At 35.2% G+C, this 280462-nt stretch overlaps 1 protein-coding gene and 2 pseudogenes across 1 annotated transcript; 2 read left to right on the top strand and 1 right to left on the bottom strand.

Annotated features, from left to right (window-relative positions):
• Nucleotides 1–73269: 73269 nt before the first annotated feature.
• On the bottom strand, nucleotides 73270–264622 carry LOC129744768 (SOX domain-containing protein dichaete). The gene is made up of 7 exons (XM_055737466.1): nucleotides 263779–264622; nucleotides 200935–201286; nucleotides 200665–200787; nucleotides 200328–200494; nucleotides 127104–127298; nucleotides 115146–115228; nucleotides 73270–74743 (listed from the first exon to the last, which is right to left on the bottom strand). Exons 2-7 carry the CDS (start codon nucleotides 201108–201110, stop codon nucleotides 74171–74173), a joined length of 1317 nt encoding a protein of 438 aa, XP_055593441.1. The 5' UTR covers nucleotides 201111–201286; nucleotides 263779–264622; the 3' UTR covers nucleotides 73270–74170.
• On the top strand, nucleotides 93227–93355 carry LOC129750232 (U4 spliceosomal RNA; annotated as a pseudogene).
• LOC129744767 (ubiquitin-conjugating enzyme E2 Q2-like) lies at nucleotides 153690–155311 on the top strand (annotated as a pseudogene).
• Nucleotides 264623–280462: the final 15840 nt, after the last annotated feature.

Below are 280462 nucleotides of genomic sequence, written 5' to 3'. Positions count from 1 at the left end.
CGATCTTTCGGGGAAAATGTGCCACCAAAGCTATGTCGTGCAACCAACAGCATGCTTTTGAGAGTAAATATATTTGGGAGAGGATTTTTCTCCCACTTAGTACATGCATGTTGTTGAGTTTGTTTGAATGGACGGAAAACCATGCTGTGGCACAGATAATAAAAATACAGATCGTTCTGTTTCTTTAGACAAGATGAGAGCATTTATTTTTTTTAAGTAAGTCTGATTCTACGTTTAATAAATCTTTTTTTTTTATCAATACTCTGTGCTCAAGTATGTATTTCATGATTAAATTTCTTAATCATTCATTACCAAGTGAGGTTTTAAAACAACACTTAAAACCTAATGAAAAAAAAAATCATTGAAACAGTGTATAATTTTTGGTAAATGTCCACAAAAAATATGCAAGCAAATTAAAGGAATTGCCCCACGAGGGTATTTAAAAAAAATTTATTCATGTTTGAACAATTGAGATAATAAATAGGTTTTTGTTAAAGAAAATGTAATTTTGAAAAATCATTCTGTTCATTTACAGATTTATAAATTTTATCAAAATTTATAGTCTTAACAAACACAAACATCCACATGCAGAATTTGGACAATTCGGTAGATATTTGCACATGTTTTCTCCTGTGTTGCGGTTGCAGTAAATAGTTCTGTAAAAACCAAGGGCCGGATTGCATTGCAATAACCATTATGTCTGCGTAGAAGTTAAATATTCGGATCTTCAAATAAAATTGCTTACATCACGTTCAAACATGCAAACGGGCTATTTAACTTTCTTATCGAAAATGATAACTTTGACTACAGCATTCGAAGGCAAAATAGAATTCGCATTTGCTCAATAATTCGAACACCAATTTAAATTCTCTACTTTAGAAAAATTCAAAAAAGATATTATCATTTTTATCAGTTCATCGAAAGCAGCTTAAAAGAATAAAAAAAGTATTAAATTCTCTTTTCAGAATCATAATTTTAAAATAGGATTTTGTTACATACATTGAGTACATATGAAGTTCTAATTAAAAATAAGGAATCAAATTTACAATCAGAGCTAAAACAGGAATTGATTACCTATTATATTCCAAAGGCTTATTTCAATTTAATATCTTTTAAACAGTTCAGTACCTTGAACAAAGATCTCGAGTTCTCAAAATTAAAAAAAAAAGCCTGAAACTCAAGAAACAACACAAGACTTGAAAATCTTTGTATTTTGCATTTTATTGATTCTAGAAAAAAGGGTGTAGAGTGTTTAAACTAACGAAAGTGTATATAATGATCGTTAAATTGATTCTTAAATGCTCGGTTTGGTTAATTAGCAAAGCTGGAAAAAACTTATGCTTTCAAATTATTTTCAATGTTTCTTCATATTTTATTTTATTCTAATAATATCCGACATTTACCCGGATAATGGCCGGATAAAAGTCAGCATTTTTTATTTAAGTGCCTGATAATTACTTTCATTTATTGAATTTTGTCTAAGTTCAGAAAAAGTATTCCAGCCACCGTATTCTTATTTAAATGTTGAACAATTTTACATTTTAAAAGTATAACACTTGATTCACTGCGACTTCCTTAAATATTGCCTTTATCGAATAGTTAAGAGAAAATGTTAAATTATTTATTGTAGGGCATACCAGATGTCTCGGATTTATTCGGACATGCCCGGGTTTTCAAGGTAAAGTGGACAAGTTTAGCAGTATACCGCCTAGCCTGATTGGCAGGATATTGTAAAATCAAGTCCGTATTTGATGGATTTATTCACATAATAAAAAAAACAGAAAATTTCATTTGGGCATGAGCTACCTTTATCTTAATGATTTTTTTGGGAGTTTGAGAAACAATCTGAAAGCTTCTGACGTATACCGGATTTTCTGTTGTTGATTCAAATGCCCAGATATTTTCAGGTTTTGAAAAACAACCTGATTAGCTTTTTCCTCATAATGGGAAAAACTCGGCATTGCATACTCTATAGGGGACATACTTTACTTATATCAGGTAGAATGAAAATATACGAGATATTATTTCACGAGAGCCCCCTTGGCTAGGTTATTATACGTTTTATTTTTAATTTTCTAAGTTTTGCTTCCTTTCCTAGATTTCTTGAACTTAAAGCAGCTGATTAAAGAAATGAAACACTTTTTTTTTCTCGAGCAGCCCCCCTGAGCCGGAAGGCCGAGGCAATTGCCCCCATAGTCCCCCTCCCCGTTAATCCGGCCTGGGTTAAAACGAAACTTATCTCATTAGAATAACTGGATTTGAATGATCTATATATATAAAAATGAATGTTTGTCTGTCTGTCTGTTCCCTATAGACTCGGAAACTACTGAACCGATCATCGTCAAAACTGGCATCTGAGGGTTTTTGAGGCCGGGGATGGTTTCTGTAATAGTCAAAACTCTATCCGACTTAAGGAAGGAGAGGCTTCCATACAAAATTTGTAGTTTTTCGAAACAAATTAAAGTCATGACATCCATTTTCTTGAGATTTTTTTTCCCTTTGGGCGGTTTGTTTTTCGTCTCTATGGTCGAGGCGTCGCGAGCCAACCTCGCAAAAGGAAAGTAACCCAGGCATAGCATACTGATCAGTAGGAATATTTTGGCGCGTATTTCTCAACCTGGGGTTTGTTTTTCGTCTCTATGGGCGAGCAAACGTCGACGCAAGAGGATAGTAACCAAAGCACACTGTTCATTGATTGCTGGAAAATTTAACAATAAGGCGCCTGTTTCTCAAACACGTGGGGCGATATGCAACCTAGATGTGTTTTTTTTCTTGCTTATTTGATTTGTATGCAGCACGTGGTAATAAATGACGCCTAGATGTGCCACGGATTGGTATTTTATCAATCGAATCAAAACCAATTGAAAGATTTGCAAAAATACTTCCATATTTATTGTTAATGTAGGTAGCATTCGACTTTTCATTCAAGGAACATAAGAACATGTTCAAACGTTCAACTTTTTCTGTTACAAAAAATTAAAAATTATGTTTTCTTCTAGAAATTGCTACTTCGGCCCAAATACACAACTGAAACGAATTTAGAAATGAAAATGGGAGCTTTTTATTTTAAATAATTCTGAAAAAACCATCGTACTTTTTGCTTACATACCAATTCAAGTACCTACGTACTTAACATGAAAAGTGTTTTTGTGTTACATGGCTGCATAAAAGAGACTTTTGATCCGCTTCGTTTTTGAAAAGCGAGACTTTAGAACTAATACACAACTGGACGCAAAATTTTTAAGAGAAATTTTTAGTTTACCCTTAAAGTGTTAAAAACAATATTCCCTTCTGTCAACTTACACGGTGGGGCAAGGGAAAACGTCGAACTTTTAAGAAATTCATTTTCAAAATGATTGAATATGTTGGAAAGACCAGAAGGGATATTCCGAATGTTGAAACTGCAGCGGATATTGAAAATTCTTAAATGTCTTTGTAAATGAAGGTCATTCCCTTTGAACAGCATTCGTTAAAAGTGGAGTAACAAACATAAATTTATATTGCAGGAATACTGCAGATATATCAGTGAAACTTGAAGGATTAAAAAACAGGAATTCGTATTAAATCCATTTAAAAGCCATTACTCTGACGCATCTGTTAATAAGCTTTGCATTGACACTTGCCCCAATATACGGGACAAATGTAAACTTAGAAGTTTGTTTTTGCTTACATTTTTGAATATTTGACTTTCAAAGAGAAAATAAAAAAAAACGCTGAGAACTTATTTAGTGATGCAACTAATATTTTTTTTAAATATTTATATGTTTACCGTAGTAAATTTATTTAAAAAAAAAAGAAATTTGCACTGTATTTAATACATAACTAATTTAATATATTTTTCATTACCATGATAAGTGCTGTTTGGGTATCGAGTCGGTTAAATTGGCCTATTGGAAAAAATTGAAAAAGATGGGAGAGCTCCCATGTAAATTTAAGATAAAGAGCTTTTCAAAGAAGGGACCATATTGAAAAAGGTTTTTTTGGGTACAGAGTACAAATTTCAGATCTTGAAAAACGAATTTAGAGATCAGTAAATAATATATACCATCTTTAAATTGCTATTCAGAACTGCAGCTGCAGCTCTCATTTCAAAGTTGTTGGTTCTGAAGTATGATGAGGTTTGATTTAAAACAATGCTCTCTAAAATCTAAATTTTAATAAATTTTTACAAATTACATTTATTTCCGGAAGGTGTAGCAAAGCACAACGGGTCAGCTAGTCCTCAATAAAAATAGCCAAATTATATTTTAAAAAAATGAAAAAATCTAGTTCATGTTCCGATAAAATTATAAAATGTTATATTGAATACAAATCATTAAAATAATATGTAAGGAAAAAATGGGACTTGTGATATAGCTCAGTTGGCAAGTCAGTTGCCTTCTGAGCCGAGGTTTGGAAGTCGCAAATGCCATTTAATATGGTAAAATGACTAGAATCGAATAAAACCAAAAAGCTACTTTTAATGTTATATTTAATATCGGTTAAAGGAGAATGATGGCCACCACAAAATGACACTCCACATTTCGTCTGCAAAATCAAAGCTGTTATTGATGTGATGAACTGTGATTCCAGTAATCTTGTTTCAAATCTCAGTTAGGTATTTTGCTATTTTTGTATTTATGTAGGAAATCATACATTGGCAAAACTCGAGTTTAGAAAAACATCACTAATCACTAATCACTAATCGTACTTCCATAGCCAGAACTTATGTCTGAGTCCCAAAGAACAATGAATGAGTTATTGTTCTTCTTGTCTTTGTTCATGTTTTCAATCATTTTAACATAAAAACATTAAAATGATCAAAAACACAAAATGGTTGGGCCTACCATGGAGCAGAGAACGCAGAGACAACCGGAACACAGGAACAGGAAGAAACGTGGACCACCAGTACCATACGTTTCAAATGGGCAGTATCGTTGGGAGCATGCTAAGAAAAATGCTCCTTGATGAAGGAACCAATAAATAAGACCATTCTTCAACGGCTGGAAATGATTTATTTTGTACAAAGAAATCACAAAACTCAAGAATACAAAGCATTTTGAAGATGTTGATGTTATAAATAAAAGAAAACTGAAATTTTAAGTTTAATTTTTGATCGTTGAACTGTTTTGGATTTCAGTGTGCAATCATTTCAGGTCATCGACCAAGGATAAAGCGCCTTTACTCGCTCTTGAAAATAAAAAAGAGAGACAGAAAATATTAGAAGAACATAAAACCTTCCGAGGTCTGTTAAGAGCTCGAAAGGTTTTTTCCGAAAAATTTAAACGTATGATCACCCATTAGCGCATATCCAGAGGCTACATTTAATAAGATAAAGTGAATAAATACTTAGCTTTACTTCCAGATCCTCATTCAAATTCGGTAAATCCTACTATCGAAGCAAGCCGAAAAAAGCTGAATATCACAAAACTCGAGTTTAGAAAAACATGCATACAACAACTATATGTATGTACAAAACAAATAAGTACAGGTTTAGCAAAACATAGTCTTGAGATTTGACATTTGTTTAATTTTGAAAACACAATAATTGCTGAATACAACGCTAGAATAATAATCGAAACGTTCTATATTAAGCTAGGATAGGGTTACCAGATTCCACACCACCAAAAAGAGTACATTGATATCATTTTCCCAAAAAATAAACAGGAGAAACGATATAACTCCGGTTTTTTGAGTTCCCAGCCATCAGTTTGATACAGGATAACAAGATCCATTTAATTATCAAGCTTTGCGCCCGGAAGGTATGCAAAACTGAAGGAAAATGGTGTACATATTTCGTATTATCTGAGGAGGCCCCGACTACCTTGAATAAGCGGGATTCTGTAATTAGAAACCGAGTTATTTCAATTCAATCAAAGTCTGTCAATTTGTTGAGGTTATGCAAAAAATATTCGGAAAGATAGCAGTATTTAGATGTTGCTGATGCTGAGAATCTACTAAAAACGTTATAAAACAAACCATTTCCATTTTTTTTTATTGACTCGTACATATCCTTTACAATCATTATCTGATATTTGTACGCATTTAAGCATATATTACCTAAATTGTGTACATATTGATTACTGTTTGCATACTCAAAGGCGCTTGTATTACGACTAAATATGCATGTTAATGAAAACAAGATGTTAAAGTGATTTGTTTTTAGCTGTTATTCCTTTAGTAGTTTTTGCATAAAATTTGATACAACCTCATAAAATGGAAGATAAACATAGGTTTTTCCGATCAAATGTATTTCAACAAAAAAAGAGTACATTTGATGAAATTTCACAAAAAGAAGAGTATGCCCATTTCTCGATCGAAAAAGAGTACATGTACTCTTAAAAGAGTACGTATGGTAACCCTAAGCTAGGAGGCTACGATTGTGTAATCAATTAACAAAGGGACCCATTGAATTTTAAGACCGCTTACGACCCTGTCATTGCTAAATTAACACTGACACTAAAAAACAACTGTAAGCGAAAAAAAAACAAACTGTCCAAAGTTAAAGCAGTTTAGACGATAGCCAGTATTACAAATTTACTTCTGCTTATAACTTAAAATTAAAATTAGAAATAAATGCTCAAAGATAATATAATTTAAGTGTCAGCTGAAGAGAAGCGAATGCCAAAGTAGCTCAAAACGTGTGGACAACTGGTAAGTTTAGGGTTTTTTAATATAAAAACTCGCCGAAAAAGTCCGAAAGCGTTAATTGAAGTTTTCAACTAATTCAGCTTGCAAATAATTTTCAATTCATTTATTTTTATTTTTATGGGTCTAAATTATTACATTTCGAATTCCTAATTCCCAGAAACTCCAAGTTTCAATCAAACAATTTTTCAAAAGTTTCAAAATATCAATTTTTAAATGTTTCAAAATTCAAAAGGGTTGATTTTTTTGTTTTTTTTTATAACATTTCACCTTTAAGACCAACCAACCGATACTTTGTCAAAAAAAACTCTAACATGTTGAGGAAAACTATCCCCACATACTGAAATATACGCAAATCCTATGCCCACATTTTTTTAACCCTAAACACATTCTTATTTCGTTTTGATGCACTTTTTCCAAAATCATGAGGAACACCCTTATTAACATTATTCTTCTTTAAACAATCGCAGTAATCGGTGCAAATATGGTATAGTTCTTCTTTTTGCTGTCACCCAGTTCTTGTATGTTACTTACTCTTCTAGTTCTTCCAAAAACCAACATATTAAAAAACAATCTCACTTCCATGATATTCACCATAATAATTTGACCCTTTGATGCATAGTGTTTTATAAATCAACACTTATCAAAATCCAAATATCTCGAAAACGCCTAATTTTTTTTTAAAAGAAGTTTTTGGAAAATCACTGTTTTCTCTTTAATTTTGGAAATTCTAACTATTTTCTAATCTCAATCAAATACAAACACCTTCCTGTACCCAATTAACGAGGTTTTGATGAAATTAGCAATGCTTAAAATAACGACTTCAAACCTGTTAAGTTTAGTTATTTGAATTAAAATTTTATTATTTCACTGAATCAATAACTGCAATTCTCATTTTAAAAAGCCATGCCTTAAAGAGTTAAATATCACTAGACATTTCCCCATGTTGACCACTGTTTTATCAAAACTAAAGAACATTTCAAAAGGGGAATATCTTCAGATCAATGAATTCAGATTTTCACTTTTCGCCAACGCAGCTACTTGGCTGCGTTTTTTCTAATTTCCGAAGTTGGTTTCGTGACACCTAGGGTGATTTGCCAATCGTTGTCCCCTAACCCATTGTTGCACAGCATGACTTAAATTGTCAATATTTCAGCTGTTTTTCGACTTTTCCTCAAAAATAATACTGAATCATGTAATTCGGAATGTTTTCTGATGAAATGAGGCTTTTGTGGTATTTTCTGCTGGTAAGTGTGTATCTTACGACAGTTTTATTTTTTATTGTTTTTTTTGCGCGGTTTTTGTGCTAATTGTTAACAAAAACCTTAACATTCCTTCTACGGCAAATAAGGTTTTACGTCAGAAATAAACATTTTTCGTATCAGTTTTCTATACGAAACGGGTGATAAATGCTATTCCAGACACTCAAACCGGCGGCTTTGTGTTTTTTAGGCCGAATTGGAATTGGAAAGTGCATTGGACGGTTTATATGGAATAACTCCCCCCCCACATCCCCCCCCCCCTCATGAGGACCGTATAAAAATTAGATTGCATTTGAATTAGAAGTTCTTATAATAAGCTTCCGTAACAAATATCAGCCTATTCGACCTCATCGTGACTGATTTTTAAAATGTGTAACCATTGGAAAAAATCGGACAACATTATGCACGACACAAAATTTGCCTGTGCAACTATTGGGCATAGACAAGCTGTTTTTAATGATTTTTAAAATTTTAATGTCACTTTTTTCAAACACTTGAACTTTTGGATCTTGTTTACCAATCCTGTTTGAGTGCATCGACAAAAAAAAAATCGAGTGAATTTGGTTGAAATGACTAAAATACAGCATAAACACCAAAATCATGTGCTTAGCTGTGCAACGATTGGCAAATCACCCTAGTTGTTTTTCAGCAACTTTACTAACCAACAGAGGTTTCCCGATTTTCAAAAACTTCATTCTTGAAGATAACCACCTCAGTAACAACTATCTTTTTTTCTAATTTTATTGCACAGCACCCAGGGCCGGAAACAGATGCAGTGAACAGATAACAAATTTAGTTTCTTTAGAATGATCATTATTAAATCTTTTTTTTTAATCTTTAAGAAAGTTTTGCATTGAACTGCATAATTTTACTTACGATGTTTATCAAGAAGGGTAAAAGGATTTTTTCAAAATTCTTACTTAAGATAATATAATGACATATAATGAGATCATTTTTCCAAGTTTCTTGTATCATAACGTAAGTTGTTGTTAGTTTAACATTTATCTTTTATTGTCTTTAATGTCAATCATAGGAAAAATGAATGTATTTAGGCTGATTTGATGTTTACAGGGTACTAAACGCTCAGTAACCAAAAGCAATAACTTAACACTTTTTTAAGATTATTTTTCAATTATCCCTTGTCATCATACTTATCCAGGTGTAAGATTTGGAAAATTTCAATTGAAATAACAAAAGTGTGGGAAATGTGTTGTTTTGTGAGGTCATTGATCCAAACAATCAAAATTGGAAACTCAGCATTTTTCTTTCGATTCTGAATTTCTAATTTTTTTTTCTAATGCTTCTCATGATTTGTTTGTTTAATCACAACCTTTTCCCTCCCCAAATTAGAGTTACATAATAGTTGAGTCGCCGCATTCATTGAGCTTATAAACAAAGAATAGGAAGGGACTCACACACGTATATAGAACAAGAAGATGTAGTTTGATCCCCGTTAGAAAACTTAATGTAGATTTTTTTTATATATTTTGTAGTTTCGCGTAGGTTGCGTTGTATAAAACCTGGCAAAAATATGTTGGAAATAAAGATGAGATAAAGTTAGTTTTAACAACTTTACGCATATCAGATTCATGTCAAAAACAATAACTTCGATAAAGTTTGGAACCCTTTTACTATGTCCATAATTGGGAACATCTAAAAAAGTGTTCCCAATTATGGACATAACATTTATTCTTCATCTTCTTAATTTCTTACCAACAAAGCCAAAACATGTATGCATCCTGGAAAATTTAAAGCCCTGCGTCCTTCATTTTTTCTTTCAATGTAATCTCTGTTACACAAACATTCAAAAAAGATTCTGGAACAAGGGAAGGAATAAATTGTGAAATTTCCTACCAAACGCTTCACAAGGATTACTTTTATACCTACACCTACAACATAATTTCAAAAAGGCTTCAAACGTTTATATTGTCTAATTTCCCTGTTACAGCATGTTATAAGATAAGATAATATTGTATAACAGAAAAATTAGACAATATAAACATTTAAAATAGTAGAAAAGGTTAGATCTCACTGGCTATCGTGAAAATTCCTTTTGAACTCCCCCAAGCCAGGTTTCAGCATCCTGAAACAAAGCACAAGCCACTCCGGGAATTTACGCTGGTCACTTTTTTTTTATCATTTATCACTATTTATTTCTGAAATTCCTTGTTAAACTTTAATTTAATTAAAATTTCTGGTTGACGATTACAAAAACGGGTGCGTCGCCCTTAAGTCATGGCGTACTCCTCTGTTATCCTATTACAAACATTTTTTTTAGTTTTTACTTCAAAAAACATAAAAAAAAACACAAAACCGACACAAATTTTCATAAATATAGGTTGACAAATTTAGTTTCAATCTTTCGTTTTTAAAATGGTTTTTGTTTATACAGTGAGCATTCTATATAAGCAACTAATCTGAACCAATTTTTTCAAAAAAGTTTCTTATGTAGAAAAAGTTGCTTATATAGAAAAAAGGAGTATAAATTTTAAGAAAAGTCCGTTTTGTGATTTATAGATAAATATGCAGTTTTATATTTTATTACATAGTTAAAATAATTCCAATTAAGTCTTATAAGAACTGATTTTTTTCGAATTCGTCGCAAAAACAAGATCTCATTGCTTGTAAGGTTATTTTCCTCTGCCCATTCTACCGCGGTGTTGAAGGAATCTATCACATTATCGATGCTGATTCTGCTCTCTTCTTCCATATGACCCTCTTCGTTCGCGATGCTCTCGTCATTTGACATGACATCAGACATGAGACATGAGACCTGAGACCTGAGACTTGAGACATGAGATATGAAACATGAGACCTGAGACATGAGACCTGAGACATGAGACATGAGACATGAGACATGAGACCTGAGACATGAGACGTGAGACATGAGATCTGAGACATGAGACATGAGACATGAGACATGAGACCTGAGACATGAGACATGAGACCTGAGACCTGAGACATGAGACATGAGACGATCGGAATTTCACACTGTCAAATAAGCCTCACTCTATTCTACTATTGCACCAATGGTGTATTGTTGGTGTATTGTTAGGTGGAAAAAAAAATAACCTTAAAGTTTTCATCATGGGAAAAAGTGTTTACTGTCCCATGACAGGTGGCATTATCGACCAATAAAATTGCTTTTACTGGTAAGCCTTCAGCTTCTAAGTGACGAGAAATGATGAAGAAATCGTTGTAACACTCCTTAAAAAGCGCAGAAGTTTGCAAAGCATTTTTGGATGATTTGTAATACAGTGGTAAATTTACATTTTTAAAACACCGAGGATCCGATCATCAAATCGAGTTTATGCGTCCCAGTTGCATTTACACAAGGCATAATGGTGACCCTTTCCTTCATGGATTTCCGTCCTACAGCAGTTTTTTCGAAAACGTATAGTTTATCATCAAGATCAAGATTTTTTAATGGCTTCATTCACGGGATTTTTTTGTTATCAACATACGTTTTTGAGGCGAATTCTTCCAAGTTTTCTTTATTATTTTTTATCCCCGTTAAAGTCGACTTGTGGATGTTGTAGCTTCTGCAGATCTCTGTCGGTGTCTTGCCATCTTGGAGTTCATTTAAAATTAATAGTTTTGTTTTCAAAGAAATTGATACTCTGCCTTTCTTAACCATTTTTACGGAATAATGAATATCAAATTGAAAAATAAAACTATGGTTGCTTGTACAGAAATTTTAGAATAAAAAAAGTTGCTAATGCAGAGGTTGCTTCAATAGAATGTTGCTTGTGTAAAGGTTGCTTATAAAGAATGCTCACTGTATAAACTTATGCATATTAAGAGGATTTCCTGCATGATTTTGTTTTGTTTTTTGGCTGATTAGAACTCATGACATCTATGGCACTTACATTTGACATTGACTCTGCTTGTGAACCTATCAGGACCGCGTTAAATTTTTGAAAAAAAGTCCTATTTGAATCAATTTTCTAGCAACCAGTGCCCTTAATTTGCATTCATTCAGTGTCAATGAATGCTAATGTGCAAAAAAGCATTAAAGCAGGCTTGTTTGATGCCTATTCAATGTTTACAAAATATAGCATTTGTTATTCTGGTTCAGAGCAATGTTGCATTTCAAAAGCATAGTGCAAAGCTGATAAAATGCTAGCTGGATTTTAAAAGAGTGGTATAGTTCTTATATGATGCAGCATAGCACTCGAAGGGCTGTTGTAATTCAAAGTAGCACTTGATGTGCTGATATAATGTAGTTTAGCACTTGAATGCTGGTATAAAGCTACCAAAATGCAAAGCTTTAGTGCTTATGGTTACTTGAGAACAGCATACCAGCTTACCCACTAAACTTAAGTAAAATTTACAACGACCCTTTTGAACCATTTTTTGTTTTTGGCTGGGCCACCAGATGTCTTTAAACATAACAAAAAGAACTGTCAAAACAAATCTGTAAACATTCCAAAGTTTTAATCAGCTTAGAACAGGTCGTATCAGCTTTTTGGCATGTTTCAAGAAGTTCCGTAACACATTCGTCATAATGGAAAACTATCTAAAAACTTATTCGCTATTCCCTTCAAGCTGTAAGTGCTTAATTGAACAATGGTATACAAAAAAAAAAATTGAATGTAACCCGCCTTGAGATTACCTAGTATACCTACTGCTAATCGTCAAGAGTGTTCCTATTTGACTAGATAAAGCCGATGCATTCTCTGTCTCCAATAACTATTCAAAAGTGCATAAACTTATTCTATATTTGTTAGCTATTTTTACTGCCTCAGTAGTGCAAAATTAAAGGAAGTGAAATTCCGCCCAATCAAATGTGTCGTGCCTTTTCGAAAACTGGGCACTTGAAAAGTTTATCTGTTAATTTTGAACGACGCAATAGATTGCACTGTTTCAAGTCAATTTTAAAGTATTTGTTTGATGATAGCATTTGAAATTTTACACACATTTTAGGAGCTCGAGCTTGTACGTCTGTTCTCGGTGATATTCCGTTCAATTTGGAAATAATTTGAAACAATCCGATTTTTACTACAAATTTGTTTAATTAAAGTTCAGATTGTCCGTTAAATAATCAATTTTTTTTGAAGTTGTGAAAAATAACGTCAGAAACAGCCAAAATAAAACGGTATGTTGACATTAGACACATATGCCAAATTAGGAACACCCATCGTTAGGATTTTATTTAAAAACTTGAAAACTTGTTTTAATTTTTTTTAATAAAAGTTATTAATTAAAGTTGTAAAATAAAATTAAAACACTAGTTGACTTTTTGTGTGCGAATTATGGTGTTGATTTATGGTACAAATTCGTGATTACGTGAAGGTTTAAGTATTTTTTCTTGGTTATTCATTGAACTTTCCGGTATTGACTTTCTACTTATGTAATACTTATATTATTTGTTTTCAGTTACACAAACCCTAAACACGTTTATTTTAAAAAAATCATAAACGCAAAGTCCAGATCTCGAATAGCAAAGAAGCAGCAGCAACGTGTGAAAGAAAATAAACAGAGCAATTCAAACCGAACGGCTTCTGTTCACCAAAAAACATGCCGGAGATGAAAAGTTTTCGAGATTTTCCTCTTGCTCTTTAGCTACTCTCCCATAAAATTAGGTATGTAGGTACAGGCCATAGTTTCATAAATCTACACAAGGGAGAGCAAGTTTTCCCTCTGTATAGGTGCAGAGAGGGTTTGCTCGGAAAAATTTCAAAATCTAGTGGAAACAGGAGAAACGGAGAATAGAAAACGGTTGGTGTTTTTCTTCCATTTCCACCCCGCGTATCGCCCTATTGCTGTCAGGATAACAGGGATCAGGTTGTTGGTTGTATTTTTTTTATACATTTTTTTTTTCGTCAGAGATGTACGTCTTACTTCATCTGTGATGGCATTTTATGGTATTGTTTGTCTTGGGGAGGTGCGCCCGCGCATTCTTTTCTTTATCTTATACTAAAGGAAACATGTGCGTTTAAGTCCTCAGGAAAGGTTGTTTAGAGAACAAAACAGGACAATAACTAGGATCAATGTATCTGTTAACTGCTATTTGGGACCAAAATGATTGTTTGAACGAAAATACACAAAATAGAATTTACAATTTAGGAGCATGTGTAATTAGAATTAAAATTTTAATATTTCGGTTTGGAAGATGACTTAAATCTATCGTCTCAAGGATAAGCTAAGACGTTTTTCTTTTCCGAGACCTTACCGAAAATCGATCTCCAAAGTCCGTTAAAAAAAGAAGAAACAATTAGTATTCGTGGCGAGAACATACGTTAAGGTTTTTTCTTCTTCGGTTTCCTCATACGTTGCATTTGTTTAGGATGTGTTTATTTTACGATTTGTTTTTCTTTCCCATACACACTTCAAGAGTCTTTCAGTTATTCCTCAGAGTGTGTTCCATTCGAAGGGAATAAAATAGAAAGAAAGAAAGTCTGTCATTTATCAGTATGTAAATTGATCGCTCTCCTTTCAACGAATAATCTTTTCCGATTGGAGTTTGTTTGAATGTGCAATGGTCGTCTGCACCCTTTTGAATGTCATTGTTTACACTATTGTGAGAGTTAGAATGTAAACTATCGATTAACTGGCTGCAACCGAGAGTTCTTTCCATTTTCCAGACCCCGGGTGATAATTGACGAAAACCTTATCAGCGGATAATAAAAAAGAGTGGAGTGAAAACCCCGATCATAAACTACTCTTTGAAGTCAGTCAATTAACGAGCACAACATCAAGAAGCACTAACTCCAGGCGTTTTTGTTCTAAGAAAGGCCCCGCTTAAGAAGAACAAAAACATAAACATAAAGAAAAACTCCCCAGCCAATGAGAAAATTAGCGGGTGTGGTTTTCCGCTCTGTTTAATCTGAACTCTGGCACCCTTTCACCAACAAATCCCCCTCGCTCGTTTCGGTTTTGTTATTCGAACTCTCTGTATTTTTACGAGCTCCCTAACCACTATTGTGTGTGGGCATTGTATTCGAAGATGGAGCCTCGCCAATCAACAACAATAACAAAGCCTGAAAAACAAACGAATGCTTCTGTTTGGTGAGCATAAAAGAGAGCAATTCCCGAAAAACCCAGTCAGTTTGCCGTTTGAAAGTGAGTGGAAATTTTTGGGGGAGAAAATCCCAATACAATACAGACTGAGTCAATTCAATGGGGTGGGTTCGGATGTGGGTGCACTTTTATTTCCATTTTATGCTCTTTGTTCGGAGTGGGGTTTGGGAGGTGGCAGCTTGAAAGCTGGAGGTTTTCCAGTGTGCGTGGTCGTTTGTGTGGGTTTTCTGCGAGCTTGTACGCATTCGCGACACGTTTTCAACAATGGCGGATCGGTTTTGGTGAATAAGAGAGGGTTGGTTTTTTTTCTGTGGTTGAGTCGATGCAAAACAATCAACAGGTGGTTAATGTGTAAGGATTATTTTTAGAACTCTACAGGTCCGGCAAGTGCTACATTGGAACTAACAAATATTTTGATCAAAACAAAAACTTTTTCTTGAAATTTAATATGATTTACATCAAAACAGATCATATTTTTAAAATCCATTGGCGCCTTTCGATTTTTTGTTCTTGAGCTTAACCACTTGCTGCAGAAGCTCAAGGCACATATTGGTTTGTTTTTGTGGTATTTTATCCCAGGATTCAACAGATGGCGCTTAAGAACTTCCAACCTGTCATGTTTTGTAGAGTAGACTTTGGGCTTCTGTATACCCTAGACAGCCAAATCCATAGGGTTCAGGTCCGGCGAACTCTCCGACCACTCCGTACTCGAAATTAACCCTCGGAAAAAATTCGCACAGAAAAATAGGGACCTCTTCCGTCGTAAGCCAATGCGAAGTTCTGCTCAAAAACCACCAACCAAAACCAGAACTAGGACGTGTCCACAGTTCGAGGACGTGCCGTAGAACTATTTCGTACGTAAATTGATTGATCTACACCTCTTCAGGGTGATCGGTTGATCTTCACCAGGAAAGTACGGGCGATTCCGACCCAGACCTTTAATAAGACAGATTTCTGTCGTCTTGTGGCCTTTAATACGCTTGCATAGGTTCGTGATCTTTCTGGCAACCAAAATCTGTAGTTCTGTTTTTTCACGAACCGCTGTACGGCGGCGATTCAATTCAATTTCAATTGACATCACTCCTGGAGTCTTGCGAAGTATACCATGAAAAGTAGCCAGGCAACACCTCGCCAGGCACACAGCAGGGTTGTCAATGGAATTTATTGTTTATCAAAGCGAAAAGACATACCTCTGCTAAACAGCTAATAACTTTTTTGCCTAATAAGAAACGAAGTTACGGTCTTCTACAAAGTTGTTCAGCGGAAAATTTCCTTTGGGAATTTTATAAATTGGCACAAAAACCATACGCTGGCTCGGTTCCACAGAAGAAACAAAAATGATGTTGATTTTTCAGTACAAAATATTCAATTTTCCCATACAAACCTAAAAGTTCAAATTTACTCATGTAAACGTTACTTAAAAATTCTGCAAAAAATCATTGATGAGTTTTGGACCAAGACGAAGCTTTTTAGACTCCAGGGTTTGTGAAATTCAAAAATGACCCCTAATCGACTCAGTCTAGTGTAGAAGTAAATTCTTATTGGAAAATTTAATTGTTAGTCAGCCAACTTGATTATTTGTTGTGAAAAAGTGGCAGCTGATAATCGAAAGATGTCGGAGGACGAACAGTGTCGACATACTAATTCCGGTAAATTTAAATGGTCTTGGATCTATAGCTGAATACATCATCGTATACTTCTTATTTTTTTTTCTAAGAGAGAAATCTAAGAAAAATAAGGAGCATGGTTGGAAGCTTTAGCACTGTATGAAAAAAAAAAACAGAAAGACGATTCCAGTCTGGAACATTACGAAGATGTCGGAAATGAATGCAGTCAAACGGCTCCGGATGGAATTTCGTCTTGCCCGGCAATTCGTCTAGCCAGGCAATTACCGGAACCAATATGGGTTATGTCCATTTATGGGAACAGAAAACAATCACATCATCTTTACAAGGTAAACTTTTTAATAGAGATGTTCCAAATAGTGGTATTCGGCGAACGGCCGCATACTGAATATTGACCAACTATTCGGCCAAATGTTTTTTTTTAATGAAAAAAAAAACAAAAGTGAATATTTCAATTTACTTCTTTTTCTTCCATTTTAATGCCCCACATGTTTTGATTCCATTATTTTACTCCACTAGTTAGGACATCAGATGACTTGTCGCTTCTAGGGCGTTTAACAACAAAGAGATTGGGTTCCTGTAAAATCTGGGACCTAACATTGAATCAGGCGCCAAGCAATTTGAAATTGCTTATTTTATAACGAATTAAATGAAGGTCGAATCTACGAGAGATATTTCCAATAAGTTGTGATGATCTTTAATCTTAAGCTCGCTATACTTACATACTTCGGGCAATTTAGGACGATTTTTGAAAAAAAAAATACAAAAAAGGCAAATCAGAACAAAATCTAGGCTTTATTTTTAAACAAACAAAAGGAAAAAGAAAGTTAATTACTAGAAATTTAAAGTTTTCATTAAATCACAGCAGCAGTGTAAAAATCGTACCTAAGGATAAAAAAAAATTATGTTCATCTTGGAATTATTTAAAAATCGTTTTTGAAATCTTTAATTTTTCAAAAAAAGATTTTTTTTTTGATTTAGCAAATAATCTAAACAAACCCGGGTCAAATTCGGAAAGTTTCATACAATATCTGGGCACCTCGATCAGATTTAACTTATTTCGTTTTCATACTGGATGTTTTGGCAATTCTGAATATATCACGAAAATCTGGATTTAATGTTATCAAAGAATAAAGCAATATTTGTCAGCATTCTCTTGTACGATCTACAGTGAAAGGTACACAGATATACCAGAGATGTGCTGCTAAAACCATAAGTTTTTCATGATTGTGTAGCTCTTCCAACATTACTTTTGAATGTTTCATAAATTATCCAAAATCATTTAAAAAATTTTACAAGTCTGTTATTGTATAAATTTAAATCATTAATATTCGGCTCGCTAGCAAGAGAACTAGCTAGATAGAGATATAAAAACAAATGTAGCTTTGTGAAAGTGAACGCGTGTGACCATGTGACGACAGTGATCAAAAGTTAAAATAAATTTTATTCAGGATAAAATTTAAATTGTTTTATTTTTATTAATCGCAATTTAAAACGAACAAAAAAATAATGGGAAACATCATTTCACGCAGCTTTCATCATCACATTGCGATGAACTCACTAAAAATTCACATAAGTTGTACGTGGTGTTCTCCAATCAAAATTCCTATTTGGATAGCGTTTACTTATTTTATTCGTACAAGTTACGTAAAAATCAATTGGATAAAAATTATTTAGTTTTTCACGTGGCAGCTACGTGCAAATTATTTTGGGTGTATGAAGTTCATTTTGGCGATAAGGTGATCCTCACACAACCAAACAATATGCTCGATGTCATGGTAACCTAGGCCGCAACCGCATAAATTGCTGCCAGCAATACGATGCGATCTCGGTGGTCAAGTGTGTAATAAACGGGCTGATTTACTCAGTGGAGCAAGAACCCCCCTCTCAAGCCTCAGGGTCTGCACTCGTAAAAGGAATTTCGCGTATTCCAAAAAACTCTTTGAGTTTGATCCAGAAAAAATCCCACTTCATTTTCCCGTACACAACAACTCGGGGGGGTCACAACACTGACGTGGTAAGGGTGGGATCGAGGCAGAGTGTCCCAACAATAATTCCTCAGAAAAGGTCGATTGGGTCCTACCTTGATTGCAGCGTGGGGTTATTTCTATGACGGGAGTGTAGTAAGATGGTGGCTCGACTTCCTTGGTGGTGACCCTCGGGGTTATTGGCGGCTAAGCTCCGATGCGTGTCGGGGTAGTGACGACGGATTGTTGTGGGCGTCCAAACCTCCTCAATCTTGCCCTCGGGAGATGCACACTGGACCAGGGGGCGGCAAACTGTCCTCGGATCGCAGCACTAGGTAGAACTGGATGGAGTAAACGAAAGGGGCCACTTTGCGGACCAGGTTCGACAGTTGACGAGTAAGCCGGCTGAATCTTCAGCTAATAATTTTGGGGTCCTTCGGAACATGATGGGATACGGAAGTAATTAGTTGTTTGTCTTGTATGTATGTATGTATGTATGTATTATCCATCCAACGACCCCCTGAGCTGGCAGGTATGTTATGCAAAAGAGCCAATGTTAATCTATTTGATTAACATTGTCCAATCGCGGGTGCTGGTGGTGTTAGCTCTATTGAAATTCCAGTAACCCATTTCAGAATGGCAACTGCACATCCCGAGGCTACTTTCATTGCCAATAAGCCCCGCCCAATCATAGCTGCATGACCAATTGGGTCATGTAATTATGATTAGACTTTCCACCTTTTATTGTTGACATATCCAGATACAAATTAAATATAATTGTCTAACTATATAGAATTGGCACCCTAATATGTCCAATAAAAGATAGACACGTATTTAGTTTATGGTTTTATTCATTTATGATTATCATGCTGTTATTGGTTGATATAAAGATATAAAAAATATTGAAAAAATAATTTGTGAAGAAAATACGTAATTGCTTATCAGACCTGTAATAAAAGTATCGTAAGGTATTTTTTAAATAGTTGAAAATAAAGTATTGATTACAAAGTCCATCCATGCTCCGACACTACCTGTATGGAATTAAAGGTAAATTTTCATGTTCTACCATGTCGTTTATGCATTATTAATATTAGGAGTAAATAAAAAATATACACAGAATACAAGATTGAGAGCCAAATATATAAGGGAACAAGAAATTAACGATAATAAACATACAACGACAACTTTGTTGAAAAAAAAGATAAACAATTGGATTATATGAGCAAATTTGAAATAGTCCTGGAACAAAAATTGTTTCTTAATTTTTCAATAGAATATTAATAATATCTAAAGATCAACATTAATTTTATAATTCAGTTTTCAACACATTTTTCGGCAGCATTATTTTATTATAAAGGAAATTGGTGGATTTAACACGTTGGGTAATAAACTTAAAAATGACCTGGAAAAGGGAAACTGCACAATTTTATAGTAAAGTTTTAATAGAAAAATGTCCATAAATCTGCTAAAATTACAACTTAAGTGGAAGGCATTCCCGTTCTGATTTCACTGGAAATGTAAATCGCCTATTCGTCTATCTCGATTGCTGGAAACTACATGAATTTCAATGTAACGTAATTAAAAATATAATAAATACACTCAAGAACTTTCACAACTTGCCATACAAACCCAACCCGTCGCATCGAACAGAGTAACCCAGTGTAAACTGGGATTGATCGCTGAAATAATCTCAACGAAATGTAAAAAAAAACAATGAATTTGTTATAACATGTACAAAATACCAGATAAATTACAGTAACTACTGAATCAAAATTAAATTTGAAATTTTAATGAGCAATGCAATGAGTGAATGAATGAATGAATAGAAATAAAGTGGAATAATATTTGTATGTTGGAATTACAAAATATGCCAACTAAAGCAAAAAGAATCATCCAGTTATCGAGTGAAAGACCAAGACTAAGTCATGCCGCCTCATCTTTTGATATAAACCTTGCTAAAAATATTAAAAAATTAACTATTGTAAAAACACAAGCCTGTGAAAGGAGAAATTTTGAAAATAATCATACAATTTGAGTTGAAACCTGTAAGAAATTTATGCATTTTATTCTATGACAACATGATTAATAATTATTAAACATCCGATCAATGTTCCCAAAATGTGCTGAAGTGGAAATAAATATCTGACAATGATAAAAACTGCGACAGTAATCTGGTATTCCAATGTGCTGAAATAAAGAAAATGTCATTTCAAAGCCAGAAAACATCAAACATGAAAAAGGATTTAAAATCTTGAGCATTGTAATCAGACAAAATGAATGGATACATAAATCAATGAAACTTGAAATATTAGCGTGTAGTACCTAATTAGTAAATCGAATTTCAGAGTCGTTTTTTTGTGAATAATAATGTTTCCCATGATGTAGACTCCAACTAAACCGTCCAAATACTTTTTAAATGATTATAATAATAGCAAAAAAAAAAAATTAAAATGCCCTCAAATGATGAATACTTTAAGCGATTTATTTAACCATTCCCACCTTGAAACAAAAAACCGTAATTTTTATGGAAATGTTTCCAATGCATGCTGATACAATTTGCACCTATTTTCCAATGTTCATTATCGATAAAATGCTTTAAACTGAATTATTAAGTTTATTTAAAAGTTCAAAATATAATATTTAAAAAGCGAAAATAAGTTTTAAATTATAGAACGATTGATACTTTATCATAAGATGCAACATTTTATTATTTATTATTCCACATATGCCACTCAAAAGTCTGTAATATGATATATGAATATGAAATCTTATGATCAGTTTTGAAAAAATGTAAATCGTAGTTCGCAAAAGACCATCTCTGTTGGTGCAATTAACTTTTCATTTTGTTTAGTTGTTGATCGATAATCTTGAGTTTCCCGAGAAACAAATTTCGGCACGGATAGAAACACATAAGCCGATGACACTCCGATGCGTTCGGCAGGCGAACATAATTAAGAAACGCACATGTGAATCGCGTCAATATGCCATACGCAAGAAATAATTGAGCCACTATTCACACGTGGGATATTGAGCTAAATGAGAACGGATGCACCCACACATGACTGTGTTAGAAAGGAAGAAGAAAAAAAAGGTTTGGCTGGATAAAATTTGTCCCCGCTTGCTTTGATCAGAATGCATTGGACCCATGAAGAGAACATTATCAAAATCCCAACGAAAGGGTAGACGTACATAACTTGTACATGCAAATCAAGGCCTCTTCGTTGTCCTTAAAGCAATCTTATAGTATTAAGTTCAAACTAATTAAAAAAATAATGAAAAAAATGTAAAAAGGAACAATCTCACCGGGATCGCTTCAAGCCGCTAGCTCGCTGATGCCGCCATACATGTTCCAGCATGTTCCGAAGCCCGGAATTTCGACACTATCTAGTTGGTTTTACCCTTATTTTCCCAATCGGTACGATAGAAATTTTTTCATGCGATTTTCAACTAAAATCATCTGCAACTAATTCCACTTTTTACACTTCATTTAGTTCTCAATCACAACTTCTTTTTTAATATATATCTTCGATTCTATTTGAATATCCGAAGCCGCCGGCACTTAGAGAAAGGTTTTACACTCGCGTTCAAATTCATTTGTTTGTGGCAATCGAACCGAGTTTACTTTCTTTACTCTAATATTTTCTTCTACCAAACGCGATCAAATTAAACGAATTTATGAAACATTCTCTTCTGGTGCAAAAATTCGGATAGCTTTGAAATCTATTTTTTCTTTATTCTGCCGAATCACACTCAATGCCCAATCAGACCACCACCAATCACAAAATAATTCAATAAAACGTTTAGAATCAAGCGGCGTAGGAGCACGAAAAAACGCGACCGCACCTGACGAATGCCAAACTCCGAATCTAATTAGTTGTTTGTCTTGTACGGGGTTCAAAATGGCGGTTACCTGGATTGTGGTCTTTACTAGACAACTCGTGTGTTTGTAGGTTTCTGTTGATGTCGACGCCTCAAACATGTAACCCAAAGTGAGCTTGTTTCATGATCCAGGCGATTGACCCCGTACTCAAATCATAGGGATTTTTGTCCATCCTTGAATTCCTTCCATCATGCCCCGTTACGGTTACGTTTCAGTGCGTTATCGTTACAGGTCCTCCAGCCCCACCAGGTGTCGGCTAGCGCGGCGTTGACCTATTCTTGCTGCTTGTTATCGTGTTCGGTATCTGCGAGCGGTCCTCCTCCTTCACCCGGCAAAGCGCCTCCTTGAACATTACAGTTTGCTACGAAGTTTAAAACTACGATTCTCACTTCACTAACCGTAAGTCAACGCACTGGTTACAAGTGGTTAGCGTGGTAAGACGGTAATCGGTGATCCATTGATGGCATGGGTTTGATTCCCATCTCGGTACTGGGTATTGAGTGTTAATCTTAAGTTGTCTACCGAATTCAAGGAATAAGGATTGGACATGAGACGAGAAAATATACGAATAAAATCTCAACTTAGGTTCAATATATTAAACCTCGGCTCAAGGCTTGTCCATAAGATAATCGAGTGGAGCCACCGGCCCAACTCATCCTTGTCCCATTTGCGCTGCTTGTTTTGCAGACGATATTGTTTTGCTCGCCCAAAGACAACAAGACATGCAGAGCAAACTCGACGACTTCACCGAAAGCTCCTAGGCAACAGGTCTCAAAGTCAATGTTGGAAAGACCAAATCGATGGAAGTCAACAGAGAAAATCGTTCCAATTTCGTAGTAGCTGTGCAACAGGTCAAGAAAATGGAGTGCTTTCAGTATGTTGGCTGCTAGATAACGCCTGATCGTGGTACCGAGAAAGACATCGAATTCCGGATCAGAAAAGCCAGCTTTGCGTTTGCGAGTCTCCTAAACATCTGGCGTTCATGCCAGATCTTTCTACGAACAAAAATCCGAATCTTCAATTTAAACTTCAAATCCGTATTGGTGTACGAGTGCGAAACTTGGTACACATAAGTTTTTGTGAATCGATGCCTGTGGTATATTATCCGTGCTTGGTAGCCTGCCAACTGGATCTCAAACGTGCAACTACATCGCCGATGCCATCAAAAGGCGCTAGAAATCGAGATTCGGGAACGTAAGTGGAGATGGATTGGGCACACGCTGCGAAGAGATGAAAACGAGATTTGCAGAGAGGCGCTTGAATGGAATCCAGATGGGCATCGAAGAAGAGGCAGATCCAGAAACTCGTGGCGGCGTAGTCTACCCACTGAAATCCGCAAAGTTGACGAAAACCTTTACTGACAGCAAGTGAAGACTCTGGCCCCGGATCGCCAGCAGTGCAGATCTTTTATCTCTGGCCTATACGTCGGTGAATCGGTGCAGGATCCTTAGCTATTTAGCTACACTATCGCGTTACAAACAAGAAAGGAAGTCGTAACCCCCAAATGAGGTAAACAGGTCGATGGCTGTTCTCATTGTGGGCGAATAAGTATTCTAGTCGATATGTCTTGTAAATTCATATGTCATATTTATTGTGTTTAAAGAGTTGACCAATCACCAAAGGGTGATTGTGACATCGATAGGCAAGTGATCACTACCATTAGAATCACTGGCAATCAAATGATAGTGAATTAAAGCGTGGTCAATTGTACTTTGTCATGCAGGAGGTATTCGTGTTTTTTTTCACCCGTGTTCAAAACTGCTAAATTGAAACTGTCGCAGACGTCATGAATAAGAATAGAACGACTATCGTCAATTTGCTCTCCCCAGACAGTTCCATGTGAATTGAATCAGGCTCAGGCAATACTGAGCATAGGTCCTGTAGGTGACTCCGATCCACTGCAATTTCTTGAGGCCAGTACAAACTGACGACACATTATTCCTTACCTCTTATAGTTGTATGAAAAGCAACAGTTTCAAGTCCGCCTGACAATGGATGGTGAATACCATGGAAGGAGTGGCTTATCTATAAGCCCAGTGCTTTCCGAAAGTTGATAAAATTTCCTTAATTAAAAACATAAATTATAATATGTCCAGTCCTGAGGATTCTGCTTTCAAATATCAAATTATACAGGTAAAGGGTGTTCTGATGAAATAGTAGTCAAACTTAATTGCGTGTGATTCAATTATTGGTTTATTAAAAATCAAAGTATCTTTCATTTTGAAGTTTAATATGTATAAAAAACGGGAAAAAAACTCAGTTAAGATTCCGGTTAACCTACACCCACAAATCAGACGCTACACAGCATAAAAGCCGAATCCCTAACAACATTGAAATTGGAAACCTCTATCATTACATGACATGGAACGCGATTTATTAATGTAAATTTACAAAATAAAAAAAGTTGAATCTTTAACAGCATTGAATCCTAATTAGACCAATATTTTTTGACACGGAACGCGATTATTTAATGTAAACTTACATCACATGTGACGTAAATAAAAAGAAGCATCACATACAGTGAGGGACAAAATAAAATGTCCAAATTATTTTTATCATGTCTTTAATTTTTCAGATTAAAATTCAAGGAAAACACATCGTAGTCATTTTTAAAACATTGTCAATTATGTTTTTTTTTCAATTGTTGTTAATGTTGCGCTGGATAAAAAAGAAAGTTTTTCTGATATAAAAAAAAATAGTTGTTGTTCCAAAAAAAATAATGGGCAAAATATAGTGTCCAACTCAAAAATCAATATAATTTCGGTAAGTTTCCATCGCGAGGCCCCTCGAATTTGTTTGTTTTGTATATTTTGACGTTTCATAAACAACTGACTTAGCTCTGGAGTATTCAAACAGGTGTCTACACACGAATAAGTTGTAAAATATGGAGAACGCATAATTTTCTGGTTCCATTCCGTTTTCCATACGGAAACTGGTTGTTCGTGATGTCAATAACGATCAAACGCACCGGGAAGTGACCAAGCACTACGAAATCAGCAAGACAGCAGTATCAAAAATCATGAAGAAGATAAAAGCTTTCGGATCGGTGGTGGATCGCCCGGGAAGAGGACGAAAGCCCAAGACAGATGCCAAAACGAACAAGAAAATCATTCTTGAGGTGAAGAAAACCCCTAAAATTACCCCAAAAATTACTCTCTAACTTTCGGTATCGCGTCGTACTGCCCGTCGCCGCATCCATGCGAAGTAGTACCATAGCAAGACCGCAGTGAGGAGGCCTTTCATCAGCCAAGTGAACAAGGCTAAGCGGCTCAAGTTCGCCAAGGAACACGCTGATAAACCGCTCGAATACTGGAAAACAGTGGCTGATATAAATAAAGCTCTAGTAATTGCTTTTGCTATTTTAGAGCTGTTTTGTGAGTCAAATACTTCGAATGGCATGCATATTTTTAATCCGGAGCTGGTAAAGTTTGTGGAAGAAGGAGTGCATGGATGTCGGATGAAACTTGGAGGATGGTCGATGATCGGAGAAAGGCGAAAGTCGGAATTGAGCAGTCATGTACCGGGTCAGCCAAAGCAGCCGCCCGCTTACGATATGCGGAGCTGGAAAAGGCAGTTAAACGAGCTTGTAGACGAGACAAGAGAGCCTGGACAAACTCCCTAGCCGAAGAGGGAGAAAGAGCCGCCGCCAATGGAGATATCCGATTACTTTATGACATTTCTCGCCGCCTCAGTGGTGCAAGGACTAATGCAAGAATGCCGCTAAAAGACCGAGCAGGTCAGTTATTGACCGATCGAACAGATCAGCTCAAACGATGGACTGAGCACTTCGAACAACTCTTCCGAGTCACGAATAGCGATGGCCAACAGAATCTGCAGCTCGAAGCGCCAACAGTAAGTCGCATAAATGGCGTCAACTCGGAAGCGCCTTCGCTGGCTGAAATAGAAGCGGCAATCAAAAACATGAAATCCAACAAAGCACCTGGGATCGATTGCATCCCTGCTGAAATGCTGAAAGCCGACCCTGCCCTATCAGCACACATGTTGCACCGTCTTTTCGCTGACATCTGGGATACTGCAACATTCCCGGCTGACATGATGCAGGGTATCCTCGTAAAGGTCCCGAAGAAAGGAGACCTGACAGAGTGCGGTAACTGGCGAGGCATAACGTTGATCTGTACAACCCTCAAAGTACTCTGCAAAGTGATTCTGAACAGGATCCAGGAGAAAATAGACGCTACACTCCGACGGCAACAAGCTGGATTCCGATCTCGACGATCATGTGTGGACCACATCACAACGCTACGAATCATACTGGAACAAATCCACGAATTCCAGGACTCTCTTCTGCTGGTGTTCGTTGATTTCGAAAAAGCATTCGACCGACTTAACCATGAAAACATCTGGGCGGCTCTAAGGAGACGAGGGGTCCCAGAGAAACTAGCCCATCTCATCGAAGCACAGTATGAGGCATTTTCGTGCAAGGTCTTGCACGACGGTGTCTTGTCCGAACCAATCCCGGTAACTGCTGGAGTGAGACAAGGATGTATTCTATCACCGCTACTTTTTCTAATCGTAATGGATGAGATTCTGATTGGATCGATTGACTGTGCACCGAACCGAGGATTGCCGTGGAATCCTTTAACAATGGAGCAACTGAACGACCTTGACCTGGCTGACGATATTGTTTTGCTCGCCCAAACACAACCAGATATGCAGAGCAAACTCGACGACCTCACCGAAAGTTCCAAGGCAGCAGGTCTCAAAGTCAATGTCGGAAAGACCAAGTCGATGGAGATCAACACAGGAAATCCCTCCAGTTTCATGGTAGCTGGGCAACAAGTTGAGAAAGTGGAGTGCTTCCAGTATCTTGGTAGCCAGATAACGCCTGATGGTGGTACCAGAAAAGACATCGAAACACGGATCAGAAAGGCCCGATTTGCGTTTGCGAGTCTCCGAAACATCTGGCGGTCACGCCAGATCTCTCTACGAACAAAAATCCGAATCTTCAACTCAAACGTCAAATCCGTATTGCTATACTGGTGCGAAACTTGGTGCACATACACTACCGGCCAAAAGTTTGGGATCACCCACTAAAAAACATGCAAATTTTGATCGTTCATATCTCAGCCGTCTTAAGACATATTGAAAATCTTCTGATCTCATTTGAAAGATAATGAGCAATAGCTATCTCGGAGGTATTTTGCCCAAATATAATGTTTTAGTTTTGAACTTAAAACTTAACCTAAAGTTATAACATTTTCAAAAAATCGCACTCAATATTCAAAGCCGATCATCTCGGGATAGGGTGGACCAAATCTCAAAATTTGAGTGGCATTAGAATTCCTGTTCTTTACTTCTCAAAACACAATCAAAAAATTTTGTGAAAAAATTCAAAAACGTATTTTTAATTAATAAAATAGACACTTGAGTTATCGTCCAAAAGTTTGGGATCACCTTTTTGTATGGTGAGTTTGGGATCATTCTTATAAAAACATGCTAATTTATTTTATTCATATCTTTCTCATCTAACATCGTATTGCAGATCTGAAGGGTTCATTTAGAAGCTAAGGAATTGTTGTTTTTTAATAAATTCATTCAAAAATTACATTTTAAGGTGAGAACTATTAAAAAAATCTGGGAACTTTCAAAAAAACAATTAATTTCAGGTGATTTTTTTATGGTTATCACTTCAAAATATAATTTTTTAATGAATTTATTAAAAAACAACAATTCCTTAGCTTCCAAATGAACCCTTCGGATCTGCAATACGATGTTAGATGAGAAAGATATGAATAAAATAAATAAGCATGTTTTTATAAGAATGATCCCAAACTCACCATACAAAGAGGTGATCCCAAACTTTTGGACGATAACTCAAGTGTCTATTTTATTGATTAAAAATACGTTTTTGAATTTTTTCACAAAATTTTTTGATTGTGTTTTGAGAAGTAAAGAACAGGAATTCTAATGCCACTCAAATTTTGAGATTTGGTCCACCCTATCCCGAGATGATCGGCTTTGAATATTGAGTGCGATTTTTTGAAAATGTTATAACTTTAGGTTAAGTTTTAAGTTCAAAACTAAAACATTATATTTGGGCAAAATACCTCCGAGATAGCTATTGCTCATTATCTTTCAAATGAGATCAGAAGATTTTCAATATGTCCTAAGACGGCTGAGATATGAACGATCAAAATTTGCATGTTTTTTAGTGGGTGATCCCAAACTTTTGGCCGGCAGTGTATGCGGTAACGACGCGAAAACTGCAAGTATTTGTAAACCGCTGCCTGCGGAATATCATCCGCGCTTGGTGGCCTGGCAACTGGATCTCGAATGAGGAACTACATCGCCGGTGTCATCAAAAGGCGCTAGAAATCGAGATTCGGGAACGCAAGTGGAGATGGATTGGGCACACGCTGCGAAGAGATGTAAACGAGATTTGCAGAGAGGCGCTAGATTGGAATCCAGAAGGTCATCGAAGAAGAGGCAGACCCAGAAATTCGTAGCGGCGAAGAATAGCCGCTGAAATCCGAACTGTCGACGAGAATCTTGACTGGGACCAGGTGAAGACGCTGGCTCCGGATCGTCAACAGTGGAGGTCTTTTACCACGGTCCTATGCACCGGAGGATCGGCGCGGGATCATTAAGTAAGTAAGTAAGTGGTTGACAGAAAATGTTTTACTCTGCTTTTTCATATCTAGCTGAGCATATGCTTCCAAATTTTGCCATTCTAAAGTTCGAGCTGAGTACAAGCTATCGAAGCAATTACTATTTTCTTATTCATACCATCAAGTGTTGTGGACCGACGAATCCAAATTCGAGCTATTCAACCTGAGGAAGCGACATCGTGTGTGGTGCAAGTCGGGTTAGGAGCTCCAAGACCGCCATATCCACAAAATGATCTATGACTTTTTTAATTTTTTTTTATTTTCCTAGGATTTTTACTCTTTTGAGTAATTTATCCTTTGTTGATCTATGACGGAAAGTAGGTCATCTTCATCTTTGACTTCTTACAATTCCCTTGGTTTGTTACGCCAACCCATATGGAGGACCATCCCTCCATGTTCATAGTACCATGAATATATACCCTCGCTGAAGTCCGCCTGGCCTTTAAAATCAGGTCATCTTTGGTACAGTACACTTTTTAGCGCATTTTCGGCAACGAGATTTGTTAAACAGGCATTGGATTTTGCAACCTCTTCTATAGGTGTAGTCCAAATTGACGAGCCTTTCGTTTGATGCCTGCCATTAGATTTTGTACAGACATCTTATCCACTTTCTTCGTCGCAGAACGCCTGTTTTCTTTAAACTGCTTCTTGCTGACAGTTTTTTGGGTCCTGCTTAACTATCACCCAATATTTTTCAATTGGTCGATGTTCTGGTGTGTTGGAAGGGTTCATATCTTTAGAAACAACCTGAATTTTGTTATTAGCTTACCATTCTTATTTTTTATGAAATAAGAAAAACAAATCAAAAACTTAGACTTGTTATACCAGAATTTCCTCCAAGCTCAAAGACTACAACATGATTGAACAGTGGAACATAGCAGCATTTATTCAAATGTTTCGCCAAAAATTACCTCTAAGCTTATCATAAAAGCTAGTACCCAACTATTTCTCAGCCAACAGCCAGCACAATCCCATCTAAAAAATTTTTCACTATACAAGTCTGCCAAAGTAGAAAAAAAAATTGGAATTGGAATCCTCCCGGAAAAGCCCCTACAATCCATTCATTCACCACACTCATTTGCACGTGTTTAGCACATAAAACCATCCCAGTCGATTGAAATAAACCGCAATAAATTTCATCGATTCCAGTTTTTTTTCAGCCATTCGTTCGATCGCTCGCCCAAAGTCCCTTTATAAATCCCCTCTCGCTGGGGTTTTCCGTTCGTCCATTGCGAATAAAGAAAAAGGATTTCCCCGACCAGCCGGGAAAATCGTTGCGAACTGTCCCGCTCGGTATACAAATCGGTTTATTTCCCAATCCAAGGGAGAAGAAAAGAAAAATGTTTTACAAAGCGTAAAAGAAAGGATGAAAGGAAGATATTTGCAACACTTAAACCTGTCCGTTTTTGCACCCTGGGAGAGTTTTTTTTATATCTGAATTGTTGATTTAAATTTGTGAAGATTCGAGTCAGTCGAGAGCGTGCTTCTTTTATGGGGCCATCTGTAATGACCATTTATTGGTCCCTGGTCGGCGAATGCTGATCATTGTCCTTTTTCTGGTGGTTTCGAGCTGGAAATCTCCTGAGATTATGGTTTTTCAATTTTGAGAATTGTGTTTCGGTTGTCCCATTGAGCAATCCTTTTTTCTCTTTTGAACGTTGTAAAGGTAGGTATCAAAGAAGGTTGGTCGTAAATAAACGTGGTATTCACGTGACCGACACTGTATCCAGATCGGAACATGTCCTTTTATCGAAAATTGAATCATAACTGGAAGATGTTTTTTTTTGTTTAAAATTTAGGTACCTACTACAGTACCTGAATTGTACTTTCTCGACGCAATAATATCTCAAGAACGGTTGAAGATAGATTTTGGTTAATAAGGTACGAAGTTACGGTCTTCGAAAAAGTTTTCAGCGGAAAATTATAACAATGTAATTGTTTTCCAAAAATTTAATTTTAACTCAACATTTTGTTTTTAATAGGCTAGGAAGGGGAAAGAAGGTTATCGGATTTATACAAGAGTGTAACGAGTCAGATAACAAACCATTGCTTGGGACCTATCCACTGAAGAAATTACTTACCGTTTTTAAAACAATTTTCCAACCATACATTCAGGATTGAATGGATCTTCATTCACCTCCAGTAGATGCACACTCCTGCAATACGCATCAACCTATTTTTGAAGAAAACCGCAAACACAAAAGCTGCAAAGGAACACAGGAGAAGGAACGTAGTCTCATCCCCCCATTCTTGAAGCGTCTCGAAAACGAAAATTTCCCCCCTGAACAAACGGAAAACTTTCAGGTCTAAGCAAGATTTGTCGCATTTTGCACCGCTCTGCTAGTTTTTCACTGGGAGCATTTTCCAAAATTGGTTTGGTAAACCGCTTAGTAGTTCCCTCCTTTCTCCTTCTAGCAAACCAGCGAGCACCTAGCTAGAGTGTAAAATTGGGAGATTCCTCCCCGCTTTTCAGCTTTTCGCAAAGCATCAACCTCTAAAATGGTTAGAATGAAGAGAGCTGATGAAGGCGGGAGAGTCATAAAAATAAGCATAATAGCAACCATAATACCCCATTATTCGGAAACAAATGACTTCACTGTGTTATTCCGATAACAAAAACATTGTTTCAGTCAGTCTGGCTGGGACAAAATTGTTAGTCGAGATTTTTCCCGGGGATGGTGCTGGTGGGGCTTTTACGGTTCGATGTTTTAGAATGCTAGGAACCAACAAGGTATTTGAACTGTACCTAATATGACTCTTCGTTCATCCCGTGAAAAACGAGCACAGGTGACTTTTGGTGCCAAGTTTTTGGGGGTTCCATAATTTTGCCATTTATGAACCAGATTTGGCTGCCTGAGTTAGGTGCGTATGTTAATTTTGGCATTTTCAAGAAGGATAAGTTTAATAAATATTAAAAATCTGTATTTTACATGATGTTCCTTAGACATGGTGTCAATCAATAACAGCTTCGTTCAACGGTTGGTAGAAATCGGTTTCAATTGGTTTCTGTCAACTGGTAGAAAATGTTTTGGTCGAAACTAGTCAGGTCGTTGTTCAATGGAGCAAGTTGAAACTAGTCGAAACCAATCCAGCTCGGCAGCAGGATTGGTTTCGACCTGGTAGAAATCGGTCAAAGTAAATTGGAAAGAGACAGGTGATCAGCTGTCAATCCATTTTTACTTGTTTCGACCCGTTTCGACTAGACTTCATTGAACAGACATAACATTGCCTAGGATGGTCTGCAATAGGGTGTCCCAAAATTGCATAATGTCTGGGAATCTGGGGGCTCACCTTTAAAATGGTAGATTAGGACGTGGAGAACAAGCTTTTTTTTAAATTTTTGTTTGGATTAAATACTACATGTGAAAAATTAAAAAATTAAACAAATTTGAATAAATATTTAAAATCAGCAAGCTAATTTACATAAAAAAAATTTGTCCAAAAATTTTGTACTCAACAGACAAAAATGTGTACCTAGCGTACAATTTTTTTTATTATCAATGTCAACAAAAGATGTGGATTTTTGTTTACTTAACCTTTGCTGAACAAAGATGTTGTTTGTATGATTGTGTGAATAGATATTTGCGGTTCATTTCTTATTGAAAATCACAATTTAGGATATTTTTTTTAAATTAATTTATCATATTCGTCTTTATAAATACCTACTTGGAAATCAAAACACTTGCAAAGAAAATACTTAGATGATTTAAGGAAACCATCAGAAGGCGATATGCCAAATTTGAGCTGAATCTGATAACGGGAAGGGGCTGCACTGAATCTCAAGTGTGAAATGAGTGCATTTTACTCATTGCGATTCATATGACATCGATAGGTAAAGACAAAAGTATTTGATGAAAAACCAGTTTTTTATGATTTTCAGGACTACTGTAATACCAAAATGGCTCTCTCGAGTAAAATGACTCGTGACTCGTCTTATGTAATATGGCCCAACGTCTCAGAAACCTTTTCATTCTTGAGATTCAGTGCAACCCCTTCCCGTTAACAGATTTAGCTCAAATTTTGACTATGGCCTCATTATAATTTCCTTAAAACATCTAAGTCTTTTGCATCCAAGTCTTTGCAAGTATTTTGATTTTCAAGTAGATATTTATTAATACAAATTTGGTACATTAAATAAAAGATATCCTAAATTGTGATTTTTAATAAGTAAATATCTCTTTACACAATGATACAAACATTGTATTTTCTCAGCAAAGTGCTCAAAATTCGCATCTTTTGATGGCATTGATATTAAAAAAAATTTACGCAGGTACACATTTTTGTCAGTTGAACACAAAATTTTTGGACAAAAATAATTTTTTTTCTGGTTAAAAATCAAATACTGGACTTTTTTCAAAGCTCGCGTTTGCCGAACTTCTTAACATAATTTTTTTCTAGTTGACTCGTTTGTTCTCCCAGTTGACCCAGTTTGTTCTCCACATCCTAATCTACCACTTGGAGGGTGAGCCCCCAGATTTCCATATATTATGCAATTTTGGGACACCCTAGTCTGCAATCATTTTAAGTAGTAGTTCTCTGTAAAAACTCTACTTTTTCAACCTTCCTTTGCGGTTAGGATCTATATGACCCAAACTGTACTTTCTTGAAGCGATATCTCAGGAACGGTTAAAGCTAGATGAAAGAAATTTTCTGGCTTTTCGTAAAATGAGTTGCTCTACAATTTCTTATTTTGAGATTGTTGAATAGCATTACTAGAGTTACTCAGCAAAAAAAGGTTAATTAGTCGATAAGGATCATACAAACCCGGATTATTGTTTTGGTTATAAAATCAATACTACTGAACCGATTTTTAAAAACACTATCATTTTGAATTTGTCCAAGTGTCTGCTATCAGGTGCTTTTTTGTCTTTTAATTTTTTTGGTTTTCAGAAAATGACTTTAAAGCCAATAAGTCCTTTAAAAATGAGTGTTTTGCATAAAAAATAACTCTTTTTTTAAAGTCGTATTGAAAAACTTTTTATTGATATGAGTTCAGATAGAATGAAATTATGAAGGTACTTGGTTTTACAGACCACAACGGGTTATCAAAAAAGTTTATAAATTTTTTTCAAATGATTTTATATCAAATTTTCATGAAAATAAAGGAATTTTGATGAAAAAATTCCATTCTGCCCGATCAGAATAGCATATCAAAATAATAACTCAAACGTATCTCACCAAGATATTTACATCTGATTCAGTTATAATTAAGTACTCTAAATTTTCGATTTTAAGTTTCTCCAATCTGAATCATATCTAATTCTGATTGACAGACTTGAATGGGGTTGAGCTCATTTTCAATGATAAAGATTTTTTTCGGATTGTCCTAAAATAAAATGATTATATCATATTTTGATATACTTGCATCATTTTCTGAAACACGGACATCGAAGTCAACGGCCCAAACCGTGCATGAATGAGTTTCGCTCAACAGATCCATAAAATTGAATCCAATTTTTGGGAAACCAAAAATGGAGCATGGTTTTACCATTTAATGTGGTTTATTGACATTCCACTAGAAATTTTTCTCGATGTACTCATATCTTGATAAGTTATAATTTTGATAGGTTTTGTTCTGTCCAATATCAAACTAAGCTATCTGAATGAGATATAATCTAGAAAGGAGCATATCTAAAATTGATATAATTTAGCTATGACCGCAAAGATTTTTTGATATAATTTGAGATATTTTAACATCCTACGAGTACTGAATAATAACTCATTTAGAAGGGAAAAATTAGTATCAAAATATCTCATCTTGATATAATTTTGTTTTTCCCTTCTGATCGGGTGTTCAATCACATTCAATTCCAATCAATATCGATGATTTGATAATAAAAAGACTGATAGGGGGACCAATTCTAGCATTAAATCATAGAATTTCATCTTTTTGCGGATCAAATCTGAGGTATATCGACTATAACTTTACGCTTTTTGCTACCCTGAACCAAGCCCGTGCGAAGGACCCGTCCATGGCACTATGGGGCAGTTCCATACAATGAGGCGGCAAAAAGTATGATTAGGTGTTTTGGACTATTTTGTTATTTTTGAAAATTTTGTATGAAAATTACTATTTTAACTAACTTAAAATAAATTCTATCAAAAATTTTGTATAAATAACTTTTAAAGTACGATGCTTGGTGTTATTTTGGACCCTACTTTTTATTTCTTTTGAAAACCGGGTTTTGGACTAATTGATCATTAAATGATGAATAACATCAAGACATTTCATGAAACTCAAGAGTAAAATGTGTGAAATGATTGATCAATTATGAAAAACATTTTATTTGACAAATCAACATCAACTTTGTTGAATTTATACTCATTAATGGGTAAAAATTACCCAATTGCATGATATTTTCAGCTTTATTTGACTATAACTCAAAAAAACGGTGCTTTAAGGTGCCTGGAATCTCTTTGATTGTATTTTTAAGACTTCAAAATAGATCTTAATAGTGAAAAAAGTACGGGGAAATGCGGGGATTTTTTTGGCAAGGCTTTAAAGTTTTTGACTTTAGAAAAAAATTATTATTTACTCATTTTTATCATAGTTCAATTTAGTGTGTTAAAATTTTGAATGGTTGAAATGATAGCTTTTAATTTAAGCTTTCATATGGTGTACTTTGAATTTAAGAAAAAAATGTTTTCCATAAAAATATATATGATTCAAATTTTTTTATTCGTCATAAATTTTTTTCAATTTTTCGAAGTCTGATGTCTGTGGTGCGTTCAGTATTCAAGATAATGAGTTGAAAAACTGGAAATATCTTAGTTAAATATTAAGTTATCAACTAGTAAAAATAAAAAAGCGATCCGATAAAGTTCAGTTTTTGACTTTTTGCCGCCTCAAACCCCATAGTGCATGGGGGGGGGGGGGGGGGGGGTTTCAGAATTCAAATTTAGCTAAAAAAAATAACAATACCGAAAATAAACAATAAATAAGGAAATTTATTTCTAATACCATTTTTTTACTCATAAATATCTCACAAACTTGAAACGGACGGCTAGCTCAGACGACTTTTCACACTCAGGGTCGGCGTGCTTGGGTAGTGATTCACAAATAACGGCTAGGAGGAGAATAGGCAACCTTCGAAACATTCAAGATAAGCGAAAGTTGGAGAAAGAACAAAGAACCCTTCCGTGGTATATCGGCTCTTGATTGAGAAGAAGGGAAATTTACATTTTAAACTTTTATTTTTTCATTTTAAGACATAAAACATTTAGGGGGAAAGGAACCGATGCGGCCGTTCTCCTATCGCTGACACCTTCGAGACATGGTTGAATTCGGGACTTGATTGAGTTCGGGCTTGATTGAGTTCGGGCTTGATTGAGTTCGGGCTTGATTGAGCTTGGGCTTGATTGATCATGGGGCTAGGGATTCATGCATGGGTACATACGTGTTCCTTAGGCGTCGTCGGATTACCGGATTGTGGCTGGCCTGAGGAACCGTCGATCCTTCTCCTTTTCGGGTTGATGGCAATCGTCCCACGTAGGAATGACCACCCGGGTGAGTAGCAATAAGCGCCGTACCGATTCGCCGTGACGTCAGCGAAGGGTGGCTTGGCGGTCTTTCCTGGTGCAGTAGTGAGTGTGGCCTTGTCGGATATTTACTGGTGCTTGGAGTAGTAATGGGGCAACCTCGTGGTCGAATATTGTACTTTCGACGGAGAGCTGGAATTCGGGCGTCCTTTACCTGTTCGTCTGGAACGGATTCCCGGGCACCTTCCGGCGATTCGGCCGATTGGAATTAGCCCACCACGAGTCCTTATAACGGTACTCTGGATCGTGGCGAGCTGATGCCTCGTGGTTCACAGACAGATACCGGCGGATTCGAGGAAATTTGTGGCGTATCCTCAACCGTCGCTCTGATTCTACCGGTTGATCTACCGGTTTCCACTTATAACTGACTATGTGGAACTTTTACCATAAAACTTAATCCAACACGTGGTATATATTGGATGTCTAACCACGCGGGGACAAATCACTTTTTGGCCTCAGAAAACACGTCCGTCGCACTCCGTTGACCAGCACTCACTGTCCCAAAAATGGTCACAAGAACTCCTCTCATCCTGTTTTCCGTTCTCTCCTGGCTCAATATCCTCTCCTTGTTCATCGTTCCGGAAAAAGCAATGACAGCCCAGCGAATATCCCGCCGTGTTCATCCATGACGTCTGCTGATATCGTCGCATTATTCTGCTGCAGGGGCAAGGATTAGATTCTAGGGTGACCAGAGACATAGCCTCACGCTCGCTTGTCACTAACGAGCCACGGAAGAAGCCCGCATCAAATCGCCGGACCGGTTGGACGTGTTTTTGGGCATCGCGCCCTCCAACACACCGGCCAGGTTACCATCCGTGATGACAAGTGAGCGTGAAACCCTACTTTTTTCACCTATCGGACGTCACAGCTCGGTAACAATTTGTTGATATCAAAATGACAAAAAAAAGAGCCTTTAACAAACATAACTATATTGATCATTTTAATCCTAACATATACAAGGGATGGGTTTTGTTATTATTTTATTTAATATTTGAATATTTTGTTACCTACGGTAACAAACTATAAAAATAATAAATTTTACTGATAAAATAAATCAAATTTTTAAAAAAACAAATCATAATGAAGATTTCACATCAATGCTGTTTTCGGAAAATCATTGAAATTTTTTTTCAAAATGATGTTCTTCATTCTGAACTAGAAATTTGCTTCAAAATAAATTTTCAACAGTCTAGATTTCAGATTTAAAATTTATATTCCCGAAACACAGATTAAAAAAAATGAATTCTAAAATAAACGTCAGATAAGGTAAAAAAATAATCATGATTAAAAATTGTTAGGAAAATAATAATGATTGTGACTAATTATTCATCTATATTTACTTTTCTATTTTTCATTTTCAATTGAAGGGTTGCTTGAAAAACTCCTCTATAGTATTTTGAATTTGAAAAAATAATTGATTCACAACTTGAAATGTGAATTATTGATTCAAAAAAATCTATTTGAGCTTAGAAGGATTTTTTCAAAAGTCGATGATTGAATTTAATTTGATAAAATAGAAGTTATTTGATATTATTCCAAGAGTGCCAGTGATCAAAGTTAGAGATAAATCCTTTTCCTAAAATAAAATTCTTCCAGTTATCAAAATAACAGGCCAAAAAGGTCATTTTAGAAGTTCTGGATATTAACTTAATATATCATGAAAATACTTGTTGGAAAATGGATAATTTCGTGAATGATCTAAAAGAAAAAAAATTAAAATAAGGAACTCTATGTTTTGTTGTAAATATTTGAGGCACATATCAAACATAAATTAACCTAGCATAGCACATCCAAACTTAGGTTTAAAGTTGCTACTTCGAATCATTTTTCGAACTTTTCATAGATTAATTAAAAATCATAATCATTTAAAAAACATGGTTTTATATTATAAAAATAAATGAAACGTTTAAAATTTTCAATCGAAGGTTTCAAAGTTTCAGATTACAAGCTTTGAAGATTTTGTCACTTTCAATTGAAGCATTGGGTTTTTGAAAAACACGAGTTAGAAACTATGTTTTTTCTTATTGAAAAAATTCAGATTTAATGGCTTATGTTTTCAGAACACAAAAATTGAGAATTATAAATAAAGACAAACTTTTAAAAAAATAATGTATTCAAATTTAAAATTAAATTTATTAGGAAATACAAAAAAACAGTATTATAAAAATTGGTTAATTTCTTTGAAAATAAAATAAAATATAAAGATGAAAAATAGATGTTGTTGAATGAAGTAAAGTAAAAAATGTAAATTCTTTATTTGAAACGGTAGAGGAAAGTTGATAACTGATTTAAAACTTTTGTTTTGAAACGGTTTGTTTTTTATTTGAAGTCTTGTCAAAACCGTGTGGAAATTTCTTAAATAACTATTTTATAAGTTATTTCAATAACGAAACCTGATAGAAAAATTGCATATTTAGATTCAGGATACCTAAATTGGTCCAAATGCCTTTTAAATTCATTGCACGTCGGAAGAATGAAAATTTTTTGGCCTTATGTAATTTATCAAGAAAATTTTTAATGTGAAGTTGAGCATTTTAAAGAACGAGAAACAAAAAATGAAATTGAAACTAAATTGATTTCTTACCGAATATCTCATATCAGCGTAACATTTGTAATGACTTATACGATATTTTTTAATTAAAATTTTTAGTAATAAATAGGAGGACATAAGTTTAAGTTTTTTTTGTTAATTCTATTGACCACCGTGAGAAAGAAATGCCTGTTATATGGCTACCGACTTTTTGATGTATAAAATTAGTATTCGATGAATTGACAAGTAGGCTGCGGCCGTGAACGACGGGTGTGATTTTTTTTCGCTGCCAATTTTAACTCCTGGAGAAAAATTCATTTTTTCTTGTTATTTGTGCTGAAAATTTGTTCAAATGTTAGAGAGAGAGTACAGTTACGAAGAACCCTTTGGCGAGGGAGTGACAATAATCAAGAAATCCAAAATATCGTGTAGTGTGTACCCGAAGAGGTGGTCGGCCAACAGGAAATGCTACTGCGGGATGTCTTGGGGCTCGAAAATCGTACGTGGTGAACCGGGTGGCAATGGTGGTGCCGAACCTTCAATTTCGGAACTCGTTGAACTTTTACGGGTCTCAAATGTTGCTGAGCAATTGCTGTTGCTCGCAAGGTGGTTGTTGTTGGTCACTAGCCGTTTCTCAAACCCTTTCACACGTTGGTCAACCTCCGGTAAGTGCAAGAAGAGCGATTGTTGGCAACTGGCGAATTTGACTGCAGGCTTGCCCATTCCTGTATTTTAAATATTCCCGGAAATTATCCGTTTCAACATGTATCCTTTTCAAATGAAAAAGAGGTAAGATGTAAAAAGTGTTTTTTTTTCATATGTTCAAATAGCTTAACTTTATTATGGGGTTCAGCGGGGGGTTGGACAGGACATCAAACGATCGGAAGACTGATATACAATGGATTGTGGGTTCAAGCCAGCCGGAGTATCTCGACAAATTTAGAATCATTAGAAGGTTACTTAAGTACCTTTTCAGAATTCTTTATTTGTTTCGAACAGTTGGAAGGGAGTGAGATGAGTCAAACCTGTCCCAAGCCAGTGGTAACGGACCCCTTGGTTGTGTTGCAATTATTGTTGATGAGTTAAGCATGAACAATATTTGAATATCCGATCGAGACTTCCCGTACCGCCTCGGGTCGAAAGACCTATCAGCCACTGGTGGGTTTTCATACATACATACATACATACATAAAATTAGTATTCGATGAATTAACTTTGAAGTTAAAATGGTTGGTTTCAAACTCTGAACTTGTAGAGTTTCACTTCTTAACAAAAACCCATACTTAAGATGAGTTAGGGTTTTTGTATGTCAAATTTAGAGTTTCAATACAAAAGGTTGAGTGACTCTTGACTCGAGTCAAATCAAAATTTACAATTAAAAATTAGTTTCAATTCGTCAACGTCACATAGTGTCGTAAAATAAAATGTCTCAAGCCTAGAGTTATTTAAAACTAAATTCCGCTGGAGGCGAGCCAAATTTCTGAATAGCTTGTAAACACTTATTTTCAAACAACTTTTGAAATCAAGAAATTTTCCGTTATTTAGGTGAAAATTTGTCTTGAAAAAAATCTCCATGAATCCCTAAACACCCCCCCCCCCGTTCGCACGGCCTTGCCCTGAGCATAACTACTCTGAAATATTCAATTTAACTTTTAAATAATATTATAAGAAATTAAATATGACGCTTCAACCAACTCAAGAATTTAATCATTTAATCCATTTTATGTTGAAATACGGCTCAGCGAATTTCTGAAATCTCTAGTTGTAAGTTTTTTACGGTTCTTAATGTGATGAAAATATAACAAAAAATTGTAATAAGTTAGTTTTCATTGGTTTTCATGTTTCAAAAGATTAAATAGTTTTTCAGCCCAGTTCAAATTTGAAATCCTTCTTTCGACACTTGGAGACACATCACGAGGGGGTATAGTTAAAAATAACCCAAATTTTCAATAAATTGGAACATATTGGACAAAAGTTTGCTTGCAATAAACTTGCATGCAACCTACATCGCATAGCATCTTTCGAGTTATTTTAGATCTAAAATTTGGAAAAATCTCGAATACAAGAGGTGTTACAATTCTCATTCTCTACAGTTAGACATTCGCTCTTCCAATTGTTTGAATTTTGGTAAAATTCATAAAAAGTTTTCAATAAAATACCTTGAACTTAAATTATTTCTCCCTTCTGGATTTTCGGAATAATCTAGGGGGTAGAGGTGACAAAAGAAGAAGTTGAATTTTTTTTTCCAGCATTATTCATTAATAAAAACAATTTTTCAAGAAGAAAATTATTGATTTTTATTTTCTTTCTTATATTTCCATTTATGACATATGAAATCGGAAACCAAACACTTGTTTTTGCTTTAATTCAATCTTTGAATAAGTCAAAATTTAGCTGACATAGTGGCATTTCATTATTCGAATGACATTTTTTTCCTAAAACATTTTGGATTGAATAAAGCATACATAAAAAATGTGTACACCCAAAATTCAGCCTCTGTGCCAATGGCGTGTAGTCAATTTCATAGCATCATTGGTACAAGAAGATAACGCGACCGGCACTGATTTGATTTGCGCCCACCGGCATTAGCCTCCCAGCGCAACCGAATTGCGTATGTCTGAATGAAACAAAATAAAAACGTTTTCGCGTCCCTCCCCATCGCATCACAAGCCGAAGAAGGATGGAAATAAATACCGGCCAACACCAGGCAGCCAGCGAACCGAGCACTGTGCGTGTGAATGTAGCAAAAGCAACAACAAAAACATCCTTCTAATTCAATCTACCGGCAAACACGGCTAAGCTGTGCGTGTGTATGTAGCAAAAGCAACAACAAAAACATTCCTTCAATTCATTGGCAAACAACACCGGCCAAGCTGCCCGGCTTTAGCAGCTGTGTATATGTAGCGTGTGTATGTAATAGCAGGCAGTAAGCAAAGCAAAGTTCTCATTCAATGGGTTTCCCGTTCCTTCACTCCCGTTCCCTTTCCCGTTTCCATCGCAAGACAAAGGAATGCATTGAAAGGAGGCCAAACGCCGGGAAGCCGCCGTTGTACGTTTTTTTTGTGATTGATCGATAACAGAAAGCCTATGACAAATATACCTCGTCCTGCATGAAGCTCGAATAGTACACTGGTTAGAATGTCGGACTGGCAAGACGATACAACTGGTGATGTGAGTTCGATTCTCACTACAGCGCTGTAGTTGTTATTCTTATTTTCTTGTTTCTGGGATGAATTATCCAATAGGAACGAAATCCCATAAAATGTTTTTCTTGTTTCGCTTGAATGTAGTGGTCATCATTTTGGTTGGGAGCCGAGTCCTTATGCCAGTTACGGTTTTTCAAACATACCGTCTTCGGCACAGTGCACATTTCAGCGCATTATCGGCACAGAGATTTGCTAAATAGGCATTGGATTTTTGCAACCTGTTCTATGGGTGTAGATACTATCTAGTTACATTCAGATTTGGCCTAGTGTAATTCACATTGACAAATTTTGTTCGACTAGAAAAAAATAATTTCGTATTCTCAGCAAAGTAATTCACATAAAAAACACAATTTGAGGATTTTCTTTGTTTTCCTTCTGATACAATGGTTTTTCAATAAATGCTGCTAATTTGCAACATCATGCAGCGTTAGATCCTCATCTAGGTATATTTTGTGTGTTTTCGAAACTTGCATCGTTTAAACAGTTTTTCTGTTTCCCGGTGAAAGTTCTTTTTAATGGTTTATAATCATGTTAAGGACGTTTTAAGAGGGTGGGAAGGCGGTTGGGGTTAAATTGTCCCACCCCCTTCCCCCGGCTCAAGAGGGCCGCTGAGGTAAAAAAAAAAATTTTGCTCTAAACCGTTATCAAAACTAGCAAAGTATATTAAAAGTTCAAAATTTATCAAATCTAAAACTAGGACGTTCCTGAAATACCTAAACTAAATCAGGATTTATAATTGAGCGTATATAGAACACCTTTTTTTGATTCTTTTTCCACGGCCCGTTTGTATAACATATACATATTTTTAATAAAAACAAAATGTCAGATGCCTTCATAACTCGCAAAAAGAGCATACACAAATTTTTAATAGTTCTAAAATATTGAACGTCCAAACAGTTTAATACGCTTTAGAAAGTACGCTATAAAAGTGACATATGAGGCCCTTAGAGCCAAAGGGGTATAAGTGCCTCAATGCTGTTTTCGAGAAAACGCGCTTCAAAGTTTTCTTTTTTTCCCATTTTGAATAAATTTTTTATAAAGTTGTAGCTTTCGTTCGATCGGAATAGTATGAAAGAAAAATTCTATGAATCTGAAAATATAACCAAATAAAGTTTAAAGTATGGAAAATATTTTGCATTATTAACTCAAATTTGACCAATTGATTTTCTTTTGATCCTATAAAACTGCATACTAATCAAGAAAACTTATCGAAAAAGTGGTTGATGAAAAGAATACGTTTTTTCACTTCTATAAGAGAAATTTCTTATTCCAATGTATTGAAACTGCAATTTATCAATAATCTCAATCTTTTATTATTTGAATTCAATTACGAAGCTTGATCCAGAGAGATTTAAAATCTGATTACAAATATCGATTTTTTTTTCAATTTGAAATTCAGAACTATCTGCCAACATTCGATATCCGAGGTTTGAAGTATTGTTCTGCTCGTTTTCTTAGAGACACAATGAAAGATTGAAAATTACAATGTTGATTATTTTTTAATAAAGTATGAGCCGTTTCTAAAAAGAATCGACGAGAAATGCTCAGATTATTCAGTAAGTTTTGAATTTGAGTTTTGATTAGTGTTTTTTTTTAATCATGGACTGATTTTGAACTCTTATCTCAACGACAGAACCAAGCTCTGGCAGTGAATTTTCAACCAAAACTTTTCATCATTGAATTTAGTTTTTTTTATTTCTATTTTATCACTTAACTGATATATTATTTGAACTCTAATTTTAGAATTATTTTCCATATTCTAATGCTGATTCCGAGGGGTGAAAAATCTTTATTGTTCCTTAAATTTTGCCTGCGAATTATATTTAATAGTATTATGTAATTTGTTATTGAATCATTCCTTCAAAACTTAATTGAGATTCACTCTTCAATACTCAATTTTGTTTATTAAAACTGATGTAAAGTTATGGTAGAATTTTATCAGAACCAATTTTAAATACGTTTTCGGAATTTATTTATGTTGATTTGTTCAAGGTTATGTATGTTCAGAAAATTTGTGTTAGACAGATACTTTCCATTTGGCACCTTTATGCAAACGTAAGAGTAAGTTCACTGGTGTTGGGAAAAAGTGGTAGAAATTTTGACACTTTTAGCATGTTTTGCAAATTTTACCATGCAACCATGTTTTTACCATGTTTTCATGATCTTTGGGCGTTGTATTTTTTTACAGCACTGTTTCTATTTCAGCCGTATATGGTAGATATATTGCTATTTTTGCATCACTGCATGCGAAAATACAATACGTGTTTAAAATAAACTTGAAGTCCGCAGATCTTGAAAATGTTTTTGTATGGTAAAATTTTCAAAATGTGCTAAAAGTGTCGAAATTTCCACCACTTTTCCCCAACACCAGTGAACTTGTTCTAAGGAAATAAATCCTCTGAAGGTTGCATACTATCGCATAACTACCCCAGGTAAATACTCAACTCACACGGTGTCCAGTGTTTTATCATTTTTGTCATTTTCGTCATATTTGTCATATTTGTCATATTTGTCATTTTTGTCATTTTTGTCATTTTTGTCATTTTTGTCATTTTTGTCATTTTTGTCATTTTTTGTTATTTTTGACATTTTTGTTATTTTTGTCATTTTTGTCATTTTTGTCATTTTTGTCATTTTTGTCATTTTTGTCATTTTTGTCATTTTTGTCATTTTTGTCATTTTTGTCATTTTTGTCATTTTTGTCATTTTTGTCATTTTTGTCATTTTTGTCATTTTTGTCATTTTTGTCATTTTTGTCATTTTTGTCATTTTTGTCATTTTTGTCATTTTTGTCATTTTTGTCATTTTTGTCATTTTTGTCATTTTTGTCATTTTTGTCATTCTTGTCATTTTTGTCATTTTTGTCATTTTTGTCATTTTTGTCATTTTTGTCATTTTTGTCATTTTTGTCATTTTTGTCATTTTTGTCATTTTTGTCATTTTTGTCATTTTTGTCATTTTTGTCATTTTTGTCATTTTTGTCATTTTTGTCATTTTTGTCATTTTTGTCATTTTTGTCATTTTTGTCATTTTTGTCATTTTTGTCATTTTTGTCATTTTTGTCATTTTTGTCATTTTTGTCATTTTTGTCATTTTTGTCATTTTTGTCGTTTTTGTCATTTTTGTCATTTTTGTCATTTTTGTCATTTTTGTCATTTTTGTCATTTTTGTCATTTTTGTCATTTTTGTCATTTTTGTCATTTTTGTCATTTTTGTCATTTTTGTCATTTTTGTCATTTTTGTCATTTTTGTCATTTTTGTCATTTTTGTCATTTTTGTCATTTTTGTCATTTTTGTCATTTTTGTCATTTTTGTCATTTTTGTCATTTTTGTCATTTTTGTCATTTTTGTCATTTTTGTCATTTTTGTCATTTTTGTCATTTTTGTCATTTTTGTCATTTTTGTCATTTTTGTCATTTTTGTCATTTTTGTCATTTTTGTCATTTTTGTCATTTTTGTCATTTTTGTCATTTTTGTCATTTTTGTCATTTTTGTCATTTTTGTCATTTTTGTCATTTTTGTCATTTTTGTCATTTTTGTCATTTTTGCCATTTTTGTCATTTTTGTCATTTTTGTCATTTTTGTCATTTTTGTCATTTTTGTCATTTTTGTCATTTTTGTCATTTTTGTCATTTTTGTCATTTTTGTCATTTTTGTCATTTTTGTCATTTTTGTCATTTTTGTCATTTTTGTCATTTTTGTCATTTTTGTCATTTTTGTCATTTTTGTCATTTTTGTCATTTTTGTCATTTTTGTCATTTTTGTCATTTTTGTCATTTTTGTCATTTTTGTCATTTTTGTCATTTTTGTCATTTTTGTCATTTTTGTCATTTTTGTCATTTTTGTCATTTTTGTCATTTTTGTCATTTTTGTCATTTTTGTCATTTTTGTCATTTTTGTCATTTTTGTCATTTTTGTCATTTTTGTCATTTTTGTCATTTTTGTCATTTTTGTCATTTTTGTCATTTTTGTCATTTTTGTCATTTTTGTCATTTTTGTCATTTTTGTCATTTTTGTCATTTTTGTCATTTTTGTCATTTTTGTCATTTTTGTCATTTTTGTCATTTTTGTCATTTTTGTCATTTTTGTCATTTTTGTCATTTTTGTCATTTTTGTCATTTTTGTCATTTTTGTCATTTTTGTCATTTTTGTCATTTTTGTCATTTTTGTCATTTTTGTCATTTTTGTCATTTTTGTCATTTTTGTCATTTTTGTCATTTTTGTCATTTTTGTCATTTTTGTCATTTTTGTCATTTTTGTCATTTTTGTCATTTTTGTCATTCTTGTCATTTTTGTCATTTTTGTCATTTTTGTCATTTTTGTCATTTTTGTCATTTTTGTCATTTTTGTCATTTTTGTCATTTTTGTCATTTTTGTCATTTTTGTCATTTTTGTTATTTTTGTCATTTTTGTCATTTTTGTCATTTTTGTCATTTTTGTCATTTTTGTCATTTTTGTCATTTTTGTCATTTTTGTCATTTTTGTCATTTTTGTCGTTTTTGTCATTTTTGTCATTTTTGTCATTTTTGTCATTTTTGTCATTTTTGTCATTTTTGTCATTTTTGTCATTTTTGTCATTTTTGTCATTTTTGTCATTTTTGTCATTTTTGTCATTTTTGTCATTTTTGTCATTTTTGTCATTTTTGTCATTTTTGTCATTTTTGTCATTTTTGTCATTTTTGTCATTTTTGTCATTTTTGTCATTTTTGTCATTTTTGTCATTTTTGTCATTTTTGTTATTTTTGTCATTTTTGTCATTTTTGTCATTTTTGTCATTTTTGTCATTTTTGTCATTTTTGTCATTTTTGTCATTTTTGTCATTTTTGTCATTTTTGTCATTTTTGTCATTTTTGTCATTTTTGTCATTTTTGTCATTTTTGTCATTTTTGTCATTTTTGTCATTTTTGTCATTTTTGTCATTTTTGTCATTTTTGTCATTTTTGTCATTTTTGTCATTTTTGTCATTTTTGTCATTTTTGTCATTTTTGTCATTTTTGTCATTTTTGTCATTTTTGTCATTTTTGTCATTTTTGTCATTTTTGTCATTTTTGTCATTTTTGTCATTTTTGTCATTTTTGTCATTTTTGTCATTTTTGTCATTTTTGTCATTTTTGTCATTTTTGTCATTTTTGTCATTTTTGTCATTTTTGTCATTTTTGTCATTTTTGTCATTTTTGTCATTTTTGTCATTTTTGTCATTTTTGTCATTTTTGTCATTTTTGTCATTTTTGTCATTTTTGTCATTTTTGTCATTTTTGTCATTTTTGTCATTTTTGTCATTTTTGTCATTTTTGTCATTTTTGTCATTTTTGTCATTTTTTTCATTTTTTTCATTTTTGTCATTTTTGTCATTTTTGTCATTTTTGTCATTTTTGTCATTTTTGTCATTTTTGTCATTTTTGTCATTTTTGTCATTTTTGTCATTTTTGTCATTTTTGTCATTTTTGTCATTTTTGTCATTTTTGTCATTTTTGTCATTTTTGTCATTTTTGTCATTTTTGTCATTTTTGTCATTTTTGTCATTTTTGTCATTTTTGTCATTTTTGTCATTTTTGTCATTTTTGTCATTTTTGTCATTTTTGTCATTTTTGTCATTTTTGTCATTTTTGTCATTTTTGTCAATTTTGTCAATTTTGTCAATTTTGTCAATTTTGTCAATTTTGTCAATTTTGTCAATTTTGTCAATTTTGTCAATTTTGTCAATTTTGTCAATTTTGTCAATTTTGTCAATTTTGTCAATTTTGTCAATTTTGTCAATTTTGTCAATTTTGTCAATTTTGTCAATTTTGTCAATTTTGTCAATTTTGTCAATTTTGTCAATTTTGTCAATTTTGTCAATTTTGTCAATTTTGTCAATTTTGTCAATTTTGTCAATTTTGTCAATTTTGTCAATTTGTCAATTTTGTCATTTTTGTCAATTTTGTCAGTTTTTTCAATTTTGTCAATTTTGTCAATTTGTCAATTTTGTCAATTTTGTCAACTTTGTCAATCTTTAGATGAAGAGCAAAATATCCCAAAATTTTCCAAGCAACAAAATTTCCTATATCAATCCTCAAAGTCAGATCCCAAGATTAATTTTATTTTCCTTCTTTTTATATGTCCCTAAGCCAAGGCAAAAGTGTGTGGCCTGATGTGAGCTGCCGTGTTTTGATATTGTATTCAATTTTTCATATCAAGTGCCTACCGATAACGGACCCCCCAGTTAATTCAAACTTCCTCCGGTTTTTATTCCATTTGAAAGGAAAATTGAAACCTTGATCTGCTAGGGTGCGCAATAAAAAGATATAAGGTAGAAAATATATAAACTCTATCTGCTGAACTAGAAATGTTGCCAACATTCGACAATTTTTTCAGAACACCCTGTAGTACCACATCGAGGGTTAGTTTTCAGCATCCCCCTATACCGAGGGCTGATGCTGAATGATGATTATGATGTCTAACCGACTCCGACCGATAATGGACAGGCGTTTTGTGTTTTTTTTTTTTCGTTGCTTTGTTGATTTCGCTCTTCACCCTCCTCTGGTGTTTTGTTTAGTTTTCCTGGACACTCTGGAAGGGAACACAAGCCGCTTATTATTATGAGATTATTCATATGCGTGTGTCTTTATTGCCAGATTTGTTGAGGGATTTGTTTCAGATTTCCCTCGGCTTTTTACCCGCTGTTTTCTCGCAGTAGCTTGAATAAATGCCCCTCAAATTAGCGCAGGCTGAAGGTCGGTTGGTCGAAACACCAGCAAACGGTCGGATCCCTTCGATTGGGAAAGTGTGCCGTAAATTAGAAGCGATTTTTTTCTCTGTTGATATTGAAATTGACTTTCGAACTCTGGCATAAGGAGTAAATATTTTGTATTTAAACATGACTTGAATTTTTAAACTTTTTGAAGAAATATATTCATTTGCCAACCGAAGGAATTATTCTTAGTTTCATCAGTTTGATACTTGTGGCAAAATTCAAATTAACTTGTTGCCCATAATTCTTGGTCTACGCTCGATTAGTACAAGGCATAGATTGCATTAGGCATAAACTCAGGCGCAATCTTGATGCACCCACGAGAATGAATCTTTCTAGCAGGGATGCATTATCCTTCGGAAGGATAATCCCTGAGAAAAAAAAACTTGCTAAGCAATCCAAAAGCAATCACAGGGGTTACATTTTGGGTAATATTTCTTTTTTTTTAAAGCCACAAGTGCTCTTAACCCTTAGGTATATTAGTTAAATTTGCTATATGTTTTGTTCGATCGAATTTGGATTTTCAAAGTTCAGAATTGAGATTGTAAAAAACATAATTTAGCATATCAATAGCAAAATTAACCACGCGCGAATAAATCCGTGGAAAGCATCAGCATTTCGTGTCTTTCTATATAGCAATTGTCAATAAGGTGAAGGCAAATGCCGTCGTCTAGATGCGTTGATGGAAAATACTTTGTATCATAATTCCATCAACCAAATTGCCGATTTTCCTTTTTGATAAGTTCACGCCATGCGGTGACGTCAACGGAGTCGACGACGACATATGAGACATTTCCATTCAAAATAACAAACCGCCAATCTAATGCGGCTTCTGATAACATGCTTAGCATGTTATTGGCAAAATTTGCGGAAGCTGCCTTCACTCAATATCAATTGTGGAAAGCGTGTTGGCTTTTCTCCACGTGTTTGTATGTATCTTTCTTTACGCTTCTACATACACGTGCTCTCTCTAAAGGACGCTTGCTGAATGCCGAGACGCACAATTCTAAATTTGTCTATCGCGCCACCATGCGGCGATTGACAATCTTTCAACCGCATCAAGTAGCGAATTTAGAAATGCTGCTAGAGCTAGGAACAACTAGGAGACCGAGCAAGAGGACGTTCGAAATTTTCCAGGATAAGAACGTGACGACCCAAAAATTTATGGAAGCAATAAAATTAAGTGTCCTTTCCCTTTTAATGTTTTATTCATCCCAAGTCTTTTGAGCCAATGTGATAAAATTCAAAATATAGTGTTAAGACTAATTCTTATGTTTAAATAGCCAGTTTAGGAAATCATCTCGTCCTGACTAACTTCCAAAATTCACATCGCCAAACACGGTTGAAAGCAGAATTGTATGCCGTTATTGTCAGTATTTATGATCGATAGAAAGGATACGCGGAATCGGCAAAGAAAGCCATACTTATGTCTCGCTCAGATGGAGATATGAATACACGATTCGCTTCAATGGTATTTGAAAAACATCTTCCATTCATGTTTGATCGTACGACAAATTTTGATTTGCGTGAAATGATGGCGAAGCCAGGCTCTGATTTTTGTATTTATGTATATGAAGAAGTGGTATTTTTCAGGTGGTTATTCGCAACATGAAAAAATCTTCAAATTAAGTACCATGACAAACATTATATGCAATGTCTGTTTATTCTGCTGCAAGTAATACCATGAACAAAATTTTGAGAAAAAAGAATCTTATTGCTTTAAATGGGTCTTGGAATTCCAAAAAGAAGAACATTATATGCTTCCTCTTAAAGTTTGATCTATTGTGAAAAATACCAAAAACTAGGCTCTCCAGATACTTTCAGGAAAAAAGCGGGACATTCAAGAAATTCTTAAAAAGTTTAATTGTATAGCCAAATGTATACAGTACCGTTCATAATTGTATAGAAATTGGAAGCACGAGCACTGTCACTTCGACTTTGAACTTTCATAACTTTTTACTCTGATGATATTTTTGCATCAAATTTTCTGCGTTAGATAGATCAACTATCACACTATTATATTACAAAATTTGAGCTTTCTGGAGTTTGTGTGGCCTGAGATACAGTAATTCCACGAAAATCGGACTTTTTGGACTTTTCTCATCCAAACTGCAATATCTCAGAAACTACGCTACATTTTTTGTTGAAATTTTGCAGAGTGATTGTTGAAGTGTAAAACTATCATGTGTGAATTTTTTGAAAAGTTTTATCGATGGAATCAAAAGTTACGGGAGGTACAATATTTCAGGCATAAACCTAGAAATGCGATATCTATCGAATTTTGGAAATAAATATCATCTGAGTGAAAAATTATGAAAGTTCAAAGTCGAAGTGACAGTGCGCGTGCTTCCAATTTCTATACAATTATGAACGGTACTGTAAGTACACCATCAGCCAAAGTTGTTCATAGAAAGTACACTAAGGTTTTTTTACGCGGATTGATTTAGCTCAATCATTTACACGGTTTTTTGCCATAACCCATAAGTACCGTTATTTTCCACGGTTCTCGCGAATTAACACGTTATTTGAGTTTGTTTCCAGTCTTTAATTTTTGTATACTTGTGACAATTGAATCGAAAAAGATGGTGTATAATACGGAATAAAATTAATGAGATTCCGGTGAAAATATTAAGATCTACTTTTATTAAAAGTAGATCTTAATATCTGGAGCTGGAGCAGCTGCATCGTTCCCAAGAAACACGAAAGTTCTATCAGAAACTCAACGCATCCCGCAAAGGCTTCGTGCCGCAAGCCGAAATGTGCCGGGATAAGGACGGGGGTATCCTGACGGACAATCGTGAGGTGATCAAAAGGTGGAAGCAGCACTTCGATGAACACCTGAACGGCGCACATGCAGGAGATCAAGACGGTGGGGGAAGGTACATCGCCGGCGTAGTCAACGACGAAGAGGAGCCACTCCCAACGATGAGTGAAGTTAAGGAAGCCATTCGCCAGCTGAATAGAAACATGTCGGCTGGGAAGGATGGCATCGCAGCTGAACTCATCAAAATGGGCCCGGACAGGTTGGCCTATTGCCTACATCGGTTGATAATCCGGATCTGGGACATAGAACAGCTACCGGAGGAGTGGAAGGAGGGGGTAATATGCCCCATCTACAAGAAGGGCGACAAATTGGACTGTGAGAACTACCGAGCGATCACTGTCCTCAATGCCGCCTACAAAGTGTTGTCCCGAATCCTACTCCGCCGCCTAACGCCACAAGCAAACAGATTCGTGGGAAGTCATCAGGCCGGCTTCATGGAGGGACGGTCTACGACGGACCAGATATTCACATTGCGGCAAATCCTCCAAAAATGCCGTGAACACCAAGTCCCTACGCATCATCTATTCATCGACTTCAAAGCCGCATACGACACGATCGACCGTAACGAGTGTGGGGCTGAAGATTGACTGTTCCAGCAGAACAATAACTATCGATTACTCATTCACCATTGAGCACATCATAGCGCCCCTCATCCATCGATAAACACTCTACAAACTCTCCAACCACATCTCTTCCTCTCCCCACGTCCACGCACGTCCTCCCACGTCAGTCCAGTCGTGTTCTCGCTCCACGTCCGAAACGACGCGTCACAGTGCATTCATAGTGTTAAGCGAAATCGATTCCTTCCGCAGGTTCCGAACTTGCGCAAGGTAAGTAAACAGGAATCTCCCGTTTAATTACTCGGCCGTAACCTGGCGCCACATTTGGCGATCCTGCCAGGAGCTGTTCATTTTTTGGGAACAGAAAAGTTTTAATCCAATGTACATGGCCGAGAGAATCCGTTATTTTAATGTTTTATACGGCAGCCATTTTGAAAAACGTGTGAGATCGAATTCCTTTAATAAATCGTTTTTTTAAACGCTGCTGGATATCAGATTAATCCTAATGCATGAAATGATTCGAAGTGATTTTCAATTTTGTGGAATTTTTTTGTGCTACTTTTTAAATTTATTTTTCAGAAACACATTGACATTGTAGGATTACTTGCTCTAACCACCATTTTACTGAGGCTGTCCCCTTTTTTTTTCTTAAGTGATATATCTCCTCGTGAGATTTCTAACGATGTTACCGTTCAACCACGATTTCACGATGACTTTTATTAAAGTGTGGCTGGTGGTGCTGGTCTGGTCACCTGGTGCATGGCACGACAGGGACCAGTTAAAAAAAATGCAATGAAAATTTTGTGTGTGACACGACTGAAAATTTCGTCGATTTAAAAAAACAAACAACTCTTGAGAACAGATGAAGCGCGACGTAGTTCTTCGCTATAGTTAAAAAATGTTGCTACAAAAGATTTCATGTACGGCGCGATGCATATTGACAATGTGATTGTAGAAACTGACGCGTTGCAGACTTCCGTCAGTGGTTGGGCTTCCTCCTGATTTACTTGAGGATTTGATTTAGAATCTGACGCGATGCAGACTTCCGTCAGCGATTTGGCGCGATGCAGACTTCCGCCTGGTTTTATTGAAGATTTGATTTTAGAAACTGACGCGATGCAGACTTCCGTCAGCGATTTGGCGCGATGCAGACTTCCGCCTTGCTGTACTGATGATTTGGTTTAGAAACTGACGCGATGCAGACTTCCGTCAGCGATTTGGCGCGATGCAGACTTCCGCCTGGTTTCATTGAAGATTTGATTTAAGAAACTGACGCGATGCAGACTTCCGTCAGCGATTTGGCGCGATGCAGACTTCCGCCTGGCTGTACTGATGATTTGGTTTAGAAACTGACGCGATGCAGACTTCCGTCAGCGATTTGGCGCGATGCAGACTTCCGCCTGGTATCATTAATGATCGGATACAAGTAACTGACGCGATGCAGACTTCCGTCAGCAATTTGGCGCGATGCAGACTTCCGCCTGGCTTTACTGATGATTTTATTTAGAAACTGACGCGATGCAGACTTCCGTCAGCGATTTGGCGCGATGCAGACTTCCGCCTGATTATGTTGATTCGATTTAATAAACTGACGCTATGCAGACTTCCGTCAGCACTTTTAAGCGATGCTGACTTCCGCCTGGTTATATTGATGCCGTAATTGTGGAATCTGACGCGATTCAGAATTCCGTCAGCGTTTTGGCGATTTAAGACTCGTTTTTAAAAACTGATACAATACAGACTTGTCAATAGTTTGGCAAATACTGGCCGGTTGAAATGATGATAAGATTGCAAAATCTTATGCCATACAGACTTCCATCAGTAGTTCGACGAGAAACTTACTTCCGTATGAATTGTTTGTTTTGGATATTTTGGTTCGGCTGATAACCGACAGAATGCAAATTAACGCCTGCATCTTCACGCGATACTCACATTCACCGGGATGTATTGAGAATTCGTAGGCTCCTGACGGCAGAAGATTTCCACACATAAAATTGAATAGAATCAGAATCAGAATAGAAAATCAGACTGAATATCAAAAGGGAACTTGTGAAAGCTAAGAGAGCCCCTATTGATGAGCGATCAAATTATTGTTCTAATAGTAATTAAAATAAGCTTCGTGAGATACAAACATTTGTTAAGAAAAGTAGAAGAATTTAATTGGATAGCCGCCGAGAATGGCCACGGCGTGTTCTTCGAATTTACATAGTGTCCTTGGCGCACAGTTTGTTACGTAATACACGATTTATTATTACATTTCGCAATTATTTAATAGCATTACACAATCCTTATTATTTAAAGCTTAGTTCTTTTAGAAATGGGACAGTTACGAATGCGTGTATCTCATAAACTATTCGTTTGATCGAAATACTTTCTATGAAGAAAATGAAGGTTATGTTATGATATTTGATGAAAAAATTTGAAAAAAAATATTTATCGATTTTTGTAAGAGAAATTTCTGATTTTTGCTTGGTATCTCCCTTTGGCCGGCGCACACTTTTTTCAGTCATGATATTGATCAGTTTTTCCAACTTATACTTCGTCAAATCTATATTTTAGGTGGCTTCACCCCCCTCCTTCAATTTCTGATACTTTTCAGTCCAATACTTCCCTTTTAAAAGAAGCTGAAAGCAATTTAGTGGATAAAGTTGTTTCGGAATGAACAAATTTGATCATTTCTGACCACATTTTTTAGCGTTTTTAATGGAATTTCTGCTGGTAAAATCTGACAATAACGAAGTAAAACCATCATGAGATCGAACTTGAAGTATAATCGGTTAGTATAAATCGTAGGATGTGAATGGTACATACAAGATAACTCTTTTTAGGCTTAAAAAACGGCAAAACCAAATTTTTTTTTTTGATTTTTTTTTGTTTTTTTTTTTAGGAGCAGAGTATTGGCAAATTATTATAATTTTATACCAAATAACCAGCAAAAACATACTTTAATATACTCGGGACCTTGCCACTAGCAATTATGGTACAGGATTTAAACGCTGGAATTTGTTTGAAATAGGGTATTTCATAAGTTTTGTCGTTCATTAGAAATCATCTGTCCCATAGCCTCGGTATCGGCTTTACAACTTACGAGCTCTGTAACTAGCAAAAATTGTTGTTAGAGATTAGATTTGAATGACTCATCACTAGGCAACACTTTCAGCTTATCGGAGAAAATTGTTTTGGACATTTCAGCGATCTACCCAAGTTTTTTTTCTTATTGAAAATTAAAAATGCTGATATGAGACTTGACTTCCCTGATGACCCTTAATCGTAGTTGCCGATCATGTGCTTCACTCCAATGCTTGATTTGAACTTTGTAGACATTATTCACAGTGTTTGCATACTTATCCACCACACTAACTCAGTAATTCTTTGAATAATCAACGGTTTTGTCAACTATCAATTTGATAATGACGGATTTTGAAGGAAACTGTGCAAACTATTTTTTTTCTTTTTCCCTTGCATCGCAAATATCTCTACAACGCGTAAATTTTAAATTTTGAAAAAAGTAGGTCGAATAGTACTTTTTACAGGCAAGAAAATGCTGTCAAAATTTTGAATATCCGATTACTAGTAAACGAGCTATTAGCAGATGAAAGTGTCCCATTTCTAAAAGAACTAAGCTTTATTTATTTACACGCGATCCTTAAAAGTAGTAATATTGGTGGTACTGGCGAATTGCAATGTTTTACTCTTAAGGTCAGAGTTGTGAGTTATTTAAATTTCATTTGAAAACAGAAAGTACAAATATGTTTCAAGGATGACGAAAGAAACAGTCGCTGATCTCCAATAAACTTGAACGGACTTAAGCCAACAGAGGAAAATAAATTAAAATAGAAAAGATAGAACATGATAAAAAAAATGATAAATAGTCTAGATTACTACCGCCTATTTGCACAGTATAGCACCTTACAGCTTGAACAAATTAAGGATTTGGCAGACCTGCAAATCAGTAATGTAATGGCGCACCATTTTTTTTTTCCTTTTCAAAATCACTGATCGTAATTTTTTCGTGTGTACGCGTGCAAGCAAAATTCTGATACTCCTCCCCCAAAAACTAGCTTTCAATGTTTGTGCTTAGGGTAAGCACAGGCACGAACTTAAAACTATGGGCAAACATCAAGATCGCTCGGACAAAGCCTAGCGTCGAATGCATCGAGTATGACCAAAATGAGAGTTCATGAACCATAGAGAATCATATTAGGAACGAACATCAATGAGCCTAACCCACAATATGGTTAACGAATTGCAGAAATGTTGAGGCTGGGATACTTAAGCTTGTTATGTGCAGTATAATTATTATTAAAAATATGAAGAAATCCAGTTGAAAGATGAAGCAATGTTTTAAGAAGTTGCAAGATGTGCTAATGTTGCTATGTGGTTCAATCGCTTGACGAATATAACATCTCTATATTTGTTACTGGAGACAAGATAGAATTGATAATCGATATAACATAAGACTTGCAGGATAAGCAGTAGGACATGAATCAAAAGCTAATGATGGTAAGAGAATCAAGCGATGTTTATTACTGAGCAACAATTCCTCCAAAAAAAACTAAAAAAAAGTAAAGTTGAAAGTCACGTGCTACCATTCGTGTCGTCCAAAACAATCTTATTTAAATGAATAATATCAATAAGTGCGTTTGGTTGTTGTAAATTATTATTATGTGTATAGCACCAAACCGAATAGCGACAGTTTTACTAGCGACACTTTTTACTAGCGATATTTCTGTCATTCGCTGGTTAGTTGTTCCTTTTATCAGTCCAGTAGGCGATTTCAATGTAGTACACAAACATTGTTTACGTTATTTACTGTTCATTTTCCTTAGGCCTTCGTTCGCATGCTTCAAGTCGCCTAGGAAACTCACGATGCGTCGTTATGATTTTCAACGTCGCGACGTGTCGCTAGTAGGCAAGGCTGCTTTGGTTATTAGCGATCATACTTTGGTTTTTGTCTGCATGTATAATACAATGCCAGTCCTATAGCTTCAATTAGCACCCCAATAGCCTTATTATCAATAGCGTTCACAAACATGGTGAGGCGATTCGTTACATTTGAAATACTCTTCAAACTCACAGGTTGAATGGACAACCGATTATTGAGATAGGAATCAACGATGACTTTTTTTTTAAAGATGCAATCCTTCGACCGGTAATTAAAAAAATGGGTTAGCTTGGTATTTGTTGAAATTTGAAACACACAGACATAAACTTCAAAATCTAAGTGTACCCTCTTCTTGCTGAACGTGATTGTGTTTTTGTAGAAAGTAGATTAACGATTTTGTCGTAATATACTGACAAAAGGCGATGCAAAAACGTATAACAGTTTTTTTTTAATTTCGTACGCAGCATGGCACTCGGAGTAGTTTCATATCTTCATTAGCAAGCTACTTAAGCTTGAGTTAAATTTTGTTTTTTTTTTTCAAAAGTGCGACAATGTCATTCTTACACAACAAGGTTGGGTCTGAAAACTCATGATCGAATACACTAGTTTACAAAATTTAAAAAAAATCGTGAACTTGATTAACCGACCAACATTTTTAATGTAAAATCGGGCGCTGAATCCGAAAATGAAATTCAAAAAAATCTCAGTAGAACCGTTTTTGAGTTATGCTCCAAATATGAAATTTCGGAAAATTTAAAAAAGTTCTTGTACTTAGATTAAAATATCTCGGACGGCATAACAGTAATTTGAAATCTCTCTTTTGCATATTGAAGGTGAATAAGTTTTCTATCGATCATCTGAACACTGTTTTTGCGTTTGACCAGCAGTATTGTTGATATTAGCGACTTTATGAGAAAAAATATTATAAAAAACGCATTTTTTTAGAGAAAATTTTGTTTCAACGAAAGTTTTAGACTCAATGGTAGCATTTAAAAAATCTGATTTTCTTTTGCGCTTAAATGTCAATTCAAAACAAAGATTGCAAGTGGCTATTTATCAAAATCGGTTGAAAATTGAAGAAGTTATGGCTACTTTACCATAACTGTAATTTTTGCAGTTTTTAATAATTTAATGAACCGCAGTACACTTATCATAGTATAGGAAGAATGAAACATGATAAATCTCACTCGCTCCAAGTCAAAATTATTTATTAGCTTACCAGAAGACCACATGCCAAGTTTCTAGAAGATCTGACCATAGGGAAGGGTTTTTTAAGTCTCAAACGTGAATAAAATTTTGAGGTATTTTGCCCGGAAGGAACGAAAAATACTGGTTTTTCATCAATAACTTTTTTCATCACTAGCTGATTGTTTTTTATGGTTGATTTTCTTAAAGTCTATGTTGAGACAAATATTTCACCCGAAGACTGTAACTCGATTGGATTTGAAACAGAAAAGTTATTGCGGTTCAAAGGCCGCAAATTTTGTCGAACACGCAATGAGTACTTTTTACGCATTGCGTTTTATACGACAATTTTCGACCAAAATACAATCTTTGAACCGCAATAACTTTTCTATTTCAAATCCAATCGAGTTACAGTCTTCGGGTGAAATATTTGTCTCAACTTGGGCTTTAAGAAAATCAACCATAAAAAACAATCAGCTAGTGATGAAAAAAGTTATTGATGAAAAACCAGCATTTTTCGTTCCTCCCGGGCAAAATACCTTAAAATTTTATTCACGTTTAAGACACAGGCAACCCCTCCCTTTGGTCAGATCTTCCTGAAATTTGGCATGTGACCTTTTGGTAAGCTAATAAATAGTTTTGACTTGGAGCGAGTGAGATTTATCATGTTTCATTCTTCCTATACTATGATAAGTGTACTGCGGTTCATTAAATTATTAAAAACTGCAAAAATTACAGTTATGGTAAAGTAGCCATAACTTCTTCAATTTTCAACCGATTTTGATAAATAGCCACTTGCAATCTTTGTTTTGAATTGACATTTAAGCGCAAAAGAAAATCAGATTTTTTAAATGCTACCATTGAGTCTAAAACTTTCGTTGAAACAAAATTTTTTCTAAAAAAATGCGTTTTTTATAATTTTTTTTCTCATAAAGTCACTAATATCAGCAATACTGTTGGTCAAACGCAAAAACAGTGTTCAGATGATCGATAGAAAACTTATTCACCTTCAATATGCAAAAGAGAGATTTCAAATTACTGTTATGCCGTCCGAGATATTTTAATCTAAGTACAAAAACTTTTTTAATTTTTTTGAAATTTCATATTTGGAGCATAACTCAAAAACGGTTCTACTGAGATTTTTTTGAATTTCATTTTCGGATTCAGCGCCCAATTTCACATTGGAAATGACCTTCAGTTTACTGAGTTCAAAAATGCTGTAAACTAGTGTAATTAGTCCCTAATTAAGTCAGTCAAAAAAAAAAAAACTAGTCCACTAGAAGTCGCGACAAACGCCCAAAAAAGTAGTGGTTCCATGTTGAAGTTCAGTTGCTTCAAGTATCCTAAACATTCTTTCTCTAATCATTAGCTAGTAGATTGTTTAAGGCACAAAAAAACCTGCTACATGATTTACGTTTATTTTCTTATATAAGGAAAATGTTGAGAATACCTAGCAGTAGCACCATTCATAACCTTCGATTGAGAGGTACAAATGAAAACCTATTTTATCACGATAGAATCGTTAGATCATTTCAGAAAGTTAAGAAAACCACATATGTAGATTATGTGATCAACTTTAAACAAAGCTTATCAATGACCTCTGCTATTATGGTGATTGCATAAGATATGACAATTACATTGAACATGTTTCAGTCGGAAGTTCTAAGTGCCGCGTTTGAGGCATATGGCTTGATAGATGAGAATTTGCTGTATGTTTTCTTATGATTAACAGTTGTTGTCGTAAGTCTCTTTTCTGTAACAATGGTTAACTTCACTTTCATGAATGTTTTCGCGATAGCCCTCACTCCAGACTAAATGCAACAACTAAGATGTAGACACCATACTAACCGCGACAGCGAGAATGTACTATGCGACCGAAATATTTTATTCAGTCCTCTAAGGAATCAAATTTGTGATTACCTTTGAAGACTCAGCGCGTTAAGCATCTGGTATTTCGAATCTTTTCAGCAGTCAGTCCAGTTATCTTTGTAAAGACGTTGTGTCACCAAACAGCACCAGGAAATCGAATGAGAGAGCCTATTCACCGCAGGAGTGATCCAGTGCCAGTCGCACTTCTGCAGGAGCCTGTAAGCTGGAAGTGCAGTATCCTCAGAGTATCGAATATGCTATCGTTCCGGCACTTGGTTGACCAATATGACTGGTCACCAGAAAAAGGTAATGCAGGAACATGAACAGCAGGAATGCTATGCAATTTGATTCCGGTTGTTCAAATTTGAGACAGGTAGACTATTTGCTTGTTTAGTCTGCTTGATTCGTTTTTGTTTATCTTATTTACACGCTCCAGGTGAATTACTCAAAAAAGCTCAATGAATCACCTAGATTCCAGAAGCACTTATGAGAAGGGTGTATTAATGTTCGTGTGTTGGAGAAGAGAAATTTATGTCGTCAATTTTTTTTTTCATTTTTGAATTTGATTTACAGGAACATTGCGATCGAGCATTGGGGGAAGGTATGACCTTGACGATGAAGTTTTTTTTTAGCTTTTTTTTTCGAGAGTGAAAGGGAGTTGTGGGGCTGAAGATTGACTGTTCCAGCAGAACAATAACTATCGATTACTCATTCACCATTGAGCACATCATAGCGCCCCTCATCCATCGATAAACACTCTACAAACTCTCCAACCACATCTCTTCCTCTCCCCACGTCCACGCACGTCCTCCCACGTCAGTCCAGTCGTGTTCTCGCTCCACGTCCGAAACGACGCGTCACAGTGCATTCATAGTGTTAAGCGAAATCGATTCCTTCCGCAGGTTCCGAACTTGCGCAAGGTAAGTAAACAGGAATCTCCCGTTTAATTACTCGGCCGTAACCTGGCGCCACAACGAGCTATGGAAAATCATGGACGAGAACGGCTTTTCCGGGAAGCTGATCAGACTGATCAAGGCGACGATGGATGGAACGCAGTGCTGTGTGCGGATTTCGGGTGAATTGTCGAGTTCATTCGAATCGCGCAGGGGGCTTCGACAAGGTGATGGTCTATCCTGCATGATGTTCAACGTGGCGCTAGAAGGTGTTATTCGACGAGCGGTGGGCGAAATGCGGGGCACGATTTTCAACAGATCCAGTCAACTTATCTGCTTTGCCGATGACATTGATATAGTCGGCAGATCATCTGCGGCGGTGGAGGAGATCTACCGCAAACTGAAACGCGAAGCAGGAAGGATTGGGTTGATGATTAATACGTCCAAGACGAAGTACATGCTGGCCTGCGGATCCGAGACCGACCGAACCCGCTTGTCCAGTAATAACAAGGTCACGATCGACGGCGACGAGCTGGAGATAGTCGAAGACTTTGTCTATCTCGGCTCACTGGTGACCGCAGACAATGTCACCAGCCGTGAGATCCGGAGGCGAATTATCAGCGGAAGTCGTGCCTACTATGGACTCCACAAGCAACTGCGGTCGAGAAGACTTAGCCCTCGCACGAAGTGTAACCTGTATATGACGCTCATTAGACCGGTTGTTCTCTACGGGCACGAGACATGGATATTGCTCGAGGAGGACCTGCGTACACTCGGAGTATTCGAGCGACGAGTGTTAAGAACCATCTTTGGCGGCGTACAGGAGAACGGAGTGTGGAGGCGAAGGATGAACCACGAGCTCGCGCGCCTCTACGGCGAACCCAGTATCCCGAAGGTGGTGAAGGCTGGCCGGATACGCTGGGCGGGACATGTTGCGAGAATGCCGGATGACTGTCCTGCAAAACAGGTGTTCGCTACGAATCCGGTAGGAACAAGACGAGCGGGGGCGCAACGAGCGAGGTGGTTAGACCAAGTGGAGCGTGATCTGGCGAACGTGGGGTGCCCGAGAAATTGGAGAACGGTTGCTATGAACCGAGTGAATTTTAGGAATTATGTTCGTCAAGTTATGTCGTGAGACGGAATACTATGTAAATAATAAAATAATTTTATTAAAATTAAAAATTTTTCCTAGTCGGTAAACACATGAATTTTTCAAAATTATTCACTCCGTGGGAAGGTTTATTAAACAAAAGGGATCATTCCATGAGCTGTTTTGATAAGAAAATTAAAAATGCAGTAAATTTTTCAATTGCAATTCTAATAGCTACTTCAGAAGAAGCTTTATGCTTCTGGACTTAGGTCAGTTTTTTATCATTTTGGTTTAAACACGTTTTTAAATACTTTTCTCATAAAAATATGTACTTTTACAGCAATTTTTGCGGCAAAATGTACCTTTTCTATGCAGTGCCCGTTTTACCCGACCATTTCTGGAAAGTGCAATTTGCAAGCGTGTTTAGGATTGCTATAAAAAACAGCATTCAAGAAGGAAATTAACTAATTCCAATGGTTAATGCGACAGCGAACAACCTAAACTGCCCAACTGCACGAAAACTGCGATAAAAACAGCAACATCTGATTTTCTATTGCGATTCTACCTTAGGGTGTCTGTCTTACCCGACTTTCCCCTACTTTATCGGTCCCAAATATTTAACATATTTGTTGCTTTTTATCGTTTTTTTCCCAACTTCGCCTTTAAAAGTATTTGTATTTCCTAACTGCCCTAACTGACCTAACTGTCAATAGCTATTGTATATCGAAAAAGGCATGGATTATAATCGAAAAAATAATTATAATCACACTACACCCAATCTTGAAAACGATGTAATCATTGAAAGCGTAATTTGAAATAAAACTGTAATTTACATCGAAAAACATACAATTTCAACGAGATTTGAAGATTCATTCCCTTATTCTGCGCCTCGAGTGACGTGACGATAGTAGAGTCACCCAAGTCACTCTATTCCAGCAGTCGGTTTAGGTGAGGAACGTCACTTCGGATGAACTTTGTGAGTTCTTACCCTATTCTCGTAGTCACCGTGGGTGAGAATCGTCGCATTTGGGTGACGATTTTAGGTGACAATTGTCGGTACCTTTTCAGGTCGCGACGAGATAGAAATTCAATGAAAAATTTATGAAACAGGGAATAATTTGGCTCTAAAAGTTCAACAACATTACTTTACTGACCATTTTAAAAACAATTTTCAATTCCATTCAATTCAATCTAGATTCGCTGAACTAATTTGGCAATCGATGAGGATTGTCGGTACCTTTTCAGGTGGTGACGAAAAAGAAATTTAATAGAAAATTTATGTGCATGGGAATGAAAGGATCTAAATAGTTAATTAAATGATAAAGAATGAAAGTTTTGAATATGTATGATTTTTTTTTATTTATTGAAATTGTCTTGGGTTCTTGGACGCAGCCTCGAAGATGGCGCAGTCATGTTGTAAGTTTTTGTCCAGTTCTAAGATTGCGACCAGAGTGCCTCCAGTAGGGTGGGTGCATATTGAGGAAAAGTAGGCAAGGGGTACCAAAAGTTTCTCATTGGTGGGGGGTGGAGACGGTGCGCTTTTTGACAGCGAATTGTTCGCCTACCATGCCTACGATTACGATTGCCTGTCACAAGATGGACGATTTCGTGCATTGGTATAAGAACACACCTAATCTTTACCCGCCTTGATTGCGACCACTTTTCCAAATCTAAAAAATAACAATAAAATCCATTAGTAAAGAATCAGTACGCCACAATCAACTAACTGTTCGGATCGATAATTTCCGGCATGTCACGATGGTAACTTCGGTTGGGGAAAATATATAAACCGGCACCATTCGGAGCCGTCGGCATCTGATTTTGTTTTTTCGACAATAATACCCAAATCCGAACCCAGCTTTGATGAGCGAAATTTCTACTTACGTCGCATAAATCGTCCGTTTATCATCCTCAAGCAGCTTGCTGTGACCGTACCATCCGATGATGGCCATTTTCGAATCGAAATTCTAAACCGTTACACAAAAAACTAATTCGGAAAATCCGAAGCGAAAGCAAAATCAAAACAGCACCAGCTAAATTCTACCATTTTGACAGATGTGTTCATTCGGCCACTCACCTAGAATGAACCTCTGTCACTTTACCCATATCAACTACGGGAATAAGGTGACAAATCTCACGGTGACTCCGAGGTGAGGTGACAATCATCACGTCACGCGCGGCGCAGAATAAGGGCCTCTATTTTCAATTTTATAAGACAATGTTTTACCAGGCGCGATCCAAACTCTACACAATGCAACATAAAATCACATTTACAAGATATAAATTTCAATCAGGGGCTGTACTGTACGTGCTGTACTCGTCATGGATGGGCCACTGTTGCAGGGATGCCAGATGGGTTTGTCGTAAATCTAGACACCATGAAGAAAACAAATAGGATTTTTCAGGACTCCAAATTGCTTAAAATAAGGCAAATTACAGGTACTGTAGACGCTTCAATTTATACAACTGAGGCAAGCAGAATTTTGACTGGCCTGCTGTTTAGATGGACCAACACCATTTAAATATTATTTGAACCAAAGATTATTATCGTCAAATGAGTTAAACTTTATTAGTACAGATTTGTTAGATGTCCTCTTCATTCAATTATAATTTAGATATATTTTTGGAAAATCAGGACAACTCAGTACACTTTTAAGGCCATATCCTGAAAAATCAAAACACCTGGCACCTCTGCACTGTTGGCACGCAAACATCACAAAGGTAAACCCACAAACTTGGAAAATCATTCGTCGTGCGTGACCGTTTCAGCTTTTGAGATAAAAGTTATTAAATTTTGTATCAAATAGTAAACAGTTTTTAAACTCTAAATTTTCGTAGAATGCGTATCTTTTATAAAAACCTGTATCCCAATCGAGAGCGCAAGAGACCATCGAGGAAGCAGCAAATATTGAGAAGGCCCTGGAATCGGCTGAGAAAAATAAGTGAAAAGTTAACTATTGCTCGACATAATGGGAGGGTGATAAGGATTGAGGAGTACCTAACCAGGAGGCCGCCCGAAACCTGATGATTTTAGTTTGATGGTAGCAAGCACTCGGCATAAGTCCGATTGGAAACCTCGCACCAAGAGAAACCGTGTTGGGGTCGGCTCAAAACTCGCAAAGCATGTTTTTTCCCGGATGGGATTCGGTCACAGTAAGGAGGCTCAAATAGGAGATTTGGAGGTTCGTTAAAAATACCGTTATGATCGGTAATTTAATATTTGATTTTTGATTTGATTCAATAATTTAATATTTGGGACAAAAACTTAAAGGCACTTTAAGTTTTTGTCCCAAATATTAAATAAATTTGCTGTTTCTAGGTAACCAGAAACGGTTCGAAGTAAACGTTATGTCAATTTGTGAAGGCATTGGTTTTACCACAAAATGTGAACCAGGTTTGTTGAAACTTTGTCAAATTTCTTTTCTCAATAGTGGTTTCACAATGCTTCGTAATTTGAAAGAATATGGTTTCATTGCATTAACCTAAGTGGCCTGTTCAAAACTACAAATTTTTACTAATAATCTTCATAGTTTATTCGTTGGTGTCGTTAGAGAACAGACGAAATTCCTGAAACACTGCAAACTAAAACTTATCCTTGCTTGGGAGCAACAAAAAAAGCAATTAAAATTAACCACATACGAACTGCTTATTGGTCCAAATGTTCAGAAAACTTTATTCCTGCTTAGAATTTTTAAGGATTGATTTGTGATTTTCATTCATTGCATTTCAATTGTTTTTATAACCATTTGAATTTTTTTTTATTTTCCACAGCTGAATTGAGAAATATTCAATTGAAAGCAACGAACAGTTATAAAGTAAACCAGTACGGTGAGCTATGTGAAGTGAAATGACTATTAAAAAAAAAATGTTAATAATCATTTTAACTTGTGATTCTTTTCCTCTATTTTATTTGTTCATTATAATTTTATTTATGCTATAAGTAATTGAAAATAAACCTTTTAAAATTGACATGTTCAGGTGAAATCATCCTCATCGTTTGTAAGAAACAGTAAATCTAACTTGGGAAATTTGACATCATTTTCAGTTGAAGTAACAAGTCGCAGGTCCTACAAATTGTCAGAGGTGCGTAAACTCGCTTCGGAAAAAATCATTCGGCTGATTTCTTCCGAGTTTAACTTGTTGTGTGCAGATTGATTTTATCTTCGTTCCAATCATTACGTGATTGCACACAAAACGAAGAGTACAGTTCTGCATTGATGTTTTCCATGCCTCGCAGGAATAAAATCATACCAACAAAACAACAGAACGAAGCTTACCGTACACGAATGCACACGAGCGATCGTTGCCCGACGGGCCGAGTTAACATTCCTCGCACCCTTCTCTCGTTCGTTTCCCGTTCTCTTGTATCTATCACTTTTAGCCACGCCCCCATGCGTTGTCCGATTGATGTGTTCGGCTGCCGAACGGAAACGATTTGAATTTTGAATTCGCAGAACTCAGGGTTGCCAACATATATTTTCAATAATCAGGGAACTGGTGAAATAAAAATCAGGCAAAATCAGGCTACATAAGTAACGGAAATTACTCTAAAAGTGATGACCTGTTTTTTTTTTTTGGTCATCACTCTACATTTTTAATGTGTTGTGGGCCTACTTGGTTTCATAATTCTACTGAATCAAAGCCGAAAGATTCCTTTTCATTACCTTTTTAAGATATGAATTAATGGGAATCTTTCGATTGGTTTCATTCAGCCACATTTTCGCTTTTTAGCTTCAGTAATGGTACCTAATTTAGTTCCTTACTACCCATTTTTCATCACATTCGCAAAAATCAGGCAAAATCAGGCATTTTTTGAAAAATCAGGGAAATTCAATGGCTTTTCTGGTTGTCAGGCAGAGCCTCGAAAAATCAGGCAATCCCTGAAAAATCAGGCATATTGGCATCTCTGCGCAGAACTGTACGTTCGCTTCGCTGATGTTTCCCCCGATTGCTGTTTACTCCTGCCGAGTTTACCCGAAGCTTACTTCCTGATGCTTTCCGAGTTGAACTATCGATAGCATCATTGCAGTTTGAGTTTAACGGAATAAAATCTTTCTACATAGAAGGGAAAAGTGCGAGTATGTAGACTCGCGATTTTAACATATCTGCAAATTGTAAGGAAAACTCGAGACACATTTCATTTGCAGCAAGGGAAACTTTCGAAGCAACCAAAATTGCCTGCCCGCCACTTAGTGTGACTAGGCTGCCAATAGTTTAAATTTATGTTGACTTCGATGTAAAATACGATTCTGGATTGTGCATCGACTAATGTAAATTCACATCTTCAAAATTTCCATCGCTTATGGTTTTAAAAGAGATAGTGTAATTTCCAATCAACACACAAATGTACGTCGAAAGCGATGGTCCAATAATTTGCATCGCTTTCGATGTAAAATTAAGCGATTGAATTTTTGCTGTGTAGGGATTTCTGACGCAACCAAAATGCTAATTTTTCAAAAAAATTGGTTCATTCCCAGTTTTCTCATGCTTTTATCTTTTCTATGTTGTAGCTTTTGACAACTGTTTGTCAAAATGTTTTTATTAGTATGAATTGTTAGATTTACACTAGCTGACCCGGTAAACTTTGTTCTTCCTTTTAATAAATAAATCGTTAGAAAATGTTCCCAGCAAACATTTTAGAAGGTGTATCGCAGGAACAACAGATAATTCAAACAAGTATACCAGATGAAAAGACTGTATTCAACTTACCAAAATAGCATATAGCTACAAAAGGGGAGGCGATATATCTACAATGACAAGATTCCAACGATTCGATTTCCCCACAAAAAGCAAAATAGACGATTTCAGGTATTTTGAATTAAACGAAAAAAAAATTCCGCGGCTGAGATTTGAACTCCAGTCCTCCGAGTTCGCTCTTCGGTATCTTACCACGATGCTAACTAACCAGTTGATATGAACCACGCTATTACTCTATATATGAGATTTTCTTTTAACGAACCGGTCAAAGGAAGGGAGAGATCGGATAGAGTGTCAAGGACCGCCCATTTATCGTTAATCACCCAAGTAACCATAAGCACTAAAAATTAGCACCAATTCTGCTCAAACGTCAGCTATAGAGCTTGATTATGTGCATCATATTAGCCCTGTGAGCCAGGTTTGGCGAAATTAACTTCTGCTTTAGTGCAGAAACTGGTATAACCCCATAAAAGCACTGTGCTATGCTAAGTTGATGCTATAGCGTTGGCGGGCAAAATGCTGGGAAAAATGCAAATGGCGTTCAAATAAGGTACAACCATGCGGGTAAAAAAATTTTTTGATTTTTTTTGGCTCCATTTTTCTGCAATGATGATGAATTTGGCTTATGTTGATATTCGCTTATGCATATCAAGGGGATCTCTCGGGTTGAATTTTCTACATGATTTTTCTTTCATTTTTCGGGTGAAGATGACCTGGAATCGAACTCATGACATCCATGGATCGGACATTTTTCAGTAATTCTGCATGTGGATCTATCCGGTTCGCGTTAAATCTTTGAAAAAAAGCCCTATTAGAATCATATTTCTGGTAATCGGTGTCCTAAATTTGCATTAATTCAGCATCCATCAATGTTTATGTGCTTTGGCCTAATGCCGCTGTAGTGCTTACTTAGTGCTTAAAAGCATTTAAGCAAGTTTAAGTGGTGCAAATTTAATGCTTAGAAAAAATAGCATTTGTCATTCTGATTTAGAGCTATGTGGCATTTCAAAAGCTGATATGAGCTGATATAGAGCAATTTAGCACTTGAATGCTGGTATATAGCTATAAAAAGGCAAAGCTTTAGTGCTTATGGTTACTTGGGCAGTTCACTCAAATCGTAAATGTCGAATTAGCATATTCTCAACTTTTTGGAGACATATTTACGAATTGACTAAACTGCTATACGATTCAACTTTTTTTGGCAAAACTTGTCGTAAATGAGTGATAGAAAATCACTCAATATCAATTTGTTTACGATGGTTATTGAAAATGTCTTTATATTCGATTTGGATTATCATTTCCATTACGATTTCATGTTAGCTGGGTTTAACATCATCTACACATCTTTAACTTATTCGTGCTCGTGAATTAGTATTCACGAAAATCGTCTTAAAGTTTTTCGAGTTGTGTCCCATTTCAAGTTGTTTTCGTAAGTGAGCCCCCCTTGTATAAAAAGTGAGATTTTCCTTCTCTGACCCAAAAAACCCTCGGATACGTCCGTTCATACGTGATGGTGTTACAAAAAAAAAGGCCTCAATTTTTATATATAAGATATTTTGAAACAATTTGCGCGAAACGTTAGTTAATATAATGATGAGCTTTGATATGATGCTGATTTTAATAAGCCGTTTTCCAAGGTGCAGTTCGTTTTTGAAGGCTTAATGAAATTCAATCTTCGATTTTTCTTTATAAAGTAACTTAAATCAGACATTAAATATGTAGAAAGGCAACTACTTTTTTTTAAGTTATTTTTCCTTAATCTTTATCATTAAATACCTGAGGATTTTTTTTTTGTTTTCTGACAATTTGTGCCAGGGTCTTCAGATCTTAATCAAAATTGAATATTGATTTCATTTTTAGGACTTAAAATCACATGTTTTTTTGTTTCAGATTTCTAACATTTTTATATTTCGAGTAAGATTTGGTGAGATTTTTTTGAAAATAAAATAAAACCATAATTCAAAGCTACAAAACTCTGTTATTTTTCAACGTAAATTAATAAAATAGCACATCAAAACGCATTGAAATTTTACCAGCTTTTTTTCCCCTATCAATACTTTTATTTCTGCCTAACAGTTTTACTTTTAATTTCCTAATTTGTCTTAATCCTTAAAATCAAATTAAAAAAAATTCAAATAAAAAACAAATAAAGAATTGTTCAAAAAATCCACTCGGAGTAACAAAAATAACACAACGCAAAAAAATGAACTTTTTTCGAGTTGCAAAGAACTTTAGAGCTGATTAGACTTATTTGGTAGCGCCGCACAATGGTCCAAAACCCGGCAAAGCTGGCAAAAAATCGATTCTGAAGTGGTCAAGATTATGAAACCATATATTTCACCTTGTTTCTGCGTTTTCAGGCTACACAAAACCGTGAAGATGATATTGATAAAATTACTCGTTCAGTAGTTCTCAAAAAAAAAAAAAAATACTATGAAGAATTTGAATGTTGTTTAAAAAATTAAAAATAAATAAATAAAAATATTATAAAGTCTGTATGTATGAATGTAATTTTGCAATAATTTTTATATATTTGCTAGTTAATGAAAATTTGTTAGATAAGATTAAGTTGAAATTTTTCGTAAGGAATTTATTCTTAAAAATGATAGAATTTTTTAATTTTCGTTATTCAACTAGAGATTAAAATAAAACTCTACATAACTCCACTCTAATTTTATGTTCGATAGATTCCCACATTCCTGGACTACAACTTATTGCAAATTGGGCTGCTATTTTTTCCATTTTTGGAGAACGGTTCCGAATATTAGAAGCTTTTTTTTCATCAAATTTGACTTCTGAGAACGAACTAGAATGATTCCTTATTGGATCTTTAAATTCAATTTTCTTGAAAATTAATTCAAACACATCCCTTCAACATTTGAAGCTGTTTATTATCAGTTATTAGTTTTCATAAGCTAACAGGAATAACTCCCAAACCACGGAGAAACGGCATTCTGAAATTTTCTACTGATTATTGATTGAATCATAGAACCAATTTGCTCGTCAAAATTCAAAACAACCAATGGAAACTTCCAAAATAATTAGAAATTTTAGTAGTAGTATTATATGAATACGGAATATGAAAAGAAAATAAGTAAAAAATTCAAAAAAAATCTTTATAGTGGTTTTTACTCATTTAAAATTGCCACAATGTGTTTGGTGATAAGAACATCCAATTATAGAAAAAAATTTAGTTTTGAAAAAAAAAACTCCCTCATACCAAAATTTAGATAAATATTTGATTAGATAATTTTTATCAAGCTCTAATCCAACATTAAATTTTTATATTGTCTAGTAAAAAAGAATACAGAGAGATAATATAAAAAATTAAAAAGTGTTCAGCACCAGATCTGGAATTTATGTCAATCTGATTTGATTAACTTTCAATGTGTTAAATTTGAGTACCGTAATCCGGGGTAATATTGATCACTTTTTTTCAATATTTTTCGATTATTTTTTCTGTAAATGGGAATGTGGCATGTTTCATATTTTTAAAACCAGTACTGGACTCCCTTGAACGTAAAAAATGGTTGCAGAAATTTATTAGACAACTTTAAATTTGATTTTAAAATCGATTTCGTCTCTGTTTTGAATCTGTTGATTTGGTGTAACATTGGTCAGTCTCTTTTTTCGACGGTTTTTTTTATTTTTCTTGATCATGAAGGATACAAAACACCTTCATAATATTTAAAAATGCTAGTTTATAAATTTAACCTTACTTTTTAAAATTTTCTTTTAAAAACATTCATTATCGAAAAAAGAACTAATTTGGTGCATACATTTAGGGGCAAAAAATAAATTAATTGTTAAATAGTTTGAGCTACAAAATACAAATGAAATTCTACCTTCCCACATTCCTGTAGGCCCTCTCACTATTTCCATTTGAATTTTTTCTTCAAAGTTAATCATTTGATAGGGTTCCTATCTTTTTGTCCAATACGGGTTTTTTCTTGAAAAATGTCCTTATTTTTTAAATATAGAAACTTTATCACTTAATGACTGTAAAAAAAGCACTATAAATATACTTATACAAAGAAAAAAAGTTGTTCTTTCACTTTCAACAACCCGTTTGCATCTAAATGCTTTTTGGTATCATCAGGAGAGCTGTTTGTTTGCGAGCTTCAGAAAACATAGATATTTTAGGATTTTGAAATTACATTTTTACTAACAGAAAAAAAAAATTTAAATACAAACTAAATTTTTCCTATTTGATACTCAATAAAAAAAGGCTTTCAAATGTAGAAAATAGTTTTCAAAAATTCAAACTATAGACTGAGTTATTGATGATAATGTGCAAAAATTTAGTGTCAGAAATAGTTGTAATGTTATCTTTTGAAATTTAATAGAATTGAGTATATTAAAAGCTGTGCATCTCTGAATTTGGAATATCTAGCCAAAATCTGAATCCTTGATATGATGGCTTGTGGGAGTGTGCCAAATTTACAATTTTTACTGATATCAGTCATTGATAGCTGATAAATTAATATAAATACATAAAAACTAAATTATGTATTTATGTATTTTAATTTTTTCACTATCCTTCATTTAAAGAAGGATTCAGATTTTTGTCCATATTGTTGACATCACAAAAGGGCCATTAAAAGATGTTGGTATTATTATTTTTTTCTTTTTGTTTAAGACTGCAAAACGCCTTCAAAAATATATAAGATTCATTTTGGTTCAATTTTTTTTCAAATAAATTTTTTAAAATTTCTAACGAATGTTAGGGACGAAATAAATCTGAACTATGTACCTAATAATATATTGTAAAATAGAAATAAGATTTATATCGAGTGAACGTTCTATTCTAGAATCTTGAGTAATCTCATTAAAAAATTGAGTGTAATATAAAAAACTTCCAGCAATCAAGTTTTTGATAAGTATTTCATAGCTCGCAGTCTTTTGAATTAAACGTGATTAAACGATGGATTTTTTTTCCAAAATGTTAGTAGACTTATTGTATGAAACCTTTGGCAACGATATGTAAGCCATAATTCTATGCAAGTAACTTGATTGCAAATGGTACCGCTACTCTTCGCTAGGTGTCAGTATAATACTTTGCACTCAAGCTTGTACCCAGTCGACTTGCATCCATTTTTAGATTGTATACAAATCAGAACGTATTCTTATGTGCTTGACCGTAGGTGGCACTGTCGTCGACGCCATAGGTTTGTTTATAGGGAAATTGTCGGAGTTCAGGTTTCGGATCAGAAATCAGAATTTCAAGACAACAGTTATTTCAATACGAACTAACTCGGTATTTATTCAAATTTATTTTCGATTCATCAATTGATCAATGTTCGTTTGTGTGGTTTCTTGATTTTATCCCTGTGACATCATGTGAGTAAATTCACGGTTTATAATTTTTGTGATACTTCTTTTTCCATGTTTTGTAATTTTGCTATCTTAATTTTTCAGCTTCGCTTTTTCCTTCAGCGATAAGTGCCAATACAATAATTCAACAATGTATTCAAATACTTTTCGTAGATTTTTGTTTTGTTTTAATATCAATAATATAATGGATCGATGTCCTTAGGCTACGCTAAATAATGGTTTTCATGATTGGTGATAAATTCGCTTTTAATTCATCACGAATGAGTACGTACAATTTTCTTAAGGTTTAATTTTTAAGTTAAAACATGTTTACAAATTGCAAATTTCTATAGAGAGAGTGCTTACTTGGGTAAGGTAATGTGTTAATCATTGTGTTTTTGAGAATAGGTGTTTTATGCTTAAAGAACTATTTTATGAGTAATAATTTAAATTTTTTCAATGTACACTTGTTGGTTTGAGAAATCCATACCTTAGAACACTTGCACGAAAGATGCTTCACTGGTCTAACTTGTGTTGTATGCTACTGAATGGATAATTTTAAAATGGTTGGCGTCTTCGCTACAAGGATAATGATTTCTTCGAGGTTCGAAAGTTTGGTTATTTGATTTCAACTGTTATACGGAAAGTGTCCTATCGAAGGCTCGTTTCCAATTCGGGAAGGGTTTCTATGAGGGGTGCTCGAAATTCAAGATTTTCTACATGTATAATTAATCCTATCGTTGATGTCAATAGTGGGCGTGTCTTGGCGAGCAAAACTGCGCCCATTCATTGTTTTACTTTCAATAGTCCCGATCGTTCATGACTTCCGAATTTGGTCAGAATATGACAGTGAGCGGTCGTCGGAAATCGCCTGCACCGGATCCACTTCCGGAACTGCCAACTCCTCCGGCTCCTCCCGCTTGGCCAGCTCCAGCGTACTGGTAGAGTCCGGCAGCGTTTCCTCCTCCGAGAAGACTGTTTCCTCCGTAGCTGTTGCTATGCAAGGGTGAACTGTCTACGGGTTCTCCTAGCTGTGGTTTGATGTCTACGTTGACGTCATTGAGCTGCGGAGTCGATTCCCGTTCGTCGCCATTCATCTGGTGCTGTTGATGGTGCAGGGAATGCTGCTGTTGATGCTGACTTTGAGAAGATCCTTGCTGCTGTTGGGCTGAAGATCCGTAGATTTTCGAGATGTCAAAAGCATAATTAGCCGCAGCCGTTGCCCGATCCTGATACATTTTCGAATCGAAATAAGCCTTCGTGAGAACCGACGTCGGATCCAGATAGGCGCTGTACGGATTCGTTTGAGACTTTGTGGTGTCATACAAAGCTCCGGCTGCTGCTGTGTTGAGATAGGCGCTACGATCCAGGGCGAACTTTGAGACGTCCATCTGGGATGTTATCGAAGACTGAAAGAGAGAATTGAAATAACCATCAATGCACGGATTCACTTCAAGTTTAAGCAATAAAATGACCCAGTTTATTCTAAAAGGGTTCAATTAGGCATGCTTTTGTCATTCATAAAGATATCCAGAGAAAAAACCCTTGTTTGAATAATGAAAAAGCTTCCCACCAAAGACGTGAATCGCCGTCTAAGTAAACAAAGTTGAATTGGTCAGCGACAGACATTTGGAAGATCCAAACCGTATTTGATTTAATGACATTTTGTTAGCAGTTCGACCGACGACCCCTTTTGAAAAAAGGAAAGTAAAAGATCACATCTGGTAGATGGGATGAATTTGTCAAACAATGTATGAAACGGTCAGCGCGTTGAATTTGTTTACTTTCGTTGCACCCTTTTTCAATGGGTTAGCTGTTTTTTTAGAGCAAACGGTGGGAACTGCTCATCGTCCCTTTCGCCGTGACAGGTGCACAAATGGCTCAATATAAAAGTGCAAATAACTGACAATTGTGGGCCACATAACATGTGTTTAGAGTTTAGATTAGTGAAACATTTCATACATTTTAAGAATGAAAATGGTGTGCTTTTCGCTTTGCTATTTTTTAAGCACGCTTCTGAAGGTGGAATTCCATACTTTGAGCTGCTTTTTGTGTGTTTTCTACACATCAAAAGTGTAAGACTCACTGTCCTCAAATGTTCATTATATTATGGTTTGTTTTTGTGTCTGTGTTTTCCACAAATAGCTATTGAGAAAAATGATTCGAATTTTCAATTTTCCATTCAAGAAACCTAACAAATTTATCGTATTTCCATAAACTCTTGAAAAAATGTCATGAAAATGTAATAGCAAACTTCAAACACTCTCGAAAATGAACGATAAATTCACTTGTCAAAATTCTCATCCGTTAATTTTCAGAATGTTGATTTTTCAAATCCCAGTAAACTTAATTCGGTGATTTTACAAGTGTCTGGCACAAAAACGCAAGGTAAACGTTGATATATTTAATGTGCTAGCGCAATGGTGAGCAACTTTTTAAAGCAAAACGGGCCAATTATAATTTGAAATCGCCCTAAAAAACATACGTTAATTATTTTAAGAACTTTTAAGATAATAACCAAAAGATTTGCAGAGTCGAATTTAAAAAAAATCGTTATAATTACAAACATTTGGCATTTTTTGTAAAACGAATTAATGGTTTATTTATTTGAAATTTTGAAAAGAAATTAAACATCATTTTTATATGCAAACTGGACAATATCAGCTGAAATTGATTATCTCCGTCACTAAATCAAAGTCAGGTTTAGTTGTTGTTTTGGAATAGAGCTTGCTTCATTTAGAATTGGAACAAACATTAGCTCATATTGTGGCGCTCCTGGTGGACGGATTTGGATGCTCTTGGTGCCCACGTGTTGGGAATTTAGTCAGCTTCACGTATGTGTTTTTGACATTCCGCAAATCGACTGTAATATGTAAACAATCAACATGGAAGCCGAAAGAAGGGAAAACATTGTGCACAGTTATCTGGAAAATCCATTGTGATCTGCATCTAGGCTAGCTGAACCACTGTAATTGCTCAGAAATACCGAATGGCGTGTTATCAAACGGTATAAGGAAACATTTACGACTATCGGAAGCCTCTGGCCAATCGTCGGAGTGGAACTGTCGACCGGAAACCGCGTGGTAAGATTTTGAAGACGATTAAGAATAATTCCAATATGTCGGACCGTGATTTGGCCAGATAGTTCGGTGCTGCCCATAGTACCTACCGTGAGGAGAATTATACTCCGGGATGGAATCAAGTCGTATAGAGCATAGGTCGGCAACCTGCGGCTCGCGAGCCGCATGCGGCTCTTGTGATGTAAATCTGCGGCTCTTTAGTTCCCTACGCTAATATTATATATATTTTTGAATGAAATACTTATAAAATCGATAATTGAGTCCAGGGACACGGATTTTCATGAATCCAGCAGAGAATTTTAAAATTACATTCGCTGTAGAAAAATGCGGAAAGGACCAAATGGCAAAAAAGTATTTTTTGAAGCTTAATTTAACAACGTTTTGCTTTTTACTGTTTTCGAAGCATCAGCATAAAGATTAAGATTTAATTTATGATCAACCGTAAATGCAAAGAATAACTGAGGTTTTAAAATAACAAAAACTTAAATAAATTTATTTTCGATACTTGTGTATGTATATTTTTGAATAAATCGAACACAAAAGTGGAGCTGTAGCTAACAGGAAAATCTAAGTTAATTATTTAGTTCTTTAGTTCTTAGATAGCCTCTGTTTTGTTATTCGACAACGTAACCCTCGTCCAATTTTAAATTTTAAGCACTCGCAATAACATTTTTGTCCTCTATGAAAATTGATCAGATGAAATTTATTAAATCGTATTAGAATAAATCAACCGTATTTACAACTTTGACGCGTAACAACATAAAAATATTGAAAAAAACCACCTCAATCCTATCTCATTAATTGCATTGAAAACGATAATTTAAATGTATCTGAATATAGAAACCCCATTCGCATTCCAGACTGCCCGATTATGACCAACCTTGCCTAGATTTTTAAAGAAAAAAATGGAAGATGCCAGGTCCGGTCCGGTTGACCGAATATCGAGGGTATTCATAATTTTTAAGTTATTCCAAATTTTCAACTTGCATAATTTGGCATGCATTTTTTCAAATTGTGAGATAAGATTTGAACACCGCTGATGTGCCTTGGTAAAAATAATTTTTTGTGTTTTTATTTTTCAACTTTTCTTTTATCTTTTATGGCAAAATCGTAGATTTTGGCTGGTTTTGCTCGGGTAATACTCGGTTTTGCCTGTCCTTCATACGTATAGAAAAAAATTGGAAAACCTACTCAAGAAATAACGGTTTAAAAAGGGAACAAATACATAAAATTCAAATTCAAAATTTGAAAAGTAAGAATTGATTGATTACAAATTAATGTTTTACAGCTTTTCAAACTCGAATCAGCATTGAGAGTGAATGAAAATTTCAATTTTGAAAATCTATTTGAAAACTTAATCACAGGCTAAATACTTGTAATCAATAACTAAATCGTCCTTTACACCCAAAAGCAGTTTTTTTATAATTCAGTTGTATGTATTTGATAGAAATTAAATCTTTGAGTTTTGGACAAATTTAAAATTTCAAATGTGATACGTATATTTACCAAAAGCACATAAATTTCTTCACATAATGGACATAAGTTTCTTTATCATTTCCGATTAAGAATTAATCGCCGTATTTTTTAATTGATTTTGCCAGTTAAAATGTAGATACTGTTTCTTTATTATTTTTCACGAATTTTCTTTGAAGGCCACACAATAACATTATTAGAGATTTAAACTGATCTATCCACAGATTTTTTTCCAGTAATCTGAGCTTTAGCAATCAATGATGAATAATATGCAATGTGATAAATTTCATTTTTCTTTCAATTGGACGAACAATACTGAAGAATCACATGTGACATAAGATGAGATTTTTCAATTTTCCAGATGCAAAAAATCAGAGGACACCAATGCATTGTGATGTCATGAATTTTGAACATTTTTCCAGTTGTCAGGAGCATAATTGATGAAGGTTTAGAATTATCGGCTACATTAATTTAAGTTGGATTTTACCTCATACTTTTTGGAAAGGATTAGATAAATCTGGGGAATGTCATATAAAAAGTTTGATAATTTTAAGAAAATGTTAATCCTTTTACTCCTTTAAAGCTTTACTTTGCCGAAGAAACTATAAATATTCGGCTTATGTAAATATGTTCAAATCTTTCACTTTAAAATCAAGCAAAGTAATCATTTAAGCTTTATATGCATTTGAAATTTTCTTGACTCGGTATTTGCCAAAGTATTAAAATTGATTTAAAATTAAACCATGTTAGAAGAGTTGACAATCCAGCAGAGAATCCATGTAGGTACCTACTTAATGGTTATCAGAAACAAGTTTTAAAGCAAAAAAACTAAAAGCTAAAAACTTAAAATTTTCGTAAAATTAATGTTTATTGAACATTAGTATATTTTCATTTTTGTTAATTGAAAACTAAAACAATAAACCTTTAATGTGGCTCTTTCAAACTCTGAAATTTTGAATATTTGCAGTTTTTGGCTCTTCCGACTCAAAAGGTTGCCGACCACTGACCTAGTCGAACATATTCCCATCATTATATTTGTGTCAAACATTGTAATTTTCGAAATATTGAAAGTGTCCGTCTTACCCGACTTTCCCCTACCTATATTTCTTATGCACGTGGGGGCGATATGCAACCTAGATATGTTTTATCTTGCTTGATTGTACACAGCATATGGAAATAAATTACGCCTAGATGTGACACGGATTGGTATTTTATCAATCGAATCAAAAGCAATTGAAAGATTTGCAAAAATACTTCCATATTTGTTGTCCATACAGCATTTGTTGTCTAAAAATATAAATTTAGTTCTGATGCTAATGAAATAATGGTATAACACTTTGCGGACAATTGAAAAAAAAAAAATACTGAAAGTAAAGAATTAACATACAATTTTCTAACCTACAAGTTTATTTTTGAATCATATTGATAACAGAAATATGAATAAGATGTTTTCTACATAGGTAGATCGGAAACATTTAGTTGAACATGTAAAAATGTACTTAACTGAAAAAGAAGATAAAAAAATCCGATCCGACACATGAACTGATCAAGAGTCTTTTTTTTAAATTAGAAAAGATAGGACTAACGTGTTCATAAGTGAAAGGTATCAGTAAAATAAACTGATTTTTATTGACCAAAAGTGAGGAAATTCATTTTCCGAAATAATTTTCATTCAAGGAACACTAGAGCATGTTCAAACGTTCAACTTTTCTCTGTTACAAAAAAAAATATGTTATCTTCTAAAAATTGTTAATTCGTCCTAAATACACAACTTAAACGAATCTAGAAATGAAAATGGAAGCTTTTTATGTTGAATAATTCTGAAAAAAAAAACATTTAAAATATGCGAATATAAAAAAATGTTCAAGCAGTTCAATGTAATTTTTGAGTTTTTCTTCTTGATTTGGAAATAAAATCAACCGTTCAGTAATATTTTTCTATTTCATAGGTTCCTAGGAAGAATATTTTGATACCCAAGTAATAGTTTATAAACTAAAGTAATAATTCATTTATAAAAATTAGAGGATTTTAACAATCCAATGAAAAAATTTGTAATGTATATCATTTGTTTTTTTTTAGTAGAAGTTAAAAATCGTCAACATCTTCAATGTCAAATAAAAAAAAATAAAGCGTTTCAAATAATTTAGATTAGAAAACATAAGTCGTTTCTGTTCCTGTTTTCAATAACTTTTAATCTATTTTCATAAACAAAATTAAATCTAACATAGTTCATATTGTCTGACATAGTAATTTTTTAAACAATTTTTTTTAGCTTTGTTTTTGATTTGTAACTTCTCGAATTACATAATAAAACAATTTGTTTAACAGATTTCTTAGCTTTGTTTGGTTTTTGAGCATTAAAATATTTAAGCAATATTGTATCTATCCATATTTTCAATAAATTATTATTATAGAATTTCATTTTTTTCAACCACTCAAAATATTCTATTATTTCCATTCTCTATATTTATGACAAACATAGCTTCAGCGCAATGAGAGAAAAAAAATCAAATTGTCAATCAACTCAAACTTCAAAACCTTCTCTTGTTAAGGTGAGATTCAACCTTAAAATTTACTTGACAAAACCCTTAAAATTTATTGATCAATATGTATTTGTTAATATTTAAAAACTGTTAATCGACACCTTTTAATACTAAATGGTGTGTAATTCAAATTCTAACATATTCTCACATCATCGATGAATATTATGACGATTTTGATTTATTTATTTATTTTTTTTTGTAGAATGAAAGTTTAACTAATATTTATTATTTATGTCAACAGTTAAAATTTTCTCCTTGTTTTGTAACCTCCATTCTTATACATCTTAAATAAGAGAACAGATTTTTGATATTGTAAATTAAAAAAAAGAAACTATTGAAACACTTTTTTTCTTTCATCAAAATAATTGCATCTCATTTAAAAAAGACAGAAAACAGCATTGATTTTTCTTTGTGAACTTTTTATGTGTAATAATACTGCAAACTACTGTTCAAACTTTTTGTTTTTAATTTAAATTTTTTAACCTTAAAGTATTTTTCACATTAAGTTTACTGCTCTTCAAGTTGACTATTATTTTCACACTTAAACTTAATATCATTTCATTTTCAGGTATCAGGTAATTTTTATGTTATATATATATGTAGAATATTATTTTGAATTTGAAATATATTTTCATATCGGGGATTGGGAACTAGAGGGAATACATCTGGGGATAACCCAAAGCAATTATTGCAAGCGGAGTGGATTGCCAACCATTGTAGTTTTCTGAGGGTTGGATGCCTTCTCTCGACGAACCATCGGCCGTGGAAGCCGGAGAAGTCAATTCAAAGGCCAAGCCACACAGACATAGGCAGGACCTTGCTACCGATGGGGGAATCATACATACATACATACATACAATAATTCTGAAAAAAAAAACATCGTACTTTTTGCTTACATACCAATTCAAGTACGTAGTTAATTTGAAAAGTGTTTTTTTTTGTTGCATGGCTGCATAAAAGAGACTTTTGATCCGCTTCTTTTTTGAAAAGTGAGACTTTAAAACTGATATTCAACTGGAAGCAAAATTTGTATGAGAAATTTTAAGTATATTTTAAAAGTGTTCAAAAAAATAATCCCTCCTGTCAACTTACACGGTGGAGCAAGGGCAAACGTCGAACTTTTAAGAAATTCATCTTCAAAATGATTCAATATGTTGGAAAGACCAGAAGGATATGTAAAATTCTTAAATGTCTTTGTAAATGAAGGACATTTGCTTTGAACAGCATTCGTTAAAAGTGGAATAAGAAACATAAATTTATACTGCTGGAATAATGCAGATATATCAATGAAACTTGATAAAACAAACAAACAGAAATACGTATTAAATCCATTTTAAAGCCATTACATTGACGCATCTGAAAATAAGCTTTGAATTTTCACTTGCCCCAACATACGGGACAAATGTTAACTTAGAAATTTGTTTTTGCCAACATTTTTGAATATTTGACTTTCAAAGAGAAAATAAAAAACGCGGAGAAATTATTTAGTGATGCCCTGATATTTTTTGCTTTAATAAATTTATTAAAATACAGAAATTTGCACAGTTTAAAATCGATAATTTTCATACCATAATAAGTGTTGTTTGGGAGAACTTCAAGCTATTATGTCTCATGTCCACGAGTTTGGCATATGGCGAAACATTTTTTTAACATAATTTTGGCGCAAAATGAATAGATATTCAAACTGCTTCGAAGGGCGAGGATGGTGAAAAAAGCTGTTTTGAAATGTTTATTAAGTTTAAGATAAAGAGCTTTTCAAAGAAGGGACCATATTTTAAAAGAGGTTTTTTTGCGTACGGATATTTGGCATAACTCAAAAATAGATTAGACAAATTTTTTTATGGAAGTTCGTATTTTCCCACTTTAGGAAAAAATGTGGAAAATCCATAAATATTGACATTATTTGAGTCATTATGAAGCTTTAAAAACAGAGTACAAATTTCAGATCTTGAAAAACAAGTTTAGAGATCAAGCTTCAGTAAATAATATATACCATCTTTGAATTGCAATTCGAACTCCAGCTGCAGCTCTCATTTCAAAGTTGTTGGTTCTAAACCATGATGAGGTTTGATTTAAAAAAATGCTTACAAAAATCTAAATTTGAATAAAATTTTTACAAATTACATTTTTTTTGCAAGGTGTAGCAATGCACACCGGGTCAGCTAGTCCTTTATGAGGAATTTTGCCTAAACGCCAATTCTGCTTTTTATTTCCTCATCTGAAATTGCTTTAAAATAACTAAAGTTATGAAATTTCAGTAATAAATCAACTCATAAACTTTGCATATTATCTTGACAATTTGGATTTGGAGGCCTACGTTTACCCACAGTTTTTAAAAATCCAAAAAAAAACTTTTTTAAAAACAGTTAGAACTCGGGAAATTCATGTTTTTAAAAAATAAACAAAAATGCCTAAGGATACCTTAAAAATGAAGAAAACCTTTCCATTTATTTTTTTCTTTTTATCTCTTTATCATAAAGAAGTTATGAAGCAAAAAAAAAGGTTACCCACGATACTCCCCTCTCCCCTACTTCCCAGCCTTTTTCTTTCAACTCATTAGGCCGGAACAAATTTCAAATCCTTCTTTTGTCACTCGGAGTTGGATCATCGCGAGGGGGGGGAAATAAAAAATAATGTGAAAAACAAATAAATTGGAATAAATTTCACGAAAGCTTGTTTGCAACAAAATTGCATACAATATCATTACACAAAACCTAAAAAACAAGTTATTTTTTATCGAAAAATTAAATAAAATCAAGAATACAAAAGGTGAAATAACTTCCATCTTCAAAAATTGGTTTTTTCGTCTTGTAATCTTTTGGATTCTTGATTTTTTTTTTCGAAATTTTCATTAAATACTTCAAACTTTATTTATTCCCCCCTTCGGGTTTTTGGAAATTTCGAAGGGGGGGGGGGGGGGGGGGGGTGACAAAAGAAGAAATTGATATTTGTTCCAGCCTTATTTTGTCAAATAAAGTATACAGATCGAAGATATATATGAAATATCTTAAAAATATAGATGCATATGGATTAATCCAAAAATTTCATTTAAAAGCTCTCAAAAGTGCGTTTGATAAAATTATTTTTATCAAAAGCAGATACAATTGTGTTTAAAAAAACCTAAAAAACAAATCTCTTATAAAAACAATAACTGAATCAAATTTAAATATCTTGCTGAGGTTTGAGAAACGATTTTGATATGCTCTTCTGATCGGAAGAATACTGAGTTTTCACATAAATCAGATGTGTTTCGACAGCTTACATCAATTTTAAATTGGTAGAGTACAGTAGTGTAAATATGGTAAATAAATATTAATATGTTAAAAATATTTTGTAAAAAAAATGAGAATAAATAAGGATATACATCAGTGTCAATCAGACCGTTATAAAAATGCAATCCGATAGCAGTTCGGTACATGGTGGTACCGTTATGTCTTAACTGATGGTCTTCCAGATCAAAAATTCCATTTGTTTAAAACCTTTTTTTTCCAATAATTTATTTTATACCTAGGTATTCAGACAAATTCGCTTCACGACCGTTCTCAAGATCATTCTTGTTGAAACTGATCTCCCACACGCCTATTTTAATTTACTTGCATCCAAATTCACTTTCTCTCTCTGTCTCTCCACATACAACGTATCGAACCTCGAATTAATATTTCCAGAGAGTCTATACATATCTCTTTTTAACAGTTGTGTATCTTCAGTACTCCACTGATACAAATCATCCTACATATATTATTTATTCTTTTAGATATTTTCTTTTGATACATATTAGGCTGGAACATGCCCCCCCCCCCTCCTTTTCGAAATTTCCAAAATACTCGAAAGGGAGAAGAAATAAAGTCCAAGACCAAAAAACAAACTGTGGAAGATGGGAGTTATTTAACCTTTTGAATTCGTGATTTTATTGAATTTTTCGATAGAAAATTACCTCATTTATAGGTTTTGTGCAATGATATAGTATGCAATTTTGTTGCATACAAGCTTTCGTACAATTTATACCAGTTTATTAGTTTTTCGCATTATTTTTTATTATCCCCCCTGCAGTGGTCGGAAAATCGCTCAAGAAAAGCAATCAGGAATGGTTTCTAGCTAGAATGATGCTACCTCCGAGTGCTGTGATACGCACGTGGTAAAAGTACCCATTGAATATATGTCGAAAATCAACACTAACTTGATACAAGAAGATATACCATGCCCCACCGGAGGCTACCGTTGCTATTCGTCACGTGGCTAATCGACGGTGATCGACATACTTGGTGATACATTTTGAACGTCGCTCCCTCAATCATTCCCGAACGTCTATCCTCGCATCATTGTTGATAATGCTCGTTATTGATAGACGATCATTAATGTTTCAAAAGGAAAAATCTGAATAAATACCAGGACCACATGTTCAAAAAAGCTGTAGCACATGCTGGACAGTTCATTGCGGTTACCTAGTCATGATTTTGTCCTTCTAGGCAAAACGAAAAATAAAAAATCATCTGATAGCCTACATAGATCGCTCAGAACTGATACATATCAGTTATGATCCTAAAGGTTGAAAGTCGTTAGGGGAAGGAAATCAGCATCGAGACGTTCGTTGCTGATAGTCTGCGTCCTTTTTTACCTCATCATGTATCGCAAAAGTGTATCAAATACAGAAGCGTCGTTGTCATGCATGATTGTTTGTATGATTTGGTTGAAGAAGGAAAATTTGACTGCTTTGATTTTTTGGCTCTGAATGTAGTCAAGCATGGCTCAGTGAAAATGATTGATTTTCGGAAGCATGCCCCCCTGCCGATGTTCCAACTTCAAGTGACAAAAGAAGGATTTGAAATTTGTTCCGGCCTTATTAATTTCAGTATTTTTATTTACTATTCTCATTAAATACCCATACTTACTACACGATAATGAACATAGTTAAGGAAGGAATTAACTATGTTCACTAACGTGTAGTAAGTATGGGTATTTAATGAGAATAATAAAATAAAAATACTGAAATCAATAGGCAGAGATAGGCATAAAAATCGGAAAGAGAAAGGGAGAAGTATCGGAGAAAGAATATTTGGGTACGCATCACAGTAAGCACAGAAAAATAAAGGTCAGATTTAAGAAGTGCGTCGAAAAGTGAAGAACTAGTTTTTTCCCTTGGAGAAAATATTGAGAAAAATTTCGTTCTAGTTCTAGTGCAAAGTGATTGGCGGAAAAGGAAAATAATCACAAATTTCATGCGATTTTGTATAAGCTACTAAGTGCTTCACGTAAATCAAGCAAAAATACACGTAATATGCGCCTATGTGAAAATTCGAGTGAATTTAACGTTTCCTTTTCGGCTGAGTGTACATTGTGTGGTGGGGGTCAAAATAAATTGTTTCAGGTGTTGTTGAGGTACATGACTGAAACACTAGTGCGCTCCTGGCTAGAATTCTCTTTCTCTCTTAGATCGATGCGAGAGTTCCCAAATTTGCTGTCCGAGTCGCTTTCAGCTTGAGTAACTTCGGATAACGAGTTTAGCACAGGGGGGTGACAGCCCTATCCTTTGTCATTGATTTTGACAACCATCAAAATTACGGGCCCACGATTTTTTGGGCCCATAACAAACCTGACATTTTGCTGTCAAAGAACCGGACTTGATGTCAAATCCTAGAGAATTATGAATGATTGCAAACTAACACAACCATCATTCTGGTTCCTCATTGGTTGAAATTTTGACTTTTTCAACTCTGTACTGCTTTGAGAGGAAAACACCATAAACGTTTTTCCCGATGGATAGAAAAAAAGAAAAAGATTCTTGTTCGCAAGAAGAACCAGATTGTCACCCCCCTGGTTTAGCATGATCTCTGGATTCGGAATCTCGTATACCGGAAGTAGTATTGTATTATGAGTAAAAGAAAATATATAGAACTTTTGTTGGCTCTACTCAGCCACACTCCGTTATATGAACTTACAGCCTTTGAGAAATGCACCACCTGATTTGAAATTTCAATAGAAGCAAAGTCTTCCTACTAGATGCTTCAGATTATAGAATCTGAATTGAGAATGTGTGTAAAAAATGTGTGCAGTTTTGTTTTCTTACATGTGAATAATAAGACTCTTAGCTATGTTTAAAAGAATAAATCTGTTTAAGGCTATATGCTGGGCTTTTTTCTTAGAGACCAAACTATTTAAACCTAGAGAAAATCATAAAATTGATCATAGTTATCACTTTTTGATAACTGTGTTAGAATGAAAAATATTTAAAAAATAAGCTTAAAACAAGCTTTTTGACGATATATAAGAAGTTGATTTAGCATTTTTTTTTTAAAGTAGAAACATGTTTATTTGAATATTTTTGGATCTGAAGTATTTTTTTCAAAATTTTCCAATTCTGATGAATGTGAAACGATAAGAACTTATGATAATGATTTTAAAAATTGTGGATATCTTAGTAAAATATAACGCTACAAGCTGGTAGGTAAATGACAAATATCATTACGATGAAGTTAAATTTAGACTTTTTGCTGCTTTAAACCCCATAGTGTCGCTGATGATTGGGAGAATTGATTCGCCCATTGATGGGTTAACATCACTTTCACCAGCTCAATCCCACTTTTTCAAAATTTTCCACGTGTGCTACTTAGAGCAGAGTTTTACAAACAATCCATTAAGTTTTTTTACATTTCTAGCTAGTATACTTGCTTAATAACATTTTATAAGAAGTGTCCACATTCATTCGAGAACAGTCCATAATTATACTAGTGATGATAGGATTTTCATTTTTTTTTTAATGTCAATGGCGAATATGAATCATAGTATTTTGAACCTTTAAAAAAATTTAAATCCAATAAAAAATCACCCATTGACTTTCAATTATAAATAAGCACTAATTTAGGAAAAAGAAGGAAAAAGAAGGAAAAATAAATTTCTCAATGAAAAACGTGATCTCCAAGCTCCGAACTTGAAACAACTTTTGACACCTTTCTTCCACCGAATCAAGTCAGGCAGCAGCACCGATTGTCGCAGTTTTTGTCTTGTCTCGCTTCTTTCCGTTTTTGATTGGACCATTTTTGCGCCCCGTGGAGCCGTCAGGAACGGGAAATCGTAACTCCCGGTCACCGGTGGCGGTCTCTAACAGCAGCAGCAGCAGCTGGAATTCCACCGACGACACCGAAATTTGAACCCAGTACAACTCCATTTCTTCCAACCAACCAACTCACCATTTCTCGCCATGTCATAAACGGTTTTCTTCTTTTATGCCCGATGCCATGTCCTACGAGTGTGTTGTTGTTTCTTTTATTGTTATGCCCTCCTTGTTTGTTGTCCCTGTCCGGTTCAGTCCCCAGAAGCAGAGAAGTCTTCGTCCTTCCCCCGCTTTTGCTATAGGATATGTTCTTCTACATATGTGATATGATGACTCTAATCGATTCTTCGTGATCGTAACAAATGATTTGTGGCGGATTAAGCAGCCCCTTCGCTTTTTAGCTGTCCAATTGCTGCTGTTGTTGATGCTTTTTTTCCTCTTTTGATATACCCAAACTCACCTTATGTTGTTTGAGTTGGGACCGCGTGCTTTTATAATGCAAAATCGCCGCATTCACCTTTTCGACTAAATTAGTTTTTCTTCCTTTGCTGCTTTGTTGGGAGTCTATCACATTTTTTGAACGCTTTTTTGTCCAACAAAAACACCGTCATCCGAATGCCTAGAAGTATCAACGAAATGTGATAGTCCACACCTTTGCCCATCCAACTATGAGCGTGCTCGGCTATTCGTGTAAAAATCGAGCGGATTATGGCCGGAAATAGTTTCGAATGATTTTTATCGCCTAGAACGAAATTCAAATTTAACCGGGTTCGTTTCTTTTTTTCCTCCGGTTTTTTTTTCTATTTCGGATGGAATTGCTTCAACCGACAAACGGGTGTCATAAATGGGGGCAATTCACATTATGGGCACGAGTCTCAATGGAATTACACGGAACACGGTGATGGATCCATCTGTTGGGGATGCTTCAAAAATAATTAATGTGTTAGAGCTAGGATAGTCTTTACATGTTTAGTTTGCCAATTATTCACTTTGGTGTAATGATCAGTCTAAGGCAGGTTAAAATTCTGATAAACAGAATTTTAAACGGGCCTACATTTACTAATTTTTAAAGACGTTTATCCCTCTGGGGTAAAAAAAACAGTGTGGGAAAGTGAACACTCTCCAAAGGGGGAAATAGTACCATTTCAAAAATAAGTATTGAAGGTGTATACAAATACACACTATATACCTTTACAGGACCTATCGAATTAGCTCGATGAGTTCTGACGATGTCTGTGTATTTGTGTGTATTAGTGTGAATTTTTGTACCCTTTGTTCTCGACGTTTTTGCGAAACTGGGCTGCACAATTAAAATGATTTTTATCTTTAAAAATTGATTTTTCTTTCCATTTTAATCTATAACAGAAAGAAAAAACAAAACATGACATAAGTTGAAACAAAAAAAAATTATAAAGAAAAAAATAAGAGTTTACATTAAAAGTTTTCGATAAAGTATACAGATCGCGCTTTAAATTTAAGAAATTCTGGATCAAGATTCAGATATTGTATTTAAATATGAAGCTCAGGTTCGAAATTCAAAATCGAAAAAAAGCTCCAATCCTTATTTAAGATCGGTAATCAAAAGAATGATTAGATACACAATTCAGCTAAAAATCACAAAATTGATAGAATATTTAAAATACTTTGAAGATTTTTTTATGATAAATTTAGGTTTTATATAAAAACTACAGAATATCAATTTCGAAATTGATTTTAAAAAATCTACCCTTGACCATTTGCAATATTTCCTTGACCTTGACCAGTTACATGTAATTTTAAGGCTACCGTTATTTCTAAGAATTAAACTAAATTAAATTTCAAAATTTGCTGATAAAAACGTACAACCTTCAGATGAAAAGTTCTGGTATAAATTCCATTTTTCCATGTATTTTTTTCAAAACTTTTTCTTCGGTTTTCGACCAGATCGAACCGAACGCCATGATAAAATTGATTAAAAAAGAACAGAATTTAAAAGAATTTGAAGCGAGTATGATCGACCAAAATGATTTGTCAAATTATGAACTTCACACCTGGCTCTAACAATATAAATTTCGTCGTTGCATTATTTTCGCTTGAACTTTTAGTGACTCTAAAAAGAGTTAATGGGACTAATTTCTCGAAAACAAAGTTTCAAACTGAAATTTTAAAGCTCGATTGAGCATTTAAGAATAACAAATAGGTAAATCATGTTTGAATCTCAAAATTTTTATCTCTGTCTTCCATTTATTACGAATTTATATTTGCACTTATGGTAAAATATTTGAAAATGCACAAAAAATAGGGTATTTTTTATTAATTGCTTTTTTTGTATATTAGAGTCTTCAAGCTCCCAATTTTATTTCTCAAGGCTGTATATTTTATACTGTGGGTGACCAACATTTTCGACAGGCGGACCAAATTCTAGAAATACGATTTGCTAGCGGGCAAAATTACAAAATTTTAGTTGATATTTAAACAAAAAAAATTTATCAATACATACAAATTTTTAAAAAAAATATTAAGACGCATGGATTCATTAAGATTTTTTCAATAACTTTTTGAAAAATTTCTAGTAAGTTCAGAGAAAATATTTCAACATTTAATCTAAAACGCAAAATGAACATAAGACCGTTGCAAGGATTGTAGGAAAAATTGTAGGAAAAATTTTTAATCCCTAATATTTTACACCTCCTATATATTGGAATATTTTTTTTTGATAATTTTCACTGCCAATTAATCCCGCAAACTTTTGAAAGCAATTCATTCAGATTTAGAACAACAAGCTTAAATATTCTATGTGAAAAAAAATTTCATTCGAAAATGGCCAAAAATAGTTAACTTTAAGCGAAAATTGTTGATTTGATTCTGTACTAGATTTTATGTCAAAAAGCCATGAACCAAATTTGTGCTCCAAGAAGTATATTCGTACAAGAATAGGATTTCGAAATATTTTGATTTTTTAAAGCATTTTTGGCTGCTTTTTCAAAGGTGGTTATCCATAGGCTAAAATAAAATCTTAAAAAACTATTCGTTTGTTTGTTTATAGAATCTTGGCAAAAAATATCATGAACTTTCAAAACGCTAACCAGCTACTGTAACATCAGTAACATCAACAGCAACAATGTGAACAAGTGTAGGCCAACGGGAGGCCAGACGGTTTGTCTCTGAGATGGACGAGCCGACAGAATCCTTCTTCTTTTTTTTTCTATTTTTTTTTCTTCTGAACTGACGTACTTGCTTCCCTAAACAGACAGCAATCTCGGTATCAAAATTTTCATGAAGCAAATACGAGTCTCTCGTGATCCCGTTGCTCAGACTCGCTGATGAATATTTTGTAATACGAGCAACATTGAAACCGCCGTCGTAGAATCGTTTGTGTTGCTGTTCGTGATTGTATTGAACACACACGAATAGCGAGTCGGCGGCGAAGCATTTTCGTGTGCGTTTCGAGGAGTGAGCGATTTTTATAGTCCTTGATTGGCAAAGCAAATTTGGCAAAGCAAAATTTTAATAGCAAAAATTCGGCCAGACAGGGTTGGTGTAATGTGTAAATTTTTTTTTTCTTTTGAAACTTCCCCGGTACATCTACTTATTAGGGACTTGGCAAATGGAAAGTTTTAAAAAGAAAATACGTTCTTTTTGATACACGTCTTATCGTCCATTACGCAGCTTTTTGACAACCCCAATAACTATTGCTTCAACTATTCAGCGTGAGATTTGACCACCGTACAAATTTACCGTGCTTAATCGTACGAGTTTTTTTTAACTATTCTGACTTGAAGTCATATTTTTACGTCTTCCGTATGAACCAAACAGAAGTTATGAACATCCTAGCAATGTCTCGAATATTAAGCTTCGGATCTTTAATTGCCTTCAAAAGATGAGATTAGATTTAAATTTTCACATAAAAAATACATTCATAACTGGTTTTGCTGAAAATTGTATACATTTTAATTCATGTTATCAAAAGTTAAACAAAAAAGAAGGTTTTGCATTGTTTTCGAGTACAGTGTTCACCTATTCTTAAATCTGACCAAAAAAGTTTAAATCTGAGAGATGTTCATCACAGAGGCTGTATAACGTTGCATACTCGTGATAGGAAACGCTTGGAAAAATTGGAAAAAAAAGAATTAAAACCTATTTACATACACTCTAAGTGGATTTCTCGTGCCAGTTTCATGGAAGAACAGTAGGGGAGAGTGGGGATACTTGATCCCCTTTTCTTATTTTCACCATATCTTTTTGGAAAAATTTAGCAACTCGCCGTCTTTGACATTTTCTGACAGCTTGTAACTTCAAGTTTCTATGCTCCAAAAATTAGATCGATACTTGAACCTGTTGATGAACAAGAAGCATTTCCGTGGGAGTAAAAAAATTGCGATTTTTCTGAAGTTAGGGGAGACTTGATCCCTTATTGAAGGAGACCTGATCTTTTATTCAGGAAGCCCTAATCCTTGTATAAAAATCAAACAAAACCACAAGATAGAATGTTAATTGACTATTTTGGTCAAGTTTGTTCTCATTTCACAATTCATAACAGACATAAGAAAAAAATTCTATAACTTTGTCTCAACGCTGATAACATTGCATACTTAAAGGCGCTATTTTTTATAATTAAGAGAAAATTAATTATTTTTGCTCTTTTCTTCAGACAAATGTTTGATAAATATTAGTTTTTGGATAAATATTAGTAATTTCGTAATCAGCAATCATAACGATCAATTCAGAAGAAGAATATGCAGTTTGGAAGGGGGATCAATTGTACCCATAATCAACATTTTAGAAAACTTTTTCTGAAAAAAGTTGAGAGTTTTCCATTGCTTTGAAAATATGGCATTATGAAGTTCATTTTACGCTCGAACGATTGGTACATTGGAATAAATATTTTTTTCATAATTTTCCCATGTTAGGAACATTTTAAAGTGATGAAAAAAGATCTTCAAGTTAAATTTTGTGAAATTTTTCAAACAAAGTTCAATTACTCAAACAATTATTTTGTTAAAATTTTTTAAACTACAAGCATTGTTATTTTACAAATTTTGGCACATTTTTCTAGAACATATGATCTTTGTAAGACATTCCAGTTTCGAGATATAGCTAAGGAATCAAGTATCCCCAGGGATCAAGTATCCTCATTCTCCCCTAATAATAATAATATGGAAGAACAGTAGTTACTACAAAGCATACGTAGAATCAATGTGATGCAAAAAAAATCTTAGTTTACGCGAAGAATCCCCTATTTTTCGAAATTATATAGCGTCAAGCTAAAAAAAAGTTAATTTGAAACTGGAAGTTTTATGGAATGAATTCACTTAGAAAATTAAGCGGTGGCATGCGATTCTTCTCAATCCAATATTATTTTCAATCTTATATATAAAAATGGAGGCGTTTTTTTGTAACAACATCACGTATGAATGGTCGGTCGGAAGGAAGTGAAATTTGGTATCCGAGGGTTTTTTAGGTCAGAGATTGTTTGTATAATAGTTTCAAGAATCTCACTTTTTATGGAAGGTGGTCCCAATACAAATTCAACTTTATTTGTTACGATTTCCATAAGAATCGATTCGCGAGCACGATGAAGTTAAGGACGTGTAGATGAAATCAAACATTTATTACGATTACATAAGATGGTAGAACGAAGTTTACCGGGTCAGCTAGTTCGTTATACTTTTAATCCATTTTTTTCTGTTTACAAAGTTTTGAAAGCATAATATTCTTTAACTAATTTATAAAAACATTTTAAAAACATTTTAAACATTTATAAAAAACAGCTTTGCGCAGTGGCGATATCGTAACCAATGAAGTTCTACTGAGGTGCGATTATTGCTAGTTGAAACATTTATAAAAAGTTCGGTTGTGGTTACTCAAAATACATATAATGATTTGAAAAATATATATCAAATTTGAAATTGATTAACGCCTCTGAAATGTTTAGAATTTTTTTCTTTTTATAAACGGTAAATACCTATTAATCCAAATTAGATTAATTCAAAGAAGAATTGTCTTAACAACAATATAGGTCTCAAAATTTGCCTTTTCCCGAGGTGCAAGAATCCCAAGCTGAATTCGATAAATTTGAGGGCGGTGATTTCAAACATGCTCACTAGACTGCCCCAAATTTGTATGGGAAATTTAAAACCTGTGAAATGTTAAGACTAAAACATTTTAGCCCATAGGCTAAAATTGATTCTGGACCTAGTACAAGATCTCATGCCAAATTTGGGTGAGATCGGACCACGGGAAGGGGTCGCTCAACGAGCCTGAAGTTTGTATGGCATTTTGAGACGTTTTGTTCGAGAGGAACATGAAAAACCAGTATTTCGTCAATAACTTCTGTCTCCTTCGACCGATTTCTTTCAAAAAACGGGTTTTCTTTAAGCCTATATAATGATAAATATTTCATCCGAAAGTTGCGTTTCAATTAAAATTAAGATAAAAAAGTTATTAAGCTTCAAAAATTGGATAACTTTTTTAAGGGTGATATTCATCACTGTTTTAATGAAGCGACTAAATGTCCGACCAGAACACTCAATGTGAAATGCATGTCGTTTCGTCAGATAATGACCGATTTCAACCATTGTTGTTGCGCTCGATTGCAATTTTTTAATATTTTTCAAATATTTGAGTTGGGATGATATTCACTTGATAGTTCGGAAAGAAGTAAGGGCTGAAAAATGCTTGACAATGAAAAATAAATTGCATAACCACAGGGGATTTTTGACATGGCTGAACAATTTGTGATGCCAATAAAATAAAAAATAAAATAAAATAATAATAAAATAAAAAAAAAATATTTTTTTGAAAAACAGGTCCATTTACAGTCTTCTCACGTTTTTCTATAATTTTAGCTGTAGTTAAAACAAAGCACATCATTTTGTTTAGAGTGTTTTTTATTACAAAAAATAATGAGGTTGACTCGTGAAGTTATTTCCAAGTAGGTTTTAAACTAAAAAAAAAAAAAAAAAAAAATATATATATATATATATATATATATATATATATATATATATATATATATATATATATATATATATATATATATATATATATATATATATATATATATATATATATATATATATATATATATATATATATATATATATATATATATATATATATATATATATATATATATATATATATATATATATATATATATATATATATATATATATATATATATATATATATATATTTAAAAATCTTTTTTTTATTCATAGAGTAGAGGGTCGTATTCATCACTGGTAATGATTCGGGGCGGAACATATTGACGCCTCATTAACAGTAATGAATAGGTACCACCGTCAAATAAGCCCATTTATGAAGCCTTATAACTTTTTCATCTTAACTCTTATCGAAATACAGTCTTCGGATGAAACATTTTTCATAATTTAGGCCGACGGGAATCAAAGTAATTGATGAAAACTGGTGTTTTTTTTTATTGGAATCACAAATTGTTCAGTCATGTTCAAAAGCCCCTGTGGTTATGCAAATTTATTTTTAATTGTCAAGTATTTTTCCGCCCTTACTTCTTTCCGAACTATCAAGTGAATATCATCCCAACTCAAATATTTGAAAAATATTAAAAAAATGCAATCAAGCGCAACAACAATGGTTGAAATCGGTCATTATCTGACGAAACGGCATGCATTTCACATTGAGTGTTCTGGTCGGACATTTAGTCGCTTCATTAAAACAGTGATGAATATCACCCTTAAAAAAGTTATCCAATTTTTGAAGCTTAATAACTTTTTTATCTTAATTTTAATTGAAACGCAACTTTCGGATGAAATATTTATCATAATTTAGGCTTAAAGAAAACCCGTTTTTGAAAGAAATCGGTCGAAGGAGACAGAAGTTATTGATGAAATACTGGTTTTTCATGTTCCTCTCGAACAAAATGTCTCAAAATCCCATACAAACTTCAGGCTCGTTGAGCGACCCCTTCCCGTGGTCCGATCTGGCCCAAATTTGGCATGAGATCTTGTACTAGGCCCAGGATCAATTTTAGCCTGCAGCGTATAACTTTTTCAAAAGTCGGGCCATTTGGGGCAGTCTAATGCTCACGTTTTTTTAAGCAGAGTTTGAGATTCAAGCGTTAAATTTTTAAAATAGGTGAAAAAATTTAAACTGATTTGTCATAACTGTAGAACATAATGAAATTTAAATTTTTTAGAATATAATCACACAAAGAAGCTCGAAAAAAATCATCAGAAAAGAGTTTAAAATTTCAAATGCTATCACCAAAAAATACGTTAAAAATTTAATTGAAACAATACCATCTATTTGGCCGTTCAAAAGTTACAGACCAACTTTAAAGTGCCCCTTTTTCGAAAAGGCATAATCGTCTATGAACTCACAAATAATCAACCCAATGTCTCAGTAAAATGGACAGCTTAAATTTATTGCTACATAAATGCAACAAAGGTTGCTTCTTAATAGGCGAAATTTCATTTTCATTATATTTGCAAAACTACGATAGTCAAAAAAACTAACAGCTTTGGTATAAGTTTTCGCCCTTCTTGAACAGTAATTGAAGTTAGAAAACGCATCGTCTATGTCCAGTGAAGGAACATTCTTGACGACCAGTCTCACCCAGCATTACTGATTCTAGGCATTTCAAATCGGGTCACTTTAAAATATCACTTTAGCATCCCACTGTCATAAACTTTATATTTTTAACAAATTTGAAGAAAAAATCTAATATCTTTAAAGATATATTTTTTACTATGCAACATGATGAACGTGTTACGAAACTTTAACAGCAATTTTCTTGAAGTATGCCAAGTAGCTCATAGACCTATTCAAAACTGTCTGAAGTTTATTTATTTTTCCTCAGCTTTGTTTTGACAGTTGGTGTGTTTGGAGACATCTGGTGGCCCATCTAAAAAATAAAAAAAAAAAGTTTTATTAGGGTGTTGGGATTTTTACGGGCTAGCTTATATGTCTATTCTCTGTGATAATCATTAGACCGCAATATTAATTGACTTTTGACTCTCATATGTTTTTTGATACTTAATAGATTGCCTAGCATCAGGATGAAATATGAAATGATTTGAATCATTCTCGAATTAACGTAAATCAAATTTCAATTTTATTTTTTTAAATTTTGTATGGAAAAAGAATATTTTGCATATTAATTCATCCAGAAAACTCAAGTATGAACTCAAATTTCTCTGTTAATAAAGTTTTTGTCTTTTCTCAAGCTTGATTTTTTGATACAATGAGAAATAGCTAAGTAGGTATTACCTGGAAAAAGTTTTAATCGTTTTAAAATAAATCTCTGAATCAAGAGCAATGCATTTTGAAAATGACAAGTTTTGCTTGTTGGCATATTAAATAATTTCGTGAAATGTTTTTTTACAATGTTCTATGAACAAACAAACTCATTGGCTATGCAAATCAGCTTTTGCAATTTATTTTTCATTCAACGATTTTCCAGCTATCAAATTAAAAATAAAGATTTTTTTTTAGAATACCTTTTTGGGGTACAATTCGGGATTATCGATGGTTCAAATGAAATGTTCAAAAAAAATCAAAAAGTTGTCATTAACCAAAGCTATTTTCTTTTAAATTTTTATCACATTCCTGGAAATTTTGAAAGAAATTATTTGATTCCACATACAAATTTCCATGCAAAAAGGAATTTATTGCGTTTATCCAGGACTGAAGAAATTGCTTCCAAAATTTTTATTGCTTTTTACAGTAAAAACAATCAACGAAGGTTGTGGGAGGTGTAAACATTTATAAAATTGATTTTTCCATACCAAGCTTGCAGCCATTTAATAATCATGTTCGTTGAAATCCACGAGTAATTTTGACCTCTAAGAAAAAAGAGGATGTAGAATATGGGAATTTAATGAAATATCAAAGCAATTATAAACCTTAAAAAATTTTAGCTTATTTTTAAAATATAAGTCAAAACATTGAACAGTGTACAACGACAAAGATGATAAGGGAAGAATGTGGTCAATTAAGAGAAATTAAAAACTTTTAATATACAAAAACATTCTTCACTGATACTAGAAACAGATATAACCTTTCTAAAAATTGTTGAGTTTTACTTTTTGAAAGCATTACACAATCAGCAAAACAGTGTATAAACCGTGAAAAAAATCAATATCTTCCCTCCTTTACGAACAAATTCTATGAAAAAAATACTTATCTTAAGTTAAATTTTCAGAAAAATCGATTGGGCATGCCACACAGGCGGAGATATTTTTAACCCCTTGTTTCCCTATATTTTGTGAATAATCCAGGAAAAAGCTAATTTGGACTTGAAAATTTTTAACGAAACCTTTTTTGTGAAAATTTTTTTCCGACCTATTTTTTTGACCTATTTTGTATGATTTTTCCGAGGAATCGATCGATGGCTGTTTAAGCCACCGCACGTATCGGAAAATGAAGTTGTTGCTGATTTTACCCTCAATACCCTTTTTTCAATTAGTCCAGAAAAAGGCAGGTTTAGACTTGAACATTTGGAACCAAATGACACCTATCTTGTATGATGTTTTCCGAGGAATTGAATGAAGGCTGCCTGGGCCACCAAAAAAGGGAGTGTTTCAAACAGCCAGATTCTATTCCTCAGAAAAAAAATCACAAAGAACGTCTCATTTTGTTGAAAATATTCAAATTCGAACATATTTTCTCTGAATTTATGAAAAAAATTATAGAAGACTTCAGGGTAAATCAGCAATATCTCAATTTTCGAAAGTGGCTCAAACTGCCTTCATTCGATTTCTGGGAAAAAATCTCTCTAAAAGGGTAAAAAGGTTTCAGTCTTAATAAGCGATATAACATTTTCTACTTCATTTTCTAAAATCTTTTAATCGTTATAAGTTTAGTCTTAATATTATTGTAAAATACACATTTAGATACGAAAAATAGAGGTCAATGAATGATAAGAGAAAAATTCTTTAAGAATAACTCCTTATTCCTTATAGGTAAAGGTCGCAATAAAAATGTAAAAAAAATCTTCAGTGATTTCCCTGAATAAAAAAATATTTCTCTAAACTTAGCTCCTTCTCAAAGCTATTTAAGAGCAGTGCGTTTCTTTATCATGCTCAAGAATTTCCATATAAACTGTATTATTACTCCACTAAACAACGTGAGAATCCGAGCTTCCAAAATATACATCTTCATCATAAATCAATCACTTCATTTGTTCTAATCATACGCTCCAGAAATCAAATCTTCACACCCTTCACAAACATTTACCGCCCATTATTTGTTATTCCTTGTTTCTACGGGCCTTCATCTTTTATCTTCCGAGAATAATAATTGTACCGTTTTGTGTGGTTGAAGAGTCGAGATTTGAAGATAGATTTTCCCAAACCACGAGTTAAACACCGTGTAATTATGTTTTTAACACGTACTTTCCATGTTCTGCTTCGTTGGTGTTTTAGTTTGGGGTATGTAAGATCTCTTTTTCGGTTGGGCGTTCATTGTTTTATCATAGGTTATCTTCCATTTAAGATGAATTGAGTCATCACAGAAAGTGAGGGCCCTCACATTCAGAGGGAGTGCCAAAATCTTCGACTTTGAGTTAAGTTCGCCAATCGATTCTTCTTATCTTAATCTTCTTCTGGAACAAAACTCAAATTAAAAAAATATTACTTAAACCCTTTTTAGATTGTATTAAAACCGCTTAAAGTCAAATAATATATAAAAAATCGAGCACCTTGAAAACTTTGAAGCGCACTTCATTTGGGCACTTATCTCCCTGTTTTTCTATGGACCTCAATTTAAATGGATTTTTTTAAAGGGTGTCTCTTTTCCCTAATAATCAAAATTTCCTGTCACCATCAAGTTTTGACTAAAAATATAACCGAACTATTCTGTTATGTTTCAATTCCAAAGGATTCACTTCAAAACCAGAACTCGCGATAGCTCCGATTGATGAGGCGTGCAATTAAATGATGCTTCAATTTTCAACCCCTTTTTTTCCTAGGAAATCGACCATCTTCATGCTTTAAACAATCACATCCCATTTGATTTTTTTTTCCTTCAAATTCCACCTAAGGAGCGTCAGCTGAGGATCGAGATTTTCTTAACGCTAAATCAAGTAGTGATGAAGTCATCAAAATTAAGTACGGTTTTGGTAGGCAGTTTATCACATTTCTTCCGAAGTCGATTTAGGCCAAACGAATCAGGATGATTTTACGGACGGATGAAATTTTCGGCCTCTCTGGTGGGTGGGAATAGATAATTGGAAGTTAATTTCCTGATTGGTTGGCTTTAACAAATTTAGAATACTTTTGGGTTTGATTATAAAGTCACTCTACTATATTTTCCGTTTTTTGGTTAAAGGTTTAGTTTTAGGTTTTTGTTAAAATATCTTGAGAATTTTTTTGGTCAACATAAAACCATCATTAAATCCATTTGAACGTGAAACCAGGAATTTGGGTTCAAACATAACATTTCTCAGCATTCTTTACTGAACTGAACCGATTTGCACAATCATTGCAATAAATAAACGATCGCATTGATATGCTCCAAACATGAGCCGATGGGCTTCCTGCATCTTTGCTTATGAAAGAAGCGATTCGGAAGCTGGCCAACTCATCTTGTCTCACCTTAACAATCTCGTTATCTTCTCAAAGCTTTGAGGCAAATAAATAAAAAAAAAGTAGCGATGGAAACATCTCTCCTCACACATCGTCATGTTCGCCGTCATCCGCGCCGGTTTGATATAATAATTACAATCCTGTCATCATGCTCCATTTATAACCGTTTTATGCTGTGAACATTTCAATAAAGTTGGAAAGGATGAAATTCCGGCCCTGTCTTCATCCGCGCACTCCCACCACGAGTCGTTTGCTTGCATGCTTCTACCTGCCAACAATTTCTATTGACTGTGTTTTGTACTGCAAAAAGAATTGAACAAAAAATCAATCTTTCTCAGTTCAGCCAATACATGCCTCTGACAGGTTAAATCATACGTTTTGTTTGGCCGATTCACTAAATAATAGCCCTTTGCGCTGCCACCGAATCATGCCATACCTACTTATTGTGAATTAAACGCCTCTGCAGGAATTGTTCCCATTGTTCGTTCAGCTTTTTGAATCCAAGGAATGTGCTACCGATCAATTGTTTGTTATTGATTGCTGCCTTTGGGATGTTCTTAGGAAAAAAACAGACGTACAAGCTCGATCAATAATCTTCAAAAAAAGTATGTACAATTTCAAAAGATCTCATCGGAAAAATACGTTAAAAATTGACTTAAAACGGTGTCATCTATAGTGCCGTTCAAAAGTTAAAAATAAACTTTCAAAGTGTCCATTCTTCGAAAAGGCATAATCGTATATGCACTCATAATTAATTAAACCAATACTTCCCTAAAATTTTAATGGTTGGCTACAATTTATTGCAAGATAAATGCAAAGAGGGGATTTTTACATAAGGTACTGATAATAGAAATGAGATTATTACACATTTAATAGCAAATAAAATAAAATAAAGGTTCTTTTCGACAACACTGATGATAAATAAAATCAAATAAATTTAAATGGCAACGTTTGTTACTTTCGCAACATTTCACTCAGAAAAAAGTATGGTATTCCCAAAAGTAATCTATTTTATTCAATCATATATCTTATTGATTCTCGACCAACTATAGGTATAAAAATTTCAACAATACATTTAATGGCAATCTGATTGATTCCATACATTCAACAATATGTAACTCATTCAACTATGGTTGTATGATTGATTTTGAGCATTCAACTATAAATATAATAGATTCAACTATAATGTACGATTGATGTCATACATTCAACAATAATTATAGTAGATTCAACTATTATTATATGATAAATTTGATTGTAAATATAACAATAATAACAATATGATCGATTTAATTGTAAATATGGTAGATTCAACTATGATAATGAAAGATTCATATTTATGATTGATTCAATGAGATCAACTATAAATATTGTCAATTTAAATTCGGTTTATATTGAAAGTTATAATATCTTATGATGTTTTTTTCAGAATAATTTTATGGCTACGTTTTATTTTCTTTAAATTTATTATTTCAGCATTTTGCATCTTGTTCGTTTTAACCGCCACGATGCTAGAAAAGCTGACCGGGAATCCCGATATCCACGTCCTGTTTCCTCCGCTGTTGTTTTTTTTTGCTTTTTGACGCATGGTTGCCCAGCAAATTGTGCGTCCTAATTAATCGGTCCCAGAAGACTTCCTTAGAACTCCGTGCTTCTGCATCCGGCGAAGATTGACCTTGTGTGGGGGGAAATTTAGTCAATATCATGACATCAATCATATCATTCACTCTACCAACTTAACTGACTAACCAATACTAGTTTCCTGTGGGATCCTGCCAGGATCACGTAAAGGAATGTCGAGATAGAGGAAAATGATTCCCCATCGCCGGAAAGCGCTTGCGCTTTGCAACCGATGTCAGGAAGTGCCGGCTCAGCCCTCAAAACAGCAGTACGATTGCTGCAGAAAACATATTAACACATTTACGATTTTTTTTTAATTTTTGCTGATGAACACTGTTGAACACTAAAGTATCCAAGTATCACACAACCAACCATAATAATGTAATTTAATTTGCTATATTTATAGTTCAATTTCTAGAATCGATCATACATTGGTAGTGGAATCTATCATATTTACAGTTGAATCAATTATACAACTACAGCTGAATCTATCATATTTATAGTCCAATGTTAGAGGTCAACCAGAAATGTATAGTTGAATCTTTTATATTTATAGTTGAATAACTAAAATCAATCATACAATTGTAGTTGAATTTATCATATTTGAAGTTATATCAAGTAAACCAATACAATTGAATCCATCGAATACTAGTTAAACGTGAGAGGTGAACCAGAAATGTATAGATGAATCTATTATATTTATAGTTGAATGCCTAAAATCAATCATACAAATAGAGTTGACACTATCATATTTACAGTAGAATCAATCATACCATTACAGTTGATTCCATTATATTCAAAGTGGATTGCGTAAAGGCAATCACCAGTTTGTAGTTGAGTCTATTATGTTTATAGTTGGATGCAAAAAAAAATTAACTACGCTTTGATGATTGGTATAACCAGCTGAAATAATTAGAACAACTGAGGTCTTTTTCTCCGTGTAAGCAAAACAAAGTCAGTCATTGATCTATTCTTATGAGCAACAGACGTGCATGAGTGAATCTCTGAATTAAGACTCATAGGAATCGTGAAATCACGACAATGGCGTAGTTGGTAAGGTGAGCACAGATTTGCAAGGCTGATGCTCAGATTGTTTAGAAATTGTTCCAGCTCCTGTAAATATAAGCTTGCCAGATTGCCCGGTTTTATCCGGGTTTGCCCGGATATTTGATGCAAAATTTTGAGAAAGTCCGGTCCGGCCCGGTTGCCCGGATATCGTGAAAAAAGTCCGGATATTGCCCGGATTTTTTCACAATTTTCACAAAGAAACCAAAAAAATCATAGTTTTTGAGTAAGTTTCAGCGAAATCGATTAACGGTATGGACATTTTCAACGGTTGTTTCAAATAATTTCGCTGATTTACTTTTATAAACCTTTAAATATTTAAGTGTTCCAAAAAGTTTTTGGAAGTCTGCAATTACATTAATAAAATATTAATTTCATTTTTTTTTTGCTTTTATATTTTTTTTATTTTGCTTTTTGCCCGGTTATTGCCCGGTTTTTGGATTTGAAAAATTGAAATCCATGTCCGGTTTTTGCCAGGTTTTTTTGAAAAAATGCCCGGAATTGCTAGGCCCGGATGGGAGTGGAAAACATTCTGGCAACCTTATGTAAATAAGATGAAAAGGATGGAAAAGCGCAGATTGTTGAGGCTGCTGCTGCTGATAATTATTAGTTCCTCCGGTAAATAAGACGGAAAAATCGAAAGCGCAGATTGTTGAGGCTGCTGCTATGAATGTTTGTATTGATTTGGCCTTCCGGTGAAAAAAAACGGAATGGCGTAGGAAGCGCAACTAACATCTTGAAAATAAGTTTTTTCACTGTTGAGACTGTTATTAGATTCAGATCTATGTTTAGTCTAACCATTCTTGACGATCAGTCTCACATATAAGATTCCAAACATTCCAAAGCGGGTTTCCATGAAGTTTCATTCTTGTACCCCAAGGTTCAAAACTAAGAACTTCAATCACAGATAAATAGATGTACAAGCTGAGCCTTGAACAGATTTTAAAGTCCGTGCTCCGAATTGATTTTATGTTTTTTGGTTGAGGCACTAGATGTCTCCAAGGGCACCGGAGAGAACTGTAAAAAAATCAGTGTGAACAAAAACAAATACAAACATCTATTAAGGCTGTTTTGAACGGATCTTATGAGGTAATTGTTATAGTATTTTTTCACACTTGAAGATACAAGATAAATATTTGATTGGTACTGCTATGTGGGACTGTTCCTCAGAAGGATGTTTCTATTGGATTGGACTTGAATAAGGATTGTTTAGATTCTTCTGGCTCCGATAACCGTTTTAAAATTGTAAAAACTTATTCAAAGCCTTTTTAATTTCGGCAGTCTCTGTAGTCGAAAAATATTATGGTGGTATTTTTCTCAGCTAAATATACACTGCCGGCCAAAAGTTTGGGATCACCCACTAAAAAACATGCAAATTTTGATCGTTCATATCTCAGCCGTCTTAGCACATATTGCAAATCTCCTAATCTCATTTGAAAGATAATGAGCAATAGCTATTTCGGAGGTATTTTGCCCAAATATAATGTTTTAGTTTTGAACTTTAAACTTAACCTAAGGTTATAACATTTTCAAAAAATCTCACTCAATATTCAAAGCCGATCATCTCGGCATAGGGTGGACCAAATCTCAAAATTTGAGTGGCATTAGAATCCCTATTCTTTACTTCTCAAAACACAATCAAAAAATTTTGTGAAAAAATTCAAGAATGTACTTTTAATTAATAAAATAGACACTTGAGTTATCGTCCAAAAGTTTGGGATCACCCCTTTGTATGGTGAGTTTGGCATCATTCTTATAAAAACATGCAAATTTATTTTATTCATATCTTTCGCATCTAACATCGTATTGCAGATCTGAAGGGTTCATTTGGAAGCTAAGGAATTGTTGTTTTTTCATAAATTCATTCAAAAATTATATTTTGAAGTGATAACCATGAAAAAATCACCTGAAATTAATTGTTTTTTAAAAAGTTCCTAGTTATGTTTCAGATTTTTTTTATAGTTCTCACCTTAAAAAATAATTTTTGAATAAATTTATTAAAAAACAACAATTCCTAAGCTTCCAAATGAACCCTTCAGATCTACAATACGATATTAGAAGAGAAAGATATGAATAAAATAAATTTGCATGATTTTATAAGAATGATCCCAAACTCACCATACAAAGGGGTGATCCCAAACTTTTGGACGATAACTCAAGTGTCTATTTTATTAATTTTTTTTTTTTTTTTTTTTTTTCAGATTTTTTTTTATTTAATAAAACCTTACATAACTACAAATCATTATTATAACTATAACTTTACAGTATTTTCCCGCTTTTCAAATAGTTCCAATTATTATTCTAGTATTATGTACCCTTTCAACAACCACCTCAACTGTGTTCAGCAACGCTGAATACAGAGAGAAAATATTTATTTTTTTCTTGAAAAATAACCTCTTTGTTTCTAGTGCTAAACTATTTACTTTTCGAGCGGTAGGATTTGATTCTTCGGTTTTGTAGATGGTTCGTTTCCATTTTAAGCAGCTTGCACTTGCTTCTTGTTCTTTTTTGTTGTACTTCCAATGTTGAAACTGTGTCTGGTAAAATTATTGGTGCTCCAACCTCAGAACCATTTGATGAGTAACTCTCAGCGTCTTCGTTTTTCTGGGATCTCCTTCCACGCTTTTGAACACGATTCCATTGCTGCGATGGTGGTAACTCAGCTTCCGTTTCAGGTGCGACGCTGGCTTCCAAACTCTTAGCTGTACTCTCTCCGACGCTCTCCTGTTTGGTTGATTCTTCCGGTTCTCTTTGTTGCGTTGTTTTCTCCTCTGAAGCTCTTCTGACAGCTGCTATTGTTCTGCGAGAAGAGCTTTCGGCACTAGGGATTACCCTTATAAGGCTTTCCTTTGGTCGATCATCATTTTCTTTTGGTAAAGGCACATTAACTGTGTGAGTTCCAGCAGCGACACAGCTGAACAAACGATTTTGAACCGAATCACGTGGGACATTCCGTTGTGGACAATTGGCTTTCAAGTGGTTAGTGCCTTGACACAAAAAACACTTACTCGCCATTCCATCATGGTACAAACGAGCCATAAAGTGACTGATACGAAGTTGGGAAGGTATCTCCTTGCTGATCTCCATGTACACACCCCTCACTGTCGAGAACACTGGATAACCTGTTCTCGGATGATATTTTTCACGAACTTGATGCCTGATTACTCCAAATGATGACAGAGCATCGTAAACGTCTCGATCCCCCAGTTCTGGAGGAAGATTAAAAATCCTCACATATTTGAAGTTAGTTTCTGCTTCACCCATTTTTACTTCAGTACTGGTTCCATTCGCATACACAAAAGATACTACTGGTTGCAGATTCCGCAAGTATGAATTCAGCAACGCCTCGTTCTTGAATTTGATTAAGATCGATCGGGATGCCTTATCTTTGTGCACAGAATACAAATCTTCTGGCTTGAAACACTTCTCTTGGCAGAAGTTGAACATTTCTGCCTCTGTTGGTTCTGCTGCATCGCTTCCGAAAGAAAATCGAAGAGTGTTGATCCGGATTTTGGATTCTGACATTTTTCCACGTGATTGCTTCTTTCTAACCTCAAAACTCAAAATCTCTTATCACTTATGAACATTTTCACTCAAGCTAAGAGAACTCAACTGAACGACTGTCAACAAAATGCCAACTTTTGCACACTTGTCAGAAATGAAAAAATTCAAGAATGTACTTTTAATTAATAAAATAGACACTTGAGTTATCGTCCAAAAGTTTGGGATCACCCCTTTGTATGGTGAGTTTGGCATCATTCTTATAAAAACATGCAAATTTATTTTATTCATATCTTTCGCATCTAACATCGTATTGCAGATCTGAAGGGTTCATTTGGAAGCTAAGGAATTGTTGTTTTTTCATAAATTCATTCAAAAATTATATTTTGAAGTGATAACCATGAAAAAATCACCTGAAATTAATTGTTTTTTAAAAAGTTCCTAGTTATGTTTCAGATTTTTTTTATAGTTCTCACCTTAAAAAATAATTTTTGAATAAATTTATTAAAAAACAACAATTCCTAAGCTTCCAAATGAACCCTTCAGATCTACAATACGATATTGGAAGAGAAAGATATGAATAAAATAAATTTGCATGATTTTATAAGAATGATCCCAAACTCACCATACAAAGGGGTGATCCCAAACTTTTGGACGATAACTCAAGTGTCTATTTTATTAATTAAAAGTACATTCTTGATTTTTTTCACAAATTTTTTTGATTGTGTTTTGAGAAGTAAAGAATAAGGATTCTAATGCCACTCAAATTTGAGATTTGGTCCACCCTATCCCGAGATGATCGGCTTTGAGTATTGAGTGCGATTTTGTGGAAATGTTATAACTTTAGGTTAAGTTTAAAATTCAAAACTAAAACATTATATTTGGGCAAAATACCTCCGAAATAGCTATTGCTCATTATCTTTCAAATGAGATCAGAAGATTTACAATATGTGCTTAGACGGCTGAGATATGTACGATCAAAATTTGCATGTTTTTTAGTGGGTGATCCCAAACTTTTGGCCGGCAGTGTAACTCTTATCATGTAGAATAAGGTTGCCAGATTTTTTTCAGCCCGTTTCCGGCCGGACAAATTTGGAAAATTTTATATAAAAACCTGGAAAAATCCAGGCATTTGACTTCAATATTAACAGCCAGAATTCCGGGTAATATCTGGGCAAAGTTGGTCAAAACAAGCATAGGCATACAAAAAAAAAAATTTACAACACATTTTTTTTTTGTTTGATTTGCCAAACGAATTGAATAAATCCGGGCATTCTTTAATGAAATTCGATCAACCGGGCCGGGCCGGACTGTTTAAAAGTTTCGTATCAAATATCCGGGCAAACCCGAATAAAACCGGGTAATCTGGCAACCTTTGGATACTTGGATGCAAATTTTGTTCGGTCATATCTCACCCAAATAACAATTTTAGCTTTATTATGGTCAGCACAACTTCGTTAATCTTCATAAAAAGCTAAAGCACATTCTTCCCTACAACTCTCATAAAGCTAAAATCTAGCTATTTGGCCCTTGTCTAGAAATGTCATAATGACCAGTTTTTTTTATCTTCGATACACAGAAAAAATTTTAGACTATTATGTGTCACTGAAAACTGCACCCTTTAAAATAAATCACCTGTAATTAACAAAACCTGTAATTTTAAACTGTTTTCCTTGAAAGTTAACGAAGATTCATTTATTATTACAGCAAATGTCCTGTAAAAAAGTTATACACTAAAAATTAAATGTCACGTAATCATGTTTTCGACCTGTAAAATTATGGTCAATGTCCTGCTCTTTTTTGTAACAGGACATTTGCGTAATTTTTCAGGAAATAATTTTTGCTGTGTAGAATCATTATGATGTAAAATTTTGGTCACCAATGCTTTTATTGAGCTTTTAAAACACGGCTTCTGCTTAAGTTTCAAACGCTGTTAACCACTGAAGTTTAAACTTTCACATGGATATTGGGTGAAAGGGTTGAAATAGAAGAAATCAAATTTATATCTGAAGCCATCTTAAAATTTAAGAAGCCGGTTTCCGCATTAGAAATCGCATAAAACCTCCACAATATGGGTATTGGGTGAAAGGGCTTAACTAGAAGAAATCATTTTTTTTTCTGACGCCATCTTGAAATCCATAAATTTAATAAACGTTAAAAATATATACAAAGATGAAATGACCAAAAGACAAAAAAATAATGGTAGAAAAGGAAAAACAAAATATAATTAATTAAAAACAGGTCTAACCAGAGGGAGGCTTTCGTTAACTTCTAAATGCTAATATTTTCAATAAAATGTTCTACTTGTTTATTGTTAATGTCTTTCTTCCTATTGTCGTGATTTTACGATTCCTGTGAATCTCAATTCAGAGATTCATTCAGACACGTCTTTCACTCACAAGAATAGATCAATGACTTGACTTTTTTTTGTTTGTTTTGCCTGGTGTTGCCAAAATAACAAACGTTGCCATAGACATTTATTTTATTCTATTTATCTTCTGTGTTCCCGAGTACAACTTTTATTTAATTTTATTTATAATCAAATTTAATTAATTTTCTTCATATCCCCACTGACGTGTAGTGTTTTATATTGAAAAAGATTATTTCATTATTAATTTCACAAATATTCAGTGCTCCATCAAGTGTAATGATCAGGCTGAAATAAGAATTTAAAATCAAGAGCATCGAATTGTAAGTTGGAATTTTTGGCAACCTTTGTGGTCACTAAAAGCGGTAAGCTAAATATTGCGGAAATTGCACCTATTTAGACTCCTGCGCAAATAATTTCTACGCAGAAATAGACACATAGACACTCGGTGTCAGTTTTTCAAATCAGCCATTGCTCGCTTCTGATTTTCGATTCACATTTCCAAAAGGCATAATCGTTGTTGTTTTGAACGATAATTAAATTATTATGAAATTCAAACCAAGGAGTTTAATAACCAAAATTAATCGACCTACATACGGCAGTGAGCAGATTTTAGTGCGCATAAATTATTTGCACTGGGGTCTAAATAGGTGAAATCAGCGCAGTTTGTTGAAGTTGGCAACGGTGCGTATGAATATTGACTTTTTTGTAGAAATAATTTGTAATAACTGAACTTTGATGTTGGTCATTTTTTTCTTATACTCCCTTTTCAACTTTTACCACATGACTGTTTACATGAAGAATGTTGTGGTATTGGTGAGTGCGAGATTTTTATCTGTCAAATCAGATTCTCGCAGATGTCTAAAAATTCAAGCAATTGACAATAACAAAATGTGTATTTACTCAAAGCCCTAAAATAAAAGTGCTGCAGACTGTCACCGCGGAGCTCAAATCGAACTGTCAAAAGTCGTTCCAATCAAGCATAACCATTTTTACCATTTCAAATTCGTGGGAAGTATTGTAATCTGTGGGACTGTGACTTTCAATTTTTTTATTGAAATTGATCAAGAATGCGAAGATTGGAGCAAAACGGAAAGAAGCAATTCATTTTTATTTTAACAATTGACATGTTTACGTTTTTGGCAGTGTTGAAAGATTACAGAAGCTTTTTCCAGTGCTGCCTAATCGGTGAGAAATTCAGTATGTCGCACTTTTACTGTAGGGCTCTATATTTACTGACTTGGTTTGATTGAAGTGGCGAAACGTTTCGGCATTCATCCGGCGAGCGTGAAATCCATCATCCACAAGTTCGGGGAACACTATACGTTCGATGATTTGCCAGGAAGAGACAGAAAACCAGGACCATCTGACCCAAATCTGGACCGTAAAGTAATCAACCTCAACAACCGAAATCGATCGATGTCCATACGGGATTTGGTGAAAACAGCTGGGACATCGATCGGAATGGTAAAGCGCGTCAAGAAGCGGAACAACCTGAAGACATACAAGAAGCAGAAAGCGTCCCAACATACGGCTGAACAAAAATCACGAGCCAAAACCAGAGCCCGGAAGTTGTATCATCGGATTTTGCAGAAGCCAGATGCGTGCATTCTCATGGACGATTAAACTTATGTAAAATAGGATTCCAGTACTCTTCCGAGATCACAATTCTACACTGCAGCTATTGGGGAGGATGTGAGTGACCACGAGAAGTCGATTGAGGTGGAAAAATTTGGCCAGAAAGTGCTTGTGATCGTATGTTTCTTATATAGTAGCAGCAACCTTTTCTGATATCTGGTAGATATCGGCATTTATTGTTCCTTTTGTAAAACAACTCGCCGACTTGAATCCGCATCCTGTTGGCAGGCAATCTGCTCCTGCGGATTCAAGTCGGCGAGTTGTTTTACAAAAGGAACAATAAATACCGATATCTACCAGATATCAGAAAAGGTTGCTGCCACTATATAAGAAACATACGACTCGACCATTGTTCTGGCCGGATTTGGCGTCAGCCAACTACACTAAATCCACTCTTAGATGGTTTGAGGATAACGATCTAGATTTCGTTGAGAAAGATATTAACCCACCAAACTGCCCCCAGCTTTGCCCCATAGAACGATATTGGGCTATCGTCAAGAGAGTTTTCAAGGAGATGGTAAGGCCAACAGGACCATCGCGGTTTTCAAGAAAAATTGGAATGCTGCGGCCAAGAAGTGTGATCAATATTTTTGGCCTCAAACACAAATAAACCTTCATGCAATTCCCTTGGTCCTCCCACTGTTCCTATGTTCTATTTTTATTTGAACTAAGCCATTTTATAGCATTTTTAGAAATTAGTTCTTCACAGGCTTTCTCATAGAAAATGTCCGTTTATTTAAATATTCAAAAATTATCATAGAATGACCATAAAAATTACTCTAAACCTATACCTACACAAAGAAAAAAGTTAAAATTTCATATAAAACAACTCATTTGCTTCTAAATGCTAACATTTTATCAGGAGAGATGTTTGCTTGTGAGTCGTCGACAGGTATTTAAAAACTTTGAAACGCCATTTTATCTAATATTAAAAATCTCCAACTAGAAACCAAATTAAGTCTATTTGAAAATAAATATATAGAATTTCAAACGTAGAAAACATTTTTCAGATATTTTAATCTCAGACTTAGTTAATGATGATTATTTGCAAAAATTTCATGTTGATCAAAGTCCCCCCAGTTTACGGTACTTGATATAAAATTTATCTTCATTTTAAAAATAATTATCACTTTTAGAACTCACAGAACATTTCAAATAAAATGGTATTTTAAGATTACTTTCAATTTTTAATTTTGAATCTAATTCTAAAAATGCCTTTTAAAATTAGAGTATGTAGATATCTGATTCTACACAATTAACACACGACGTATTAAAGGACACGAAACTTAACTTTCTTACAAACGGAAAAAAAGAATTCCGTTGCCGTTAAGTGACGTGCCCTGTAATACGTCGTGTGTTAATTGTGTAGTGAAGTTCTTAAGTTGGCACAAAACCGCTTGAATGAGCGATCTCATTGTTGTTTTCGCTTATCACTTTTGGTATGGTATGGTAGGAAAATTTTATACTCTGCAATGTTTCGTATAACAAATTAAATTATTTTAAAAAAAATTTTCGTACGTTCTACAAACATAATGGTAGCAGACGAGTTGAATCACCATCTTAAGAACATTATCTCAAGGTAAAAGAAAATTTTCAGTAAACGCTTTAAAAAAGTGATTTTGAAGAAAGTTCTTCTTTATTTCGTTCACAAACTCTCCTATGAGTTTTTCGTATCATTCCTTACGAAAAATCAATCGAGCTGTGAAATCATCCATAATTGGAACTTATTATGATGGACAATGAAACTTCATCGAATCGGAAAGGTGAGTTTCGCCCATTCCGTTTCACACCTACTAATTAACAGTTGAAGGGAGAAAAAAACGCCAAACTCTGGGTTTCTCCCAAGATAAAGTTTCACAGCATCGATCGTTTTGCATCTTTTTTTTTCTACTGACCCCAAACCAACGCAACGGCCAAGTGGGCAATCAAATGTTTTTCATTTTTAAAACAGTAGGACTCAAACAACCGACGATGGCCAGCAGCAGTTAAAAAGGGTGTGGAAAGTAAGCGAATGAAGACATCATCCCAAGCATCCAATCATCAATGAAAGTGCGCTGAGTGAGTGAGAGTCTGCATGGGAAAAGGAAGAAATTCGATAAACCAAGGGGAGAAGTAACTTTTCAAATATGATTACATGATTAATTTGATGATTTAACACTTTAACTGATCCCAGCGTTTTTTTCCTCGGCTTCACTGGCTGGTATAAAAAAACGGGTGCCCGGTTCTCAGGTTTCGACAACTTTGGGTAATCGATCGATCGATGATCGAAAAGTAAAGTCGAACAGGTTCAAGAGCAGCTCGAATTGATCAATTGATTGGCGTTTTGGATTAGACACGGGTCGGGGGCAAGAAGGAGGAAATCTCTAAGCTGCTGCCGGTCGTTGAAGTGATGGGATTCAAACTCTTCTCTTGTGATGTCTTGATTGTTTCGACCGATTGAGGTAGCCAAAGTCCGGGATCAGTGTGTGGAAACGATTAGGAAGATTATACGCTTCAATGGAGTGGGATTTAAGATCCTAAGGGAATCATACAGCAAATCAGTTGAAACGAGTGTGATTTCATGCTATGTTTGATAAAGAGCGAGACGAATTTTGTAAATTATATGGTGTCTTAATTGATGCTTACATTTATTGATATAAATTTACGATACGATTTCCAAACTTGGATTTTCAAGGTACACTATTCTATTTAATATATCGTCAAGTTTCAGATAACATGGTATTAATTTTTCTCATATTTTGAGAATTTTGCAAGTCGGATCAAACATTTGAAACGAATGATGCCAAAAAAATTTTCTTTCTTCGAATTGGCTTAATACCTTATTTTTAAAAGGTATATCTAATATAATAACTAAAAGGAATATTACCATTATTTCTGTTTGTTAATTAATTTATCGGACTTATCGATGAAAGTAGTGTTCTTTTTAGTTAGAACATTTCAAGATTATGATTTTTTTTAAAAGGCGGGTAGAAAGTAAGAAGAAATGAAAGATGGTGAATTGAGCGAGTAGAACTTGATTAAAAAGCATTTCTTATTTGGCTAGTGCTGAAAAAAATTGTAAAAAAGCACATGGAACCGAAATAAAATATTCAATTTCATATAAAACATATGGTGAAAACAACCAAAATATATATTGAAACGGCCCTACGACTCTAAATAGCTAAATATATAAAACTAAATGCAGCAAGATGAAAAAGATAACAAAAAAACAAAGCTAGGCTTGACATAACTAGTTGATTTTAGCTACAACATGATAAAACTTGATAAAAATTAAAGTGAAGCATCATCAATTTAAAACTTAAACGAGGTAAAACATGACAAAATTAGATGATTGAAAATAAAGCTGGACTGACAAGAGAAAACAAGAAAATGTGTAGACAAAATAAGATAAAACCAACTAACATAAAGATAAGACAAAACAAGATGAAAAGGTTAAAAAAGGAAAAATTTTAATAAATCGAAAATTAACAAGTTCAGATAAGGCAAATCATGATGAAACAAGATACGACATTAAAAATCAAGACAAAACAACACAAAAGAAAACAAACCAGGAATATAGAAAACATACAACAAAAATAGGTGTAGGTGCGGATGAGATTAAGGATATGAAGAAAATAAATCAAATTTAATAAAAAATAATTTTTATTTATAATTTTTCGTTACGGTCTATGAAGTCTTTTGTGGTTGTTGTCCCTTCAATCAAATGGCTTCACTGGCATTCACCTTCCATTGATGACTCCATCAACTCCATTACAGGTAGCCTATCTCGACAATCTTTAAAGAATATTCAATTTCACTTGAATCATTGGGAACTGTCTGTGTGACAAATTACCCATTTCCTGTCGTCTACCGTTTATTAGATGGTGTCCCCAAAATTAGCGTTCATCTTTCTCGACGCCAGCCACCAACCACTTGTAAGTGGAGAAAAATAAAAGATGCTTCATAACAGAATATGTGTTCAAGAATGGCTCCCATTCAAAGGCTTGGATTGAAACAGTCAGAATGAGAAACCTCAATTCCAATAATGAAATGTGTGGAGTGGTGAATAATGACAAATCACACTTTATTCCATCCCTGACAGCAGTGAGCGTTGGCTGAAATGTTAAAGCAGTAAGATGACAAATCTCGTCCCAGATCAAGATTTTGTCGTGAGCTACTCGAGAGATTTCGAGACTGAAAGAGTTGAGCAATAATCGAAGAATGAGAAGAAAAAACCGTCTTGTCGCCTCTACACTTAAACTTTACACATATTTTTCCTTTACGACAATCAATTTGTCCAACAACAGAAAGATAATAAGGCAACAAACACAGTGGCAAATCGGAGACGATCTTCACAAGTGGATAAAGCTAATTTTGTCGATGACTTTTTTTTTTCTCGTCGTTCATTTGTAGGATCATGTTGATGAGATGTTTTCTTCCTTTCACAAAGAGGATATAAAAATCAGATTATGGCTCAAAGTTGAACCCATTCTTCCCAAATCCAATTATACCCTTGAGACAAAGCTCTTGAACTTTTTTTTTTCACCCGTTCCAATTTGTCGAAGCTACCGAGAAAATTGTCAAGTGGAACAGACCTTTCCTATTACTGACAGCCTGAAGCAATCTCTTTCGCCTCTCAAAGTTGCGATCTGTGACAATTCAATTTGAAACACGTTGAGATTATCTCATCCTCGCAGAGGCAAAGTGGCGTGGGAATCTTTCAACTTTTGAATGAACTTTTTTCCTTCCTCTCTCCCTGAGCTGAATGGGGCTTCGGGGGGAAGCCAAACCCAGCAGAAAATGAATGACTTTAGGAAATTGTTAAACTTGGAGCAAAGCGTAACTTTGTGCTCAATGGTAGGAATAAAGGGTAGAAAATCAGCCTTCGAAAGATAATTGACCCCAAAGAATATACGCTTCTTAAACGTAGAGGTTGTGAGACACTTACCTGAGTCGTGGGAGGACTAGTTTGTGACAAATGGCTTCCTAAGTGATAGGGTGCACCGGGTGCGAAGTAGCTGGGTGTGATTCCTGGAATTGGCAAACGAAATGGAAAGGTGAATGATTGATTGATTGATAGAACACATTCAGAGCTTTTTGTTTGAGGCATATTTCAACCAACCTTTTAGGTTGCACAATGACTGGATTGCACAATTTGAGTCTTAGAGTGCATATTATTTCAAATTTTTTTAAAAGTTTTCAATCATATTTTGTTCGCTTTAATAACCGGTTTGAGGGGTTGAAAACTTGCTCACATAAGAAAAAATTGTTTAAAAAAAAAGTGAAAAACAATTGATATGGATTTTAGTGAGGGTTGCTGTTTCGAGAAGATTGAGTTCAAAGTTTGACAGCTCCATATGCTCTCTGCAAAAATAATATTTCGTTTTATCAAAGCTGGAACAAATATAATTTTCTTCTTTTGTTACCCCCCCCCCCCCCCCTTCTAAATTTACAAAAAACCCGAAGGGGGGAAATAATAAAGTTTTAAGTAATTTATGTAAATTTCGATAAAAAATTCCAATATCTGAAAGACTACAAGACCACAAAGCAAGTTTAAGAAGATGGAAGTTATTTCACCTTTCGTTTTCTTGATTTCACGGAGAAAAAAGACGACAGTTGTTTCAATTATTTCAGCTTGTTATACCAATAATTGAAATGCAGTTGATTTTTTCGCATTCAACTACTTATATAATAGATTCAACTACAAACTTCTAATTATCCTTACGCAATCAACTACCAATATAATGCATTCAACTGCATGATTTATTTTAATCATTCAACTATAAATACAATAGATTCAACTACAAACTGCTGATTGACCTTATGCAATCAACTATGAATATAATAGATTCAATTGTAATGGTATAATTCATTTAATTGTAATGGTATAATTGATTCAACTGTAGATATGGTAGATTAAATTACAATTGGATGATTGATTATAGGCATTCAACTATAAATATATTAGATTCAACTGTAGTGGTATAATTGATTCAACTGTAAATATGATAGATTCAACTGTAGTGGTATAATTGATTCAATTGTAAATATAATAGATTCAACTACAAATGTATAATTGATTCTAGGTATTAAACCATAAATATAGTAAATAAAACTGAATGGTTTTGATAAATTGTGTGTTACTTGAATACTATAGTGTTCATCTGCAAAAAAACAAAAAAAAGTAAGTGTGGGACCCAATACGTGTTCCCTCCGTTGATGGGGAAACATTTTCCTCTACCAGTTCGTGGCAGCGGTCTTGTAGAAGGCCGACAGTTCCTGGAATTGGGTAAAGTACACCTACTCTGGCTGCCCGGAAAATCGACGTGGGTTTCGACGTTCTTTTACACGATCCTGACAGGATCCCACAGGAAACATTACGGTAAGTCAGCGTATGATAGATTTATGTCATGATATTGAATAAATTTTCCCCCCACATGGTCAATCTTCGCCGGGTGCAGACGCACGGACATCTTCCGGGACCGATTATTTAAGACGCAAAATTTCCTGGGCAACCATGCATCAAGATCCATAAAGAAAAACAGCGGAGGAACCAGGACATAGGATTATTATGTTTATTTAAGGATATATGGGCCGAGCCCGTCATCCGAACTACTTAAAATTATCTTACATAGAGTTGATTTCTTAAATATAACACATAGAGCTTCTTGATTGTCGGGATGCTTAAATTGAGATCTATTACACTGTTAATATTATTCACCTCCCTCATGAAACGGAAAGCTGGTTCGTTGCGGCTGTAATTCGTCCTGCGATGGTCAAGCGCATAACGCCTGCGTCACCTTAATGTCAAAGTGCTTGTGTTCGCTGTCAAGCGGGAACATAAAAACGTTGAGTCCACCATGCCTCTATCTACCTTAAGAAAAAAGGTTAAATCATTTATGCGGTGCCGACTTTCTAACAGGTCCAAATCTAGCAGGTAACATAAATGTTCATATTCCGGTAAACTCTCTCCCCAGGCAAGATTCCTCACTGCAAATTTGACGAAACGCTTCTGAACAGCTTCCATTCGGTTTATGTGTGTTTGGTACATGGGCCTCCAAACTGTACTCGCAAAATCGAACCTCGATCGCACTAAGCTAACGTATAAGCTTTTGATGGTGTATGGGTCCTTCAATTCTCCAGCGAAACGTCTCACGACTCCGAACAAAGCGAGCCCATCTGCTACTACGCTGCTGATGTGATCCCTGAAACTCAATCCAGAATCCAATTTGATGCCTAAATCCTTAATACAGGTTACTCTTGCAATACTTTTGCCACTTAAGGAATACGTAAACTGGATCGGTGTACTGCTTCGTGTAAAAGATATTGCTGCGCATTTTGAATTGTTTACCTTCAGCTTGGTTCTGATTATAAACTCAGAGAACACGTTCAAATCATTCTGAAGTTTTCTACAATCTTCTATCCTTTTTACTGGCAAAAAAGGATAGAAGATTGTAGAAAACTTTTTTTTTTTGTAAAATATTTTTCGGCATATCGGTGAAAAGTAGTTCTGAAATTGATAAAGATGGATAGATAACTGAGGAGAAAATTTACAGATGTTGAAAAGAGCGAAAGAGCATTTTTGCGAGGAAACTTATTAACGTACACCATACTTTACCCTGCAACATTTCATTATTTAGGAGAAGTAGTACCGGGATAGAGGTGGCACTACCTTAACCTATACAATGAAATCTGGTTGGTCCAATTTGGCTAAGCCCGAATTATTTTGAACCATTGATTTGATTTTTGATTGTAGAAAACTTCAGAATGATTTGAACATTTGACATGGATATCGGAATTTCCGGTCAGATTTTCTAGCATCATGGCGGCTAAAACAAACTAAATGCAAAATGCTGAAATAATAAATTTAAAAAAATAAAACGTAGCCATAAAATTATTCCGAAAAAGTGCATCAGATATGATAACTTCCAATATAAACAGAAATTAAATGTACAATATTTATAGTTGACCTCAGTGAATCAATCATAGACATAAAATTGAATCTATCATATTTATAATTAAATCAATCATATTATTATAATTGAATCCATCATATTTATAATTAAATCAATTATATTATTATAGTTGAATCTATCATATTTATAATTAAATCAATCATATAACTATAATTGATTCTACTATAATTATTGTTGAATGTATAACATCAATCGCGGATTAAAATTGAATCTATTATATTTATAGTTGAATGCACAAAATTAATCATACAACTATAGTTGAATGTATTATATACATTGTTGACTGTACGAAATCAATCAGATAGTCTATTATATGGATTGTTGAAATTTTAATAATTATAGTTAGCCGAGAATTAATCAGATATATGATTGAATATAAGTGGAATATTGTTGGAAATACTATACTTTTTTCCGTTTTGATTGAATTATTCGATAAAAAATACTTGATTTATAAGTTTTTTGCAACGATATAGTATGCAATTTTGTTGCATACAAGATTTTGTGCAACTTATTCTAATTTATTTATTTTTCGCAATATGTTTTATTGTCCCCCTCGCGACGTTCGAACTCCGAGTGACAATAGAAGGATTTGAAATTTGTTCCGGACTTATATCTCGAGCATAAATTCTTCATCTGACATGTGAGAGCTTCAAAATATGGGTTTTTGAACGTATTATTTCAGCTTATAACGTGATTTTTTTTACATTTGACACAGATGCACTTTTGAAACAGAAATATTTGAAAACTGCTTATTTTGAACTGAGTAGGGGAAATAATGGCATAATAGCCCACACTTTAAGGATGATGCTGACTGATCTTATTTATGTAAGTTCCTTTAGTCTGACTTGTTCTTACGCTTTACAGTATCTTTTCCGATCAGTTTTAATATTAAAAAAGTTGATGATAACGTTGAAAAATGAATTTTAAATTCGTGTTTCAAAAATTTATATCTATTATCTGTCTGGGGCAAAATAGGACTGGATGATAGGACTCGTCAAAGCTCGTTAGTTATTTGCATGCTTTTGTGTGGTACTTATGATTGTATTTCAATTATTTGTTTATCATGGATGAACTAATACTTGTGTTTGTTTGAAAAAGAGGCTTTTCGGAACGAAGTTAGTTGTAGATCAATCGATATTCCTTTTTTTCATATCATTAACTGCCCAGAATTTGACTGAGTGCGAGTAAATACATAAAAAACCATATGAAAATAGCAACATTAATCTGCAACATTTTCTTTTATCCAAATTGCCAGAAATATATAATATGAGTTGGACTATTTTGGATAAGGTTGCCAGATTGCCCGGATTTATCCGAATTTGCCCGTATATTTGACACAAAATTTGAGGAAAGTCCGGCCCGGTCCGGTCTGGTTGCTCGGATTTCGTTGAAAAAATCTCGAATTTTGTTCAGATTTATTCGTTTTATTTGATGAAAAAACTCAAATTGATTTTTGATAATTTTTCATGTTTAGGTCCAAAAAAGAACCTCTTACGGCAAATTTTATCCAAATAATCATGACATGTGTTTTGGAAGCCTGAAACAAGATTTGAAATTGGCTGATGTGGTTTGATGAAAAAAAAAAATCTAGCAATTTTTTTTTTATTTTCACTTTATTATTACGTGGTTTCGACCAAATTTGCTCGGATATTGCTCGGATTTTGGGTTAAACATTTCGAAATAAATTGTATGGATTTGTCCGGTCCGGATACGATCGGAAAAAAATCTGGCAACCTTGAGTTATGAGGTGCTGAATTCAAGTATGCTATTGGGTTTTTTCGTTAAGCTTAAGTCTTTTAGATAGACTTACTTTTGAAAATATTTTTGTTCAAAATTCATTTGATAGAACATTCTTAGCTAAACGTAGCGATCATAACAAAAAAATCTCAGATTTTTCTTGAAGTGTAAATCAAACTATTATGTTTTGGTCAACAAAAATGGTAAATTAAATAAAATCTTAAAAACAAAAACAAAAACCTTCCTTCAATAATACCAGAAATAATTATGACTTTTTGTTATGACTTTCAAGAAAATTTTTAAGTATCTCTTAAACATCTACAAAAATATGATTCCTCAAACGGATGGAGGTTTTGAGGATTAAACCCCCTCCATGAGGGACCAAAAATACCAAGTGAAATGTACTTTTGTTGAACGATCAAAATGATCGAAGATTAACAATCTCGACTCAGAACAAAAAATCTCGAACTTTTATCCCAGGCCAAAAATTGTATTACAGTTTTTTTTTTAAATTTCCTCACTTGTGGATAGAAATTTAGTCATAAATATAGAATTTCAATAAGATTAGGCTTGTAAGATTGCCCGGATTTTGCCTGAATGGTTTACTTTATTTGCAAAAGCAAAAAAAAAAAATTAATTAAGTCATTCGAATTATGTATTTTTTACAAATTTTTTTAGCAAATTTATCAAAATTTAAATTAATTATTATGTGTTTCTATAATTTTTTTTAATTGAAAAATTTTTATTGGCTGATAATTGAGAAAATAGTCCGAATTTGCATGGCACGGAAACTCGCCGAAAAATATCTAGAAAGGTTAGATTTATTCAAAATTTTATGGTTTTCATGCTGTTTATTAACAATAAAATTCGACGTCCGTGATTAGATTTCGGAATGTTTATCCACTTTATTATTCCTGAATTTCAATATTTCCTCATTGACACACAATCATGATTCATTGGTTTTGCATCCCAAACTTAAACTAGTTACTTTTTCCATATTCGAAACAAATAATTTCAGAATGTGAAGGAAAATACTTAATATTATAACCTATTTTTAGATTTGAATTTAAAATTTTCCATTTTAACTCTTATACAGAATCTGAATTTAAGAATGTTTCAAAATGGATATCACGATTGAAACAGTGTTATTGTTCGCATTTTTCATTTCAATACACAAGTTGAATTTCGAATAAATAATAAGGGCTTGTGATATAGCTCAGTTGGCAAGTCTGTTATCTCCTGAGCCGATGTCCGCGAGTTCGAGCCCAAGAGTAAACATCGAACACAATTGTACCGGATAGTTTTTCAATAACGATCCGGCAACTGCAACGTTGATAAAGTCGCGAATGCCATAAAGATGGTAAAACGACTATAATCGAAACAAAAAAAAAAGAATAAATAACTGAAGAAAGAATTCCAGATTCAAATCTAGGAACTAAAAATACAAATAAGACTTAAGACATTTCCGTTTAAAGATTCTGATACAAATTAGGCTTTTTGGTTTATATACAAATTATCATCTGGAACTTAGATTCAAAAAGAGTTTAAAAATTCGGAATTCGGATTTGAATTTATGTTCAAAAGGCAGGTTTCAGACTCGGAACAAAAATTAAAGACTCAGATTCAGATTCAGCTTGAAGATCAAAATAAGATTAAAATAACGATTTGAGATACGAATAGAAAAAATTCGTATTTTCATAATTTAGACTCAGGATTCAAAATTAAAATTTTGAATTCCATCAGAGTCAGTTTGAACCACCAACCACAAGAAATCCCAAAGATAAAATAAAGTAAGGATTTATTTTGAAGATTTTTTTGTTTAATAATTCTAGATTTTAACTGAAAAAAATAAACACAAGATGATAATTATGAAATGAATTATCAACCATTAATTTTGGTTGGTGAAATAACTTTTAGTTTATTTTCAAGAGGAAATTCTATTGAAAATATATTTTATTGGTTTCATGAAAATAACAGTTTCATACTAAAATCTTAAATTTTGATCGATTTTACAAGAGTAGAAAATATATATGAATTGAACCGCAAACCGTGATTCAAAAAAGACGACATTCTAAAAATCGACTAAATTGTTTCTGGTAGCTCACAATGCCACGTGTAACACAAACAGTAGTGATTATTTTTAAGCGTAGTTTGACACAGATATTGTTAACATTACTAGCTACCAACATACAAAAAATCAATAATTTACCGATTCGTAAAAATTGGATGTTAGAAAAACCTCATCCAATTTGATCACAGTACTAGAATCAACTAGAATAATGTCCAAGTGTTTTTTTAAAGTTTGGTAAACTATCCAGATTCATCCCAAAATATACACTTGCTATTCCACCATCAATTTATGCATAGTATTCGAATGAAATTGAACGCAAATAAATCAAAATATAACCGATTTTTGAAAATACATTAAGAAATTTCGATAAAACATTCAATGGTTAATCGTATTTTCACAACAAAAACAAGATAATTTCATGTTTTTGAAAAGTTTACAAAGAAGACCATTTATAAAAAAGAGGAGGCCTTGAAGTTCGAAATAATCCAGTAAATATTCCCAGTATCCAAATATTTTCGATTATAAATTGAAGAATCATTATTCATTTAAAAAAAAAATCAGAAATTTATTTCTATGCTTGAAATACCAAAATCGTTTTTGTCGTAATGATTCACAAAAAGTCAAAAATTGGTTTGAAAAATGAAAAGAATAAAGACATTTTTCTTTTATTAAAGACAATCATTACAAAACCAATCCCACATCAAGTGAAAAAAAAACTTAGGTTATTCGGCATTGAAATTCGAATAATCAAATTGAAGCTCAGCCCAGGGCCGTAGGAAGAACCGACTCATGAGGGGAGGGGGGGGGGGGGGGGGGGTTGGTGACCATGTTTTTACTATGATATTTGTGCTTAATCAATCCACGACTAATAAAAATAAAAAAAAAGATTTTTTATACTATTTAATTATATAATTCTAAATTCTGTACATAAACAGATTTTCGTATAAAATAGAAACTTTTAAAAATACAACCTTAAATCTTTGAAATGGTAAGTTAAGGTATTCATTTAAGGAACCATTTAGTAAAAAAAAAGAAATTTTTGAATTTGCTAAAAAATCACTGGTGAACCTTGCTTCTTATTTGGTTTTAGTATAGACAAAGTGTTTTTTTCGAGAAACCTTAAAAAATAAATGAAATTTTCAAAAGTTTTAGTAATAGATTAAAATATTGTGGTTTAAATCTGATTCTTGCAAACTCATTTCAAGTTTAAGATTTAAGTTTGAAATTTGGTTTTTGATAAAACTGCAACTGTAATGTTAAACAATACACAAAAATATGGAATTCAATACAATTTGTTTACAGGATGATAACAAATGACTAAACTTACTCGAATTTCACATCAAATATGTAACTTTTAGCTGAATTATGTTTCAAAATGACTTGATGAGGAATTTGATTTATTGAAATCAAACTAATAATCAAAATTATAAGTATTCAATCTCTTACAAGGTAAATTCCTCTACGAAGAAATCATTTTGATAATTTTATTTTGATTGTGGAACTCATTAACAAGCTGAATCTGAATAAACATTTTGAATATTAATTCTAAATTTTTATTTTGCACCTGAACTAAGAATTTGAGTTGTTTTGGAATTTCAATGCGATTTTTCAAATATGAAAAAAAACTATTCCTGAATTTCCATTACAAGTCAATAATTGAAATTTGTATTATACTCTCATCCAGGAACCTATAATTTTAATTCTGATGTTTTGGGTTTCAATTAAAATTTATTATTTTTATTATAACTTCTAGACGACTTGCAAATTTAAAATAAAATGTAAATATAAAAAACTATATGAATATGATTCAAGTTTTCAATTCTGGATCGCCAGTTTGAAGGTTTATGATGTTTGGATTTTGTAAAAGAAACCATTTTTAACTTTTTTTAAATTGGATTTTTAAGGAATTCAGTTTTAAAAACTTTGATTAAAAGTCAAACAAAACCTAAGATGGTTTCTAATTTCATTTATTTTAAAAAATTTGGAAAATATCATCTAAATATTGAAAACGCATATGAGTTTCGAAAATCAAGTATCCAATTCTAAATGAAATGCAAAACCAAATTTGATCGATTACAAAACAGCTTTTGATTTAACTTTTTAATGATGATTCGAACTGAAAATCAAAAATCCCAAACTGGATACAGAATCCAACATGTGATAACTGAAATTCAATTAAGATTTTGATAATATGGAACTTGAACCTCTGGAATGAGCATAATCTAATTTAAAATTTTATTTTAAGAAAAAAAAATCTATCAACCAGCAAGAAAATTTTGAAAAACTGAAGCAGAATTCAGAACCGGGGATTAGTTTTCGAGGTTTTGGCATTGTCCCTAAGTTAAGATTGTTACAAAGGAATAACCTCACTCAATGATCAAAATTTGATCAAAAATTTAAAATTTTGAGTGTGCGCCTGTGGGGGGGGGGGGTGTTTAACCCCCAACCAGGGACGGGATAATGTCATAATCGTGAGCTAAAACTGCGACTAGTGACCCATTTTTTTCCTCACATGTCGTTAGTTTAAGATTTTTTTTGAAATGAAAGCATGCTATGAATGATTATTTTGGTAAAGAAAGATTTTTCCATTCTGTCATTGATCATTGAAATCTCCAATATATCGGTCATGACATGATAGTGAAAATGGGTCATGAGAAATATCACCAATGTAATTTTTTGCATCTTTGTTTGCCAAGCTGATTTTCAAATGTTATACTGCCGTTCTAAGCAAGAGTGTCCCATGTGACTTTTGGGTCATTTTCACTTTTTTGCTGGAAACGGTCTCTTTCTTTCCTAGCGAGGTATTGCATTACTACTTCGCAACACTTCGCGAGGCTCAAGCAGTGATGTCAACTGAATTTATTGTTAATCAATGCGAAAAGACATACCCCTGTTAAACAGCTAATAACTTTTTATCCTAATAAGATACGATGTTACGGTCTTGGACAAAGTTGTTCAGCGGAAAATTTCCTTTAGGAATTTTATAAATTCACACATAAACCATCAGCTGGCTCAGTTCCAGGGGGGGGGGACTTTGGGGAGTCCAATTATGTCTAAGCCCGATTTTGATACAACCCTGCTCATTCCGGATGTCGTTTTGATTTCTGCTGGGGGTTGTTGTATACAGTTTAACTTATAACTCGATGTATTTTGAACTCCACTTTTCATAATTTTTGTGAAAAATCTGGGCGGAAACCGGATCCGGTGGACAAAACTTTGGACCGAAAAATTATGCGTGCTTACTCCAGTAAGAAAACTGCATCAGTCCTGGATGAGTCAAAAAACGTAGATTCCCTCTTGACACAGTTCATTGTACCAAGGAGAGATTGGATCTGAAGACATACAAGTAGCAGAAGAAGCCGAAGCCGAGTCAAAAATGAGCTGTTTCTGTAAAACCAAGAGCTCTTAAGAGCATCGATGACGAAATCAATTGCAAGTTTGACTTCAAGACGCTTCCTTCCCTATTAGGGGAAAAGTTCATATAACGCCCCATGTAGCTAATACGCGCCACTCTTGTTTTGAAGAATCTGAAACATTTTAAGCCTGCAAAATATTACCAATTTGTTTTAAATGCTGTGATTGGTCATGGCAAGTATGAATTTTTCCTTAAAATGCTCCTGTGTCGTGATAATTTCACTATTTAGGTTTTTCTTCATTTCGATCTAAATTTTAAAACACTTTTAATAAGGTGTCACCAAGCAGAGAAAAACGAATAAGACAATATTTTCTGACACATCGATAAAGGAGAATCTAAATTATGATTTTATGCTAAAAAATCATACTGAACTCGCTAAGGTAAGCTTTTCATGGGTAGGTTCAACCACGGCCCATGCGTTCTTTATAACGCGCCAATTGTAGTAGGCTGAAAATAGCATTAATTCTTCAAAAAGGCCAATTTTCATTGAAAATGAACAAAAAGTCTAAAACCATATTTTGAGCGTTAATTCAGCCCAAAAAAATTATTTTTCATTTTTTGTTAAATTTCTATTAGTCCATTTTGATTTTCTTTTCAGTCAAAGTGTCTGTAAGTATTGGTGTGTTTTCAGTCTTCGGCTGCTTTCGTGTGTGTTCGGCTGCTAGGCGCGTATTGAATACACAGCGGCGCGTATTTGTCACACAGTTTTGTTCTGTGGCTTTGAATATGGTTTTGAAAAATCATGTTTTTGAAGAAACTATAGCAATTTGAGTAATGAAAAATCATAGGAATTTGTAGAAAACACTTTTTTTCAACGATTACACCCAATTTTAACACAATTTGTAAGTGGAATACATAGAAAATCAGCGATTCGCTTAGGTGGCGCATAATAGGGCATGTTCCCCTACACTGTTCGTGATGGTCAAAGTGTTGACAGAACGGTGGCATTAATTTTTACCGAAAAAATAGGTAAAAAGGCAATGGTTTTGGCAAGCCATATGTTAGTATTGCGTTTTGCAAGCCATTCGTGACTACTGACACAATAAAAACAGCTGTTTACGTCCGAGAGTGCCTGAAACGTCGCCTGCTGCCGCAAACATGTACACCAAGTACTATTTTGGCTAGATTTTTTTTCACCACTCAAAAACACACGAGGGCTTGGTACAAATCCAACAAAATCCAGATCGTACCGAAGAAGATGAATCTGCCAAATTGTTCTCAAGCAAGATCGATTGAAACATGTGAAGCCTGCCGATTCTTCCGAAACTTCGCAAAAGTCTGGAAAAAGTGGCCAAAATCATCGCATATATGTATGTCTGTGCTGAAACTAATGAGCAGTTTCCGATCAAAAATTCGATCACTGACCTACGTTTGGCTGAAATCTAATTTTTTAAAACCGATCATTTTAAATCATGCTTTGACATAATAAAAGATCCTTCATGAGAAGGGGTTGCATTGGGCCTGAAGTTTGATCGAATACTTAAAAAATTTTGAAGCTCAAATCAAAACAATTAACCGCATTATGATTGTAAAGTTGTTGCAAAATTTCATATTTTGAGCGTAATTTGAAAAACTGTTCTGCTTATATGTTTTTAGATTTCATGTTTAAGTTTCGTGTGTAATGATCTTCAGTATACCTACTGTGCTCGAAAATACTATAAACTGGTGTAATTAGATTTTTCCCAAAAATTTCAACCAGAATCTCACCTGCTCGCAGCGCATCCACCGGCACCGACGGATAGGTCATCGGATACGGATAGCCATCCCGCCGGATCGGTTTCGGTTTCCTCCGGGGCCGGTACTTGTAGTCCGGATGTTCCTTCATGTGCAGCGCCCGCAACCGTTTGGCCTCGTCGATGAATGGCCGCTTCTCGTCTTCGGTCAGCAACTTCCACTCGGCACCTGACAGTGGAAAAGGAAGAAAAGACCGGGAATGGAAACAGATTCAGAAAATTTAATCGATATAAACCTTTGTTTAGAATAGATTCTGTGGCAAAAACAGACCAACTTTTCTGGAAGCTGAAAATTCTACAATGGATTGTTCGTTCTTTTTCGGGTTTATTCAGATGGCAAAGTTTTTTTTTGCCGTAACTATTTTTCTTCGATTTTCGGCTCCTTTTTCCATTTACATTCAGACTGTGCTCAGATAAAATGGAAATGAGAATGGCCTTTTTGCCGCGCTCATTGTTTGGCCAACAGTTCGATTTTCTACTACTGGATGAGTCGTTTTTCTTTTGTCGAATTCGGGGTTTGAGCTAGTACAACGAATGCGCGGTCTCGATTGATGGTAAACGAAAAAAAAGCAGAAGGAAAAACAAAATCGAAGAAAGGGCATCCGGAAGTTGAGCTGCGCTGCTGCTGGCTTCTCTACGATGTTTTTTTTCCACGGCTCGCTCCCGGGTCGGAAATCCAGCAAACAGGATTCAGACAACAGGAGAACAACATGTCGTTTTTCGTTCGGGTTCTTGTTTTCTCCCATTGTTGGGCGCATTTTTGTATCCATTTTGTAAATTACAATTCGCTGACTTGCAACTTCCATTGAAAGTGCGCTATTTTGCCCGATGACTGCTCCCATGTAGCAGAAAAAAAGCAGTAAAACATTTTCAGGAGCAGCAGCAGCAGCAGAAAAAAGACACAAACGAAACAAAACAGCCAGAAGCAGCAGTTTAGTAAAAGCAGTGGCAACCAGTGATGTCAACCTTCCAGATTTTGTCTGGATCTTCCAGACTTTTTGGACTTTTGCCAGACATTTTTTTAGGTTTCCAGACTTCCAGACTTTTGGCATTTCTTCCAGACAATTCCAGACTTTTGTGTTTGGACATAAATTGTTTTAAGATTCTATGAAAATTCAATTTTGTCATGGTGTAGGTGTAATATGGCAGGAAACTGGGTGGCCACCCATTCGGGAAATACGGGAAAAAGACGGGATTTGGAATCCACCGGGAAAAATGCAGGAAAAAGCCGGGAATTTCTCCCGAAAAGTCGGGAATTTTTGGCTCGGTGAAAGTTTGTTCAATGAAGTTTGAACGAAAAAGGCGAAACAATTAAAAATTGATTCACAGTTGATCATCAATCTCTTTCCGATTGGCTTCGACCGATTTCTACCAGGTCGAAATGTCCTCCTATCGTGTTGGATTGGTTTTGACTATAGTTTTAACTTGCTTCATTGAACAACGGGAATAACCGTAACGAAATCGTTAATCCAGTATGCTCGTTATACTCACTCGAGAGATGTCGAGTCCTATTAAAACAAAAAAAAAGGAAAACAATCTATAGAAACTATTGCAAATCGGAAGCGAGAGGCGGCCGAGGAGGCGAAACAATTGAAGCTTCTATCCGACGCTCATAGAGAGGAAGCATGATGGACGAAAAAATTTGTACTCGGCCAACGGCCAAATACCGAATATTGACCTTTTCAACTATTCGGCCAAACGAATATTCGGTCGAATACTCCAGAGAGTTTTTAATTATAAAACCAAGAGCGATTATTTCATTTTCCTTATATTTGTTCCATTGTAATACCCCTCATGTTTTGAATCGATCATTTCCAATCAGATGATATTACCATATGATGTATTACGAGGTCTTTTTCAGGTAGGGGTTTCTCTGATATTCAAAATGTCTCAAAAAATTGAAAGGACATCAGATGACTTGTCACTGCTAGGGCGTTGGTTACCAAAGATATTTGGATCCTGTGAAATCTGGAACAAAACATGTCAAAGCAGGTGCTAAGCAATTTGAAATTGCTTATTTGATATTGAATTATATGAAGGTTTGAACAAAATATCTTCAAAATAGTAGTTTCAAAGAACGATGATTTTTAACTTAAAAATACCATACTTTCCATCACACGTTTCTACATGGTCGGGCAATTCAGGACGATTTTTGAAAAAAATATAAAAACAAAGGCAAATCTTAGAAATCTAGGTCTAGTTAGGTGGTTTCAACAATAAATATTCGGATTTTTGTTTTGTTTCCTGTTTTACAAAATCGGGAATTTCATGTTAACATGCGGGAAAAAGGCGGGAAAAAATGCGGGAAATCCAAAATGGATTTCGGGTGGCCACCCTGAGTAAATGATTAGTAGAACCTATGAACTATGAATTCAATAATGGTTCGAAACCTTGGCAAATGCTTTGAGCATGTATGTTAAATTGAGACTCAGGCAGAGCACGTGACTGATATAGTGACAGAAAAATACTATTGTAACATTGAGATCTGGGGACCAAAAAAAGGTCGCCACCTTCAAAACTTAGGTTTCCAGACATTTGCAGAAATTTCCAGACATTTTTTTAAAATCTTCCAGACTTTTCTGAAAAATAGTTGGCAACCCTGGTGGCAACGACGAGACGAAGCTCATCAGCAGTTTCGTCGTCGTCGTGACTCTCACTCTTGCTTTCTGACAGGCAGCGCAGGAGGTTCTTCGTCCGTCGCTCGGTTGTAGGTTGTAGGATCTGGCTGACTGCCAAAACCACCCGCCGTGCAAATCCGTACGAGTTAGTGGCTGGCGGGATGCATGGGAGACAGATTTTTCTCATCACGAAAACCTACATTCACGCTTCCGAATGAGATTTGTCATTCGCGATTAGCATCTCATGTTCATCATTCGTATGTGATAAACGAATATTACCTAAACGAATAATATCTACTGGAATTCTTGAATTCAGATTTCCATGTTGGCTGCATAATTTTCACAAGAGAAATTGTTTATCGACTCGCTTATGTTTGTTTTTAGAACCAAACAAATATCGAACATTTAAAGAAAGTAATGATTTTGGTGTCTAACCTAGGCTTGCCAGATACTTTCAGAAAAAAACGGGACATTTCACGAAAAAAAGCGGGACACAGCCGAAAAAAGCGGGACATTTGAAAAATTCTTTAAAAATAGCCTTATTGTTTAGCCAAACTTTTTCGTATAGAAAGTGAACTAAGGTTTTGTTGCACGGATTGATTTTGCTCAGTTTTTTTCTTACATTACTTCTATTTACAGGGTTTTTTTTGCCATAAGGACATTTATTTTCCACGGTCCTCGCGAATTAGCACGTTATTTGGGAGAAAATATTTCAAGTCCTACATATAAACGGTGGATTTGATATGGCGTATAAAGCCTTTGTGTAATAACAAACAAACTTAAAATTTGATTTAGAAATTTCAAAACTCAAGAAAACTTCCATCATTGTAAACTTGAGTTTAAAAAGGTGGTGTAAAAAATAAGGCAATTATTAAAGATTACGGCGAAAAATTAAGATCTATAATCATTTGAAAGCAACTTAACAATGTTTTCTTCATACCAAAGTTATTTTTATTGCATTGGTTGAACATTCTCTAAGAACGCTTGCTGGATAAGATTGTTACTGCAATGCTCGGAACATAAGAGTTAATTTAGTGTTGTCTAATACAAACTATCAAAAATGCTGCTTATTTGGAAGAAAAAGACGTTTTTGAAAGTTTTCTGTGTTGAACCATTGAATTCAAATTGAGGCTATAGGTTGATTTTTACCAGTGTAAGTCAGTGAACTTAGTAAAAGTTTTCCAATAAAAAAGCGGGACATTTTGAGGAAAAAGCGGGACGGCGGGACATTCAACAAAAAAGCGGGACATGTCCCGCTTTTGCGGGACGGATGGCAACCCTAGTCTAACCGCAAGATTAGGGTCTTTATGACCCGAACTGAACTTTCTCAAAGCGATATCTCAGGAACGGTTAAAGCTAGAAACATGAAATTTTGTGACTTTTCCTAGAATGAGAAGCTCTACAATTTCTAATTTTAAAATTTTTGAATACGATTACCAGAGTCACCCAGCACAAAAAAGAACAATTAGCCGGTTAGGGATTTTAGTTTTGGCTATAAATCAAAACTATTGAACCAATTTTCATAAACACTATTTAAAAATTTGAGACTTGATTTTCATGGACATCATAAAACGATCTTAAAGCCAAAAAGTCCTTAGAAATAGGTGTTTTGAATCAAAGATAACTCATTTTGAAATATTATGAGTGCTTGGATTACAGACTACAGCTGGTTATTTAAAAATAATAATTCAACAAAATTTTCAATGATTTCAAACTAAAATTTCACATACTTTCAATTTCAACCGACCGTCATGAATTAATAATGAAGAGACTGAAAGGTTACCCTATCAGTCTCTTCATTATTAATTCATCAGTTCTGGTATTAAATCATAGAATTTTAAAATACTGAGCACCAAATCTGAGGTATATCGACTTTTACATTACGCTTTTTTACCCTGAGTGGAACTATTCTTAAATGTAAAATTTATTTTTTAAATAATGTTATAAGAAATCAACACTTCAATTAGCTCATGAATTTGAAATCTGGTCATTTAAGTTATTTTCTGTTAGAATATGGGTCATCGATTTCTTAAATCTCTCGTTGTATGTTGTTCGCGATTCTAAATGTAATAAAAATATCACAAATAATGAAAGTTAAGTTAGCTTCCATTGGTTATGTTGTTATAGATTAAATAATTTATCAGCCCAGTTTAATAAATAAGAGCTTATAATTAAGTTAAGTATGAAAACAATTGGTTTTGAGAAGAAAATCAAAGATTTTAAATTTTTTCTTCTATTTCCATTTACGACAGCGTTTAGCGGACATAGTGAAATTTCATTATTTCAAACGGGATGGTCTTCGTCCAAAATCGCCATTTTTTTGACCGTTTTGTCTTTCGGCCCAACTTACTGACACCAACAAAATAAAAAAATGTAGACGATTCCAAAATAATATATTTTATGAAAATCTTTTTTTTTCGTCCTTTTGGTTTTAACCGCAAAGGGGGTTAAATGACGTTTAATGTTTAGGTTTTAATTTACTAAGTAAAGTAGTAAAAAAAAGTAAAAAGTAAAAAAAAAAATATTATTAAACATCTGAACTGTTTTGAAGATCTTTTGATTGTTTAAGTTTTTGCGAAGGGTTTACTTTTAGTTTACAAATTAATAAGACAAAAAAGGTCCTTTGAACATCTGAATTTCACAAATGAAACTTTGGCGTTTATCTATAGCATAATATTGGCTTTTATTCCTGGATCTGATTTTTACCCTACTATTAAGCATAATTTGCTCTTGAGGGTCTTTTTGGACAGTTGGCTTGTAACCTTATTCGGGTACAACCAATCAAAATAAATTCTTCGGGGACCCTCAATGAATTCTTGATATCTTTAAATTTGCTTCATTAAAGTCTGTTTCACATAGAATCTGGTCGGATAAAATAGATAATTTGTCCGCAAAGAAATAACGTACAACAAAAGTAAAAATGTCATTTTGTAGGGTTATTATTGCACTTTAAGGAAAAAAATACATAAAAAATCATTCGTCAGCTTTTCGGATGAATTTTCGAACTTTTTTTTTTGATACCATCCATTATTATGCACAGTCTTGCTGGTAACCTCATTCGCCATCTTGTTTCACCACTTTTCCATTTGAGGGGGTTTTTTCATAGTTCTGCCATATTTATTCAGTTTGCCCTTAACTATTGCCCAATATTTCTCGATGGGACGAAAATCCGGACAGTTTGGTGGATTGATACTTTTTTCAACAAAATCGATCTTGTTCTCCTTATAGGGGAGAACTGTACAAGACGCACCAGCGAGGTAATATGGCCCATGCCATTCTTTCTCAAAAATACACTAACCTCTGGCTCCGAATGGTGTTTTTCTACATTTTTATTGTAGCAAACGAGCTTTTTCATCATTTTTTAGATGAAGAGTTCACACAAACGACTTTAATTATTAGAAACAGAAGGATTAGTGCATTCTGCCTAAAACTTGTTATTTTCTCGGTTAACATATAATTTTTTATGGTAAACCAGTCAGCGCTATCTCATCAAACTGCAGCTTTTCCTTATAACACTCCTATGCACTTTCGAATGACTATCATTATTTTATTATATTTCACTAACTTCCCACAAATTTTTACTAAAATTAATCATATCAAAATTTTGGCAGAATGCCCGCAAAACCAGGTGTTTTGGGCTCAAATTTAGAATGCTGTTAACTTTTGAGAAAAACAAAATGTCAAAACAAAATGGCTTTCTTTTTATTTGCTGACTCCCAAATTACGATAAGAATGCCTAATTATAACAAATTTCATCCTTGTTTGAGTTAAAAAGGTGCACCAATATTTGACTCGAAAAAAAATATCTGCCGCCATGTTTGCCGCGATATCAGTCAAGAAATTGAATTTCGTTGCCTACCTGAAGGCGTTTTACCTATAAGGATATAAAAAAGTGAATTTTGAAAAGCAAAATTTTCGTTAAATTTAGCAAAAATAAATGATTTTTTGCCAAAGTATGGTTAGTTTGCAAAAATACGATGAACATGTAATAAAAAATTTGATGTTTCAATTACTATATTCCGTATTATCATTTTTTTTTCTCACCACCCTTTCGGAATGATGCGTTCTGTCCACTAGTTTTGGCGTTCTACCCCGTGGCTTGTTTTCTGGCCGTTTAAGATTTTCACAAAAATATAACCAAAATCATGTTTTTAACATATAATTTCTTTTTGATAAGATGTAAATGTGATCCCTGAATCGTCGTGAACTTTCAATTCGATTCATAGATGATGGGTATAGCTGTAAATAGCGATTATGCTTAAGTGGTGCGTCTTGTACAGTTTTCCCCTACCACTTAACGACATCCCGGCTGTAGTGGCAGCTTGCCAGGTCCGGCCAGAACTTCACCGGACCTTTGTGGGACCGAATGAATGGCAAACCCCTCTTCTGGAGACATTCTTCTTTGTAAACTTTTCCATACATTGTGTCCCCAGTGATGAAAATCTCAGTCTTCTTCCCTCAACTACAGATCCCTTGCCAAATCATGAACTTACGAGCAAATTTATCTGCGAAAACAAACTTGAATCTACCCACAACCACGCAACATTCCCTTTACGCTTCGCAAGGTAAAATTTGTTATCGGGTATTTGTCCGATATCCATTTTGACGTAAGTTTCATCGTCCATCAAAATGCATCCATTGTACTTGGTCAACACTTTCTTGTACAACTTGCTTGCGCTGGTTTTGGCAACCAGGTTTTGTTTCAGCGTTCTGTTGGGGTGTTTGCTTGCATGATACGACTGCAAGCCTTCTCGCAAACAAATTCGTCGAGCTGTACTGTGGTTCGTCTTGAATTTTTTCGCCAAATCACGCAAGGAGATTCCAGAATTATTGTGAACTGATCGAATTACCTTTGCTCGCAGCTTCCGGTCATATGTTCCACTTTTACGCCTGGTTTGTTTTGCTCGAGTCACCGTAAGGGTCTCCCGGTAACGTTGCAGCACCGAATTTACAGTCGATTTTGAATATTTCAAGAATTTTGCGATCTTTACCCCGGACCACGTCGGTTTCTCTACGTGAGTGTGCAGAATTTTCTCTCGCCTTTCGCGTTCCATCGTCGATAACTTTTGACTGACTGCTTCAATCTTGATGAAATTTTCACCACTAAATAAACAAACCATCCGGATCAAAACACTGTCAATTGATTCGCGATGTGACAACTAGGGGTGCTGCAGTAAATTAAAAGATACGACCAGATTCTATGTGAAACAGACTTTACGCACCCTGAAAGCCTGAAAATTTCCTTATCAGGCTCAAAATCGCTATATTTCTCTTGTTTCTCAACCGACTTCTACAAAACTTATAGTTTTGGAAACCTTGTAATGTAATTCAAATATGTTCTCCAGATAATATTCACCAATAGCAATTCAATCCAAAAAAAAAGCTTCGAAAAAAAAAGAGATCAATTGCGGAAAGCTTTAAAAACTTTGTTAATGTCCAAGAAAGCTGAAGTTGTTTATACATTTTTTTTTTTGAGTTTTGTTATGATCATGACCACAAAAAATGTAAAAAAAAGTGGTGTAAAAAACATACAAAATTGTTTAAGGCACACCAGATAAATTTTGTAAAAAAGATTTAAAAGTTTACGTATTTTGGTACAGTTGTGCATTTTTAGATGGTCAAAATGCGAAACACAGAATTTTTGACGAATTTTCAAAGTAAGCTGGTTTTCTAACGTTTTGTCAATTTGTAATGGTGTAATGTGTAAAGTTTGCATTGGATTTTGAGTATATTCACGCAAGATTTCTGCAATAAATTTGAATTCACCAGAGTGCCAATTTCAAATCAATGATGAAATCGATGGAAAAATTTTAGATGAAATTCCAACCGATATTACTTATTGAAGTCATGCTTCCGAAAATCAATCATTTTCACTGAGCCATGCTTGACTACATTCAGAGCCAAAAAATCAAAGCAGTCAAATTTTCCTTCTTCAACCAAATCATACAAACAATCATGCATGACAACGACGCTTCTGTATTTGAAACACTTTTGCGATACATGATGAGGTAAAAAAGGACGCAGACTATCAGCAACGAACGTCTCGATGCTGATTTCCTTCCCCTAACGACTTTCAACCTTTAGGATCATAACTGATATGTATCAGTTCTGAGCGATCTATGTAGGCTATCAGATGATTTTTTATTTTTCGTTTTGCCTAGAAGGACAAAATCATGACTAGGTAACCGCAATGAACTGTCCAGCATGTGCTACAGCTTTTTTGAACATGTGGTCCTGGTATTTATTCAGATTTTTCCTTTTGAAACATTAATGATCGTCTATCAATAACGAGCATTATCAACAATGATGCGAGGATAGACGTTCGGGAATGATTGAGGGAGCGACGTTCAAAATGTATCACCAAGTATGTCGATCACCGTCGATTAGCCACGTGACGAATAGCAACGGTAGCCTCCGGTGGGGCATGGTATATCTTCTTGTATCAAGTTAGTGTTGATTTTCGACATATATTCAATGGGTACTTTTACCACGTGCGTATCACAGCACTCGGAGGTAGCATCATTCTAGCTAGAAACCATTCCTGATTGCTTTTCTTGAGCGATTTTCCGACCACTGATTGAAGTCTCATAGAACTAAATTTATTTCCTCCATTATACAAATTCTTGTTATCTACAGTTGATAACGAAAATGTTTCTGGGAAACCAAACAAAAGCATATTTCTTCAACCTTTGCAGAACCCTTAAGCCTAGTCCACACTAGGCAACAAGAACTGCGATTTTTGTTATGAGACGAACTTTGTTGTCTGTTGTTGTTGTTGGAAACCTGAGACGGTCTCAGTGTCTCCCGAAGAAAATGGGAGACGCTGAGACCGTCTCGAGACGAACCGTCTCACAGAGGAGTATCTAGAACAAAAAGTTGGCCAAAAGTGTTTTTTGATGTTTATACTCAGTCATACGTTTTAATATCTTGGAATAAGATTAATAAAATATTATAAGAGTTTAAAAAAGTAATTTTTAGCTGATTCAATCACCTAGCAGTGATTTATAAGCTTTCTGGTTATAAAAATTCGATATCAGTATTGAATCCACTTGATACTTCAAATATTATCTTCCGAATGAATAATACAAATATCGTCAAACTATTCCAATGAAAATCTTCTTAATTTCTTACCACTTGGTTTAACTGATTTCTATTCAGATTTGCATAAACAATTTTTTGTAGTTTTTCTATGAAATGGGCTTAGTCGCTTTGCCAGGTGTCTTAGAATTTTGTTGATTATTTTGATTATGATTGAGCCATTTCTCTAGAAATATAAAATTTGCTTCTAAAGAGAGATCTCGATACTCTATACTGCCTGATTATTCTAAACAGCTCAGCTCTGAAAAACATGAATTTTCAAATTGATTTGAATAAATTCTCGATTTTAAACCCGTAACTAAAAACACAAGAATTTTTTTCATTAACATTTAAAAAATAATAGTGTATAACTTTCAAAAATTCAAAAACAACATTACGTCTTTTATACAAATTCCACGAGAATAATATCAATGATAATTTATAATTGGGTTTATAAATTGCACGAACAAACAATTTTCAACTATAATTCGAAAAGCTATTTTTCCTTTTGAGCAACCGATTAAAATAAACATGGCGCATTGAAAGGATTTTACAAAAAAGAAGACAAATTTCTCAAATTCAACATTGAAAATATCACGAGTGCGGAAGTATGCGGAAGTTTTTTTTTCTGTACATGGTTCATAAAGTTATTAATTTTCACATGATGTAAAATTTGTTGCTGGGACTTGCTGGGAACATAAACAAAATCATTCATTTAACGAAAACGCGATTTGAAAACTACAAACAAAATAAAGAGTTTTTCGAAGCTCCGTTTACAGTACCCGAATTTACTTTTTTGCAACCACTTATCCTCAAATGTAACATTATAACATTCATTTAAATTCTCCTTTTCAAAATTTGTTGTTAAGTCACTTCTTAAACCAGTAATCACATGTTGAACTGTGACGCGATTTTTATACGGTTTGTTGTAAAATTCCAGTAGATAAAAATATTAAAGTTCCGACAGCCGCTATTGCTCATAAAAAAACTAAATATTGAAAAAATGACTAGTACATGATATGAAAAGTATTTAAGAAGCAAATAAACATAAAAATCATAGTAATAGCTCATTTTTAAATTTTGACTTTTGGCCAGGTTTTTGGATGAAATACTCCTGTGTGCGTCTCCTAGTGTGGACTAGGCTTTAGAAGGATTTCAACTTTGGGTATTTTTGTTGACATTTTGAGTTCACATGTGTTCGATTCGATTTTCTTACGCAAAAATCACTCTTTTCGTTTTTTTCAAGATTCTATAATCTTATTTCAATATTTTCTTTTTTGTTTGAAAAGCAATACCTTTATTCAAACACTCTTTCACGTAAATTTCTTGGTTGACAGTCCCGGAAGCTATGTAAATGCTGCTTTTCAAGCCACAGGTACAGATGGCTTGCCAAACCAGATATTTCTACGCGAACTTAGACAGTTTCATGTGCTTGAAAATATCTGCTACCTTTCCCCTTCCTTTTGCCGTATAAAACCCCTGTCCCTGATGCTGCTTGTAGTCAGCTTTGACGTAGGTTTCGTCGTCCATTACCACGCAGTCAAACTTCGTCAGCATCGTCGTGTACAGCCTCCGGGATCGCGCTTTGGCCGTGGTATTTTGTTTATCATCGCGATTTGAAGTCACTACCTTCTCGTAAGTCGATAGTCCGGTTCGTTTTTTGGCTCGATGCACGGTTGTAGACGACACATCCAGCTTATTTGCGGCATCTCGGAGAGAGAGGTTAGGGTTTCGCTTGAAACTACCGGCAACTCTCTTTGTCGTCTCAGTGGCTTCCGGTTTTCGATTTCCTCCCGATCCAGACTTCCTGGCTGTCGACGAACGTTCCCCAAACACTTTAATTACATTTGTAACGGTTGATTTGGCAACTTTTAGTGATTTTGCCAGCTTTGCGTGCGAGTAGCTTGGATTTTTGCGATGCTCAAGCAAAATTTTAATGCCCTGCTCTTCTTCTTTGGACGGCATTTTGACAACTGAAGAGTGAATTCCAAAATCAAAATAGGAGCAACATTCTACACACACACCTTCAAAATGACGGGTGTTCAGGTTTTTTAAATGAAAAATGGAAAGAAATACGTCAGGTTGATATTGACCAAATTTTGACCGTATTACCCTTTACCATCATTGCGGCATTCGTGTCTGTTTTTGAAGCTTTTTAATTTTTGAATTTTGCATAAGATCCTTTTTTTAAATGGGATTTCAAAGAATGGAGTTTAGAACTTCTATTGAATATCAAAGATAAACTCAGAATCAAATTTTGAATGAAATGCAAAACCAAATGTAAAAGATTTAAAATGATGATTCGGACCGAAAACCAAAAATGGATACAAAATTCGCAAAATGAAAAAAAAATTAAATTTAAAATTTTATACTATGGAACCAAAACCTCTGGAATGAGTTTAATTTCATGTACAATTTAACCCCCAAACCCTTCCCCCTCCCGTTCCTACGGCCTTGGTTCTGAATATTTGGAAATCATGTGCATTTCAGGTGAAAAATAGTTTTTTTTTTTTAATTTTTTCATGTGTACATTGTTTGTGACGAATTTGTTACCTTAAAAAACAAAGGGATGAACTTATTGTAGAGAACTTTTTTTTTAGAATTGATGCAAAAACGTTTTTGACTGCTTTGTGAATTCTTTCGAAAGCCCTGTGAAACTAAAATTTTTGTTGATCCCTAAATTTTATTTTGTCACTTATCTTCTCACTATGGGGTTTGAGGCGGTAAAAGTCAAAAACTGAACTTTATTGGAATGCTTTTTTTAAATTTTTATTACTTAATAACCTTATATTTGACTAAGGTACCCCAGTTTTTCAACTCATTAGCTTGGGTACTAAACGCACCACAGACATTAGACTTTGAAAAATTGAAAATGTTATCTGATGCAGAAAAAAATTAAAATTACATATATTTCAGTTTAAAACATTTTTTTTAAACTTAAAGTAAATAAAATGCAATCTTATAATAAAAGCTTTCATTTGAACCGTTCAACATTTCTTCACACTAAATTTATCTATAATAAAAATGAGTAAATAAACTTTTTTTTTTCAAAAGTCAAAAACCCATAATCTTTTCACTTTTAAAATCTAGTGTGTATTAGGTCAGAAAAATACAATAAAAAAGTTTTCCAGGCACCTTCAAGCACCGCTTTCAAAATTAAAGTCAAATAAAGCTGAAAGAATCATGCAAATGGCTAATTTTAACCCATTAATGAATATAAATTTTACAAAGTTGTTGCTGGTTTGTCACGAAAAAAATCTTTTCTCATGATTGATCAATCATTTCACACATTTTTCTCTTAAGTTTCATGAAATGTGTTGATAATATTTATTATTTAATTACCAATTAGTCCAATAAACGCCTTTCAAAAGAAATTGTAGGATTGAAGTAACACACAATCATCCTATTTTAAAAGTTCTTATTGAACAAGTTTTGTATGGATTCATCTAAAATTAGTTCAAATAGCAATTTTCATACAAATTTTTCAAACTTTACAAAAGAGTCCAAAACACTTTTAATAATACTTTTTGCCTACGCATTGTATGGAACTGTCCCATAGTGCATCTGGGAGGGACAAGTCACGTGAATTCCCAGAACATTCACTGTCGCGACGCTCCGCTAATCGGCGAGTGACGGGTGGAAGCGTTTTGTTCCGATTGGTATCAAGTTGAGTGAATATTATGAAATCATTCAATTTAGTTAATCCCAAGAAACCACCCACCCACCATCCTTGCCACTCGCCAAATGGCTGATTGCAACGCAGCGAAATACAACTTTGTGCGAATATATTACGCATCTTTTTTATTATAACATAAAAAAAATCCAGTTTGAAGATATTTTTAATTTATCGAAGAAGACTGTAGAAGACCGTTTATCGGTTTCGCCCAATGCCCTCAGGCAGGATGACGACGATGATGATGATTTGGCTCAAATGATGTGTCGAGAAGAGGGTTAATCTCGGCCACGTGGCATCGCTCAGCTTCCGTACGCGTGGCTGTCTGTCTGTCTGGCTGCTTTTGGTCGAAACATAAGGACTAAGGACCAACCCTGGCACACGAACGACGACGCAAATCCGATTGTTGGCAAATATTTAACTTCAAACCTCCACCAGCACCCTTTTCTGTGTCCGAAACAATATTTTTCGGTAGGAAAGCACTTGAATGTATGATAATTTAGATTAGTTTTGTTTGAATTTATTATCTCGTTGAGTTGAGGGTTTTCTGTCTTCTTGTTGGGCATGAAAACTGACACGTTTAAACCACGTCGTCATCCGGGATGGGAACGTTTCAAATTGACAGCTCAGCCTAGTGATGCAATACCTTCTGAAAGAATCATGTTGCTTGGTTGCGGGAAAAAGATTGCGCGTGATTCGGTGGTGTTGGCCAACATGTCATGAACAGATTTAGGCTGTCACGGGGTATCAAGGATATTTTTCCACGTAGCTGATTGTGGATTTCGGTGTTTCCCACCAGAATTAAATGCGGTCATGGTTTGGCATATGAATAAATTGCTTGATTTTTTGGTTTAATTCTTGGGAATTTTATGGGAGAATTATAAAAACTGTTTGTTTATAATTTTTTTTTTAATCCTTTTTGTAAAGTATCGCAGCGCTTATGTTATTACACCACTAAAACCGTATAATTTTTCTTTCTGGTGAATATAAATTAATTGCAAAAATATGAGGTTAATATTCTCGAAATCCAGTGCAAAGTTGAATTTAAGTGCATGAAAATCTGGGAAATTGTAAATGTATGTATGTATGTATGTTTGACCCACCAGTGCACGCACACTGGTACAGAACATCAACGGAACTAAATTAATAGCGCCCAGGGATGAAAAGATAGACTTTTGATGTCTTCGACAACATTGCATAATTTTACAAGGCGCATACTTTGAAATTAAATATAGAGTCGAGGGGTCCACCAATAGCAAGATAAAAAAGCTAACTTTTTTGTTAAGCATTTGAGAGCTTTTGTTTCATGTACAAAGTTGTTCACCTTAACAAAATACATAGCTTTGCTGAACAAGTCAAAGTTTTACATTTTCGTTCTAAGGAGTTACAATGAAATATAAAAAAACCTTGAAAAAACAGTTTTTTAAATCTGAAACGTTGTAGGTAAGACAAAACAATTTTCAGTCTTCGAAACAAAGTTGAAAAATATAAGATCTACAATTGTTTAGTACATTATGATGTGTTTTGAAATGGCTGAAGCGCTGTAGAAAGTATTTATTGTAATATATTAACGATTTTCAAAGAAAAAGTTTATAGAATTGCGCAAATTTTCGCACCATCAGCCAATGTGGAATTTTTTTTTGGTGGAACTCGAAGCAAATTTTAAGATTGAAAATTTAGTATTTTGTTCACAAATATCACTTTTTTTAGACACTTTATTAGTTTCTTAGTTTCTTTGATGCAATAAACTTGCAGAATTTGAGAATAAAAAATATTTCGATGATTTACCCGGTTTTCCCGGGACAGTATTTCACTAAACTAACAATGTTCAACATTTCTGAAAATGCCAGTTTGTTTTATTTACAGTTTTATGCGTTTATAAACATTTGTGGACCTTCTAAGTTTTCCATATTGCGTAAATTTGACGAAAAACGAAAAATAAATTTTTAAGAAGCTTTTCTTGCAATTTTTCAACTTTTCTCGTAAGGAATTACGGCATCTATCAGCAAAACATTTACCTGGCATCTGTTCCATTGATGAACATTGGTCTTGACAATCATCATACAACGAAAAATTTCCTTATTCAATTATTTTTTCTGTAATTTTAAACGATTTTAATAAACATATCGAGGCAGAGCAAAACGCGCCATGTCCGTTTATCTTTAAGCATGTTTAATGTTCGTTTTAATTTATATGCAGTTTTCATCGCAACAATTTTAAGGATATTTTTATGTTGAATTGGAAAACACAACTTGAATATAAACGAATATATTTAAAATTCCTGAATTTAATATAGATTTTATTAACTATCCACAAGAACGTCAGTATATCTGGCAGCACTGCGCATAGCAATACATTTTTCCATCTGTGAAGTAGAAAAGAAGTGTTTTTTACCTGGCAAACACTTTCGGAGGCCCTTGAATTAATAAACACTTAATAATCGTTAAACGGCGCGTTTGGGAGACATATGCGCACTTTGCCCCAAACGAAATGGAAATCATACTTTAGAAAGCCTTTCAAAATTTAACGATTAAGACGTAAATAATAAGTATAGGTGTTCCTGTTTGTATATTTCTGGTGAAGAACATTCCCCCTTTCAAAACTATTGTCGAATTTACTGGATTGCATTCTTCAATTACGAGTAATGGAAGAATCTTCTTAACGTGGGCGTCTTACCCCCAGTTCCAATGCTTAACTTGACTATGTATTTTGGATTCCTGCATCAATTATTTTTAACGATCAAAGCAATCGATGGCTGTTACGATTACACCACCTACTGGAACAAAATGAAAAAAAAAAAAAAAAAAACCTACAAAATTCGTCGGCCGTGGAAACCGAACTTCTGAAGCCTAATGCCGTTTTCGTTTTTCTCCACTGGCGCGGGGGCAAATCTTTCTCTGAATAAACAAACAGAATCGTCACCCGGGACAATGCAAATATATGGTTGCTATAGTCAACTTTATGCTTACCTCCAACACTGACAACTTCTACGGGTTGCAACCGCCTGCTTAAGGTTCAAACCTCGTGCAATTCTAGTGGACTTCTGAATTAATAAACGAACACAAAAACCGCAGTTAGGGCAAAACTCGTGGATAACTAGGTTGCCACTGCTAATAAACGAAAACACTATAACTGTTAGGCAAACTGAACTAACGCCGATTGAAACTTTTGTTCTCCAATGTAATGAAACGCCGGAAGGAAACATCATCATCTCTACTGGGTTGACTCAGTCGCGCTGATTCCAGCCATCGTCAGCAGTCGTCCCGGCCCACAGTGGTCCAAAACCCAGAAAAGCTGGAAGAAAGTCGATTTTTGAAGCGCTCATAATTATCTATCCAAATATCTCATCGCGTTCCGGCATTTTCAAGCTAAATAAAACCATGAAAATGATAGTCTTAAGTTTACCCGTTTCGGAGTTCTCAAAGAAATGCTAAGAATAGATTGAATATTTTTTGAAAAATTCGCTTAGATTTGCTTATATATTCACGAATACATATTCAAATCGCGAATATATATTACTTTGCATTTATTATTATATTTTTGTAAGGCATATTTTACACTTTATCCAATAAAAATTTGTGATTTGGAATAAACTTGAAATTTTTTATATGGAATCTAGTTGCAAAAAACGATAAATATTTTGAATTTTATAACTTCAACTAGAGATTTAAAAAAAAACTTCACATAACTCCACTCTAATTTTAAGTTGGATAGATGTTGGGCTACAAAATATGGCAAATTGGGCTGCCTTTTTTGCCATTTTTGGAGAACGACGTCAAAGAGTAGAACCACTTTTTTCATCAAATTTGACTTCCAAGCCAATAACCTCCCGGATCACGAACTAAATTGATATTTAGATGGATCTCTAGGTTGATTTTTCTCAAAAATCCATTCATAAAACATTTTTTTCATATTTTGAAGCACTATCAGTATGAATTTCTGTGTTATTTTTACTATTAGGAAAACTCCCAAAACATAATTAAATTACGGTTTCTCAAATATTCTTCTGATTATTGTTCAAATCATAGAACCTTTTTTGCTGTTCACTATTCACGAGAACCAATTGAAACTTCAAAAACTGTTAGAAACTTTTATGATATTATTTTAAAAATATGAAATATGAAAAATTTAGAAAATATGAAGCAAAAAGTTTGTATTTCTTGTTTAAAATGTAAATTAAGTGTTTTATGTTAAAACAACCATTGATATAATAAATGATCATTTAAGAAAAAAGCCTACAAACTTTAATTTTAAAATTTTGATCAGTAGTGGCGAAATTGTTGAACAATTCTCATCTATCATATAATTTCTATATTGACTCGTTAATAAATGAAAAAAAAAAAAGATCGGTACTAGAGCGTTGTCAGGTCAATCTATATTGATTTAACTTCATATGTATTGTAATTTTGAGATAATTTTAGATTCAATTAACCTTTCTAGGATGTGATAGATTTTGCAGCAATCTATTGGAAAATTTTAATATAAGAATTTACTTACTTAGATATTAAATTAAATTAAATTTTTCGAATTCCTACAATAAAAAAAGAAATTTAAAAGAAAATATGAAAAGAATATGTTATTTTTTTGTGAAATTATGATTATTGAACAATTTTGAAAGCTGAGAGCTTGAGAGCAAAAATTGTTGAAAACAGACTTTTTGCCAGCTTTTTTGAGAATTGGACCACTATGCGGGCCTGAGATCGATTGCGGCGATGGGGTTCTCCAGCCTGCATCCGCAGGCAAGTACACACCTCCCAATGGTTCTTCTCCCGCTGCGTTCAGTGACTGCCTCTCAATTTGCAGTTCCCGTCCTATTGATCATCGCATGACATCTCGTCCTACAATTGGCGCATATAATTCATCTGATGCGCTGCGCCTGTACTATCAGAACGTGCGTGGTCTGAAATCAAAAACCTCTGAGTGCTTTGTTGCTACATCAGAACTCGGCTACGAAATCTACTCATTCACCGAAACCTGGCTCGATACTTCAGTGCCGTCTAGTCAGGTATTTTGCTCTGATTATAACCTATTTCGTAGCGACAGGAGTAGTGCCAATAGCCGCCGTAGCAAGGGAGGTGGAGTTCTTATAGCGGTATCAAACAAGCTCAGTGCATCAATGGTTTCTTTTCCTAATATCGATTGCATTGAAACCTTGTGAGTGAAAGTGTCTTATGAAAACAGCTCATTCTTGATCGGAACGGCATATGTACCACCGGAAAAAAGTCACGATTGTTCAATCGTAGATTTGCATGTTGAGGCGTTATCAGCTGCTAGGCTGCAACATACTGCATGCAACGTTATTTTTCTTGGTGACTTTAACCAACCGCAATTATTCTGGATTCCCGGCCAGAGCAACAGCATGGTGTTAGATTCTGCTTCAGTGATAAATACAGCTAGTGCTTCACTTTTGGATGGAACGACATTGAATGGAGTGAGTCAACGAAATGGAATACGAAATTTTCAAAATCAAACGCTGGATTTGGTTTTCTCGGGTGAATCTATTTTGATCAGCCCCATAATCGAGGCCAGCGACATCGTTGTCTCTAAAGACGTGTACCACCCTCCGTTGGAATTTGAAATTTTATTTCCAAGTCTTATCGTTTTTGTCGAGGATTTCGATGTGTCAGCTCGTGACTTTAACCGTGCGGATTTTGACACCATGAACCGTGTTCTGTCTGAAGTTGACTGGTCGGACATACAAAGTTGTACTGACGTAGATGTGGCTGTTAGTACATTTGGCGCAATTTTGGATGGCGTTTTCGATGAGTCCATACCCCTGGTGCGACCTCCTCTTCGACCCCCTTGGTCTGATTCTCATTTGAAGCGGTTGAAACAGACGCGTTCGAAATTGCTACGGAAGTTTAGTAACTCCAGGTGCCCATTCGTGAAAATCTGAACGCTGCTACTAATCGGTACCGGATATACAATCGACTTTGCTATCTTCGTTATGTGGATCGTACCCAGAGTGAGCTTCGTCGCAATCCAAAAAAGTTTTGGAAATTTGTGGACTCCAAACGGAAAGAGTCCGGGCTTCCAGATAACCTTCAATTAAACAACCGTATTGCTATGTCACCTTCTGAAAAATGCCATCTTTTTGCGGCGCACTTCGCCAGTGTTTTTTCAGACGCATCGCCAACTGCCGAGCAATTTAACTCCGCCTTATTACGATTACCCATCGATGTGTTGGATCTGGATGTCTTCACCGTTAGCGAGGAAATGATTTCAGAGGTGATAATTAATTTGAAGAACTTCACTTCAGCCGGGCAGGATGGAATACTGGCGTGTGTAATGAAAAAGTGTCGCACTTTACTGGTGGAACCTCTTACGCGCATTTTAATCAGTCTCTAGAGCAGCAAAAATTTCCAACCATCTGGAAAAAATTGTTTATGAGCCCAGTGCACAAAAAAGGCTACAAACAAGATGTTGTTAACTACCGAGGTGTCACATCGCTAGCTGCCTGCTCGAAGGTATTTGAGAGGATAGTCAACGATGTCATGTTTTCGGCCTGCCAGAACTGGATTTCTGAGAACCAGCATGGATTTTTTCCTAAACATTCGGTAACTTCAAACCTGATGGTTTTACATCCTTATGCATATCAAACATGGATGGCGGCAAGCAAATTGACGCGATTTATACCGATATTTCAGCGGCATTTGATTCTGTAAACCATGACATTCTACTGAATAAATTGGTTAGATTGGGATTTTCCGAACGATTGTGTGCGTGGATCAGAAGCTACCTAACGGATCGGCGATTGGCTGTAAAAATAGGTTCAGCTGAATCCTCGGACTTTATTCCGAAATCTGGGGTACCCCAAGGCAGCAATCTGGGTCCTTTATTGTTTACGCTCTTTTCTAACGACATCAACTTGTTGCTGATTGGATGTGGAGTTCTCCTGTACGTGGACGACCTGAAAATATTTTTAGTCATAAACAGTCAAGCTGATTGTTATGAATTGCAACGCTTCTTGGACACAGTCGTGAATTGGTGCCGTTATAACTTACTTGTTTTGAACGTTGCGAAGTGCTGTATTATCACGTTTGGGCGTAGGAAAAATCTTTTCATGCATAATTACGATATTCTGGGCGAGCAGTTGCAACGTGTTGAGGAGATAAAGGATCTTGGCGTTTTGTTGGACAGTCATATGACTTTTAAGCGACATTACTCTGTGGTACTCGAAAAGGCTAACCGAATGGTGGGATTTATTATACGTTTGAGCAAAGAATTCACTGATGCAGTGTGCTTGCGAGCTCTGTATTGCTGCCTGGTGCGATCGATTTTGGAATCTGCGAACCTAGTATAGTGGCCTTTTGAAGCTTCATGGAAAGCGCGTTTTGAAGCCATCCAACGTAGGTTCGTGCGTTACGCTCTTCGTGAGCTACCTTGGGAGAATCCTTTAAATTTATCGCCATACACTCATCGTTGTGCCCTGCTTGGACTTCATACGCTGTCGGATCGTCGTTCCATCGGTCAATCGCTGTTTGTGGCTAAGATATTTCGTAACGAAATTGACTGCTCCTGGCTACTCTCTCGCTGTAATATTTATGCCCCAGAAAAAAACCTTGCGTAATAGTAACTGGCTCTCTCTTGAACCCAGAAACACGAGCTATGGCAGCAACGACCCTTTTAGTTCCGCAAAAATGTGCTTTTTACGTTATTATAATGTCTTCGACTTCAATGTTTCTACTGCAACTTTTAAACGCCGTATTGAATCTTATTTAAGTGACCAATTAAGAAATCAAGAAAAGTATCATGTAATGTGCTAATAATATTAAGTAGATCATTAAGACACCTATGTCAGAAGATTTTAATTAAAATAAACAAATCACTATTTGCACTGCCGCCAAAAAAATTGTAGTCTATCTTTCCTTTTGGCAATCTGGATTTTCCACCGGTACTGTGTAAAGTATGGTCTTGGTATTTATAAAGGTGAATAAGATAGATTCACAATACCGACCCTTGGAAAGACTGCTACACAGTATAAGAAAACAATCCACATATTTTGACGTTAAAAATGTAAAAATGCAAAGCAGCAAAAGCCGTAGGAGAGTGAAAGTATAGCAAAACAAAATTGGAAACCTCTCAACAACTTCATGTCCTTTTGGTGCAATCCGTCAGCCGTTCACCAAATTGTAACATCCATGTTTGGTGCACGTTCAGCTTTCCCCGCCAAAAAATCGCTTCAATATCCTTTAATTCCACTTCATTTGCTATAAACATGAAAAGATATTTTTCGTTTTCTCGCAAATTTAACTTTCTCAAACCATTAGGATTTATATTTTAAAAAGACAAAACTTTAAAAATTGCAATTACGAAACTCCATCTGGGAAATTGCAAATTGACAAAAAAATCGAAAAACATTTACTTTTTAAAACTCGTCAAAAATTCTGTGTTTCGTATTTTGACAATCTAAAAAGCAAAAAAGTGCGAATTACGTCAACTTTTCAATCCTTTTCTCAAAATTTATGTGGTGTGACTTAAACAATTTTGACAGTTCATTGATTGAAAAATACGGTTTTACACCACCTTTTTACATTTTTTGTGATCATGACCTAAAAAATTAAAAATATATATATATATATATATCCTTGTATGCAACGTATAGCTTCTAACTTAAGCTTTCTTGGACACAAAAAAAAAAATAAAGCATTCCTTATGTAGCTGATCTACAGTCTTTTTTCCGATGCATGTATTTACGGATTTTTCTTTGAATTACTGAAAACTGAAGTGTTTTAGCTAAACATTGTCTGAGAATCATATTCGAGTTGCATTACGAGGTTTTCAAAACTATATTTCGTTCAAATCGGTTGAAAAACAAGAAGGATATGGCGATTTTAGTCAAGAGTGTCAAATTAATTTCTAGAGGCTGAACAACACAGTTATCATTGCATTTCTTACATAAAATTTCTGAATAAAAAACCTTACATCCTTTTTACTGAAAGTTTTACATTAAAATATAGCCAGCAAACGCTCTTTGAGTAAAATGTCAATCGTGCATCTAATTGTCAATCAGTCAAATTGCACTTTACAGCATCCTTTGTGCTGGGGTTTGGTTTGGGTTTTTCCATTCAGATGCCCCAGTCATTTGATGCCACACTCTAAGTAATTGTTTTTCACTCTTCTCATCTCGGGTTTGCTCATCTTACTCTCGCCAGGATGGAATGGAAAACAACTTTTTCCCTTCACCCATAACATTAGGGAAAATCAACTCACTTGACATTGTTCGCCCCGGTTAAAATTCTCTGATGCATTAAACTAGCGACGACGCCCTCATCCCAATCATCTCTTATGGCGCACACACATAAGTGAAACGGTTTTTCGTCAAAAGAAAACAAACAACAATGGGACCTGTCAAAGCAAAGTTTCGTCAAGATTTGACAACGGTGTCACATTATTCGTGAAAACCGTGTTTCTCCATGGATGCTCGCTATTTTACTTCTTACAAGGTAGGTACCTTTCCGGGGATTCTTCACCCAAACCTACCAAAGGCTTCCGACCGATGATGTAGGAAAGGAAGAGTTGCCTTCAATTTAGAAAATTACAATCGAGCACACTTCATCTCTTCCGTTCAGTGTTGGTGTTTTCCTGAATCGGAAAAGTTAGACATACGATGATGGGTTTCTTCTTCTGGGATCTTCGGTCTACGAAAGTGAGTGGGAGGAAACCTCATATTTGACGGATCTCTTGGTCCCATCCCTATAGCAGTGACAGGTGCCACGTGTCGCCGAGATTGGATTCATGCAACAGCTCTCGCCTAATCTGGGTCAATCTTTAAATTAAACAACCACACCATTTAGGGCTTCTAGCAGTGAATGGGAAGCTTTGTGATTTCAGTGATCATAAGTTGAAAATTCAATTAAATTTTCAACCTAGAAGTTTGGTGATAAAATCTTTCAGTTTTTAACTTTGAATCTAATATGAAGCGGTGTAAAGATGTTCACAATTCATAAAACACTATACATTAGACTGAGTCAATTTGGGGTCATTTTTGAATTTCTCAAACCCTGGGGCCTTCAAAGCTTCGTTTTGGTCAAAAACTCATTCGTGATTGTAACGGACCTGAGGCCAATTCCAACGCAAAGTAGATTTGCAAAAGGTTATTGGCCAGGGTACCGAGAAGCGAACACTGCTACTGATTCCACAGAATTTTGAGCAAGTTTTCATCACAGAATCTGTGTCACAGAATACAGAATTTTGGAAATATTCAAAGATTTCACAGATTTTTTTCAATTTTGAATAGATTTTCAAAAAATTAAATGTTTTTTTTTACCAATATAAAACTTTGATTTCTTACTTTCAATTTGAAAAGTATGACAAGATTGGTAACGTTATTTGTTTTTTTTTATTGTGATTGTGGTTTCTGAGATTTCGTCAGGTTTTGGGTAAAATACTCATGTATGCGCCAGTAGGGGACTGCACGTTTTGTAAAATTTCACAAAAATAAGAGAACTCCCATTTCTCGATTGAAAAAGAGCACATGTACTCTTAAAAGAATACGTATGGAATCCATAGTTTATACTAAACTTAAGGAAGATGTTACCCGAATAATCGATTCCGATGACAAGAAACCAATGGTTCGAATGTCTAGATGGGGAAAACCTCGGAGAGATGAAACAAACGATCGCTTCTTTTGAACATCGATAGATCTTCCGACAAAGATCTGGTATCGAAAAAGGACGGCCCAGAAGAACAGATGGATTGGGGATATCAACATATTTAGAAAAAAAAACCCGTACACAACAAATTTAATACTTCAAATTGGAAATAAAAGAATTTAAAGGGTTGAATTAACTAAGATTTAACAAAAGTATGAAAAAAAAATATAGAGCAGTGGACTACAATCTTATATGTATATTGAAACAGCAAGGGATAAATGAAAATGATTATCCTACGGCCGTGGATTTTTTTTTTGTTTTTTTTTTGTTTCGTTTATAGTCGTTTTACCATCGCGCATTCGCGACTTTATCAACGTTAAAGTTGGCGGATCGTTATTGAAAAACTTATCCGGAAAACGAACACACTGAAAAACGAAAAAACACTGACGAATTCAAAATAGAACTGACAAAATACGAAACATTTAATAAGTACTGGAATAAGTATGAAATGAAATGAAATATGAATGAAAAAAAAAACAAGATTGACAAATGCGTGCAATCTAGAATGAATGATAAAAACAAGGGATCGCGACCTAGAATAAATGATGAAAACAAGCATGATAGAGACATGAATTTAATGATTGAATGGCATTTTTAATGGCAAATCGCTTTAAAGGTGACAATACATGAATTTCATAATTATAAACCAGACAAGACTCGAAAGAAATGGATCAATGACTAAACGACATAAATTAACTTTCAAAGCTATCTGCCTTTTTCCTCGATTCTGTTTACCAGAGCACTTTTACGATAGAAACATATACTTGATAGAAATGACCATCCGTTATAATTCGGTGGCTATACAGCCTACAGTTAGTTTAACAATAATGTGTTTATCAATTTTTTTATTATAAATTTTGAATAGACCGAAGAACTGGAAAACAGGGATAAATTCTTATCACCTTAAGGGCTGTATACCACAATAAGAACTAAAAGCGCAAAAAGAAAACTAAATAAATAAAATCGTAAAAAAAAAAGATATACAGCCTACAGTTAGTTTAACGATAATGTGTTTATCAATTTTTTTTATAAATTATGAATAGACCGAAGAACTGGAAAACAGGGATAAATTCTTATCACCTTAAGGGCTGTATACCACAATAAGAATTAAAAGCGCAAAAAGAAAACAAAATAAATAAAATCGGAGAAATCAAAAGATATACAGCCTACAGTTAGTTTAACGATAATGTGTTTATCAATTTTTTTTTTATAAATTTTGAATAGACCGAAGAACTGGAAAACAGGGATAAACTCTTATCACCTTAAGGGCTGTATATCACAATAAGACACTCCCAAAATACATGAAATTGGAGAAAACGAAAGACACTCCCAAAATAAACAAAATTGGAGAAAACAAAAGACACTCCAAAAATAAATAAACCTGGAGAAAACAAAAGACACTCCCAAAATAAATAAACTTGGAGAAAACGAAAGACACTCCAAAAATATATAAAAGTGGAGAAAACAAAAGACGCTCCCAAAATAAATAAACTCTGAGAAAACTTAAGACACTTCAAATAAAAAAATTAATCAACGAGAAGAAGACACTCTTATATTAAACAAAATGGGAGGAAACATATAGGACAATAGCAACGAATTCATGAAGAAACTCAGGACACTTCTCGAAAAAAAAACTTGAAAATTATAAATTGACAAATAAGAAATCAAAGACAAATGAATAGAGAAACAAGGAATACTAACATAAGAGAAAATATATCCATTGTGTACCACTTATATAATCCCATCCCATATGCCGCCTTAAGATAAATCCGGGCATATGATCGCCAGGCATTGACCCAGAATGAAAAAAAAAACATTATTGTGAAGTTGCTGCATTCTTGGCGCGACGTAAGAGGTTTTAAATTACAGAACGTTGTCGTTCACATGTTTTGATGACAACGTGTGTCATTGCCTTCGTAGGAATATCGTTGTGCGATATAACAAAAAGTGAAGGTTTCCATTTTTTTTACATCCGCATCCACATTATGATTGTTTGTTTGCGAATTGGACTGAGGTTTTTTTCAATTGCCTTTCACAATGATGAAAATATTTTTTTGAGATTTAAGATGACCCTTCCTGAAAGTAACTATCATACAAGAAACAAACTGTTTAGATACAGTGCAATTATTTTTTAAAATGGAAATTAAGATATGGATTTTAAAATTCTTATATTCGGTTATTTAAAAGAAAACCAAATGAGTTTATTCACAGACGATATGGAACCATCCTGCCGAGGTGGAACTGACCCCCAACCGATTTCAACCTGAGGGGCGAAGGGGGAGGAAACCGCAGCCAACCTTTGGAACAACACAACACCAGCACCACTGAAAAAAAAGATTGAATAAAAAAAAACCACTGATACCACAATCGAAAAAAAAAACAACAAAACAAAAAAAAACAAAAAAAAAAGGATGCGAAAAAAAAAATTTACTCGCAAAAAGAACAAAAAGCACCATAAGTTGAAAAAAAAAGATGGGGAAAAAAAAATTTTGACTCGCAAGAAGAAAAAAAAACAACAAAAAGATGCGAAAAAAAAAAATACTAAATCGCCCACTACTAACCCCATAAAACTACTAACACAACATCGATAAATAGGGAAACAGATATTAGGCTAAAGAATTTGCTAGAGGTTAGGTCAAAGAATTTTATTGAAATATATCTAAAATATTTTCTTTTCACGAACACTTACATTGAATAGGAATTAGGAATTAGGGAAACCGCTGAAGAAGACCAAAATGCTGTCGATGACGCCATCAACATCCGAAAGTGTGGAGCCATCTCGGGAATTAACGAGAACAAGAAGGAAATCAACGAAAGGAAGAAACTATACTGGGTCAATGGACGAAGCTGAAAAAACGGAGGGAGCGGAAAAGCTAAATCGGAAAATGGGCATGGAAACGAAAAAAAAAAACAGAGATGGTGACGTCGAGCGAAAGCGATCAGGACAACGAAGGCGAGGAGGATCTGGAAATGAACGGGGTATAGCCAAGAAATACGAAATGAAAGTAGAACATCTAGCAACTCTAGAAAGACTAAGTCCAAGTCAACGACAAGATTATCTGAACGGATCATTCTCAGGTTCGGTACAGGCGACCGATCGGTTGATGAAGGAACTACGGGACATCTACCGGTCTGATTCGTGCAAGAGCAACATATACTCGATAGAGCTGGTCAACGTTTCGATTTACGAGTGGAACATACGGCTGATGTCGGTCGACCCGTACCCGGACCCGTTGCACAACGATCTTGTCCTGCTGAAGAAGAAGGAGGGACAAGGACAGCATCCTGCTCAACATCATCTTGAAGGAGAGGCATCTTTTCGAGCCACAGTTCGTTCGGGTCGTTCATTCGGTGGTTACGTACTGGTGGGTGGTGAAATCTGTATGGAGTGGTTCTCGGAACAAGGCTGAAGTTCAGTATACACGGTTGAGGCGGTTTAATGCAGAAAGCGGCCACTCTAGTCAAGGGTACAGCCCGATTACAATTTGGTGTGACCAAGAATCATTCATAGGGCCAGGACAACTTGGCGCGTGCACAGCAGAGTTTCAAATCGTTGGTCCAAATCCACAAGAAGAACGGCTGGTTCACTCCGCCAAAGGAGGACAGATAAAAGCAAATTGAACGGGGTTAAGCAGCTGCAATCGGAATAGCAGTAAACCAGCAAACTATCCTAATCTTTACAGTAGCAAACAGCGACCGGAAGCACAGAGACAACAGCCGTAGCAGATAAGCCCCAGCCAACACACAGATTGGGGAAAATAACAAGGCAGCAACAGGAACGATATAAAGGATGGCTCAGCAATTCAGTTAACTACACCGCAAGTTTGGAGTTCAACCCAGGTCGGCATTTTGGATCTTCAATTAGCTAGATAAAAGTTAGATTCCTGCACTCCCCTGTTTTGAAGCTATACTCTTCTAGAATAGCTTCAAACTCAGATAGTAGGGGGAGATGTAACGGACCTGAGGCCAATTCCAACGCAAAGTAGATTTGCAAAAGGTTATTGGCCAGGGTACCGAGAAGCAAACACTGCTAATCATCAGCTTTTCTTTTTTTATCAACTTTGTCAGCAAGAACTCAAGTGGGTCCGGGCCCAGAAAAGTTCTTGTTGGCAAGTCAATTGAAAAAAAAAACAGGTGTTGACTGAGTAGCCAAAAAGAGATATAGAGAGAGAATGAACTTAGTTCTGTTCAGAATGAACTAAGTTCATTTCTTTTTTTAGGGTATATATAAGAAACAATTAGGATTAATAAAGAGGAGAGTTATAAAACGAACTAAAACGCGATCGTTTACTTCGATGACCGCTCCGCTACATGATTTTTTGCAGAATTTTTAAGTAATGTTTACATGAGTAAATTTGAACTTTTATGTCTGTATGGGAAAATTGAATATTTTGTGCTGAAAAATCAACATCATTTTTGTTTCATCTGTGGAACCGAGCCTCCTAATGGTTTTTGTGCCAATTTATAAAATCTTCAGAGAAAATTTTTCGCTGGACAACTTTGTCGAATGTCATAACTTTGTATCTTTTCAGACAAAAAAGTTATTAGCTGTTTAACAAGTGTATGCCTTTTGATATTGATAAACAATAAATTCAATTCAAACCACTGCTGGGTGCCTAGCAAGGTATTGCATGACCATGACCAAAAAGTTATGACATTCGACAAAGTTGTTCCGCGGAAAATTTCTTTTGAAGATTTTATAAATTGGCACAAAAACCATAAGTAGGCTCGGTTCCACAAATGAAACAAAAATGATGTTGATTTTTCAGTACAAAATGTTCAATTTTCCCATACAAACATGAGAGTTCAAATTTACTCATGTATACGTTACTTAAAAATTTTGAAAAAATCATGGATGAGTTTTGGACCAAAACGAAGCTTTTATGACCCCAGGTTTTGGGAAATTCAAAAATGACCCCAAATCGACTCAGTCTACTATACATTGAAGTATTTTAAATTCAGGTATGGCATGGGTGCCGTATTAATGGAACACAACATCCTTGGGTTCATCGAAGTTTTCCAAAATCTAAGGGAGATCCTGATTCTTCAAAATGTCCAGGTAAACTTCGGAATTAACTTTTTCTTCAGCTTTTATGAAAAACAGAAGGCATTTTCAATCCATTCGAAGCACCCGAAGTACCCACCCCACCATGATTCTAGTGTGTTACTTGCTATGGAACATGCTCAGTTTTCGGAGGGGAGGGAGAGTGGAGGGTGCTTTGTGTGGTGACCGTGGTGGCACATTAAGTGTGGTTGGGTAAATAAAGTTATAGAACTTGTAATATGGCGGCCAATTCTAAAAAATATGATTTTAAAATTCTTTTGGCTTGGAATTTCTCACTTCATGTTCATGTTATTAGAAAGTATGAGACGGAGTGATATCGTTTGAACTGATTAGACTTTGTTGAAAACACAGGTTTCAGTGGTGGAATAGAGTTATCATTATTCAGGTTTGATTGTCAAGTCAAGATGTTGCATTGAAGTTTACAGTTACATTATTAGTCCTAAAATATAAAACGAAACGAGCAATAGTAACACATAAAACCCATCCCCGTGTTGTTTAGCGTGTTGTTAATATGAAACCAATATCGGTTAAAATGTGCCAAGCGTGCAATTTCAAGTTAAAAGCACCCAAAAACAAAGAAAGCAAACGCAACATGCAACAGGAGTTGTCAAACCGGCCACGGCAAAAAATTACCGTTGTGAACGTACGGAAAAGTGCCTCCTGGATCTGGGAGTAGCGGTGGAAGCTGTTATTGATCTCGTGCTGCAGAATTTGCCCAAAAAAGCAATAGGTAAGCACTGCTCTGCAATGCACCGATCATCTCGCGATAATCTAATCTCTGTACCTTGGCAAAAATTCGTCGACGAGACGAGCCGGCCAGAAGAGGCATTATAAGGAAGAGAAAGAAAAAACGAAAGAGCCGCACAAATACGTTGCGTAAGTTGCACGGACATCTGTAGTCCAGCATTCTTGAAGCGTTTTGTTTGCTTTCTCAGGGCTCTTTTTCCTTATCTTCAACCACTTTTAAAGGATTAACCAATAATCCTTCCGGCGCGACATTTTGGGCATTGGCACGCGAACCTGTCAGCCGAAGGAAGAATCAGCAGCCCCCTAGTACTCCCTGGAAGGCGCAATAGGCGTAGGGCGATCGACAACCAAAGGCGGAGGCACCAACACTGCCAACCAACCAGCGCCCGAGGCGTAGGGCGGCCGAAGAGCAGCAAAGGCACCAAAAGTGCCATCCAATCGGCCCGAGGCTCCAAGGGTGGCAGACGACCGAAGGCATAGGCACCATAGGGCCATCCAATCGGAGCCCCTGGCGAAGGGCGGCTGACGAAGCAAGGCAGAGGCACCAATAGTGTCACCAAATCGGCGTGCCAGGCGTAGGCCGACCATCGAGGCGTAAGCTCCACCAGGGCCACCAAATCGGCGTGCCAGACGTAGGCGGCTGCAAGCCGGAAGGCAGCAAGCTTCATTAGCATGAAAGGAGTGCTAACCACACCTATTTCACCAAGAAAGTTTATTAACCACAAACTTTCCTTCATTGCATGGCAGAGGGCTCCTATCTCAGCTTCAGTCGACGGCTGACAGACTGACCGTTTGCTGACGTTTCGTCAACCACGCAATAAGATTCACGAAGTTCATGTAAGCGTGACCCGATAATGATCTTCGGTCTTCTATATCATCGGCATAATCTGGATCTGCATATCCGATTAGTATTTCCGGTGTCGCGTTTCTGCAGTATACCAACACCATATTGGTCATACGTAGAAGATTTCGCAGAACTCGCTTCAGGCCTGGCCAATGCCTATTTGCCGGGCTGGCCTAATATTTGCTAAGTGAGCCAACCTCAGCGATCAAATCGTTGAATGGCTGCTCGGTGATAACCACACCATCGTTCAGCTGCGTCCATCGAATATTCGTGTCAGAAACAGAATGGGTTTCCTGTAACCTGGGAACCACTTCCCAAATCTTGCTCTCATGATTGTTACTTAGTACGCTAACCGCATTCGATTCGAAGTTGCTCTTTGTCATCATCGATGGCTACGTTAGCCAGGTAGCGTTGGGTAGCTTCTCCTGTTCGCTGACTGCGTCTCAGCGCCGGTTCAGGATTGGCGGAATCTGGGCCATCATCGTCATCGTTGAATTCTCCAAAGCACGAGAATTTTCGTCTCGGATTTCAGGTTCATGAAGTTTTGTCCTGTTGCCCCGACGATTTGAGCGGTCCAAAAAGCCGGAAAACAACGTTCAAACAACAAACGTTAAATCTAGATGTGCGTTGTTGAAGTTGCTGGCAACTAACCGTTGCACAAAACAACTCGTCCCTAGCCACAGAAAAATTATACTGTAGGCTTGGATCAGCTCACGCGTGATATCTGCAGCATAGCTTCACACCCCGAGAGTAACCCTTCCGACATCCAGCTTTTTCCAACCGGTACGGGCTAATCCTCCATCCAATCCTGGTTACAGATCCCGACAGTCCTCTTCCCAGCCGTCGGGAATGGACTCACGTTGCTAACCGTAGCGCGGCTCGTGTCGGTATCGAGAGTAACTTTCTCGGAACCCAACTTCCCGGCCTCGAACTCCAGTGACACCTTCTGGCTGACCTGGAGCATCCCAAGGCTTGTGCTGGCGATCCTCTGCGCTCGTGGCCGTCTGTCCTAGGCTCAGCTCCTGTATACTGACTGCAGTGCACAACCAAAGCACGAGAGTTACCCCGGGGTGGACCTATTGACCTTCGCGCTGAACCGGATTGCGGATCCTGGGACCCCTCCCGGCCGCCAGTCAGGAACTCACGCTTGCTAAAAGCAGCGTGGCTAGTGACGGCATCGAGAGTAACCCTCTCGGTCCATGAACTTCCTCGGACTCGACCTCAGGTAGAACCTCCTGGCTGGCCTCGGTCATCTTGCGGGCTGGTCTCTGCGCTGGCGATTCTTTGGCTGCTGGCTGGCTCTCTCCGGTGGTCCTCTGGCTCGTCGCAGAGCTGGTTTGTCCCTCTGCACTGGCTGCTGCAGAACTTGCTAACCGCAAGTCTAATATACTTGAGAGTACCCCTTTTTCTAACTCATAATTTTCCAATTCAGAAGTTTCTGGGCCCATAACCTGTTGAAAACGCAGGTTTCAGTGGTGGAATAGAGTTATCGTTTAGATATTATCCATCCAAACTTCAAGTCCACTGATTATCTCTCGGACTCTTTACCAATAGGTCAAATCGTCAGATGAAACAAGTCAAGCGGTTTCTCTATAAATCAGTTGACTTCATTAAGTTAAATCCGCTGCTAGATTCTACGGCTCATCGTGCTCCGATTAATGGTGCTTATACTGCCCTGGTGGGTCCAGTCACTATGTCCTAAAAGTCACTCATTTTCAGCTGTCATCAAAACATTTTAAAATACATTTTTATCTACTTTTTTAAGTTTCAGCCAGTTAGGAAATAGACTTTTTCAGTGTCTGACCCCTTATCTCTCCTTGATTATAAAACGACAAAAATTCAAATAAAACTCAATAAAACAACAAGATGCCTGTTTCTGGTGGAAATCGTTCATTTTAACATAAATATAAAAAAATACGAAGGGTACCTGAATCTCTAAGTATGTTAAATAAAAACCTCCAACGAATAGGTGAATGAACAACAACAATAGCAGTGCACCTCAGAAGGTAAAACTGCGAAATTCATTCGCTCGTGAATAATGAAGCAATCAGATGTGAAAACAATACGACGACAAAAACATTCATCCACGTTGTACTGATGCATTGTGCAGAGGATTGTGAAGAGGAGCGCGAGATTGGATTCGGAAAATAAAACGAAAATAATAATAATCCACACGATCCCTCCCCATAAGGGAAAACTAACCCTCCCTTATTTTGGGAAAATTTCCAAACAAACATCCGGCGCTCTTTACCTGTGCGATGTGTTTGCACAAAAACCTGTCCCATTGTTTGGGCATATTATCGATTATTCCCGAGGTGCACACAATTCTGTTTTCGTTGTTTGTTTAGTTCGGTGCATTCTCCGGTTTTCCAAACAATTGATATGTGCTCAATTTGGTCCGGGGAAAATGCCTGGGATTTCCTTGGATCGTATAACATGGAATATTTACGAAATTACGGGTGCCCTGCCCACAGTGTGCTGCGTCATTCTCGGGAAACTCAACGGAATTATCCGGACTGACCGGGCAGGATGAGCTAAAGTCTACTGTCCGGTCGGGAATGCATTGAACCGTTAATCGAATGGGTAAATATTTGTCCGGCTCATACAGTTCAACGGACTACCGTTGTTGCGTTTGGGACGGGTTCGATAGATGTGTTCTTCTATAATCATCTCGATTCCAATGAGGCAGCATAATACGGATCCTGTCGACCGGAGCGCATTCTTGAATACATGGATGTAATTCACGAGATTCAACATTCCAGATAATGTCAAACGCAAGAGAAGACGACTGTCAGTTGTTGTTGTATGGAAAAGATACATTAAGGATTCGATGGATTCCTTTCAAATGATCGATTCGATAGATGAATGGTTTTGTCGTCCAGTAACATTTGATAATAAGCTTTGTTCTTTTAGAAATGGGACACTTTCTTTTTCTAATAGCTCGTTTTCTAGTAATCGGATATTCAACTTTGACAACATTTTGCTGCCGGTGAAAAGCACTATCAAACCTATTTTTGTTGAAATTTTAAATCTACGCGATTTTGAGATATTTACGATGTAAAGGGTGATACGGTCAAAATTTGGTCAATATCAACTGGACGGATTTCTTTCAATTTTGCATTTAAAAAACCTGAACACCCCTCATTTTGAAGGTGTGTTTTTGTAGAATGTTGCTCCCATTTTGATTTTGGAATTCACTCTTCAGTTGTCAAAATGCCGTCCAAGGAAGAAGAGCAGCGTATCAAAATTTTGCTCGCGCATCGCGAAAAACCGAGCTACTCGCACGCAAAGCTGGCAAAATCGCTAAATGCCAAATCAACCGTTACAAATGTAATTAAAGTGTTTGGGGAACCTTCGTCGACAGCTAGGATGTCTGGATCGGTGGGAAATCGAAAACCGGAAGCCGCTGGGACGACAAAGAGGGTTGCCGGTAGCAGAGCTGCGGTTGCTCCCAGACAATGAAAGAAAATTGACGAAATTGACATAGCAACGGCTTTCAGCATGCTTGTTGATGCCATACATTCAGAACGATGGCTATGATGATTGAAAAGATCTGACTCACCACGTGTATAAAGATACTCTAACATTTGTCTAGGTCACGAAAATGTGCTTTCATGAATATGTTGAAGCAGTAACCATCGCTTTCCATTTATCGTACTACTATGACGGGGAGTATGAATTTCAGTCAGACTACATTGTTGTGAATGATGGTTTTAAAAATATCAGTCAATTTCATGTGTCCTGACATTTTTTCCCCATGAGGCCCGTTTACAGTGCGACTTTTTTCCGTCAGTAGCTCATCAACGCTACATGAAAAGGTTTGTTAGCATGATGAAATCGATTGGAAATTGATGAAAGATGAATTTCCAACCGATCTCATTGTTTGAAGCCTATGGATCTTTTTGGATTCAATTCTCGCGCCATAATTTCCGCGAGGAAAATTGGGGAAACTTGGAAAAAATTAGAAGAACTAAGCAAAGATTTTTGGCTAACTGGGCTAAAAAAATCAAACTTGAACGATTCGATTTTCGTAAACGAAATTTCTTTCCGGATGACTATAGAGTGTTTTATTATAAAATTTTTGCTAAATATGTGTATGAGAAATATTTCTTTTTTATTGGTTTGGTTATCGATTTTATTTTTGAATCTGGTTTCTAAGCTTTAAAGCTTTATATTTTTTCAAACATTAGAAATGTGAAAAAAAAAAATTGAAATAAGTGTCTGTATTTAGAGTTGAGAGAATCAGCTCTCAACTGATGTTCACAAAAAAAATCATGATTGCCCTGTTATAAATCATGTGTGGATATGCAGTTTATTGCGTTAAGCACTGTTTTTTTTATACTCAATGATTGGCATTCATTGTTGCTGAGGCCAAGAAGTACACAAGAAAAAAATTGACAAACATTCTTGTTTGATTAGATCTAGCTTGAATATAGACTTATTGCGTCCCGAGCATCGAAGGCTGGAACCAGAATTTAAAGAAATAACAAACTCTGACGCACCAAAGACCGTCGATCTCCATTAAATTCTGTCTTCACCAGTTTTCAATGGACGATCAAAAGTTTTGCTTCCGTCAACGATTACTTCCCAAAACAAATGAAATTGAGGAACATTTGTTTTTTTTTTCCTTCAGCAGTAGTCACCTTAGTAACAAATGGTTCACGTTTCATTCATCATAATTTTGGTACACGACTTTTACCAAGTTGTTATTTTCAACAGAAAATATAGCCATGACAATTTCGTTTGCCGAATTATCAGTGATCATAGGGACTGTGATATTTTCATTTCAACAGCTATCATTGACCGAAACAACACGTGGATAGGAAGTGCGACAAAGCTACTATGACATTTTAGAAAAAATCGACTTTGAATTTTCTCCCGAACAATCGCAGCTCTGGCCGGTAGTTTCAAGCGAAACCCTAACCTCTCTCTCCGAGATGCCGCAAATAAGCTGGGTGTATCGTCTACAACCGTGCATCGAGCCAAAAATCGAGCCGGTCTATCGACTTACATGAAGGTAGTGACTCCAAATCGCTATGATAAACAAAATACGACGGCCAAAGCGAGATCCCGGAGGCTGTACACGATGATGCTGACGAAGTTTGACTGCGCGGTAATGGACGACGAAACTAGTGTCAAAGCCGACTACAAGCAGCTTCCAGTACATGAGTTTTATACGGCAGATACTTTCAAGCACATGAAACTATCAAAGTTCGCGAAGAAATATCTGGTTTGGCAAACCATCTGTACCTGTGGCTTGAAAGCCAGCCTTTTCATAAAGCTTAGTTCTTTTAGAAATGGGACACTTTCTTTTGCTAATAGCTCGTTTACTAGTAATCGGACATTCAAAACTTTAACAGCATTTTGCTGCCTGTGAGAAGTACTATCCGACCTATTTTTTTCAAAGTTTTAAATTTTCGCGTTTTTGAAATATTTACGATGCAAGAAAAAATGAAAAAAAAAATTTTGCACAGTTTCCTTCAAAATCCATCATTATCAAATTGATAGCTGACAAAACCGTTGATTATTCAAAGAATTAATGTGTATGAGTGGTGGAAGAGTATGCACACACTGTCAAAAATGTCCACAAAGTTCAAATCAAGCATTGGAGTGAAGCACATGATCGACAACTACGGTTAAGGGTCATCAGGGAAGTCAAGTCTCATACCAGAATTTTTAATTTGGAATAAGCGAAAAACTAAGGGTGGATCGCTGAAATGTCCAAAAAAAGTTTCTCTTATAAGCTGAAAGTGTTGCCTAGTAATGAGTCATTTAAACCCAACTTCAAACAACAATTTTTTGCTAGTTCCAGAGCTCGTAAGCTGTACGTACAGCCAGCACAGAGACAATGGGAAAGATGATTTTTGATTGACGACAAAACTTATGAAATACCCTATTTCAAACAAATCCCAGCGTTTGAATCCTATTCCATGTCTGCTCGTGGCAAGCTTTTTAGATCCCAGGGCAAGGTTGTCGAAAAAAAAATCTGTGTTTTGGCGAGAAAAAATCCTCGCGTGTTTAGGATTTTGTAGATCTCTTATTGGCTGGTTCCGCAGTTACCTTACTGGACGTAAATTGACAGTTCGTACGGGTAACTGTTTTTCCCGGCAGTTCTCAGCTTCATCAGGCGTGCCTCAGGGAAGTCATTTAGGGCCGTTAGTATTCCTAATCTACTTCAATGGCGTGCCGCAACTCCTCGATGGACCAAAATTGGTGTATGGCGACGACTTGAAACTGTGCTACTCTATCAATGGCTCCGAAGATGTGAACTTCCTGCAGAACCAGTTTAACCTCTTTGCCTCCTGGTGTGATGCCAATCGCCTACCTTTAAACCGTAGTAAATGTATAGTAACATCATTTTCCCGCAAACGACGCCCGTTCTCAGCCGTTTATTTCCTTGGAAACGATGCAATCTCTCGAGCTCAACACATGAAAGACCCTGGTGTGATCCTCGACGTGCGGCTGGATTTTTAGAATCACGCCAACTTTATCGTTGACAAAGCCTCCAGAAGCCTGCGTCTTCTTTTCGGCATGACGAAGGACTTTGAAGACATCTACTGCCTGAAGAGACTTTACTGCAGTCTGGTTCGATCGATCCTGGAATATGGTTCTGCGGTTTGGTGCCCATATTATCAAAACGGTTCTGATCGCAACGAAGCCATCCAACGAAGACATCCTTCGACACTTAAACTGGCAAGACCCTTTTCGACTTCCCAGCTACGAAAGCCGCTGCCGCCTGATCGACATCGACACGCTACAAGCCCGCAGGACCGGCACTCGTGCTTCTTTCGTCGCTGATCTGCTTTCATCAAGAATCGACTCTCCCGCACTTTTGGAAATTCTTCCACTTAGCGTCCGACCTCGTGGTTTGAGGAATCGGGATCTTCAGCCCTTCGTTCTTGTTAGACTAAACAATTACAGGGCCAACTCTGCAATAATTGGCGTTATCAAGACCTTTAACCGCTTCTCAAAGCATTTTGATTTTGACGTTTCGAAGGTTGTATTCCGAAGAAGAATTCTTAGTGTTCTAAGTTCAGTGTAAATTTGTATTTGTAGTTAGTCTCTTAATTTTTAAATATCATTTGGATCAATATATGATCTGTTGATTTAGTAATAATAAATAAACTGTCACCTATTTTTTTTATGATTTTAAAATCAAGCACTGTGATCCTTAGTTCATGTTTGCTTGGAGTTTTAATGGAGCATTCAGAACTCTTTCTAAGCAACTTAAAAGCTTTATGAGCGTCTTTAGAACTACCTGGAAACAAATGGTTGAATTTTTAATCTAAGCATTTATCATTACCATAATAAAACAGTAACCAAACTAGTTGCATATACAATGCCATAATAAAACCATAACAAATCCTTTTTATGCTATTAAGTTGTCTTAATCTATGTTACTTGGTATACGACCCTGTGGTAGAGAACAGTGGGAGTTATGGGAAATTACTGAATACATAAAGTATTTGTGCAATAAGTTATCATCTTACGATTGGCAAATTATTATTTTTAGATTAAAAAATAAAAAAATAAATCAAAATAAAAATTCTCACTGTGTGAGTTTTTAGTTCATTGGGATGAATTTAACAAATTGTGATGTAGTTAAAATAAGCGTGTAATCAGAAAATGTCATGTCAGGTTACATCCTGGTGATTGATTCTCTCAACGATATTCGCGAGGAACAGTCGGCGGTTTTATCGGTTCTGTCGCGAACTAAAAAAAAAATATGTTTAAAATGGTTTTACGCGAGTTTGAAGGAAACATGCGGATGAAGTTACCACAGACCCTACATGTTTATTCAAGTTTAATATAAATTTGCTTAAATTTGTTCAATTAAAATACGCCGATTTATTTGCGGATTGTCAACAAATAACAAATAACGTAACTAAAATCTAGTAACGTGGGTTACCTTCAACAAAGAGGTTATTCTCGGTTCCCCGACTACCGAACACAAACCAGTCCGATGAGTTTGTCGACTCGAATCAACACACCCTCAGTTTCCAACAATCGTGTATCAATGAAGGACCGATATGATATACCTACAGACAAACATAACAATGCTCCGAGAGGGTAGGACGAATTTCAATGCTTTCCCTTTTTCCCTATTTGCATTTCGATCCCCTTGGCTCGTTGCCGATGCTGATGATGATTACGTGATAATTGTTTTGTCATCTTGGCTCTTCCCCCGGCTGAAGTTTTGTCGGAAAGATAGACAACAACAAGTGACGCCTTCCACTTCCTCTTGACGACTTTATCTGGGAGACATCGACACGGATAGAGGAAACCCGCAGACCCTGTTGATTGACAAACCATAAACAAGTAAGGGTTGAATGCGGGAACAAATTCCGGAAAACAGATTGCAAGGAACTGGTGGCGGTTTCCCAATCCAGGAACCAGGGAAACGCCAAAACTCTCCGGTCTGATTACCGATGCTGAAGCGGAAAAGCGGATATGTTGTCTGGTTTTATGCAAGCATATTGATGGGATTGAAGATTACGTGACATCTTCTTATATCCGAATCAAGTTGAAGTTATGCGTAGTATTGATACACAATTTCAATTGAAATGAATATTATATAACAGTAAAATAAAGAACATAAATTTCAATCCATAGAATGTTTGGAATAAATATCCCAATTTTCAGCCTACTTGCCTTTTCAAATATAGCAGTATGTATTAAATATAAAGGATGAATTTTGTGCGGGGTTCTACCCTTTTAGAATTGTTAAAAACAATACCTTTTGAATTGTTCTTCGCAAAGCAACATTATTCATGGAACATGAATGCCCGAACACAAAGATGTACTTATTTCCTGTTGCTTTGTGTCGCAAACGATAGCTGAAAGCACAGATCCGGTCACAATGAGAGAGCTTCCACATACACACACACATCCTGAGCCCACCCACATACATTCCAAAAACACATGGAAGCGCCCAGAACACGTTGAATCCTCCATTATTCAAGCCTTTGTCCCTCCCAGTTTGTGTTCCAGTGTTTCGGAAAATTCAGCACACAATCGGGAATGAAACATTTGGAACAAAGACGGGGGAAGGGTAGAAGCTTTTCATTTTCAAAAGACCAGAGAGAACTCCCATTTTGTGCAGCACATTTTCAAAATTGTCCCTGTGTCCCTGTTTTGTCTGGTGTGTGGGTGCCACCGACGACCGACCGGCAGGAAATCCGAGACCATGCCCCAGCTAGAAACAGCTGGAGGGAAATTCGATGGGGCTGCGCCATCATTGGGGAACACCTTTGAATCCGATGCGACGACGACGACAACGACGAGGACGCTTGCCGGAGCAGAAAAAAGGAACAATGTATCTCTTCTCCTTTTCAGGCCATTGTTCACCGTTTCTCATTACGAAAAGCTTCAATGGCAGAGAGCTGAAAGAGATTTTCCAAAGGGGGGAGTCTCGCAGCCTCTTGTTATAGCTCAGCGTTGGCGGGTGTGCTCACCGGAAGTTGGAAATGTTGCCAGAATGTATTTAAAAGTATTATTTTGATACAGTTTTTGTAGCAGTGACTTAGTTACCATGTTTTTTCCAAGAAACTGCATAAATTTAGGGGAAATTGGGGTGGTTGTGACTCTTCTCGTCAACTTCACGCTTAGCGGTGTACATCATTTGATTCAGCAATAAGTTTTACACCCGATTCAATGTTTTTTGTATCTGTTAAATTAAATTCTCGTTTGTAACAATGTATTTTTCAAAGAAATTTAATAAATTTAGGGGAAATCGGGGAGATTGACGCTCTTCTCGTCAACTGAACGCTGAGCGGTGTACATCATTCGATTCAGCAATAAGTTTAACACCTGTTTCAATCATTTTTGTGCATTTTATGATGCATTATCATTTGTTATAATGATTTTTTTCCACATATCTCTCGATTTAAGGGGAAATCGGGGTGATTGCGGCCATTCTCGTAAGCTGAGCACTAAGCGGTGTACACCACTCGATTTAGCGGCAAATTTTACACTAAATCACTTGGTTTTTGCATTTGGTATGTAAATCGCTCGATTGTTACAGTGAAATTTATGCATAAATTTAAAAAAAGCTAGGGGAGGTTAGGGATATTTAGCCATTTATATTCATTCTAGTACAAAAAAGTGACGCGGATAGCTAGAATATGAATAAATCTACCAAAAATGGTCATTCATGATGAGAAATTGTTGGGTTACACTTTGTTTGACTGCATTTCTTTGAAAAAAATCTTAAATTTAGGAGAAAAGAGGCAAAATGAGCCACTTGTCGTAGTAGAAACAAAAAGTGGAGTACACCAATCGATTCAGCTGACATTTTTACATAAATAAGTATGGTTTGTATGACTTTTTCGTTGCAAGGTAGATAGCTACAATCGGAATTATAACTTTACACAAAAAAAAATAGGGGAAATCGGGCAAAATTAGACGTTAAGAGTTATTTTATCAGAAAGCGGTGTAGACCATTCGATTTCTCGTGTTTTTTTACATAAAGAATGGTTGTTTTTTCATGCAAGGCGTTCTTGCCTGAATTGGGTACCTTTTTTGGCTCGTAAATCCCCACTGTGCAATGCATTGTCATGACCAAGTTGAATGAACGACATCATACTTGCTATGACTTTTTTCTTCTTACAGCCAACAACTACATTTTTTCAACTGTTGTGCAACTTATAGAGTTGTTTTTGACATTTCTTACGCACACTCGCTGAGCGTGTGCAGATGAGACGGGACAATTAACCTCAAAAACTCTCGGTACAAAAAACGGGCAGCCGGTCGACACACATGGTCGTTTTTGAGGTTAATTGTCCCAAAACTGAAAAGTGTTGGTGAAACAACCAGCAAAAATTCACGAACACTACCAGCGGCAAATAGGACTATAACGCAAAATCCATCCCAACACAGTCAGAAAATGAAATAGAAAGACGATCGTATAGTCCTAGTATTCGTGTCATAATTCTGGAAGTGTCACTAATACTTTTCAATTTTGGGAATATAAACCTCAAAAAGACCGTGTTCGTCGGCTGGCTGCCAAGTTTTTGCACTGAAATTTGTACCAAGAGTTTTTGAGGTTAATTTTCCCGACTCATCTGTACACGCTCAGCAAGTGTGCGTAAGAAATGTCAAAAACAATTCTATGTGTGATGCTAATAAGCGCTCAAAATTATTTGCGGACAAACGGTAAACGGTAAACATATGATGTCTTGGCAACATTTTTGTATGTTATGATGATCTATCAAATTCTTGAAAGAAAAAAATGTTTTATCCACCTAGAAGGGAGATAAAAAAATTATTTCTAGAAATAATTAGTTTAGAGACTCGATGTCTTCACAAAATCACTTCCATCTGTACCGTTGAGCCGTCAACACGTACGCCGGAGCATCGTATCGTTGCTGTGTACCTGCAGGAACATTTTTACATTATTTATTTTTTCCTTACCTGTTTTTCCATCAGCACTTTTCAGTGCTAAAATTATTTTCATTTTCTTTTATTCATATTTTCTCTTTTCTTTCCAGCATGGGGAAGTCATCGGCCGGCTCAAGAGCTGGTAGAAAGCGAATTGCCGAAACTAATTCAGGTCCATCGCCCAAAAAAGTTGAAATTTCCAATTCATTCGATGTCCTTCATAACATCGGTGATGAGGAAATATTCATATTTAATTCTGATAAGAGTACTAAGAAACCTTCTTCATCTTATACTCTTAAAAACGAAAAGGTTCCACCAATTACGGTCACGATTCCTGACTTCAATGCCTTTCGAAAAGAAATCGTCACTTCCGTCAAGGATGTGAAGATTTCTTTTCAGATCGGTCGAAGGGGAACTGCTCGTATATTGGCGGAATCTTTTAATGATTTTCAAAAAATTTTAAATTATTTGAATAATAAAAAACATCAATTTTTTACTTACGACACAAGAAGTGATCGTCCTTTTAAAGTTGTACTTCGTGGTCTCACCGGCGATCAGACACCGGATGAGATCACAACTGAATTAAATTCTTTGTTAGGTTTTTCTCCGATTCAAGTAATTCAAATGAGGAAAAAAACCAACACGAATAATATCAGTAGTGTTGGTTTTGCTCCTGAGCTTTATTTGATCCATTTTAAAAAGGATCAAGTTAATAATTTGCAAATTCTTGAAAAGGCTCGTCTTATGTTTCATTGTCGAGTCAAATTCGAACCTTTTCGAAAATCTTCAACCAATTTCCTTCAAAATATTACGCAATGTCGTCGTTGTCAAGCTTTTTGTCACGGCACTAAAAATTGTAGAATGAATGCCAGATGCATGCTTTGCGGCTCATTCGATCATGATAAATCTAAATGCCTTTTTGGTGGTGATAAGCCACAAACAGAATTTTTCAAGTGTGCAAATTGCGCAGGTAATCATTCCTCGAATTCGCTAGACTGTCCCATCAGGGCAAAAATTATTGCTTCTAGGAAAAATCCCAAAGTTTCCAGAAAAGTTTCTTCTCCTCCTTCCTCTTTTTCGTCTTCACACGTCGGGCCGGCAAACAACCTGCCTGTTCGCGGTCAGCTCCGGCCTACATTGGAATCACGGCTGGGTAATACCCGAAGTGTTTCTAATGTTACCTGTGCTGATTCTGCGCCACAGACTCGTTGTTTATCGTTCTCAGAGGTGGTTGAAAATGGGTTTCCCTCTTCAGGTTTAACTAATAAAAATGGGAAAAAACCAAGTCTCAACGTTCATGCGAAGGCTTGGGAAAATCCCCGAAATTCAAATACTTGTTCTTCTCCTTCATTTTCTGATCCTAACAATTTTGTTGATTTGGGTGAGATTACTGAGGAAAAATTAAAATTTTTGCATCAAAATTTAATGGAAATGATGCAACTTATGATGAAAGCAAATTCAATGTTTGAAGCTTTCCAAACTTCTTTTAATTATGCTAACAAAATTATTATGACTTTACGATTCCCTCATGGATCCAAATAGATGTTTAAATATTATGAATTGGAATGCTAGATCTTTGCTGGCTAACCAAGATGAATTCTTTTTATTTTTGAAAACTCAAAACATACATATTGCTGCCATCACTGAAACTTTTTTAAAGCCGGACAATAACTTGAAAAGCAATGCTTTCTTTAAAATTTTGCGAAATGATCGACTTGATCGACAAGGTGGGGGTGTAGCTATTGTCATCAATAGTCGTCTCAAATTTAGACTTCTTCCTTCTTTCTGTACCAAAGTCTTAGAAACAATTGGAATTGAATTAGAAACGTCTATGGGGAAAATTATAATTATTGCCGCATATTTGCCTTTTCAATGCAGCGGTGAACAGAAAAATTTTTTGAAGGGAGATTTACAAAAGCTCACCAGAAACAAATCTAAATTTTTTATTATTGGTGACTTTAATGCAAAACACCGATCTTGGAATAATATTTCATCAAATTCAAATGGGAATATTTTGTTTAATGACTGCTCTGCAGGTTATTATACTGTTGAATATCCTAATGGGCATACTTGTTTTTCTTCGATTAGAAATCCTTCCACAATTGATTTGGTTCTAACGGATTTAGGCGAGCAATGTAGTCAATTAGTTACTCATGCTGACCTCGATTCAGACCACCTTCCAGTAACTTTCTCTTTATCCCAAAGTCCCATTGAAAACCCTTTAAAATCAACTTTTAACTTTCAAAAAGCTGACTGGGAGCGATATAGGAATTTTATTGAACGTAATTTAGATGTAAACGTTCCACTGAATTCAATTGAAGATATTGATTTGGCTGTAGAAAATTTGACAACTTCAATAGTCAATGCTAAAGCCGCTTCAATACCTAAAGTTAAACATAAATTTAATCAACCTTTGATCGATGATGATCTTCAGTTTTTGATACGACTGAAAAACATTCGTCGACGCCAATATCAACGAACTAGGGATCCTTACTTGAAATTTATTTATTGCGACCTTCAAAAAGAAATCAAACGTCGTTTAAATTTCATCCGTAATGAAAATTTTGCTAAAGCAGTAGAGGACATAAAACCCTACTCAAAGCCGTTTTGGAAATTAACTAAAATTCTGAAAAAGCCCCAGAAGCCAATTCCTACTTTGAAAGATGGGGATAAACTTCTTTTAACTAACGCAGAAAAAGCTCAAAAATTAGCCCAACAGTTTGAGTCTGCTCATGATTTTAATTTAAACGTTGTTAGTCCAATTGATGCTCAAATTTCCCTTGAATTTGATGATATTTTTTCCAAGCAAAATGTATTTGAAAGTTCCTGTGAGACAAATATTGATGAACTTAAATTGATTTTCAAAAAATTTAAAAATATGAAAGCTCCTGGGGAAGATGGGATTTTCTATATTCTTATTAAAAAGTTGCCTGAAAGCACTTTAAATTTTTTAGTTAAAATCTTCAATAAATGTTTTCACTTGGCTTATTTTCCCAATAAATGGAAAAATGCCAAAGTAACTCCAATTTTGAAACCTGGAAAAAGTGCTTCAGAGCCTTCAAGTTATCAACCAATTAGTTTGCTTCCTTCTTTAAGTAAACTATTTGAGAGAGTAATTTTGAATAGAATGATGATTCACATTAATCAGAATTCTATTTTCCCTGATGAACAATTTGGTTTTCGTCATGGACATTCTACTACACATCAACTCTTGAGTGTAACTAATATGATTAACGCTAGCAAATCTGAAGGTTATTCAACTGGTGTTGCTCTTCTAGATATTGAAAAAGCTTTTGACAGTGTTTGGCACAAAGGTTTAGTAGCTAAATTAGCTCGATTTGATTTTCCTGTATATCTCACCAAAATTATTCAAAATTATTTGACTAGCCGAACCTTACAAGTAAGCTATCAAAATTCATGCTCTGAAAGGACACCCATTAGAGCTGGGGTCCCTCAGGGCAGTATACTTGGGCCAATCTTATACAATATTTTTACTTCTGATCTTCCTGATGTACCAGAAGGAAAAGGTAGAAGATTATTTGCTGACGATACTTTGCTTTCAGCCAAAGGTCAAAATTTACGGGTGGTACGCAGTAGATTGCAACAAAATTTAAATTCCTTTTTGAATTACTTGAAAATGTGGAAAATTTCTCCTAACGCTTCCAAAACTCAACTTATTTTATTTCCCCATAAGCCAAGAGCTAAATTTTTAAAACCTAATGAAAATCATTCCATAACTTTTAATGGGGTTTCATTAGAATGGTCTGATCACGTGAAGTACTTGGGACTCACACTTGATCGGAATCTTACTTTTAAAAATCACATTGAAGATATTCAATCTAAATGTAATAAATACACTAAATCTCTTTATTCTCTCATCAACAGGAAATCCAAGTTGTGTCTGCGAAATAAGATTCTTATCTACAAACAGGTTTTTCGACCAGCGATAATGTATGCAGTTCCGATTTGGTCTAGTTGCTGCGCGACGAGGAAGAAAGCCATCCAGAGGATTCAGAACAAGGTTCTGAAAATGATTTTGCGGCTTCCACCTTGGCACAGCACCGAAGATCTTCATCGGATTGCGGGCATTGAATCGATCGAAGAGATGGCCAACAAAATAATCTACAACTTCAGAGGCAAATCGATGCAGTCTTCCATCGCAGAGATTCGTTCTCTCTATAATTAGTTTTAATTAAGGATAGTTTTAGTTTTTAGTAGTAAGTTTAAAATATTTTTTGACATTACAGGATGTTCTCCTACATAAAAATACTTGATTGCACTCAGCAAAATTAATTCAAATAAATAAATTATAGTGATTAATAAACTATAGGGCTCTGGACAGTTCATCATTGAACTGAACACCTAATTTAATGTAATAATGTAATATAAATGTAATGATGAATTGGTACAAATAAAGACATATTTAAAAAAAAAAAAAAAATGTCTTCACAAAAGTTGTAGATCTTATTATTTTAAGCAACTTTGTTGGAGACACCATCAAGATCGCATGAAAATATCTTTTTTAGTATACGATTTACAAACTTGGTATATTTGAGAAAGTTGTTCAAATTGTTGAAACACACAATTTTGTGGAACATTTCAAAAACATATTTCAGCTAAGAAAGGAGATACACAACAAAATATCCAAAATAATGCCTTTTTTCAGTTAGTTATAACCTTAAGAGCTCGGACAAGTTCGTATAATTTTATGAGTGGGTTTTGTTGGTCAAGTTATTGGCTTTCCATTGATGTATAGTTCTGGATAGATTTTCTGCAAACAAGCAATCAATAATGAGCTTTTTCCTCTAGAAACACTCAAACCTCGAAGAAAAACCCTCAATTTTTCCTGTTTCTAGAGGAAAATGCTCATTTTTGATTGCGAGTTTGTAAAAAATCTATCCAAAACTTTTGTAAAACTTGTGTTTGTTAAATTACACTTGTTTACAAAATTTAATAAAAAACGTGAATCTTGTTAACCGACCTAGTTTTTTTTATGTAAAATCGGGCGCTGAATCCGAAAAAGAAATTCAAAAAAATCTCTGTCTTGAAAAAATTCTTCATTTCAAATCCGAGGAAAATTTTGCTATTTAAACACCAAGATTTTAAAAAGGCTAAACATAACTTTATTTTAGTTATTTCAATTTAAGATAATTCAAAAAACCAAAGTAAACTGTAGAAGAGCTGTAGTAGAGACGGAAAATAAACGTTGATAAAACTACAGTTTCATGAACGAAATTCAGTTCTAAAACTACGAATAATCGAGTCAACAGATGAGAATTAAAAAAAAAATTACAAAAAAATTACGATAATTTAAGCATCAAATACAAAAATGTGAAAAAATTCTAGCCCTGCTTATTGGATACACAATAAGGTGGCCCTTATTGTGCCCTATCAACTTTGTAGAAACTCAGAATCCAACTTAGTATCCATCACATGTGATAACTCGAACAACTATACATAAATTGAAAACTGCCAACCATGGCTAAGTTTTACAACATCAGAAACTATGCCCTATACAAACAAAAACACAAAAAAAACTGCCCCTTTCGCCCTAGAGTCTCCTGAAACTGTTAATCGGTGACAATGTTCCAATCACAATTACAGTTGGGATAAAAGGTCAAATTATTTATGATTTGAAAGCTACAAATAAGGAATATTGAAAGAAAGGTCCATAAGAAAGGAATCATTGACAACGAGCAAAGATTATACATCATTTCTATCTTTGCAGCACTTTTTATCAACATATATTTCCTTTCGGATGTGATTTCTCGAAAAAAAATGAAAAATCCGACAATATAGATAAAACTCATACAAAAGCCACTTATAAATTCAAAAAGTAGGATTGAAGAACCTCTAAACTGAATCCATCGAAATTTAAAAATCTTCATACAATAGATACACAGAAAAAGCAGTCCGCAGATCCTGTTGATTCTTGGGAGCATTTTTAAACATTTCTGAATGTATCATTTTCAAAATTTTAAGTTGAGTTTTTCGAAGAAGAAAATCCAATGTAATGTCAACTTGAATTTTTTTTTTGATTTCTTATCCTATTTATTTATTTATTTATTTCTTATCTTTTCTTATCCTCTATAACTTTTTCGCTAAGTTCAAAACTACTTGTTGTCTTCTATAAAGTTGCTTTTAGTCTTGAGATAGTGATGAATCGTTTATCAAGATATAAAATTTTTACAGTGTTTCCATCTTTGATTAAAATATTTTGAATAGACATTTTTACCTTTTTTAAAAAATATTGAACTTCAAGGCGTTTGGCCCTTATTCTGCGACGCGCGTTAGGGGTCGATAATCGAGTCACCTGAGTCACTCGATTCCAAGAGTCACTTTACGTGAGGAACTTCACTTCGGATGAATTTTGAATGAACCTCTGTCACTACACTTACACCACATATGCACAGATGTAGAAGCTCGAAAAAAATTCCAAAAACCTGAGAAAATTTTCAAAGGCTCATTAATTTTTTTTACATTTTCGGTCTTTTAAGTACAGTCCCCCCACAATCATTTGTCACTTAACGTATCATTCCACCACAAATTATTCGTTTATTCGGGTGTTAGTGGACCAAACATCAAGCTTTGCATGGATTTCAGTCATTAAATATTCCCTCTTTGATTTCAAATATGATTTTGTTTTCAATTTTATTGAAAAATAGCATAATTTACCGAAACAATCAACGTTTTTCAAAACCACAATCATGGGTCAAAATTATTACCCGTAACAATTATTAGTCAAATAGCTTACAATTACTAGTCACATAGAAGTCCATGGCAACACCCGAATATCAACATGGAAATCATCAATATTCTGGCAAACATTCAGGGGCATTCATTCCTAGTATACATTCAAGGGGCAATTGTGTTGAGCTATAGCAACCAAGAAATGTTTTGTTTTGCTTGCAAAAAAGTGACCCATAATTGTGTGAAATTGGGTGGGTGCTAGAACAATTATGGGTCACTTTTATTTTGCTAAATATTGTTGAATTTTCGCATTTCATTCGCTCAGTTCTATTTGGAAAATATAAACTCTTCTTTTGTGCTTATATGGGACCAATTCATTTGGTTGGAATTTTTGAAATACCCGCATAAGGGGCTTAACGGTTTAAGATGTCAACCTTATAAAATTGAAATTTTATGCGATAGTTCAACACATAATAGTTAGTCGTAACATTGAACTAATTTCAAAAGCTGTTATTTAACCAATCCGTTTAAAATTGACTAGAAATAGTGAGATCTGAAGCATCGTTGTAAAGTTTCGAATCAACTGTTGGAGTACCTCAAAAGGACACTATCGTAAACTTTGTGTCGCCAAAATCGAATGTTGCCAAAATCGAACGGTTTTTTCCCATTTTATTTTTATTTTAAATCCATCAATACTAATTTAAAACATAATATTAGCGTTATTTTTTTATCTGCTCACTAATATAAGTTTTAAGCAGTAAATAATAATGAATAATTCTTTTTGTTCTGTTTAAAACTAATAAAATTGAGGAAAACATTTGCTGTTTTGCATTAGTATTGATTAATTTGAAATTAAAATAAAAACATAAAAACGTGACTAAACAAACCGTTTTTTATGTTGCCAAAAAGAAACGGTTTAGGACGATTGTTGCCCAAAACAAGGTTGCGAAATCTCATGAGATTGAGATTTTTTTGAGTGAGATTTTCCCTTTTTGAATCTCAGTGTGATGTTAGGTAATCTCATTGTGAGTATCACAAACGGTTCTTGTCTTGAATGTCAACGCTTTCTCAGACTGAGAATCACGAGCAGAAAAACTACTTTTTGGAAGGCAGAGATGCCATGGAATAATATTTGTGCAAGCTCTTGAACAATGAAACAATGAAACAAGTTTTATAGTTCAGAAAAAGCTGAACATACCACGACTTTTTAAAAACTGTCAGTTATACTTGATGAATGTTAAAGGCCAGTTATACTTCTTTAAAACATTTTTATAGAGAACATAATGTTAAAAGCTCAGCAATCAGGTTGATGATAAAAATTCGTTTTTTTCTGTCTAAAGCAAAGTTGTGAAATCTCGTTCAGTTAAGATTTTATCGAGTAAGGTTCTTCCTTTTTGAATCTCAGTGTGAAACGTAAACGTTGATTGTGAATGAAAGTTTTAATTTTAAAACATCTTTCTGAAGAATGTATTATCATGACTTGTTAGAATCTGATTATAATATTTATGTCTTAGTTTAGTGAAAGTTTTACAAGATGAGCAAAAAGTTTTTATGACCAAATATGTTGATGAGTCTCGCTCGTATTCAGAGGATTAAAGACATGCAAGTTATGAAATTGTATTTCCTACAGTAATGTACTTTTAAATCTCTTAAAAACGTTGATGCAAAGTTTTGCAATCATGGAAAAGAACCGCAAACATTGAAATGCCCACGCTCAAAATTCTTCAAAAAACCTCCAATGGCTTAATGTGCTTGCCAGAAAAAACATCTCAAATCTTCTGGACATTACAAGAAACTATAAAAAAAATTAGCAAAATCTAAATAGCTAAATATTTGATTATTATAAATATTAACACAAAAAGTACCGCAAAGACAACTAAGCTGGGAAACACTAAAATTCAGAATTATAATTATAAGGATCCACCGGGCCTAATTTTACAAATTTAGTATCTTTGAATTACCGAAAGTTTTTTTTGTCAATTTTGCAGAAAAAAAGTTTTATGATTTTATTTATAGCATTCGAGCTATGCTTTGCTTTTACTTGTAGCGGTAACCTTAAAAACGAAGTAGAAATTTATAGGTAGCTATGCAGAGTTTTTAATATAAATGAAGAAAATAGTTTCTTAATATTGCAAACAAATTAAATTTTAAAATATAAAAATTAAAAAAAGATTGGTACCAACGAAAAACCATTCCAACTAAAACGCATGGCATCTCAGCTTATGCAACCGGCTGGAATCGACCACATATGAAAAGCATTTATGAACCAAATAAAAAGTAATAAAGAAATATCAAAAATTTCCCTTTCAAATGGAAGCGGCGGTTTGTAGCTTCTATCCTTACGGTTAATCTTTTTTATTTCAATTTCAAAAAGACATTTTAATGATTTTTTATGCATTTTAAAGATTTTCTTTTTCAAGAGAAGGAAAGCCGATTTTATTTGCACCGGCTCACAGATCTTTTTCAAATATTATCTCGACTCGTGTGATGTTTGAAATTCCCTGTGGGAAATTTCTGAAGTAGAAAACACGAACGTTGCACCAAAAAGTAGGATATGATTCATACTAGCCTATCTAATGTCCGATAAATTCACTTATTCTATTAAGAGCGTTTCCAGAAGATTTATCAAATTCTAAATAAAAAAAGAATATGACAGAAATAATAATGTGCCATTGAATATTAAGATTGATCAAATATTTTTGTACTACCATTTGAAGTAATTGTAAAATCGCTTCTTTTGTTAAGCGGCCTTACCACAGAGAACAGACGTACAAGCTCGAACAAAAAATCGTCAAAAAAGTGGGTAAAATTTCAAATGCTATCACCCAAAAAATACGTTAGAAATTGACTACAAACAGTGCCATCTATTGCGCCGTTCAAAAGTTATAAATCAACTTCAAAGTGCCCAGTTTTCAAAAAGGCGTAATCGTATATGAACTCACAAAAAAAGAATCCAATGTCTCAGTAAAATGGACGGCTTTAATGTATTGCTAAATAAATGAAATCAGAGTTACTTTTAACTGGGCAAAATTTCACTTTCTTTATTTTTGCACTACTATGACAGTTAAGATAACTAACAGCTTCGGTTTAAGTTTTCGCACTTCTTGAACAGTAATATAAGAAAATGCATCATTTATGTTCTGTCAAATCCAAGAACATTCCTGACGATCAGTTATACCCAGCAGTAGTGATTCTAGGCATTTCAAAGCGGGCGATTTTCACATATCACTTAAGCATCCAGCTGTTAAAACTATGTCTAACAAATTTGAAGGAAAAAGATAATATCTAACTTTTATGATTATTTTTTTCATGCAACATGGCGAACGATCGCTGTTGAAGTTTCGAACGAAACTTCAACAGCGATTTTCTTGAAGCATGCTAAGCAGCACATACGACCTATAGAAAACTGAATGAAACTTAGTCAGCTTTATTTTGACAGTTCTCTTTGGTGTGTTTGGAGACATCTGGTGGCCCAGCCAAAAGACAAAAATTGGTTCAAAAAGGGTGTTGGGATTTTTACACAACTTTCGTGGGCTAGCTTGTATATCTGTTCTCTGTGGCCTTACTTCTATTTTTTTGATTATTATCTTATGAGCTTTTAGAAACATGCATCAGAAATGAATTGTTCTTTAATTATCATATCTGGATTTTTTTAACGATTTTTGAGAACGTTTAAAAATGCCCTATAAAAGAAATTCGTGAAACCCTTGGAAAAAACACTGTTTAATTTTAGTAAAATGGCTAGTTTAGACTGTTAATTGATCATTCACAGCCTAGTACATCATTTTGAAGTGGTTTTTGTGAAATCACGAATGTTAAGATTGGTTTCGAAAATTGGTTTTCTCTACGGTGGTTCCGGATCATTTACAGTCTCTAAGTGACTATTACTGTCAAAAATTCTGCAGAAAATGGCACCACCAATGAGTTGTTTGGAACAGAGAAGGGATGTCAAAGACCAAGGACGTTTAAAAAAAGATCGTTTGAAAAGAGATTTAAATAAAAGTTGAAACAAAGGACAGCTTATCACTGACATCACGGCTTCTATAATTAAATTTTTCATTTAGTTGATATAAAAAAGTTGGTTTTAATTCTGAATGTATAGATCAAGGTTGCGAAATCTCATGAGATTGAGATTTTTTTGAGTGAGATTTTCCCTTTTTGAATCTCAGTGTGATGTTAGGTAATCTCATTGTGAGTATCACAAACGGTTCTTGTCTTGAATGTCAACGTTTTCTCAGACTGAGAATCACGAGCAGAAAAACTACTTTTTGGAAGGCAGAGATGCCATGGAATAATATTTGTGCAAGCTCTTGAGCAATGAAACAGTGAAAAAAGTTTTATAGTTCAGAAAAAGCTGAACATACCACGACTTTTTAAAAACTCAGTTATACTTGATGAATGTTAAAGGTCAGTTATACTTTTTTTAAACATTTTTATAGAGAACATACTGTTAAAAGCTCAGTACAATCAGGGTGATGATAAGAATTCGTTTTTTTTTATTTCTGTCTTAAGCAAAGTTGTGAAATCTCGTTTAGTTAAGATTTTATCGAGTGAGGTTCTTCCTTTTTGAATCTCAGTGTGAAACGTTAACGTTGATTGTGAATGAAAGTTTTGATTTTAAAACATCTTTCTGAAGAATGTATTATCATGGCTTGTATGAATCTGATTATAATATTTTTGTCTTAGTTTAATGAAAGTTTTACAGGATGAGCGAAAAGTTTTTATGACCAAATATGTTGATGAGTCTCGCTCGTATTCAGAGGATTAAAGACATGCAAGTTATGAAATTGTATTTCCTACAGTAATGTACTTTTAAATCTCTTAAAAACGTTGATGCAAAGTTTTGCAATCATGGAAAAGATCCGCAAACATTGAAATGCCCAACTCGCTAACTTTCAGCTACTCAGTTCAGAGTGACGGCTACTCAGTTGTCGCCAAAACGGCACCTACTCAGTTCTGACTAAACGGCTTTTACTCAGAACTGACTAACAGCCCTTTTCGCGACAACTGAGTCATGGTTACTCAGAATGCGCGAAGATTCTGAAGCGGTTTTTGGCCGCTTTTTTCATGCTAGAATAGTTAAAACCTGTGTTATTTCTTAAACAAATGATGGATTTACTGATTTGGTGAATAACAAAAGTCCAGATTTTGTGCATACCCATTTATTTTTAAAAAAATCCACAAACTTATTGTTTTTTTTTTTCGCCCGTCGGGTTTCGTCTCCCGGTCTGGGAGCCATTATGCCGTACAAGATTAAGTAATGGAAAATTTATTCGGACCATCATCACAGAACCCTGTTATAAAAATAATATCGGATTAATAGCTAGAAATTAACATTAAAATTAATATTCACCATGTATTTTCTTTATTTTTTGCTCCACGTAACAACCAAGTCCGACCGCCTCGCACAAACTGATCAACATTTACTCAGTTGTCGCCTTCAAGCACTCGAGTTCTCTGAGTGCCGAATTTTCTGACGTCTGAGTAATTTTTCCGCTGATTTTTGAGTTCATTAAGATCAGCCGTCGGCTGCTTCATATATGTGGCGACGTCTGAGTAAAAGGTAGCCGGGCTCTGAGTATTTCAAATTTAGCGAGAAGCTCAAAATTTTTCAAAAAACCCCCAATGGCTTAATGTTCTTGCCAGAAAAAAACATATCAAATCTTCTGGACATTACAAGAAACTATAAAAAAAAATTAGCAAAATCTGAATAGCTAAATATTTGATTATTATAAATATTAACACAAAAAGTACCGCAAAGACAACTAAGCTGGGAAATACAAAAATTCAGAATTAAAATTATAAGGATCCACCGGGCCTAATTTTACAAATTTAGTATCTTTGAATTACCGAAAGTTTTTTTGTCAATTTTGCAGAAAAAAGTTTTATGATTTTGTTTATAGCATTCGAGCTATGCTTTGCTTTTACTTGTAGCGGCAACCTTAAAAACGAAGTTTAAATTTATAGGTAGCTATGTAGAGATTTAATATAAATGAAGAAAATAGTTTCTTAATCTTCCAAACAAATTAAATTTTGAAATATAAAAATTAAAAAAAGATTGTTACCAATGAAAAACCATTCCAATTAAAACGCATGGCATCCCAGCTTATGCAACCGGCTGGAATCAACCACATATGAAAAGCATTTATGAACCAAATAAAAAGTTATAAAGAAATATCAAAATTTTCCCTTTCAAATGAAAGCGGCGGTTTGTAGCTTCTATCCTAACGGTTAAACTTTTTTATTTCAATTTAAAAAAGACATTTTAATGATTTTACAGGCATTTTAATGATTTTCTTTTCCAAGAGAAGGAAAGCCGGTTTTATTTGCACCGGCTCACAGATCTTTTTCAAATATTATCTCGTCTCGCGTGATGTTTGAAATTCCCTGTGGGAAATTTCTGAAGTAGAAAACATGATCGTTGCACCGAAAAGTAGCATATGATTCATACCAGCCTAACTTATGTCCGATAAATTCACTTATTCTATTAAGAGCGTTTCCAGAAGATTTATAGAATTCTAAATAGAAAAATGAATATGACAGAAATAATAATGCGCCATTGAATATTAAGGTTGATCAAATATTTTTGTACTACCATTTGGAGTAATTGTAAAATCGCTTCTTTTGTTAAGCGGCCTTACTTCTAATTTTTTGATTATTATCTTATGAGCTTTTAGACACATGCATTAGAAATGAATTGTTCTTTTATTATCATAGCTGGATTTTTGAAAGATTTTTGAGTACGTATAAAAATGCCCTTTAAAAGAAATTCGTGAAACCCATGGAAAAAAACACTGTTCAATTTTAGTAAAATGGCTAGTTTAGACTGTTAATTGATCATTCACAGCCTAGTACATCATTTTGAAGTGGTTTTTGTGAAATCGGAAACGTTAAGATTGGTTTCGAAAATTGGTTTTCTCTACGGTTGTTCCGGATCTTTTACAGTCTCTAAGTGACTATTACTGTCAAAAATTCTGCAGAAAATTGCACCACCAATGAGTAGTTTGGAACAGAGAAGGGATGTAAAGGACCAAGGACGTTTAAAAAAAGATCGTTTGAAAAGAAATTTAAATAAAAGTGGAAACAAAGGACAGCTTATCACTGACATCACGGCTTCTATAATTAAATTTTTCATTTAGTTGATATAAAAAAGTAGGTTTTAATTCTGAATGTATAGATGCATATTTGTTAGAAAACATGATCTTTATTAATATTTCCAAATTTAGATATCCTTCACTCGTACACAACATGCTCTGAAGAAGGGACCGCATGACATTTGATGACTGTGATCATATTACAGTTCAACATATGTTATTTTTTTTGTATGTCAACAGCCGAAAAATACAAAAAAAAAAAAACCTAAAAAAATCTGAGTTTTGACCTTTTTTTTTGTAAAAATTTCAGCCCTTGAGAGTTAAAACAAATATCGATTTTTCTATTAATTTATTCTATGCTTAGCTAACTAAGCGTATTTTACATTTCTCACATGAATATTCAAGGTTTGTGGAGTGACCAAGCATCCAAAGTTTTCTACCTTTTAAAACCGGTTTTCTCCGTAGTTTTAGCACTTCACAATTTACAACACAGATCAGCGAATTTCAATTAAACTGCTTAGATTGTTTACATGAGAAACCGCCTCTCTGGCTTTATCGAATTCTATAGCGACGGTGTAGCAGTGAGTCGTGAAAAATTGAGCACCAAACAATATTTTCACGTTTCACTGCCGGACTCTTCATTGTAAAGGCCTATTAGTAAGAACATTGTTGGAAAGTTTGGTAATATTGTTGTTGGAGAACATGTAGTAAACTGACTTACATCAATAAAATAAGCCGACTTATTTGAAATTCAAACTATGTTTGCTACCCATGGTTTATTGAAAGTAAAATAATGATAGATGTTGTCGACAATGAATTTATTTTCCATTTTTTCATAGAATATTATCATTTATCCATCACCCAAGTTAGCATACGAAAAAAGTGGGGAATAAAGTAGGGTTGTTTATTAGAGGGATGAAGGGACAAAATTGTGCTCGTGATTTTTGACAGGATGTGATGTTCAATGAATTTCATTCCAAAATGATTGCATCGAGTATCACAACGAATTTCAGTGTGCTGCTTGATTGATACTCATTGCATTGAGTATCACATTCAGATGATTATCTGAAATCTTGCAACTCTGGTATAGATGCATATTTGTTAGAATACATGATCTTTATTAATATTTCCAAATTTAGATATTCTTCACTCGTACACAACTTGCTCTGAAGAAGGGGCCGCATGAAATTTGATGACTGTGATCAGATTACATTTTTTTTTGTATGTCAACAGCCGAGAAAATACAAAAAAAAACCTAATAAAATCTGAGTTTTGATCTTTTTTTTTGTAAAAATTTCAGCCCTTGAGAGTTAAAAACAAATATCGATTTTTTTTATTAATGTATTCTATGCTTAGCTAACTAAGCATATTTTACTGATTTCAAATAGCCAGAAAATCGATTAGAAATGTTGCTTTTAATCCCATATTGTGTTGTTGCTTTTAATTTAAAAAACCAACAAAGCGTCAACGACTGAATTTTATTTTTTTTTTTATTTAAGTCGTCTTGACTATGAAATTATGTTATAAATTGTTTTGTACCAAAGCGCCGTGCTTGCAAATAATATTATAACATTAAAGTGTTGTTCTCAACATTTATAAGGTAGTGTATTGTGTACATAGACACTTTTTGAAACATAGGTTCCACGAGCTTTAACACTTTCGTTATTAAAAAGTTTCATTAAACTCCAATAATTAAAGCGCTTTTTTTAATATCAAAGCGTTTGGAGTCGTTCAACTTGGCGTGTCGCTAGTGTTAAAAGCTTATCACATTATATGATACATTCAAATATTCCGTAGATTCGTTACAAATTTAACTGTCGTCAAAAAATAGTAGGGGAAAAAGTGGGGAATATAGCTGAAGATTTCTCTAATGGGATTCTGGATTCGTGATTTTTTTCTAGATGTGATGTTCAGCGAATTTCGTTTGACATCGAAAGCTTTGAGCATCACAACGAAATTCATTGTGCTGCTTAATTGATACTCATCACGGTGAGTATCAATTTGAAATGATTATATGAAATCTTGCAACTGTGGCCCAAAACGATCGGGGTCTGTATTTTCAAAAATAAACAAACCAACATCTTAACAGAACTGACGGCTCCTATTTGTTTCTAGTTACAAAATAAAAATTCATGTTGCTTGTGAACTGGTAAACTTGGTAAAATTATCTGGTTACCATTCATTTCACCTTTATTTTTCACTAAACAACTTTGGACAAAACAGAGGAACCAATTATTTTATCCAGTTGCAATACCGATGCTAGGCGTCTCTGAGCGGGCATTTATACGTAAAAAGTCTGTTTCTAAAGTACAAAATTTAGTACTTTATGCTAGTTACAAGCAATTATCAAAACAGTTATTTTCTATATTGAAAACACATCAGCAGATTTAGAATCGTATCATAGGCTTCCAAAATATCATTGACATTTATATTGATAAAACATTATCAATAATTTCGTTTTTGGATGAAAAAATCATTAATTCTAAAAACTCAATTTGAGTTTTTTTTTGTTAAATTTTTAAAATTCTAAAGTGAACCTATGGATTCAAAAAAAAAAATCACAGGTATCGTTCCCCCACATAGGAAGTAAATTTAACAATTTTTAAACAATATGTATGTATAAGGTTGCCAGAATTTTTTCAGCACGTAACCGGGCTGGAAAATCCGGGCTATTTTCATCTAAAAACCGAGCAAAATCCGGGCATTGGATTAAAAAAAGGCGACCAAAAATCCGGGCCATATCCGGGCAAATTTGGTCCAAATCCAGGAATTTCTCAAAATCGTTCAAAAAATTTTGTTTGAGATGCATAAATAAAAAATTTTACAGCACAAGGTGTTTTTTTTTGTTTGTTTTGAATAAATCTGGGCAAAATTCGGGCATTTTTAACTGCAATCCGTGCAATCGGACCGGGCCGGACTTTTATTAAATTTTGTGTTGAATATCCGTCAAACCCGGATAAAACCGGAAATCAGACAACCTTATATATGTAGATTTTTATGTATGAATAAAATACAACTAAACTTGCGTTGATTCTACTAAAGAAAGAATTTTGACACAACTGTACGCTAGTTTTACTTTGGAACTGTGAATAAGTTTCCCATTCATCATACCTACATTAAATTTTCTGGCATTCCTGTCCCAGTACGACTGATGTACCTAGGACTAATCCTTCTGCTTTAAAGCATCAGCACTAGGTTCTGCTTGTGAAAAGCTTCCTCCACTATCTCCATCAACCGGAGACTGGGGCCAGTGTCTTTTGTGTTTGTGTACAAGCAAACTCGAAACACACATTTCCATTCGCTGCTGGAAAACATTCTATCCTCCCTCTATTCAAAATGCCGGGGCGCACTATGCTGGCTTTCTATGTGTTCTGCTTGAAGTGTATCTGTGTGGATGTGTTTTTGTGCGGCCATAATCGGAGCCCTGAATAATGTTTTAAAATTCCTCCTCCCGCGAAACAATGGCATTTGGAGCCATTGTTGGATCCTTTGAGAGACACAATACGAATACGCAAGGCCGAAGATGGAATGTGCTAAGGTACACACTAAGATTGCATTTATCTCGCTCGGGACCATGCATCTCTGAGTCACGGGAAAGCTGCTCAATTTAAACGAAGTTCGAAAGGAAACTCACCCGAATCTCAGGACGCTTCATCTCTCCTGAAATCCAAGACAAACTTGCTACGAGAGCACAGAAACTTAATGTATCCCCGTGAATGCAGGACAGTGTTCTCCAGAATCACGGGACATCCAATTGTTGTCAAATTTTCTTTCTCTTGCTCTCCTGTTCAAAAAACAACAAGTTTTTTTTTCTCTCTTTTCCACATGGGCATGAAAATTAAAACCGCCAAACGTTTCAACTTGTAATTTTCTGCGTCTACCGTACGCTTGTTGGTGAATTTTAGAAGTTTTTATTTTGTTGGCTGCTGAGAACGACTCTTCATCATGTGCAACCGGAACCAGGTTCTGGTGAACTTTTAACCATTAAAATCACAGAACTGCGTGGAAAAACTCTTCGGCTGGTGTGGTATTCTTTTGCCCCGGTTTTGGAGTTTTGGTCGATCCATTAAGATATTTGCTGACATGGAAATGGAACAGGAGCACAAGGATTTAAATTCCATGGATCGAATGGCGCATCGGTAAGTTTCTTTACCATTCAGCTTTGGGTAATGAAGAAAATGGAAATCTTTTCTTTTTCTACTTTCAGAAAAGAAATTTGTTTGTGACTTATGATTGCGAAGAATGGTGAAATGTGCAAAAAAGTGAAATGTAATAATAAAGAAGAAGAATAAGTTTCTTGAATTATATGGAACTTGTTTAAACAACAACTGTGTTTCATTTTTTTAAACAATGCATTGAAATTTATTCCAAATTGAAAAAAAATCGAACCAGGGGAAAGGGTAGCGGAATACATTTCACAGTAGGAAACCGTTTCGAGCTCACAGGAAAATTTCCAAAGTCCCTGCAAGTCACAGGAGAAAACCGTTTCGAAGATCCAGGCGAATTTGACAGATGTTTTCCTGAGCTGTTTTGTTGTCCTGAAATCGTCCTGTAATTTCAGCTGTTGAAAATACAGGACGAAATCGTCCCGACCACAGGAGAAAAGATTAAGTGTGTAGGCACGTCGTAATCATCCGAGCGGAAGCTTTTATGTCCTCCCGAGCAGACTCGTATTGTTTTGTTTGAGATAGAAACTAAAGGAACTCAAATTTGATTCTCTTCATCTTTCGAAGCACGTTGAAGAACGGAAGTTTTTTATTATCTCAGAAATTCATTAACATTGTTCGATTGAAATGAAACAAAACAAATATAAAACTTTTAATTCATTGTTTGCCTCTGACATCCTTCATCACCTGGTGGAACAGGGAAATGGCTTGGTTCCAACGGGTGGCGAGTTCCTTCTGCATTTTAACCAGCTCGTCAAATTCAAATGTTAAATTTTCGATGATTCCCAGGGTGTCCTCCAGGGCCACCGGTCCAGCACCATCACCGGAAGCCGTATCCACCTTCCCAATCTTGAACAACGGACATCTGGAGCAGAAGCAATTTTCTTCCAGCACCAGCAGCTCCTGGAAAATGGCACGACAGCTTTCGTCGGCTCCCAAACATCCGGGGCAAACGTTTTCCTCATTTTCACACCACTTGTGCAGGCACAGCTGATGGAAGCGTTTCAAGCAGGGCGTTTCACGATACTCCGATTCCAGGGTCTTTTCGCACATGGCACAATTGGTGTCGTCGGACATTTTGGCAAAAAAAAAGTTCTCAAGCTGCTCTCAACTGAAATTCGAATGGCACTTTGAAAATTTTGAGGGTTTATATCGCAAGGATTCCTACGATCCGAGATATTAAACAAACAGTAGCGCCACAAAGTGCTCCATACTACAGTTTAGAGAATTTGGGAAGCTTTTAGGAACAGGCATATAATTAAAAGGAAATTAGCTTCTAATGTGATTTTTTAATAATTATTGGGCAAAATTTTGTCATGCGAAGGTACTTGCAAGACACGCCGACAGAAATACATTAGATTTCTTACAAAATTTTTCGAAAAATGTGTAAACAGCTCTCACATAAGAGCAGACATTTTAGAAGTGCATTTTTCATAAATAAAATACAACTCTTAAATAAATTAATAAAAAACCTAAATAGCTTGAAATCTTCTTCCAGTACTAAAAACAACTCAAACACTCCGTTGATTCCAGAAAAAACCATCAAATTTGTTACTTTAGTTAACAGAAATCAGCATAAAATTCTAGTTTTTCAAATAGATTTTTTCCTTCTTAGAATGCTTTCCAAAACAGAACTTTCGTAAATTTAGGTTACAAATATATCCAATATTTTTTTTGAATGAATGTTTTTGTAAAAATATCACTTTTTCATTCAAAAACTTTAAAAATACTTAGGTGTGTTTTCAATAGCCAGAAAAACACCAGTTTTTGAAACTCAATTTATCGCTTAGTAGCTATCAATATTTTTTCATAAAATATTTCAAACACTAGAAGAAGACCTAAAAGTTGATTCTACTTACTTTTTAAGAGATCTCTGAAGTAAAAAGCCGTAGTAAAATGAGTTTTAAATTCATCGAAAATTTACACCCTTTTGTTTACCTTTTTTCCTAACTACAAAACGTCAAACATTTACCTGGCATCGCGGATGTTGTGGGAAATTCCAAATATTCCTTGAACATTATTTTTCAAAACGTCGAAAGGATGCAATTGCTTTTCCATTAAACCTAAGAGCAAGTTCACTGGTGTTGGGAAAAAGTGGTAGAAATTTTGACATTTCGAAAGTTTTACCATACAAAAATGTTTTCAAGATCTTTGGGCGTTGTATTTTTTTACAAAACTGTTTCTATTTCAGCCATATGTGATAGAAATCAAGCTATTTTTGCATCACAGCATGCGAAAATACAACACGTGTTGAAAAAATCTAGAAAGCCACAGATCTTGAAAATGTTTTTGCATGGCAAATTTTTCAAAATGTGCCGTCAGTGTCGAAATTTCTACCACTTTTTCCCAACACCAGTGAACTTGCTCTAAATTGAAGATCTTGAAAATGTTTTTGCATGGTAAAGTTTTCAAAATGAGCCACAAGTGTCAAAATTTATACTACTTTTTCCCAACACCAGTGAACTTGCTATAACAATAGCAAATATGGTAGGTATACAATATATTTAGGGGAAGTGAGCGCTTTTTGGGTATGCTCTTTATCTTGGCATGCTAAATGCATTTTGATGATTTACAATTCAAGATAAAGCCCAGAAAATATGAATATTTCGATCATTAAAATAATATTGATGTAAACATCCTGCATATCATTTACCCACAGTTCATTTCTAATAACTACTTAGTTTTTTTTTATTCATATTTATGACAGAGCTGCAAATAAAATTATAATCCCTCGAAAAATCCAAAACGAACTTATGTACCTTGCTAGCCGGCTAGTGAACGGTAGACAATGTGCAACTCGAGAACCCATACACCCAACCTTTGTGCCAGTGCACGAGCGGAGATGGAAGACTAAAGTTTTCGACAAAGAAGTGTGCACCGAAGCTGTATACATGCAGGACTCATCCCATGTCCATAATGCTGAGCAGCTGACGAAAATGATGGTAGCGGTGTGCGACATGACCATGCCCAGAAGAAATACACCGAAGTGGTGGCGACGACCGGCTTACTGGTGGACTTCAGAAATAGCTGAGCTTCGTACTAGCTGTCTAAAAGCGAGACGACGAGCTCAACGGGCGAGAAATGAAGCCGACAGAGAAACGAGAGGTGCCGTTTACCGAGCAGCCAGGGTGGCACTTAAGCGAGCTATTTAAACAAGCAAAGAAAACTGCTACAGAGCGTTATGCCAGAGCGTAGATGATAACCCATGGGGCCAAGCCTATAGAGTTGCACTGGCGAGATTCGGTGGCCCAAGGTCGCCGACCGAAAAGTGTCCGGAAAAACTGAGAGAGATCGTTGCACATCTTTTCCCGCAGCATGGCCCGACGCAGTGGCCACTTACCCCGTACGACGCGGGTGCCCACGACATCGAGCCAGTAACGAACGAAGAACTCGTGGCTATCGCTAAGAAACTTGCGGTGAATAAGGCCCCTGGTCCGGACGGAATCCCAAATGCAGTGCTGAAGGTGGCGGTACAGACCATTCCGGATACCTTCAGAGTGGTGCTACAAAAGTGTCTCGACGAGGGATCTTTTCCCAATTCATGGAAAACGGCGAAGTTGGTGCTACTACCGAAACCTGGGAAACCCCCTGGGCATCCATCATCATATAGACCCATTTGTCTGCTGGACACCCTTGGTAAGCTACTGGAGAGGATAATATTAAACAGACTTATTATCTACACAGAAGGCGGAAGTGGACTGTCGGACAGACAGTTCGGTTTTCGGAAAGGGAGATCTACGGTGGACGCCATCCGTATGGTGACAGAGTACGCGAAGCGCGCATATAAAAAGAAGCGGACAGGTGTTCGTCACTGCGCCATTGTGACGATCGACGTTAAGAATGCCTTCAACAATGCCAGCTGGGAAGCGATTGCCAAAGCGCTTCACAGGATGCTTGTTCCCAATACTCTCTGCAGGATAATAGGAAGCTTCTTCGAAAATCGAATCCTGACGTACGAAACCGAAACTGGGATACGATCTACTGCCCTAACAGCGGGTGTTCCACAGGGTTCCATACTCGGACCTGTGCTTTGGAATGCCATGTATAATGAGGTGTTAACGCTGAAACTACCAGCAGGCGTGCAGATAGTCGGATTTGCTGACGATATCGTGCTCATGATTACCGGCGAAACAATCGAGGAGGTAGAAGACCTTGCAACGGTGTCCGTAGAAAGGGTTGGCATCTGGATGGAGGGAGTTAAGCTTCAGATAGCTCACCATAAAACTGAAGTTCTGCTCGTGACCAATAAAAGAGTTGTGCCGCACATGGAGATTACTGTTGGAGGGCACACGACATCTTCGAAACAGCAGCTGAAATACCTTGGAGTAATGGTCGACCATCGCTTAAGTTTTGCTGCGCATGTCAAATACTGTTGCGAAAGTGCATCGAAAGTCATAGATTCATTGGCCTGGATTATGCCGAACTGCCATGGTCCAAAGAGTAGCAAGAGACGTCTCCTTGCGAGCGTAGCACTGTCGAAACTACGATACGGAGGAGCGGCCTGGAGCTCCGCGATAGAGGTAGAGCGCAACTGATCCAAATTACGGAGCACACATCGGTTGATAGCCATGCGAGTTTCCTGTGCGTACAGGACCATATCAGCAGATGCAGCTTTTGTCATCGCGGGCATGATTCCCATCGACATAACTCTGGCGGAGGATATGGAATGTTACAAAGCAAGAGCTGTTAGAGGAGTGCGTAATATTCAACGAGCAGCGTCAATGCTCAAGTGGCAGGAGCAATGGGACGCATCGAACAACGCAAGATGGACGCATAGGCTAATCCCGAGACTTTCAGACTGGGTAAATCGGAAGTATGGAGAGGTCAACTTCTACCTGACGCAGTTCCTTTCGGGTCATGCGTGCTTTAAGCAATACCTTCATCGGTTTAAGCTTATCAGCTCGCCTTATTGCCCGGAATGCGTAGAGATGGAGGAATCGGCAGAACATGCTATCTTTGTCTGCCCCAGGTTCAATTCAAGGCGTCAACAACTTCAAAATTTGAACGCTGAAAACATAGTGAGTGAAATGTGTCGCGACGAACAGTCATGGCGTGCTATAGTCGACGAAATCTCGCAAATCATGCGCGATCTTATAAGGATCAGGAAAGATGACGAACCGAGAGAGCGAGATAGCCAACCAAATTTGACAAGCTAATGAAAGGTCTTGGGCCTCGTATGACACTTCAATTCAAAAGCAACGCGATCTTAGGGCGCGGTATAACCCTAATCTGGACTCATACGTGTGGTGGGACTTAAAAGGTCTCACGTACTCAGCTACGATCTTTCCTGCAGCAAAAGGAAGCGGAGATACCATTCGGGGTGGTCGTGTCGGGATTCTAGCTTGGTAGTTTCTCAATCGGCCATGCCTTGGTGGTTAGAAATCCTGCGGAAGTGGTTGCTGTGACGGGCGCGAGTTACTTTGAAAGCGTTACCTAACCGGCACACTTTTCGAGGTCCCCGGGATAGTGGATGCTGTGACGGGCGTGAGTTATTATGAAAGCGTTACCTAACCGGCACACGTTTCGGGGTCTTCCGTACCAGTCTGAAGTTAGCGATAGAGAAGAAGGATAAAGAGAAAAAAGGAGAAAAAGGATAAAGCAGAACGATGATCAAAGAGAAATTGAGGAAAAATTGAGAAAGAGGAAAAGGGTGAGATGTATATGTGCATGAGCACAGCCTACCCCTTGATGTAGTATCATAGGGTGAAACCAAGGGGCACATCTGGCACACGAAGCCCAAGGTGGTTTTAGTGGGACGAACCCACACACGGCAGCAAACACCCGGCTGTTATGGTTTGAAGTCAAATTTCCATCTTGTAAAAAAAAAAAAAAAACACCCAACCTTTGGGTAGTGGTTATATCACCTCTTGTCTGCAACTCCGATTCTCTACCTCCCCGTGGTGCTTAGCGGAGATCGGGTACCCAACCCCGGTGGATGCTTTGGTCGCATGCAAACTCAGTTAGGGGGCTTCGCAAGCGTCTGTTCTCCATGTCAGGAGCGGCGTGCGGAGTGCAACAACGTCCTGGTGGTGTTCAGGACCCAAAACAGCAACATCACGACGGTCCTCCTGCGAGATAGTGGGGTTAGCTGCGGGCCTTGCGAGCCCGTGACTACAAAAAACATAAGCAACGAACAACGAACAACAAATTTCGGATGGAAATCGGCAAAGACCCACGCGACGAAAAGGGACTAGCGATTGGAAACTTGGAACATGGAACTGCCGATATCGAAATTTTGGGGGCAGTACCCACGTGCTCTCCAACGAATTGAAGAGCCGCAAATTCGACATCGTAGCGCTGCAGGAGGTATGCTGGAAGGGCTCCACGGTACGAACGTATCCAGATGGTCGTGCCATCTACCAGAGCTGCGGCAACACACACGAGCTTAGAACAGCTTTCATAGTGATGGAAAATGTTTTTATAGTGATGGATGCACAGCACTCACCTCGGAAGTACCGGTGACGACAAAGACGAATTTTACGCGCAGCTGGAGCGTGAATACGACCGTTGCCCAAAACATGATATCAAGATCGTCATCGGAGATTTTAATGCTCAGGCCGGCCAGGAGGAGGAATTCAAACCGACAATTGGAAGGTTCAGTGCGCAGCAGCTGACCAACGAAAACGGCCTCAGACTTATTGATTTCGCCGATACCTATACCTGATACCTTTTTCCAGCACCGCCTCTTACACAGGTACATCTGGAGATCACCGCACCAAACGCAATCACAGATCGACCACGTTTTGATTGACAGCCGGCACATCTCGGACATCATCGACGTCAGATCCTGTCGAGGCGAAAACATCGAGTCAGATCACTATCTGGTGATGGTGAAGATGCACCCAAAACTCTGCGTAGTGAACAACACACGAAACCGGCGCCCGCCTCGGTTAACCCTCCAAAGCCGTTCGGGTCAATATGACCCGAAGCGCACATTTCAAACATCTTTATCTTCATTCCAATATACTGATGAACTGGTAATTTTGACAGACCAAGTATGTTCTATGAAAATAATTATCAAATCAACGCCAAAAAAAAAAATTTGAGTTTTGAAAATCGGTTCATTGGGAAATGAAATACAGCTAAGCAAAGCCAAAATTGGATGTCGTTTTTTTAAAGTAAGATTTTTTTCTACCGGAAGATTAGTCATAGCGGTCAACACTTTCATTGGACCCCAACATATCTATACATTGTCGGATAGATGGATTCTTGACAATTTCAAACATTAATAAAACAGTTAAATACAGAAAAGCTGTCAGAAGTTATGAGTATTTTAATAATAAAATTGATTTTTCGGACTTTTTACTTTCTGGACCAGTTTCTGATAATCTGGTAATACTTATCAACTTTATTTTGAAATGTTGAGTAATAAGAATAAATTACCTAGACAATGAATATAATATCATCAAAATCGGTTAACATTTGCAGCCAGGAGAACGAAATCAAACTACAGTTCAAATTTCCCCGAAACGGATTTTTAGCGAACGGCTTTTGAAGGTTAAATATCGCACGACTGAAGCAACCTGAGGTCGCGGCAGACTACGCGCAATCGGTCGAAGCAGCGCTTCCGGCAGAGGGCGAGCTTGACGAAGCCCCTCTCGAGGATACCATCAAGACAGCCATCAACAGTGCTGCGGAGAACGTCATCGATTATGTGGAGCGAACTCGACGGAACGACTGGTTCGACGAGGAGCGTAGGAGGGTGATGGACGAAGAGAATGCCACGCGGGCGTCAGTAGTGCAAAGAGGCACCCGTTGAAATGTGGAAAATCACCGACAGCGGAAGAGACAGCGAGTCCGAATTTTCCAGGAGTAAAAGGGCCGCCTGGAGGAGGAGGAGCTCGAGGAGCTGGAGCAGCTGCATCGTTCCCAAGAAACACGTAAGTTCTATCAGAAACTCAACACATCCCGCAAAGGATTCGTCCCGCAAGCCGAAATGTGCCGGGATAAAGACGGGGGCATCCTGGCGGACAATCGTGAGGTGATCAAAAGGTGGAAGCAGCACTCCGATGAACACCTGAACGACGCACATACAGGAGATCAAGACGGTGGGGGAAGGTACTACTCGGCCTATTCTCAATACAGAGTGAATAAGTTAGGAGTCCCTCAAGGCAGTGTCTTGGGACCAGTTTTGTTTATTCTATACATAAATGACTTGAAAATGTGTCTGCAGTACGGCCACCTTAAGTTGTTCGCGGATGATTCAGTGTCTTATTGGACTGGTAATAATTTAGAGCTCATAATGGAAAAAGCAAATGCTGATTTGGAAAACATTAATGAGTTCCTGAAACAAAGGAAATTATGTCTGAATCTGAACAAAACAAACTGGATGATAATTGGAAATCGCAAAATTGTGGATTATCCAAGCTTACTGATCGATGGATGTGATTGATAGAGTGCGTAAGACAAAATACCTGGGAATTCAAGTCGATGAAAAGCTTAATTTCATTGATCATGTAGATTATACAATCAAAAAATTGCAACTAAGTATGGTGTCCCCTGCCGGATAAACCGATATTTCACTTTCTGGTCAAAAATTATTTATGTGAAATCGATCATCATGCCGCATTTTGATTATTGCTCTACAATTCTACTCCACGCTTCTGATACGCAAATTAAACGACTACAGAGAATCCAAAACAAAATAATGAGAGTTGTCATCCGCTGCAACCGTTATACTCCAAGTGTCATAATGTTAGACATGCTCCAGTGGTTATCAGTCAAACAGAGGATTGCATATAACAGCATTATGTTACCTTCATATTTAACCCAGGATTTACAGTACGGAAATCAAATACATAGCAATCACACAAGAAGAGCACAAGATTTTAGACTGCCAAATGTCAAGAAAGAAATGACAAAAAGATCTGTTTTCTACAATGGTTTGAAAATGTACAACAGCCTATCACAAGATATCAAGGACAGCCCGAACATAAATAGCTTTAAACAATTGACAATACTCTTTGTAAAGCATACCATTTGAAACATATATAAATTATTGAAATGTGATGAAATCTGATGAATTATCAGACAGATAATCTGTACAGTGATGGACATACGCGGAAGTTGAAAGGCGACCAAGAAGTACAGAAATGACAAATAAAAGTAAAAACAATTATCCAAAGGATACACTGTCCCTCCCACTTCTAAAGAAGCGTATGGGGTGGTGGAAGGACCCAAATGGGCCTGTGGGGCCATCACACAAAGGTACATCGCCGGCGTAGCAAACGACGTAGAGGAGCCACTCCCAACGATGAGTGAAGTTAAGGAAGCCATTCACCTGCTGAATAGAATCAAGTCGGCTGGGAAGTCGGCTGGCATCGCAGCTGAACTCATCAAAATGGGCCCGGACAAGTTGGCCGATTGCCTACACCGGTTGATAGTCCGGATCTGGGACATAGAACAGCTACCGGAGGAGTGGAAGGAGGGGGTAATCTGCCAAATCTACAAGAAGGGTGACAAATTGGACTGTGAGAACTATCGAGCGTTCACTGTCCTCAATGCCGTCTACAAAGTGTTGTCCTGAATCCTACTCCGCCGCCTAACGCCACACGCAATCAGATTCGTGGGAAGTCATCAGGTCGGCTTCATGGAGGGACGGTCAACGACGGACCAAATATTCACATTACGGTAAATCGACTTCAAAGCCGCATACGACACGATCGACCGTAACGAGCTATGGAAAATCATGGACGAGAACGGCTTTTCCGGGAAGCTGATCAGACTGATCAAGGCGACGATGGATGGAACGCAGTGCTGTGTGCGGATCTCGGGTGAATTGTCGAGTTCATTCGAATCGCGCAGGGGGCTTCGACAAGGTCCTGCAAGATGTTCAACGTGGCGCTAGAAGGTGTTATTCGACGAGCGGTGGGCGAAAGCCGGGGCCCGATTTTCAACAGATCCAGTCAACTTATCTGCTTTGCCGATGACATCGATATAGTCGGCAGATCATCTGCGGCGGTGGAAGAGATTTACCGCAAACTGAAACGCAAAGCAGGAAGGATTGGGTTGATGATTAATACGTCCAAGACGAAGTACATGCTGGCCAGCGGATCCGAGACCGACCGAACCCGCTTGTCCAGTAATAACAAGGTCACGATCGACGGCAACGAGCTGGAGATAGTCGAAGACTTTGTCTATCTCGGCTCACTGGTGACCGCAGACAATGACACCAGTCGTGAGATCCGGAGGTGAATTATCAGCGGAAGTCGTGCCTTCTATGGACTCCACAAGCAACTGCGGTCGAGAAGACTTAGCCCTCGCACGAAGTGTAACCTGTATATGACGCTCATTAGACCGGTTGTTCTCTACGGGCACGAGACATGGATATTGCTCGAGGAGGACCTGCGTACACTCGGAGTATTCGAGCGACGAGTGTTAAGAACCATCTTTGGCGGCGTACAGGAGAACGGAGTGTGGAGCAGAGCATTATGCAACAGCAGGGTGAGATGCAACATTTGTATATTACAACACTCATTCAATTTTTATTTTAACATCATGTCATAAAGTGATTATTAAATGACAATCACCAATTTTTTTTTTAATAAAAATTTTAATATTTTTTTTTACTTTTATTAGAGATTTTTTAAACACTGAGTGCTCATTCGAGTGTTATATTTTTATAATTCAGTTTCCAGTCTAGGCTTAAATCCATCTAAATGGAAATCAAAGATTCAGCTTTTATTTCTTTTTTCCATATTCTGGAATATGATTGTTTTGCATCACACGTTTATTAATTTCAAAATTTCATCCATCCAAACAGTATTTGATATGATTTCAGCCAGTAATATTTTTTGTAGTATTTTTAACCTCTTAATGAATACAGCACGGCACACTTATAGTTTTTCTTCAAAAACATTTTTGACTGTAAAATTTAATTCGAATAAAACCAAAAATTACTGCAATTGGTGCTCTATACGTTTTGACTTACTTATTTACTTTACTTCTTAGTATGCGTTATGACATTACAAATATTTTAAAAACTAGAAATTATAAAACGTTTTATTTTAGTTCTCATAAAAAAAATGTTTTTGTAACTTTCCCTTTTTTCTTACATCACCCACTTTCAACTGATGTTGCAATAAAAATCTTAATTTTTATGTCAGGGATATTTGTATTCAACTTTTTGTCCAGTTTTACCGGAATTTATTGATTTAGTATGGGAGAGTGGGGAATCATGGGCCACTTTTTTTCGTTGTTCCATAACTTCTTTATTATAAAAGATAAAATGAAAATAAAATATGGTATGGTTTTCTGCATTTTCAAGGTATCATAAGGTATTTTTTTTTTATTTTTAATAAGTTATTTTCTCCAAATTCTGAATGTTTGAAAAAAAGCAATATTTTTTGGATTTTGAAAAATGGTGGGGAATCGTGGGCCACCAAATCCAAATTGACCAAATCACATCCAAAGTTTATGAGTTGACCCAAAACTGTGATTTCCTAATTCATTTCGTTATTTTAAAGCAATTTCAGATGATGAAATAAAAAAGAGAGCTGTGTATGATCGCATAGATTCCAAAACTTGGCTCGCGAACGTTTTAGCAAAATTTCTTATATAGGATGGACAAAATATTATTCATAACTCTTCATTTGGCATAAGAAAACTTTACAGATAGAAAAAACGTATTTTTAGTTCTGAATATGTATAAAAACATAAAAATATAGGTGATTCAAGATGTGTGGCCCACGATTCCCCACAAGCTATGATTTGCAAATTGGTTGCGTTTGTGTGACTTATTGATGTTTCATCAAAAATTCCTTTTCCACGTGAAAGATCATGACAAAACTAAGATCATAGGCGTATGAGCATATTTTTGTTATGCACTTTAGGTTTCCCCATCGATGAAATTAGCGGGTTCAAACTTATTTTAGCTTGATAAATAAAAGAAGCATATGATGCGTATTTTAGTTAATAACATATAGGAATATATGCTCACGCAAAGCGACGACGATGACAGTTGGTTTGAGATTTTTATCTCAACACACATCTGAGATATTAAAAGTGGCCCACGTTTCCCCATGGCCCACGATACCCCACTCTCCCCTACAATATAACTCGACTTTTTTTTTCCGCGATTTCCGCGAAAATAACTTGAACATTGTTTGATTTGCATCGAGTTCAATGAGTTGTATGAGTTCTGTCGTTTTTGTATTAATTTTGTTTGGAGCCCCTTCCCTCTGCCGATTTGAAAAAAGGGATTCTCGGTTCAAATTTAACACGGCTACTTATTAACGATTTCCAGCATTTATCTAAAACAGAGAGGTTCTGTTTATATAATGAAAAAGATATAAAGGACAACAGAAGGAATGCTCCAATATTTTTCTCGTCCTAAAAAAAAGAATATTTTTAAATTATGTTGAATAACAATTTTCCATCAATAGTTGGTTTTTTAATGTAGAATATTTACACTGCCGTCATCGATTTTTGCATATTTTCTTCCATCGAATGGATTATTTACATTATATTTTCTCTCTCTTCCATTTCAACCCACGCCGCATTGTTGAAATTCGTTGTTATTCTCGGCACAATGTTGTTTGATAATACAACGCAAAAAAAAGCAAACGTATTGAAATGACAGCCTTTCGCCATTATTCCGGTTGCCAATCGAACAAATAATAATAACAACAGCAACAACAATAATAATAATCGGGACATGGAAATCGAAATCGAAAGTGTACGTCGAGCTCACCCCCACTCGAGTTTTCAGCATTTGCCCTTACTTTTGCCTTTTTTTTCTTGTCTGATAAGGGATAGGAAAATCTCTGGCGCGCAATCCCGGGAAGAAAAAAGTTGTTTGGAATGAATCGAATTTTTGCTCGATTTTCCCGATTTTGAAGCCTGAATAAATTCACGACAGGTAAGCTGGGGACAATTGAAAAGCAAAAAAATCTATGCAAAATCCTACCGACCGACCGGTGCCATTCATCTTTTTCACGCAGAAAGAAGTTAGGGAAAAACATCTCACACAAAAGATTAGAAGCCGAATCGAGGAAAAAATATTGTAACCGAATTCTTCTGTCAGCCCTGATACCTGTTCTGGAAATTGGGGAATGGAAAATCGAAATATTTCAAGTGGCGCACTTTAAGATTGCTCCTGTTTGGAGCACTTTTCGAGTGGCTAGGTTTGCAGTTACCTAGTCTGTTTTTTTTTTTATCTATTTCAATCTTAGGAAAGAAGGTATTCTTACCAAGTCGTTTGGAAATCTCCGAGTTGTGCATTTTGGGGTTGTCCTGGGCGATTTTCCGTCGCTGCAACCTGGACCAAACCATGAAGGCGTTCATTGGCCGTTTGATGTGTTCCTCTGCCGGTTTCTTCATCATGGTCTGACCGAGGAGGCTGTAATAGTAGGGAGAACTGAGGAAAAAAAATTTGAATTCTTCTTGGAGAAATATTGGTGGTGATGATGAGGAATCGTTGGATAATTAATATTATTTCAGCTGGGCATTAAACATATTGAAAAAAAGTTTTGAGTTTTGAAAAAGAATCCTATACAAACGTATGCCAAACTAGATTGATTCGCTCACCTGTTGCCGTTGGTCGCCCCGTTCAGCAGTCCGCCCACGTTCTGGTGCAGATTGGCCACCGCTGCCTGTGCGGCGGAAACCGTTGATCCCATCACTCCACCACTGATCCCACTTCCCACACCCACACCGGCACTGGACCCTCCCCCGCCACCTCCACTGCCTCCCCCTCCACCCCCTCCACCTCCTCCTCCACCACCGATTCCTCCACCCATCCCGCCGAGACCACCGCCCCCTCCTCCTCCGCCCACCAAACTCGACGCCGAATGATGGTGGGAACTGTGCAGTGCATTGACAGATGACGCCGCATGCAAATTCTGCGAGTGCAAATTGAGCGTGTTCAGGGCCGATGATTGATTCACCAGGTTCTGGGACGAGGACGACGAAAGCGAAAGCGGATGGGACAGCGATAAGCCCGGAATCGACAGCGACGGTATCCGATCCATCATTTTGTTTTGAATTTTGTTTGAGTGTTCCGCTCCTCTTCCTTCTATTGACGGTTGATGTTCTACTAATATACTGCACAGATCAATTGACCCTCTTCCGATATTGATTGGTGTTCAGCGCGTTCGTTGGTTCGATGAGTTTCCGATTCGTTGTCTGAGATTGGCGATGGTTGATGTTCCTGGATGGAAAAGAAACGAGAACAAATTCCAGTTTAAGTTCAAAAGTGGTGACAATTTTATTCTCTACGGGATCTATTGAGATTGATAGCATTTTAAGGCGTGCTGATTCCAGAATTTAGAGAAATACCTTATTCAATTGTAGGCTGGAAAAGCAAAGATTTTAAAAATCATAAGGTATTAATCTTGTACTGCATACAAGCCTATATACATATGTACATATGTTCTTGAAGTTCTTGATGTTAGTTTCTTATTTTAAGGATTTAATTTTTATGCATAAGAAAATTTGATAAGCAATTTTATAACCTAGAAAAATTTAAACAAAACTAACAAAAACTATTGAAAACCCAAGTTTTTTTTTTGCATAATTTGCTTAGTTAAACGTCAATGATGTTAATTTCGTTGGCGGAAAATTTTCTCCCAACGAATTCATAGTCCATGTAGTAGATGGTGAAACCAATATTGATTCATCAATTAATTAAGGGTAGTTGTGGTTTTTTGGGGTGAGAGTTCACTGCGATATTAAGCAGGGTCGAATTCATTTACCACAAAATAAACTGAATGACACAACAAAACTTTCATCCTCATCTATTTATACAGACAGCAAAAAAAAAATCAGGTTGGCCTAGACTAACTACATGATGATTGTGAATATATTTGTTTTATTCAATCATTCGCTTCGCAGTCATTTAGCTTAGCGTAGCTTAGCCTGATTGACTACTCACATCCACCATTAATCATTGAACCCGAAATGCTGTATTTATTTTTTGTAATAAATTCGAATTAAAATTTCATTTGATTGCTTTAATAAAATTCATTGATACTCTTCGTTGGTATGACTGATATTGAATTAAATGCATTTCGAATCCCATGATCGCAGGCGTGGCTCAGTAGAAATAGTTCCACATCGCCAATGGTTGCTACTCCGTGATTGACCGAGGCCACCAATTTTGTTCAAAGGTCAAATGAATGGTGTCTGGGACTGACAGCACATTCACAATGCCCAAAACTGATGCTCTCTCTTTAATCATCAATAACGGCGCCGGCCACGTCTTAGTAGTCAATAGATAGATTGGAAAAATAGAGAAAAGGATGAAAGAAGTAAATTTGTGCTTTAGGACCGAGGTCACCTCTGCATCCTAGCAAATTAATTTTGTTTTGGAGAGTGGGTTGGAGGATATGATCAGGAAACACTTTTGACTAATGCCCCTCGCAGTCATTCATTCTACAAAGTCGTGACAGTTTCGGCAATGTTTATGGAATACAAATGTTTAGTTTTTAACGGAAATTTTTAAATAGAGCCTAGCTCACAAGAATTAAGAAATGAACACTAAAACACCAGAAAATTCTTCAATTTTTAAATTTTATAACTAGGTGCTGGAATCACTTGGAATGTCCTTATCCTTTTCAAACCCTCAGACAATTTCATAATAATTCTAAAAGAAAAGCTCAATATTAACAACTGCTTAAACTTTCATTCTGGAACTGATAGTCAGTTTTTTTCTGACTGCTTTTATTTAGGAACTGAACAACTTTTGTACCTATTAAAAGTAAGAACAGAGAAGCGAGTTTATTGCAGCCAACTCATCCAAAAACATCGAACTCCTTCCAAATATCTAACTCCACTGACTTCAGCATTTTCATGACTGAGATTTGTAGGAAGATCACAGTCACGAGTTAATTCTTAAGTTAATCTATTTCAGTGTTTACTTAAGGGTGATACGGTCAAATCTTGGTCAAGGGAAACGTGTAAATCGGTGAAATCGTTTATTTAAAAACTCAAATTAAATTTCTTTTTCAAGTTTAATTAGTATAAAATTCAGGAAAATATTCAGTTAGGATTCCGCTTTTCCAAATCCGAATTTCCGGGCCTTACGCTTAACCCCTGCCATCAGATTTTGTACAGCCACCTTGTCCACCTTCTTCGCCTGCAGAAAGCTAGTTTGCCTTGAACTGCTGCTCGTCCTTAGCAGTTTTTTTGGTCTTCTTTAGGTTCCGCTTGGCAATAGCCCAGTATTTCTCAATTGGGCGGAGCTCTGGGGTGTTGGGAGGGAACCACCTGCACGTTGTTGGCGGCGTACCACTCCATGGCCTTTTTGCCGTAATGGCAATATGCCAAATCTGGCCAAAACAGTACGGAACAATCGTGTTTCTTCAGGAAAGGCAGCAGAAGTTTATTCAAACACTCTTTCACGTAAATTTCCTGATTGACAGTCCCGGAAGCTATGCAAAAGCTGCTTTTTAAGTCACAGGTACAGATGGCTTGCCAAACCAGATATTTCTTCACGAGCTTTGACAGTTTCATATGCTTGAAAATATCTGCCACCTTTCCCCTTCCTTTTTCCGTATAAAACTCCTGTCCCGGAAGCTGCTTGTAGTCGGCTTTTACGTAGGTTTCGTCGTCCATTACCACGCAGTCAAACTTCGTCAGCATCGTCGTGTACAGCCTCCGGGATCGCGCTTTGGCCGTCGTATTTTGTTTATCATCGCGATTTGGAGTCACTACCTTCTTGTAAGTCGATAGTCCGGCTCGTTTTTTGACTTGATGCAGCTTATTTGCGGCATCTCGGAGAGAGAGGATAGGGTTTCGCTTGAAACTACCGGCAACTCTCTTTGTCGTCTCAGCGGCTTCCGGTTTTCGATTTCCCCCCGATCCAGACTTCCTGGCTGTCGACAAATGTTCCCCAAACAATTTAATTACATTTGTAACGGTTGATTTGGCAACTTTTAGCGATTTTGCCAGCGTTGCGTGCGAGTAGCTCGGATTTTCGCAATGCGCGAGCAAAATTTTGATACGCTGCTCTTCTTACTTGGACGGCATTTTGACAACTGAAGAGTGAATTCCAAAATCAAAATAGGAGCAACATTCTACACACACACACATACACCTTCAAAATGAAGGGTGTTTATGTTTTTTAAATGCAAAATTGAAAGAAATACGTCAAGTTGATATTGACCAAATTTTGACCGTATCACCGTTTAAGAAGAAACAAATTTTTGGTGAAAACTTTTTTTTTATTTTATATATCTTTCTTGAGAAAAATTGTTTTGAAAGTAGAAAGAGCCGTTGTGTTGGACAAAAGTCAATCATGTCACTGTGGCAATCAGGAATTTTGAAATACATGTTTCAGTAGTTGATTGTCGGCTACTATTTTCAGTAGTTCCATTATATATTCTTTAAATCGTGTGTGATTTCTATAAACATGTGTGTTTTTGCTTAATTTTTTCCACCAATACACACAGGTCATATCTAATCATTTTAGTTTCAAATCAATCAACAGGTAGTTTATTAATTCTTTTATATAAAAATGGATGCGTTTTCTTTGTAACACCATCACGTATGAATGGTCGGTCGGAATAAAGTGAAATTTGGCATCCGAGGGTTTTTCGGGCCAGAAATGGTTTGTATAATAGTTTCGAGATTATTACTTTTTTTGGAAGGGTGGTCCTATAAAAAATCAACTAGAAACGGGACTAAACTCAAACAACTTGAAAACGATTTTCATGAAAACTGATTCAGGAGCACGAAGAAGTTAAAGAACTGTAAACATTTTCCAACGATTTATTAAGTAACGGGTAAAACAAAGTTTACCGGGTCAGCTAGTAATTTATAATCACAATGCATAAGCGCTCATTAATAGTGGGAAAAAGTATCTTCCACTATAATTCATGTTTATTATTATTTCATAATTCAAAATGAATTCTACTCATAATGTTTTAACCTCACGCACTCGACAAAAAAGCGTTTTGGCTCATCGTTTTGTTTTTGTGTTTATATTAAACGAGGTGCCCTGTAAAAACCTTGATAAATGAGCTCTGCATACATTCTTAAATGTTTTATTTATACATTTCAATATCTTCAACAAGTGCGGTAATCACAACTATAATTTGATACAATAATTCTATTGCATTTAAATGAAAACATTTTTGATTTATTCAAAGTTATAATTTGGAACTAAACCTAATAATTTCTGCAATCAAATATCATGTATTCAAGTAGGTATATACAACGTAACATTTTAATTTAGTCTGAACTGTAGTTTACGTTTTTAAACTTTTTAAATTTATCTTATTATTCCATATTATTTTCAATGGGGTGTGGGCTCAAGCTTATAGTATATAAACGGCTTAAAAGTTATCTTCTATTTAGCCGATATTTTTTATATTTTTGTGTATTTTAAATTTTTTACGTTTTATATTTCATATTTTATTACCATATGCTTATTCCTTTGTATTTTATATTTACCAGAGGGAAAGCATCTGGGGATAACCAAAGGAAATATTTGCAAGCGGAGTGGATTGCCAACCATTGTTGATTTTTTAATGTTGGATTCTTTCTCTTAACGAACCATCGGCCGTGGAAGCCCTAGAAGTCAATTCGAAGGCCAAGCCACACAGACATAGGCTGCACCTTGCTACCGATATGGGAACTATACATACATACATACATACGGAATTTTTTTTTTTAAATATTTTTTGAAGATCGTGGCCATAAAAAATGTAAAAAAGAAATGAAAAATAGTACTTTTAAAATAAAAATGTCAATGTTGCTCGCATAAGTAGTTTAGTTATGAGAACATCGAACAAATCTGCAATAACAAAGTTGCACCCATTAAACCGATGGTAATCTTCGGTTCAGATGATATATTTAAATAAAGCTTTTTCCATATGAACTGCAATGCAGAAAAGAAGATGCTCACTTTTGTTGCATATATGAAGGCGTCCACGTAATCTGTTTATGCTTAACCATTTTTTTTTTGTTTCACAGAGTTTTCAGCATAGTTTTTTTTTAATATATTATTTTATTTTATCGATAGATTTTTATTTAAATCGTCAATAAAGTCTACTTTGCGATATGTTTTTTGAAAACCAAGACCACCAAAAGATGCGTTACGTACAACAAGTTATTTATGATGTACTGCTAAGCTACTTTTATGAAAAATTCTATTACGGAGTTAATAAACCAACCATCAGCGGTTCAACACCATATGTACGTCTTACAAACCGTCGTCTAACTGGAAAATTTATTACGGTGGTTTTAAGATTGCTTGGTGTTTTTAGGATTCAAAGCAACTTTCGTATAGAAGGAAAAAATAGAGAAATTGGTTGTCGTTTGGTGACCGGAGCTGATTCAATGGAGCAAATAATAAGTTGAAATTTTATTGAATGCGGTACAGGAAAATCAATTGCAGAAAAAGTACACCAAAGTTGGAAAAATTTCAACTTAGAAAAAGTTATTTGTGCCAAGTACTATGATACACCCAATAGTAACTCGGGTCAAAAGAACGGTGCTGCGTCCATTTTAAACGTCTGCTTGGGAGAGAACTGCTTGATTTGCCTTGCAGCATCACATATATGAGCTCGTTTTAATGACAGCGTATCGAACTTGTTTTGGAATTCCAACAACCGCCCCTGAGAACAATTTTTTAAACAGTTCAGATCTGAATGGGACAGAATTAACAAAAATCATTACGCTAGATTCAGTGATGGTAATATTTCTAATATCTTCTCAAATAGAATCATAATTGTTTTTTTTTTCCTTTCAAGGAACAGAACTGAAGCAGCCTCTTTGATATCATTTTGCAAATGAATGATACTTCAAAAATTCGTGAAGATTATCTAAAACTTCTTCAGCTAACTTTGGTTTGTTTGAATGAAGAACAGGATGTTTAATTAAGAAAACAAGGTGCTCTACATCCCGTTTTCTTGGGGAAACAGAGCCCGAATTTTGGGAGTTGAGTAGTGATAACAAAGCTGCTAAAATTGAATGCCAGAGTCTATCAGTCATCAATGACTCAGCAGAACGAGCCCTTGGAATAGCAGGAGAATATAATGGGTTTGGTCCGAACGCTGACCACGAAAAACGAAATGTGGTGATGATTATTGCAAACAATCGAAAAAATCAGAACATTTCTTTAAAATCATCGCTTTTGAACTATGTAAAAATTTTTTTGAAATATTTTGTGACTATCATTGTTCACTTCCTTAATTAAAAAAAAAGTTTTTAAATGTATTCTTTTTTCTCTTTTTACCAATATTGTTCAGTTTGATTATAAAAAAAATATAGTTTCCTAAATTTTACCAAAACAAGTTTTTTTAAGAAACTGAATCATCAATAACTTGTTTAACTTTTGAATAAACATCATGCTTTCTTCGGCAAACTTGTTGTCTTGGTTTTCAAAAAGCATAACGCAAAGTTCACTTTCTGAACGGTTCTGTGAAACAAAAAAACGATTTTCGAGTGTTGATCAGGGATGCCGTTCGAATAAATTTTCATCACTTTTTTCTTTAGTGAACTTTTAATATTAACAGCTTTTTGAGAAATCTTATTAAATTTCCAATTTTTATTAGTCAGCACGAAAATCTTTAATGGTACCAATTCATTCAGCATAGTTCATTTTATATAAAGCACAAACAATAGTAATCAATGGATTTATGTTTGAGTTAATTTGGCTTAAGTCGAATTCGCTTGTTTTTAATTTTTTGATACAATAATAGTGGAAAGACTTACGTTGATTCATGTTCGTTTTTTTTTCCTGTTGGGGAGAGAGTCCACTGCGACCATTAAGTTGATCTATTGTGGTTTACCCCGCGTTATTATTTTTACTTTGCTATGCTACTTGACACCCCTGCACTATTGGTTGAAGTTGCAGTTGTTTACCGGTAGCACTACGAGCACACACATAACTAGGTAGGATCTCCAAGTGCAATCTAAGTTCCCTTGAAAAGATCCATCCACATGCATGTGCTGCATCATTGGGGCGTACAATTCCAAGGTATACACGGCTAGCATTTCACTAATGCTAAAACCGCCAACCTTCATCATACTATGTGTGCCAGGTTATGTCACGACCGGGATTCGATCTCATGAACGTTGGCTTAGAAGACAAGGATGCTATCATCTAGGCCACGATCTGCTGGCAAATGTTCGTTGGAAATATATAAGCTTTTTATAAATTTAAAGAAAAACATTTATTTTAATTATGTTTATCTTTTTTTTTTGTGATGGTCCCATGAGACCCATTAGGGTTCTCCCTCCACCCCATACGCATCTTTTGAAGTGGGACGGACAATTTATCCTTTGGATATATGTTTATACATTAGGGGAAAGGTTTCCTAAATGGGCCTATCGGGTTAAATGATCCTGCGGCTGTTTGATGAAATGGCTGACTAGAAAGCTTATCTGACCAATGCATTTTGAGAGAACATAAGGCAAGAAAGAATTTTATGAATTTACAATCTCGAAAAAAATTAAAAAATCACACAAGGTTTCGATACTTTTTGATGTAATATTTCGACTTTAAAAATTATACGTAAAGAAGCTTAAAACCAAAACTAGGATGGTTTTGGTTTCCTACTGAAATGAACTAAAGAAATTAAACATATTTCAGCTTTTGTGGAGGTTTAATAATGATTATTTAGTGGAATAATAGAGTGTTTTTGTATGCCCCCATCATGTTTGTAAAATGCCTCCACCCTAAAATAACAGGTTAAATAGAATAGTTCAATGGTTTTTATAATTGAACCTTTAAATCTAAGCTCTGAATAACATCTTAAGAGAGAATTGAAGATCCAAAAACAGATTTGATAAAGTTTTTCTCATGGATTAACTGCCTCCATAGTATGGCAACCCCAACTTTTGTTTTATTCCATAAAATTATAATATACATAGATTTTTATAAAACTTCAGCTTTATCGTACAGAAATTATTACTTTCTAGCAGTTTCAATGAAATTATACGGAAATATTGCCCAAAAAACAAAAATTTTGTACAAAACATAAATAGGCGCATTTAGCCCGCACGCTTTGAGGTTCGGCATTTTTGACAACACTTATAATAAAATCGTTTTCTTGGAAACAGACGAAAATTTTAACATAAAAATTACTCCAATGTATAGAAAACAGATGCCTGCCACGTGTATATAGTTTTTGTACACATATTCGATGTGATATTTGATTAAATCAGTGTTCTGCTTAATAGGCGCATATAGCCCGCTCCTCCCCTACTTTGTCGATTTCTGTACTACTTGGTCGCCTTTCAACTTCCGCATATGTCCATCACTGTACAGATTATATGTCTGATAACGCATCGGATTTCCATCACATTATGAAGATCCCATTTAGGACTCTTGTATATACATACTAAAAAGTTGTGTTCACATATAGTATTGCCATTCTTTTGAAGCTATTTATATTCGTGTTATCTTTGATGTCTTGCGGCAGGCTGTTATACATCTTCAATCCGTTGTAGAATATTGATCGTTTTGTCATTTTTTTCTTAGCAATTGGAAGTCTAAAATCACATGCTCTTCTCGTGTTGTAACTGTGAATGTCGTTTCCGAACTGTAGATCTCGAGCCAAATATGCAGGTAACATTCCGTGTTTAATTTTATGGACAAACATCAAGCTATTATAAGCAATCCGTTGTTTTTTTTTAACTGTGTTTATTTGAAACGGCTCATACCGAAGGTTTTAAAGAGCCAAACCCTTGTTTTTGTGTGTACAATTCATACATTGTATAGATGAAGAAAAAAGAATAAAGAAAAAGGGAAAACGTATTTATATACGAAGATCAATAGATTTAAAGAAAAGGTATAATTCGAACATGTAATCTAGGTCCACCGCAGCCAACACATCCCTCACTGGAACGTTGGGTGGTTTCCCTCGGGCCCGAAGGGAATCTATTAAGTTTGCTCTGGCGATAAGGTGGTCCTCACAAGACCAAATAAGATGCTCGACATCATGGTAACCCTGACCACAACCACACAAATTGCCAAATTGCTGCTAGCGAGATTAACACGAAAGAGTAACGCGTCTAAGGAACAATGATTGGACATGAGACGGGAGAATGTTTTAATAAAATCCCGACTCAGGTCCAATCTATTGAACCAGGGTTTAAGGCAAATCCATTGTTTTACAGATAGCCATTTAAGCATGTCGAGCATAAGAGCACTTGGTGTGTTACGATTGCAACGAGTCACAACCAAGGTTGCCGAAAAAAATTCTGTGTTTAGAGAAAAATAATTCTGGCTTTCCGTGATTTTACCTAAAAATTCTGTGATGGATTTCTGTGATGCAATTTCCTTGAATTTCATAGAAAATTCATGATAAGTTGGGTATTTTTCACAATTTAGTTGGTCAAAATCAATTACCATTACCAATCTTATCATTGTCGTTTTTGGAAGAATGAAGTAGAGTTGTTTCCGTTTTTTTAATATGCGATATATTGAAAAATTCCTGCAACGATTTGGTTTTACAATTTGCTGTGTTAACATTTCCATTTTTTACTTACGTTTACTGTTTTTCTCTATTCTAGGTACTCTATTTTCGATGCTTCTAAACTAAAGTTGCCAGAATTTTTTTTACTCCCATCCGGGCCTAGCAATTCCAGGCATTTTTTCAAAAAAACCTGGCAAAATCCGGGCATGGATTTCAATTTTTCAAATCCAAAAACCGAGCAATAACCGGGCAAAATTTAGGTGTTGTTATATATAAAAGCAAAGAAAAAATGCAAAAAAAAATTAAAATAATATTTTATTAATGTAACTGCAGACTTCCAAAATCTTTTTGGAACACTTAAATATTTGAAGGTTTATAAAAGTAAATCAGCGAAATTGTTTGAAACAACCGTTGAAAATGTCCATACCGTTAATCGATTTTGCTAAAAAGTTACTCAAAAACTTTGATTATTTATGGTTTCTTTGTGAAAATTGTGAAAAAATCCGGGCAATATCCGGGCTTTTTTCACGATATCCGGGCAACCGGACCGGACCGGACTTTCTCGAAATTTTGCATCAAATATCCGGGCAAACCCGGATAAAACCGGGCAATCTGGCAAGCTTATTCTAAACGTTGTACGCGGCTTATCGTGATGCGTTCCTAAACAATATTTCGGTTATAATTCAGTTTGTTTACTAATTCATGGGTAACCTCACTTGTATGACGGGTAAGTATGTAAATAAGCTTCAATAACACGGCGACGCTTTTGACGCCTTTCTGGTTCTTCTGAACGCTGTTTGCGTTTAGACGATTTACTCAGTGGATGCCTGATGTAAAATTATTGAAAGTAATGATTTATGTTCGACAATTTCGTTTGATCATCGTAGTGAACTTACTAAACACGAGGGTCGTTTGGAACCCGTTGTGGTCGTATCACAATGGTGCTTATGCTGATCACTTTCCTATTTAATTGATTAAAGTTATTTAATATTGTTTCTTTCTTCTCTTTTCAGATGTGGTTACCTTTATCGAGGCGTGCTCAAATTAGTTATCAAAAAAATGGCTCTAATTTTATTATTACAATATTTCACAAACTGCTCAATAAATCTGGGGCAATATCTTCTAATTCTGCTTCTTCTTCTTGATTGTTCTTATTACAAAAAAAAAAATCTCTCCGAACTATTTCCTTACAAGATCAGAGTCTTTTCGCATGAGCCTTTTGCTATTTTGTATCAGATTTAAAGTCCTATGCCTGATGCACGGAAAAAAATCTAAAAATTATTTTGATGGAGGCGCGCCGTGACAATCATACTTTTCTAATTCAAGGTTAGAAATCTAAATTTGATACTATTCGAAAAAATTATAATTTTGAAAATCCATTCAAAATTTAAAAATTCTGTGAAATCTGTGAAAATTTCAAAATTCTGTGTTCTGTGACACAGATTCTGTGATGAAAATTTGCTCAAAATTCTGTGAAATTACAGATTTTTCTGTGATTTCGGCAACCTTGGTCACAACTCTCAGAATTTTATTTTGTATTCTCTGCAATCGCTTTATTTGTGTATCTGAAGCTTTAAGTAGAATTGTAGAACAATAATCAAAATTCGGCATAATAATTGACTTCACATAAGTGATTTTTGACCAGATAGTCAAATACCTATTTATCCGACAAAGTACACCATATTTTTTCGCGATTTTTTTTATGCATAATCAACATGCTCGACGAAGTTTAGCTTATCATCGACTTGTACTCCTAGATACTTTATATGACGTACTCTTTCGATCACACATTCGACAATTAGCAGACTTGGGCAATCCAAAATTTTGCGGTTGCCTATTATCATCCAGTTAGTTTTATCGAGATTCAGACATAATTTTCTCTGTTTTAGAAACTCAGTTATGTTTTCCAGATCAGCATTTGCTTCATGCATTATGAGTCCTAATTTTTTCCAGTCCAATAAGACACTGAATCATCAGCAAACCATGTCCTAGACACATTTTCAAGTCGTTTATATATAAGATAAAAAGAATTTGCCCCAGGACACTTCCTTGAGGGACACCCAACTTATATTCTTTATATCTTATTTATTCAATCCAAATGTGGCACCAGCCTTTCAAATTATCCGAAAGACTTATGTCTGAAGATTCTCAAAACCACATATAAGCTCTAGTTTCATAATAAATACATTAAACAAGAAGTTAATTGCGCTTGAGCTCACTTGAAAACTTGCTTACGTCCTTGAAAATATAACGCAACTCCATATTTTGATGGTAATTAGCCTATTTGTTTTAAAAATTTCAGAGTTTAACAAGAAAAATAAAGCGCAAAAGATGAAACATCATGATCTTAAATCGTCGAAGAACCCATTAATGGCTCAATTGGAATACAAATTTTGTTTGTTACATTCAAACGCATCTGTGAACATTTTTTTCAGATTTTTTTTCCTTACCAATTAGAAAATTGTTTTCAAAGGGTTTTTTTCTGTATATATTTCTATCCAACACAAACCTTTTATATTTTTGATATATTCTGGTAAGCCTAACAAACTTGAGTTCAACGTTAATAACTCATTCGTCATCTAGTATACAAAAAGTAGTTATACGTATCGTGTATAATATGGTAACAGAATAAAAAAAAATTATTATTTTTCTCAACTGTTTGTTTGCAAAACATTTTGGGGAAAGTTGAGCATTTTTTTTGCTCCAAGCCGATCAAATTTAAAATCCGAAAATTAAATATTGTAACAAGCAAAATATTCAAATAAACTGGGCATATAACAAGTGATTAACAATAAAGCCTCATTAGAAATTAATCGAAAGCAATTTTGTGAGATAATGTTTTCAAAGTTTCTAAAATTTTCATTGTGCAGAAACGGGAATGAAAAAAAAATATTATTAAATACAGGCACCCTGACTAAGTCTTGTCCGGAATACACGCTATTACGACTCACGAGTTACACGAACTTCTCGAATTAGTGCTTCCATTATATACGCTTGAGGCTGCTAATGCTGTCGCCTTTTCATTGTATGGAGAAAACGACTGTGGTAAATATTGGTCAACAAATGTATTTAGACTTTTCTAAGGAGATTTGATAAAGGTAAAAAAATCGTTCACCAAACCTAAGTAAAACAAGATCAGTAATATTTATTCTTTCAAGTTTTTTTTTTCAATAATTAGTTAATAATATAAGATTTAATTGATCTCTTTCGCTTCAAGGTCGTCTAGTTTATCATTTGATTCAACATCATTAATTGAATATCTGTTAGCTATATTCCTCATGAATCGAGAAAACCCATTCACTCCGACATGATATCGAACAACCGGCCCTCGAATCGCTTGCCGTCACCTGCTAGGAATTCTTTGAATTCCATTCTCCGAGCTGAGCACCAAATGACGACGGTTCCTACCAGCTGCCTAGCACACTACTGGCTGGACTCGGTACCGGACTCGAAGGAAGTCTCCCCCAGAGCCTGCAACCACTCCGAAAGCCAAGAAAAGAACCCTCATTAAAACCAGATTTTGTTGGCCGATGTTTCCCCACTCGAATTCGATACGCCATTCAGCGGCCATAATGCGGCAAGTTATGCTCGGTTCCTCCGGTCGAATCAACATCGTCCCCCATCTTTGTCCTCTCCATCTGCCGGCTGAAGTGGGTGCCATAATTCTCCCTCATCTCGAGCCTTTCGGGCAACCAGTTTTAGGCTCGGGGTCTCCCTTTATTGGCCTTTATTTTTTTTCGTTCGGTGGCGGCAGTAATTCAATCCGAAAAGCGAGAAGACAAAGATAATTGGGGAATTATGGGTGTCATAAGTTGGATTCTTCTCTTGTCTCCCCCGTTTTCCCTTTTTCTGTTATCTTGACGGTACTGAATGGCAGATTTTTTCTCCCCCTCAGGTAGGCCTGTATAAACAACAAACACTGAATGACGTGGTATCATGAGCCTATCTGTTGTAAGGAGCTTACAAGTTTTTTTTTGCTGCCACCTGCCCCCATCATCAGCCACCCAATTTGCCACCTTCCCTCGTCAATCTCCACCATTCATTGAATCCATGCGCTCTATGGATTTGTATGATACCTACAGTGGGTATCAATGGGGAGGAAAAAAGCCAGCCTGGGGAATAATAAGTGTCCTAATCGGATTCATTTTCTCGAAACGAATGACATTGATTCGAAGCTCGTTGTTGGCTTTTGTACCAGCTGTCAACTAGCTGCTTAGCAGATTGTGTGCGGTTGAAGTTTGTTTTTATCTCGGCCCCTACTTTGGAGCCCTAAATCGATTTTTGAGAAGTGCCCATAAATGGTCATTTTTTCGAGGGAGATGGCAGACATAACACTTTGCATGAAAATGGTTATTCGAAAGATAATAAATTAATTTGGAGAGTCACAATTGAATCAAAACGACCTGAAATGAATTGGATCGATAGACAAAATCTACTTTAAGACATCACGTGTTTAGATCAGTCAAATCTTTAAAAAGATGATAACTGGAAAAAAGCAACTGAGCTTAGAAAGACGAATTCGATTTTATTTGAGCTTAAATCTTTAAAATGTTTCAAAAATTAACTTGGACCAATCTTGCAGGACAATCAGCATGATTGAGAACATGGAAATAGCTCCAAAAGGCCTAAAATAGCTTTGAATTTTTAATTGATCAAATGCTTCGTTTGAAAGTCGCTATAAATCTGTGGCAAAATTTTCAAATCAGAAGCCAAACTAAATAGATCACGCAAAAGATGAATTTTCCATATCTGAAATTTAAATGCTTGTTTGTAATAATTTTGAAGGATTGTACGCAATTTTGCTGCTTTTCATAACGCCAAAAATGACAAAAATGACAAAAATGACAAAAATGAGAAAAATGACAAAAATGACAAAAATGACAAAAATGACAAAAATGACAAAAATGAAAAAAATGACAAAAATGACAAAAATGACAAAAATGAGAAAAATGACAAAAATGACAAAAATGACAAAAATGATAAAAATGACAAAAATGACAAAAATGACAAAAATGACAAAAATGACAAAAATGACAAAAATGACAAAAATGACAAAAATGACAAAAATGACAAAAATGACAAAAATGACAATAATGACAAAAATGACAAAAATGACAAAAATGACAAAAATGACAAAAATGACAAAAATGACAAAAATGACAAAAATGACAAAAATGACAAAAATGACAAAAATGACAAAAATGACAAAAATGACAAAAATGACAAAAATGACAAAAATGACAAAAATGACAAAAATGACAAAAATGACAAAAATGACAAAAATGACAAAAATGACAAAAATGACAAAAATGACAAAAATGACAAAAATGACAAAAATGACAAAAATGACAAAAATGACAAAAATGACAAAAATGACAAAAATGACAAAAATGACAAAAATGACAAAAATGACAAAAATGACAAAAATGACAAAAATGACAAAAATGACAAAAATGACAAAAATGACAAAAATGACAAAAATGACAAAAATGACAAAAATGACAAAAATGACAAAAATGACAAAAATGACAAAAATGACAAAAATGACAAAAATGACAAAAATGACAAAAATGACAAAAATGACAAAAATGACAAAAATGACAAAAATGACAAAAATGACAAAAATGACAAAAATGACAAAAATGACAAAAATGACAAAAATGACAAAAATGACAAAAATGACAAAAATGACAAAAATGACAAAAATGACAAAAATGACAAAAATGACAAAAATGACAAAAATGACAAAAATGACAAAAATGACAAAAATGACAAAAATGACAAAAATGACAAAAATGACAAAAATGACAAAAATGACAAAAATGACAAAAATGACAAAAATGACAAAAATGACAAAAATGACAAAAATGACAAAAATGACAAAAATGACAAAAATGACAAAAATGACAAAAATGACAAAAATGACAAAAATGACAAAAATGACAAAAATGACAAAAATGACAAAAATGACAAAAATGACAAAAATGACAAAAATGACAAAAATGACAAAAATGACAAAAATGACAAAAATGACAAAAATGACAAAAATGACAAAAATGACAAAAATGACAAAAATGACAAAAATGACAAAAATGACAAAAATGACAAAAATGACAAAAATGACAAAAATGACAAAAATGACAAAAATGACAAAAATGACAAAAATGACAAAAATGACAAAAATGACAAAAATGACAAAAATGACAAAAATGACAAAAATGACAAAAATGACAAAAATGACAAAAATGACAAAAATGACAAAAATGACAAAAATGACAAAAATGACAAAAATGACGAAAATGACAAAAATGACAAAAATTACAAAAATTACAAAAATTACAAAAATTACAAAAATGACAAAAATGACAAAAATGACGAAAATGACAAAAATGACAAAAATTACAAAAATGACAAAACTGACAAAATTGTTTGTTTTTCTTTGGCTATGTTCTTTTTTGGGTCATTTATGCGTTTTTGTTAACTTTTCATTTTTTTCCATTTTTCTGCTTTTTTGTGCTTATTTGATCTATTTTGCTCTTTTGATCTTCTGCAGTTTTTGATTTTGTTCTGTCTTTTTTGCGTTTTCATACTGTTTTTGCTTTTTTTTTTGCTGCATTTTTGCTTTTTTATGTTTTTCTCTATTTTTCTTTATTTTTCCTTTTTTTTTGCTCTTTTGAGCTGTTTTGGGCTCATATTTTCATTTTTTTGTACTTGTTTTCTATTTATTGCTCTTTTTATTGCTTTGTAGTGCGTTTTTTGCTCTCTGTTTTACTCTTATGTGCTCTTTGTTTATCTGTTTTGCTTTGTTTTTAATTTTTGTGGTCTATTTTAACTATTTTTCATATTTTTTAAACTTTTTTATTTATTAAACATTTCAGTTTTTGGCTTTTAATACTCTTACTCTTCTTTGGTTTTTTTTTTGTTTTCTTTTTTGTTATATTTTTGCACTTGTTAGTACTTTTTTACTCTTAATAGCTCTTTTCTGCTTTTTTTTGCTTTTTCTTGCTTGTTTCTGCTCGTTTTTGCTCGTTTTAGCTTTTTTTGTTCTTTTTTATATGTTTTTTAAGTCACTCTTTTTATCTCTTTTTTATATCCTTTGCTCTTTTTTGCTCTTTTGTTCTTTTGATCCTTTATTTTTTTTTTTTTGTTATATTTTTGAATTTTTTTGTATTTTTTGCTCTTTATTGCTCTTTTCTGCTCTTTTTTTTTGCTTTTTTTTTGCTCGTTTCTGCTCTTTTTTGCTCGTTTTAGCTTTTTTTGCTCCTTTCTTATCTGTTTTGCTCTTTCGTGCTGTTTTGTTCTTTTATGTTTTTTTTGCCCTTTTGATTGTCATTATTTTTTAACTGTATTAGTCCTGTTTTGCATTTTTTGCTCTTTTTGCCATTTTTGCTTTTTTTTAAACTTTTTGAGGTTTTTACATTTTATACTCTGCTTTGCTATTTTTACCCTTTTGTTTTTTTTTTGTTTTTTTTTTGGTTTTTTTTGCTATTTTACTCTTTTTATCTCTTTTTAGATCTTCTTTGAATTTTTTGCTCTTTTGCCCCTTTTTTGTTTTTATTTAACATATTTTTGTATTTTTTGTACTTTTTTGCTCTTAATAGCTGTTTTCTGTTCTTTTTTTGCTCTTCTCTGGTCTATTTTGCTCGTTTTATCTTTTGTTGCCCTTTCTTGATCTGTTTTGCTTTTTCGGGCTGATTTGCTCTTTTGATTTTCTGCTCTTATTTAATCTGTTTTTCCGCTGTGTTGTTAAATTTTGAACATTTTTGGTGTTTTTGTTATTTTTTTTAAATTTTTGGGGTTTTTGCTTTTTTAAATCTGCTTTGTTCTGCTTTGCTCTTTTTTGCTTTTTTGTTATTATTTGCTCTTTTGCTCTTTTGCTATTTTTGTCTCTTTTTTGCTCATTTCTGCTCTTTTTTGTTTTTTTATGTTCTTTTTTGCATTTATTTGTAATTTTTCCCCTATATTACTTTTTTTCTGCTTTTGCTTTTATTTCTCTTTTCTGCTGTTTTTTTTTTAATTTTTTGATCTCTTTGGCCCATTTGCTATTTTGCTCTTTTGCTCTTTTGCTCATTTGCTCTTTTGCTCTTTGACTCTTTTGCTCTTTTGCTCTTTTAATTTTTTGCTCTTTTTCTCTTTTGCTCTTTTACTCTTTTGCTCTTTTGCTCTTTTGCTCTTTTGCTCTTTTGCTCTTTTGCTCTTTTGCTCTTTTGCTCTTTTGCTCTTTTGCTCTTTTGCTCTTTTGCTCTTTTGCTCTTTTGCTCTTTTGCTCTTTTGCTCTTTTGCTCTTTCGATCTTTTGCTCTTTTGCTCTTTTGCTCTTTTGCTCTTTTGCTCTTTTGCTCTTTTGCTCTTTTGCTCTTTTGCTCTTTTGCTCTTTTGCTCTTTTGCTCTTTTGCTCTTTTGCTCTTTTGCTCTTTTGCTCTTTTGCTCTTTTGCTCTTTTGCTCTTTTGCTCTTTTGCTTTTTTGCTCTTTTGCTCTTTTGCTCTTTTGCTCTTTTGCTCTTTTGCTCTTTTGCTCTTTTGCTCTTTTGCTCTTTTGCTCTTTTGCTCTTTTGCTCTTTTGCTCTTTTGCTCTTTTGCTCTTTTGCTCTTTTGCTCTTTTGCTCTTTTGCTCTTTTGCTCTTTTGCTCTTTTGCTCTTTTGCTCTTTTGCTCTTTTGCTCTTTTGCTCTTTTGCTCTTTTGCTCTTTTGCTCTTTTGCTCTTTTGCTCTTTTGCTCTTTTGCTCTTTTGCTCTTTTGCTCTTTTGCTCTTTTGCTCTTTTGCTCTTTTGCTCTTTTGCTCTTTTGCTCTTTTGCTCTTTTGCTCTTTTGCTCTTTTGCTCTTTTGCTCTTTTGCTCTTTTGCTCTTTTGCTCTTTTGCTCTTTTGCTCTTTTGCTCTTTTGCTCCTTTGCTTTTTTGCTCTTTAGCTCTTTTGCTCTTTTGCTCTTTTGCTCTTTTGCTCTTGCTCTTTTGCTCTTTTGCTTTTTTGCTCTTTTGCTCATTTTCTCTTTTGCTCTTTTGCTCTTTTGTTCTTTTTTTCTTTTGCTCTTTTGTTTTATTTCTTTTTTGCTTTTTTTAGTGCTGTCGAAATCTAAGAGTAAATTTGCAGGTTGGTTAAAATTGAAAGAACTTTGTGATGAAAATCATATTTTTTTAATATTACCATAAGTTAAAAAAAAGTGTATATTCTTTCATTCCGTGAGCCAAGTTATCTTAAATATTCCAATTAAAGTTTTTTTGCTGCCCAACTTGAGGCATTTAAATTTCGCCCAACTCACCGGAAAGTAGCCGTTTCGATTTGAATATTTTGCCCGAAACAAAAGCCCAAAACGACCGAAAAATCACAACCTTCTTTCGCGCAAAAGGCTTCTGGGCCTGCTTGGCGGGTGTCTTCGTCGTCGTCGTCTTGTCAATGATTATGACGATATGATGATGCTGATGGGACACAATCTTCTGTCGACTAACTGAAATAGAGTCTCCCCTCTTTTTGAGTGCCCCAGGCCTCAAAGCAAAACGGTATTGACTTTTGGTTGTGTTTTTCGGTGTGTTATTATTTTCATTTTTCGATTCGCTTCAACCCGTTGACTTCTGCCCACATTATATTTTGAGCCCCAAGCCGTTGTTTGGGATCAGCAGGGGGTGCCGAAATTAGGAACCGAATTTATCATTGGCTGATTATAAATTCATAAGAATTTTTGCCCCTGCTTCTCTTTTACACGGGTTTTGAGAGTTTGGGAGCACAGTGGTCTTTCCGAGAAAAAAAAACCAACATGTTGAAATTAATATTATTTTCTTAGAAAAGATGAATATTGTCTTTGTGAACAAATAAAAATATTCAGATTAAAATTCATTGAAAAATAACCAAATTTTGTCCACTATCCAGAGCGGTCAGATGAAAAAAAAACCTATTTATGAAACTTTCCGAAAATAACACCAAACAGAATCACTGAATATACCTACTCTTCGGTAACTGATCAATCGAGCTCGGAAACCTCAAGGGGTTAGGGGGGATGATTCAACGATCATGCACCGGCAGCTTCCAAACAGGATGGGCAAAGCCAGAAGATGGAAGGGCGGAAGGAATCGAAGAGTTTAATCCTCCCGGTCTTGAATATTTTTATGACATTTTATATGACTAGTGGTCGTTATGTTTCACCGGCTACAGGCACAGTGGAAACGACTAACGGATTGGACTTTTTGAGTCCGAGGCAGCGGAAAAAGATCACAGTTGAGTGAGCGAGGAGCGAGAGAAAAAAAATGGGCGAAAAACACCGGGAGAATCATTTTATATGCAGATGAGGTTGTTAAAAATTGGTTTTCCAACACATTTTTATTGTCTTTTCGGAATTTCGGTAATTAAGTGAGGAATTATGAAAAATAGCCACGGTATGTGGTTCGCCACCTCCGCTTCTGACTGCTGGAAATGAATAAATTAATCATCGGTATTTTTTTATTTCATTTTCGGAACCAGGCAAGGCTATCGGAAATTTAACACTCCGACAGATTAAGTTATTCTTGATTTAAGTTGTAATAACTCACGGCCGAAAAGAATCATTCGGTAAACCGAGCTTTGAGGTAAAAACTCTCAATTTGAAAATAAGCAATTAAATCTCAATAATTTAAAATCAGCGAAAATAGAAGAATGAGGGTTTTAAAGCTCAATATATGTTAAAAAAATAACTTGCATGGAAACTATCAGAATCTTATTCAGAATTTCAGATTGATTTTGCGGATTTTTTATTTCAATTGTCACATCTTTATATATAAAAATGGAGGCGTTTTTTTTTTGTAACACCATCAGGTATAAACGAACGGTCGGAGTGAAGTGAAATTTGGTATCCGAGGGTTTTTTGGTTCAGAGATGATTTGTTTAATAGTTTCAAAAATCTTACTTTTTATGGAAGGGAGGCTCCCATACAAAATCATATCCATTCTTTGTAATACCATCACATATGAACGGTCGGTCGTAATAAAGTGAAATTTGATAGCCGAGGGTTCTTCGGGTCAGTGATGGTTTGTTTAATAGCTTCGAGAACCTCAGTTTCATACAAAAACAACTAGAAATGGGAAACAACTTGAACAAAATTATTGCAATTTTCATGAAAACTAACTCACGAGCACGAAGAAATTATCGAAGTGTAGATGAATTAAAAGTTTATCTAATATACTTTTCTAAAGATTTTTTAAGTAAAAGGTAAAACGAAGTTTACTGGGTTTCCTAGTCTGATTATAATATTACAAATGTGGATTAAGATATCAGCCAGTATAAGATGCCCAGTTGCATCTAAACTCGCGATGATATTCTAGGCATAATTTAGAAAAACTTTCGACATTTATCCAAATATCGTTGTACTAGGTTCACATTATACCTGAACTGAACCCATTCACATAATTCACAAAATTGGACAAAAAAAAATTAATTACAGTAGGTAACTCAAATTACTGCTCAAACTACTGCTCCCGATTCATAAACATGTAACGGAATCCGAAAGAACTTGGAATGTTTTAACCCTTGCTCAACAAGGCAAGCTGGCTCAACTTGCTAGAGAAGCTAGCCGCCTCAAGCTTGAAATTCTGGGACTGAGCAAAGTCCGTTGGCCTAACACTGGAGAACACAAGACACAGTCCGGGCAAGTACTGCTTTACTCTGGCATACGAGGAGAACACGCTACTCGGGAACGAGGAGTTGGTTTCCTATTAAGCCCGCAGGCCCATGCGGCACTCATAAGATGGGAACCGATAAACGAAAGAATAATCGTAGCCAGATTCAGAACACGGGTTAGAAACCTTACAATGGTCCAGTGTTATGCGCCAACTGACGTTGCCGATTTGCAGGAGAAAGAGCAGTTTTACAGTCAACTGAACAGCGTGGTAGAGAGAATTCCGAAGGATGACATTCAAGTCCATTTGGGCGACTTCAACGCAAAGATTGGCTCCGACAATCAAGACCTTGAGCGCATCATGGGACGCCATGGCATAGGACAGATGAGCGAAAACGGAGAGCTGTTTGTAGAATTTTGTGGCAACAACAACATGGTGATCGGTGGATCGCTCTTCCCCCATCGACCAGCACATAAGGTCACTTGGGTATCCCGAGATGGCCGAACAGAAAATCAAATTGACCACATCTGCATCAGCCGAAAATGGAGGAGGAGCCTTCTTGATGTCCGCAACAAGCGAAGCACATACATTGCATCTGACCATCACCTCGTCCTTGGCGAGATACGACTGAGAGTTGCGCGTGTCCAACGGCGCGAGGAGAAAGTCGGGTGTCGATACGTCGTCCGCCGGTTGGAGAATCCAGAGGTGAAAAGGGCATACGTTGAACAGCTAGAATCCCGAGCCTCGGAGCTGCCGACAGACGGAACAGTCGAAGAACAGTGGTGTGGAATCAAGAATGCCTTTATCCCGACGAGCCATGGTACTCTCGGTAAAGTTTGTGGAAGAAGAAGTGAATGGATGTCGGATGAAACTTGGAGGATGATCGATGATCGGAGAAAGGCGAAAGTCGGAATTGAGCAGGCATGTACCGGGTCAGCCAAAGCAGCCGCCCACTTACGATATGCGGAGCTGGAAAAGGCAGTTAAACGAGCTTGTAGACGAGACAAGAGAGCCTGGACAAACTCCCTAGCCGAAGAAGGGGAAAGAGCCGCTGCCAATGAAGATATCCGATTACTTTATGACAGTTCTCGTCGCCTCAGTGGTGCAAGGACTAATGCAAGAATGCCGCTGAAAGACTGAGCAGGTCAGTTATTGACTGATCGAACAGATCAGCTCAAACGATGGACTAAGCACTTCGAACAACTCTTCCGAGTCACGAATAGCGATGGCCAACAGAACCCGCAGCTTGAAGCGCCAACAGTAAGTCGCATAAATGGCGTTAACTCGGAAGCGCCCTCGCTGGCTGAAATAGAAGCGGCAATCAAAAACATGAAATCCAACAAAGCACCTGGGATCGATTGCATCCCTGCTGAAATGCTGAAAGCCGACCCTGCCCTGTCAGCACAAATGTTGCACCGTCTTTTCGCTGACATCTGGGATACTGCAACATTCCCGGCCGACTGGATGCAGGGTATCCTCGTAAAGGTCCCGAAGAAAGGAGACCTGACAGAGTGCGGTAACTGGCGAGGCATAACGTTGATCTGTACAACCCTCAAAGTACTCTGCAAAGTGATCCTGAACAGGATCCAGGAGAAAATCGACGCTACATTCCGACGGCAACAAGCTGGATTCCGATCCGGACGATCATGTGTGGACCACATCACAACGCTACGAATCATACTGGAACAAATCAACAAATTCCAGGACTCTCTTCTGCTGGTGTTCGTTGATTTCGAAAAAGCATTTGACCGACTGAACCACTAAAACATCTGGTCTGCTCTTAGACGACGAGGGGTCCCAGAGAAACTAGTCCATCTCATCGAAGCACAATACGAGGCATTTTCGTGCAAGGTCTTGCACGACGGTGTCTTGTCCGAACCAATCCCGGTAACTGCTGGAGTGAGACAAGGATGTATTTTGTCACCGCTGCTTTTTCTCATCGTAATGGATGAGATTCTGACTGGATCGATTGACTGTGCACCGAACCGAGGATTGCCGTGGAATCCTTCAACAATGGAGCATCTGAACGACCTTGACCTGGCAGACGATATTGTTTTGCTCGCCCAAACGCAACCGGATATGCAGAGCAAACTCGACGACCTCACCAAAAGCTCCAAGGCAGCATGTCTCAAAGTTAATGTCGGAAAGACCAAGTCGATGGAGATCAACACAGGAAATCCCTCCAGTTTCATGGTAGCTGGGCAACAAGTTGAGAAAGTGGAGTGCTTCCAGTATCTTGGTAGCCAGATAACGCCTGATGGTGGTACCAGGAAAGACATCGAAACCCGGATCAGAAAGGCCTGATTTGCGTTTGCGAGTCTCCGAAACATCTGGCGGTCACGCCAGATCTCTCTACGAACAAACATCCGAATCTTCAACTCAAATGTCAAATTCGTATTGCTGTACGGGTGCGAAACTTGGTGCACTTATGCGGTAACGACGCGAAAACTGCAAGTATTTGTAAACCGCTGCCTGCGGAATATCATCCACGCTTGGTGGCCTGGCAACTGGATCTCGAATGAGGTATTACATCGCCGGTGTCATCAAGGGGCGCTAGAAATCGAGATTCGGGAACGTAAGTGGAGATGGATTGGGTACACGCTGCGAAAAGATGAAAACGAGATTTGCAGAGGGGCGCTAGATGGGAATCCAGAAGGTCATCGAAGAAGAGGCAGGCCCAGAAACTCGTGGCGGCGAAGCCTAGCCGCTGAAATCCGAACTGTCGACGAGAATCTTGACTGGGACCATTGCTGGCTCCGGATCGTCATCAGTGGAGGTCTTTTACAACCGGTGGATCGGCGCGGGATCATTAAGTAAGTTAGTAAGTAAAGAAAAACATCTCTTAAGTCCAATAAATTTTCAACACAAGATCTTGACTCTATACAAGCTGATTGTCCATGATCTATTAATTCTGTTAATAAAGGCCGAAGACGTCAAAATTTTATAATCTGCGTTTAACATGCTTATTGGTCTTTTATTGTGTATATCATACAAATTTCCTTTTTTAGATACTAGTGTGATAATTCCTTCTGTAAATAAAGCTGGATGATATTGACCATCAATGAAATAATCTTTAAAAAGTTTCAACCTTTCTTCTTTAACTTCTTCAAAGAAAATATTTTAAAACTCATAATTTATCCCATCTGGTCCTGGGGATGTTTTTGAAGATGGATGTTTTATGGCAAATTTCGACTCTTCATAACTCAAAGGGCGAGTTAGAATGTTTACCGATGACTCATCTAGCTTTTTAATTATGCAATCCAAAATGCCTTCTCTATCTTCATCAATTGCAGAGATTTTATTAAAATTCTCTGCAAACTGAGCATGAACAAATGATTTTAACTTTGAAGAATTATCAATTATTTCGTCATTTACTCTTAATTTTAAAAATTTTGATGGATCGTTTCTTTTCAAAAAGGATGTAAGCTGGAACAAAGATATTATTTCATCTGAATGAATAGTATTTGCTTTTAATTTATATTTAAATTGAGATAATCGTTGCTGTTCCAATTCAATAATCTTGGATTTAACTATCTTCATTTCATCAAGGTCAATGGATCCTGAATTTTGTTCCTCTATCATTTCCCTAAGGCAATTGTAATAGAAATTCTTTGAATTATGGGACTGTTCATTAATATTGAAATTTTCAAATTTCAATAATTTTTTAACACTTTTCTTGAAATCATTATTCCACACAAAGCTCAAATTTACAAAGGAATTTCTTAGTTTTAATTGCCTCTACATATTTTTGAATTTTTCTTGGACTGATTCATTATTCAATAACGAAATATTCATTTTCCAAAAACCACGTCCAATGAATTGGTTTTCAAAATTTATAGAGTTATATTTCAAAGCTATACTACCGATGTTTATTTCACTAGAGAATAGTTTCAATTTAAAACTAAATATATGTAACTCTATAAAACTTTTAAAACAGAGCTACCTACCTCAATCAATTGAAAAAAATAAGTTTAAAACTGTTGAAAATGTTTCAAATCAAATTTTTAATCTTAGACTGGAATTTGAAAAGAAATTCAATAGAGAAATTTAGTATTGTTGATTGATCTTTTTTGAGACTCCAATGATTTTTTCTTCATTTTATCTTTTTTTTCTTCAAAAAAAGGGTTGAGAATTGAAAAGCATACGAATTTTACTGTAATAATGATCGATAAGCGAATTTTTCAATAAAAACCGGTATTAACTCGGTTATTTCCCCGATAACATCCTGAAATGTTTATCATAAAGTCTTCAAATGAAGTTTTTTTACCTGATTTAATTTTTCAAATAATTACATAATTCTGGTTTAATTTGTCTTGAAAATTTTTATGTCGAATACACTGGTTTTGACAGGTTTTGAAAAAAAAAATGTTTTTTTGTTCAGTCTGCAAAATGTGGGACAACTTTTGCAATGCTTACTCTATAGGGCCCCCTAAATTATGTTAGAGAGAATTTTTTTGAAATATTTTAACCGGGCCCCTTAAGCTGTTAAATTTAAAGTTTTTATTCCTTTATTAAATAACAATCCGCCAGCTGCAACGTTGATAAAGTCGTGAATGCCATACATATGGTAAAACAACTTTAATCGAAACATAAAAATCCTATTTTCTTGTTATGATTTCTTACATTAATTCCTAGAACTTGAGGCAAAGTAATGATGAAACTTTTTTTAATCCTCGGTGGGTTCTCTAATACGGCTTTGTTAATAACAGTAAAATTTAAAAGCCGAAATCTTATGGATTATACTTTAAGATCTTTTAGAATAACCTAAAGACACGTCCTTTAGTCACAAAAAATGCAATGACAAAATTGATCCTTTCACGAAAAGTCAGTGATCAGGGTTCCAGGCAATGCTATTCGGAATATTTAATCCTTTTTTGAAATCTTTGAAGTAAACTTATTCAATAGCCTTTACTTTGAAATTATCTCTGAAACCTTATTTCGCAAAACTTTTCAAATATTTTACATTCAATTTTGATATTTTGCTTAAAATTACAAAACCTTACAGCAGCCAATCGACGCCACCTTGTCTGGTTCTGTCGGAAGATTCCAAGCCCCACAAAACGATACCACTACCTCAAATCTCGGGTGGTTGTTGGTCAGGCCCCAAAATCCGACAAAAGCGAAGCCCTTCGCATTCCAGAGTGACAGATTTAAACACCTCACGCTCAGCGGGATATTTTGTTTTCAATTTCGGTCCAACATTCCAAGTCATCCGGAGAAGCAGGGCAGATTCCTCAAGAATCTCGGAAGAACCTCTGAAAGATGTAGCTCCTCTCCTAAGTAGAAGTCGGGTGGTTTCATCGGCTTCGAGCTAACAAAAGCCGGCCAACCAAAAACACACAGCTTCGGGAAATGGGTTTCTTGTTTTGTTTTTTTTTTCCTTTCTTTATTTTGTTTCTGTTCCTTCTATATTGGGCTTTTCCAACTCACTACCGAAATGTTAACCAAAAATCAGGCGAGAAAAGAAGTAATTTAACGATTGATTTGAACGCAGCGTGAAATTTTAATCTTTTGTTCGGTTTTGCTGACATACTGGTTAATGGGCAATTTACTTTCCTGGCTTATAATTTGAAATCAAAGTTTTGAAAATAAATAGCATATGAATGTGGATTTTTTTGTAATGGAGTTAAAAATTTTCTCGTATATAGCACGTAGCACTTTAGAAAAAAAACCTACTTAAGTAAAGCCTTTATTAAAATTTCTTTTTTGGTATAATTTGAAAAAAAAAACATACCACTTGGCAAAAGTTCATTGGACCCTTAACTTGGAAACCATTTGCTGCCAAGTAACTTCCCAAATTGTCTCACAGCAGCAATGGAGAGGTAAAATTCATCGCCCAGCATCAGTAGGAGCGAAATTAATGTGCTTTGAATTTTCGGGATTATTTTGGTTTAACTGTTTTATTTTTGTTATGTTCCCCTGGAGTAGCATCTCCGGCATCTTCTTTCGAGTTTCACTGTGCCACAAGTTTATATGCTCAAAAACATAAACATATGTGTGAGTCCTTTGCGTGTTCATTAATAAAAAAATTATTGTTTACGATCCGGAATCCTTTATTTATTTATTTTGATTTTTTTTTTCATTTCCACTTTCATATTATTGGGACGGTTTTTTACGGGTTTTTAGCTCCATCGCTCGTTTCGATTTGATTACGAAGAGATTAAAAACCACTTTTACGATTCGATCAGAGGCCGATCGACTGCAACTGGAGGCTAATGATGGGAGGTTTATTATTTTATTGCCCCTCGGAAGGACAATTAGTTTTGTTTTCCCAACCGACGGATTTGTGGACCTTGGTCAGTTAAATATTTACCCATCTCAATAGGTTCAAATGCTTTTGGGTGGTTAAATCTTTCAAAATGCAAAAGCCTATTGATTTTTTTGTTGCTATTTAATACATGTATGCATTATTAAACACAAAATTTTTTTTATAAAAACAATACTCATATAATTTTTATGAATAAATTTTTCCGACGACCAGCAACAACATTTTTGCTGTCAGATGTCACATTACCAAACACCTTCCCTCCTCATCGCCGCTTTAAACAAAAAACACCTTTTTGAATAGACCTGTTAAATGAATGAAAAGCTTGCCGGAGATGAATGATGGCAAAGGCAAACGGTGCCAGGCCCATTTGTTTCATGCTTCCCCACCTCCACTGGCACTGAAGAGAAGAATCCATCCATCATAAAAATTGAAAAGGAACAAAAAACGCCTCCAAAGAATCTGATAGTGATCATCAAAAGAAGTGACCGCAGCGATTATTTATTTCCATATACAGCTGACATCTACCTCAATCTGCATACGAATATGGAATCATGAATTGATTCGTGGTCCTTTGTCCGTTTTGTTTTTCTTTTTGCGTGTTTCAACTCTAAAGTTTCCCTCACGATGTAATGATAATGTATCAATTAAGACGACACACTTCTTCGATTTGAAAAATCGGAGCTGATAAAAAAAATCATTTTTGAAATGATTACGAACTTCAAAACTAACAGATCGTTTGTAAGACTAATCAACAGGTTTAATTATAAACTGACAATCTGACATGCTGACATATTAAATAACTAATAGACTGACAGAAATACTGACAGACAGACTGACAGACAGACTGACAGACAGACTGACAGACAGACTGACTGACAGACTGACTGACAAACTGACTAACTGACTGACTGACTGACTGACAGACTGACTGACAGACTAACAGACTGACTGACTGACTGACAGACTGGCTGACAGACTGACTGACAGACTGACTGACAGACTGCCTGACAGACTGACCGAAAGACTGACTGACAGACTGACTGACAGACTGACTGACAGACTGACTGACAGACAGACTGACTGACAGACTGACTGACAGACTGACTGACAGACTGACTGACAGACTGACTGACAGACTGACTGACACACTGACTGACAGACTGACTGACAGACTGACAGACAGACTGACAGACAGACTGACAGACAGACTGACAGACAGACTGACTGACAAACTGACTAACTGACTGACTGACAGACTGACTGACAGACTGACTGACAGACTGACTGACAGACTGACTGACAGACTGACTGACAGACTGACTGACAGACTGACTGACAGACTGACTGACAGACTGACTGACAGACTGACTGACAGACTGACTGACAGACTGACTGACAGACTGACTGACAGACTGACAGACTTTGACAGCAATTGTCATCCAAAAAAAAAAAGCAATAAATGGCTGAGAATGAATTGAACAGTAGTCAATTAGCAGTTGATAGTATGATAAGCTTTGATCAATAACAGAGCTGAAGCCATTTCAATCGGACAGGTTGGATGGCTGATTTTCTATCAAATTTTCTTCCAAATCAACACAAAGTGGCCGAAAGGACCGCCCATCGTGTAGTGATTGGAAAGATATATATAAAAAAACACTCTTTTGAAGGTCTCTCAAACACCGCCCGAACGCCTCCAGACTTTTGGCTTATTGCTCTGTTTTGTACCGAGGCTCCATGGCGGCTTCAAAGTTTAGATATCCAGTTTGATAGATTTATAGATGATTCATCCAATCTGTGTTGCAGTCAAGAGCCAACGTTTGCCGATTGTAGCGTGGGTGGAAGCGCGGCCTTTTCTTTGATACACCCTTTCTATTTGAATGAATTATCACTTCGAAAGACACAGGAAGATGTGAATAAGGAAGTTTCCAACTTCTGTTTGAAGCCATACCGAAATGTAAAAACAATAAAATGATTTTTGAAACAGTAAGAGAAATCAAGTTCATAATGAAATTTCTACTGTCACAATTTTTTTTGAAGACAAAAAAAATACATAATTTTCCCACTCACTGTTAGTCCAATCTCGATCCATTGTGATCGCAAATTGTTTTTGATCGAGTCCTGCCCTCCCAGTCAAAGTTCACGGTTTGCCAAAACAAAACTCATCGCCACCGCATTGATGAACTCTCCCATTCAATCAAAAATAATCAATGGCAAAAGGGCCCAGCCGGTTGGATTCCTATGGATCAACAACCAAACCATCGCATCGTCATCATCAGAAGACAGGCATCGACAACGGCAACTCGCAGCCCCGGGCCGGGCCTCACAAAATGAGAAACACAAGTAGCAATCACCCCCTGAAAGATATCCCGCTGGGAACAATTTAAAAGTTTCATATCCCGCGTAGATTCGGGCGCGGTGGTTCGGATGAGATCGAAATTTTCGAATCGGAACCTTCCCGGGTCCGTGGAATGGCCGCAGAGTGATTTTGATCACGTTGAAAATGAATAATTTTGGATAATTTTTTGTATTATCAATTCTGAAACCAAAATTTTCTAATTTTTATCGAAAAGTTCCCTTTAACTGAATAAAACTTTTCGTTCAGACTTCATCAAATTTTGTATTATCTAACTTGTGTTATTCAATCATTGGACTAAGAACAAAGCCCTGCTAATTGATGGATTCAAAAATTTTTCCATTGACTGATATACTTCGAATTCTTAACATGATCCATCGGAAAACCTAAAAGCACAAATTAAAAACAAGCCCCAATCAAAAGTCGCTGCCATCTTGTCTGGTTCGATTAAGATCGCTATCTGAACAAGAGACAGAGAGAGAGATAAATATAAAAGACGTTGATACTTCAATTCAAACGATCGACCGACCCACAAGATTGACACACGCCACGTCAGCCTGAATGTTGTCGCGATTGTCGGATCTCCGGGACTGAGTTCAAATCCGATCTATGATTCCTCTGTGGTCGTCCTTTGACAGCAAAAGCCGGTCTTGGGACCGTTTTCGTTAGGTGCCACAAAGTCTCCGATGGCAAACCAAGCAAGGTGGATCAGTCGTGTGCCCGGTGACTTGCCCGGTGCCCTCGGAGGAACTGAAGAATACATTTAGCAAACGTCTCGAGGGCATTCATTTGCTGTCCAAACGATCGACGAAGACGCACGTTGCAACTCTTGGGCCTACCTTCAACTAGCAGCGGTGGTAAGTTGGGAACATCTTGTACCTTGAATGGATTTTCTTTTTCAAGCGGATCAGTGTTCCGTTTGCCTGAAGAACACCATCCAGGATGATTGATATCTTTTTCTTCGGTAGATAGGGGTGATGCTTTGTTTTGCATGAAGTAATTTTTTAACTTATGTCATACAGAAATTCATCAAAAAGCCTTGCTGTAGAAATGGGACTTATTTTTAGCAAAAATGAATGTAATTATGTATGTATGGTTATCCACCATGAGTGCACTGGTTCACCGCAGTCCAACCAGAAAACGGGAGACACGAAAAGCGCTATCTGGCGACAGAAATGGAAGTATTACATTGTGAATTCGGATCAGAGATACCAGGTGTACTGATTTTTCAGGATTTTTACTGATTTTCGAGGACCGTTTTGAGGAACTCTCGGATAGTCCTGATTTAAAAAAAATTTCTTTAAAATGTCCTGATTTAAAAAAAAATCTCAATATGGATCAAATTTGAAGTAAAGTTATAAGAAAATCTAACAAATCTACAATAATAAATTAGTTGAACCCATTTAACAGATTCTTTGGTTCAGATGATATGTACATAAAAGATGTTTTTCGACATGAATGCTTAATTTTGTTGCATATATTAAGGCATCTATATCGTCTGTTTATGCTTTATTTATGCAATCTAGTGATGTCCTAAAAAATAAATCAAATCCTGTTTTTAACAATACCTCCTGGTACCTCTATTGGACCATCGCAAAAAGTGTTGTTCAGGAAAGCCGTCCGAGTCAATTATTATCACTTTTTCTTTGGTTCACGTAGAATGATATTTTTTTGAGAAATCTGATTTAGTTTATTGAAATTTTCGCATCCGAACCCCGATTGTAACGAACGCGATGATAACAAACTGAGAAGGCAACACATCGATAGATCCGTTTCTGAGTTAAAAGAGAGCTTATCTGAGCAATCAAATATCATCTTTTTGTTCGTTCGCACAGCAAGTTTTCCTCCTGAGCGGCGAACCACGCTTGGCCTACTAATGTGTGGTGGTAGATGCAACTTTATCTATATCTACCACCTCATAAGAGTGTATCGTAAATTAACTATAAACATATTTGATCCTAACACTTACTAACGCGTGAACGCGCACAATTGTGCTCACCTGCATCTTGATCTCCCAGACAACTATATGGTGGGTATTTCGAATTTGTAACACAAATATACGTGCAAATATACGTGTAATTGTATTAAATAACGCATCAAAACCAGTTTATACGTATCATTTTGGAGGCCATATGGGTACATTAGCACACATATTCTTGATTTGGATTGTATTGAATTACGATTTGAACGATTTGTAATGCGAATCGTTTACAACTACCCTGACTTTTTTTTAAAATATGCTATGACAAAATTACATCATCATATAGATATGGCATATGGGCATATGGTCAACATTTTCAACAGGCGGGCCAAATTTAGGAAATGAGATTGGCGGGTGGGCCAAAAAAAAAGTTGTTCTGGAGTATCCAAAAAATATATAGCAGGTTTTTGAAAATACTTGGACAAAACATTTGCCTGGTCACATCGAGTATAGATTCATCTTAATAGGTCATTTTTGTTATTTGTAAATTTTTAACAAATTTCGCTCCATTTGAAAAATAGTAGAAATAATTCATCCCTTCAGACTTATGTATGTTTTCAAGAGATTTATCGGTTTATTCATCCCAAAAATGTCAAATTGGGTGACTGCAATGGACATCAAGTCAATTTTATGGTTTCCAAATAATAAAAAAGCACCGCCCATTTTCCAAAGCTTTAAGTTCACCGTTCCCCTTAGAAAAAATCGAAAGACAAACTCGGAAAAACTGCAGAATGGAATCATCAATTCAATACAACTCTTTTCAAATTTTCCAGAATCTTAATTTGACAAGTGTATTAAGAAAGACTTCTTTAAACAGGATGAATACAAATTTTATTGTTTCATGATCATTGCACTGCCTTTAATTAAAAATTTTGCTGAAAAAGTCGTTTTTCTGATAGATTTGCCCGCACAAAACCGGTTATAGTTTAATTCTACTACCCAACTGTAAAATCTGTCTTATTTATGTCTTATTTTACCAATAAAAAATATATTTGGATTTGGTTTAGTTTTAAAAAATGTACCCTTTTCTGGAAAGCTGAGCTAAAAATTACAAATTGGAAAATTTTTGAAGCAAACTTTCGATATGCTACATAATTTACAAAAGTAATTAAATTTTTATGGATAAACGAAGGTTTTGAAATAAAATTTAAGTTATGTTTGGTAAGTATAATTTCAATTTTGATGTTGATATGGTTCGCTGATTTTTTTTAAATTTTAAACGATATTAATAGGGTCTCACTATGTTTCTGAGGCTATCTAAACTCCTCAATATAAAAACTAAATAGAGTCCACTTGAATGCTCTTTATACCAATGATATAAAGTCACCAAAACCCAATTGGAGAACTTTGAAAAATGTGTGATGGAATTTAAAGATAATAAGTCAAATACTATCAAATAAATTTGATAATTTAAACATTGTAGATGAATTCGTTTTTTTCAGTGACGGAAACCTTTTAGGAAAAATTATTTGAGTCAAAGAGGTATAAGTGCATAAATGATTGATTTTGAGTAAATAATGCCAAATGATTCTTCATGTTTCAAATAATATTTTGTGATTTTTCCAGATTTTTCAATTATTTTCGGATACTTTTACGTTAGACAGAAAATTGCAAATGTTCGAAAAATGTAAAAAAATGGCCAAACACAACAATTCAAAAGCGATTTTTTCTAAACTATTTAGTTTTAATACATTTCTATTCCTATGGTTTTTATCATTTCAAAATTTTTTCTAGATCTTTGTTTTGAGTTTAGCTATTGTTGATTCAGATATATTTATCCAAATGATACATGGAGAATAAGAAAAACGTTCAGTTCTTAGAACATGACTTTCAAAAAATTAGCTTCGCGGGCCACTAAAAGTTGGTCGCGGGCCATGGTTTGGCCACCCATGATATAGATGATAAAGGTTGTAATCTTGTAGGTCTTCGTTCAATACGCGATTGGGAATATCTTTATATGAGACATTTTTCGTAACAATATGGAAAGTTTGACGACTTACATATTTGCTCGTCTTCTGCGACTTGAGTGCAGGGCTCTCATTGTCCGTTAGTTGAATAAGAAATGCGTTCTTGCTGTTAAGTTCAAGTTTATATCGTACAATTTATTATTTGCTTGGTTGCTGAATTTTTTCAACGTTCATGATTTTTTTGTAGTACCTGGACTTGATCCCCCGACGATACGATCTGCAGCTCATGATTGTTCCTCGACGCTATCTGGAATAAATACTTTCAAGGGGATTTGCTTCAAAGGCATTAAACCAAAAGCAAATCGTATATGTCTATAACCTGAATCCACATAAATCTTTTAAATCGTAGAAAACATCATCGGTAATCTAAAAATAGACCAACATTTTGAGCCTCTTAAAATACGATTTAAATCATCGAAGTCTCATTATCATAAAAGATTTTATTGAACTTATTTGTATTCTTTTACGATTGCCAGCAAATAAGTTTTACGAATCGTATTTAATGTTAAAAAAATCCTAATTTCTAATTATTTTCTGCATAGCACGAAAAAATCTGTCAATCACGACTGATCATCGCATATCGGTCGTTTCACGGATTTTTAGCAAATTGTCGTACACTAAGGTCGAGTTTATATCACTAATCACTAATCGTAATTCCATAGCCAGAACTTATGTCTGAGTCTCAAAGAATGATTAGCGTATGTTATTACTCTTCTTGTCTTTGTTCATGTTTTTGATCATTTAACATAAAAAACATTAAAATTATCAAAAACATGGGCCTACCATGGACCAGAGAACGCAGAGATATCTGGAACACAGGAACAGGAAGAAACATGGACCCCCAGTACCATACGTTTCAAAGGGGATCGTTGGAAGCACGCTAAGAAAAATGCTCAGTGATTAAAATACCATGCTAAATGTAAAATAACTTCACCAATCACTAGAGCCATTCTTTATCGACTGGAAATGATTCATTTGGAACACAGAAATCACAAAACATAATACTAGAAATCTTTTTAATAATTTGATATATTAGATGAAAGATTTTTAAAAAATTACTTGTATTTTTCTGCGTTGAACTGTTTTGGATTTCAGTACATTAAGGTCGAGTTCATTTGTACATAGGGCCCTATTACATAAGACGAGTCACGAGTCATTTTACTCGAGTGAGCCATTTTGGTATTACAGAAGTCGAGTCGAGCCGAATTTCAGTCGAGTAGCTCGACTGAGTCGACTACTTGAAAGTTCGTGACTCAGCTGTCACAATTTATCGAGCCAAGTTTGCTTTGATCCATTTTTTTTAATTCGATCAGTTTCACTCGACTACCGTAATACGACATTTCGCTCGACTCGACAGTGACTGGAGTCGAGTCGAGTTACTCGACTCGTCTTATGTAATAGGGCCCTAATTACGAGTCTTGCTTCTTATTGTAAAAAAAATCATGCAATGCATTTAAATACGATAAAGAATATGCATGGGCCGCACATTGTAGGTACAGATATACGAAAATGAGTTTAAATAACATTCTATACGATATAATCTGTGAAATAAAATACGACTTCTGGTTGTCTGGGCTGTCAAAAGTGAACCAGCGCATTGTTTACGTTAGAAACATTCTTTTCTCCCAAAATGTCGCGAATTAAAAAAGAAGTTAAAATGCGAAAACACTTGGATGCGAAAGAAGGGCATCTCGATGAATGAAGTGGGGAAACGTTTCGGCATTCATCAGGCGAGCGTAAAATTCATCATCCACAAGTTCGAAGAACACTACACATTCGATGATTTGCCAGGAAGAGGCAGAAAACCAGGACCATCTGACCCAAATCTGGACCGTAAGGTAATCAACCTCATCAACCGGAATCGATCGATGTCCATACGGGATTTGGCGAAAAAAGGTGGAACATCGATCGGAATTGTACAGCGGATCAAGAAGCGGAACAACCTGAAGACATACAAGAAGCAGAAAGTGTCCAAACAAACCAGAGCCTGGAAGTTGTATCATCGGATTTTGCAGAAGCCAGATGCGTGCATTCTCATGGACGATGAAACTTATGTAAAAGAGGATTTGAGTACTCTTCCGGGACCACAATTCTACACTGCAGCTATTGGGGAGGATGTAAGTGACCACGAGAAGTTGATTGATGTGGAAAAATTTGGCCAGAAAGTGCTTGTGTGGCAGGCAATCTGCTCCTACGGATTGAAGTCGGCGAGTTTCTTTACAAAGGAACACAAGGTTTTCAAAAAAAATTGGAATGCTGCGGCCAAGAAGTGTGATCAATCAGCTGTACAAAACCTAATGAAACGCGTCAAGTCGAAAAACCGATAATATATGTGTTTATAACTTATTTTCGATACACTCCTTAGTAGTTTGCCCGAGCGGAACAAAAATTAGATATGTGATGATAATGCTTCTAAATAAATTCTACTTGCTCATTTTCACCATCTTTCATTTCTTCTTACTTGTTATCCATCTATAAAATTTTAAAATTTTAAGATGTTCCTACTAAAAAGAACATCACTTTTCACCGATAATGCCGATAAACTAAGTCACAAACCTAAATTACAATGATTAAACTCTTCATAAATAAAAAAAAAATTAAAGTTATTTCCCTTGATGTCAGAATGTTCAAATATAAATTATTAGCTTGATTATGAAGAACAATAATTTCATACAATCGATTGAATAAATATATTTTTATTCTAAAATACTTTTAATTAACTATATTCAACACATTTGCCTTCTCCTTTACTCTCGGGCAGAGTTTACGAATAAATCTTTGAATACTTCTGATAAGATACAATTAATCTTTAGAAAACTATCGAGGAATTGTATTGTTGCAAGCCTTATTGCGTTTACAATTGTTCAACCGTATTCGGGACCCCTCGCAAGCCACCTACTATTTATGATTACTCAAAAACAATGCAGACTTTTCCATTCGTTAATGATCATTCAAACAATAGGGACTTGTCATGTAGCAAACAATTTTCCAATTAATTTTTATCCGAAACATTGGGTACTTGTCCTCTTGCAAGCCACCATAAATTTCATTCGAAACAATGGGGACTTGTCCTCTTGCAAGCCATCTTTAAATTAATTCACATTGAAAACAATGGGAACTTATCCTCTTGCAGGCCATCTTTTATTATATGTTAATTTAACACAATGAGGACTTGTCCTCTAGCAAGCCATCTTTCATTTAGTTTCCATTCAAACCCTTAGGTACTTGTCTCTCTAGGATGCAATTTTTTATAAAATTTTCATTAAAAAAAATGGGAACTTGTCCTCTACATTGGAAGCCATCTTTGATTATAGTTTCAAACAAAACAAAAGGAATTGTACTTTGTAAAGCATCTTTCATTAAAAAACAATGGGGAAAACTTGTCCTCTTGCAAGCCATCTTTTATTATATTTTCTTTTAAAACAATTGGGACTTGTCATTGGTCATAGGGCAAGTCATATTTCATTTAATTTTGATTCAAAACAATCGAAATTTGTCCTCTAGCAAGCCTTTTTATATTTCATTATGTTCGAAACAATGGAGACTTGTCATCTAGGAAGCCATCTTTTATTTAATATAAATTTCAAACAATGGGGAATAGTCCTTTTGCACGCAATCTTTCATTTAATTTTCATTAAAAACAAAGAGACTAGTCCTATAGGAAGCCAATTTTCATTTAATTTTCATTTAAAACCTTGTGTACTTGTCTTCTTGCAAACCATTTCTTATATCTTTTTGCTCTAAACAAAGGGGACTTGTCCTCCAGGAAGCCTTTTCTTTTATTCTATTTTCATTCAAAAAAATGGGAATTTGTCCTTTAGGAAGCAATCTTTGATTAAATTTTCATCCAATACAAAAGGAATTGTCATCTTGCAAAGCATCTTTTTTGTAATTTCTTTCAAAAATGTGGGACTTGCCCTCTTGCAAGCCATCTTTTATAATATTTTCATTCAAGACAATAGGTACTTGTTCTCTAGGAAGCCATCTTTTATTTAATTTTAATTTTTTACAATGGGGACGTGCCCTCTAGCAAGTCATTTTTCATTTAATTTTGATTCTGAACATTGGGAATTTGTCCTCTTGCAAGCCTTTTTTTATTTCATTATGTTCAAAACAATGGGGACTTGTTCTCTAAGAAGCCATCTTTTATTTCATTTTCATTCAAAACAATGAGAACTTGTCCTCTAGGAAGCCATCTTTTATTAAATTTTATTCAAAACTATGGGGACTTGTCCTCTTGCAAGCCCTTTTATTGCAAGTCATTCACAAGAATGACGTCTTTTCCCTTAGCAAGTTATCTTTTTTTAATTTTATTTGATTGAATTGGGGATTTCTACTTTAGCACGCCACTTTTTACTCAATCTCAATCATAATTTAATTCAAAACTTGTCCTCTTGTAAGCCATCTTTTCTTAATTTCCATTCAAAAACAAAGGGGACTTGTCCCCATTCAAACAATCTTTTCGTTTGGATAGTTCTATAAAGATTTTGTTCATTTATCTTTAAAATTTAAGTTATTTTAGGCTTATTAGACCCGCCCGTATTTAACTGTGATCGACGTCAAAATTCAATAAATGCCAACGATATGCCTCACACGTTCTTTAAAGGTAGACTTGAACCCCTCTAGATTATAAATACAACTAATGCAACAAAGGGACAAAATATTAAATTTCAAAAAAAAAAAATTCAAATTAATTTGAAGAAAATATTTTTTAAGGAATCAATGAGCCAAACCAATGTTCAACGTTAAAAATGGGAATCAACTGCGATTTAACTCTTTTTAACCTAAATAACAGCGACAGTACCAGCACGTGTCTCATGAAAGACTTGATAGGGATTAAAATATTTATTCAATTTTTTTTTCTACATTGTTTGGACTTCTGTTTATAGAAACTTGACAAAATCAAAGGAAATTCCTTTTAAAAAATAAAGTTTTTTTTTATTTGAGCAGATTATAGGGGAGTTAGTATAGAATTCCATTCTTGGTAGTTAGTTTGCTTGTTAATTAGAAATTGATATGCTCATATTACAAAACACGAAACTGATATCGATTATGTAAAAGGTTAAACTAATGCTTTCTGTACTCTTCACTCGTCAAAATCAGCTTGGAAAATTTGATTAGATTCTAAGGATTTCATTTTTTATTTTAAATCCGAAGCTTGATTGGAAATGTATTTTCTGGAGTTTCGAGAGCGATTTTCAACTGGAAATTTTTCAATTGTCCAAAGAATTATTGGACAAAGACTTTTTTGAAACATCGTCTAATTCACATTTCATAACGTTAGGGACCAATGAAGTTTGATATCTCGTTTCTCGTATCATGCTTGGTTGTTAAACTTGGAAGAAAATATTAAACTAATTAATAAATAATCTTCAAAATCAAACAATATAATTAAAAAAAAGTATCTCAAAAATCCAAATTTGTAGAATATTGCTTTTAAATGAAATTTTTTTAAAGATGCTTTTATATTTTAAATATGAAATATTAAAGTTATGTATTGTTCCAACTGAACAGCATTATCGAATTTGGTTTGTGATATAGCTCCGTTGGCAAGCCAGTTGCCTCCTGAGCCCATGTCCGTGAGTTCGAACTTTTGGGTAAACATCGAACACTTGTACTGGATAAGTTTATCTTCAACTCCTCGCCAACTTCAACGTTAATATGAAGCCCTCAGAGCCAAAGGGGTATAAGTAAGATTTCCAGATTGCCCGATTTTATGCGTGTCTTCCGGATATTTAATACAATATTTGGGTCCCGGTCCGGTCCGGCCCGGTAGCTCGGATTTCATTGAAAAACGCCCAGATTTAGCCCTGATTTTTTCATATTGTTTTCCAAATTATAAAAAATACCATGCATTTTTTTTTAATTTGTGCGTTCAAAACAATTTTTTTTAGCAATCATGAACGATTTTTTTGGAAGCTTTAAACACGATTTTATATCTGTTGATCAGTTTTGATGAAAAAAAAATATATGTTTTCATGTTTATTTTTTTCTATTTTTGTTTAGAAAATCTTGGGTTTGACCAAATTAGCCCGGTTGTGTCCCGGATGTTGCCTGAATTTTTGGTCTACAATTTTGAAATCAAAGGTTTTGCCAGGTTTTAAGGTAAAATTGCCTGGATTTGTCCGGCTAAAGAAATTCTGACAACCTTAGGTATATTTAAGTGTAAAAATTGTGGATTTTGAGTTAAAAATGCCGTAAGATTTTTCATATTTCAAACTTTATTTGGTAATTTTTTTAGAATTTTATTTACATACTTTTAAGTTCGAAGAAAAAATTTATTTCTTAAAATATATGAAAAATGGTCAAACTCAGCAATTTAAAAGCATGTTTTCTCGGATATAAGTTTTATTCACTTTTACACCTTTGACTTCAAGGGCCTCACATAAAGTCACGAATGAAACATAGTTATTAAAACGACTATAAGGCTGAAACAAATATCAATTTCTTCTTTTGTCACCCCCCCCCCCCCCTTCAAAATTTCCAAAATCCCGGAAGGGGGAATAAATAAAATTTGAAGTATTTTAAGTAAATTTCAAATAAAAATTCAAATATTCGAAAGATTACAAGACCGAAAACCAAATTTTGGAAGATGGAAGTTAATTCACATTTTGTATTCTTGATTTTATTAAATTTTTCGATAAAAAATACTTCATTTATAGGTTTTATGCAATGATATAGTATGCCATTTGGTTGCATACAAGCTTTCGTGCAATTTATTCCAATTGATTTGTTTTTCGCATTATTTTTTATTGTCCCCCCCCCCTTGCGATGTTCCAACTCCGAGTGACAAAAGAAGAATTTGAAATTTGTTCCGGCCTAATAGAAACAAAAAAATAGTTTACGCATTTAATGAATATTTCAATAAACATTCGAATACCTTGATACTCACAATTTCTCGATTATCCACATAAACTGTTCAAGACGAACGATCCTCGCACCTCGTTCAACATGAGTTATTTATTGCTTTCAAAATAATCATGTGAAAATTAATTATTTTTCACTCGCCCCCTTCAGCCTTCCTCAGTTAAATGAAAGCTACACAAAAGGGCTCCACTTAAAATCACCATCAACATGGACGGGGTCTCAATTTGTCGATCCACCTCATCAATCGTTTACTTTAATTGGTGGATGGCGTTAATATGACAATCAGTGTTAATGAAGATGAAATTTGCCCTTAACCAGTAAGCAATTGCTCATTAAATGTAGGAAGGCTTGGAAGGAGCATAATTGTGTGACTTTTTCTTATTACATCACATAGTTTAAAATTCAGAATATGATTCCAATATTTAAAATAAAATTTGGGATAAATAAGAAATGATATTTATAACTACACATTTTTAATTTGGTTAACTGGTATAAAAACTTTGTTGTTTGTTATGTTTTAAAACTTTTCTTTTTTTTTTACTATTTCAAAAGCCATATTCATTATTATCGAAACCCGAATACCACCAATCCGCTTCCATCGTCATAATGAGCCGGGGAATTGTTTTGAGTCGAGTCGAATTTTTCCATTTCCACACACTTGAACTCACCCCCGGCCCGTTTTCGATGATGGTTTCGCAATTCAATCCCATTTGCCGGAGCACCTTCATCCCCCCTTTCCTCGCCTCCCCGTGATTCAGAGTCAGAGACACATCCTGTTGCTCGATCCTGACCGGAGTTTGGTTTGGGGACACCCGCTCGTTCGGCTCCATTGGAAAATTCAAATGAAATAATGAACTGAAGTTGACAACAATCCTTTTTTTTGCTTTTTCTTGCGCTACCCCTGACTTTGAGAGGGGAGGCTAGCAGCAAACAAAAAACGATGCCATTCAGTTCGGGCGGAAGGAAATGATGACAACAATTGGATCGAGTGAGGAGTATGACTGTCTACCGGAAGCCGGAGGGAGCGCGCGGCGAAATGAAAAAGGATCCATTCCGATTGTAAATGGAACAGTTTTTCCTGTTGTAGAGTCAGCTTGGGGTGGGTGGGTGTATATGTGTAAGGAGGGATGGTGAAGTTGAAGGGGTTTTAATTTCGCTTATGTACACAGCAAAAAAAGTAGTGTGATATTACATCAAATACCTGCACATAACTTGAGTCGCAAAAGGTACCTAATTTTACATAGTCTTGATGTACCCGGCTATTCGGAGACAAATAATATGATTCGTACCGCTGATCCATATGGGCCAAATTTCCTAAAAAATGAAAAATAATGAAATTATTTTTCAAGCTCTGGGTTTGCTTATATTTTTGATTAATTTTGGTAGTACTTACAAGCCAAACAAATACAGCTGAGGTCCGTAATCCGTTTCTTAATTTTTGAAATGAAATCCAATTTGAACGTCAACAAAGGAAAACATTGACTACTTGATGCGATATCACATAGAAGGTTGTGATATTACACTTCACGACGTATTCGAGTTGTGTACCAAGGAATATTTAAAGAAGGTAGTGCCAAGGCAGCCCTGCTCTAGTATTGGTACAGACTGAAGCGTCACAATCACGCAAAATTTGTTAATTTACTAGGAAACTTATCTTTTTCGTTGATAATTTGAAGAATCTGCTAGAAATTTTCCACTTTGATAAAATGTTATTGTAGAGGGATTCTTGCTCTTTAAGATCGGTACAAAAAAAGTTGCATTTTCGAATATTTTTTCTTTAAAATAGACCATTGAAGTTAAAAAAAAATGGTGCATTTTCCCCATTGAAATTTGGAAAACTTTAAAATTATTTCAAATTTTTACATGAAAATGTTCAAATCAGTACAGTTAAAGCTCCTCATTGCGATAAAGTGATCAAAACACAAATTTTTATACAAAACAGCAATCTTTTATTGGCATTTTAGTTAACTGATTTAACAATCGTTTATTGATGTTAATTGTTCTACATAAGAATTGAACATGGTAAACCAGTTGAATTAAAATCATGACAATCAGTTGAACACCGAATATCTACTAGTTATACCTTTTAAAAGCTGATTTTTCTTCATTTTTTGCACGTTTTATCTAAAAGGCGACGTTGCATTCATTAATAAATTAAGAAAAAAAACATAATGCAATCTTCAACGGACCAAAAAACTTCAGAACATAGTAAAATAGAGGCCTTACAACATAATCGAAATGAAATTGGAATTCATTTTTGTTCTAAAATGTGTTTTTCTTTGAAATTCTTATCATTCTCATATAAATTTTCGATACAATCGTTTTTGTGACGTCACAAAAAAAATCCAATATGGCTCTCGGCACTACCTTATTTAAATATTCCTTGGTTGTGTACATCATTTAGATGTATTATTGCAACAGAAATCCGTAATCCCCAGAAATTACATCGTCCCTCGTTACATTTTTTTTTGCTGTGTACTAAGAGAAGCTCTTAATGAACTGGCGACTGCCGTGCTACGACGACACGACACACTTCACCGGAGAGGAAGGTTTCAGGAGGACAAAGATGCCGTCGGCCAACCCCAAGAAGGAAACGTTGACGGTTTCCCTAATGGAATAATTATGTGCTAAATGTTGGGGATTGATTTAATTAAGATTGGATCGATATCGGTTTCTTGGGAAAGGTTCCGAGAAGGGGTACTTTCTTAATTATATTTTGCTAAGAATTTTCCCAGCATCAGTTCGAAGGGAGGGACTGCTATTAATTGCACAACTTTGATCGTGTTGACAGCCGCTTGAAATAACATTCTGCATTAAATGATAGTTATAAAATAGATAGTGATAATCATTACCAACTCAGGAGTTAATAATTTTGAATATTTTTTTAAAGTTTGTTTGAATTTTGTTAAATTTGAATTTTTATTATTAGCTCAAAAGTTTTTTAAAATAAAGGGATAAATAAATTTCATCGAAAAATTCCTAGGTCCTCCATATGTTTTTTAACTCTTAGAAATCAATTTGAACAAAATAAACTTTATAAGGAGGTTATACTAAGGTTGCCAGATTTGCCCCGCACATACCCGGGCCGGAAAAATCTGGAATACTTGAACTAAAAACCTGGCAAACCCCGGACAGTTAATTTCAAAACTGTGAATCCAAAAACCAGGCAATATCCGGGCAAATTTTTGGCTTAAACCCTGAAATTATAAAATAATTCATGCTTTTATTTTATAAACACTTATAAACACAGGAGAAATTATAATTAGCCTAGCTTAGCTTGATTGTAAAACACAAAAAAAAATTAAAACTAATCAACAGATTTTCAATTGTATTTTAGGTTTGCATAAAATCGTTCATGTTTATTTTGAAAAAAAATTGTCCAAAATTTTCAGTTTTGGACACAACAAAAGTTAAAGTTACGCGATTTGATTTTTTGATCCTTTTGCAAATAAAACGAAAAATCCGGTCATTTTGTAAACAAAATTCGGGCAACCTAAATTTTGAATCTAATATCCAGGCAAGCTGGCAAGCGTAGGTTAAACCAATTATCAAAATGTTGCCTCACTCGCCTAATTTTTTTTTTACTTTTGGTAACCTCTAAACAAAAGTTGATTTTAACGATAGCAAATCTCATTCCAGCAACTCAAATATGATACAATTTTATCACTGGTAATGTGATTTTTATCAAATTTTATACACACTCAAGGTGATGACTAAATAGAATGATCTTGTATTGTAATGTCCATCTCGCTACTAAAATGAGCCATACGAATTCAACATGAAATATGATATAGTTTGAAAGATTTAAAAAGTGATCTTTATCAAACTTGATGTGCATAAGTACATAACTTTTTTTTTAAACTTGCTTCCACGTTAAAAAGTGAGGCTGACAACCAGACAAAACAACTATAAATTTAATACAATTAATTCAATGTTGAAGCGATTCTCGTTAAACTAACTTTAACATAAAGAAAATAAGACAATAATAAGATTTCCACTTTTAAATAGTAAGGTTCTCGTACAAATAATATTCATAAATAGTTTCACAGAACTAAAACATTATTCAAGGGCAGGGCCGGATTAAGCCATCGGGGGGCCCGGACCAGTTTTTCTTGGGGGGCCCCTATGATTATATTTTTTTTTTTCAAATGCTATCCCAGAGAAAACAAATCATTTTAAACGCGTAAAACATTGGAGATGAATTCAGTATACTGCTTTCAAATAGCCGTGTTGTCTGCGTAGAAGATAGTTTCTGGCATCTTCAAATAAAAACTGTTAATTAATCACGTGCAAACATTGCGGAAGAGTTAAGAAATTTCTCAAAAATGAAGCTCTGATTTGAGCTGCAAAATGCAAAATTTAATTTTAATTTTTTTAATACATCAACTAAAATTTTCTGATTTAGAAAAATTATCAGATAGATATTTTAAATGATATTCATTTCATCATAGATCGTCTGGTTTGTGCTTCATCGAGAAATACTTACCTAATGACAATTGGGAAATATCATGAAGAATTGAAACATAGAATACAAAATAAAGAAAAATAAATATAAGGCTATGGTCATTTAGTATCCGGGCAGTTACAAACGTGTGTATTTTAAAAACTAATCATTTGATCGAAAAACTTTCCATGGATGCAATGAAGGTGTTAATATTACATTTAATTTATAAATATAAATAAAATTATTTATCAATTATTTCAAGAAATACTCTTACTTTTAAAAAAAAATCTTTTTCCAGTCATGTATTGATCTATTATTTTTCCCACAGAAGCAAAACCTTTGCAAAATCATGATATTTTACACAAACTCACCTGGAAAAATCAATTGAAATCTGGTTCGAACGTTTTCATGAGTAGACATCTCGAAGAATTTGATCTCTTAAATCCGGTTTTAATATAAATTTCTTTGTCCATCAGAACACATCTGTCACAATACGTAAAAACCGGTTGCACATATTGCGATTTAAGGAACTGCTCACTATTAGTTATTTACTTGGTGTCTACTAGTCAGACAACACTTTTTGACTGCCGGAAACGGATTAATTGCATTATTTAAGTGATATGCATTCTGTTATCCCCAATAACCACAGACTTTATACCATATTTAAGATCAAGGGTTCCACTCCGATGCTTGATTTGAACTTCGAGTGGATCCTAGAGTGGCTCCTTATACTTCTTAACCATTTGGTCCAAAAAAGAATCAGAAAAAAATCAACAGTTTATGAGTTTTCAAGTCGACAATGAAGAATTTTCGAGGCGCAAAATGCGTAGAAGGCGAAATTTGTGCCAAATTATTAATACCATGTCTTTTTGCATCATACATATCTCCAACACAGGTTAACTTAAAAATCTGGCAAAAATAGACAAGAAAGTCCTTTTCATACAACGCAACACAACGCTCTTAAGTGCTGAATTGTCCGGATACTAAATGACCATAGCTTTAGATAATTATAAAATTCAAATTCCATAGAGATACATACATAAAAGTTTAAGAATTCAAATATATTCAGAACCACCATTCAGTGTCTCAAATCTAAATCATAATTTCATATCAAGTTCGAAAAACCAAATATGAATTGAATTTATAAGAAAGAGATTCAGAGTTACAATTAGAGCCGAAGCAGAAATTGCACCAAATGTGAATTTCACACAGAATCAGTTATCATTTAAAACAGTCAAATAAGGAATCCAAATTAGTTTAGTAATCGAAGTTTAGTAATCGAAGATCTCAAGTTCTCAAACTTCTGAAAAACCATGAAACTGAACTTCTGTAACTAAAGAAACAACACAAGACTTGAAAATCTCAACTATTAGATCGTTTTTAAGATAATTTGAGAATGATTATCTGGAAAATGATATGCTGAATTCAGGATAATTACTTTAGTAGACCCTCTAAGTAGACCCTTAAACTCCTTGAAGTTGAAAAATGTATGAAAAAATTTGATGTGGTTAGACCAAGTGGAAGCGTGATCTGGCGAATGTGGGATATCCGAGAAATTGAAAAACGGTCACCATGGACCGAGTGAAATTCAGGAATGATGTTCATCAAGCTATGTCGTGAGACAGAATACTATGAAAATAAATAAATAATCATTGGGATATAAGAGAAAGCAAAAAATATACATACTGGAGTTTTTTTTTCTGAAAAAAAAAATGAGAATTTAAAAAGTAAAGAGTAAAAAAAAGATCTTCAAATCACATTTTGTTAAATTTTTCAAACAAAGTTTAACAACTCGAAAAATAATTTTTTTAAATTTTTTTGAGTTAACAGTATTTATGTTATGAGCAGTTTGGTATTTGATATATGTAAGACATTTCGGTTTCGACATATATATAGCGAAGAAATTAGTAACCCCAGGGATCAAGTAACTTCATTCTCCCCTGTGCGAGCGATTAAAAATATCCGGTAGAAATCGATTCGGCGAATTTATGCGCCATAATAAACACATGACAGTGACAGCTTTTGCAATTTACGTTTTACGAGGAATCGATATCCTGAATCTATCCGAGTTCTTGAGCAGTCGAAAAAGGGTTACTTCGAATTTCAGGAAAAATTGAGTGCTTCGAGATTTGGTTAGCTATCTCCCAGTGCCACAGGAGAACCTCTTGTTTTTGACAGTTCAAGTGTCATTTTGAGCTGCTTTCCAGTGGGTCATTTCTGCTTCCTGTACAGGGCTTCAATACTTATGGAAATATGCTAAATGCTCCAAATAAGAACATGGGTCCTTCACTAGACCACAGTAATTGCATGGAAATTAACAGAACACTTCATGAGAATTCAAGAAAATTGAGCACCAACAAAAAATTCCAATGTAATATGATCCGAGTTAGTGCTTTGGTTCTAGAGTTTATCAAATAATTTCGTACCTACATAATAATAGTATTTATTCTTTGAGATTTCCTTATGGGATTGAAACAAATTCGACATCAAAAATTTACAATTTAATTTTCTACCCTTCTGTTATGCTCATTACAGGAACCACAGACACCACAAATTTTTCATCAATGCTATCAAGGTACAATTTTTTGGAAAATAAAAATAATCACTGAACGATTCTTTGAATTTGTTTTCCTAACTAAAGTTGATTTAAATTCAAATATAACTTTTATATGGGACTTGCTGATCCCGTACGGACTTGGTTTGGCAAAAAACTATGAAAATGTGATAAAAAAGATTGTGTTTTTCAAGCAAAGTATAATATTCCTTACACTGAATAAAAAAAAAAAAACTATTCAGTAAGAGTATTCTTATTAAAAGCGGTGGGCCGAAATGCGACGAGCGGTGGGCGAAATGCGGGGCACGATTTTCAACAGATCCAGTCAACTTATCTGCTTTGCCGATGACATTGATATAGTCGGCAGATCATCTGCGGCGGTGGAGGAGATCTACCGCAAACTGAAACGCGAAGCAGGAAGGATTGGGTTGATGATTAATACGTCCAAGACGAAGTACATGCTGGCCTGCGGATCCGAGACCGACCGAACCCGCTTGTCCAGTAATAACAAGGTCACGATCGACGGCGACGAGCTGGAGATAGTCGAAGACTTTGTCTATCTCGGCTCACTGGTGACCGCAGACAATGACACCAGCCGTGAGATCCGAAGACGAATTATCAGCGGAAGTCGTGCCTACTATGGACTCCACAAGCAACTGCGGTCGAGAAGACTTAGCCCCCGCACGAAGTGTAACCTGTATACGACGCTCATTAGACCGGTTGTTCTCTACGGGCACGAGACATGGATATTGCTCGAGGAGGACCTGCGTACACTCGGAGTATTCGAGCGACGAGTGTTAAGAACCATCTTTGGCGGCGTACAGGAGAACGGAATGTGGAGGCAAAGGATGAGCCACGAGCTCGCGCGACTCTACGGCGAACCCAGTATCCAGAAGGTGGTGAAGGATGGCCGGATACGCTGGGCGGGACATGTTGCGAGAATGCCGGATGACTGTCCTGCAAAACAGGTGTTCGCCACGAATCCGGTAGGAACAAGACGAGTGGGGGCGCAACGGGCGAGGTGGTTAGACCAAGTGGAGTGTGATCTGGCGAACGTGGGGTGCCCGAGGAATTGGAGAACGGTTGCCATGGACCGAGTGAATTTTAGGAATTATGTTCGTCAAGTTATGTCGTAAGACGGATTACTATGTAAATAAAATAAAATAAAAATTCTTATTAAAAAGTTGGAAAACCACCATATTAAAAACGCATCTGTTTCTTTCCAAAACCTGTTCATCAATACATACGTTCACCCTTACTATTTCCACAAAAATGTCGCAAAAACTGTTGCTGGTTCATGAGAATGACGCTTTTTCGTTACATGACTATCCGAAATAGTATACTCACAATTCTCAATAAATAACTGTGCAGAAATTTTCCTCACCGCATTAACTTTTAACTCATAATTCCTCAATTCGGATCGATTCGTCTTACCTAAAAAAAAACCCGTGTGCTAATTTTAACATTCATTTAATTGCCTGTCTCTTAAAATCCTGATGTGAAAATTTCAATCCCAATCCGATGCATAATAACGTGAATATCTAAAAACCATAAAAAGTTTTTATAGACGACCCCTTTTGCAGACCCTTTACAACAACCTAAAATGGATTGCCCGTCCCTTAAACTTCCCGAGTGGCATTTTTAATCCAAATCTAGTAAATAATTTTGTCAAAATCGCAAAAACAGTTATAAGAAAATATGGACGACCAGTTTGGCCGACTCGTTATACAAAATTTGAAACCTGAATAATGCTGCCCGCCTTTTAAACCTCATATGCGTGAATTTTCATTGAAATCCAATGAACACCGACCCCTCACACCAAATTTGATACCTAAAATCGATCATCCGTCCCTGAAAACTTCCCTGTACCAATTTTCATCTTAATCCAATTTATAATAACGTCATTATCGGAAAAAAACAGTGAACAGATAATATGGACGACCCCTCTGGCCGACCCCTTCTACATAATTTGATACCTGAAATCAGCTGTTCATCTTTTAAAACCCATATGCGTGAGTTTTCATTGCAATCCAATTTTCAATAACGTCAGTACTGCAACAACATTGATGAGGTAATATGGACGAACCCTTTTGCCAACCCTTAACACCAAATTAGATATAAGATATCACCCAGCAAACATTTTTGTAGATATATTTCTCTACAACTTTGTTATACGTCTCATATACATTATGGAATGATCGTATGAAACTCGAAAAAACAGCATTTATCTACCAAAGTGGAGGCAATATACATACATTTTTTCAATTTTTGGCTAAAGCGATAAGATTATACGATTTCGATGATATAGGACACCATATTCATACATACTGAAAGAATGCAAGAGAGCACCAGTTTTTTTTTCTCTCAACGCATACGAACCGTTGCCAGCGACAATATTTGCTGCCTCTGTCATTGGGCAATTCTTGCAAACATACCATCTGATTTTTAACAATCTGGTTGCACTGCTGGTCGCAGAGAGATAAACAAAGCTGTGCTCTCACTTGACCCACGCGGGAGAAAGCAAAGGAACGAAATCGTCTTCAAAATCTGCAGACATGGCGGACTTTTTATCATATCCGATTTCAACCATTTAAACCGACTTCGAGTAACGATTTTTACGACCTTTTACTTGCGTTAGATGGAATAACGATTCGCAGTAGCGTTTTTAATGATTTGAGTTATCATTTTAATGCGATTTGCCCAGCAATTATCCAACCCTGACAACTTCAATGTGCCAAATTTTATCTATATCCAATGTTACGTTTCATAACGTCTAAATCGCAAAAAAAGTGATTGGGTAATTTAAAAGAACCTCTGGCCCAAAATTAGATAATTGGAATCAATTGTTCGTCCCTAACAATTCTCGTGTGCCAATTTGCATTTCAATCCAATGTATAATAACGTCAATATAACGAAAACAGTGACCAGTTAATATGGACGCCCCTTTTGCCGACCCCTAACATAAAATCTGATACCTGAAATCAAATGCCCATCTCTCAAAACACTCATGCGCAAATTTTCATCTTTATGAAATCTATAATAATGTCAAAATCGCTAAAACAAGTTTTTTTTGTATGGACAACCCCCTTCAAAAGGGGTCATCCGAAAATCTAAAAACATTTTACAGCAAACCTGGTCCTAATGAGCATCCATACTAAATTTCAGCTCTCTAGGTCCTAAGGCGGCTGAGCATATCGAAGCCAAACACACATACAAACGGAAATTGCTTTTTATACATAGCTGTGTTAATAAAAATGGCGTTGAATCATTTGAAATCACTGTTAGTTTTAACACACGCTTGGAGCTTCAGCCCGAACTCTGGTTCTCTGTGATATGCTATCACTTCCCATGCGCATCACATCAGTTAGGCTGGTAGAAATTGGAAATCGGTTATTTTTCACTTGAAGTTGCCACATCGGGAAAGGAGGATTATGAAAAATAATCAAAATTCAATGGAAACAAATAGGACAAAAGCTTGCATTCAATAAACTTGTAAACAGTCAACATTGCGAAAAATCGAAAAATGAAGCTATTTTAGATCGATAAGGCCGGAACAAATTTCAAATCCTTCTTTTGTCACTCGGAGTTGGAAGATCGCGAGGGAGGGGGGGGGGGGACAATAAAAAATAATACGAAAAACAAATAAATTGGAATAAATTGCACGAAAGCTTGTATGCAACCAAATTGCAAATTATATTATTGCATAAAACCTATAAATCAAGTTTTTTTTTTATCGAAAAATTCAATAAAATCAAGAATACAAAATGTGAATAAAATTCCATCTGCTAAAATTTGATTCTTGGTCTTGTAATCTTTCGGATATTTGAATTTCAATTCGAAATTTACCTAAAATGCTTCAAACTTTAAATTGATATTTGTTCCAGCCTAATTTGATACAATCTCTATAATAAAGGTGAACAATTCCCATGTTCTACAGTCTTGTTTGTCAATGAAATACTTAAAACTTATTTACTTCCCTCTTCGGGATTGTAGGAAAAATCGAGAAGGGGGGAGGGGGGTATGGCAGTCGTCAATGACTTTTTGAAAATTTTAGGTCAGCGGCGTATTCAGTAGTTAGGTTGCTATGTTGATTATTAAAAAGCACGGTCCTTGGTGACTTCCTTATGGATGACATGTCGAATACTGTAGTGTGTGTTCCTCGGATATTTATGTAGCATTGGCGTGTTGCCAGGAAGAATGCAGTCTTAATTATCCATGTAGGAAAACCGTAGGGGAGAGTGGGGATACTTGATCCCCTTTTCTTATTTTCACCATATCTTTTTGGAAAAATTTAGCAACTCGCCGTCTTTGACATTTTCTGACAGCTTGTAACTTCAAGTTTCTATGCTCCGAAAATTAGAACGATACTTGAACCCGTTGATGAACTAGAAGCATTTTCGTGGGAGTAAAAAAATTACGATTTTTCTGAAGTTAGGGGAGACTTGATCCCCTATTGAAGAAGACTTGATCTTTTATTCAGGAAGCCCTTATCCTTGTATAAAAATCAAACAAAACCCCAAGATAAAATGTTAATTGACTATTTTGGTCATGTTTGTGCTCATTTCACAATTTATAGCAGACATATGAAGAAAATTCTATAACTTTGTCTCAACGCTAATAACATTGCATACTTAAAGGCGCTATTTTTTTATAATTAAGAGAAAATTAATTATTTTTGCTCTTTTCTTCAGACAATTGTTTGATAAATATTAGTTTTTGGATAAATATTAGTAATTTCGTAATCAGCAATCATAACAATCAATTCAGAAGAAGAATATGCCGTTTGGAAGGGGGATCAATTGTACCCAACTCTTGGGGATCAATTGTACCCATAATCAACATTTTAGAAAACTTTTTCTGAAAAAAGTTGAAAGTTTTCCATTGCTTTGAAAATATGGCATTATGAAGTTCATTTTACGCTCGAACGATTGATATATTGGAACAAATATTTTTTTCATAATTTTCCCATGTAAGGACCATTTTAAAGTGATGATAAAAGATCTTCAAGTGACATTTTGTGAAATTTTTCAAACGAAGTTCAATTACTCAAACAATTATTTCGTTAAAAATTTTTAAACTACAAGCATTGTTATTTTGCTCATTTTGGCACATTTTTCTAGAACATTTGATCTTTGTAAGACATTCCAGATTCGAGATATTGCTAAGGAATCAAGTATCCCCAGGGATCAAGTATCCTCATTCTCCCCTACTCCTCGAAGGTCTTTAACCACAGCTCTATGTGTTCATAGCCTGTTGATAAATCAAATGGAACAGTGCGGCGCGTATTTCTGTTCCAATTACGTGGAATCCATACGAGATGCTTGGATGTTACAATGGGCCTATCTTTAGTGTTGAAAACTGCTTTAAACCCGCCGATACATAGTTGTAGAGGCCCAATTTGAAATCTGTGAAGTTTGTTCGAAGAAATATAAATCAATTTTTTCCACATTTCAATAACGAAAAAATTCTCAGATATTATTCTATGTAAAACTCATCTAAAACTCAGATTACCCGGTTTTATCTGGTTTGCCTTGATATTTGATACAAAATTTGGGGCAGTCCATCCCAGCCCGGGAAATAAAAAAAACACATTGTTACTAACCATTGTTATTATTTATGCCTACATACCTACGAAATGTTTTTAGCAAGTTTTATAAACATAATCATGAGAAAGCTTAGAACAAATAATACAGCACATTACGATGCGAAATATGTCTTTCTGTTTTCTAAATTTTTGTTGAATAATTTCTAGGTTAATTTGGAAATCAAATGTCCGAGTTTTGCCAGGTTTTTATATAAAGTTACCCGAATTTCTCCGGCCCGAATAAGTATTGAGAAAATTCTGACAACCTTAATCTATGAGCATATCATAGTGTTTCATTTTTACAGATGTGTCCTTTGAGCTTTAATCAATAACGTACGCTGAGTTATTCCCCGCTGCCGTCGGTGCAATGGAAATTCGAAATTAATTCACAAACCACCTATCGAATGGAGCGGTTGACTGCTACCAATTGGTACACCACAGAAAGAGCACTTAAAATATAGCATTTTGCAGCATAAAGCTCGGCTACAAAGTTCTAACCGCATAGAATAACTCACATGTATACATTTCAAGTGGCCCATTACCGAAGGCAATTGAAAATATATTTATCCACACAATTCACATCAACAACGCCTAGCATCATCGTCATCAACCTCATATTTAGTGGCAGCCATATTCGTCTGACTGTACGCCAGCTTTAAAAAAAAATAAGCAACAACACAAAACTGGCATTGGGACGTCCTTCAACAAAAAAAAAACTTGACTTCACCACACGCCATCCCCAATTTTCCCTTTTACTGAATGAACAACCGAACGACCGACTGGAGGCACTCGAAACTTCCTTTTGCCTATAGCAAACATTTTTCCAACAAACAACTGGCAGCCGTTCTAAATGTGACCACCAACAAACAGGCACTTGATACATAATTCAAACCTGTACACAGGGAAATAGAAAGAGCGAATGAAGTCCTCCTCATTATACATATTTTTGGTCGACTTTTCGTCACCAGCCGATTTGCGCCATCACACCCCCGCCTTAAATTTACCTTACTGTACCAGTCTCGTTGTATTTTGGAGAAATAATGAAACCGTTGAATGAGCAATGGTTGATTTTGTGAATATACTTAGGTACGTACTTTACTCGACTGGAGCACATATTCTGGTGACGCGTGTTCAGTTGAAATAATTATGATTTTTGTGGAGTTGTTTTTTTCCTTCTTCTGTTGTTACCTAAAGGCCACAAAATAGGGACGAAAACACTCGTATTGATTGTGAACCATTGATAAGAAGGTTTTATTTTTTTGTGTGGACAATATGCTGGGTTAGAAAAATCGATTCGAATAAAAAAAATACTCACTAGACATCTTTATTGAAAAAAAACTATATTTTTATTTAAAAAAAAATCGAAAAAGCTCGTTTCGCTAAGTTTTTATGGGCTAACTTTATCGATTAAAAACTGCGATTTTGGAGGCTCTTTCCACCAAAATTTAAAACGTTCGAATGTTCTTCCTATAATAGGCTTCATTTGACCTCAGTGCTAGAGATGATTGATTGAAAGCATTCCATCAATAATGGAAGAACCGCGAGCCGCGTGCCAAATTAAGACAACAAACTCTCAAGATAGACATCACTGGATCTTTGAGTCGAACGAACTCAGATCAGCTTAAGCCAAAGTACTTTACCGAAATCGGCTTCGAAGACCCACAACGCTTAGGCAGCGCTTGGGAAGAAAGTTTATTTATTTTTCTTTCATCAGGCAGCCCCTCAACAGCTTGCTGAACTACGAGCTGAGTGAAGTTGAGTAGATGGGGAGCACTCGGCCCGATTGATATGTTAAAAAGTATTGCCCAACGTGGTTTATTTTTTATTTTGTTGTTTCATTTTTTTTCTCCCACCTCGGATCTCCATGGTAAGTCACAACTCTGGTACGTCTGAGCTCGGACACATACTACAGACTACACGAATCCAAACAGAGATATCATTCTTTGGAGTGCCATAGGGAAGACTCTTAACTCTCACTTCTATTCCTTTTGATTGATAAGATCAACAACATTACCCATCGAAAGGCGCTTGAGGGTTCTTGCGGTTCCTTGATAACTTTGGAAAATGATTGTTGTAGAGCGATGGAGCCTATAAAATGAATTTACTTCGATATTTTTTTAAAAAGGATTGAAACGTCACATTCCTGAAATACAGTAATGACCTAATATAAGTTGACGCAATTCTTTAAAAATAACATTGAACTTTTTTGTTAACGCGATGTTAATGTATGACAGCGTCCAAATTTTGCATATAACTCAACATTGGACTTGACTGAATCAATTGAGTCTTCCAAAGTTGTTCAGACTACTATGAACAGAATACTAGTTACAATTTTAGCTTTATTATGGCAGCAAAACTTTGTTAGGACTATAATCTTCATAAAAACGTAAGGCGCAATTTATGCATCACCAGAACTCTTATAGAGCTAAAATTCCCTTTCCAAGAAACGTCATCATGATCAATTTTTATAACTTCGATGAAACCATTATGCATTCAAGTGGTTTGGTGACACATAAAATATACAGTACAGTCTTTTTAGTAAAAACTTTATTGGCGTTTTCAGAACTACCTGAAAACAAATGTTTGATTAAGACTCCAAGCATTTCTCATGAAAATAATAAATCAGTGATGAAGCCAGCTCAATTTAAAATGCTACAATAAAACCATAATAAAACTTTCTAATGCTAATTGGCTTAACCTATGTTACTCGGGAAGCGCACATTCAAGTCTATTAGACTGAGTTGATTTGCGTCATTATAGAATTTCTTAAACCCAGAGTTTTCAAAGGCTTTGTTCTGATTCAAAACTCATCCATGATTTTTCGCAAAATTTTTACATATGAAAATTTCAACTTTGAGGTTTGTAAGGTTATTTTTATATTTTGTTCTGAAAAATTAATATCATTTTTGTTTCTTCTGTGTAACCGAAACTGCTAATATTTTTTTTAAATAATTTATAAATTTTTATAACAAAATTTACTGCTGAACAATTTTTTTTGGATATGGCAACTTCGTTTCTGATTAGGTAAAAAAGTTGTCAGCTGTGAATTAGGAGTATGTCGTTTGGAATTGAAAAATAATCAATTTAACTGGCTGCTGGTGCCTAGCGAAGTACTGCATGACTACTTTTCGGGCAATACTTCGCTACTTCGTTCCACAGAAGAAAAAAAAATTATGTGGATTTTTTAGACACAAATTTTGTTTTTTTTTCCTTACAAACCTAGAAGTTAAAATTTACTTAAAAATTCTTAAAAACAATCATGGATGAGTTTTGAACCAAAAAGAAGCTTTCTAGACCCCAGGTTTTGAGAAACTCAATTGTGCAGATTTGGTTTGTAGCCAATTGGCTGAACAGGGAAATACTGGACACATCCTGTCTCCGAGACGATTGTACGTGGACTGATGGGAAGCACATCTCATCTGAGTCTGTGTGTGTAAAGTGAAGTGCAAACTGCCGAGAGAGTCACCAATGTTTATTCCACGAGATGACATTAGCAATCATCGGCTACACATCTCCCCCCTACACAAAAATTTAAAAACGTTTCAAACTTTTCTTTCTATGTTAATCTTTTTCTTTACGACGACTTTCAAAACTTCGTTTGTTTTTTTACACTCTTCCTTCCTTTTCCCATGAGACTTCAGTAGTGACAGCTATACTGCCCCTAAATATTCGCATATGAGTCCCATGTGAAAAACTGCAAACCAAGAAAAACGCTTGTAAAGTTTAAAACTTGTTTTCATGAAAATAATCGAATGCACCATTTTTCGGTAAAACCTGTCAAAAGTTCGTGACTCTTGTGACTCATATGCGAATATTCTTATCCCTCGAGCTGAGATTATTCGTAAATGAGTCTCATGTTTGTAAGGAATAGGCGAGTAAAGTTTGAATTACGATGCAGTCTAAGAATTTAGTAGCGGGTTCATATCGAACGAAAATTGCTTGTACCGTTAGGAATAAGGACAGTTGAAGAGGACATAAGATAGAAATAAGTATGAAAGATAATGATTGATCTAGTCATAATAAGCTTGAAAAATAAAGATCAGATTAAAGACATTTGTTGACGCGGAAGAAAGTGTTTTCATTTCGGGTTTGAATCTAAGAAAATTAAAAAAGAATGGCATAAAATCACTACAGTGTGCTAAAGTTATCACTGCTGGTGGCAAGTGGCTAGTACTTTTCTAACATTTGTTTACCATTTTTTGTTGATGAAAGTAAGACTTCGAAAGATCCTGATTCAATAATGATTTCAATCGATGTTTTCTTAGTCGATTGTTTTTCAAAAACTTTGTTCATCCGTGTAAATATGGTGCGAATTTAACAGAATTCAGTTTAATTTAATTTGTGTCCAACACAAAGAAGAAGACTTATAAAGAAAACAGTGGTATAGATATTTTTGTGATAATAGAAAAGTTATCAAAAAAAAAAATTGTTATTTTGTTTTCGAAAAAACACTTCAAATCACCCACCGATCAAACATTAGATCGTCAAAATTACCCACGGAGGATCTATCCTGATGGAAGACTAATCTATTAAGCGTTGTTCATCGATCGATTTTTGTCGGAAAATTTTTTTTGGAAAGTTTACATTGATACTTATTGATGTTTTTTTGTGATTAAAAAACAGATTTCTTGGAAATCACTTTGCTAGTATTGAACGTATACTCTAATGTTTTTGTCATTTAATTTATTGATTTACTTCATCTTCTGTCTACAGTTTCCTTCAACAAGAAACACAGATTAAGCTAACTAGCAATAGGATGTTTTATTATGGTTTAATTATGGCATTTTTTTGTGCAACTCGTTTAATTATGGTCATGGAAAAAGTTTACATTTTTATTTCGACCATATGTTTACAGATAGTTTTGAAAACACTAATAAAGCTTTTATTAAGCATACTGTTTTAGTTCTTTTGAAAAAGTTATGAATACTCTGTTTAAACTATGTTGAAAACGCAGGTTTCAGTGGTGGAATAGAGTTATCTTTATTCGTGTTTTGTCAGTCTAGTCATTACATAACTTCACAATTCATTAGTGATTGCTATTGTCGCACTCTCCACTTTCCTAACCGGGAAAGTACTCATTTCTCAATGAGTACTTTGATACTCATACCCAGAATATCTGGCAACACTGTTGTGTTACCACAAACACAATTTGAGTATTCTCGACTAACCGTGTGATGATGTAAACATTTAAACCACGTTTATCATCATCAACTGTCATCAGCAATCATTGATCTATTGTTCTCGATTGCGAATTGAACATTGCAAGAGAAACCTAAACAAACAATGTTTTGGTTCTGGTCGTGGCAGCAGAAGTTTGCTGCTGTGCCGCTGTGCTGCTGCTGTTCCGGAGGAAACCGTAAGTTTCAACAAACTATAATAAAACACAAACATAGAAGTTTGCCCCAAGCTTTCTTTTGCATGTTCTATAATAGCACTCAGTGCTTGAATATCAAACTGCCATAAAACTTAGTGACAGTTCACGATCAAGATGTCAAAACAGGACACGCTCAGGTTAGATAGCACATATTTGAATTGAAACTCCCATTTCTAAACAATTTTTTATCAGGATGTGTGTTGGTTTCGAGTTAAAATAAAAAAAAAAAATATATATAAAAATAATTGAAAACTTCAAATTATTGGAAGTGGTATGAATATCTCTATAATATGAGTATTGAGTGGAAGGGCCAAAATAGTAGGATTTTTTTTTTGCTTGACGCCATCGTTAATCTAAGATGGCGGCTTCCGCTTTTATTTCCAAAGCTGAAATTTACTGAAAATATCATGAAACCTTCACAATATGATCATAAGATGAAAGTGATAAACGAGTAGAAGTCGAATTTTGCTGTTTGTCGCCATCTTAAATTCGAAGATGGCGGCTATAACTCAACTTGAAAATACTTTAAATGACTGAAAATCGCATAAAACCCTTACAATATGGGTATTAGTTGAAAGAGATCAACCAGTAGAAGTCGAATTTCGATATCAGACGCCATCTTGAAATCCGAGATGGCGGCTTCCGCTGAACATTAAAATGTTGAAAATGGCTTAAAATCGTATGAAATCGAAACAATATTGGTATTGGGTGGAATGGCTAAACGAGTAAAAGTCGAATTTCACTATCTGACGCCATCTTAAATTCAAGATGGCTGCTTCCGCTGAACTTTGAAATGCTGTTTATCACTGAAAATCGCATGAAAATCCCACAATGGGGTATTGGGGTATAACCAAACGAACAGAAGTCCAATTTTGCTATCAGACGCCATATTGCCATTGACTTCTGCTGAACATTAAAATAATTTTAATTATTGAAAATCAAATGAAATTCCCACTATATGAGTATTGGGTGAAAGGAATAGCTTGAAGAAGTCGAATTTGGATAATTTTTTTTTTAATTTGATTTTTTTTCCAAACATGCTTTTTATGTGTTTTTTCTCATTTTGGGTGAATGAGAGTAAGACATCTATATTCTGAAGCTTTCGGTACCTCATACACTTAAAGCTTAGAATCACGTCGTTTTATTTTATTGACAGCAGCGCCTCTGGTTGTCAAACCGAGCCACTGATGATCTCGCTTTGTTCTGTAAGGTTTGTTTATCTAGCGGTGTAATTTTTGTCAGGATTTGAAAAAGGATATCGTCTCGCGTTCCGCCTTTAAAACTTATCCAAGACGGAACGCGAGATGGGAAAAATAATTCTGCACAACCACGTGGCAAACTCTATATGAGGAATGATCGCCAAGGCCTTCAAACTCCCGAAATTCCCATATCCAGGGGCAACAATTTTACCTTGTTAACCTTAAGAGGAATATTCCAGATAGATTCAAATTAGCTTGCCCGCAGGTTGATGATTTGGCAAGCCAAGTTCTACATTTGACAATCTGTATCGAATTTTGAATACGGTGAATACGAGAAAACGCATTTGACGAAGTTTGACAGCTCTTTAATAAGGTTGCCAGAATTTTTTTCACTACCATCCGGGCCTAGCAATTCCGGGCATTTTTTCAAAAAAACCAGGCAAAATCCGGGCATGGATTTCAATTTTTCAAATCCAAAAACCGGGCGAAAACCGGGCAAAATTTAGGTGTTATTATATTTAAAAGCAAAGAAAAAATGCAAAAAAGATTCGAAAGTAATATTTTATTAATGTAATTGCAGACTTCCAACAACTTTTTGGCACACTTAAATATTTAAAGGTTTATAAAAGTAAATCAGCGAAATTATTTGAAACAACCATTGAATATTTCCATACCAATAATCGATTTTGCTGAAACGTACTCAAAAACTTTGATTTTTTTTTGGTTTCTTTGTGAAAATTGTTAAAAAATCCGGGCAATATCCGGGCTTTTTTCACGATATTCGGGCAACCGGGCCGGACCGGACTTTCTCAAAATTTTGCATCAAATATCCGGGCAAACCCGGATAAAACCGGGCAATCTGGCAAGCTTACTCTATAAGCTCCCAGCAAAAAAATAATGTTGTTTTCTTAATTTCTCGAAACTCCAAAACCTTACTCATAATCAGATAACTTTTATCTTTCAAAATGAAGATCTCCAAACGTGTTTTTCGACCCAGCTGATAATTTCATTTGTTTTCATCACTGGAGCAATCCTGTATGGATAAGGTTGCCAGGTTGCCGGTTTTATCCTGGTTTGCCCAGATATTTTATACAAAATTTTTAAACAGTCCAGCCCAGCCTGGTTGTCCGGATTTCATTGAAAAATGTCCGGATTTATTCATTTTATTTGGCAAATCTAACGAAAAAAAAAACAGATTGTAATGAAAGATTATTTTGTTCATGCCTCAAAAAACGAAATTTTTCGATCTAGTTTTATAAAAATAATCATGACAGGTTTTTTGGAAGCCTAAATAACGATTTAAAATCTGTCGACGAGTTTTGATGAAAATTTTTTTTTCAATTTCTGAATTTTGCCTAAATTTGTCCGGATATTGGCCCGATCTATGATCATCAATTTTGAAATCAAATGCCCGGATTTTGCCAAATTTTTGTATAAAATGGCCCGGATTTGTCCGGCCCAGACACATGCTGAAAAATTCTAGCAATTTCATGTGTGGACCATTTAATTCGTTAACCATTTTTAAACATTTAAAAACTTTTTGAAATCTGACATTCAAGTCCAACCAAGAGTTTCATTTCACATCATACAAGGGCTTTAATTGTTTTCTTTTAATATTTTGAAAAACTGTGCAAACATTTTCGGAACGCAATATATTACAACTCAACGTTATGAGAAAAAAAACCTCTTGTTCAAGAAGAATATGATTGAAATAAAAATAAAAATTGAAAAAGAATATTTTTTTCAACATTATCTGAGAGAAAACAATTCAATCTTACAAAATTCTTTAAAAGTTCTTTAAAGGGTATAAAAATCAACTCAGAAACACATTTGTGGCCCTCAGAATCAGAGAAGAATAAGTGTCCAAGTTATAGTTTCGAAAAACGCGCTTTATAGTTGTCAAGGTGTTCGGTTTTTCATTTATTTTTTTAGTTTAAGCAATATAAATTCAATTGAAAAAGTTAAAAAAAAATTAAAAATATCAAGTTTTGTGCTACATGTAAATTGGTAAAATTAACTCAAAATCAATGATTTTGGCACCTCTCATTCTGAGGGCCCAATTTTTAAAGATTTAAATGTCCACAATTTTATCTACACTCCAAAAATCTTATAATTATGTACAGTTGCATTCAAAAAAGAATGAAATCGCGTGAAGCAGCGCACTCGCTTCCAACTTTGGCCAGTTGCCATTTTAATCTGGGTTGATATTTTATTATGAAATATTCACAAAATCTAGTTCAACTATCCAACTGACCCTCCGAAAAATTTGAAGGCTGTACTATGACCTTAAAAAAAGATTCAGCTAAAAAGCAAAAGACGTAAAAATGTTTGATCTACTACCTGGCCGAGTTCCATCAAAATCGATTGACGCGATCAAAATTGGGACCGGTTTGAAAATGAGGTTCATTATTATCCAACAGGTGATTTCATTCGTTATTGAACGGATGGTTGTATGGAAAATATCGTAATCAATGTTTTTTAAGGTTTTTCTTTCACAATTTCAAATTTACCACTTAAAATATAGTGAATTGATAGAAACTTCATTCTTGCTTCGATTGGAAATAGAGAAATATTCAATTTAGAAGAGACTCCAACGAAAGAGCGAATATAATAAGTCGTTTTACACCTGAGTTCAAATTCTAATTCCACGTAACAGATGTTTTCAAATAATTTCCGTGCTAACAATATAACTAGATTCGTGTATAGGAACTGCAAACCCAATTTTTTCAAGCTCATCCTTCATTGATATCAACCGATTGATCGTCTTCTGTGTCAAGACGGAGGAAAAAAAGTGTATGCAAATTAGCATCGATATAATCGGAGACGGCTGATTTGGCTAGATCCCTAGAAGAACCTGTGACAAAAAAAAACATCATCAACAACAGCACCAGACCAAAAAAATCGAAGAAGGTGTAGCAGTAGAAGCTCATCATCGGTAGCTCTCACTGCAGCACGCGCGACACGTCTCGCGCGTCGCGTCGGCATGGCGATCATCGTCAATTTATGCGTGGCCGCGCTAGCGGCGGCGGCATAAATTTGTGATAAGCAAAAATCGGTGCTACAGAGAAAAAAATTAAAAAAAGAATATGCCGAATGATGCCTACTTTGTTCCGGGGTTATGTCGCTCACTCGCTCCTTTTCGCTTCGTTGATTATTGTCCGGTTTGACAGTTTTGACGTTGGATTTCGCTTTTTATTTTGAAATTGGGGGTGATCCGCGTAGAAGCGATTATGTGATATCTATTAGCACATTCTGCTTCTTGCCAGGATTTTTATACACAAAGGAGGCTCACTTCTAACTAGAAGGATGAGGGCTTTCGTTTTGAGATCAGAGACGGTGGTGACACACTCACGTGGTTTTGGGGTTGACAACACAACACAAGACAAGGGGTTGGTCACTGATTTTTTTTCTTGTCGATATTCCGCTTTCAAATCATTTTATAACACCGGGGTTTTTTAGGCAAGGGGGCGTCGTCGTTGTCGAGTGATGATTACCTATTTCGGCCGTAGATTTGTGGTTATTCTGTTTGACACTTGACACTCGTCATTTCTGCAGCATTGTGTAGGGCGTTAACCTACGTCCCGCGAACTTTGACAGGCGGCGGTTTCAAAATTTGGACACCTTGAACGTCATTCGGTGAGAAGAGTGTCACAACAATGGAGACATTTTGCATTTGGGGATTTGTTGAGTGAAAAAAATGGCAATGAAACTCTACACACGTTAGTAGTGGAATTCCCCGAAAAAAGCACACTTCACTTCCACACCGACGGTAACCGATCACAATCGGCGCGGAACGCTAATTAAGTGATTTATTTATCGTATATTTTCAAAACCGCACAATTCGCGAGCGTTTTCGTTTTTGCGGGGGAAAATTTGCGCTTTTGCACCGCACACCACTTGTACGTTTGTTTGTAATAATTGATAATAAAACATCCAAACTTGCAAAAACCTTCGACGTAACTGACATTTAACGATACTTGTTTACGGCATCGGCCGGAGCGAGTGCAGCTGGAACAACAACAATAACAATACCACGGGGCCAAGTTGTGAACCCACGAGGGGTCGCCCAATGGGGTCTACGGGCGGCGGTGTTCCGGGGGGTGGCAGTCGAAAGGAATCTCGGGAGAGTACTCCGAGATACAGGAACCTGTTTTGCAGGCATGTTTGGATAGTCGAGAGTCCAGCGGGAGAGATAGAGAGCATCATGGTTAGCGAGTACGCTCCCGAGAGGATTCTTGTCAACATCGTGACCCCCCGTCAAGTTAACTTTTGCCGGAGGAAATCGGGCAATTGTAAGGTCGTGGAGGGTTCGGGCATGCGTAGTCTCCTCAATGAACGAAGAGCGCCCGCTATCAATCGTTTCTCCGAGACCAAGAAGGCGTTGGCTTTTTCGATCCGAGCAAAGCAGATGTTGAAACGAGACAACCGTAGTCTCGAGAAGAAAACCATCGAAGAAGGCACCAACAAGTGCGCTCACTTCACTGTATTGGTATCATCGACTTCTTCGCTAAGCGAAGGGGAAATCCTATCGGAACGGAAAAACATGGCAACAGTGCATCCCTGGAAATTTTCCGCTGAAAAGAGCGGTATCATATGTTTCTTTTGTTCGCACTTCCTTTTCACTCTCTCCGTCTTTATCGTTTCCAACACACCCATCCCAGCCAGATGCTTTACGACGATTCCACACGCCAATGTCAACCCGAACAAAGGATGAATTCTAATTGGATGAAAGGAAATAGCTACATTTTGAACCCAAACAGACACCAGCCGGGTTCGTCTCGCCGAGAGTTTAACCAAGAGTTGGGCTGAAACTGCTGCGGGGGTGTTTTTTGTGAGTGTCTGTGTCTCGTTGGTTGCGAAAGGTGTTTCATTCTCTCCTTTCTGGTGCGTCCCATTCTTCTTCGCTTTGTTCGGCTCGCTTTCTTCCTCGTCGAAAACGCTTCCTCCCGCTTACTCGTTCGGCCAAACAACACGGTGCCCCCTTCTTTTGTTTGAACCTTTGCTGAATTCGCTCTTCTCTTCTGTGTCCTGTTGTGTCCTCTCGATCCGGCTGAAAGGACATTGATGATGTGTCCGTCCGTTGTGTTTTTTGTTTCCCTTTTGTCCCCATTCTTCGGCCCCAACAATATCCCTTTTCTCTATGCGCCCGATAAAAAGAGACACACATACAGGAACTGTGTAGCAGAATGATGCCAGTCATCCAAGGGCAGGTCCTTTCTATCCCTACATTTTTGGAGAAATGAAGCATTTTATGTCTGAACTGGCAGCAAGTTTTTTTTTTGGGAAATTCAAATGGATGCGGAATGATATTCGTTCTAGCTATGGTGGGAAGGTAGGTGTAATTTATTTTCGTTCTTTCTTAGGCAATGCTTTTTAGGCCGGCTGGCTGGAACGAATGCTCTTTTTTGGAGCCGTGCCACGCCATGGCATGGTTTGGAAATTCATATTCGATTTGCCACGCTACTGTGTATTGTTGCGGAAATGTGTTTAATGGGAACACGCACCTTTGTGGGTCTGTTTTTTTTCTTGAGTGAGAATTGGGCGAGGAATATCGTTCATAAACTAATCTGAAAGAGAAAAGCTACAAGAACGATTAACAAGATATACCGCTCGATGAGGAAAACACAATTTCAGAGTATCAAAAACATGTCAATATGTGTTATTCACTAATTGAATCGCTAACTCGATTAAAATTAGCGATCGCTACCTAAGACATCTAAAATTTGTTCCAAAGGAAGCGATAATCACTAATAAAAGCATAAATACATAAATTTAATTGACAATTCAGATGATTCAGATTTCAGATTCAGATTCAGATTTCAGATTCAGATTTCAGATTCAGATTTCAGATTCAGATTTCAGATTCAGATTTCAGATTCAGATTTCAGATTCAGATTTCAGATTCAGATTTCAGATTCAGATTTCAGATTCAGATTTCAGATTCAGATTTCAGATTCAGATTTCAGATTCAGATTTCAGATTCAGATTTCAGATTCAGATTTCAGATTCAGATTTCAGATTCAGATTTCAGATTCAGATTTCAGATTCAGATTTCAGATTCAGATTTCAGATTCAGATTTCAGATTCAGATTTCAGATTCAGATTTCAGATTCAGATTTCAGATTCAGATTTCAGATTCAGATTTCAGATTCAGATTTCAGATTCAGATTTCAGATTCAGATTTCAGATTCAGATTTCAGATTCAGATTTCAGATTCAGATTTCAGATTCAGATTTCAGATTCATATTTCAGATTCATATTTCAGATTCAGATTTCAGATTCAGATTTCAGATTCAGATTTCAGATTCAGATTTCAGATTCAGATTTCAGATTCAGATTTCAGATTCAGATTCAGATTTCAGATTCAGATATCAGATTCAGATTTCAGATTCAGATTTCAGATTCAGATTTCAGATTCAGATTTCAGATTCAGATTTCAGATTCAGATTTCAGATTCAGATTTCAGATTCAGATTTCAGATTCAGATTTCAGATTCAGATTTCAGATTCAGATTTCAGATTCAGATTTCAGATTCAGATTTCAGATTCAGATTTCAGATTCAGATTTCAGATTCAGATTTCAGATTCAAATTTCAGATTCAGATTTCAGATTCAGATTTAAGATTCAGATTTAGATTCAGATTTCAGATTCAGATTTCAGATTCAGATTTCAGATTCAGATTTCAGATTCTGATTTCAGATTCAGATTTTAGATTCAGATTCTGATTTCAGATTCAGATTTTAGATTCAGAGGCTGATATCAAACAAAATTCACGACGATTTATCTGATTTAACAAGATTTCAGATTTCTGATTTCAGATTTCCGATTTCCGATTTCCGATTTAAGATTTCAGATTCAGATTTCAAATTGCAGATTCAAAATTTAAGATTTCAAATTAAAACTTAATATTTTTGATTTTTTTTTATAAAGTTTCTAGGAATGATAGTTCTGATTACAGCATTCAGATTTTATAATCCACAGCTTATCATACAAACATTAAAACATGACTTTTTTCACAGAAATAAGTGGATTTCTTTTTTGAACTTCAAACAAACTGCAATATAAAGTTGTTTAGTTAAGATAAAAAAAAATTCAATTCTTTTTCGTTTTGTATAATGTTCAGAAGGGGATGTTAACGATTTAAAATATAGATGAAAAAAAATAAAAGCGAATTCCAAACTGTTTGGCATTTAAAGACCAAAATATGAACATATGAATTTTATTCTGTTTGATCAGATTCTGAAGTCTGAATTTTATGCTAATTTTCATTAGTTATAATTTGTTATAACGTTATGTTAGAAATCAATTTATGTTTTGAAGTTTGAAAATGAAATTCCCTACTTAACACCAATCTTTAATGGAATCCGATTGATGTTGATCATAAATAAATATTGGAAAAAGTGGTATGTCTTCAGAACGGTTTTTTTTTTTCGAGTTCGCAGCACTTATCGATTTTTTTTAAATTGAAACAGGTAGGATTTAACACATTGAGAACCAAATACGATTTTTCTCGTTGTCGCATTCTGCTTAGGTGAAACAGTTAGAAGAATAACTCAAAACTTAATTCAAAATGCAATTTAAATATCTTAAAAAAATTGAAAAAACATTGTCCAATTGTTTTTCAGATTATGAACGATAATTTTTGGATTCTCAGTTGAGATTTCTACGTGGTAAACAAAGTTTTTCAAAACTTTATCATAAGCTGCTGTTCATAGCAGGTTTCAATTTATAACTTTGAATTTGTTTTATTCTTCATGTTTGGTAAAATTGAAAGTTGATTCGAAATTGTATTTTTTTCATATTCGATTAATTTGTTAAGCATCCTCAATTCAACTAGTTGTCCAGCTGAAGTAGTCATTATTTTTTTTAAACGAACACGAGCATATCTACGATCCCAATGAAACTTGATGTTTTCTTGAAGACAATCCATTAACTTAACACCAAACGCACATCTTCCAAGGATATGAATGCTGCCTTCTTAAAAACAATTCTAATATTCCTAACGGGCTGGTTCCATTTTAAATAATCCTGAAAGAAGACTCATCAATTCCGCTAAGTATCTCGTACCAGTACCATGTGCTTTGAACAATAAAGGGAACAAAAAATTTCAACTAAAACTTCTACTTTCAAGTTTTTAATAAGCAGCAGGCTTTGATTCCCTTTCTGACGAGGTACTTAACTTTTATTCAATTTTATTTTATCATCATATCTGAAGCACGGATTACTTTGATTTCCTCAAGGTAAGTTTATTTATTATCCAAAGTAAACATTTTTTAAGACTTTTAATATGTAAATCTCAGGTGATTTTTGAATAAAGAATTGTTTTCCCCTTTAGAAATCGCCATGCTTAATTTTAACTGAATGAATCACTTCCCAAATTTAAGAAAATTTTTTTAGATGTAAATACAACAACAAAATTTTTTAAGAGGTTTAATGTTTCACACATTCTAAATACATTCATAGCTTGCTGTGGTCTCATCCTGTCAAATACAAAATTCTACATAGGGTTAGTTGCCCTACTTTGGACCCTTTAAGCGGTGGTTTTTAAATAATCATGATTTTCTCAAAAATGGACGGGAAATTCATATCTTTTAGTAAATTCATTTATAAGTCATGATCTTATCTACAAGTTTAAATGAAAACTTTCAACATGGGTTACGCCGTTATTGAAAGATTTGCAAAGATATGGATGATCCAAAGTTCCAACATTGAACCTTAAAATGGACCTAGAACTAAAATTCATATAAAAGTATGGTTTTTCGAAAATAAATAAACAAATTCATTGAAAATGTAATCTTCAATCAATTATTATCATACTAAAGTATTACAGCTTTTTAACATTAAAAAAAACTAAAATTTCAGTAATGATTATAACAATAGCAGAACAATAGCTTGAACTTGTTTGTGTCTACTTACTTGTAGTTTATGTGCTTGAAGCTGGCAAGAACTGTTAGAAATGTTCAATAATGGTTCAGAATTATGACTCAGTCAAACATTCGCACCTTTGTTGATTTGTTGGTATTGATACAAAGTTTTGGTGATGTTAGGTCTAAACATGGAACATCAAAGTCGGAAGTTTCCTATATTTGGACCTTTTACAAATTTTCCGAGTTTTCAATTGATTTTCATGAATTTTAAGAAAAATAGATAGGATGGTTCATATTCTTCACAGTGAAAGTCATTTTCCTTTAAACTTTGGCTTGGACAGTAAAAAATCGTGATTTTTCTACTCTAATTTCCTAAAACGTGCCCCACTAAATGAGCTGTCTGATTTACTACTGATGAGGGGGTACATTTTTGAAAACGTTGAAAATTTTATCAGAAAGACTTTTAATGTCATTGTGTGCATAGGAATATATTAATTTTATGCCAGCAAAAATAATTGTTTACAATTTTCGAGAATTTAGGACTAAAGTAGGCTCTAGGTCCAAAGTAGGAGCACTCACCCTACATCAATAATTTTTAACCCATTTCAAATAGGAGAAAATTCAGTTGAAGTACCTACAAGATTGTAATAGATTCATAGAATAGAATTCAAAGTCCTATTTGATCTTTGATTTCAAAGCAAAATAACTTTGAAGAATAGGAGAATTCAATGAAGTCAAGCGAAAACGAATTTGAAACTATATTTTTTTTATTTAAAAAAAGTATTTATATTAAAAGGAAATAGGAAAAATGTTATTGATTGAAAGTATTTTTGTGTTAAAATCATTGAAAGTTTTGTAGGCATTTTCTTCGAAATAAATTTTCATTAGCTTCGTGTTGGATAACAATACTGGCTATTTAGGGATTTATTTTTATTCATATAAAGTTAAATAGTGTTGTTTCGAAGTGAATTTAAGGGGGACTTTTAGTTTCTATACAACTCCCAGCTCTGCAGTCCTTCAACAACTCAAAGCATTGCGCTACTGTGTCGGTAAACTGAGCCTTATTTCCGCGATTGTCAAAAGGTGACGATGAAAAATTCAGCCCGTTCAGCCTGGCCTAGCAGTAGAAAACTCGCCAATCGCCAAACAAAATGGTGCCCCATTTCTGGCCCCTATTCATGTTTCCTATCGTTGCGCAGTCATTATTACTATCTCTTTGTGGGTGCCGAGCGAGTTTTTCCTGATTTTTCATTTCAGCACCCACACCCCCATCCTCAGTTTGTATCTTCCTTCCATTGTACTGCAGTTGGGGGAAAATAACGAGAAATTCTTGCGGTTTTCATCGTCGTTCGGAATGGAGTGGTTGTTTCCACTTTTTGTCGAGCCTATTATTCATTTTCTTCCCTCAGTACCGAGTGCTTTGAAATTGGTGAGAAAAGAAGAATTGAGAGAATCTGTTTTTCATTTTATTTTCTTTTCTTTTTTTTCTCCCCGGATCCACCAGCTCCCAGGCGGGGCGGCGATTGTTTGGGGCTTTTTCCATTCTGTTATTGTGTATATTTTTTGAATGGAAGAGCACATTGAGCGCACCAACTCGTGGTAGTTTGGGGAAAATGGGGTTTCAAACTTGCCAGCAACCACCCACCATTGCCAAACAATTTCCGACCGAGAGTTGAGGTAAAATAAGCATGAGAAAAAAAAACTGAAATCCGGTAGTCGGCAGACATTGTGTGAGTGGTATTATTATGTGCTTGAAAATAATGATATTGAAGTTTAGTGAGAAATTTATCTTTTCTTTGCAGCAAGTTAACGATTTTATATCGAAGAAAAGCTAACCAACACGATAGAAATAGCTAAAAATCAACATTTGAAAAGTGATACGAATTAGATGAATTTTAGGATGATTTCAAATCAAAGTTTTTTTTTAAATTAAAGATATATTTTCTATATTAATTAATTTAAATAAAAAATCACATTGTGAACCAAATATGTGATATCTAGCTTTTTTCGTTCGCTGCGAGTGTGCTATATTTAGAAGCACAACTCAAATATTACAAATTGAATAATATAACCATATTCGACAAAATTTAACACAACACTATTGGTTACTCAAAGGTATGAGATAGTGGGGAATCGTGAGCCACTCTTTTTTTTTTTGGTTCCGTAACTTCTCTATTATTAAAGATAAAATGGAAATAAAATGGTTTTCTACATTTTAAGGTATCATAAGGCAATTTTTTTAATTTTTAATAAGTTATTTTCCCCAAGTTCTGACTGTTTAAAAAAAGCAATACTTTTTTGGATTTTGAAAAATGGTGGGGAATTTTGGGCTACTTAATCCTAATTGACCAAATAACATGCAAACTTTATGAGTTGAACCAAAACTGTAATTTCATAATATATTTCGTTATTTTAAAGCAATTTCAGATGATGAAATTAAAAAGAGATTTGTGTACTATCAAATAGATTCAAAAACCTGATTATTCCTTATACAGGACTAGAATATTTTTCATAACTCTTCATTTGGCATAAGAATACTTCACAGATAGGGAAAACGTATTTTAAGTTCTGAAAAACATAAAAATGAAGGTGGTTCAAGATGTGAAGCCCACGATTTTCCACAAGCTATGATTTGCAAATTGGTTGCGTTTGTGTGACTTATTGATGCTTCATCAAAAATTCCTATTCCACGTGATAGAATATTACAAAACAAAAATCAAAAGCGTATGAGCATATTTTTGTTATGAACTTTTGGTTTCCTATCGATGCAATTAGTGGGTGCTTGTTTAATTATGTAAGTTTCTTTTAAAACTTTTTGAAGCATTGATACATGATTTTGAAGCATATAATACATAATCAAAGGAGCATATGATGCATATTTAATTCAGCAACATATAGAAAAATATGCCTACGTAAAGCCACGACGTAACAGTTGGATTGAGATTTTTTATCTCAACACACATCTGAGATATTCAAAGCGGTCCACTCTTCGCCTTGGCCCATGTTATCCTACTCTCCCCTACTATTTTCGAAAAATTTGGTCCACTGGTTTTCGAGTTACCGAATATACCGATACCGAATTAAGGTTTTTTAATGGCTCAAATTTATTCGCGGTATTTTATACGATAATAATAGAAATTAAATTTTAAATATTTTGTAAAAAAAAATTGTCATTGTGTTATTTTTCCAAAATTCTTATCGCAAACACCTGAACAGTGAATATTTCCTGGCTATGCTTTTTAATGCATTATCCTCCCATGTTCTGGAACATTCCAAACCGTCGTCTACCACCTGTTTTCATTTCTTTTTTTGTCATCCACCATTCAAGCACTTCCAGGGGATGAGTTTATGTTTTATTTTAATTCGATTATCAACCGGTGTGACTTGAAAAGACACCGAGAAATTGAATCAAAAGAAGCTAGCATAAAACGGCATCTCAAAAAGAACCATCTTTGGCGATCTCTGTCAAGCGTCTCACTCAATAAATCATTCGGTCCTGCGCGACTAAAAAAGTAGGTACATAATGATATAAACGAAACGTTTGAAATCAACTTGGCCCAGAATCCATTCAAACATAGAAAAGATGATAATTCTTAATTTTAAAGAAGAAAAGAACGCGTTTAAGGTCATTTTTGTGATCAAAAACAAAGAAGAATAAGTAAACATAAAAAGTATATTTGCATTTCATGAAATAAGTTTTAATATTATAACTTCATAGTGTAGTTTTTTCTTGAATATCAGTTAAAAAATTACGGAAAGAATAAACAGTTATCCTTAAACTATTTCTATGAAATTCGAATATGCAGAACTTTAATGAAAATGTTTGAGATTTGGTGTAGATTTCAACTTATCCCACTATGATTGATCAAAAATTGCTTTGAAAGTGCTCAAAAGCACACAGGTGAAACTATCATCAACATATCTTCAGAGGAATTTGAGCATTAAAATAACATTCCACATTGTTCAGACTTATTTTTACATACATACGTTTGATTAAATTATTAAGTTTATTTCAAGGTCTTCAAATCAATTTCATTGCCCCTATTGATAAAAATTTCAAGCTATGCGCCTTCCTTTTAAAACCCCAACTGTAATTTTTTTTTTACTTACTGATGTGCATTTATCCAGATCACGTATAGATTTGAAATTGGTTTACTTCCAAATTGAATTTGGTTTACTTAGATTAATTGTTATAACAAACTGATCGCTACACAAAGCCTAAACAAATTCAATTTTTAGTAAGCATTCCCTTCAATTTTTCTACTTCCTCTTCTCCTACCATCATAGCCAAAACTTGTAAGCATTCTCGAAATTGGAAAATTGACTTCTTCCGTTTTTCTTTTAAACATAATATCTTTTACAATTCCATATGCATTGCAGATACAGCCAGGCCATCCATGTGGTAATACACCAAAATAAAGGGTGATACGGTCAAAAATTGGTCAATATCAACTTGACGTATTTCTTTCAATTTTGCATTTAAAAAACCTGAACACCCCTCATTTTGAAGGTGTGTGTATAAAATGTTTTGCTCCTATTTTGATTTTGGAATTCACTCTTCAGTTGTCAAAATGCAGTCCAAGGAAGAAGAGCAGCGTATCAAAATTTTGCTCGCGCATCGCGAAAATCCAAGCTACTCGCACGCAAAGCTTGCAAAATCGCTAAAAGTTACCAAATCAACCGTTAAAAATGTAATTAAAGTGTTTCGGGAACGTTTGTCGACAGCCAGGAAGCTGTCGAAACTCTAACCTCTCTCTCCGAGATGCCGCAAATAAGCTGGGTATATCGTCTACAACCGTGCATCGAGCCAAAAAACGAGCCGGACTATCGACTTACAAGAAGGTAATGACTCAAAATCGTGATGATAAACAAAATACGACGGCCAAAGCGCAATCCCGGAGGCTGTACACGACGATGCTGACGAAGTTGGACTGCGTGGTAATGGACGACGAAACCTACGTCAAAGCCGACTACAAGAAGCTTCCGGGACAGGAGTTTTATACGGCAAAAGGAAGGGGAAAGGTAGCAGATATTTGCAAGCACATGAAACTGTCTAAGTTTGCGAAGAAATAACTGGTTTGGCAAGCCATCTGTACCTGTGGCTTGAAAAGCAGCATTTTCATAGTTTCCGGGACTGTCAACCAAGAAATTTACGTGAAAGAGTGTTTGAATAAACATCTGCTGCCTTTCCAGAAGAAACACGATTGTTCCGTATTGTTTTGGCCGGATTTGGCATTTTGCCATTACGATAAAAAGGCCATGGAGTGGTACGCTGCCAACAACATGCAGGTGGTTCCAAAGGACAAGAACCCTCCCAACACATCAGAGCTCCGCCCAATTGAGAAATACTGGACTATTGTCAAGTGGAACCTAAAGAAGACCATAAAACTGCTAAGGACGAGCAGCAGTTCAAGGCAAACTGGCTTTCTGCGGCGAAAAAGGTGGACAAGGTGGCTGTACAAAATCTGATGGCAGGGGTTAAGCGTAAGGCCCGGAAATTCGGATTTGGAAAAGCGGAAGCCTAACTGAATATTTTTCCTGAATGTTATACTAATTAAACTTGAAAAAGAAATTTAATTTGATTTTTCAAATAAACGATTTCATCGATTTACACGCGTTTTCCCTTGACAAAATTTTGACTGTATCACCCTGTAACCGTCCAGCATTTTTTTTGTTTTCTCAATATCTCGAACACAAACCATCCATCTTACAGTAGGTTCGAAATGTAGATCTTCGAACTAAATTTTTCCCCAGCTGATAACTCGATTTGTTTATATTTGGCTTATGAGCCCTTTTGATTTCATATCAGAATACAATCTATCTTCTATATATCTATTATATAAAATTCTATTGTAACGGTGTTTGTAGTACTACTCCTCCGAAATGGCCCAAACGATTCAAATGAAATTATTTTTAGAATATTCTGTAGCCATGCGAATCGGTTTATATCGAATAAAAACGACACAAAGTCGCATCAATGGTCCGAAATAATTAAATTTGTTATTATTTGAAGAAAATAAAAGTCATGGCTTTCATTTTTTCGAGATTTTTTTTTTTCCTTTGGGCGGTTTGTTTTTCATCTAGAAGGTCGACGCGTCGCTAGCAAACGTCGCAAGAGGATAGTAACCATGGCATAGCATACTATACTGCTAATTGGTAATATTTGGGCGCCTATTTAAACCAAGCATACAAAGCAATGCACGTGTTGGCGATATGAAGCCTAGATGTGTTTTTTTTCTTCTTGATTCCAAGCTCATTTGTACAGCACATGGTACTGAATGACGCCTAGATGTGACCCAGATTGATATTTTGCCGATCGAATCAAAACCATGTGAATGATTTTAAAAGTTAAAAATATTCTGATTTCATGTTATTTAAAGCAGCAATTGTTGTCTAAAAAGTATGAAATAACTGAATATGTATCAAGCGCCTTATAAATTTTCAGAACAACAACAAAATCCGATGAAAATGAACAGACACTGAGCTGAAAAAAAGTCTGTCCTATAAAATAGAGGATTGATGTTTCAAAAGTCCGAATGCAGAGAACTTTTTGATTTTTTGCAAGCAAAAGTGGAAGTAATCAATAAAATAAACCAATTTTTTATAAAAAAAAACCCGATTTAATACACTTTACAGTGGATTGTAGCCTTTCTTACAGTCTAAAAATTATATTTGGATACACATGACACAAAATAATAAAATGATCGATTTATAAATTCTGAGTAATGATTAAAGTATTTCGAACGTAGTAAATCCTAAATGAATTTAAGAAATTAGGATTCTAAATTTTTTAAAGGATGAAGGTATTTTGAAATAATTATAATTTTCACATAAATAATAACATAGTTGTAAACTAATTGAAAAATTTTGAATGATTGAATTCTGGGATATCTTGTATGATCCCGTTTCTATGACATTATGATCTTATATTTATAAAATAGAAGAGGTCTAAAAATGAAGGGTATAATTTTTAAAAAAGATTCCTAACCATGTGTTTCAAATAATTCAACCTCTCAAGAAAAGGAAGCGAATAAATGAAAAAAAAATTAAATAAATTTTCAACTGCTAAACTAAAATACGATGCTTCAATGTAGATTACAATAATCTATCGATTTAACAATAGATATTAAACATTTTGACAACTTTGAAATGTCAATATTTTCAATATTGTCAATTATGTCTATTTTATCATTTTTGTCAATTTTGTCAATTCTATTAGTTTTGTCAATTTTGTCAATTTTATAAATTTTGTAAATTTTGTAAATTTTGTAAATTTTGTAAATTTTGTGAATTTTGTAAATTTTGAAAATTTTGTAAATTTTGTCCATTTTGTCCACTTGGGTAGTTTTGTCAACATTTAGAACATTTAGAACGGCAAGTGAAATTGAATGATGCAAAAACTTATACTCGACAATATTTAAAATATTTATTTTTGATTTTTGACTTTAACTTTACAATATACATGCTACTGCTAGATCAGTTGATCCTAGTATCACATTGTTTTATTTCCAATAAGATTCTATTTTCCCTAACCAGCATGAGAGCAGCAGTGGTATAAATTATTTTAGCATACCTTTCAGGGGCATTCTTATTAGTATACAAGAAAGAATGCCCCTGATAGGTATGCTAAAACCTTTGATTTCTATGTTGATTCATTTTTGTAAAGGACGAAAGCTGTTTCGAGAAAATCGCGTTGAAAGTAATTAGGTTTAAAATGTAAGTCTTCAAACGGTACTTTTTCACCCAGCTGACAATTTGATTGTTAACATTTGGCCGCACGCCCTTTTGAGAAAAATTATACCACTGCTGCTCTCATTCTGGGTAGGGAATATAGAATCTTATTGGAAGAAAATAATGGGATTCTGGGTATGCCAACGAATGATTCGCAACGTAAGGTCGATTTTTGAAAAGGGCACATTTTTTGCCATGTTTGCAAAATTTGTCAGGTTTGTAAATTTTATCAAGTTTGTGAATGTTGTCATTTTTTTTCAATTTTGTCAACTATGCAAGTTGGTCCAATTTGTAATTTTTGATGATTTTAACAATCATGTCACTTTTGTAATTATAGACTATTTTGAAATGTTTGTAAATTATGTAAGTTTGGTAAATTTGTTTAATTTTTTTCTATATTGATTCTGTCAATTTTGCATATTTTGAAAACTTTTTCAGTTTTATGATTTATATTCATTTTATCTATCCAGTTTTGTCAATTTTGTAAATGTTATAATTTATGTCAATCCATTCAAAATTGGTCAATTTTGGTAAATTTTTGTCAATTTTTCCCATATTTGCGAAATATGTCAGGCTTGTTAAAACTTGATTAAAGTTTGTAAATGTTGTCTATTTTGTAATTTTTATCAATTTTATCAATTATGTAAATTTGATACACTTTGTAATTTAAGAAAATTTAAACAATTGTCATTTTTGTAGTAATTGACTATTTTGACATTTTTGTCCATTATGTCGGTTTTGTAAATTTGTTTTGAAAATCGTCTAGCGCTGGATTGCATCTGAATTTGTGGATTTTAATCTGAATTCTGAAACTCACTATTGGACCCGATTTTTTTTAGTTAAGTTTAAAATCAGAAATACTTTAAAGTCCAGGGAATTCAACATTTTGAAATTAACACGTCTGTACAAAAAATCACTTTAAACTTTAAAACAGTTAATAAAATTAAATTGGGTGAAACTTTTTTTTTGATGCATTTTCTTTTGAACGCGAAATTACGCCTATTTAAAATGGGATTTTTTATCCGGGTAGGGCCAATAGATAGCGTCGATTTTTGAAATAGGATTTGATTAGATGTTCCGAAGTTTCAAAAGCGTTTTTTTTTTTCGAGCTAACTGATAGTTTCGCCCTTATGAAATGTTACGCTATGTTTGTTTACATTTGGTGCGTTCGCCCTTTTTCAAACTTACTACAAAATTATCTAACAGATTCACGCTTGCTTCGACGTATCGAAGCCAGCCATCGCTGCAGAAAAATGCGGTGTTAAACCCTACACCCATCGGTTTGATATGTCAAGTTCGGGGTTGTACCCCTTTATGAAAATCCATATTATCATAATATGGTGTTGAAGCTTCGGCTTCAAAATTGTTGCGACCGGTTCGGTTAACTCTGAGCTGGTAAAAATGTTAAAATTGTTAAGATATAAGTAATTTTACTCCCTTTCCAACCGCTTGTTTTGTCGTCATGAAGACATCATGAGTGGGAGTGGAGTGCGCCCATCGTGTAGCGAATAGCGTGTAGCGAACGCGCCCATCGTGTATATGACGTCATATACATGATAATCTTCATTTTAGTGATTGCTGGTTGTGGCTAGCAAGCCAAATTGACACGTTTTTTGGAGTGATGATTTGATGATAATTACTATGAAAATTTTTTTTTCAAACTATTTTGTTTTTTTTTTCTTTCTTTTATACATTGAAGAGGGAAAAAAATCAAATTTTTTAAGACAAAAATTATTTTTATTGTACTTCCCAGTTTCGCAAAAACGTGTTGACAAAGTTTACAAAAAATCACACCAGCACACACAAATACACTGACATCGTCTGAACTCGTCGAGCTGATTCGATAGGTACCTATAAAGGTATATCTAAGACCCATAATTAATGATTTCCCAAATCGACCGATAACTATACCTTTCTGAAAGAAAGGCAAAAAGGTGAGGATATGCATTTTCCGGAATAGTTTTTAGTTAAGAAAGTACATAACGTTCAACGTTTACAAAAATATTTTAAATCATTTCTTGATCATGCTAATCATACATAAACTTATACTGCAAAAAACCTTCAGATATATCAATTGAATTCATTTCAAAGCCTTACACTATGATTCGCATCTATGAATAAGTTCAAAAAAGCATTGTGTTTTCACTTGCCTCAATAAACGGGACAAATGTTAGCTCAAAAACATCTTTTTGTCAACATGTTTGTATATTTTACGTTCAACTGGAGTGTTTAGAGATCTGATGTAGTTATGCAACAAACGAAAATTGATATGTTTTAAGGATTTTAATTTTTTCTTAGATTTTTAAAAGTTGAACTATGGTAAAATCCGTATGCTCTTTGCCGGGGTATCTGAATTGAAATGAAGATTGAAATTAAAAAATAGAAGCAAAAGAAACTATGATAACTGTAAACCTTCTAGGCCCAAAAATCTACATTAAAAGGTTCTTTGTGATTTTTGCATGAATTTTTTAAAAATATTCATGCCACCATCGAAGTATGAACAGATTTTTTTTCGATCCATTCAATTTTTGAAAATCTACTTTTCAATCGATTCTTTTTGAAAAGATAGTTGAAATCTTTAAAAGGACCCTCATCACAAAAGAGAGAAAACTGCTGTGATTCAGTTGAATAATAAAATTTATATATTTTTTGCTTAAACAATTAAATGTATAGTAATTTGCAGTAAAAAAGTCGCCAGATGCTGTTTGGCATTACTTCAAGTTGTGATGTGTCATGTCTGCAAATTTAGTATATGGCGAAAACATTATTAACATGATTATTACATGGGAAGGTATTTGGGTACGAGATATGTTTTTATGAGTGTTACAAACCTGTCAGCATTGCAGTGTTAGGGAGGAACAAAGGGAGTTCCATATGAATTGCGTTGAATAGCTTGAAAGCTTATCAGGGCTTCCATACAAGTTTGTTGAGCTGAACCGAGAATTCATCGAGCAAAAGGAAGAGAGGTTGTTTGCATACGAAAAAATTGAGACCCTTCCTTATTTCTGGGTAGAGTTGGAAAAAAGATCTTTATTCATATTATATTTGGCATAATTTGAAAACTTATGAGACAAATAAAGCAAAATGTTGCGTCATTTAGATACAAAAAATGATTTAACAGTAGCACTTCTTGCATTGCAAGAGCGAAAGGACTGGAAGTCTATATAATTAAAACATACATTTTGACATC

This window comes from Uranotaenia lowii, chromosome 2, assembly GCF_029784155.1.
Source record: "Uranotaenia lowii strain MFRU-FL chromosome 2, ASM2978415v1, whole genome shotgun sequence".
NCBI lineage: Eukaryota > Metazoa > Arthropoda > Insecta > Diptera > Culicidae > Uranotaenia > Uranotaenia lowii.
The sequence above is the reverse complement of the archived record's forward strand: the minus strand, read 5'-3'. Positions and strand labels throughout refer to the sequence as shown.

What these genes read in the sequence shown, in the direction of transcription:
- LOC129744768 (XM_055737466.1), bottom strand. Translation starts at nt 201,110, where the DNA reads ATGATGGATCGGATACCGTCGCTGTCGATTCCGGGCTTATCGCTGTCC. An exon ending in GGGGCGACCAACGGCAACAG is followed by an intron (nt 200,495 to 200,664) that starts GTGAGCGAATCA and finishes TTTTTTCCTCAG; the next exon opens with TTCTCCCTACTATTACAGCC. An exon ending in CTAGTCCTCCCACGACTCAG is followed by an intron (nt 74,744 to 115,145) that starts GTAAGTGTCTCA and finishes TCTCTCTTTCAG; the next exon opens with TCTTCGATAACATCCCAGAT.